This window comes from Macaca nemestrina, chromosome 8 (genome assembly GCF_043159975.1).
Source record: "Macaca nemestrina isolate mMacNem1 chromosome 8, mMacNem.hap1, whole genome shotgun sequence".
Lineage (NCBI taxonomy): Eukaryota > Metazoa > Chordata > Mammalia > Primates > Cercopithecidae > Macaca > Macaca nemestrina.
The window spans coordinates 79,059,444-79,325,411 of NC_092132.1; the positions used below are offsets into that span (position 1 = coordinate 79,059,444).

Sequence of the window (265,968 nt, forward strand, 5' to 3'; positions counted from 1 at the left end):
TCCTTTTCTTATAGGAATAAAAGTAATAGCAAAGACATTAAGGCATAGTTATTAAAGGGCTTTCCTGTATTAACTCACCTATTGGTTACAACTACCCTAAGAAGTGGATGCCATCATTACCCCCACTTTACAGATGAAGAAAAGAGGCTCAGAGAGATTAAGCAGTCACTCAAAATCACAGTAAACTGCAGAGCCTGAATTTCAAACCACAAGATCTGGCCCAGAGTTTGCCCCAATCATGAAGTACGCTGCTTCTGGCACCAAAGGTGATTAGATGAGGGAAATGTCCCTCATCTGCATGTGACAAGAGAGCAATGACAGTCTTCCTGCCAGTGCATCAGCTATTGACTTTCCATCCTTCCATTTTATGTGATTGGCTTTTATGTTGAAAGGGCAAATATCATTAAGAGCTTTAGAGGACATCGCAGTGGGAACTAGGAGAATTTGGAGCTCTTTCCACCTATGCTGTGGTTGTGACCCTATCTCTATGTCCATTGGCTGCAATAAAGATAATGGAGGTTAAAAAAAGATCCTCAAAGGAAGATACTGTATGTTCTACTGGAAATGTTTCCCTTATTCTGAAATCAGTAGGTAATGTATTGCTGCCTGGTAAACAGAAACGAGAATGCTGTTTGACTTTTAGGGGTTCCAGTCTCCTCAGTTCCTACAGATGAGTAGCAGGCAGTGGAGGTGATGGAGGGTGTGAGGAAACCATGGACTGGGGCCGGGTCACTTCTTCCCTAACTGAACGTCCTGAAGTGCTTTTCACTGTCTTTTAAAAACAGTAATAAAATATTTCAGAAATAAAAACCAAAGTCCTTATCTCAGCTCACAAAATGATTTTCTAACAGTGGTCAAAAAGAAAAAAAAAAAGGTGAGCCAGCTCCCTGTAACCTTGACCTTTTCTCTTTTCTGTGAAACATTTTTTGAAACTATTTTAAGTTGTTGAAGAAACATTCCACTTGAAGAAATGGTGAACGCAGTCGTGATGGGCTGGCGGGACAAAAGTCCAGGGGAGCGAGCTAAGGTCAGGGGCTTCATTGACCTTTATCTGCCAATTTTGCAAAAGAGGGCAACACCTTAGAGTGGCTGGATGACAGCCAGGGCCACCATGACAGGCGTGCTCCGAGTCTGGAATGTGTTTTCCCATCAGTGCAGGTAACCATTCTGCGGAATGTGGTGCCCAGGCTGTCCTGAGCAGTGGGAGAACCAGAGAATGCCCTTTCCTACTGGAGGTATTATCTCTGCTGTTTCCTCCTTTTCCTCTCCTTTGAGACTCCAAAAGATATATTTTGATTGAGGGAAAAATGCAGTCCAAAAATGAGCTCATCTAGATGTGGTTGTGAGTGTTTTTGTCCCAGCTGGGCTGGGTCCAATTTAATCGGACACCTTGGGTCCTGAAAGTCTATGGTGCACTGCTGAGACTCACAGAACCGGGCCACTGCTGAATTTCTCATTCCACTCCTTGACTTATCCCAAACTTTCTGTTTATAGTTAAGAACTATAACTATCTTTGATCTCAAGTTTCTCTTTGCTTCTATCAGCTAGGGAACCTCACTGCTCCTTTTCTTGTTTGCATTATTTTCTCTCATTTTCCTAATTACAACAGTTTCTTTTGAAGTAATTTAGCCTTGGCCTGAACTAAAAAGAAAAGATATCTGTGAGTTTACGTGTCTGAATCCCCTATTAGTTTGTGCCTTCCAGAAGAGCACGGTTCAGTGACACAGCAGAGCTCAAGAAATGCCCATTAAGTGGATAAACACTCAGGCCACTGTCCTCTTCTGGAAACTAGCCCCATCACATCCATTCTTTCCAATGAGTGTCGTAAGCTTCTTGATTCTTGGTGCCATCTCCTGACGTGTGAAGCCTATATATTACCATGTACTAACTCTGTGACTCTGGTAGGTTTTTTAGCCTAGAAGAATTGTCTTGAGCCACACATAAAATACACAAACACTAACGATAGCTGATGAGCTACCAAAAAACACAATCTCATAATGTTTTACGAAAGTTTATGAATTTGTGTTGTACCACATGCGAAGCTGTCCTGGGCCACATGTGGCCCATGGGCTGTGGTTTGGACAAGCTTGCCTTAGAGGATTACCTGGCTTTTAGTAAATCCTCAATACACATTGTGTCTTATTCCTGGTTCAATGCTCATGCTTCCTGCGGGATGATCAACTGAGTTACTCTTCTTTGTCAAAGGACACTGGGGCTCAGCACACTTTCAGAGCAGAGATGACCGGTCTGCCCCTTGTGTAGTGTAGACCGAGGCACCTGGGTCTGAAACTGTGATGGTTTTCTTCTCCACTTACTACCAGGGCAGGTCAAACCACCTCAAATTTAGAAGCATAAAATAACCACCACTGTATCATGCTCACTCTTTCTGTGGGGCAGAAATTGAGATAGGGAAAGGTGGGGATGGCTTGTGTGTTCACCAGTGCTGGGTCCTCATCTGGGAAGACTTGGTCAGCTGGGGCTGGCATTACTCTCATATTTGGCATCTGGACTGGGGTATTCATTTTCCAAGGCTGCTATAGCAACATGCTATAAACTGAATGGCTTGGAACAACAGAAATGTGTTCTCTCACAGTCCAAAATCAACACATCAGCAGTTCCATGCCCCTCCAAAGCGTCTATGGGAGGATCCTCCCTTGCCTCTTCCAGCTTCTGGTAACCACAGGTGTCCCTTGGCTTGAGGCAGCATCATTCAGTCCCTGCCGCCATCTTCACATGGCTGTCTTCTCCATGTGTCTGTGTCTTACACTTAATGTGTCTCTTATGTAAGGACATGTTAAGGGCCCACTCTACTGCGATGTGACCTCATCTCAAGTAATTATATCTGCAATGACTTTATTTCCAAATTAGGTGCATTCTGAGGGACTGGAGGTTAGACTTCACCATATCAGCTTTGGGGATGCAATTCAACCCATTATAGCTGGGATGACTCAAAGGCCAGTCTCAGATGGGACTGTTGACCAAAGCCTCCACCTGGCCTCTCCATGTGGCCTCTCCACGTGACTCGGGCATCTCACAACATGGCAGCTGGATTCCAAGAGGGAGCTGCAAGGCCCTCTCAGACCCAGGCTTGAAGCCACACAGTGCCTTGTCTGTGCTTCTCAATCCGTCAAGCTGTCACGCACCACCCAGATTCTACCTCTTGGTGGAAGGAGTGGTAAAGAATTTGGGGGCCATGTTTTACCCCACTCCTCACCTCCAGCTCTTTCCCTCACACAGCCTGGGAACAGCTTTTTCTTTTTTGTTTTTCAATTAGCTCAATTAGCTCCCATAAAACATTTTTCAGTGTCATTTTGAAAACAGGATACTAGGCTGAACTAGTGTGTCTTTAATTTTAATTTTCAAATTCACCAGAGAATTTTTTGGAGGACAAAATTAGACTGGGAAAAAGTATTTTGAAAAAAAGAGAAATAATTTTATATGAGCTGAAAATAGACAACATGACTGAGGTGATTACAAGTTGTTGCTGGGAGGTGGGAAGAGGTTGTCAGGTGAGAATGCGGCAGTCCCACAGCTGCCAAAAGCAGAGCTGCTGTGTAATCTTAGTCATTGCTGCTTGATTTTGGAGAACAAACTGCCAAAATATTGTGGAGAGATGATGTGAGTATCAAATCATCTTATTTTCCTATTTTTTTTTTCTAATAGATTCTGAAATACATTCAACACACACTTTCCTACTGAGATTTCTAAAATGGAACTTGGAAAACAGAAAAATATATAAGCATCCTCTTTCAGGCCAGGTGATATGGTTTGGCTGTGTCCCCACCCAAATCTCATCTTCAATTATAGTCCCCATAATCCCCATGAGTCGTGGGAGGGAGCCGGTGGGAGACAATTTAATCATGGGGGTGGTTACTCTCATGCTGTTCTTGTGATAGTGAGTGAGTTCTCACAAGATCTGATGCTTTTATAAGGGGCTTATCCCCCTTTTGCTTGGCACCTCTCATTGCTGCCACTATGTGAAGAAGAACGTGTTTGCTTACCCTTCTGCCATGAGTAAGTTTCCTGAGGCCTCGCAAGCCATGCTGAACTATGAGTCAATTAAACCTCTTTCCTTTATAAATTACTCAGTCTCAGGTATATCTTTATTAGCAGCATGAGAATGAACTAATACACCAAGCATTACTAAAAATTATGACTTGCTACTTATGTGTACCAAAAACATGTATCAAGACATTCATAGCAGCATTATTTGAAATAGCGCCCAGCTGGAAGCTAACCAGATGCCATTCAGCTGCAGAATGGATACACTGTGGCATATTCACTGTGGTATGTGCAGTGAGGAGACTGGCATAAGCTACACACAACAATATGGATGAATCCCACAAACAATGATGAGGGAAATAATACAGACACAAGAGATTACACTCATCATTTCAGCTGTATCAGGTACAAACACAGCAAAATTAATCTATGCTGTTTTAAGGTGAGATAATAGTTATTCTTCAGGGGCAGAGTGCCTGGAGGAGGTTAGGGGAAGGGGCTTCCTGTGTCTTTCTGTTTCTGGGTGCCAGTTGCCTGAGTGTGCTCATTATGTGAGGCTATACACTTATATGTGCACTTTTCCTTATGCATATCTTCTTCAGTAAAAAACTAAAAATAAAGTATTTGCATTAAGATAACCACCAGGCTGTGACAGAAGACAGTATTCAGGTATTCAGAGGACACACAGTAAGCATTCTTCTTGTTGAGGCTTACAGTGCTCATACCCTCAAATGACCCACTCTCTTGGCCTCCCTGGTTATATGTTTTAATGCAGCAAATTATTTTCTTGCTTTCTTTTTTTTTCTTTTACAGTAAAGTGGGGTACTATCATCTAAATCTCCAAAAAGGTAATTCAACTCTGATCCCTGTTTAAAGAGAGAAAAAAAGAACAAAGGAGCCTTTGAAGGCAGAATCTTGCTCACTCATCTCTTTGAAGGGACCTCAGACTGCAGAGCAGAACCACCACTGGCTACATCAGCTGGGGCAGAGGGGGATGAAGAGAACATTATGATGCCTGCAAAAAAGTGGGCTCTGCAGGATCTCCAGTCACCTCCCTTCCCTTCAGATCCAGAGCTCTCTCTGGCTGGGATCTTCCAGAATTCCAGAATTTTTATTCCACCTTCCATTGCTCACTTCTATTACCATGACTAAGATATTCACATGGAATTCTGTGCAAACCATTTTTTTTTTCTTTTGGTGCCCTCTTTGTTTTACTTCCTCTGTTGGGACTAACGGCCATCTGACTTGGGGGTCCTCTGTCTTTTGTGATAAACCACCCTCAGCAGATTTCCTTGAGGTCCATTTGCTCAAGGGCCTTAAAGTTTTTTGGAGGAATACAGAGTAAGTTTCTAGACAGCCTCTTGTGCCCTGCAATAAGCTAAAGTGGAAGATTAGGATGCCTGATGTATACTGTGTGTTTCCCGTGTAATGGCAGAAAAGGAATGGGGTTCATTAGTTACTTTAAGGTGGCAGCAGCTACCTTGGAGAAGATGACATGGCTTGTTCTGATTCAAAAGAGCACCTAATGCAGGGAAAAAGCAGTCATAAGCCAAGACTTGAGCTGAGTGATTCCTTGAGTCAGCCATAGATAATGTTCTTCAGGCACATATCACTGATCAGGAGCGCTTCTCTTAAGCTTCAACAGCACTCACTTCCCCTGTCTTGATGAGGTGAGCAGCACATTTAATTTCAGCTCCTGGGGCCATCTGCAAACCTCTACTCCATTCCTCAGCTGTGTTTGCTCCTCTGTTCTCAGGGAGCAGCATTTTCACTGGATACAAACTGTGAGGCACTGTCTGGGCAAGCAGATTGGTTACTAATGAGGAAAGTGGCACTGACAGCTTTTTGGGTTCTGATTGAAGAAAAGAGGTGTCTTCGCATCAGAACGGTTTAACTTTCAATGTAGCATATCAACTGGTTGAAATTAGGGAGAGAGAGAAGGAGAAATTTAATTGTCAGGCTGTGGTGTGTAGTGTCAAAGCTACCTAGATTATGAGAAATATGTCTTTTCAACAGCTTAAAGGCCACAGCTCTCAACATTTTTTCTTCATGTACAACACAGACAGGATCCAGAAATCCCAGCCTATAACTCATGGTTCTGTCAAATACTCAGCAGAGAAAACAGAAGTATTTGATTGTAGTATTACAATCAACATTATGAAATGTTCCCTATTAGCCACATGATTCTATTAGCTCAGCTCCTTCCTGTTAGATTTATAGAAACATTAGAGATCATTGGAATTAGAAGGGCCAAGAGAGACGATCCAATCCATATAGAGAAAAGCAAGACCCCTGCTCTCACTGAAGAAGTTTTTTTAAAAAACTTAAACAACAAACAAACAAATTGAGGCCCAGAGAGATGAAGTGATTTGACTGATGTATTCCATCAGTGACAGACGTGTGACTGGAGCTCCATCTCAGCTCTCAGCCCACTAAGAACCCTGTTCATGGTGCCTTACTAGCAACCCACTTCCTGTAGAGTCTTTGAGAGTCAGAATGACTTCTTGACTGAGAGGCACATGTCTCTAGGATAAGGACGATTGAGGGGATAATGAGGAAAGAAATAATATAAGTTAAATATATTTTGCCACATGCCCTCCTCTCTCCATGAATCCAGAATGTTGAACCATATCCAGCATCCACTGTGGGACTAAGACTCAGACACCAAGGACTTCTAAGGAGCCTGCTCCAATCTGAAATGACTGTGGGGGAGCTGGCCATGTCCGGAGCCATTCTTGGAATATTGGGGTGCTAGGGGACACTGGGGGCATGTATAGATAGCGGCTGCTCTGATGTAAGCCTAGATATTCAATTCTTCATGGGATCTCCAATGCTACCCCAAGTCTGCACCTTGATTCCCAAATACCCAAGAGAGACAAAATGTCCTACTTTCTCTCTGAAGTTCTTCTAGTGTTGGAAGACCTAGGGTGGAGGCAAACCTTTCAGAGAATTTCTGCTGGGATTTAAATGTATGTCTGGCTGACTTTAGACGTTATTTACCTTAATAAGTTGCCTTTCCCATGGTATTTGTTATCCACAGAAGACCCCCATAGTGACCCCAGGAGACAATTCTCATATCTTCTGAACTGTGCATGCTCAAAGTTTTGCTGAGCAGGGTTTGCACCTAGCAGCAATGGAGGTGTAGGAGGTCACAGGCAACACTGTGTGCCACACACAACATTGTGGATCAAGGTGCAGTTAAATGGGCTGGCAATTCTGAGTTTCTGAGTCCAGTCCGATGACTACTATAGCTGTCAGAACTAGAGGGGCCAACCCTGGGAGTCTTGGAGATGCTTTATGAATACATGAGATTTCAGGCATCCAAGCTCTTCTCTTTGCTTACATGTATTCTCAATGTCTATCTCCCATTATCGAATCTATTACAAAAGCAGTTCTTCAACACTTGCTGGAGACTCTTGGATAAAGCTGGTAAATGTGCTTTTATTAAGCTCCAACTCTGTGCTGACCACTTATACATGTATTGTCTCAGTTGCACTCAAAATACTATTGCGTGTTAGGGTTCTTTCTTGCAGATTTTGAAATAGTGGCTTGGAGAAGTTAGGTGAATTGCTCAAAAGACACAGCAAGCACAGAGCTGTGACTTGGTCCTGTCTTATCTGCTTTGGGGTTATGGGTACTTTCTCTTTCACTGCTTATTTTAACAGTGGACCCTCAACCACTGAAATTGACAGGAAAAAGTATGTGGTTATTTTACCAAAAAAAAAAAAAAAAAAACCAAACCCACCAAACCTGAAATTTTTGGTTTGGTCAACATTTTAATTCAACTGTACTCAATGTATTAACAATGGTGATTTGATATGATGGATGTAATTGATAATCAATGCAGTGCCATTTATAGACTACCTAAAAGTGCATTGTACATCATTTTGACGACATATTTATCTTCATTGTTTTGTCAAAACGAATTTTAAAATTATTTTTTGTTTCCTAAATTTTTTTTATCAGTTGAAAAAAAAAAGTCATCTGGGTAGCAGACAGAAGTCAGCCAGGGACTACAGTGGGTCAGAACCCTGAGGATTCAAATGTAGGCAATGGCAACAACATCAGCGACTAAAGCTGTCAGTGGAGAAAAGAAGAAAGCACACGCCAGCCACCCTGCAGAACAATGCAGTTCTTTCCGAGTCACATAGTCCTAAATCTGGAAACCATCACAGCTGAGAGGATAAGCTTTGGAACCTGACAGTGGTCTAAAACTAGGCTCTGCCTGCCATGGACAGACTACAAGAGACTGGGAAGTGAGTTAAATCTGAGCTAAATCCCAGTTTCCTTCTCTGCAAAACAGGGAGTGGGGAGAGTGGAATAACACCTCCCTCATAGAATTGTGGGGAGGCATAAACACCCCTCAGCACAGGGTGGTGTGCATGGAATGTGCATCATAAGTGGCAGCTATTTTGATAATTACTAAATATGATGAATGATGATAAGCAAAATGATAACACAGCTTTTCAACATTCTCACTCAATAAGTTAAATTTATAACAGGCAAGTGAAGGAGTTTCCAGAATTAAGCATCTGATAGGAGCTTAGACAGGTTGACTTTTACAGCTCATTCTAACCCTGAGTGAGGGACTGTGATTTTATAAGCCCTTTTAGGGTTTGAGAGCTACTTCTAAGCAAGATCCTGGTGTCATGCTATTCTCCATTAGGTGGAACAATAATGAATAGATAAATAAAATATAACTGGGGAAGGAGACCACAGATTGAACACATGCATTTATCTCCACTCTTGTCCAAAACCTCACAGTAAAATAATTTAAAATAAGTGAACCTCTAAGAACAAGAGGGGAGATATGATGAAAAAGAAAACCAAAATTTTGGAAGTTGGAAAAAAAATGGAAGGCTGGTTAGCCAACTAGGGACAGTAGAAAGCTGCATGTCTGCATAAGGCACATGCTGGCAAGAGAGAAAAGCAAGGCAATTTGGATGTGGAACCTTGGAAAGGCTTAGAACAGATCCATGAGTCATGACAGTGGTTGAGATTTCTGCTTTAGCCATTCCAGCATATGCTTGTTTTTCCGTAAAAGTCTTTACTCGTTTGTTTTCTCTCTGCTGCCCTGTGAACATCTACTCATTCTTCAAAACCCAGAACTGTTGTTCCTTGAAAAATGGAGATTATTCCAAAGTTCTTTTAGCCTTTGCAATGTGAAGGCATGTGTCAGGGTTGGGAGGAGTTGGGGAACAGTGCCTCTTTCTTTTAACGTCCAATGGATTGAGGCCAATGGATCATCCTGCCTCCTTCCCTAAATATTCCTGAGAATGCTCAGAGAAGGCCTACATGTTCCCTAAGTCCATTCTGGTTATCCCATGTGCCTTCCTGCTCCAGTCTGCTGCTCCCAGCTTCTTCATGACCACTCGTGATCATTTGCTAGCCCTTTTTCTGTCCGTTTTACTCCAAAGCACAAATATTGTACTTGCTCTTTACTCTCCAGTGCTTACCAACGCAACAAGAAGAGGTAATAGTATTTAACAAATTTCACTACGGAGGAAAGGAAAACCTAAAACAAGATATCATGTATCACTATTCCTGAATTCCGTCCTCGTTTTCCCTTTAAAGGCAGTGCTCTATGGGTTCCCTCTTTCCTGTGGCCCCAGCCTCCTGCCACTGGAACAAGGGTCCAGGGTTCTTAATGCGTGGAAGTCTTCATCTTATCTCCCCCAAATCTACAGCCAAAAGAAGGAAGCACTCATTGATGACACGATAGACAATATAACAGTTGACAAGATAATTGATACAGCGTGCCCAATGTGAAGAGAGAATTGTCACGGCTAGAGTAGTGAACCTTCTCCAGGTGAAGCATCTGCTGTTGGAAACTTCCTTCTGTCCAGGGCTCCTGCAAAGCCAATGAGTAGGTACTTCTATCTAAACATGACTGAAAAAGACTCACCAAAACCAATATATCCCCAAGGATACATTCTAAATTCTACCCAAGGAGCAGATGCTGCTCACAATTCTCTAAAACAAGGTTTTCTGTTTTTTTTTTCCAACCCCAGATATATCAAGAATGGGACACAATCTCTGAGCAAGAAATTGCCGGGATCTATTTGAAAATACCTTTGGTTTCCCATTACATTTCTGATTTCTCTAGGCAGTATTTGTAGCTCCCTTTTTGGTGCTCCCATTCTTGTAAGTTTATATAAACAGCAATAAGACTATTGCTCTTCTCACAGGATAGCTTGTTACTTCTTAGTGGGACTGTTTATCCTGTAGATTATGAGCTATTTGAGGGCAAAGAATATTCTATTCATCTTTATATTCCTGGCACATGGTAGGCACTCAGTAATGCTGCTGTTGAATTGAATCGGCTATGGGAAAAAAAACCAAAATGCTTCTCCTCAGTCAGCATTTGTTTTCTAGGATCTATTCCAATATACTTCCAACAAAAATATGAGATTTAAAAGATAGGCAGAGAGTGAACTGAACTGAATATTGCACAAAAACACCTTGTCTTTAAAGGTGGAAGCAAAATCCACCACCTTCCCGAGATAGCTGTTCTGTCTCACATCTTCTTGAAGCAATGAAATGATGAGTGCTGTGATCAGAGAGGACCCTCAGAAAATAAATAAAAACCCAGCTCTACAAATGCAGCCGTAAGCCAGGAGGATATGACGAAGGATATCATTATCATCCTGATATTTTTAGAAGTTCTTTGGTGACAGGTCAGATTTTGGAGAATCAGAAAATGATAAAAATAATCTTGTTATTCCACAAAGGAGGCTCTATATATATCAGGCCGATTTTGAACACTGCCTGAGAATGTTGAGAAAATATTTTTAAATGTTAGTGAAATGATAGGCTTTGGGGGCAGACCCAGCCTCGCTTTAGCAAAAACTTTACCTTGGGGGGATTGAGAAATTTCAGTGATGTGAGTGTCATAAAGAATCAGCAGTGAGTGGGTGTAGGTTTTTGTTTTCCAATTTTCCAGAGGAGGGTCCACATGGGAAGAATTTCATGAAATTTACAGAAATCTGAAAGTTGCTTTTGAAGCTATTACAGGTACCTGGGGAGTCCTCCTTGCCCCCACAGGCTGACTACACTATCCAGATCTTAACGGACCCTCATCTTTCCTAACTTCTAGGCTGCAGGATTCTGCAGAATTACTTTTGCAGCTTCCATTTGCAGCTATTGCTAAGTGGACCCACAGCTATATGGGATGTGGGGCTCTGGATTTCAGGTAGATATGACCCTCTGTTTATTTGAGATGTTTGCTTCTTTAAATACTCAACCATCTGACTCTCTAATTGTTTAGGATTAGTCATAAGTTAAGTAGGACAGGGAAGATGTTATAAATAGTTTATTGCATATCCATTCAAGAAATTTAGGCTAAGTTTATATATTTTACCTACTAAAAGGAGAAAACCTATGTGTTTATTTAAAGCATTGTAGTTTTTTCTCATTTAGAATATATGAGTCTAATATAAAAATTGATTCTAGACAATTTATATGTAAGTTGCTCTTCATACTTATTTTGCTACCTTTTTATTTCATGTTTTTCTTAAGTATAACTTTGAGCCTTTAAAAGTATTTCCTTTATGTCTCTTTTGAATATTAAAAACAATATGAATTAAAAATAGAGGTCTACATATCAAGGAAACTTTGTATATATATTTCTTTGGAGTTAGGGGGTGATTTCTTTCATTACTCTGAGTTTATTTTACTGAACAGTATATTTTTGAGAAAGTGGATCATACTATGACCAATAAGACTTGACTATAAAACTAAAATAATACCAAAATATAACATTGAGAAATATATAGGTGCCTAAAGGAAAATGTTCCATGTTTCTACAACAGGGCAATTAACCATAGGACTTCTAAGAGGCCTATGTCACATAGGGCTCACACATTCCTCCATCTGCCAAGCCTTTAAATTTAGTTACTAGAGATCACCTGCAAAATGCAAACATGTTATCGGGAGGGGCAATACAACAATACGTACCATCTGGTGTTGTTAGTTATCAAGTCACTGGCCTATCTCCTAAGCATAGCTCTGAGACAAGGGGAAAGAAGGAAGAGATCTGAGGAGGCAATGTTGTTCTGGCCCACCTGGAGGAGAGCCATGAAGTCCATCTCTGAGCAGCCAGCATCCCAGGAGGGAAAAGGAAGTCAGAGGGACCATGTGGGAGCCAGGGGGACCACACTGAGGGACCACACTGACTTCACAAGATTGCTATGAGGCTGCAATTACCCATGTGGCAGATCCACTTGGAATAAGTAATATTTTCAGTGGAAATTTATGTAAGCTCTCTCCAGTGTTTCATGGAGTTTCTGCAGGTAAAGAACTCTGTGATTTTATTTCCAGTAAACAACTTCTTTAGAAATTCTGCAGCCCAACAGCACCAAGCATGAGTTTGATGCAGGTAACTTGAGTGGACAGCACATCTTGGGAAGACAGGTATTGGGAGTTTTCTTTGGCAGGCGTGAGTGGCATCTCAGAGTGTTCCTGGAGTCCCCACTCTGAATGACTGTCTGTGCTGAGAGCATTCTCACTGCAGCATGAGAGAGAAATGCAGGAGTGTCTCATCATGACTTGGGCCTTGTAAAAGATGTCAAGAATGAGAGTGGGTCAAACGTAAGGAACGGTGCTCAGTTGGGGTCTAAATGGTCTCATCCAGTGCCCTTTGGATGCTGCACACTGTGTTGGTGCCAATCACTTAGGATGAGTCTTTCCAGGTCCTTATGAGCCTCACAGCCTTGGTGAAGTGCGTTGTCAGATGGCTGATGTTCATGACCCCAAGTGGAGAAGAGGCTATAGTTTGTCAGCCTGCTCCATCAGATTCCTAAAGGAGCTACCCTATAACCTCAGGGCAGTGCATTTATATAGACATCTTACTGAAGGATTGGCTCTTGGGCAGATAATTTTTCTTACTTTCTCTTTCTGCTCAACAAAAAGCATAATGTGGTGGGAGAGAAAATGACTTAGCATGGTGAGGCCATGAATCTCGGTCTAACAATTTAAAACTCATATCATTCAGGACAATTAATTTAATCTCATTGAATCTCATCTTTGAAATGCAGATGATCATAATAATTGCTTCAGAGGGCTGTTGAGAAGATAAAATAAGGTCAGGAGTGAAAATTTGACATTTATCAAAATGTTTGTGAGGTTCCTAGGGCATGAACTGGCTCCTGATCAGACAGTCAGCTTGAATATATACCAGACTTTCTGAAGGGAAAAGTTCCAGGGTTCCTCCTGAGTAGACTAAGCTTTGGGAGCACTTTCTATGAATTTTAGATATAAAAGAAACCTTAGAAATAATCTTGTATAGCCACTTTTTAAAAAATTGTATTTAGAATTTAATTTTATGAAAGAGATGTCTGTATATACTTTTAAAATCAAATATTTATAATGAAAAGTAACAATTTCCTACCCCACTGTGTCTCAAATCCCACTCCCTAGCAGGTAATATCCTGATAAATTCAATTAATTCAATGTTATACGTTTTCTAGTATGTACTGCTCTAATATATGGGTATTTAGTTCATTACACCCACCATTTATCTACCCATCCTCCCAATATAGTCTTTTTCATGGGATAACTTTGTAACTTTAAAACATATACAATTTTATTTCCACATTTGTCATTGGACTGTAATCCTTGATTCCACATTTTGATGAATCCTTAATTTTTCACGACTTTGAAAGATGAGGCCATCCAACTTTTCCTTTACTCCTCTGCACTACTTTCACTTCCTAGTCTTTATCTTTTGAATTTTTACCTCTCTGTTGTTAAAAGTTGATGACACTTACATTTTATTTATGAGCACAGTTGTGTCTCATGCCTTGTTTATAGGTTGTATATAAAAGCTTAAAATCAATTAACAGTGTTTAGTTAAGTAAATGTGGTTAACTGTAGAATCAAGTGGAATACATTGATTAGTTTCCTGGTTTGTACAGCATTTTGTTTTTCTGAGAGTTTCTAATTGCCTTTATTTTTCTTCATAGCAATTTTGCTCTTATCATTTACTTATTTCAAAATGTCAAAATTATATTAGCTATTATTTAAGGCCTGAGAGCTTGACCTTGAAACTCCCAAGATCAGGAACTCTCCATTCCCCAGGAACTCTCTGCTCTCCCCTAGAAACTCTGTTCTTCCCATCTGATCAACACTGGTTGACTTCTAGACTGGGGTTTTTTTTTTTTTTTTATCTTGAGATTTCTTTTTTGCTTTTCTGGGTTGAATCTCCTGTTTCCTGGATCCCAAGACTTCTGTTTTCTTGATTTACTTGCTGGGCTGAGGCACACCCTCAAGTTATTCCCTAACAGCAGTGTTGCTCCTAGATGTGTGGGGCCTCCGATAAATATTTTTTTGTGGGACCTTTTTCTAAATAAATAATTTGACTAAGAAAGTATTACCAAATTCATGGGCCCATGTGGGGTGTAGTGTTTTATTGAAAATCATTCAGAATAATGGATACAGATGAGGTACTTACATATTTATTACTTAATCAGTGCGTGTGAAAATTCTTTCTTCATAGTGTCCAGGCACTATCTCTGTGTTCTTGGCTAATTCCATATCTCCAGTCGTGAAGAAAAGTAGCAATACTGTCATTACTCACGATGCCAAGTTCTTGGGAACTTGTTTACAATGAACAATATAGATCTGTACCACTTTTGCAATACAATTTATTGGAGTCTGGTTATATTGTTACAGGTAATACTGCACCATGAATACTGGCTTTCAATGACTTTCTCAAAAGTTGTTGCTGTGCTTCATTGATGATGACCAAATATGCAAGTCTTATCCAGAGTATGCAAGAAAATGTGAAAAATAATTTGCTTTCTGATTATGTTGAATTTACTCTTCAGAATTTTACAATCTAAACATAGAGCATAGCTTCCAACCCTATCTTCTCTTAAACTCTATGCTGTAATTACTACATTCCTAGACAGTGATTCTTTTAATGTTAACTGCACTCCTGCCTTCCACTCACTGCCACCAGTGGAGAGGACAAAATGAATGAGAAGAACAGTGTCATTGGCACAAGAAACGTCTGTCTCTCATCAGGAATGGCTTCAGCTAATCCAGGAGTGCAAGACATCCCCACATCTGTGGAGGCAGGGGAAGACATCAATTGGAAAAGCCCCTTGCTATTGCAGAGCAAAGATCTTGAAAGCACCAGGTAAAGACAGATGTAGCCATTGTCAAAAGACTGCCTATCAGATGAATGGGGCAGTGGGATGACCACCCTAGGTATCAGTGGTAAAGTCAAATGGAGTAAAGGATGCCTGTTGCCACCCCAGCTGCACTTGGGTGCTGAAGATCCGAAGTGAAACTATGGAACAAATCCAGATGAGAGCTGACCTAGGGGTCCACACATACAGTTCAGGCCAAGGTTCAGTGATGGACCATCATCAGTACTCAGAGCACTGAACTTGTCCTGGGTGAGATGTATTTGAGAGTCACTTAAAATCATCATATCGCTGCCATTTTTTGGCAATCTCATAGGATTCTGTGAAATAAATATGGCACTGGGCAGCAGGAGCAATCCACTTGTCAGGAATCCCTCCTGGAATCAGGGCTTGACCAAGGACTTCAAGCCAATCACACATGGCATGAATCCCAGAACTCCTGGGGGCATCTGGCAACCTCATGTGCAGAATAAATCTTCTCTGACCTAGTGTGGCTGATGATGACAGGTCTGATGCTGGTTGAAATTCTTGGTTTTCATAGGTCTCTTTTAAATTTCTATCTTTCCTGATAAACCTTCTCAGTATCTTCTCTCTATTATGGATGTATTGAAGTTTTATAGTGATGGATCCAGATGTGTGTGTGTGTGTCTGCATGTGTATGCACATATGTAAGTTGTCAGTTTGAGCACTTGGGTACTTGATAGGCTTCTTAATTGGATACTCGTGTCCTTTGACTCTGGGACAATCCTTCGTGATAATTCTTTGATTTCTTTCTTTTTGTTTTTCTCTTTTGTCACTCCTGTTGATCAATGTGGGGCCTCTTGGACTGATCCTTGACACATCTTACCTTTCTCATTTTCCTACATCTTGCCTTTGTTCTACAACATTGGTTTTATTATATTTTACTTACTATTCGAATTTCAGGCTCATGTATTTATTTTTCAATAGTTTTTCCTTGTTAGCTAGTTGTACTCTGTTGATGCAATGATTTTTTTTACTACTCTTTTTAAGAATATTTATTAAAGAGTTTTTAAAGATTAAATTGTGTTTCCAAATTATTTCTGTTCTTTCCAGTGTTGCATATGCTGCTTGTTAATCTTGGTTTCTCTCTTTTGTGTTGTAGATGTTCCTCAGAGATCTTTGGCTCTTACGTCATATTTAAGAGCCGGACAATAAGCTGATCTTGAGCTGTGTGTTGTGTGTGTGTGTGAGGCAGGGGTTGGTGGTTGGGGAACAGTGATTGTAGGCTGGCAGTTCCCTTTAATGTGATGTAGGGGAGTGGACAATAATTCTGGGGATCCATAATTACCAGATTTGAGGTCTTTTCTCTGTGTTCATCCCATTTCTTTGGAGAAGAACCCTCTCATTGCTTGCATAGTGGGTATATTAGTTTCTTGGGCTGTTATAATAAAGTATTACAGACTGGATGGCTTAAACAACAGAAATTCATTTTCTCACAGTTCTGCAAGCTGGAAGTCTAAGATCGAGGTGTTGGCAGGGTTGATTTCTTTTGAGACATTCCTCCGTGGTTTGCGGATGGCTGCCTTCTCTCTGTGTCCTTATGCAAACTTTTCTCTGTGCATGTGTATTGCTGGTGTCTCTCTGTGTGTCCTAATCTCCTCTTCTTATAAGTACACGAGTCAGATCAGATAAGGGCTTACTCTAAAAGTCTCATTTTAACTTAGTTACTTCTTTAATGGCCCCATCTCTAAATGCAGTCACATTCTGAGGTACTGGGGGTTTGGTCTTCAACTTACGGATTTTGAGGACAAAAATTCAGCCCATAACAGTGACATAGATGGGTATCTGTTAGTCTTCAAATATGGAGAGGGTTTCAGAGTGGGAGATCAACTCTTGGGTGTAGAGTGGAGTTTCTTAACTTTGGTATTTTTGACATTTTGAGCTGCATAACTCTTTGCCAAGGGAGCTGTCCTGTGCATGGTAGGATGTTTAGCCGCATCTCTGGCTTCTAACTCCCAGGCGTCAGGAGCACCTCCCAGTCATGATACTCAAAGATGTCTCCAAATGTTGACGAATGTCCCCTGAGGATGGGGCAAAATCATGCCAGTCCAGGATCAATCTGTGGCTTGCTCCGATGCTTAATCATAACTGGTGTTGCAGAATCCCAAATCTCTCCAAGGTTCAGTAAGGTGCATGGCTGTATTTCTTTCTTTGTTACTGTCTTCTCCTCTGGCTTCCTCCACCTTGTTTGATCAGTCACCACCTACCCGATGACCCAATGTGTTCCCTCCTGGGAATGTATTGATGTCCTGCACCCACAATGGGTTCTTATGGCTAAAAAGCTTAGCCTTTGTTTATAAAAATATCTTAGAGGGATCTTAAGGGGGCACATAAATAGGGATGTATGGATGTGTAATGCCCTATATTTAAGTAAAGACTCTCTACCCCACTCCCCAAATTATAAATGAGAAAATGGAGACTCAGGGAGAAGAAGCAATTTGCATACAGTTGCATTTAAAAATAGTAAAAAAAAAAAAACAGGATTGAAACCCAGTTCAATTGGCACTCAGTCCAGGGCCATTGCCACTAACTTGACTTTGTGGCTTCAGCGGAACGACATTGGTAACATGGCTATTTTCTTCAGAAGTTTCCACTCTTTAAAGGAAAAACAGTTCCCCAAAAGGTATTGAATTCTGAAAAATAATAAACCCAGGCAACAGTAAAAGTTTTGGGGGAACATTTTACCCTAAGTTTTTGAATTTCTTTTAAAAATAAACTCCAATATTAATAAATGTTTAAAACTGGGATGGTTGAGAGTGGGTAGCTATTATGTTCCATCCTCTGTTAAATGATTACAGATAAAATAGTGATTTCATTCATTCATATATCCACTTTAAAAAAAAAAAAACTATTACCTTAAACTCTTAGGATGAGGACAAGCCTTACAATGGTGTGTGAGTGTGAGTGTGTGTTCATGCATACACTCACATCCCTGTTGTGGGTGTGTGTGATGTCTGTGCATTTCTATGTGGTATGCATTCATACGCATGTGTATTGGGTACACTAAATTTGGGTTTGCACAGAAAAGAATAAACAGAATTGTACTGAAATAGTCTACCTAGTGCTTCCTCTAAAAACAGCACACACCTCATTTGGTTTTGCTGATTTTCATACTCTGCATCCACAGAGCACGCTGAGGTCTTTCCTATCACCTTGACAATTGGAATTTGACCCCAACCACCTTCACTGCAGTTGGACTGACAGGCAGCAGGAGCTGCCCATCAAAGACAGCTCTGAGGAGGCTTTCAGGAGACACCCAGGTGCCAGGCTGGTGTGAGAGAGTGGCATGACTGGGCTGCTAAAGGCACTGAATCCTAGGCTGGGAGGAGAAAGGGTGCTGTGGACTGGAGTTGCCAGGGATCCAGAAGACGGACAGCTGCCTGGAGACGAGGTTACAAGGGAGAAAAAGCATAGCTTTAGAAGGAGAGTGGGGTTCAGTCATCTCTTACCACATGGGCTCATTCGTTTCGTTTCTTCAAATATTAGACATTTGATGATAGAATTTCCATTTTCTTTTTCAGCATTGCCTATAGGGCCCAGCAGATAGTTTCTGAATGCTAGTTGACCAATAGTCGTACCCTATTCTCTGTTCCAATAGTACTTACATGAGGATTTCATTCATCAGGCATTCAACAGATAGTTATCGTGTGTCTACTTTGTGCCAAGCAGCATTTAACTCCGGTTACAACAGTGAACATAACAGACAAAAATTCCTGCCTTTATGGGGCTGACATCCTGGGGTGGAAGATAACAAGAAATGAGATAATTTGGTGAGATAGAATGTGAGTGCCAAAGACAGCAAGCAGAAAGGGAGAGTTCAAGTGTGCAGGAGAAAGCAGGTGAAAATTTTTGAGAGGGTGTTCTGGGAAGGCCTGAGTGAAGATCCGAGTGAAGGCCTAAAGATCTCCTAGGCTGAAGATGAGAGGAACTTTCTGTTGGGATCACTTTGTATCAGACCCAGCACATCAACACATCGCCACCTACAAAGTGGGTCTTTTGTGAAACATCTTTCTTTACTTCTCAGAAGAATCCATGTTCTTGTTTCTGTGTCTGCCAATTCCTTCTTGAAGTTCTGGCTCTGCCTCCAGCCTTTACCTTAGTTCAGATAATGAGAATTGCAGTTATAAAGTGCTTAACTCTTTCAGAAGCACTGGATTCCACCATCCTGTCTCCTTCAGTATAGTCTGTAGTATGTGGTATATCTGTAGTATAGTCTGGAGTATGTCTGTCTTACGTGGTTGAGATAAGGACTGAGATACGCCCTGGTCTCCTGCAGTACTCTCAGGCTTATTAGGGTGGGGAAAAATTCCACCCAGGTAAATTTGTGGTCAGACCAGTTCTCTGCTCTCGAACTCTGTTTTCTGTTGTTTAAGATGTTTATCAAGACAATATGTGCACTGCTGAACATAGACCCTTATCAGTGGTTCTGCTTTTGCTCTTTGCCCTGTGATCTTTGTTAGACCCTTATTAGTAGTTCTGCTTTTTGCCCTTTGAAGCATGTGATCTTTGTACCTACTCCTTGTTCTTACAGACCCTCCCCTTTTGAAACCCTTAATAAAAAACTTGCTGGTCTGAGACTCAGGTGGGCATCACGGTCCTACCGATATGTGATGTCACCCCTGGCAGCCCAGCTGTAGAATTCCTCTTTTTGTACTCTTTCTCTTTATTTCTCAGCTGGCCAACACTTATGGAAAATAGAAAGAACCTATGTTGAAATATTGGGGGCGGGTTCCCCCGATACCTCTTATTCTTAACATGTCTTGAAGTTCCGGCTCTGTCTTCAGTCCTTACCATTGTTCAGATAATGTGAACTACACTTAGAAATCACTTAACTCTTTCAGAAGCCAAAGTAAGGACATCACATACATCTATGCATTTAATCCTCACAGCAATACCTCTATGAGGTAGGTCCTGTTTTCCTCATTTCACCAGTGAAGAAACTGAGACACAGAGAAGTTCCCTGAGCTACGTAGCCACATAACTAATAACCCACAGAGCTGGGATCTGGATCTGGGAAGGCATGGGTATGTTAACCATGCTGTTTGATGGCTTCTTTGGCACCTTGGGCTGCTCCCAGCTGACCCAACTCAGCTGGAAGATTTCTGACTGGTGTCTGTGCCCTTGCCATCCCAGCATTGTGCCTGGCACACAGTAGTCACCCAACATGCTCATTATCATCTTTATTTGACATGTCCATCTAGCCCAACAAGCTTGAGTGTGTTTTCTAAAATATACATCCTTCCATGTATTTTCCCTGTTGAAAGCCCTCGTTGACTCTGTCCACCAAGAACCACATCTCAGGTTCAGGAGCAGGCCTTTTCTAACTTTACCTGTGAGAACTTTCCTGTGTGCACAACTTCATACACTCTAGGAAACCACTTGTAGTTTCTGGAACACTGGGAACTTCCTCACAGCTTGGCCTCTTTGTGTCAGGAGCACCCTGTCTAGAATGAGCCCCCTTCCGCTGCTCATTGGCCAGCTCCTGATCCTCTTTCTAGTCTCACAACAGGCATTGCCTCCTCTGGGAGCTCTTCTTGAACCCTTCCTACTTCCCCCACCAGAGGTAGACTCCCTCCTGTGTACCTGCAGAACACTCACCATAATGGTGTCTTTAATGTGTCTTCTTCCAGTGGACAGAGAATACCTCAAAGGCAGCAGGACATTCACTTGTTCATTTTTATCTTCAACTCTAGCACAGGTTCTAGGGCATAGTAGATACTCAGTAAGTGTTGGGGTTAAGTAATAACGTTTTCAGTACTCTGTGGCTGGTTGGCATTCAGAGGTCAGAACCTAAATTGTGGCCTTTCTCTGGACACAAGTGTATCAGCTGAGGGAAAAGTTACAGAAACAGAAGACACCTATGTCAGGTTGACTTTGGAAGGGTAACCTTTGCTGCCTGGCAGTCCCTTGGATAATATAAGAAAATGTTGGCAAAACAGTGTTGTCTGTGCTTGGCTTTGAGAATCCTCCCAAATGGTGGAGAAATAAGAAGTAAGACTCACAGCAAAGGCAGAATGCTAGTCAGCTCCCTGTGTCTTGTCTTGTGTTGGAAGAAAAAGGAATCATGCAAATGTTGCCCAGTTGTTTACTTCATCATGTGAGCTTGTTCCTCACCTAATTATGCACAGAATTTGCAAGTTGCTTTCTACCTTCTTCCCATTTCAAATAGCTGATCTGAACCTTCAGCAAAGATTCATATTAATTAGCAGGCCTCCATATAGCAAATATTAATTTGGAAACTGATATGAGGCATCAACATCAACTTATAACTTCCATTATAGAATGAGAAACTGCAAATCTTTCCCAGGCCCTAAGATGTGGGGAAGTTTGACTCTATTTTGAGGATCTGCATAAGCGCATTTGTTAGTAGGTTGTAACCATTGCTCCTGGGAATGGCCCCACTAAGCAAGGACAGAATGGATGTTCAGCATGGTTTTTACAGAAGAGGTGTAAGGATTAAAACTGATGAAGGAAACCCAGCAGCAAACAGAAGAATTACTATGGACAGTGCTCAGGTAAGTTTCCGGGGATGCTCTGGCTGAGTCTGCTGATTTAGTCTTCTCTTGAACGACATGAGCATAAACAGAGAGTATTCCTCTTGATCATGCCTTGTAGTTAGTGCTGAGGGAAGAGACAAACTGGGAGCATGGCATACATATGGGGTTCTCCCTTCAAAACCATGTGATGCTGTCCCACCCCTCCCCAGATTGAGAAGGAGAAGAGAAAGGGAAAGGAGGGGCTCTTTGGGAACCCCAACACCCCTCCACATATCAGCTGGGAGACATCAGCCAAGTTACTTACCCATTCTGAGCTCCACTTCTTCCTCTATGGAATGTAGATAATCACTTCTACTTCCTAGCAGAGTTCCAGGAGAGAGGATGAGTGATTAAAAAAAAGAAAGAAAGAAAGAAAACACATAAAGCTTCTGGAAGAATCATAAACAAGAGAAGCCATGATTGCAGTTTTTTTGACCAAAAGAGAAGGAGCTGCAGTACCCCAAAGTTCCTAGAGGAAAAGTCTCAGTGGTTAGTTCTGAGAACTGCTTAGCCTCTTTTAGTTCCTGTATTGGTCAGGGTTCTCCAGAGGCACAGAGCTAATAGGATAGATGTATACGTGAAGGGGAGTATTGACTCACATGATCACAAGGTGAAGTCCCACAATAGGCCATCTGCAAGCTGAGCAGCAAGGAAGCCAGTCTGAGTCCCAAAACCTCAAAAGTAGGGAAGCTGACAGTGCAGCCTTCAGTTTGTGGCCGAAGATCTAAGAGCCCCTGGAAAATCACTGGTGTAAGTCCAAGAGTCCAAAAGCTGAAGAACTTGGAGTCTGATATTCAAGGGCAGAAGACATCCAGCACAGGGGAAACGTGAAGGCCGGCAGACTCAACAAGTGTTCTTATCTTCCAACTTCTGCCTGCTTTATTCTAGCCACACTGGCAGCTGATTGGACGGTGCCCACCCAGATTGAGGGTGGGTCAGCCTCTCCCAGTCCACTGACTCAAATGTTACCTCCTTTGGCCACACCCTCACAAACACACTCAGGAACAATACTTTGCATCCTTCAATCCAATCAAGTTGACACTAAATATTAACCATCACAGTTCCCCTAGAAGATTTCTGATAAAACCCCAACAGATACAAATGTGATTGGTATTTTCGTATTTCATAAAAAACCTAAAACCCCAATTTTCAGCCATTGTTAATGTTTATTCTTCATTGTCTTCTTGGTTCTCAGTCTACTACTTTGCTCAAAGAACCTAGGGGCTTAGTATTGGAGAGTTGATGTGGCTTCAGGAGCTCGACACTGCTTTGGGGATGTGAATGAAACTTGTGTGGACACGAGGGCCCTGCATTGAGCCATCTCTTTCTTGGTGCTCCCAACCCCATCCTGACCAGGCTCACCTCACTCACTCTGCACCAGGGGTCAGCCCGTATGTGGGAGAATGGGTGCCTCACCAGTACAATGCTCTTTGATCAGGAGCTGCCCCCATGATTAGATGCAGAAATGACAGCAGGAAGGAAACAACAGCTGTTTTAAAGAAATCCAAACCACCCAGTCTCAGGCAGTTTGGTGAAGAATCTTCTCTTTCCCCATCTATGAAAAGTTCAAGGGCCCAGGAAGGTGGCTTTTTAAAAAGCACTCCAAAAGCCAAGTAAATATATTTGCGCATTTTCTAAATTAAGACCAGAGGAGTGACATACTGTTTGTAAGCGCTTGAAGGCTGTAAACTTTAAAAAGCTGAGAGGGAAGGCTGAAGGGCTGCAGAAGAAACTGTATCTTAGAGTATCTAGTGGAACAGGATGAACACAAAATTATCAAGGAAATTAAGTCCAGAAGAGGCCTGCTCGTCTGGGGCTGGCACCCTGGGAAGGCATGAAGGCAGCTGTATCTGTGCTGTCCCCATCTCCTTGTTGCATGAAGCCAGGGACCCGAATGGAGGGACCAGCTGGAACTGTGGCAGGGGAACACAAATTGTGAAGATTTCATGGACATTTATCAGTTCCCAAATAATACTTTTATAATTTCTTATGCCTGTCTTTAATCTCTTAATCCTGTTATCTTCATAAGCTGAGGATGTATGTCATGTCAGGACCACCATGATAATTGTGTTAACTGTACAAATTGTTTGTAAAACATGTGTGTTTGAACAATATGAAATCAGTGCACCTTGAAAAAGAATAGAATAACAGTGACTTTTAGGGAACAAGGGAAGACAACCATAAAGTCTGACTGCCTGCGGGGTAGGGCCAAAAGAACGATTTTTTTCTTCTTGCAGAGAGCCTATAAATGGATGTGCAAGTAGGAGAGATATTGCTAAATTCTTTTCCTAGCAAGGAATATTAATATTAATACCCTAGGAAAGGAATGCATTCCTCGGAGGAGGTCTATAAATGGCTGCTTTGGGAGTGTCTGTCTTATCCTGTTGAGATAAGGACTGAGATACGCCCTGGTCTCCTGCAGTACCCTCAGGCTTATTAGGGTGGGAAAAAACTTGCCCTGGTAAATTTGTGGTCAGACCAGTTCTCTGCTCTCAAACCCTGTTTTCTGTTGTTTAAGATGTTTATCAAGACAGTACACACATAGCTGAATATAGACCCTTATCAGTAGTTCTGCTTTGCCTTTGTCCTGTTCCCTCAGAAGCATGTGATCTTTGTTTTGCTTTTTGCCCTTTGAAGCATGTGATCTTTGTAACTACTCCCTGTTTTACATCCCTTCCCCTTTTGAAACCCTTAATAAAAACTTGCTGGTTTGAGCCTCAGGCAGGCATCACAGTCCTACCGATATGTGATGTCACCCCCAGTGGCCCAGCTGTAAAATTCCTCTCTTTGTACTCTTTCTTTATTTCTCAGCTGGCCAACACTTATAGAAAATAGAACTTACATTGAAATACTGGGGGCAGGTTCCCCCAATATCTCAAGCTGGAGAAAGGGAGGATCCTCCAGAGATCCAATCAGGGAGACAGACAAGATGAGTAAAAGGGGAGTTTTAAACTTTATGATGAATGATTCTTTTCTATTACCTTGACCTTAGAAGGATACCAAGAATGGAATGATAGTAAAGTCATACAGAAGCAATTAAGTTATAGATAGTTATAATTTAAAAAAAGAATTTCCAGCCAGTTCGCTATGAGTAATAATTCATGTTACCTTAGGAGAATCTGACAGGTCCCTAACAGCCTGTGGTATAATCGAGGCTCCCACCAGGAAGTGATGGACTTACTAATCACGAAAGGAAAAAGGCATACATATACTCTTGAATTTTGCTTTTAATTAGCAGTTCATTACCAATTAGCACTTAATTACTAATCATTTTTAATTATTGTTTTTAATCTCTCCTTAAGATGCAAATTCCTCTTTGAGTGTGCCTGTTTTCAGTTAAATTAATAAATTAGACTAAGAATAGGAGTTTCAACAGGGAAGCAGTCCTTAAATGAGGATTTATTAAGAAGAGATATGTTAGCCAAATGGATAATTCCCATAAAAATGACTCTATTCCTAAGTAAAAACATAGCTTTGTTTAAATAAACATGGAGGAACTTACACATATAAAATATATATTGTGTAAGTGAAAGAAACCAGTCAGAAAAAGCTCCATACTGTGTGATTCCAACTGCATGTCTTTCTAGGAAAAAAGCAAAATTACAGAAACTAAAAGAATGAATGGTTGCCAGGGGCTGAGGGCAGGAAGGGATGAATAGAGGAAGTTTAGGGGACTGTTAGGGCAGTGAAACTGTTCTGTATGATACTGTAATGGTGGATACATGACACTACGCATTTGTCAAAGCTCATAGAATATAAAATGCCAACAGTGAACCCTAATGGAAACCATGGGCTTTAGTTAATAATAATGCATCAATATTGGCTCATCAACTGAAACAACTGCAAGATGTTAATAATAGGGGGAAGCTAAAGGGAGGGGTGGTGTTGGGGTGGGGAGAAAGAATCTATGAGAACTTTCTACTTTCTCCTCAATTTTTCTCTCAATCTAAAATAAAGTCTATAAATTCAAAAAACATCTTCAATCAACTAGGCGGCTGAAAGCTTCTAATATTAGAAGAAAAACCTAGTGAGTATATTTATCTTATTCTTTTATTTCATTAATAAACACTTATTGTGACTGAGCACAGAATGTAGGCTTGGAGGACCTGAGATTAGACAGAATTGCCACCTTCAACAGTACCAAGCAACACATCATTACCCCAACAACAATGACAAATGTTTATTGAATACTTATAACTAGGCCCTGAGTGCACTATCTCATTTACTCCCACAAGAGAAACAAATAAGGAGACTTACATTTAATATTGGTTTGACAAAAAAAAAAAAAAAAGGGAAATGAGTTAAGAAAATTTAAATAAATTGTCCAAGGTCACGCAGCTAGAAAACAAGAGTCAGACCTGTATTCAAGTAGCTTGACAAATGTCATACTTAGAAGTCTAGTGTGTCCCCTAGTGTGTCCCCACAGAAAAGTGTTGTAAAGCTGCTTTGAAGTGCTTTGTTTGTAGTGAAATATTTAAGTAAAGATATTAGAACGAATTCCATTACAAACAAGAATCAGATATGCTGCTCACCTTAGTCAGTTTGAGCTGCCAAAAAAAAAAAAAAAAAAAAAAAATGCCATAGACTAGTAGATGGCTTCAATAACAAACATTTATTTCCCACAGTTCTGGAGGCTGGGACATCCAAGATCAATGCACCAGTGGATCCAGTGTCTGGCGAGGGCCTTCTTCCTAGTTTGCAGGTGGATGACTTCTCATTGTATCTTCACACTGCAGAGAGGAAGAGAGATCATCTCTTCTGTCTCTTTTTATAAAGGCACTAATCCCACTCATGGGGTTTCCACCCTCATGACCTAATTACCTTCCAAAGGCCCCACCTCCAAATACCATCACATTGGGGATTAGGTGTCAACATACAAATTTTTGGGGTACACAAACATTTAGTCCCCAGCACTGTCCTACTTCAAAAAGCAGAATAGCACTTTTATAGAATAAATCTATCAGGTTATATAATTGTATTTCTCCATTCAAATTAAAAACATCCCTTTATTACAATTATCATTGTTTCTGAAAACATAAAAGCACCTTAGCACAAGGCAGAACTTTATAGCTGTTTGGAATTATAGTACAAAGAAATAAGTTGAAAAATGAGGTAAGGCTCAAATATGTATCTATATTTAACTTCATATAAATAGAAGAATTAAACATCACTGCTGCTTAGGGCTGTTAAGTCTTTTTCTATTATCCTGGCAATGTTGTTGCTCAGAACACTCCTAAAATGTAAAAAGAATAGTGACTGTGGAAAATTAGATCCTTTCTTTTTCCAGCATAGGTTTCCCATAATCACACTTCAAGGACTCATTGGCTTTCACAATTATGAGACCATTTTGAATTGATGTAGCCTTTCTCCTAAATAGGACACACATAGTCAATACCCAACAACAAACATGTACCATGCTTAAGCAGTATATTAGGAGTCATGGACTAAAAGAAGTGGGAAGTAAGTTCATAACTGAACTGGGGGACAGACAGATAAACACACACACATAAACAGAAATAACTAGCTCTCAAAATGAAGAGAACGTTCTACAGGTGGATAACAGAAGCCTTGAAGATGAAAAGATCTTGTTCCAAGGTTTGCGAAAGGTCTGAACCCACAACCTGTAACATCTTTGAAATCCACAGCTCCTGAATGTTGGCCTCCCAAGTTTCTGTCCACCTCTGTAGCCCTCATTGCTTGTTGTTTCTCGAATAACTGACTTTCCCCTATGAAAAGCCCAACTTCATCCACTGCAACCAGTTTCGTCTAGGACACACCTGCCTACTCAAAGAGGTTCTCCTTTGCAAGGTAGGTCCATGGATTTCCACTGGGCTACATTTCTGTAGAGACCAACTCCTTCCTCTGACCAGGAACTTTACAACTATTTGGAATTAAAATACAAAGAAAACAAGTTGGGAAATGAGGTGAGGCTCAACTATGTATCTATACTTTATATGAATAGGTGCATTAAACATCACTGCTGCTTAAGGTCACTAAGTCTTTTTCTGTTATCCTGACCATGTTGTTGCTCAGATTACTCCTAAAATGCAAAAAGAACAGTGAATGTGGAAAATCAGATCCTTTCTTTTTCAGACATAGGTTTCCCATAATCACCCTTTAAGGGTGATTATGCAAACAGAGTTGACCATTTCATGGATGGTGAGTAGAGGTTTGGCAGCTTCTTGTTGGAAGATGACCTTTCCTAGGACAGGTAATCCTCAGAAGGAGTGAAAACAGACAAATTTCCATACCCTGAGACCCTCTCTTCAGGGCAAAAAGTGACATTTTAAATTTTCTCCTTGGAGTGGTAGAAAATTACTAGTAGCTCTAATCATGAACTTAAATGATAAAGAAAAAAAAGTCTAGCTGGACTCCTCATAAAATGCCTTTGGGCTTATGATATTTCCCAGTTTGTCCAATGATAAACATGTTCTGTGGTCAAATAAGTCTGGGAAATGCTAAAGCCTTAGGGATTTACACTGCTGAATAAAAAAACACTAATAAATTCTGCAGTAAAATATGAGTTTAACTTTTCTTTAACTTTTCCCTTCCATTTTTATGACACCAGCAACATTCCTAGGAGGCTTCTTTGGGAACTCTTTCTTCAGAGTCAAGTGATGTTCATGAATATAAATACCTATTCGGGGTGCCTGGTTGATGAATTTCTTTTTTCTGAGCGACCGTTGCAGGATGATTAGTTCCTGTAAATTGTCCTTCATGACAGAAAGTTCACACACATCCTCTCACTGCCCTCCATCCATTACCTGGAGTCTGAAACAGCACAATCGATGTATTATGATGTAAATAGAAAGGGCAATTGTGTCTGTCAAGACCAGGGCTTGTAAGAGAAGCAGAAACGTGCTGGTTTTCTGATGCTCTGAGTCATCTTCCCAGGGTCAGTTACTTCTCAACTTCTGGAAAAATAGATGCACAGGTAACAAAGTCCTTGCCATTTTCTTAGGAAAGGAGGTAAGGTACTCAGTGATGACTCATGGGTGGTGACAGAATTTTTGATTGATGGGGAACTGTTCCCACCAAAACGTGGACAGCGATGTGGCTGCCCACAGGTAGAGAGTCCTGGGCTCCTGGGACGCTGCCCTTGCCTTCCACACTTCCTGTCGTCCCTGGGCCTGTGATGCTCATTCTGTGGAGGCCCAGGGCTAATAACCCAAAAACCACAAGTCTGTTTTCTGCCTTCCTGCCCCACCAATGTACCCTCCATACTGCATTCAGAGGGGTCTTTCCAAAATGCATGTGTGTTTACCTGTCATTTCTTTGAGACTCCATTAAAATGATCGTATAAACCCCAAATGATGAAAAGAACAGGATAAAAAATGTAAGCAGGTGAGAGGGTTTAGCAAACTTCTGAAATAATGAGAGCAGAGATGGTGTTTGGGGAAGCAAGGGAGAGAAAGCAGCTGTAAGGGGTCCACAAAGGCACAGGAAGGTGCAGGACAAAGAAGATGCAGTGTCTCCCAAGGACAATGTGGAGGAAGCGGCTGTAGGAGGCAGGCAGCTGAGGGAGGAGCACAACTGCAGAGCCTAGGAGGGGCTCAAGGCTCAGAATCTCCAAGTCTTGCCAAAGACAGAAATGTGAAAAGGGTCAAAAATACGAGGAATACTTGAAAGTTTATATATGGAAGAGTCAACCTCTCCACCAGTTTTTCTCATCCCATGTGGAGAATGCCAGACATTCAAATGTCTGCCTGTTAGCCAACAAGCAAATAAAGAAATAAACATTGACAAATATATTGTTATTGGCCTAAATGTGTCTCCTCGATGCAGAAAAATTCACATATTGAAGTCCTAACTTTCCATATTTCAGAATATGACTGTTTTTGGAAACAGGGCCTTTAAAGAGGTAATTAAGGTTAAATTAGGTCATATGGGTTGGCCCTAATCCAATATGGCTGGTGTTTTTGTAGGTAGAGGAGATGGAAGCATGGGCATGCACAGAGGAAAGGCCGTGTGAAGGCACAGGGAGAAGATGGCCAACTACAAGCCAAGGAGAGAGGCCTGGGAAGAAAGCAACTCTGTTGACACTTTGATCTTGGACTTCTAGCCTCCAGAATGGAGAAAATATATTTCTGCTGTTTAAGTTATCCAGCCTGGTATTTGCTACGGCATACTCAGAAAACTAATACATACATTTTTCTTAAATAAAATTGACAATATGACATTCATGCATATCCCGAGTAAAGACTAGTTCACTGTGTGATCACCCTGGAAGGAAGACTGCTTGGCGAGAAGCAGGCTCCTTACCCTGCACACAGGGTTCTTCATCAGCTTTGTACTGAATAACTATTAAACATGAGGGTGCTACCAATCATACACAGGGTCACCTTCAGGGATTTCACAAAGATCTCCAGCATAAAATTGAGAATTTAAGATAAATAATGACCACGGATGGAATAGATAATTCAGAGAAAGAAAGAAAACTTAGAAACCTTCTAGTTAACATTCTTAAAGAAATCGGAGAGAACATTCCACTGTAAAGCAAGAACAGGAGTTATGAAAAACATATGGAGAAAGAATAAAAAGTCTGGAGTTTGAATATGCAGTTGTAAAATGAAAGTAACTGAAGAGCTGGAAGATATTGAAGAGTATCTTAGAAAGTAGAACCGCAAACTAAAAGTTCTAACAGGACAGAAAATAGTAAACACAGATGGCCAATAGAGGGGAGAACATCTCATAATAGAAATCTCCAAAAAGAAAGAATAGAGAAAAATGGAAAAAAATTATAACATAAATAATATAGGAGTTTTTTTTTTTCACCCTTGAAGAGTAAGAGCCTCCAAATTAAAATTAGTACATAAAAAAAGACCCAAAGACCATTCTAAAATTTCAGAACATCAACAAAAAAAGAAGAGACTAAAAGCTTCAGGAGATAATAGGAAAAAAGGTCCTGTGAAAAATGAGAATCAGGCTGGGCATGGTGGCTCACTCCTGTAATCCCAGAACTTTGGAAGGCTGAGGCGGGTGGATCATCTGAGGTTGGGAGTTTAAGACCAGTCTGGCCAACATGGTGAAACTCCATCTCTACTAAAAACACAAAAATTAGCCAGGCATGGTGGTGTATGCCTGTAGTCCCAGCTACTTTGGAAGCTGAGGTAGGAGAATCGCTTGAACCCAGGAGGCAGAGGTTGCAGTGATTTGAGATCACACCACTACACTGTCCAGCCTGGGTGACAGAGTGAGACTCTGTGAAAATAAAAAAGAAAGAAAGAAAGAAAAGGAAAATTAGAATGATACTGGATTTCTTATCAGCAGCACTGGATAATACAACACAAGAGAATAATACTTAAAGTTCTAGAAGAGAATTATATTTAACCTGAAATTATATACCTTGGTAAAGCATCACTCAAATATCTGGATAAAATATAACCATTTTCAGGAATGCAAGGAGTCAGAAAATATGTGTCACATACATCCTTTCCTAGAAAGTTACCTGAGGATGTTCTCTAGCAAAATAAAATTCAGAAATCAAGAGGGAAAAAGTCCTGTGATTCTGGACAGAGAATTCAATCCAGGGAAGAAGAAAAGAGAAGTCCCAGGAAGACACCTGTGCGTCAGATTTAGAAAGTAACTAGTTTGAAAGCAGCAGGTTAGCGTGCTCAAGGATTGAGGTCTTAAAAAGAGGGAGGGGGAAGACTTAATAGATTACTTATCATGATTGAAAATTTGAAAAAAAAAAATTAAGACAGTTCGTAATTCTAGGAAAAAACCAAAATGGGAATATAAAAAATATAAAAGTGTCAATAGAAAATTGTAGAAAAAACAAGATAACAAATGTAATCAGAGTCCATGATCTTACTCTTCAGTGAACAATTTACATAGTCAATAGTTAAAAACTATATTGGCTTCCCACTTTTAGAATCTATCTGTCTGTCTATCTGTCTATCTATCTATCTATCTATCTATCTATCTATCTATCTATCTATCTATCTAGAGGTTCTTGGCCCTTTGGCTAAGATCAAGTGTAGAATCAATTATACTAAAAGCACAAAAGCATGAAAGATTTAACTATGATTATAAAAATAATTAACATGGACAATCTAGAAGTAAAAGTATAGACGAAAGAGACTGAGAGATCAAGGTGAAGGAGGGTGTCTGAAAAGTTGAAGGGATAGATAATCTCATCTTACAATCTGGGAGTTAAGAAGTTAATAGATATTGCTTATATCTGAAGAATCAAGAAATAATTCTGTGGGTATGTTACTTAAAAGTGCAAGAGTAAGATGAAAAAGAATAAAAAGCAGGTCATTTGGGCAGTGATCAACAATGAAGAATGAATAGAAAATTTGGCACATCTTGATGCAATACCACGCAATAAAAAAAGGATTTCATTTGGATATAGGAAAATGCTTGAGATATAATTTTAAGTGGAAAAAAGTAGATTATAAAATTTTAACTATAAAATGTTATTTAGTTATGTCTGGATAATATGTACGGTTTATGGGTAATTTTTATGCTTTATTCATTCAACAGATTTTCTGCATTTCATTCATTCAGCAGGCTCACTGGAAATCTACCATGTTTGGGGCAAGATAAATGGATATGGCAACTTACAAAGACAATCAAAGTCCTGCTACACAGTTTACTGTCCAGCAAAGGAGGCACATATTGTACCAGTAACTATAACAAAATGTGAGCTTTACAATGAAGGGCATTCATGCTGTTAGGAAAATATAAGGCACAGGTGCTAAACCTAATATAGGAACCTGGGGAAGATTTCTTCAACAAATTATTTTTCAGTGAATTAATTAATGTAAATTGACAAATAAAAATTGTTTATGGTGTATAACATGTTTTGATATGTGTGTATATTGTGGAATGGCTAAATCAAGCTAATGAACATATCCATTACCTCACTTACCAATTTCTGGTGATGAGAACATTTGAAATTTACTCTCTCAATTATTTTAAGTGTTAAAATGAGAGTTTTTTTTTTAAAGCAGATATTCAGTATTAAGAACATGGTATTATCTAAATTATGATTATGAGCTCAGGAAAAATGCTCAAGGGAAACAACAAAATATTAATTTTCTGTGATCTTTAGATTCTGATATTCTGAGGAATTTTATATTCTTTATGCTTTTCTGATTTTTCTAAGTTTTTGCAAAGAGTCCATATGGCTTTGATAATCAGAAGAGATTAACAAAAGTTATTGTTGCCAGTGAAGCAGTTAGATATTTTGCTGTTTGAGAACCTTTCCTCCTGTGGAAGCAGAAGACAGTTACTTAATCTATGTAAAGAAGAGTTATAAACAATTACCAAACCACCTGTCCACCCTAGGCATTTCTGAAGGCTGTCATTGGAAATGGTAGATTTATTTCAACAAATGTTTCTGTTAGCCAACTTGGAGATGGTGTTTTTTTGCCACGAGCTATGCTAATAGAAGCTTGTGAAGGTATAAGGTGATGCAAGTGACAAAAATATGCCCACCAGTTACCTATTATTTCTGGTATTTCTTTATTAGACTGTTGTGTCGGGTCTGTTTTAATTTACCTATACTGTATATTATGTAACCATTAAAAAAAAGACTTAAAACATAAAGTAATCCCTGTTTTTGTGCCCATGTTTCTTGGATTGTGTTTTTAGGTTCTAAAAGCATTTAAATTGATTCTCCAATGACTCCTTTCCAGAAGTTATTCCTACATGTAAGATCAGATCTGTTAGGGGTGATTTCTATGGATTTGGATATTTAGTTTACTACACATTTAAGTTATCTGCATTATGTTATTTCTCAAATCATAGATCTATATTATAATTTTAAGAATCCCTTTCACCCTCCATACTGTATCCAAAGATCACTTTTTTCAAAGGTCACCTAGGCAGAATAATCAAATTAATGCATTTTAATTTGGTAATACTGGAAAGTAAATTGCAATGTATGCACACACATTGAAAATCAGGTGCCACAGATGTGAGCATGCACAGAGAATTTCTGCATTCTCATGCCTTAGTTTATCAAATAAGGAAAATGTATAAGAAGCTACTCCACAATTGGTCTGTGAATATATTACTTTATTTAAATGCATCTTCTCAGGCCAGGCATGGTGATTGATGCCTATAATTCCAGCTGCTCAGGAGTCTGAGGATCACTTGAGCCCTGGAGTTCTAGGCTGCAGTGAGCTATCATGGTGCCTTCAGCCTGGGCAAGAAAGTGAGATTCTAGCTCTAAAATGTTTTAAAATTCATCTTTTCACCTAAATTTGTGTGCTCTGCTGGAAAAGAAAGTCCAAAGCTTATCATTACATTATGCAAATAATATGGGCTGGTAATCAAAAGAACTGAGTCCTAATTCTCACCTTACCACTAACTAGCTGAGTGACTTCAGGTAAGTCACTTAATTCTCTGGTTCTCATTTAAACCGAGTGATCTCTTTAAGTCATTTCTAATGTGAACACTGGGTGATTTAATGAGATATACATTTTGGATAATGATACGGTTAGGTTGTGTCCCCACCCAAATCTCATCTTGAATTGTAGCCCCCATAATTCCCACGTGTTGTGGGAGGGACCTGGTGGAAGGTAACTGAATCGTAAGGGTGGGTCTTTCCCATGCTGTTCTTGTGATAGTAAATAAGTCTCATCAGATCTGATGGTTTTAGAAAAGGGAGTTCTCTTCCACATGCTCTCTCTTGCCTGCCACCATGTAAGATGTGCCTTTGCTTCTCCATTGCCTTTTGCCATGATTGTGAGGCCTCCCCTACCATGTGATAATGTGAGTCAATTAAACCACTTTCCTTTATAAATTACCCAGTCTCTGGTATGTCTTTATTAGCAGTGTGAGAACAGACAAATACAGATAAATTGTGGCATGTAGAGGCTGCTGTGCATAGCTTCTCCTCCTCTGGGCTTCAGGAACATTTTTTTCCTTACTCCCTAGTTGGAGCCACTTTGGCTCTATTAATGACATACCCCAAGAAAACCTCACAGCAAGGACTCAACAGTGAGGAGGGAGCTATACTAAAACAACATCCCCCAGATAGCCCAATGGGAGAGAGATTGGTATGGGAATGGGGTTAGTCAGAGCCCAAAACTTGTGTCTTCTCTGGAAGAACCTCCCAGACCTCCCCAGCTAAACTCATAACCACATCCCTTTCCTAGTTTCTCTTCTGTATCCATTTACTGCACTGAAACTGCCTATTCCAAGTCAATGTTTCACCTCCAGCTTGACATTCAAGCCGAAATCTGCTAACGGGGTCAGAAAACAGGTCATAAAGGAAAGTAAGCAAAAATGTTGAACCCATTCCAGCTTAACAACAACAACAAAAAAGCCCACAATAACAAAATCTAAGGTTCTGTGTGTTTTCCTACCAATATAAAACACAGCTTTCTCCCAGAAACTCAACCATTTTCCATAATCATGATCTATTAACAACTCACATCTTTCCAAGTAGGCACATTTCTTTCTCTGTTCTCTTGTGTCAAAAGTACATAACATGGTGCAGTGATCCAACTATGGGCTGGCTTCTCTGCAAACTGTCAGCATTTCTCTCCCTGCCTTCCCTTTGTTCCTAAGAGCAGTTGTGGATTGGTATAGACCCAAAGTGGAAGTTGAAACATGCATTGCATCATTTGTCACATTAGCTACAAAGGAAGCAGCAGAAGTAATCAGAAATGAGGAGCAGGAAGTTTCTGATAAACAACTCTGATGGTTATCTGGAAGCTGAATTGAATCACAGGCACAAGAACTTGGAATTGCATTTTGAATTGCAGAATTAGAGGTAACTGCCTCCCACCTATATGATAGTGTCAATTAATTCAAAAATTGAGTATAGTTTTACAGGCTTAGCATTCCATTCCATTCGGCGATACGTCAGAGAGCATTTATTTATTTAACAGGCTCACATGAAGAACATTTGCATTCGGAAAAAGAAATGATTAAAAAGAACCACCCTGGGTGGCCCAGATATGGATACTATTATGGATGTTGATAGTATTTGGAGGCGAAATGAATGAGATTACTTTTTACAGACTCAATATTGATCAATGAAAACATGTAACTGATGAATTTAGCCCTGTGGTCAAGCAGTTTAAGCCTTTTCAACATAGATTAGGACGTTAGAATGGACACCTCTCACTGAGTTTGCATTAAGTAGAATAAGTAAATCTTGTTTAACTCATGCATCTCTCACTGGCCTTCTCTCTCTTTAATTTGGGAATAGAAAAGGGAGTCCACAATTAATTTTAGATTGTGAGAAGAGAGACAAAGGAGGAGCAGAGAGTTTCTGAGAGAACCTAAAATCTTTGTCACACCCCTTACTAACCCTGGTTTGTGCTCCTTCACCATAGGAGTAGCTCTTGTCATCATTTTAAAAACTTCAACTGAATTTTAAGAGACTTATTGGCCTTGCTTCCTCAGGCTCATAACTCCTTTATGTGCTTGCTCTTGGGAGGAAAATGCAGATAGACGTTTAAAAGCTAGATGTTCCTGCACACCCTTCTCCTGATGCTTCATTCTTTTCCAGGCAGAAAGATGGTGGGACTCTGTCCCTAGCAAAGGGATATTTCCAGATACTGAGGTGTTGTCAGAGACACCTGGTCAGGGAGGTTAGGAGAAGGGGCATCCAAATCCACTCCCTCTAACTGGCTGCTGCTTTCCTGGCAGGTCTGCACTGGGACACCTCCCTTCCTTCCCACTTCCCCTTCTTCCTCCTATTCGCTGTCTCTTTGCACACCCCTAATATGGCCTTTCATAGTAAGAGGTCAATATGTTTTCACACTTGGGAAATCTCATTCAAGAATTTTTGTCAATGGACAAGTCATAAGAAGCCCTTCCATTTTAGGGCTAGTTGACGTCACCAAGAGGCGATAAATATCTGTTGATATAATTGGATGTGAGATTCAGTGTTGAGATAGCAAAATTCTGCCCCTCGTTCCTTGGCAGGGCCCTATGATTTATGCAGGAGCAGAGGCAGCACGCAATCGAGCTGTCAAGAGAGCGTCAGCTTATTAGGCAAATGCTGCGTGGTTTTTGAAGAGGGTCGACACTATAAAATCCCACTCCAGGCTCTGGAGTGGAGAAACTCGGAGACCAAGTCCATTGAGAGACTGAGGGGAAAGAGAGGAGAGAAAGAAAAAGAGAGTGGGAACAGAAAAGAGAAAGGAAGACAACCTCCAGAGAAAGCCCCGGAGACGTCCCTCTGCAGAGAGGCGGCAGCACCCGGCTCACCTGCAAAGCGCCTGGGAAGGTAGGGAGCGCCTGGACGGAACACACCACCAACTTTGCGTTGCCTGAGCTGCCGCGATGTGCGCCGCAGAGCCGGCTGCCACTGCCTGTGTACGTGTGTATGCATGTGTGTGTGCGTGTGTGTGTGTGTGTGTGTGTGTATGCGCGCGTGCGTGCGTGTGTGTGTTCGCGGACTGTTCCTTAAGATTACAATAGTAGCTGGGATGTGGCAAAAGCAAACTTAGACGGCTGCTCTTCTTTACCCGTGCTGCCAGTTGCTCCTAGCTGGCTGTGTAAAGGAGCTCCCCCAACCCCTTCTATCCTAATCCCCGAGAGAAAGCAGCAAGGGCAGGGGTGGAGAGGGAGGACCAGGAGGCAGGAGTTAATCAATTTGGAAGAAAATGCTGAAATATCCGAAAGGGAGGTAGTCAGCGCGGGTAGAATCTTAAATCTGTGGCTCTTCCCTAGGCTCGGGAAAATTAGTTTTGAGGATCATTAGAAAGAGGACGCAGGGACCGTCCCTTCAGAGTCTAGAAAGAAGGGTCACTCCTGGCCGGCGAGCGCTTGAGCTTAGGCGCGGAGCCCAGCAGGCACCCCCTTCCCCGCTCCCCAGGTGTTTCAGCACCGCGGACAGCGCCCACCCTAACCACTGAAGCCAGCACGTCTAAGGTAGTCCGGTAGGAGGACCTCGTGTGCACCTCCCAGTTGAGCGAACTCTCACCAACTCTTTCTTTCTCTCTTCCCCTCTCTCATTCCGCCCTCCGCCCACCTCTGTGCCGCAGCGAGTGCCCCTAACATGCGGCTGCCGCTGCTCGTGTCCGCGGGCGTCCTGCTGGTGGCTCTCCTGCCCTGCCCGCCATGCAGGGCGCTCCTGAGCCGCGGGCCGGTCCCGGGAGCCCGGCAGGCGCCGCAGTACCCTCAGCCCTTGGATTTCTTCCAGCCGCCGCCGCAGTCCGAGCAGCCCCAGCAGCCGCAGGCTCGGCCGGTCCTGCTCCGCATGGGAGAGGAGTACTTCCTCCGCTTGGGGAACCTCAACAAGAGCCCTGCCGCTCCCCTTTCGCCCGCCTCCTCGCTCCTCGCCGGCGGCAGCGGCAGCCGCCCTTCGCCGGAGCAGGCGGCCGCCAACTTTTTCCGCGTGTTGCTGCAGCAGCTGCTGCTGCCTCGGCGCTCGCTCGACAGCCCCGCGGCTCTCGCGGAGCGCGGCGCCGAGAACGCCCTCGGCGGCCACCAGGAGGCAACGGAGAGGGAGAGGCGGTCCGAGGAGCCTCCCATCTCCCTGGATCTCACCTTCCACCTCCTCCGGGAAGTCTTGGAAATGGCCAGGGCCGAGCAGTTAGCGCAGCAAGCTCACAGCAACAGGAAACTCATGGAGATTATTGGGAAATGAAACGGTGCGTTTGGCCAAAAAGATTCTGCATTTAGCACAAAAAAAAAAAAAAAAAAAAAAATACAGTATTCTGTACCATAACGCTGCTCTTACGCCATTTGTTTATTTTTATATAGCTTGAAACATAGAGGGAGAAAGGGAGAGAGCCTATACCCCTTACTTAGCATGCACAAAGTGTATTCACGTGCAGTAACAACACAATGTTATTCGTTTTGTCTACGTTTAGTTTCCGTTTCCAGGTGTTTTTAGTGGTGTTTTAAAGAGAATGTAGACCAGTGAGAAAACGTTTTGTTTGAAAAAGCAGACAGAAGTCACCCAATTGTTTTTGTTGTGGTTTGAACCAAAGAGAATGCCATTCTCTTGGGTGGGTAAGACTAAATCTGTAAGCTCTTTGAAACAACTTTTTCTTGTAAACGTTTCAGTAATAAAACATCTTTCCAGTCCTTGGTCAGTTTGGTTGTGTAAGAGAATGTTGAATATTTATATTTTTAATAAAAGCTGCAAAGGTAATCATGACTTTATTTTTTCTCTTCAGTGCTCATACACTGGAAATACTCTCATCTCTTAGCTTCCTCCAAATTGTCTTCAGCACCAGAAAAGAAAAACAAAACTTCCTGCATTGTACTTTTCCACTAAAAATGCAAACATATATCAGTGGCTTACACAGACCCTGCAATCACGTTGGGCTCATCTCTGTGCCATGGACTACTTCTCTGAGGTTGAGTTAATAATTCAGGAAGTTGCTCCCAGCAGCTCTAAATCATGGTAATTCTAAAAGGGAAGATCATTTTATAATGGAAATAACATTTAGCCCTGATCAATTAAAAGATGTGAAATAATTGGAGAGAGTGGGGAAAAGATGAAAGGAAAAGGGAAGTGTCAAGGTAGAAATTCCTCCAAACTATATGACCAAAATGCTGCATTCTTTTTCTATGAGAAAGACTCACTCTGTCAAACTACTACTTTGGTACCATGAAACAGTTTTTTGTAAGCTATTTTCCAATTACTACTTCTAATAAGAGAAACTTAATAGCATCTCCACTTAAGATGACTAAATTTAGTCATTATAAAATGTCACATAGGAAAAATTTTCTTATGAAGAACATTTTGACTTTAATAGTTACACAAATATCCTCCACATTTATGCCTAGGCCAACCCTACCCACTTTTATTCTTAGGAACATGAACTACCTTTATTCATTTCTAAAACTGAACAGCACATTTAATTAGTTTTACAGTGCATTTGCCTTTGGTAGTTTAGTTATAGCTTTAAACAATTCAATCAAATATTTAATACTTCAAAATTAATTTGTATGAAGATGCATCTTATCCTGGGACCTTTGAAATACACTTAACTAATAAATGAATAAGATAATACATAACATTGAATAAATCATTATAAGACAAAGCTTTTAAAAACATCATTTATTTAAGAGTTCATATAGAGTAAAGTTACACTTACGTTCTGAAGGAGGCATTATGGTGGGACAAATATTAACAAAGCATGATTTAAATATATATATATATATGTTTAGTGTGTGATATGTTTGTATATATATTTAAATACATGCAATTGTTCTACAATTTACCAGATTGGTGCCACAGTGAATACAAGAGAAAGTAGACAGCTCTTGCTGGAAGATCTTTTTCAATTAAAGTGCCTAATATATGAAAATCTAAAACTAATATTAGAAAAATGTCATAAGAGATGCCCAGGCCTTCAGCTTTCTGGACCATGAAAGTGTCACCAGATTCAAAGAACATTTCTGAATGTACATCCCGTGATATCTGTTACGCAAAAGAGGAAAACTTTGTGAAACATTTCATAGCTTTGGTCAATGATTTACTTTTTGTCCATGTATTGATAAATCAGTCACTTCTGAGTTGACACTGATTTTCACTGACCACCTGCACTGTTAAAGAGTAAAGGAAATGAGAACTACTATAATATAATAACAAAAAGCCAGCGCCTATGAGAGACAAGAGCATAGTGACCACTTTTTTCACCATTTGCCACTTGTGACTGACATACACATATACCACACTTACACACCCTTCACAATGTTTCCCACACAATAAAAGATTTGCATAAGATCAAGTTTATTATTTCCAGTGCTTTCTGCAACTATTTTCTCAAAATAGTCTCTCCCCCGAATATGTTAGATAAGTCATCTGGAATTACAGTTTTGGGTTATTTTTGCAGAAATCCTGTTCAGAGGTCCCTTTCATCATTTGCATAATATTAATTTCACTTGGGCTTCCTGCTGCCCACATGCATCTCAGCCAGGCAGACAGAGGGGCAGCAGTTGGAATGAATATCATTCATTTAGGGAGTTCAACCAGGAAAAGGAGAAGATATGGCGAGCTGGCTCAGAATCAGCTCCACTGCCACTCGCTGGAGCTGCAGCCTGTCCCTGGAGGGGAGGAGCCTCAAATCCAATCTGCAACGGAAGAAAATGGGAATCAGAGAAAAAAAGAGATTTGTTAATTTTGGATTGGTCCAGTCACTTTTCTACTGAGGAGAAAGTATAATAATAACAATTATTATTATAATAACAATATTATTATATGGGACATAATCATTAGAAATGGAAAGCAAGCTCAGGTTATTTTGGCTACAGCCAAGAGTCATGAAAATAATTCACCCTTATGATACAAAAAGAAGGAACAGTAATGCATGCAGTGAAGAGAAGTTCTTGGGAAAAAGGAGTTCAGACTATACTAGTTTTTTTTTTTTTTTAAAGCCCACTTGTAAATGATTTATTCAGATGAGAGTCTCATTGAAACTGCTAGGAATTGGGTTTAGAAAAGCTTGCAGAATTTTAAAAATATTCTAAATTTAAATGACACTGCTATGCCACATAACATTGTGGGACATAATATAATCCCTCCACTGCTGAAAAAGTTTCTACCATATACATACATATATATTATCTTACTATACGTTTTGCAAAACTACAGGCTTAATTTTGGGTAAATCATGATGGGATTTTTTTCTCTAGGTAATAAATTCTAATAACCATATCCATATTAAATCAAATCCAATATTTGCTGAAATGCAATTTGATTTTATGAGCTCAAACTCTTTACATTTCAAGGTACCATGACAAACGCCATTCTTCTTAGGAGAACTATGGATAAATAAGCAAACATGTTCCGATGACATCACTGGTAAAACTATCCCACCAGATTAGAATGCCACTGATTTCAAAGCAATGAGGTAGCCACATGCATTCAGCTCAGAAGCACTGGATGATTTTATGAAGCTGCGATATGAATGGATAATACCTGGCACAAGCAAAGCAGAACTTCAGTTAAGTACATTGTTTTACTGCCACTCAAAATAGTCTTGAGAGCAAAACAAGTTATTGGTCTGCACTTTACCAGATTTTACCCTAAACATATGTTTGGGGATGATGTTTCAAGAGCAATAAAATTATCCTAAGTCTTTATGGCTTTGGGATAATCCTTTGTGCTGCCACATCATTTCCTGATAGAAAGTTAAAAAGGGTCATGAAATCATATCAGCCACAGTAGAATAAAACTGAAGTATGTAGTTTTCTATGAAGGAATGGTGGAAACATCAAGTGAAATTGGGCTTTTTGAAAAAGAATGTAACTAGATTGTGTCAGTAATGTGTCAGATACCTCAATGTCCTTGAAAGTGAAGTAAAATAAACATTATCCTGACAGAATCCTGCACCTATTTTTACATGTCGAACTCCTCCCTTGCCCACCATAATCTTCTCACCCTGGCTAATAAACAAACGAACAAACAAACAAAAACAAACCCTTAAGTCTCATGTATGGTTTATGCAAAAAACAACAACAACAAAAAAAACCCAAAAGCCCAAATGATGTGGGAATATCCTAAGAAGACTTATTTCTAAACATTCAATTTGAGTGAATAGTGAATTCTGCCTGGATGAACAGACCATCAGAGTCCATTTTGTGGCCTGTTTTTCTTGAAGGTAGTTTCTAAACTAAAGGGAACTTCCATGGCAGCTGTTCTGAAATAGCTGAAGGGTGAAACGAGTGGCATAATGTGTTTTCTGCAAAAGGGACTGCTTTTGGGATGTGTATAAATTTTTGTGCTTTCCTGTACTAGAGATTAATGTCTATCTTCCATTTAAAATGTTTTAGTTGTTAACCCACTATTGCCTTCATATTTGGGATTACATAGTTTGGGTTGGCTTCTCTTACACCTCCATGTTTCTAGGAAATTATTAGGTTTTCCTCCAAACAATATGGACCAATGCTGTCTTTCAGAACAGAAAAGCCAGTACCAGAGTGGGGGGCTATCCAATAGCAGAGGTTATCCTGAGTATCTTTAGATAATTGCACCATCTCCTTGGTCTTGTTTATATCCACTGAGGACCCAACAACCAGCTCAGCAAAGAAAGTTCTGTGCAAAGAGGCTTAGCCTAGTTTTGAATCCCACACCAACTACTTATTAGCTGTATGACTTGGACAAGTTAGTTAACTCTCTGAGCCTTAGTTTTCTCTTCTGTAAAATAGAGATGAGAACCTACCCTACAAGGTTGTTGTAAGCGCTGAATAAATAAAGTAATACACATAAAGCACTTTACACATGACTCACTTACATTAGGTTGGTCCTTCCTTCCTTCCTTCCTTCCTTCCTTCCTTCCTTCCTTCCTTCCTTCCTTCCTTCCTCCCTCCCTCCCTCCCTCACTTCCTTTCTTCCTTCTTTTCTTCATTTCTCCCTTCCTTCCTCCCTTCCTTCCTTCCTTCTTTTCTTCCTTCCTTCCTTCTTTCCTCCCTTCCCCTCTTCCCTCCCTCCTTTCTTTCAACAGTGAAGAGAGTCCTCTGCCATGCAGAATCACCTGGGGACTGTTTATGACAAACCGTATACAAGAGCACCGACCCCCAGGAAGAAAAGACAATAGTATTTGCAATCTCATTTTTCCAGAATTGGGCATCATTTCTATGACTTAATCCCTTCAGTGTGCTGTAATCACAGGCATCAATGACACTGTTCAGTGTATCTCCAAAAGGTCCAACTTCACACATGGCTACCTCATAAAGGAAGAATGAGTTAAAGATCTAAACTCTTTTTTATAAGCACGGCCCATCAAATCAAAAGCTGATCTTTTTCCTATAACCTTCCCCAGATGGAGCTGTATGTATGTGTTCCTTCAAATAGTTTCCTAAATGCTAGCTCTCATTTATCACAGGAAGTGCTATGTCTTGGGAATAGTGATGTTCTATGAAGCAGAACAAGGGACAGAGAATTACAAGCACTGTTCTCCTCTACCTGCTTGGGAGCTTGTCCTGCATTCCAGTTTGGTCTGATATGCACACAAAGGTAAACAACAGATTATTAATTCCATATTACAGTCATGTGTTTTTTAATGACAGGGATACCTTCTAAGAAATGCTTCCTTAGATACTAAGCAGACATTAAAAATAGCAAGATCATGTCTTTTGCAGGGACATGGATGGAGCAGGAGGCCATTATCCTTAGCAAACTAACACAGAAACAGAAAACCAAATACCACATGTTCTCACTTATCAGTGGGAGCTAAATGATGAGAACACACGAACACATAGACAGGAACAACACACACTGGGGCCTTTTGGAGGGTGGAGGGTGGGAGGAGGGAGAGGATCAGGAAAAACAAGTAATGAGTGCTAGGCTTAATACCTTGGTGATGAAATAATCTGTACAACAAACCCCCATGACACAAGTTTACCTACGTAACAAACCTGCACTTGTACCCCTGAACTTAAAAGTTTTTTTTAAAAAGAAAAGCATCCTTAGGTAATTTTGTTGTTATGTGAACATTATAGAACGTACTTACATGAGCCTCAGTGTGGGTTAGGCAAACACTTTCCGTAACGTGGAACTGTCCTGTACACAGAGACAGATGTCCACAAGGCTCTGTCAGAATGCATGCTCATTAACACCCATCAACAAGAAATGATTTTAGATTTAGGTTGCTTCTACCTCTTGGCTATTGAGAATAATGTTGCTTAAACAGGAGTGTGTAAATATCTGTGTGAGGTCTCGCTTTCAATTCCTTTGAGTATATTCTCAGAAGTGGAATTGCAGGATTTTATGGTAACTCTGTTAAATTTTTTGAGGAACCTCTATACAGTTTTCCATAGCAGCTGCTAAGGACCATTTTACATTCTCCCAGCAACGCATGAGTGTTCCAATTTTACCACATCCTCACTCCTAATTGTCTAATATTTGCAGGGTATTTTTTTAAAAATATAAATTCGTGCAAACAAAAAAGCAGGACTTGGCACAGATACTTGCCATGTTCACAGAAACATTAACAATAGCCAAGAGGTAGAAGCAACCCAAGTGTCCATCCATGGAGAAGTGGATAAACAAAATGTCATGCACACATATGTTGTCAAAAATCAATGGAATGCAATGGAACACTGTTCAGCCTTAAAAAGGAGAAAAATTCTGGCACATGCTACAACATGGATGAACCTTAAGGACCTTATGCTAAGTGAAATAAGCCAGATACAAAGGGACAAACATTATATGATTCCACTTATATGACATATCTAGATAGTTAAATTCATAGACAGAAACTAGGATGATGGTTACCAGGGGCCGCGGAAGGGTGAAATGGGGAGTTTTTGTTTAATGTGTATAGTGCTTCTGTTTTGCAAGATGGAAAAGTTCTAGCAATTGGTTGCACAATAATGTGAACATACTTAACACTTCTAAACTGGACACTTAGAATGTGTAATGGGAGTATACACATTATATACTCCCATTTTCTGTTATACTGTTTATACTAACATTTTTTCTGTTACCTGGCCTGCTTTTTCATTCCTGTTACCTTCTTGGCTCCTAAAGGCACACAAGCTTATTGCTCTTAACAGACACTATAGACACTTAGAATGTGTAATGGGAGTAGTTAAGATGGTAAATTTGTGTTCTGCATTCTTTACTAGAATTAAACATTTTTTAAAATTCAGGCAACATCACATTAAAATCTGGATTTGCAGGTTCTTTGGACAAAGCAGAAATGAACAACCCAGAACTTGCATGGAGAGCTAAGCAGTGTTGTGCCTTGGATTGGGAATGCTTCCTCCCTTCTGCCTGTCTTGGTCAGGGTCACAGTGCCCAACACTCCCTTTGCTGCCCCTGCTGCAAGGCTGGTTTCAGTTGCCACTTATCATTGTGCTTACACAGTTGCTATGCTCAGAGTAAAAAGGAAAGCAAGCAATGTCTTGTATTTATGCTTCTATTAACATTGTTCTGTTACCTGGCCTGCTTTTTCATTCATGTTACCTTCTTGGCTCCTAAAGGCACACAAGCTTACTGCTCTTAACAGAAGGTTCATTTTTAGCATGAAGGTGTCAAAGAAAAGAAAGCAAAATGCTCAACAGAGATTTGGCTTGATTTTTATGTTAAATGTGATGAGTGATTTTTTTAAAGCTAAAGTGTGTCTCATGGCAAGATTCTTGACAGTGAAAGCGTGAAACTGCCTTTAAAATTCATTTGAGTACAGATTAGTCCCCAGGATCTTAGCATAGGGGACATAACTGGGTGCAGATTGGTGGATATGTGCTTGTTTGGGTTTGGGGGTCAATGCCAGTAGCCCCCTTTACCTAAATGCATCTCACCCCACCTCTTTTATCTAATGAAACTAAACAAATGCTTTCCTGACATTCACTCTGGCACAAGTTTGGGTAGCCACATTTAGGGGGGATGGGGGCATTATTTTTTTAAGCTGCCCGAAAGTAGAAGAGTGAGCTTATTTTAATCAGTGAGCAGTGCCTTTGAGTCTCTAAGTTTCCCAGGGCCTCCATGGCATACCAGCATCAACCCTTCCCCAAATGATCATTCTCTACATCATCCATGACTCTGATCCACTAATGCTTACCTGTCTTGTGTTCCATTCCTTAAGGCTCAGTCAAGCGATAGCAATCAAGCTGAGAAGATGCATCGCAATGAAGACATTAATGGATAATGACGGCCTCATGTATGCCGCTGCCAGATAATACTTTACCTAGAAATATTCATGCCTTATCCTGAGGGATGACAGATGCCAGGCCATTGAGGAGATGTTGGGGGCCTTAAGGAAATTTATGCCCAGGCCCCCAGAGCTGGGCTGCCATTTCCTCAATCTCTGAGTGCTGCAGGGAGTGCTGCAGGGACTGCCAGTCAGAAATTCAACCTGACACAGGATCTGGTTACCAATGCACGTTAAATGCCTGTCTTTCTGGGTCAATTTAAAGAAACCCTTGCCTATGTATCATGAAATGCCTTTGCCTCAAAGGAATGTGGACAGGAGGGATACAGCTAGACTTAAGGCTGCTGAGTGGGCAACCACCCAGTATCCATCTCGTACCTGCTAGGCTGGGTCAGAGAACCAAAGCCAGATGCTGGAAACAGGTGTAAGTAGGAATGCTGAGACCATGTTTAGAATGTTTATTCAGAAAGACCAAGCCCAAGCATTGGCCTGCTCCCCTACTTAGCATTCCTGAACCTCAGGCTCTTGGATAGTTTAGGTGTTACAGACTCCTAACTGGGAAGGAGAGTACAGCCAAGAACCCAGGCCAGTCACCCATGGTGAGAAGTAACTGAGGCACTATCTCTGACTTACAGCCAAGGGTCAAAGCCTTAGAAACTCTGTTACGCAGCTCTGCCATCATGGGTGTCTCTTTCACAGGAATGCAGACGTTTCTGCTTGGGACAGGGCAATCAAGGTATGTTAAGAATGAAATGTAGAGCTGTGAAAATACAGCACAGCTAGAGGAAGCAGAAAATAGGAACCCCTAAAAAGAGCTCTGGAAGGAAAACACTCGCTAAAATGCATCTTTTGGCCAGGCATGATGGTGCGTGCCTGTAATCCCAGTGCTTTGGCAAGTTGAGGCAGGAGGATTGCTTGAGGTCAGGAGTTTGAGGCCAGCCTGGGCAATATGGCACGACCCTACCCCTACAAAAAACTTTAAAAAAAATTGCTGGGTGTGGTGGCACGTGCCTGTAGTCCTAGCTACTCAGGAGGCTGGGTGGGAGAATCATTTGAACTCAGGAGTTCAAGGTTGCAATGAGCTATGATCACAACACTGCATTCTAGCCTGGATGTCAGAGAGAGATCCTTTTTCTAAAAAAAAAAAAGCATTTTTTCTTGGGGGGATTCACAGCCATACACACTGGGTGATAAAGGGGGTGTGTGGAGTGAACTGACTGGGGGGCTTTGTTGCCATCAGCTGCCTCCTTCTTGCTAAGAGAAAATCGGAAATGAGAATAATTTCCTGAGGCCCATCCAACAAGCAGGAATTAAACTCACTGCTTCCTGACCTGGAGAAGGATGCTGTGGTGTGTACTGTTTGGTTTGTGTCAGGTGTGTTGTCCAGGAATTGATGGGATCAGGGTGGAGAGGACAGGTTATGGAAGTTGATATCACAGCCTGGCAAAACTTGCAGCCAGCATTCTCAGATATGGAGCTGACAGTTGTGTGTCATGTAGAGAGTGTGTATGTATTCTTGTTCTTCCTGAAAAGAGAACTGGATTGCAAAGAATTAGATCATTAATTCTTTACAGACAGGGGTTTCTTACATTTCATTAGGCAAACAGACCCAACAAGTTGCCCTTAAGAATCATAGGAGGTCGACAGTATTATTATCAGTTACAGAAAAGCTCAGACTCAGGAAGTTTGAGGACCTTGCTCAAAGTAACTCTAGGATAAAGTGCCGAGATTTGTTCATAGTGACCAGAAGTCCAAAGGGAAAGAGGGCAGCTGGTGCTGCTGCACACCTAAGACTCGGGACAGGGTCAGCCTCTCCACCGAAGGCAGAGAGAGAGGCAGGTTGGTTGACACCACGGGATGCAACTGAAGGATCGGCTTGCCCTCATTTGCAGTGGACAGCCACATCCCTGCCAGCAGTGGAGGCCTAGAAACGACCCACCTCTGCTTGTGAGGCTGTGCCGATCTAGCCTGAGTGGTGAGTCAAAGCAGAAGAGCCCCTGGTCATGCTGAATTTTGCCTCAGTCCCATTAACCGAAGTGAAGTGGGGATTCATCCACTTTTCTTGAAGATGCTGCCTGGCTTCCATTACACTGCATGCCCCACTTGGTGGAGGATGAGAGATCGAAAGGCAACAAGCTACTCTGTGATCCTAAGCGAGTCACGCCTCCTTTAGAATCCTCATTTTCCTCCACTATAAAATGAGGAAGTTAAACAGTTCCTACTGTAGTGGGCTGTTGTGAGGTTTAAATGAGAGAATCCTTATGAAAGACTTTGTAGATGATAAAGCAATGGACACACATTAGTTACAGTCAATGCCACGTGCCATCGTTTTTTGAGATGCATTAACACCTTGGTGGACTAACTCTTCACTTCGTGGGCTGTAGTGGGAGAAAAAGTGTACCATGGAAATCACTGAGATACACATATAAAGACAGAAAAAAACCCACAGGATGTACAATACTAACAAAGGTCTTAGGTTAAATCAGAATAATAAACAATTTGAAAACACAGGAAGCTTAGCTCAGCTAGCTATGTCATAACAGCTCCCCCAGAGAGTTCTCCCAGAGCTCGTGTTCATGGAATTGTAGAGTTGTAGGCACAGGTTGCCAGGGGAAATGAATGAATTCATTACCCTACTCACACACAATTTACATTGTATTTTCCTCTTTAAAATGGATACATCCATTTTAGCTTCCTATTAAAGTGACATTTACTTAGGATGCCATTTGATCCTGAGAAATGTAGTCTACAATTTTATTATTGACTTTTTTTTTGTCCTTCTGGTAAATCCCCCAAATTGACAGTTAATAAGAGATATAGTGACAGATATTGGGGGCCTTGAGGAGATTGAGGAGATGGCAGCCCAGCTGTAGGGGCCTGGATGTAAATTTCCTCAAAGCCCCCAATATCTGGCACTTTCTCAGCAGGAAAAAAAAAGCCCAGAAAAACAATATTGCAGTTGTAGGGTGCAAATGAAAAAGCATTAATAATGTTAATGTAATGGTCTCATTCAAACTTACTTGTTAAAAAAAACTTACCCTCTCCTACGATTTTTTTTTCTGGGTAAGAATGTCTGCATCTCACTACCATAGCTTCTTATAATTTCCAGGATTATTTGGCTCCAGACAATGTTTTGGAGTAAACATAGGCCCGTCCTGAGGACTGATCAGTTTTTCTCTATTTTTATCAGGTTGAAATTCCAGCACAGTCAGGGCACCTGGCATATCAGCAATTTGTAAGCTTGAATCTCCTAATTTGTAAAACACGTAGCAATTGCTCTCAGTAGGGATCTCTGTTTGAAAATAATTTGACACCCTGAATCCTTCAATTAAATTTAGAGAACAGAGTTAAATTTTCATTCACTTCCGTTTGTTTTGGAAAATTAAATAGATCATTTCAAAGAACCCAAGACCTATAGTCACACTCATGGGAAATCATGTTCTTAGTCTCTAGTTTTTTTTTAATGCTTTGTAATATCTTGTGAAATTAATCTTCCTCAGAAAAGCAGCTTCCTGGCCCTCTAGCCTCCTGCATCTCTCACCTCTCAGTCTCTAGTGGCAGCTGGAGTGGATGTTTGCACTTGAAATCAGAATGCATAGCTTGGTCTCAAAAATCATTTGCATAAAAATGCTTTTATCTTTTTGCAGGTTACACTCAGTAGAGATGCGGGGCTCACAAAGGTTGTTCCTCCTTGGAACTTTGGCCCATTGTCCATCCTGGCTTAGGAAAATATGAATATTTTCAAGGGCACTGAACCTTGAGTGATGAGAAAGCCTCAGGTCTGGGGACACATGTATTGGTTTCTGAGAGCCTGGGGAATAAACCCTGGACTTCAACAGAGAAAACACTTATCTTGGGATCAATTCTTCAAGAAAATAAATAAACAATGCTAAATATGAATGTACCTAAACAGTTTCCAAATACATGAGGCAAAAACTGATACAGTAAAATAGAAAAATTCAAAATTCTAGTCAAAGATCTCAAAATTTCTCTCTCAGAAACTGACAAAACAGGTAAACTGAAAATCAATATGGGTATAGTAGACTTAAACAACACTATCAATCAACTGCCTTAATTGACAAGTACAGAACACCATACCCAACAACAGAAACACTTGTGTTTTCAAATGCATGTGGAATATTCACTAAGGTTGATCACATTCTGAGACATAAAACAAATCTTAATAAACTTAAAAGGATTGGAAACATATAAAGTATATTCTAGTCTCTCTCCATAACAGAATTAAACTGCAAGTCAAAAAGAAAGATATCTGAAAATCTTCAAATATCTGGAAATGAAATGCCACTCATCTAAATAACCCAAGGGTCAAAGAAGAAACTACAAAGTAAACTAGAAAATGTTTCAAATTAAATAAAAATGAAAATACAACATATCAAAATTTGTGGGATGCAGCAAAAGCAGTGATGAGAAGTAACTTTATAGCACTGAAAGCTTATATCAGAAAGCAAGAAAAATCTCATATTAATAATCAGAGCTTTAACCCTAATAAACAGAAAGAGAAGAGAAAAATTAAACCCAAAGCACAAGGAAGAAAATCATTAAGAGCAGAAATGAATAGAATAGAAAAACTGATTAAAAAAAAATGGAGAAAACCAATAAAGCCAAAAGCTGGGTTATTTTCAAAGATAAATAATCAAAGCATTGTGGAAATTATATCGAAGTTGGAGACTACATTGACTTATTTGGAGGCTTCTATTAAAGCTATTATAATCAAGACAGTGTGGTATAGGGGAAGGGACAAACTTACATATCATACATACAAATCAATGGTACAAAATACAAAGTCCAGAAATAGACTCACACATATATGGTCAATTGAATTTCTACAAAAGTATTAAGGTAATTCACTGAGGAAAAGGATAGCCTGTTAACAAATAGTGCTGAAACAAATGAATATCTATATCAAAAAACAAATAACAAACTTTGCTTACCTCATCTACACAAAAATTAACGAAATGATCTTAGACCTGATTTAAGAGCTAAAACTATAAAAATTCTAGAAGAAAACATTGGAGAAAATCTTTGTAATTTTGAGTTAAGGAAAGTTTTCTTAAATGGGACATAAAAAACACAAACCATAAAGAAAAAAATAAGTTGGGTTTCATCAAAACTAAAAATGTTTGCTCCTCAAAATATTCTAAGAAATGAATAACAAGCAGCGTGATTGAAATGGTAATAAAAAAAAATTGCCAAAAAAAAAGAGTCTAGGACCAGATGCATTCACAACTGAATTCTATCAGACATTCAAAGAAGAATTGGTACCAATCCTATTGACACTATTCCAAAGGAGAGAGGAAAAAGGAATCCTCTTTAAATCATTTATGAAGCCAGTATTACCCCAATACCCAAAACAGGGAAGGACATTACAAAAAAAAGAAAACTACAGACCAATATCCCTGATGAACATAGATGCAAAAATCCTCAATGAAATACTAGCAAACCAAATCCAATAGCATTTTAAAAATTCAGTCCACCATGATCAAATGGGTTTCATCCCAGGAAAGCAGGGATGGTTTAATGTACATAAGCCAATAAATGTGATATGCCACATAAACAGAATTAAAAACAAAAATCACATGATCATCTCAATAGATGCAGAAAAAGCATTTGACAAAATCCAGCATCTCTTTATGATTAAAAACCTCAGCAAAATTGGCATAGAAGGGACATACCTTAAGGTAATAAAAAACCATTTACAACAAAGCCATAGCCAACAAAATACTGAACAGGGAGAAGTTGAAAGCATTCCCCCTGAGAACAAGAACAAGACAAGGATGTCCACTTTCACCATTTCTATTCAACATAGTACTGGAAATTCTAGCCAGAGCAATCAGACAAGAGAAGGAATAAAGGCATCCAAATTGGTAAAGACGAAGTCAAACTGTTGCTGTTTGCTGACGACAGGATCGTATACCTACAAAATCCTAATGACTCATCCAAAAAGCTTCTAGAACTGGTAAATGAATTTAGCAAAGTTTCAGGATACAAAATTAACGTACACAAATCAGTAGCTTTGTTATATACCAGCAGCAACCAAGCTGTTCTTGATCAAATTAAGAACTCAACCCCTTTCACAATACTTGAAAACAAACAAACAAACAAACAAAAAAAACCCTTAGGAATATATCTAACCAAGAACCTCTACAAGGAAAACTACAAAACACTGTGGAAAGAAATCATAGACGATACAAACAAATGGAAACACAATCCATGCTCATGGATGGGTAGAATCAGTGATCATACTGCCAAAAAAAATTTAAAAATTCAATGCACTTCCCATCAAAATACCACCATCATTCTTCACAGAACTAGAAAAAAGAGTCCAAAAATTCATATAGAACCAAAAAAGAGCCCTCATAAGCCAAAGAAAGACTAAGCAAAAAGAACAAATCAGTAGGCATCACATTACCCAACTTCAAACTATCCTAGAAGGTCATAATTACCAAAACAGCATGGCACTGGTATAAAAATAGGCACATAGACCAGTGGAACAGAATGGAGAACCCAGAAACAAAGCCAAATACTTACAGCCAACTGATCTTTGACAAAACAAACAAAAACGTAAAGTGGGGAAAGGACACCCTATTCAACAAATGTTGCTGGGATAATTGGCAAGCCACATGTAGTAGAATGAAACTTGATCCTCATATTGCACCTTATACAAAAATCAACTCAAGATGGATCTTAAATCCATCTTAAATCTAAGACCTGAAACCATAAAAATTCTAGATAATAGCATGAGAAAAACCCTTCTAGACGTTGGCTTAGGAAAAGACTTCATGACCAAGAACCCAAAATCAAATATAACAAAAACAAAGACAAATAGATGGGACTTAATTAAACTAAAAAGCTTCTGCACAGCAAAAGAAATATCAGCAGAATTAACAGACAGCCCACAGAGTGGAAGAAAATCTGCACAATCTATACATCCAACAAAGGACTAATATCCAGAATCTACAAGGAACTCAAACAAATCAGCAAGAAAAAAAAAACAAACAGTCCTATCAAAAAGTGGGCAAAGGACATGAACAGACAATTCTGAAAAGAAGATATACAAATGGCCAGCAAGCATATGGAAAAATGCTCAATCTCACTAATTGTCAGGGAAATGCAAATCAAAACCACAATGCGATACCACCTCACTCCTGCAAGAATGGCCATAATCAAAACATTAAAAAAAATAATAATAAATGTTGGTGGGGATGAGGTGAAAAGGGAACAATTTACACTGTTGGTGGGAATGTAAACTAATACAACCACTATGGTAAACAGTTTGGAGATTCCTTAAAGAACTGAAAGTAGATCTACCATTTGATCCAGCAATATCACTACTGGGTATCTACCCAGAGGAAAATAAGTCATTAAACGAAAAAGATACTTGCACATGCATCATATGCATGTTTATAGGAGCACAATTCACAATTGCAAAAATATGAAACCAGCCCCAATGCCCATCAGTCAATGAGTCAATGAGTGGCTAGAGAAAATGTGATACACACACACACACACACACACACACACACACACACACACACATATCATGGAATACTACTCAACCATAAAAAGGAATGAAGTAATGGCATTCGCAGAAACCTGGATGGAATTGGAGACCATTATTCTAAGTGAAGTAACTCAGGAATGGAAAACCAAACATCATATGTTCTCACTTATATGTGGGAGCTAAGCTATAAGGATGCAAATGCATAAGAATAATACATGGGACTTTGGGGACTTGGGAGAAAGAGTAGGGGTTGGGGAGGGATAGAAGACTACACATTGGCTACAGTGTACACTGCTTGGGTGCACCAAAATCTCAGAAATCACCACTAAAAAACTTATTCATGTAATCAAACAACACCTGCTCTCCCAAAACATATTGAAATAAAAAAAACACTAAAAATTAAAAGAAATGAAAGGGAAAGCCACAGACTGGGAGAAATTATTTCCTATTAAAATAAGGAAATTTTATCAAGAACACATAAAGAACTTCTCTCTAAGAAGATAAACAACTGAATAAAAAGTTGGGCAAAAGATATGTACAGTTACTTCACCAAAGAATATATAAAGATGACCAATAAGCACAAGAAAAGGTGCTAACCATTAGTCTTTGTCAAAATGCAAATTAAAACCATAAAGAGATACCATGCATAATCATCCACCCAGAATAGCTGAAATATGAAAGATTGACACAATACCATGCACTGGTAGAACATAGAGTAGGTAGAACTCTCTTACCTTGCTGGTGGAAACAGAAAAAATTGAATAACCACTACGGAAAACTGTTTGACAGTTTCTTATGAAGTTAACCACAAATTTACCATACAATCCAGCAATTCCACTCCTTCATTTACTCAAGAGAAATGAAAACATGTATTCACACAAAGACCTATATGTGAGTGTTCACAGCAGCTTTATTTATTATAGTCAAAGCTGCTAAGAACACAAACATCCATCAAGTGATGTATAGATAAGTAACTAGTGACATACCCACACAATAGAATACCACTTGGGAATAAAAAGAACTGAGATACTATACATGCCACAAAATAAACAAATCTCAGAAGCGTTATGCTAAGTGAAAAAAAAAGCTAGTTATAAAAGCATACAATACTGTATGTTTTCATTCACAGGACCATTTGGAACTGGCAGAACTATAATGACAATTAAACGCATCGGTGGTTGCCAGAGGCAAGGATGCAGGGAAGGGATATAATGGTAAAGACACATGAGGGAACTTTCTGGGGTGATGAAAACATTCTACATCTTAACTGTGGTGGTAGTTATACAATGCTACATATTTGTCCAAACTCACTGAACTGTATACTTAAAAGGTAAATTTTAGTGTATGTATATCTCAATAAAGTTGATTTTAAAAATCACATCTTTCATTTCTTTTTTTTTTTTTTTTACATCTTTCATTTCTTCATCCATTGAATGTTCTGTGTCTGCCTCTGCTGTGTACATCCTGTCTTTGCTATACTGAGCAGTGAGGTCTGTAAGTACCTTTAGGTGACTTCAGAGTGGAGTCATCATGGATGTGGAGTTCATGCAATCTGAAGGAGGTAATAGCAGCTGTGTAAACACTCAGCTAAATGAGTGTCTAGGGAGAAATCTGGAAAATGGTTTGGGAAATTGGGATTTATGTAAGAGCTTCAAGTCAAGAAATGCACTTTGAGAAATGCAATGGACTCTCTATCTCACTGAGAATCTGTTGTAATTATTGTCACTCATAATGACTTGTGTCAGGCCTAAGTCCATAACCCTCCCAATGAAAATACCCGAAACCAATTATAAAATTCCTAGTACTAGATTTTACACTGCCCCATGTGAAAATAAATGAATCTATTCATTGAGTAGTCTCTTTATTTTCCTGATGAGAAAACTGAGGCTCAAAGAACTTAAATGCCCAGAGTCAGACACTGAAGCAGCTCCAGGACCAGATCTGAAGTCCTTTCTTCTAACTTCTGGATCCTTCCACAGTCTTGAGCTTTGGCAAAATTTCTACCCAATTTGTTTGTCTATTTTTCAGGCTTGAAGAATAGAATGTGAAAAGTGGATATTTTTGAAACAACAAATCGCTATGATATAGTAAAGCTTTTAGGGCCTCTTATCACAGCAACTTTGTGTTCTGGTGAAATACTGAGCTGTGGTTCTATATAGAGGCAGAAATTGCAAAGATTTCAATGCCAAAGTCCCCATCTCCAAAGCAATTGGCTCTGGCTGGAGTGTTTGTGTCTGTGTGTGTGTGTGTGTGTGTGTGTGTGTGTGTGTGTGTGTGCGCGCGCGCGCGCTCATGGTGGGGAGATCCTCTTACCTTGAGGCAGCTGCTGTGTCCAGCTCAAGTATCAGCCAGAGCAGCTGCTGAGTTAATCCACCAAATAAAGACACATTTCTCTGGAAATGCCTGTTCCCTGCTTAGCTCCCATTAAATGGTTTGGGCAGATTCTTCCCGGTGAGGCCACTAAGCTGCACTGGAAAGGGAGGAAGGAGAACTGGGAGGGGGCTTTCATTGCTGCTGCTCCCACCTCTATAACAATTTAATTCCCACACATAGCCCCAGTAAAATGCCCAACTGTCCATGGGGAGTGGGTGGGGGGTGGAAGCAGACTGGAAAAGCAATGGCCATAAGAAGGCATGCCCGAGAGAAACGGCCTCACAGAGACTGCTTCCAAGGCAGCCAACCCGTCTCACAGCATCCTTCTCCCACCTTATTCATGCCTTGTTTTCTGAGGTTGACTAGGGCACGGTGTAATTCTTTCAAAATAAATTTTAAAATTAACATATGAAGTAAATCAAAGTTTACTTCTACCAAACTCTCTTTGCATTGACTGAGAATACAGCGGGCCTGGCTGAGAAGGGCAGAAACTGAGAGGATGACTCTGCAGGTAAAGATCAGTTCATGAGTGAGGGCTTTGCACAGTTTTCTGGGAGGACTGGGGTGTGCGGAGGTTCCAAGTGCATCCTGTAGAAGCCCGAGGAAACTGGGGCCTTCGATGAGTTCAAATTCACCACAAGACTGAATCCAAACCTTGCTTTTTCTTAGAGAATGCCCAAGGGGGAGCTACAACACTCTTCTGATCTAACAAGAAGTAGTGGTCCTGTCCATCACTGGTAGAGGAAGTTGATGTTTGTTTTTTGCCATGAAAGGTTTTTTGCCTGTGTACTTGGGTGAAGAGAGAAGGTACATGATAAAGTAGAAATTGTTCAGCACCAGAAACCACAGGCAGTAAAATCAAGGGCATGTTTCACTATGTACATGGATATGAGGAAAGCACCAAGAAAGAGAGCATTTGCTTCTAAAGGGTTTGCAGTTCAGCCGTTGTGGACTGAATATAGTTTACAGGTCAGCAAGTGAGCCTGAGATGCTTCTGAGTTTTAAAGGCAACATTACTCTGACATGGGACCACCTGGTAAAGAGAGATAAGACCACCACTGAATCAAGGAGAACTCTTACCACATCCTAAATGTTCAAGGTAAGCCTAGTGATGAAAAGTGAAATTCCAACACTCTAACCTTGAACTGGACAAATATGAATCAGGTAAACTGGGTTCTGAAGTGGTGAAGCTGAATCAGGCCTGCAAAAATTCTCAGAGGCCGGGAATTTGCTGCTATAGCAAGGTCTCTATCAACCTGCCCATATCCCATTTCTGGGATCAAAGAGTAGTACTCCATCATGAATAGGTGTCCTTCTCTATGTGAAAGGCCCTTCCTCAAACACCAAGAACTATACAGCAAGGTTCTTTGAAATACTGGATGTCAACACCCTCCCCGCACCTGCTCCACCTGACCCACCCTCCTTTCCCCAGGCAGGCATGTGGATGTCAGCATACATGACATGAGCTCAGTGGATGGCAGCCTTGAAGCATGACACTCCCTCTGCAGCCTCAGAGAAGCAATACAAGACATATATGTAGTGACAAAGCCCCAAACCCGAATTCTTGGAATGTAAACAGAACCCTTCAGACAATTATTCAGATCCACAATTAGGTCCTGGTTCCAATAAAGCATGGAGTTTTCTCTCTCACCATATGCCCCCCTGAGTCCATGGCCAATACATCCTCCCACTCCTCTTTACCAAAGATAATGTCTGGAAGAGTTGGGCAGCTGTAAGGACACTCGGGACACTCTAGGGTGCACAGGTTTCCAGCTGACATTGCGGGCAGGTCCTGCTCACACACAGTTGCAGACACGGCAGAGACCAATGGAGACACCACCGCCATTGCTAAGCACATGGCTAATGAGGCAGAAAGTCTATGATGGGAGCTTCCAGAAGAGTCAGCGTCAACCCAGGGAAAAGTCAGTGAGCCAGAAATAGCCGAGGCCTTTGAGCACCACTGACCCTGAACTGCCTGTGAGTTACAGGCACAGGGAGCTGGGTCTCAGGCCTAGCAGGGTCATTTACACAAAAGTACATGGAAGTTGGGCTCTTTAAATATTATTAATTAAGGCCGGGCGCGGTGGCTCAAGCCTGTAATCCCAGCACTTTGGGAGGCCGAGACGGGCGGATCACGAGGTCAGGAGATCGAGACCATCCTGGCTAACACGGTGAAACCCCGTCTCTACTAAAAAATACAAAAAACTAGCCGGGCGAGGTGGCGGACGCCTGTAGTCCCAGCTACTCGGGAGGCTGAGGCAGGAGAATGGCGTAAACCCGGGAGGCGGAGCTTGCAGTGAGCTGAGATCCGGCCACTGCACTCCAGCCTGGGTGACAGAGCGAGACTCCGTCTCAAAAAAAAAAAAGAAAAAAAAAATATTATTAATTAAACTGAGAACTTTCAAAAGGGTATTAAAGGATTAGGATGTCAGTCCTCAAGCAAATCTCATAACAGCAATCAAGCAAAGGCTTGGCTATGAGAAGGGTGACTAGAAAATAATATACACAGACTGCTTGATGACTTTATGGCTTAGTTCTTTGGTTCTAATTCCTGATGGCTGGTAAGTGCACATTGATCCTCTGGCTGTTAATTCATTCAGGTCTCACGTGGTTGCAAGTCCCCAGATACTTCTTCATTCAGGGCATCTTTCTCTCAGGGACCTCCTCTCCCAGGAGAAATTCTGTAGAGTCTGAGGATTCAAAGAGAACCCACCTGCTCACCTGCATAGGAACTGCCTAGAACAGCATCCCACCAGGAGTCACTTGGCCACCTCCTGGGCATCTCTGGTGTAAGCAGATGAAATGCTTCTTCTTAATCTATGGAAACCTGCATTTTCCTGCAGAAGTCCTTTGCCGCTCCTTTCTCTACAAGCAGTAAGTCCTCACGGCATTATGGACATTTGAAACTGGTCTCCCTTAATGACCATTCTGGAGGGTTTGCTCCTCCTGGATTACTGAATAATTGCCCATGGAGTCACTGTTCTCGGTCAAGGTTCCCCTCCATGCAGGAATAGATAATGGAGCAATTCTCCTCAGGAAGAGGTCTTGAGGCAGTTGCATTGTGGGAGCTTGAGACCTCCAGTATAATCTGAGAACAATGTTATTTTGGGAGGACTGAGCCTCAAGATTTGGGGAGAAATTAATCTCTGGGCCTACAGAAGAGGAACATTATGGAAGAAACTATGTGAAATGTTAGTCAAGGGAAAAGAAAATATTTCCTACCCATTAAAGTAAAAATCAAGCACTGAATCTGACTCCAGATGTAGTGAAGTATAAGAAAAGCCAAAAGCGCTAGGCAGATTACTAACTCCTGTGAGAAAACAAGAAGAAAGCTTCACTGATATTATCACAAATAATTATTTTCAACATTATTTCAATGGACTTTTCGTTTTGGTTTGAGCCCTACTGCATGCTCTTCATGGGGTAGTGCACTGCTGTTTTCAGAAAACAGCCCCTCCGCACTCAGCTTCTACCACCATGTATAAGAATTGCCATACATTTTCTAGAAATAATCAGTCTACTGCATCTTTTACCTAAAAACTACCTCAAAAGATTTCTTCACACCAAACATTTATTGTTGTCACTTTTATCTGTGAAAATAAACATCCAACCCCAAACCATGTTACTTTTAATTTTCCAAAATCATTTCCTTTTATTACCTCCTGGAACTGAAGTCTACTTGAGCAGATACAAACAAAATAATAAGTCATTTTCTGATTTGTGAGAACATGTTGTTTGTGGTTCATAATCAATCACCTGATGACCCAGGAGCATGAAACTGGAGAGTGCTTTCAGGCAGCCTCTTGCCTGGGCAACATTCACACCTCACACATCATTTAAGAATGCTCATGAGTATGGAGTCACCATGAACATTCTTCCTTGTGAAGAAATTGTAAAAGAATTCTTCTGTGGACTCTTCGAGACATGCAAACATCTAACCAAGTGTTAGGGGGAAGACATGGACTTCAAACTCATTATATAAAGAAAGAGTCTCTTGAAAAAAATCTCTATGGAGGAGCACCTGTGCTTTTTCCATTTCCAGGAGCACATGCTTACAAAGCACAGGTTTAATCAAGCCAAGACTGTCTCTGTCTAGCTGTAGCAAGCACACTCCAAGAATCCATGAATCAGAGGTTATTCTCCAGAACAGACTTAAAACTCAATTCAAGTGTGCTCCTTGGGGGTTGCTGGGAATGACACAAAAGCAGGGGATTAGTCTTTGGAAGCCCAAGGAGGACACAGGGAAGGCTGAGCAAAGGCAAGTAGCCATTGGTAAGGAGGACTAGGGAGGGACACAGCCAGTCACTGCAGATGAAGCAGCGCTCAGCAGCATGCCTAAGGGCCAGGCTCACTTGCGCCCTTCCCCTGGGAAGCCAGGTGTGAGGTCACCACGCACCAGCAGAGTGAACTCAAATTTGTTTTGTTTTATGTTTTCTTTTATATAGAGCTCAAAACAAGCCAACATTTGGGGGATGAGTCATTTCTGTACTTTTCCCCTGGCTGAGGTTTCTCTCTGCCCCTTTGAAAGCCCTTTTTCTTCTTGCTGTGGCCTGTTCCAGTGGGACCCTAGGGGGCGCGGGAAAACATAGACACAAGTGCATCATCACTAACCTGAGAAGTAGCTGCAGGTGCACTAGTTTCCTTACCACTCACAGCTGCCCTCTCACTCGTTGCGGCTGCTGCCACTTCTGCCTTCTGCACATTCGAATCCTCAGAACCTGGAGGCCCTATTTGCCCCAGACCTTCGCTCCCTGGGGTGCAAGGTGGGTTGGTGGTGGCTTTCCGGGTTTGGCCTTTATACCAACTAGGGTAAAACAAGGGATCCGCAGTTTCCGCTGCTGCAGGGACTGGAGTTTCAGACTCTGTGGTCTGCTCAGAGCCAGTGGGCACAACCTCCCCCTTAATCAGAACAGATAAATTCAAAAGTAAAAAAAAAAAAAAAAAAGAAGAAGAAGAAAAAGCAGTCGATTTTAGTTCCCTTTGGGTTTGAACACTGCGCGCTCCCTGCATGCAGTGCCTTGGTGGCCGTTTTAGTTCATCCCACCCTCCAGAAGCGCTAAGGGCAGAATGGTGCCCACAGTGCCCCTCTGTCCAGCATCTGGATGTCTGCCCTCTTCTTTTCTGAGCTTGGCTTTCACTTGTTGGGAGCCCAGGCAGGCAGAAAGCAGAAACCTCAGTGAATGTTGCTTATAAAATATCAGATATGGGAAAAGGGTCAAACTATTGACTAGAATAATTTGTTGGCATTATATGTGAGTCCCCAAAGCCTCATTATAAAAAAACAAAAATTAATCTTATTGATCAAGTCCAACCCTCACTTAGTTACTACCTTTTTCAATTTTAGTACAACTGGAATGCTCAGAATTGAAAAATTCTAGACTATAAATGTCATTTTAGCCTGGTTTCCTGTGGAGACAGAGCATGGAAATACAATTCCATCTCTGAGATCCCCCTCTGGAGTTTCAATCCACTTCAAAAGCAGTAGTGGAAGCAGGACTCCTCCCTGATGAGTCTGCACTGCCTGCAAACTCAACAGGTTGTGATCCTGTCTGCTGAAGTGTCATTGGAGTCTGCACAAGGGCTTGAAAACTGGACAGTGACATATTAGCAACACGAGGTCAAACAATTAGATGCAGCATCTGGGGTAAGCTTATTTCCTAAGATATGTTTTAAACAATTCTGTCAACACACAATCTCATCAAATGACAAATCCATAGAAAACCAGGCTTCATTGTTTGCTCACTGAAGGAAAAATACATAAATTGTATTTCAGGGTGAGCAACAGGAACATAAATTAGTGTAGTTTCTCTATTTACCCCCTCAATTAGCTACAGAAAATTCAAAGTTCTGAAAGTATAATCACTTTTATTTCTTACCTTATGTGCTATTTATTTCTCATCCTATACCCCACATCTACATTCACTAAGTAGCAAAGAGCAGACCCAGTTCCCATGGTATCAGCTCTCAATGAATTAATACGACACACAGATATGGACACACACACACACACACACACACACACACACACACACACACACATGATTTCCAGACAAAGATTGCCTCAGATCTGAGGGCATTACTGGTGGGAAAGTTGTATTAAATTGAGTTTTGTTAACTAACAATAACAACGAAGAATCTGTTGAATCACCTAGAGGACTTTTCTCCCCGACATGGGGACTGTCCTGAAATCTTTTGTCTACCACATACAAATGTCTGGCATATAGTTATCTTTTTCTTAAGGCAGAATAGGGTAAATTATTTAGGCTATTCAGTAAGGAGACACATCAACGTGCCCTGCAGGAAGAGACTCAGGGGGGATTACCTGTGTCACAGGGGCATCCGCAGCAGGTGGCAGAGCTGGAGGTGGCTCTGGAGAGGAAACTGGAAGTGCCTCAGGGGCAGCCTGCAGCTCCACCTGAGAGAGCTCTGAAGCTTTTTCTGGGCTTTCATCTTCTCCTGGAAACTCTGCTTGAACAATTTCTACCTCTTCCACTTCTACTGCTTCTCCTCCCACTTCTCCTTCTCCTTCTCTTTCTCCTTCTCCGCCTTCTTCTTCTTCTTCATCTTCATCTTCTGGTAAAGTAAGGTATCTTGTAAATTGTTATAACTATCCCTGCAGCCATGGACACAGTTAATGGCCAGTGCTTATAGCCCCCATTACGGTCAAGGCTAGGGAAGTTCTCTCCCACAGACATTTGACAGTGGTCCAAGTATGCCGTGCCAGGACTTTGTGCTTCTAGTGGAATGTGGACTGGACAAATGTGAAGGAACCATCCCCATCCTCCTTGTTCTCCTCCCCAGTACAGAGTCTTCACCTCTGCTGTGCATCATGCCCCTCACCTTCCAGAGCCCGTCCACATTTTTATTACAGTCTGCCACATCTACAAGCTCCCAGAGGCCTGGGATTGCCACTTATTTATCTCTGTCACATTAAATGGAAGTGCAACTCTCTTCCCTATCTTAGAAAACATACAAAACCCTTTTGTCATTTTAGCTTTCTATCTCTGTTGTTCAGTGAATACTGACTTTTGCCATAATTAATGTCATGACTCTTTTATTTATTTATTTATTTATTTATTTATTTATTTATTATTTTTTGAGACAGAGTCTCGCTCTGTCGCCCAGGCTGGAGTGCAGTGGTGCGATCTCGGCTCACTGCAACCTCCACGTTCTGGGTTCAAGTGATTCTCCTGCCTCAGCCTCTGGAGTAGCTGGGATTACAGGCGTACACTACCACACCCGGCTAATTATTTTTGTATTTTTAGTAGAGATGGGGTTTCACCATGTTGGTCAGGCTGGTCTCGAACTCCTGGCCTCAAGTGATCCACGCGCCTTGGCCTCCCAAAGTGCTGGAATGCTGTGACTCTTTTCCTGACCCACTGATCTTAATATTCCCTCAGGCGACATTAAGGACAGACAATGTTAAGCAATTTTTTAAAAAGATATGTCCTGAAGATCTGCCTTTAAAATTTTGTCTGTGGATGTTGGTGCAGCCTCATAGCATTACCAGTGTTCTAGCTGAGGGGTGTGAACATCTAGATGGGCTAGCATGAGTCAAGGTGATCAAAGTTTTGGTCAGCTCCAAGATTATTTTTCACTTTTCAATTATTTAATCAGGATAAAATCTCAGAAATGGGATTTCTGGGCCAAAAGGTAGGAATGTGGTTATAGCTCATGGAGTATAACTGATCACACAGACCCAGGTTTATGTCCAGGTTGTGACTTATTTTATTTATTTGTTTATTAGACTGAGTCTTGCTCTGTCACCCAGTCTGGAGTGCAGTGGCACAATCTCGGCTCTCTGCAACCACTACCTTCCAGGTTCAAGCGATTCTCCCGCCTCAGCCTCCCGAGTAGCTGAGACTACAGGCGTTGGCCGTCACACCCAGCTAATTTTTGTATTTTTAGTAGAGGCGGGGTTTCACCATGTTGGCCAGGCTGTTCTCAAACTTCTGACCTCAGGTGATCCACCCACCTTGGCCTCCCAAAGTGCTGGGATTACAGGCGTGAGCCACTGCGCTCGGCTGTGACTTATTCTATGAGTTGTTACTGTTCTTATCCTCTCAAGTTTGATTAGGTTGATGTGCTGCAATATCTATCCCAGATGCCTCTTATGTATTGGTTTTATCTCATCTTTAACCTTGCTCCTGCCGACACTTAATATCATTTTGGCTAACGCTGTGTATAGCATTGAAGTTGAGATATCATCATTACATCAATTATGAAGCATTTGCTTATCCAGAGTCAAATACTCAACTTGACATTAAAATAGACACCAGGCTGGGCACGGTGGCTCATCCTGTAATCCCAGCACTTTGGGAGGCTGAGGCAGGTGGATCACCTGAGGTCAGAAGTTCAAGACCAGCTTGGCCAACATGGAGAAACCCTATTTATCTAGTAATATAAAAAGTAGCCAGGTGTGGTTGCTGGTGCCTGTAATCCCAACTACTCAGAAGGCTGAGGCAGGAGAATCACTTGAACCGGGGAGGTGGGGGTTGCAAGGAGCTGAGATAGCGCCATTGCACTCCAGCCTGGGCGACACAGTGAAAGTCCATTTAAAAAAAAAAAAAGCCACCATATATGCAAAGCTAAATGAACACCGTCAACAAACGATGTGATCCTGTAATGAAATAGAGCTTCACATTGGATATGATCCTTGTAAAGTTGTCGAGTGATTCTGGAGGTGATTCTGAATCCCCGCTTTCCTCCCACCCGACTCTTTGGCAGCTTTCACACACCTGCAGCTTCGGCCAAATGGTCAAAAGAATAACAAACCTCTGTAAAAGTCAATTTCACGTATTATCTTTTCTTCCCTATTGAGGTTGACTGTGAAGTGGTTCATGTTCTCATAGCCATGTTCTACTTTCTCCATCTGAAATGCCTTTGATGCTTCGGAGATTCTGCAACAAAGACAAGTTGTCACTTTCTGTCACTGTTTAAAATTGGATAGCCTTGGGTAAAGGTGAAAATATGCATTTTTCCATAAAATAAAAAGTTCTTACTTTTGTAGCAGGGTTTTGGCATTCTGTGAAAGCAAACAAAAGATAGTCTTACTTAAATTATTTCCATAAAAGACAGTGGTAAGACAATTATTTCCTTTGTTGACTCTGAGAATCTCATAGCTTAGTTTCTAAATGTCATAAATAACTGCTGTCTTATACCAGAACCCTCTTAGATTTAAGCAGTATCACAGACATGGTTTTTAAGTTGTTAGATAGATGAATATGTAAGTATATGGGGTTTATATTTTAGTTGGTAAAATAAATAAAAACTGAAATGTACATAAAATAATAAAAATGTGATAACTAATTTTCCAGCACCCACCTTTTGGGTTGTTACTTTGGTGCCAAAAAGAGACTTACCTGCAGAAACACTGCCATTTCTGGCTCATCCATGAACTGAATTCCTGACTCAACCAACTTTGAGACGTTCTCCAAATGATCAGAATACTTCTTGATCAGAGCACGGACGTGTTCCAGTTTCTCCCCTTGGGTTCGGGTAATGACTTGGGTCATTTCATTCTTCCTCTCCTCCAAAATGCCGTACAGGTAATCAAATTTCTCACAAAGCTCCTGTTTCTGTTTTCTGCAACATTCCTATTAGTTGGGTTAGCTAGTGTTAGAAACTATTTAAAAGAAAGTCAATTTGGAGAAATCACCTAGTCATCTTGGGAAAGAAAAACATTTACTTATGTAGGATATTTTTTTCTTTTCCCTGAAGTTGTCCATTTAGGTATGGACACCCACTATGTTGGTGCTTTGGAAATTCCATTTTTAACAAATTTGATATTTAGACTATCTAAAAATCAATTAAATTGGCTACATGAATCAATGGTTTTCCAATCTTCTGTTCTTTATAAATGAAGAATTTCATAGAAATAAAGAATGATTTTCTTTTATATTATATTTGGGTTACATAGGTTATAGGTTATATTTTGCTTTGGAGTGTGTGTGCAAGGAAAATGCTATGATACTTCCTGGTTTGTACCTTCAAGTCTCTTTCTGCTCCACCTATACCAATATTGTCCTAGTTTCAGTACTCCTATATAGATTTTGTAGCTTCCCAAGGGCCTCTGCAGCCAGGATTCCCTCCTCCCAGCCAACTCACACGCTGCAACCAAGTTAATTTTCTCAGAGTACAGTTCTAATCATGTTTTTTTTTTTCTTTCCTTTCTTTCTTTTTGATACAGAGTCTAGCTCTGTCGCCCAGGCTGGAGTGCAGTGGTGCGATCTCGACTCATTGTAACCTCCACTTCCCAGGTTCAGGCAATTCTCCTGCCTCAGTCTTCTGAGTAGCTAGGATTACAGGCACCTGCCACCACGCCCAGCTGATATTTGAATTTTTAGTAGAGATGGGGTTTCACCACGTTGGCCAGGCTGGTCTTGAACTCCTGACCAAAAGTGATCTGCCCACCTCAGCCTCCCAAAGTGCTGGGATTACAGGCGTGAGCCACCATGCCCGGCCTTAATCATGCTTTTTGCTATGATGACTCCCCTTTACACAAAGAATAACATTTAAACTTCATAACTAGCTTTCAAGACCCCTCCATGATCTGGTTCCAATTTCTCTCATAACTTTCTACTATCCTCTATTGTATACCCTGAATTCCAGCAAAAATAAACCACTCACTTTCTTTGTTCATGCTTTCCCCTCTGTCTGCAATGTTCTTCCCCAAGTCACCACTGCAAACTCTAAGCAATTCAAAGACATTGTTGGACTACCACTTCTTCCATAAAGTGTCCCTTGATGTTTATGGCTGAATGCAACCTTTTAACTTTCTGAAATCTCATAATAGTTACCATTGATAGCATATATCTATATCTACCAGATCCTTATTTATCCAATACTGTCTAAGAATGGGAAATACTGCATTCGGTCTATGCTCTTGGAGAGAAAGGCTCTGTTGGAAGTCTGGCTTGCACGTTTGTGTTGTGTGACTGAAGTATCTCCAGTACCATCCAGATCCCTTTACTCTGGGCCCATCTTTAAATCATAATTAATTATCCAGTTCACATAGTCATTGGCCTTTTGGTTTTTCAATCCCTGGTAAGCTTGGTGTGCATGTATGCCAGTCTCCTTGGACTTGACTGTCTCTGGGTCCAGGATCTTTCTAGCTGAGAGCAGGTTGTGAGCCATAATGATCTAACCTAGCTCTCCTGCACAGTGAGAGCTTCTTGGGAATCCAGCAAATTTATTTCTGACATCTCTGACCATTCTATAGCCTTTATTACATATTCTTTCATTTTGGTAAACACTGAAGTCTTTTGTGTCATGTATTGCTTTCTTCCTTTACGTGAATTTCTTAAATATCTAAACTATATTTTTCTTGAGGGTAGAATCTGGGTCTGCCTAGGACACACAGCACCTTGGATAGTAACTGTTCAGAAAATATCTGTTGAATAGATTTTGTGGGGTTTTTTTTTTTGTTTTTTTTTTTTTGTTTGTTTGTTTGTTTGAGATGGAGTCACGCTCTGTCACCCAGGCTGGAGTGCAATGGTGGGATCTCGGCTCACCGCAACCTCCGCCTCCCAGGTTCAAGTGATTCTCCTGCCTCAGCCTCCTGAGTAGCTGGGATTACAGGCACATACCATCTTGCCTGGCTAATTTTTGTATTTTTAGTGGAGATGGGGTTTCACCATGTTGGTCAAGCTGGTCTCAAACTCCTGACCTCATGATCCACCAGCCTCAGCCTCCCACAGTGCTGGGATTTCAGGCATGAGCCACCACACCTGGCGGAATAGATTTTGTTTAATGTGTTTCGTTTCCTCTCAATTTCTCTACTATTCTCAGTGTGGAGTTGGGGAGAATGACCTAAACCAAATTGTTGATTATGAAGATACTCTGCAAATGTGCAAGAAATATATCCTTCACTCCATGGCCTTTCTTGGAGCACAGTCAATTCTCATCACAGTTCCTAACCAAATTATAATGCATGGAGATCCAGTGGTGCCAACCATTTTAATAGTAAATGACTTACCACTGGCATCCACCCATGCATTCATGGATTTAACAAACAATGCATGTCATTTGTGTCATGTATCATGCAAGACTCTGGGGATCCAAAAAAGAGTTAAACATCATTCCTATTCTCAAGGAGCTCACAGTTCACTAAGAAAGACTATAGACCAATAATGTAATTTGATATGTTAGGCTGAATAATGTAAATATTTTAGAGATCTATACCAGGTGTTTTAGAAGCATTTATGGAATCTTTGTCCAACCCTTTGTGTAGATGGAAGACCTTTTAGGGGAGCCAGAAATGTTGACTCAGGAGGAGTTTCTCAGAGGAGTTAGTGCTTGAGCTTGACCTTAAGGAGGAGTAGGAGTAAAGGAGGTTCGGGAGGGGACGAAAATGCTTGAAGTCCTGGCAGTTGTCAAAGTAATGGAACAACGGTCCATGCAGCATGTCAAGATGTGGAAATTGCCTGGCTTGACAAATTTCCATCCATTTCCAGCCCTTTAGCTTGACAGTTGGACTGTTCAACCAGGCCTAGAAACTGAAACCTATTAGTAGTTTTCCAATCAAACTCTCTTTCACTGTATTATCTTTTGTCCCAACCTTCAGGCAACCATGTGCCCACTGTATACATGAAATAAGCCTCTCCGATATTTAGAAGTTCTACTGTGAACATATGATGGTTTCCAGCTTGTTTCTCCCAAATGAGTTGTGCACTTGAAATATGTATAACATAATGAATATTATATTAAGATGTAATACAGGCAGAAGGTCTTTGATTCACAAAAGTTTTCTCCTATGTGATTTAATATGTGAGAACATTCAAGTTTATGGCAGCCAAGTCATTTATAATGAGACAGATGTGAAGTCATGTGTAATCTAGTGTACTCTCTCAAGTCAAATAAAAATTAAATCATTTATTTTGATCATATAATTTTTTGCCGGTTTAAAGTTTTTTGCAGGAACATGGATGGAGCTGAAGGTCATTTCCCTATGTGAAATAACTCAGAAACAGAAAATCAAATACTGCATGTTCTCACTTATAAGTGGGGACTAAACAGTGGGTACATATGAATGTATAGAGGGAAATAACAGACACTGGTGACTCCTAAAGCAGGGAGGATGACAGGAGGTAAGGGCTGAAAAATTACCTGTTGAGTACAGTGTTCACTAATTGAGTGATTGGTACAATGGAAGCCTAAACCCCACCACTACGATATATCCATGTAACAAACCTGCACATACCACCTGAATCTATAAAGATTTAAAAAAATTAAAAAATAAGTTATGTTATTAAATGAACTCACATTTAATACTGCTATAGCTTGTTCAGCTGACATTTCTATCATTATGTAATGCCTCTCTTTATTGCTGGTAATTTCTTTGCTCTGATATTATTACTTTATCTGATATTAAATTACTCAGCTATCTTTTGAAAAAAAAAGGAATATCTAATTTCATTCCTATATTTCTTCCAATTCCAAGCATTATTTTATTTCTATTCTGTTTTTAAATAACTTATATTGAATGTTAGTACAATTATTATCATTTGTTTATACTTTATAGTGCAGGAAATACTACCCCATATGCGGTCTATGCTTCAATTAAAATTATTATATCATTAAATACTTTGTAAAGTGCTTATAATATTACCTGGGATATATTGGATCAGTGTCTATCCACTAGACACTGGATCAGTGTCTATTAAATTTAGGTCCAAATTCCTTAATCTGAATTATGCAGTTGTGGAATTTTGAAGCTGCATGGAATATTAGAAGTAACCTGCTCCAAATCAATCATGTCACTCATGTGGAAACTGAAACCTAGCAGAGATGTCACTTTCTCAAGGCCATCCGATTATTTATTATTGGTGCCTGGCCTAGAGTCAAGGTCTTTGAACTCCTGGGTCATTGATCTACTCTTACCACACCCAGCTGGGCCCATATTTTAAGTAACTTAAAAAAATTATATGAAGTGCTTGTAAATGAAATATATGCCTTTTAACAAATTTACTGGCTGGACACAGTGGCTCACACCTGTAATCCTAGCACTTTGGGAGGCCAAGGCAGGCAGATTGCCTGAGCTAGGGAGTTCAAGACCAGCCTGGGCAATACAGTGAAACCCCATCCCTACTAAAATACAAGAAATTAGCTGGGTGTGGTGGTACGTGCCTGTAATTCCAGTTACTTGGGGGGCTGAGGCAGGAGAATCTCTTGAACCTGGGAGGTGGAGGCTGCAGTGAGCTGAGATCGTGCCATTGCGCTCCAGCTTGGGCGACTGAGTGAGACTCCACCTCCAAAAACAAAAAAACAAAAAAACAAAAAAAGCAAATTCACAATGCTTAAGGTAGGTTAAAGGCAAGGCATCTTAAATTGTTTCAGAATTATATTCACTAGTTCTTTCTTTCAACAAAATTCATCAGCTACTCACTTTGTACCTGGTATTGTATGATCTAATAACCTACCATAATTTTTCAATGTTGTGGAGAATAATAAAGAAAACAATGTATCATAAATGATAAATATAAAATTATATTTTCTAATTCCTAATGGAAAAAACATTTTTCTCTTGTTTAATTAGCTTTTAATATAATTCTATGCAAAAAAGGGTAAGAGTTAGATAAATCTGTTTCTGAAACGGCAAAAATACATGCCTCTTCCTTGGAATTATGAAATTGGAACTTACAGACTTTGAGAAATTAACTCAAAATGTTCAGGTTAACCTAACGTCATATTCAAATGTGAAATACTCCATGAAATGAAGTCTTCTATTTTTTCACACTCTTTGAGGTAGAACCCACACACGAGAGACTAACTTAGGTGCCCCCTAACATCAAAGTGCTGTGAAAGTCAGGGAACAATAAACACCTCAGGTTATCAGTTTGCCCTCTAAGCTGATGAGGGAACAGATATGTGCCATGAAAAAAAATGTTCTCAGAGGCCACCTAGCTACTGACAGTAATGACTGTGAATTTCAGTACCTGCTGTGCCTTTGTTAATGTGAATCTGCAACACTTTCAGCAGTAACTTTCTAGCAGCCTGAAAAATGGAATAGGAAAATATGTGGACTTTTGCATTGTGAAAACGTCTGCAGACAGCACACTTTAAAGGATTGCTGTTACCTACAAAAGCATGATAGCAACCATATTTGTCTCTTCTCCACAAACACTTCCTCATTTCCAAGAAGGCTCCTTGCTTTTAGCATGCTTCTTTCATTTACTTGAGTAAAAAGGTATGCATCTTTAAGACCAATTCGGAACCATATACCTCCCCTCTTCTCTGGACAGTAATTCAATCAAAATATATAATTTTTGAGCTTTTGAGTTTGTCTTTTCAAATAGTCTCCATTTTCTCCCTTTTGATGTCTGTGGTTCCTACATCCTCTGTGTGTGTGCACCTGTGTAAGTGTGCTTAGCAAGTGAAGTATAACTCCGCCATAAATGCAGTAGGTATTGGCCTCCAGGCATACTCTGATGCAAAGCCTCTGGCTGCTGCACAGCCTTCCTCCTGGGTCTGCTGGGACAGTTATATTTCTTGGCTTCTTGGGGGAATGAAATTAAAGTTGCCTATAATATTTTAACGAAAATAAAATTCATCCCATTTCTAGGGAGAATGCAGTGTGGATGCAATATACCAAAAGGGGATGATTTTACAAAGTGAAGATTATCTTTCCCATATTGAAATGGTAAGATGATGATGGGTGGGATATTTGTTCCTAACCAATGCCAACATTTCTGGATGTAAAGAAAAAAAATCAAATGGTCATTGGGTTGTTTCCTTAGAAGTGAGTAGGTAACATTTAACATTGATCTAAAGCCATTGTTTAACTGTTGACATCATGGAAATGTTAAAATTGGCAGACTCCAATTTCTAGTCACCTTTATATTTTAGTAGTAATAAGAAAAACAAAACATGCAACTGCAAAGAGAACCTCTCATGGAAAAAAAAATTCAACAATAGATGACCTTACATTAAAAGAGAAGATAGCCTTCCAAGCATAGCACCATCATACCACTGTTTTAAATGGCTAGATTTTTATTGGTTTGCTTTTCTCTCAGGTAATTATCACTCTCTAAAATGATCTTGTTATTCATTTGATTATTGCCTAACTCCTCTGTTAGAATAAAAACTGCCTGTGAACAGGACCTTTTATGTTTAGCTCATCACCAGTTCCCAGCATTATGTGTACAGAAATATGGCACGCATGCACACTTGAGAAATATAGATTGAGAAAAAGAAAGAAAGAAAGAAAGAAAGAAAGAAAGAAAGAAAGAAAGAAAGATAGATGACTTGCATCTAGAAACATTCAGCCCTCATGCAAAAGCTTCAATTTTGTTCTGTTCCAAAGAAATAGGTATTTAAGTGGATATTCCAAGCTTCTGCTTCATTCAATGTTAAAAAAAAAAAAAAAAAAAAGACCAAAAAACAAAAAATCCAGTAAAATATGACTATGCAACCTTTGGGAAACCATTGAACCTCAGGACAGTCATTAGCATGTTTGTATTTCTACAGTGAAAGATTGAATTGTATAATTGCTAAGGTCCCTTCTGACTCTACAGCTCCAAGACTCTCTAATTTCAAGTAAATGTGAAGACATTTCAGACAGTCACTAGGCTATGACGTGCCTCCCTCTGTTCCTGGCAAGTCTTGTGTCATTGACAGCATTAAGACATACATTGCAAGTCCTAGCCCTGAAAGCTCAGCACTAGCTTGTGCATGTGTCATGGCCACAATAGGAAAAATCCTAAGGCAACAACGACCACTGCTCTTACCATGTAAGGAATACAGCTCTGTGACCAAAATAGAGCTGAAGATAAGCTCTTAGCCCCACCACTTGTCACTGAGCAACTGGCTTGATTAGGCCCATTTGTATCTCCACCACATTCCTCCAACATTCATCGAGACATACTTGTTCAGAGCTATACCTTCATTTGAAATAAGGAACTTCAAAATTCCCTTCATTAAGCAAACAGGATTTCCTCCCACTAACCCTCCAAAAAAGAAAAAGAAAAGCAGCCTGTAGATTAATAATACTGAAAAAAGAACTATACTAAAGTAAGAAGTTCCTTTCAAGAAAATCAAATCCAGCCTTTCATTTATAAAGCTCCAGTTACAAGCACTTGGAGAAGTCCCATGAGTACAGACTAGGATGTCCCTAGAAAGAGGACAGATAAACTAGAGAGACACCATCTTCTGGGCACCCAGACTGGGATTCGGCTCTCCATCAGCCGGCCCCTTTTTGTAGTGCTCAGCAAACAACTCCATTCAGTGGCTTGGGTCTCGGGTCTTCCAAACTCAGGCTCTTTTCTACTACTTTATGTTGCCACTCCATGTTCAAAGGATAATTATGCCATAATTTGAGGGATTTCTAACACTTAATCTTGGGGTTCTTGGCATTTGGGTTTTTCTGGGCTAGGCCAGATCATTTAGAATCTTCTTGAGTAGACATTATGAGGGCTGAGGGCCAGGTGGGCCTGTTCTGAGTGGAGCCCCATGGTTCAGCGAAAGCCACTTGTCAGGCTGAGCAGATGTTTATCTCACTCTGGTCTGCTGTGGGTAGTCACTACGTTTCCCAGAAGAGGCTCAGTCTCCCTTGGTTGCCAGTATTTCCTGTTGCCACAAAGCCTCTTCGATAAAGAACGGAAGTCATGCCTAGCTCCATTCATTCTCAACATGTCCCTCTAGAGGAAGTTGCTCAGTCCTGCCATCACAGTCAACTAGGACCTGACCGTCTTCTGACACCATTTAAAACATGCTCCAGAATCGTTAGAGGTTCCAGTTGGGTCACATCATCAGAATAAGTGTATGCTTTCCAAGCTGACTCTGAGGCTGTTAGGTGACATTTACCAAGCCCCTGGCATGTGCCTCTTATTTCAACTTCATCATCATGACAATGCTGTGAAGAAGATATTATCATTCCCACTGTAACGCTGAGGAAACCGAGGGGCAGGAAGCTTAAGTAACGTGCCTAATGTCATGTAATTAAGCAACAGAGCTAAAACTCAAACTCTGAAATCTGTTCTTTTAAACATATGCTATATTGACTTTACAATTCTGGCAAGCTATTTAAACAATTTTAATTACATTCATATTTCATATTTGTAAAGGCATGGACAATGTCTCAGAGATGAGAAAAGGTCATTTGGGGTAAAATCACTGCTTTGGAAACACAATGAATTTGTTCTCACTGCACAATCATTGGAGGGTTTTATTCAAGTTGTCCTTTTTCAGAGATTGAAAATGCTCAATATCAAATATTTATTATTCAACTTGGAACAATTTTCCCTAGACAGGCCATACAAAACAGGGATGTTTCTAGGCCTGCCAGCCTGCCTTTAGGAGGGCTAGTATTAACAGTCTGTGCCCTTAAGCATCCAGTGACATAGGATAAGTGCCACTGGTAAAGTTTACAAGAGGTAGATTATGTTCTCTAGGGATGAGGAGTGAAAGTCAAGCATGTTTTCCTGGAAGCGGAGAGCTCCCCATGGACATTTCCACTGCCTGTAGGCAGCCCCCCATCCAGTTCCTTCCTGTCCAGAACATCTCCAGGCCTAGAAAGGCAAGTGAAACTTCAGATCATGCTGGGCTCATAGAACAGCCCAGAAGCCCTCCAACCTGCAGTCCAGAGTTCAGGGACCGTCTTAGGCCAAGCCTCTCTCAAGAAGCAGAGGTAAAAAGACTCATGGCTCCTTCACTCCCTGTCAGCCCACAGCACGGAAGGAAAATGCCACTCCCCCTTTCAGACCGCCCTTTTGCAACTATAGTCATTCTCAAATCCTTCTTCATTATCACTGTAAATTCATGTTAACTGCAGACATTATTCTTAAATGATAACAAGGAGTCCACAATGTAATTTACTCTAAGCTCAGCATTGCTCCAGGGCGGGTCCTGGGACAGGTGCCTCACCAGGCCAGTCCTATGTGATATTACATGATTAGGACAAAATTAGACATGTGCAAGGAAGGCACTGCCACCAAAGGGCTCTGGGGCAGGTGTCAGGGCCCAGGGCGGGGAGAGGCTGTGTAATTATGGAAGGATAATACCCACCCCAGGGACTACTTCATTTCCATCCCTAAGGAGATCTTCACCAATCAGAAAAGAGAATTCTTTAACAACCCCCCCCCCCCGGCCCCCCGGCCAGGAACTACTCATAGCTTCTCAGAAAATGTTTCTGGGCAGGTGGTGAGCAAAGCCAGAAAGGGAAATGAACTCCGGGCAGAAGAGGAGACACAAGAGCTCTGTGGCCCTGACCCCGGTAGAGAATCCACCGGGCTCTCAAGCTAGGACAATTTCACTGCAAGCCGAGGACCTGGTTTGCTCCATGTTGTCCTGCCTTGCAGGCTGGCAAGAAGCTGAGCCTCTGGGCTTTGCCCACTGATATGGAACCGGCTCTGGGAGATCACCCCAGTGATGACAGATGCACAGGGTGGCCATCTGGAACCGTCCCTGTCCTCAGGGACACTTCAAATGAAGGCTAATGTGTCAAGTGGGAATCATAAAGTAGGAGACCTCCATGGGGCTTTGAGACAATCTCTACATCTCCAGATGAGCCACCTTAACTGATCTGAAAGAACTATGCTCATGTGAGTCATATTCACTCATTCTTTATTTTGCTGATTATTAAAAATGTCAGACTCACTTTATAAAAATGTGAATACAGGAATATAAAAGGGAGGCACTGAAAATCACCTGCAGTCCCACTATTCACAGGCCTTAAGCTTTTGATGTTTTTCATTCCTGATTTCTCCACATGAATGTATAGAAGGTTATATGTAAATATCCACAGTCACGTGTTGCTTAACTATGGGGTATGTTCTGAGAAGTGCATCCTTAGGCAGTTACATTGTGTGAGCATCACAAAAGGTACTTACACAAACCTACATGGCAGAGCCTACTGCCCACTTAGGTTGTATGTCATGATCTATTGCTCCTAGGCCACAAACCTGTACAGCATGTTATAGTACTGAATACCACAGGCAAATGTAATACATGGTATTTGTGCATCTAAGCATATCTAAATATATAAAGGTACAGTAAAAATATGATAAAATATGATATTATAATCTTACGAGACCTCCATCATATATGCAGTTCATCACTGACCAAAATATTACAAGGTGCATGACTGTACTTTCTATACTGTTATATATGAATATACATTCTAAACAACAAATAAGACTGTATACTTGCTATGTTTTTTCATCTTACAAAAACAGGTATGAAATAAATGAAAGAAATGAAATAAACAGATAAAAAGATGGACTTTTAAGACTCCTGACAATTTGCAGCCTCATCGTGAAGTCCTGCAGAGAGTGATTACATACCCTCCCCTAGCCACCTGTGAAAATGCTTATTAGAAAAGTGTGTCATGTTCAATGAATGGTATTGCCAATAAGAATGGGGGTAATGATCCTGCCCTTCCCTGCCAAGCATTCTTCCTGACATCTGCACTAATCCCTATTGCTGATTTAACTTCAAACCTGTTCATTCTAGTCATTTCGGTGAATAAAAACAGCACTTCCTACCGCACCCTTGACTGGCTTCTATGAAGAAAATCGGTTGTCAAAGCTCTACAGCCCACTCGGTGTCCTCTGATGCTGGCTAAATGGAGCCCCAATCATTTGCATTTGCTCAAGAATCAAATTGCTCAAGACCCAGATGGACCCCTCCAGGGCTCTTCTCCTGTGCATTCTCCAGCTTCTCCATCCCAGACACAAAGCCTGTTCCTTCCAACAGACATCTCCAATAAAGCCTTGAGATCACCTTGCTCACCCACAAGCAACATGCCCCTATTTATAAACTCAAGACTCAGGTTGGTACTACCTGGAGTGCTGATTCACGGTGTTACAACTGAATAGTATTTTGCCTTTATTGTAAATAAGTGCAAAGAAAAAAGTTTGTACTGTCTGTTTCCGAATCTCTTTTGGCTCTTCACCAAGAGAAAACTTTCCTCCTATAAATGGATCCCAGACTGATCATGGATCTTTTCAGGAATATGAGTGTGGAGAAGAAACAAAATTGATTTTAATAATGTGCAAATTTAAAATGAGATAAGTATAGCTAATGTTCTAAAGCCCTCATTTAGAAAATGACCTTTAGCTTTCAATAGAATTTGCCTTTCTCATGATAAAATAATAAGAATAGTATTTATTGGACACTCACCACACACCAGGCACTGTGCTAAGCATTTTGCTTCTGCTTATTTAATTATTCATAGTAACTCTATAAGGTAGGTACCATGATTGCCCCATTTTTACAGAGGAGAAAACTGAGGAACTGAATCTCCTTGTAGCAACACAAATGGATCTTAAAAACATAATGCTGGTGGCTCATGCCTGTGATCCCAGCACTTTGGGAGGCCAAGGCGGGCAGATCAGGAGGTCAGGAGTTTGAGACCAGCCTGGCCAACAGAATGAAACCCCGCCTCTACTAAAAATACAAAAAATTAGCTGGGCATGGTGGTGGGAGCCTGTAATCCCAGCTACTCAGGAGGCTGAGGCAGAAAAATCGTTTGAACCTGGGAGGCAGAGGTAGCAGTGAGACGAGATCACGTCATTGCACTCCAGCCTGGGTGACAGTGTGAGACTCCATCCCAAAAAACAAACAAAAACTCCAAAAATGTAAGGCTTGGTTTTTTAAAAAGTAAGAAGCAGAATGAAAAATTCCACACAATACCATTTATAAAATTAAAAGACATGCATATAACACAATACATATTTTATAAGAATACAAACAGAACATCAAACATGTTAGAGTGGTGATCTATGGGGAAGAGAACAAGAGTGGGAAATGAGGATAATGGGGAATAAATAGATAACAAGAGAGGCTTGGCACCCAGCAATGAGAACTATATGCCATGAATTGAACAGCATCATTCCTCCACCCTCTGCACAGAGGTCCAACTACACAAACAATGACCCCAAAGCTTAGAGCAGGGAGATTGTAATGGACTGCTCCGGGTTACAGAGCCAGGGCCTGGACTTGAACCCAGATATCTTGCACCTGTCCCAGAGCAACATGGCTGTAACTAGTCAGTGAATTTTCAATTCCTGAAAAGATATCTGCCACATAGCTAACTCTCTTTAGGCTTCCACACTTTAAAGGCCTCCAGTAATGACATACTTTATATTTGATCTTGAGGGACAAGTCGATTTGCTCTACTTACTATACGGCAAGCACGTATATAAGCTAAACAACCAGCCACTCATCTATTCATTCAGCAAGTTTTTTTTTTTTTTTTTTTTTTTTTGAGTGTTGATTATGTGCCAGGCATTGGGCCAGCCAGAGGGCAAGTGGTGATGAATGAGCCTGAACTCTGGCCTCCATGAGCTCACAGTCCCCGAGCCATTCTCTAACTACAGCTAGGCAGATTTTTCTCCTCCTGACAACCACTTCGCAGTATTGCTGTGAGAGCGGAGAAGTGCAGCTCAGACCTGCCTATGACTGTCTAAAGCACCGACAAGCATTTCCTAAGACAGTTTGGATTTCCACCAAGAAAGTTTGCTCTAATAGCAACAACACTGATTTCCACGATGGGGGATTTATTTTTCTTGTAGCTAATCTTTCAAAAGGAAGAAAGAACAACACATGCAACAATAGCCCTAGTAATTGTGGCAACATCTGCCTCAGTGACTCATGTGGTAATGTCTCTTTTTGTGCAGGAGGTGAATATTTCAGAGACATATCAGGAAGGAGGCCATTCTAGAAGCAAAGGATGAAAGGTCAGAACAGGGATGTCTAGTGTGGCACTGAGGAAGCCACGAACCCCCGGGTATTGCAGGCTTGGTGGAGACCCTGTGAGAGTCACCTGACTCACCTCGATGGTTTTGCAGGTGTCTTCCAGCTGGCTGATCACTCCCTGGACTCGATCGTTGCTGCCCACGAGGATGGCGATGCCATCGCTGAGCTCAGACTAATGAAGAGAAAACATGAACCCCATATCTTAGGGATTTCCTAGTCACCCCAACTGTGAACTGGTCATAATATTGTCTTTACAGGTTCTTAATTTAGGATACATGCAATCCCTAAGGACTAACAGGGAGGCCTGTGGACCTCCTGATTTTGCAAGCAAACTTTTGTGTATGAATACATTTGTGCAGGGAGAGGTTTCACAGTTTTCATCACATTCTTAATATTGAGATCAACATGTTCAAGCTAAAGAATTGTAAGTATTGCTTATAAATGACATGGAGACTAATATGCGACTTCAGGGACCCAAATGGAATTATTTACCTAGTGGAACTAAGGGTCAATTTTACTTGGGAAATGTGTATAGTAAATACTCATTTATTCAACATACACTTATTATGGGCATAAGAATGTAGTGTATACAGACACAAACACACATTAGACTAAGTCATTACAAACTTCACACTGAAACAAAGAACTGGTTCTAGGAGAGAAATGTCAACTTTGAAATTCCTTTGCTCTTTTGACTTAGGAAGAGATTCTACTGTTCCTATTTACCCCCTTCCCAAGGCTGGCTGATGGAGCCACTGGGAACACTGGATGGGCACTTGGGAGACACATGTATTTGGTCCAGCTCTACCCCCAACTTCTCTGTGATGTTGGGCAAAACATATATTCAATTTCTGCCTAATTTTCTCACATTTAGAAGGAGAAGATTGGACCAGAACAGTGATTATAAAATATTTTAAAGTTGCAGAACCTTCTTCAAATGAAAGCTAATATGGAGGTGAAGCTACTTTGGCCAAACAGGAGCAAGGGTGAGGGCCCCACCAGTCTGTCCTTCTGTCCATCTCACATGAGTCTATGGGCTCTGAAGGAAGGACTGTGAAACAGCTACCATCCAGTTCTATCATGCTATGACTTTGGGGGAGGTGGGCAGAACAGAAGGGGGAATAAATTGTAACTGGATTGAAAAATAAATGTTGTGGATAATTTGCAAAATCCAGCTTTAGCACTTAGTGGCCACTAGTTGCAGTTGGAGTTGCCCAAGAGTTTTACTTCCAAATTTGATTCCAGTGCTGATCTTCACAGTAAAACACTGATCAAATGTGGAACTGATGATTCTAAATGAAAGAAACTGAGAGGTGGAACTGCTCAAATTCTCAGTGCCTGGAGTGGCTGCACCTATTGGAGTACCCAACTCCGCTTTTATCTGCACCAGATGGATAAATACTGACCTGCTCGTGCATGAAACCAGGTTGGCAGGTTGGTAAAGTGTAGAGGGGGCTATGGCTGAGGCCCTGGGGTCAAGGGTATGCACCACACTCAGAGGGGTCTTTAGGCAACTGGCCCCCGTGACAGGAGGGCCAGCACAAGTCTGTGTTTTAAAGCTGTTCTGTAACTGTATGTCATTAGTGTAACCCTCCCTCACTAAGAGTGCGAGAGAAAAGGCATTGAGGAGGACCGAAGAAACCTTTCATGGGTGGATGAAGAAAAGTATTCTGTGAGTAGGGTAAAAAGCTGTCCTTTTCTTATCTGTAGTCTAAACTTCACATAATCTTGAGCAGTTTGAGCTTTTGCTGGGTCCCCTAACATTGCTCATCTTTAGCAACCTCCAAAGGGCACAAAAACAGGGATCCTGCCCTTCTGTGCCCCTTCCTGAACCTGGGCACCCCTGCCCTGTCTCGCCTTTCCCCCCACCGTCCAGGGAATTTGGTGTGTGCCTCGTGCACAACTGTGCACACATCTTCCTGCAGACCTTGTGTGCCCCCAGTGTCCCTTGGCCCTGTGTGGCTTGGGTTTCCTCCTCCACCAGAGGAGGCCACTCACACTGGCCCCAGCAAGGCCCTGAGGTGTGAGGATGGGAAGGGGGTGCAGGAGGGAGGGAGCAGCTCTGTTACCTTCTGTCTCTGGAACACATGAGTGAGGGGAGCCACCTGGCAGTCCTTGTGTGCACCAAACACCTTGCACAGAGAGCAGGTGGGCACTTCGCAGTTCAGACAGTAGATGTTGATGCGCTCCTCTTCATGCTCCTCACACATGGGCTGGTCGGACTTCTTTTCTGGCCTGGGAGGAGGTAGGCATATAAATGTCCATCAGCTCTCACTGGGCCAGAGCAGAGACTGTTGCTCTGCCTTGCAAATTCCTTCTCGTCCCTGTATGCCCAGCAACTCTATTCCAGAAGGCCCCCAGGGGCCCTTTTACGTGCTCAGAGTTCACCAAATTCAGCTTCCCTGCAGGTGTAGCAGGGGAGTGCTGGCAAATCTCTAACAACTTGCTTGGGGTAGGGACAGAGACGTGGAGACCCTGATTTGTACCATTTGCCCATTTCCATGGTGTATTTCCACATGGCCAATTTTAAGTTATTTAAGGTTTAAGAATCTGCTAGTGAAATTCCTGAAAGTTCGAACATCGGACCCTGGTGAGCCGTCAGGAATGTGGTCCAGCACTGTGTCCACATGCTCACGAGTTTCTCAAGGGACACTTTCCCATTATGGACCAAGAACAGGAAGTTGTTGATTAACTAAAAGTCAAGTTTGCACAAGTTTTGGGAGGAGCTAGATCACACCCCTCCAGCCTCTGGCCCCAGGAAACACCCTTTTCACTTGAAGGAGTGAGGATAGGCGTGGCTCACATGGAACCGAAATCTTCTGATTATTAATTCAAGTACTGGTTGGATGCAACTGTGTATGAGAGGCAAGTGTGGGTGTACCTCCTTATATAAACCCCAGGAATTCTGATATATCCTATCTAATGACTGAGGCTGCTAATAGTTTTCAGAAGTATTAAAAAAATTCAAATCCAAATCCAGAAGCTTTCTTCAAATTTCCAAACACATAGTCATTTAGCAATATCTTAGATTTGGGACTACATTTTTTTTTGTTGCTATACAGATCCAATTTTTAAAAACTACAGGTTTTTATGAGGCATGAAATCAATTTAGGGAGCTATGATCCGCATTGTTAAAATAAAAATAGAATGGAATAGCAAATACTGTGAATTACATGTAGTAAGAAAAAGTATAGCTATTCGAAACTTTTGTTTCAGGTGTACATGTGTATATATGTGACTGAAACAAAAGTATGTGTGTTCGTGTGTGTGTGTATGTGCGTATATATGTATGTACGTGTGTGTATATATATCCATCCATATATGTAAGTGGTTACAATGTAAAATGCACTTCCTACTGTGAATCATGAATACAGGTGTTGAAACCCATTGTTTCTGATGTGTGGTATCTTGTAGCTGCAACCCCAGAACTCAGAGAAAGGCAGAGAACATACTGATGTACCTCTGTAAGAGACTAATGTTCCTTTATAAGTTGCTAGGTGGATGTCAAGTACTTGAGATTAGGACAAACATTGGGAGAATCCCTGGGTCTCATAAGAAAATTGCATGGACTTCCAGTTTCAAAATATTAGAATCTGATTGTTGCAAAAGGAATTTCTGTCTGGTTTTGCACCAATATGCTTTCCTTGAAGTCTATGACCTTCTGATTTGACCACATATTTGGAACTCAAATAAGGAAAGTCAACTCCACAATTGAGAAAATTGTTCCCCTCTCAGGTCTGTCTGTTTCCTCCACTAGAAAATCAGCTCCATGAAGGCAGGGGCCATGGTGAGTCTTCTTTTTTGCTGCATCTCCAGTACTCGGAACAGTGCCTCGCACAGAGGCAGTGGCTCCGTAAATACTCGTTGCACAAATGAGTGAGACAACGAAAGGGAATTTGACCTATTAATGGACAGTATTCTCTGTGCTCTAGTGTAACACCACCCAGCTGGAGAAGGCATGGCAAATATGGGGAAAGCCTGGGATCACCTGGCACTCCTGAGTGGCAGAGGAAGAGACCAGACAACTTCCTGATTACTCCTTTAATAAATGACAGTGCCCTCTGGGGTTTGGACTGGCAAGTTGGTCTCTGCCTGGTCAAAGGCATCTTCCCCTCTAAATCCTTCCCTCCTAGGTATCTCCACCTTATTATTAACGTGGGTTAAGCAAGAGTGGGCAGCCTGGGTCCCACATGCTGTTCTGATATCAATAACTGTGACCAGAGATAGTGTCACAGAGCACGTGTCTATACAGTATGTGCAAATATTGAAAATGTGAAAACAGCCATAAGGCTCTATATTTAGTTTTGTTTGTGATTCAATTTATTTATTTATTTTTTTCATGGTGCTGTATACACTGATTTCCCGTATTCCTCATTGGGTTTTTCCTATTTAGGTTGTAGCCCAGCCCCAGAGGCACCACCCATTCATAGATGAGCGTATAATGAGACCTCTGTACAACTTAAAACATGTAACAGACTTGGGACAGATTTGGCATGTAAAAAAAAAAAGACATAAATACATTTTTATGAGGTGAGAGCAGCCAAGCTCACAGCTGTGGTAAAGGCCCAATGCTAAATGTTGGCTGTGGCCCCTCGCCATTCAGTGTAGGCTGGACTGAGGAGTCTGTAGCCTGCTGTCTCTGGTCTCTGAGGTTCCTGAGGCCACCCTAGAGTTTCCTGAGGAGTGGGCATCTGGTCTTGGTGAGGCAATTCAAGTAGTAACTTTGTAGTCAAACTGATTTTTTTTTTTGAGATGGAGTTTTGCTCTTGTTGCCCAGGCTGCAGTGCAATGGCTCAATCTCAGCTCACTGCAACCTCCACCTCCCGGGTTCAAGTGATTCTCTTGCCTCAGTCTCCCAAATTGCTGGGATAACACGCATCTGCCACCGCACCCGGCCAATTTTTCTTGTATTTAGTAGAGACGGGGTTTCACCATGTTGGTCAGGCTGGCCTCGAACTCCTGACCTCAGGTGATCTGCCCAACTCAGCCTCCCAAAGTGCTGAGATTACAGGTGTGAGCCACCGTGCCCAGCCAAACTGATCTTAAAGCTTCATTCCAGCTCAGCTTCTCCATGTAGTGGCTATGTGGCCTTAGACAAGTTACTTAACCTCTTTTGGTCTCAGTTTTTACTCGTATCAAAAATCGGATTAAGGGTCTTCTAATTAAATGTGGCAGAATGCACACAAGCACGTATTTATTTATGTATTTATATATGTATGTATGTATTTATTCTGCTGAAATCCCAGTGAAATGAGGATAAGGAAATAAAAGGGCATAAATTAATAAGGACAAAAAGTGAACACGGATGACAGCAAATGAGAGATGTCAACCCAATGTTGGAAATTAGGAACATCTGGATGAAGGGACATGACCTACTTTGAGTTGCATCTTAGTTCTGTTACGTTCCTGCAGTGAGAAGCTTACAATAAGCAAGCTGACTTGAGCTATGGAACCCTGGAAAGGCTCTGGAACTGCAGGAGCCAGGAGTCCTGAAGGCGGAAGTAGGCAGTGACGGAGTGGGAGAGGCTGAAAAGAGGAGGACTTTGTGCACGTTTCAAGAGATTACTTGAGGATGTGCTCCACAGAAACAAGAGAGTAAGCCACCAAACAAGGAGACCTGGAATCCAGGAAGCAAGGGGTTCAACCCAGGGGAGAGTAAAAGAATTCCCAAGTAGAGGGTAAAGTCTAGCCATGTGAGGGCTCAGTCCTAATCGTCTACAGTGGAAAGTCAATAGGAAATGTCTAAAATTGAAAAGTCAAAGAATAGAAGCATACCAGTAGTATGCACATGTCATTGGTGATACATAGCAGAAAAACAGTTAAAAGAATTAAAAGTGGTTGACTCTGGTGAATGAGGCTTGGGGGTAAAGAGAGAATAGGGTGGAGATAGCATTTCTCTTCAGAGGCCTTGTATACTGAATTTTAAAAAGTGTGTATGTTAGTTACTTTAAGACACTAAAAACTTTAATAGAATAGCAGTAATTATAATAATCAACACCTCACAGGATTATTGTAAGAATTAAAGAATTGCATATGGGCCAGGCACGGTGGCTCACGCCTGTAATCCCAACACTTTGGGAGGCCAAGGTGGGCAGATCACGAGGTCAGGAGATAGAGACCATCCTGGCTAACACGGTGAAACCCCGTCTCTACTTAAAAAAAAAAAAAATTAGCCAGGCTTGGTGGTGGGCACCTGGAGTCCCAGCTACTGGGGAGGCTGAGGCAGGAGAATGGCGTGAACCTGGGTGGTGGAGCTTGCAGTTAGTGGAGATCGTGCCACTGCACTCTAGCTTGGGCGACAGAGCAAGACTCCGTCTCAAAAAAAAAAAAAAAAAAAAAGAATTGCACATGATTCATGTATTAGGAACCCTGAAAAGTGTCTGGCACATAGCACATAGCAGTTTTACTTGTTATAGTTTAAAGTTAATTATTATTATATTAATTATTAATATTAGCCAAAATAGTACCTTCTCTTACCGTCTCTCCCTCCTAACTGTGGCTAGTCTGGCACCATGCAGAATTCTGGATAAGAATGCTAGGTTTTGGCTGGGCATGGTGGCTCATGCCTGTAATCCCAGCACTTTGGGAGGCCAAGGCGGGCGGATCCTCCAGGTCAGGAGATCGAGACCATCCTGGCTAACACAGTGAAACCCCATCTCTGCTAAAAATACAAAAAAATTAGCCGGGCGAGGTGGCGGGCGCCTGTAGTCCCAGCTACTCAGGAAGCTGAGGCAGGAGAATGGCGTCAACCCGGGAGGCGGAGCTTGCAGTGAGCCAAGATTGCACCACTGCACTCCTGCCTGGGCGACAGAGCGAGACTCCATCTCAAAAAAAGATAAGTAAAATAAAATAAAAAAAGAATGCTAGGTTTGGTGGAGACTTACAGTCTCCAGCCTTTCTGGAGGAGGTCAGAGTTGACCAATAACATCCCAGTCTGTGACTGGTCACCCCTCCACCCCCTTCCAAAGGCCACAGCTGAACTCTTCTCACTCTATATATCCAAGGTCATTCCAGGGTTACCTAATGTACCCTGAGGCTCAAGGTTCTGGTCTAGTAAGGCTGCCTGCCCCCAGGGGACACCTGCGTTTCTTCCCAGACACGTGGCCAAGTGCTCTGTGCCACTTGTGGTTCTGCTACCAAGTAAAATTGTCCCACAAGCAAGTCTCAAGTTCAAGAAAAAACAGCATAAGAAAATCACAGAAAATTACAAAAGCATCCCTAGTCCACTCAACTATGAGCTTTATTGTTGGAAATTTCGTTCATTTCTTTTGTGCAATTTACTTCCCAGACCTGGGTACTATTTTTGGCAGCTGCACCAAGCCAACTTCATAGTTAAGGTGAAGATGTGTTTTGTAGTTTTACTAATACTGCAAGTTTTAACATCTCTTCTCTGGATTTCATAACAAGTATTGCTATTTTTTCATGTCTCAAATTCCCACTGTGACAAGTAACAAAACATAAATTTATTGCAATAAATAGAACATGTAAGAATATTTGTGGTGTTGCTTAATCAGCTGGGATTTATGGGGCAACTATTCTGTGCAAGGCACTGTACTAGCTCTGAAACTTGTTATGTAAGAATATTTGTGGTATTGCTTAATCAGCTGGGTTTATGGAGCAACTATTTTGTGCAAGGCACTGGACTAGCCCTGAAACTCTTGTTAATATAAACTCTCTTAATATTAGGTTGGTGGAAAAGTAATTGCTGTTTTGGCCATGAAAAGTAATTGCAAAAATCGCAATTTTGCATCAGTCTCATAATTAATTGGTTTTTAATTGGTTGGTTAAGTTTTTAAGAGACAGTGTGTATTTGTATTTTAAAGTAGTGAAATACAATGAGATCAAATCTGTAAAGTAACAGCAACAGCAATAGTACTGTTGTTCTTGTCAAGAGACTTTGGAAGCAAGGGAAACAGCCAGCTGCAATCTCTGCAATATGTCATCAGCAATTCTTCCCCAAACCCATCTAGATCCTGGTACTATCTAATTTAGTTTTGGATCTTTAGCGGAAATTAATAGCTATAATAATTATAATAATTATGTTAGATTTATAGAACAGCTTTCCTTCCAAGAGCACAAGCCTCTTAGAGCTCTGCAGATGTTCCATAAATACATGTCCCCTAATGGAATCACAATGAGGCCACTTCTAGATGGTCTCAATATTGCTATCAAGCTTTGTGGACTGGACTGACCTGTGCACAATTGAAAAGGGGCTCTTCACATCGTTCCTTTCTAGGAATAAGCTTCCCACAGCGTTGTATCTAGGAAAGGAATTCTATAGCCAATGTGGTTTGGTGAATAAGAAGCCTTTTTTGTTATTTTTTTAAATGAATGGATGATATATAATGCTATCACAATGCTATTCGCAATCAACAAGTGAATGCTGACTATGCGGTAAATACAGAATAAGGAATAGGGAAACATAACCTGAATTTCATCTTTTTTTTCCTCATGTCTCTGAACTTTAAGTCCCTAAAGGCCAGGGTTTTGCCTTGCTTTGTGACTTCCCTTAGAGTAAATACAGTGACAACCTATGTTAGAGGATTTTGTTTTTATTATTACCATCCAAACAATTTTAAGGCAAGACTGTCTGAATTAGGAACTGGGCTATTTTGCAAGATGCCATTTCTATTAATTTTCTATTAAGTTTTTACTAGATATTTTTTCTTTACTTTGTAGAGATCTGGAGCTACAAAGGACCTGTGAAGTGCAAAAATGTGTAAAATGGATGTAATACCAGGATTTAAGGTGTAGAGGGACAGCAGTATGTCTCTTTCAACATCACCATCTGGAATGGATTAGTGTTAATGAGTCACTTAATTCTTAAATTGATACAAAAGCATGGGCACCAACTCCCCTCTCTCATGCTGTGAGCAACTCTCAATCTCACTGGGAAGGACTGACTTGGAAAACCATTTTTCCATAAAACAGTCTGTGATTGATAAACAAGCATTCAGTGCAGCAACCCATTAAACCAAACAAACAAAAACAAGTTTCAGATGGCCTTGATACACGGAAGAGTGGAAGAGTGTTACCTGGTGGACTCCTGCTTGTAGATGTCAATGATATTTTCCACCAGCAGGTTCCTCTGAAGTCCGTATACCCCATGTCTATCCAAAACCACTTCATGTCTACAGGATGGGCAGCGGAATCGGCCCCCTGATGCCATGGTGGTGCCTCCTCTTGTGGGCAAATACGGGTTAGAGGCCTGTTCTTGCCAAGTAAGAAAAAAGGAATTGGGTAATGCCACAAGTAGCTTCTCCGAGACTTGTTTTCACTCTCTGCTACTACAAACAACATGAACTTCTACTTTAAGCTTGCCATAAGATCATCCCTCAGGGCTTTCTCAGCAAGTGGTCCTGAAACACAGGGTCAGACCTTATCCACAGTCATATGCGAACATACCACTGTCTACATAAGATATTTTTCCATTCAACATTTTCAGAACCAAAAGTTCCAGCCAGAAACTCCACATTAAAGTCTTCAGCAATTACTTATTTATAGTTTTGAAACACATTAAATGGTTTGATTTTTAAAAATATATGATTCTTAGTATTAAAATAAAACTAGATTTGGGAGTAAAGAGGACACAAACCAAATCGTTAAAAGAAACATGTTTTTCTTGAAAGTAAATGCAACTTTATAAAGTTTTGTTTGTTTGTTTTTCTTTTTTTGAGACAGAGTTTCACTCCGTTGCCCAGGCTGGAGTGCAATGGCACAATCTCAGCTCACTGCAACCTCCACCTCCTGGGTTCAAGCAATTCTCCTGCCTCAGCCTCCCAAGTACCTGAGATTATAGGTGCCCGCCACCATGCCCAGCTAATTTTTTTTTTTTTTTGTATTTTTAGTGGAGATGGGGTTTCGCCATGTTAGCCAGCCTCGTCTCGAGTGCCTGACCTCAGGTGATCCACTGGCCTTGGCCTCCCAAAGTGCTGGGATTACAGGTGTGAGCCACCGCGCCTGGCAACCTTATAAAGTTTTTTAAAGCATTTCACCTCAATGTTAAGCACTTGATTCCAAGAGAAGGGAATCTTTTCCACCCCCTCCCCCCAACCAAATTCCAAACAAACCTACCTGGAAAATATCACTGGCACATTTCCTACACAGGTTGTGCTGACAGGGGAGAATGACCACGGGTTTCGTGAACATCTCTAAGCAGATGGGACAGATGAGTTGCTTCTCTAAGTTATCCATGGTCTGCTGCTCTTTGGAAAAAGACTTGTAATTCAGAGATGCGCTCATCTCCTCGCTGTCCCCAAGTGTGCTGCCAGGGAAGGGTGCTGCAAGTGGCTCCAGCAAGTGTTTCCTGGATATTATTCCAGGGATTGTGTGATCAAGTGTCCTTTACGTTTCCCTCGGTGGAGGACATTGTTTCAGGCCCTGGTTTGGAGTGGGTGCCGGAGCTGTTTTTAGCAACCTGCAGTCACGTGATGTGGGCTGACTTGTCCATATAAGCCAGTGACAGGAGGATGGATCCTGACAGGTGACGAGCAGGAGTCAACATTCTTGCCCCAGGGAGTGAAGAGAGTGGGTGGGAAGGAGGATTACAAACCCCATTTAGACAGGGTTGTGAAGAGAAGGAGGTCAAAGCTGACAGTTGTCAACAACAAATGCAAATGTGCATGCCTAGCCACTGAACCATGCCCTCTGTGAACACTCACTGAGAATTTGGTGACAGTTTCTCCAGGAAGGGGCAGAACGCAGCACAGAGTCTGACTGTGTAACTAATGCCAGCCCTGTCTTGAGAGTGTAGGAACTGAGTCACCAAAAGTAGCCTAATAGAGCCTTCTTAGGTGAAAATGAACAAAACATGTCTTGAAAATTGTTATCCAGGCTTCACAAGGGCAATCATCAAAAAGACTTTCTTAATGTTAAGTATTTCATCTTTGTCAGCTGGGGTTGTGGTCTTTGAAAAATTACAATTTAAAAGCTAAATTCAAATATTCACCACAGAGGTATCCACCTCATAAATAAATAAATACATGCATAAATAAAAATTCAAAACCAGTGGATGATCTAATTATTTGGGAAAAAAGTTATATGATAAAACAACTCTAGTATGCTGTCTGCTCTTCCGCATTGCTTTCCTCTTCCTTGGCCCTCTTTCCTCCTATGCTGCCCCGCCTCCTACACACACCCAAAAACACAAAGCAAATTTGATGGTCTTTTACTGATTATTTAAATTCTTAAATTATATAATAGTTTGCAACAATAATCAGTAATGAGGTAGCAACTGGCAGGGGCCTGGGGGTGGCAAATCTATTATTTCATTTTGTCATCCCTTGGGGCACAGTTACCAGTGCCATTGACAAGTGAAGTATAAATGGAGTCCTTTTTCCATACCTGCATTTCATCTGCCTCCAAAATAACTATACGCCCTTGCATTTCCCCTTCCTCCAAGGTGACTTTTTAAACCATAGTTTCCCTGGTAATTTCTAATATTCTTGGTCTGCTCTTGAGTCAAAAACATTGATTCTGACATTCATCGGGATTTTGTGAAGCGACAATTTAACCAATATATATTGTATTTAAAAAATTTTAAATCAGATCAAAAATGAAAAAGAAATCCATGTCTGTTTATATGTGATAAATTTTGGCTTTCTTTCTCCTTGATTTTAAAAACCTGGGACAATGAACACATTTTGTTAACATATCCCTGGTGTGAATTAGATTACCAGTGAAGTGTAGGTCAGTGTGACTGGTTATGTGTGGTCTTAGTGCTGTGTGCACAGAGAGCTTATTGAGAATCTAACAAGCTCTATTAATTAATAATAAGTTATATGTATTCATAAACATATCGGGGATCTTTAGAGAATTATCTTAGTCCTTTCAATATTTATTTAGCAACTACAGTGAGGACAGGAACTGGTAAAATTTTTTTACTGAATTACTTCGGTTCACCCCGCCTAGACAGTTAATTGTGTTTATCAATTCATGGGCTGTGGAAGGGAGGTCTGAATACAATATGTGAGATATTTTCTAGGAAAGATTAAGTTTCTACTGCCAAAGACCTTGCAATCTAAGTAAAAGCACTTAAACTAATCATGTACATTGCAGCAGAGTCTTTTCTTGTAGAAGGAATTCATTCCTTCAAAATACATTCATTGGATATGTGTAGTGTGTCTCCATTGTGTGAGGCTCTGGGGATTGAAAGATGAAGAAGACGTAGGTCATTGTCCTCAAGGAGCCCAGTCTAAGAGTGGAGATGAGACGTGCACACACACAACATAGTACAAAATAAAATGTGATAAAGAGTCTAAGCCAAAAAGTACCTGAGACAGGTCTCAATCGAGAAAGTTAACGGCGCGTGCCAGGAGGCAGGTCTGTGCCTTTCTCCAGAGAAGATTTCGGAGGCTTTAATATTTAAAGGGAAAAGGATGGATATTGGGGAAAGAGAAAAAAATTTCTCAGTTGTGGGTATAGATAAGAGGCAAACGGTTGCATTCTTTCGAGTCTTTGATCAGTCTTTCACCAAATACATAATTTACATGTTGGCGCTGGGCGGTAGGTAGAGGAATAATAGTCTTTGTCTTCCTCTAGCTCAGTGAGTCTGCATTTTTACATCAGAGGAAGAAAGCAGATATGCATTTGTCTCAGGTAAGCAGAGAGATGACTTAGAGTTCTGTCCTTTGTACCACGCCTGTGAAGATAAGCTGTCAGTTTACACTGTCAGGGTAAAATTCAACAAAACTGTTTTAAGGTAAAGATATTGGGGCCTGTAAGGAATTTCCCAGGGTGCAAATTGTAAGGGAGGTATGTAGCTTTTAAATCTTTGTAGCTATTTTATTTAGGAATAATGTGGGAGGCAGGTTTGCCTGACGCAGTTCCCAGCTTGACTTTTCCCTTTGGCTTATGATTTTGGGGTCCCAAGATTTATTTTCCTTTCACAACAGCTACAGCAATTCAGGGTCGGAGGAATCAGAAGGGCTTCATGGGTGGGGTTAGTGTTTGAACTGCTGCACCGAGGATCTCAGAGGGATGGACGTGTAGTTAGGTGAGGCATGGCTGGGGCTTTCCAAGAGAAGGCACAGAAGCAGCAACATGGGCATGCACAGGCGTGCAGGGGATCTCCGAGCCACAGTGACTTGAGCTGGAGTGCAGGCATGCTGCTAAAGCATTGGCTGGCCATGGATACTGCGTTAAAGAGTTTTTAACACTTAATAAATTAAGCAGCAGGAAGTCGTTAAAAGTTTCTCACTTCCGTGAGGGCAGCGGTTGGTTAGATTGATCTTTCAGTGAGAATTGGGTTAGATTAGCATGAAGGTGACTGGCTAAAGACCAGATCAGAGGCTGTTGCCAATAGTCCAGGTGAGAGGTCGGGAAGCCCTGGCACAGGTCATGGCAGTGGGGAAGGAAAGAAGGAAATGATCCCTGGGGCTGCTATGAAAGTAGAATCCACAGAGATGACTCAGATGCGTGAGCCTGAGTGACCGATGATGTAGTGAGAGGCTGCAGAGTGAGTCAGAGACAGTCAGGCTTTCTCCCAACTTCTGCATCTACCTCGCTTTGTGGTCTTGGAAGGTGACCTCACCTAGGAGGATTTCAGTTCTGCCCTCTATAAGTGAGTGGGGTTCATAACCTAGCTTAGCAGTATTCGTAGAAAAAAACAAAAACCTCTGAAACAGTATTTTCTTTTAAGAGACCGAGAGTCACTCTGTTGCCCAAACTGGAGTGTAGTGGCGCAGTCATAGCTCACTGAAACCTCAAAGTCCTGAGCTCAAGCAATCCCCCCACCTCAGCCCCCTGAGTAGCTGGGACTACAGGTGTGCACCACTAGGCCCAGCTAATTTTTTAATTTTTTTGCAGAGACAAGGGTCTTGCTATGTTGCCCAGGCTTGAACTCCTGGCTTCAAGCCATCCTCCTGCCATGGCCTCCCAAAGCTCTGGGATTACAGAGCTGATCTCTATCTTCCTTTCTCTGTCTTTTTTTTTCTCTCTGTTCTTTCTTGCTCCCTGCCTTTTACTTTTTCTTAGAACTGTCCCTGGAGGCGACACAGGAAACCAGCATGAATCCCACAGGACTAAGAGCTCAGGTGATGAATGTCAATGAAAAAGAGTAAAACTCTGTAAAACATTTGAAAAGATTTACTCTGAGCCAAATATAAGAACCATGACCTGTGACAACCCCAGGAAGTCCTGAGAACAGGTGCCCAAAGTGGTCAGGCTACAGTTTAGTTTTATAAGTTTCAGGGAGACATAAGACATCAATCAATATATGTGGGGGTATACATTCATTTGGTCTGAAATATGGGACAGCTCGAAGTAGGGGCTTCCAGGTCATACATACGTAGATTCGAAGATTTTCTGATTGGCAGTTGGTTAAAAGAGCTAAGATATCACCTAAGGACCTGTAATTTACAGTAAGGTATGTCTGGGTTTAGATAAGGGGTTGTGGACACCAAGGTTCTTGTGCAGAAGATACTTCCAACTAGCAGGCTTCAGAGAGAGTAGAAGTTAAATCAGTTAAATCTCTCCTGGATCAGGGAAAAGACCTGGAAAAGGAAGGGATTCTCTACAGAATATAGATTTTCCTCACAAGAGACAGTGTTGCAGGGCCATTTCAAAATATTTCAAAGAAATGTATTTTGGGGGAAAATACTTTAATTTCTTTCAGGGCCTGCTATCTGTCATATGATGCTATACTAGCGTCAGATTGGAATTTGGTATCTTATTGCTACAAAGAGTCTGTTTTTTCAGTCTTAAGATCTCTGTTTTAGTGTTAATGCTGGACAGCTGAGCCTGAATTCTAAAAGAGGCTAGAAGGAGGCATGTGTGACTCTATCTTCCCATGATGGCCTGAAATCATTTTTTAGGTTTACTTTGGAACGACCTTGGCCGAGAAGGGGCATCCATCAGTGAGTTGGGGGGCTTAGAATTATATTTTTGGTTACCAAAATATACCCTGAAAATCTGAGACAGGTCTCAGTTAATTTAGAAAGTTAATTTTGCCAAGGTTGAGGATGCACGCCTGTGACACAGCCTCAGGAGGTCCTAACAATGTGTGCCCAAGGTGATCAGAGCACAGTTTGTTTTTATACATTCTATGGAGACATGACACATCAATCAACATATGCAAGATGAACATTGGCTTGGTCTGGACAGCTCAAAGCAAAGGTGGAAGATTTGAAGCGGGGAGGAGGATTCCAGGTCATAGGTAGAAAAGAGAAAAATGGTTGCATTCTCTTCAGTTTCTAATTAGCCTCTTCATTTATGCATTTATCTCAGTGAGCAGAGGGGCGACTTTGAATAGAATGAGAGGCAGATTGGCCCTAAACAGTTCCCAGCTTGACTTTTCCCTTTAGCTTAGTGATTTGGGGTCCCCAAGATTTATTTTCCCTTCACAACATGGATAATTACCACCTTCCTCTCTGCGTTCTCTTTTCTTCATTTCTTGCTCCTCCCTGCTCTCAGACACCAGTCCATGGGGTGGGTGTTTGAGCTGGAAGTGGGACACAGGAGGGAGTGCTCTGCTCTAAGGAGAAATCAGAACATTTTGTTTACTCCCAAATCATTCACAGGGTTCAGGAGATAGGGGAAATTCTGGACCTGAATCAGAATTTAAGTCATCTTCAGGCTCCGGGATTTGGAGTGGACCTGAGCCTGTGCTGGACATGAAAACCAGCTGATAAAAGAAAAAATTTAGACAAATTGAAATGAACAAAATTTAATTGAGCAAAGGATGATTCACAAATGAGGCAGCCCTCAGAACCAGAATAGGTTTAGAGATTGAAGGGCTGCCCCATGGTTGGGTAGGATTTATGGACCGAGAAAAGGAAGTGATGTACAGAAAGCAGAAGTGGGGCACAGAGTTAGGTGGACTGGTGACAGCTCAGCGTTTGCCTTACTTGAACCTGGTTTAACAGCTGACCACCTGGGATTGGCTGAGACTCAGCGACCTGTTACATGAGCACGTTACAGTCTGTTTAGACACCCAGCTGGGCGACAGTTCACTATGTACAAGAAACCTTTAGGTGAAACCTAAAATATATATGAAGGTAGCTTTAGGTCAAACTTAATTTAACAAAGCGTAGTCTCCTGAAGGTATTTTGGTTTATATAGAAGGAGTGCACTGCTTCCCCCACGTCCACCCCTACTCTCACCACACATATCAGGACAGAGGCTAGAAACTGATCGGGAGCAATTACACAGGGAGCTGCCATGGTTGGAAGCCCTAGTTGCCCCTCATTTCTGAGTCCCACCAGCCTGGGGCTGGAGTATGTTTAGACACATTGAAAAACTGAAGCAAAGTTACCACCACCCTCCCCTCTTTCAACAGTTTTCTGGTCTCCCAGATACATCTGGGGAAATTAGATGGGTCCCTAGGAACCTGAGTGTGCACCCAACGGTGGATGTGACGCTGAAGAGTAACAACAGAAAAAGAAGGCTTTTGACCTCTTTCAACCTGTAGCTGCCGGGCCAAATGGAACCAGGCATTTTCAGGGGCCAGGGCCCAGGAATGAGATGTAGATCTGCAGTGGAATTCTTACATGACCTAAATGGAGTTAGGCCAAATTTCACAAGTAAAGGGCATGGTCTGTCCTCACTTAAGACACTAGCAGCGAACTCTGGGGTTCCCAGATCCTGTACTTCTGACCAACTGGCTACAAATTTGGGGGTTCCCACTACCTCCTTGGTTTGGTAGAATGACTCACAGAACTCAGGAAAACATATTTATGATTACAGTTTTATTAGAGCCAAAAAGAATACAAATTAAGACTAGCCAAAAGAAGAAATTCATAGGGGCAAGGTTGCAGGGTGTCCCAGATGTGAACTTCCATGTCCTCTCCCAGTGGAGTCAGGATGCATCACCCTCCTGGCACATGAATGTGTAACAATGCACACAGAGTGCTGTTAACCAGGGAAGGTCACCCGAGCTTCTGTGTCCAGAGTTCTTATGGGGGCTTCATTATGGAGGCATGATTGATGGAATCATTAGCTATGTGACTGATCTCAATCTTCAGCTTTCTCCTTGCCTCCCTGGAGGTTGGGCTGACATCATGTGGCTCAAAGCCCCAAGATTCGCATCTCATGGTTGTTCTTTCTGACATGGCCGGCCCCCATCCTCAGTTATCTCATTAGCATAAACTATCAGGGCCCACGATGAATAACAAAGGCATGTCTGTCACTTGAGAAATTCTAAGGATTTAGAGGCTCCCACTCAGGGACTTGGGACAAAGACCAGCTAAGTTCTTTATTATACAGTAAGAGCTCAGTGTGTTTTTCATCTAGGGAAGACAGGAAGGGATGCTAAAATTATTTTTACTACTATACTACTACAACAAATATGATAAATATGTACTGAGTACCCATTACTTCATATCATAGCTCCCTGTCTCTGGTATTATTATCTCCACTGAGTCAACTGTGGCTGAGCAAGTTAAGTAGTTGCCTTGAGTCACATGGCTGCTGAAACTGTGATGCAGACTAAGAGACACATCTTTTGAGTACAGAGCCCATGACCTCACCTACTAAACTGCACCACACCCATGCTTTAGAAGGGCACTGTCCATAACAATTTCCACTAATTATGGAAATGTTCTATATCTGTAGTGTCCAATCTCTAACCACTTGTGGTTCTTGAGTACTTGGAATGTGCACAGTGCAGCTCTGAAACTAAATTTTAAACTGTATTAATGTAAACTTATATTTAAATGTCCACATGTGGATAGTGGTTATTATAGTAGACAACCAGTCCTAGAACACGAGATATAAAAAAATATTGGGGGCAAATTCAAATGCATATGAAGGACTCTCCAACAAGAACTGGGTCACTGTCTTTTGGTGATTTTGTACTCTCTGGCTAGAGTGATGTGAATCTCTACTCGCCCCAGTGTGGTCAGAAGAGCAGCACCGATTCTTCATTGTAACTGTCAAAATAGGTCAGAGCATTCTGTGAACAGGAGACATTAGAAAATCCCAAAGAATCCTGAACATTCCAGAACATCCTCAGCATTTCATTTACCCACGTTCTGTTTTGTGTCTTTGGTGCAGGTAATTGCAATTCCAGGTACTTGAAAATAATCCAGCCTTAGTTTAAGGAGCCATTTGTTCATCAAACAGAACAGAGAATTTATGGTTAGATGGAGGGTACAGCTAAAAGAAAATAAAAAACAGATATGGTTTGAAGCAAAACAGTGAGCAGAGAGAGTGCAGTCCTGATGAAAGAGAAAACAAGAGGAGTTGGAAGACGGATCTCACTCCTGGCTCAGCCTCTAAGGTAGAAAGGAAGTATTCTTGCTTTCTTGTGCCCACTGGAAGTGAGAAAGGGGGTGACTGACTAAAGAATTAAAACAGGGAAAGAACATCAGATGATGTGAATGTGAAGGCAGAGAGTTGGTGATTGCTGAAGAAGGAAGTTTAGTTGGGCTGGAGCACTAGGGCACCAGTGGACCAAGACTTTCAGGTCAACTCCAGCACCAATATAATCTGAGAATTATTTTAATCCCATGCCAAAACAAAGGCCAACACTTAATCTTGTGCAAACCAGGTCCTCTTAAACTAAGCCAGTGAGGCTGTTAATTCTTTCTTGCAATATTCACACATGCATGCCTACATCCGTCCGTCCATCCATCCATCCCTCCATCCATCCATCCATCCCTCCCTCCCTCCCTCCCTCCCTTTTTTAGTGAGAACTCCACTCATGACCAGTGGAGAGAAGGCCACACTTCATTTGGGATTTCAATGAGCTGGTGTTCCAAGCACCAGGCTCAGTTATCAGTCCTGCCAGATATAACCCATCTGACCACAGAAGACATAATGTTATTTCCTTTGGTATCCTAGAGCTCAGGGTGTGGCCCAAATAAAGCACTGTCTAACCATTATTTGGCTTAGAAATTTCCCTCCATGTAACAACTTTAAAAGTTATTCCAAAAAATATAACCCAGAACTCTCTTTCCTTACAAAGATTCTTGCCATCCCTTTGCACTGAGGACTTGACCCATGACATCTACAAAATACTTCATGTTTTCCCTCTGCCTGTGTCATCAGTCTTTTCTATTTAGCTGTCTACCTGGCAATTAGTAGCTTGGATAAGTGATTTAAAAAAAATTTTTTTTTTTTTTGAGACGGAGTCTCGCTTTGTCACCCAGGCTGGAGTGCAGTGGTGCGATCTCGGCTCACTGCAAGCTCCGCCTCCCGGGTTCACGTCATTCTCCTGCCTCAGCCTCCGAGTAGTTGGGACTACAGGCCGCGCACCACCACGCCTGGCTAATTTTTTTGTATTTTTAGTAGAGACGGGGTTTCACAGTGTTAGCCAGGATGGTCTCGACCTCCTGACCTCGTGATCCGCCTGCCTCGGCCTCCCAAAGTGCTGGGATTACAGGCGTGAGCCATCGCGCCCCGCGTGATTTTTAAATTTTTAATGAAAAGAAACATCTTACAAAATCTAAAATCAAAGAGAAATGAACTTGAAAAGCACTTAACAGCAGCTAACACTGTGGCATTTCTTTCATTAGATGGTTTGCCAACTTCTGCTTGAAATCTTTTGTTCATTTGATAATCACTCCTTCTTCAAATCTGTTGTTTATAAATTTTACTTCATCATAAAGATCTCTGAGGAAACGTCAGAAAAATGAACATATTTTACTTTCCCCTGAACACTTCTTGGAAATAAGAAACACTCATTATATATGTGCCAGAAATAAGCAGCGACAGTCCCAACAAGTAGCGAATACTTTAGCCCAAGGTCTTCCCAATGGCCTATGTCTGAACTCCACACGTTTGCTCCACCCTCCCCACCCAGCCCCAGCCCCACTTCTCCTCCACCTCAGCCTCCTAACTGATTTCTCTGAATTCACTCTTGCCTTCTGCAATCCACTTCTCACAAGTCACCCCTTATTTAAATCCTATTAATGGTCACATCACCTCTAGGATAAAGGTATTAATCCTCACTGTGGTCCCAAGACCTGATGTGATCTGGCCCTTGCCTATCTCTCTGACTTGCACTGTCCAAAGACATAAGATGTATGTGACAAATATGTTCCATATACATGATTTTAAATTTTGTAATAGCCACATTTAAAAAATCTAAAAATAAATAAAAATAATATTATTTTACTTAACCCCAGAACATCTAAAATATTATCATTTCAACATGTAACCAATACTGTTTAAAAGTGAGATGTGCACACACAGACAGTTTTCCCTCTTCCTTTCCTATATGGAGATCTTCTACTTCATTTCCTTTGCTTTATTGCCCTGATGAGAGCTGAAAACACCCTTGCCTTGGTCTTGGTCTTAGGAGGAAAGCACTGTTCTTTAATATTAAGCATAACATAAGCTGCATGTGTTTCACTTATGTCCTTTATCAGGTTGAATGAGTTCCCTTCCCCTCTAAATTTGGTGACAGTTTTTAAAAGCAGGAATGGATGTTGAATTTGGTCAAATGATTTTTCTGCATCTGCTCAGATGATCACATGGTTTTTTTTCTTTAATCTGTTTAATGTTATGAATTTGAATGTTGAGCCAGTCTTGTATTCCTGGGATAAATCTCACTTAGTCATAACGTATTTTCCTTTTTATATGTTGTTGGATTTACTTGGCTAAAATTTTGTTGAGAATTTTTGCATCTATATTCATAAGCTATATTGGTCTGTAGTTTTCTTTTTCTGTAATGTCTTTGCCTAATTTTGGTGTCAGAGACTACATAGAATGAGTTGGAAAGTACTCCTTTTTCATCATTTTTTTTGGAAAAATTTGTATATAATTGGTATTTTTTTTCTTCCTTAACTCTTTGGTAGAATTCAGTACTGAAGCCATTTGGGCCTGGTGTTCTCTTTATGAGAGAAATAAGTTACAACATGTAAAGTACCTAGAGCTGTGCTCGGCTTGTAGGAAGTGCTGGGTTGATGTCAGCTGTTAATTTTTTTAAAGTCATCCCTAGTTCCAATTTAAAAATATTGTTTATTTCAGAAAACTTAGAAAATAGTTTAAAATTTTAAGGAAAATATATCACAGTAATCATACTACCAAAGATCATTATTGTTGTTAACATTTTAATGCATGTTTCCAGTCTTTTTTTTTTCTTTTTCTTCTTCTTTTTTTTTTTTGAGACGGGGTCTCCCTCTGTCACCCAAGCTGGAGTGCAGTGGTGCAATCACTGCTCACTGCAGCCTTGACCTCTCAGGTTCAAGAGATCTTCCTACCTTACCCTCCCGAGCAGCTGGGATCACAGGTACATGCCACCGCATACAGCTAATTTTTGTATTTTTTTTAGAGACAGGGTTTCACCATGTTGCCCAGGCTGGTCTCGAACTCCTGACTTCAAGGGATCTGTTTGTCTGGGCCTCTCAAAGTGCTGGGATTATAGGCATGAGCCCCCATGCCAGCCTGTTTCTAGTCTTTTCTATAAATAACTTATGCTTGTTTATATTGCTCTATACCTACTTTATTTCTAAGCATGATTATTAACATTTCCCATGTCAATGTAAGTTCTTAATAAATACAATTCTGAGGGCTATATATATTTCATTACACGGCCACACCATAATATATCTAACCATCATATTGTATTTTTAGCATTGTTCTTCCTACTTTCCCTACACAGTAGATCCAAGCACCTCTTTCCAAGCACTTCCATATATATTTATATAAACACATATACAAACCCTTAGACTAATTCCCCCAGGCCTTCACTGTATGATGCTATGCTTGCCAGGCCTCCAGGTGCTGAAATGTGTCGAATCTCTGCAGTTTGCCAGGGAAATGACACTTTATGTTTCTGTTTCTTCCTTCCTTGCACACTGATAACAGCTAATGTTTATTTTGTGTTTACTATGTGCCAGGCACTGTACTAAGGCTTTTACATGTTATATCTTAATTAAAAGTAGGTATTATTATTATATCCCTATTTGAGAAACAAAGACACTGAAGCACCGAAATGTCAAGCAACCTGCCTGTGGTCATACAGTTAGAAGTAGCAAAGCCAAGAAAGGCCATCAGGTTTCACAGTCTGCCTAACCACTATGCATTACTGCTTCCTGATTGATACCTTTGAGCTTTGTATGTGAATTCCATTCCCAGTTTGGGTTGCTGACTCTGAGATATCCTTTGAGTTCTGGCCCAGGTCACCTCCCGCAAACGTGTGTCCTCCACTGGGTTTTGGGTGCATTACTTGCTATTCCTTTGACTTATTACTTACTTCTTGCTCTTTCGGTCACTTAAAGTTTCACTGCCAGTTCCTCCCCTCAGCCAGCTAGAACGCCCATAATCCCAAACTAGAAACTGGGACATGGCATCTGATAAAAGAATTCTTTTTCTTACTTTGTGAATTTGTTTTTTTGAACATCATGATGTTATATTTCAAGTAATTTACAACACATTCAATTGAAAGACTATTGAAAATAATAAAACGAGGTAAAAATGGAGACCACTCTAGAAAATGAAAGACAGCAATAAACCATAGCATGTTGTATACACTGGTAACAAAAGTATACAGGTTGCCTAGGACCCTGAAGAAATATCATTTATTTGCTGCACTCCTCACAAAGGATAATACTGTATTTCTGCTTTTGTGTGGAAGATTTGTGTTTTGTCTTGTAAGAACTGCGGGGTGGCTTCAACAGCTTTTTTTCTAGAAAATTAGGATAGGGAGATTTTATTACCAGAAAAGTCTTTGTGTTCTGTTTTATCTCTGAATCTTTCAGTGAGTGTGTGGATGTGTGTTTGGGTTTTACTCGTTTTGTTTTTGTCTTGTCTTTGCTTAACAAAATTACGCTCAAGGACTGCCCTAGATAAAATTTTTATCCAATTAATTCTCTCTCATCGCTGGTCTCTAGTCAATTCTGCACAGTTACTTCCACTGGAGGACAATGACATAAGAACCTCCTCCAACGGCAGCCCCTGTGTCCAGGGACTTTATCCACTCACCTCCCCAGGGCTACCTTTTGCCTTATCCATCCCCCTCGGATCTGTCCTCTGTCCGGAGCCAGGCAGCCCGCCCGGGGCCGAACAGTTCCTGCTTCCCCGGCTGAGCAAACGTTCAAAGTAATCAGTGTCCGTTTCCAAGTTCTCTGTTTCTTGTTTTGTTTTCCCTGAGGGTCTCCCCGAACGATGGGCAGCTTAGCCTCAGATGAGTCCCTGGAAATGCAGACATCTTATCACAAATCATAAAGGATTTTGAGGGATAATACATGTGACGGCAATCTGTCTCCATTTTGAAGGAGAAATAATTGTATTTCGTGAATTTCCCCCAACTAAATGGGTCTAGAAATTTAAAGCTAGAAGGATAAACTGCTAGCACCCACCACTCCTTGTCTGGGAAGTTTTAGAGTGGTAACCTGGAGCTCGCCCTACTCTTCAGTTGACTTCGTCTGACTTCGTCTGACTTTTCAGCTCTAGTTTGGGCTGAGAGAATCGAAAGAAAAACCGTACGGGACAGGAAAGAAAACTGGAGGATGCGGGCATCGATCCCGCTACCTCTCGCATGCTAAGCGAGCGCTCTACCATTTGAGCTAATCCCCCACGGCTGGGCACGGCTCGTTATCTGTTCCTCTAGAGAAGGGTCAGAACACTCAGCACTAAAGACAGATTTCTTTGGTTCAAAGCAACAAAACAGATGAGTCTCTCCTTCGAGCCGGAATCGAACCAGCGACCTAAGGATGGCTACGGGCGCGCGCCTACAGTCCTCCGCTCTACCAGCTGAGCTATCGAAGGGAGCGGGCAAAACGGCCTGGGTGCCGCCTTGTCTCTGTAACATTGTGTCATTTTTAGGCTTCCTGTTTTGGGTATTTTGTTCTCTTTCTTTCTGATTCCCAGGTTCCGGGAGCACTAGATCCCTCTTCCCGCGGACCCCCCACCTCCTCAGGGCAGCCGTTGCGAGCCATCGGGTCGCAGAAGCTGCCCGGGGCTCTGAGGAGAGGGCCCCGCCCGGCCCCCTGGAGCCGGCGCTGCCTCCTGTGTGACTCAGGGGCCCGGCAATGCCAAAGACCGGTTAGAAAGATGCAGAAGCCGTGACCCGGCAGTCGCTCGGCCGAGCGGAGACCCACAGCTGCGCTGGGAACCTGCCCGGGCACGTCCCCGCGGGGGGACAGCTAAAAAGAATTACCGCGCAGGCTGGGAGGCCCAAAATGGGGAGAACGCGCTAGAGTTTCCAACTGCTTGTTGGAATGCAATGTGTCATTGAGGGCACCCAAGGAAAGGGACATAAGTCATCGGGAGCTGGAATAAAAACCGCACTCGTCTCCTTCGAGCCGGAATCGAACCAGCGACCTAAGGATGTCTCCTGCCGAGGAAGTAGCTACAGTCCTCCGCTCTACCAGCTGAGCTATCGAAGGGACGTGTATGGATGTTGGCGTCCCCTGAGATTCAGCACAGAAGAATGGAGCGCCAGTCCAGGCAGCCGGAGATTGCACTGAGCGCAGCGCCAGAGAGCCGGCCAGTGTGCTCCACGCGTGCGCAGAAAGACAGCGCGCTCTGGCTCGCTAGCCTGACTGACCCGGTAAAGGCCCTCAACCCAGGTGTCTGGGGCCCGCGGTGCCAAGACCCTGCGACTCTACCGCCCTCGCTTATCGTACTTTTCCTTTACCAGCCTGCGTTGCCCTTTAAAGTGGTTGCCGAGTGTTCTCAACACGCAGTAATTCAACGGCCAGTGGAGGAGTTGCGTGGTAGACCAGTGGCGCAATGGATAACGTGTCTGACCACGCAGCAGAAGATTGTAGGTCCAGCTCCCGCCTGGCTCGGCATTTTTGTCACGTGAGGTTAACAAACCAGAAATCATTACTTCCTCTAGCGTCCCCAAACTGCGAATGCCACCAGTTTGGATTTCTGCAGTGTCCGTTGCACTTTAAGCCCGGGAGGCCTTACCAGCGCCGCCCGTCCAACTTCCGCGGGGTGAAGGGAAGGCCCCGAGGCTCTCGGGACGCCCCCGGCCGGCAAGCCGGGTTAGGAAGACGCCACTGAAGCCCGCGGTTGTGTAGACAGAGCTGGTTCCACCGCATGTACTTTAAGACATCAGAGTCATTAAGTTCCTAGAGAAAGTCCCCTCACCAACCCCCGGCTAAGCGAAGAGAGGGAAGAAGATTAAGATTACATAAAATGTCTTTTTGATCTGGTTCCTATTTTATGTTTAATTTTAACAAAGTTATTCAATCTCAAATAGGCCTATAATCCTGCTTTGTCGGCCTATTTTTGTACGGTCATAGTCAGCGTTTATAAATTGTTAAAGGTTTGCCGCCATATTCCCACTCAGTTTTTAGCATAGCATAAAAACCATCCAACGACCTGGATTTTGCCCTTAGGGGTCTTTTAACCAAGAAGGCATCATGTTGGTTTGGGCAAACTGAGTTTCTGTGTTAATGTTATTATAGTAATATTTGTGGAAGGGAGATTGGAATTGTTTCTTAAATCTCCCCTATAAGATAGTAGTTCCCAAAAGTAAAAGCTTTAATAAAACGTAAAATTAGGAAAGAGAAAATAGGAAGTTAGAGAAAAGGAAAGGGCTGGATTTTTAAGGGGGAAAGCGGCTTCCTTAAGGCTGCACAAACATGAGGAGATTATTTTTGTTTCCTGGTGAACATTTTTCCATTTTTGCATGTAACAAGCTGATGTATCTTTAAAGTTATACAGCGTTTCTGAGAGTTTGAGAAAATGACCTCTGAGAGGTGGAGGAGGTGAGTTGTACCCCTCTGGCTCAAGTTCATGGACAGAACCATGTAAATTAGGCTAAGAGAAAAGAGCCTCCTTTTAGTCCTACTTTCTCCTTATTTTACAAGAGTGGCAAGCAGGGTGTTTATTAAATTATTTTTATCATTTTTTTTAGAAACAGAGTCTTGCTTTGTTACCCAGATTGGGGTGCAGTGATGCAATCATAGCTCACTGCAGCCTCAAACTTCTGAGATCAAGTGATTCTCCTGCCTCAGCCTCATGGGATTACAGGCATGCACCACCTCACCTGGCTCTAGCTTTTTTGCCCAGGCTGGTCTTGAACTCTTGACTTCAAGTGATTTTCCGGCCTCGGCCTCCCAAAGTGCTGGGATTAAGGCGCAAGCTACCATACCTAGCCAAGCCCTTTTCCCCAACGGCCAACCTTACTTGAGTAACAGGTTTCAGGGAGGCCAAACATGCATAATTTTTGGCCTTCTTACTTGTAAGTGACAGAAATTCACAAGAGCTAGTATAAGCAAGACATTTATTATAATGATACAAGGGTGTCCCCAAGAAACCAAGGATGAAATGTCACTAGGCCTCCTTAAAAGTTTCTCTGTCAGTGCTTCTCAGCTCCTCTCTAGCGCACACAGTTGGAAACATGGTGCTGTCCCCCACCCTAAAATTGCTGTCCCCCACCCTAAAAGTTCTGGAGCTTTATTCTTCATGGTCTATCACACAGAGAGTCACTTCTCTTTCTCTGGCCTGACTGCAAAACTCTCCGTTATTCTTGGCCTCACTTAGGTGCTCACCCACTGTGTCCAGGGATCAGGATTACATGTATGAAGGTTGGGCGCATACGACTACACCCTTTCCTCCCCAGGAGTACATTGAAAAGATGATAAAAATACACAAAAGAAAAAAAAAATCTATTGCAACATGGAAAACTACAGTAGGTATAATTAACAAATAGACATTTTAAATAACTTCTGGAAGGTGAAAATCAAATGAGATTATAATGGAGAAAAGCACAGCTTCAAATGCACATTCTGCAAGCTAGCAGAGACAAAACCATTTTCCCCATGGAGCTCATAAGAGACTCCAGGCACAGAGAGAGCAGCACAGAGGTCAGCCGCCCACAACATTGTGCAGCTGCTGCTGAATTTTTTGCCAGGGAGATCCCACTGGAGAATGGCTTAAGCAGAGTAGATTTGCCAGTCTAGAGTCTGTAGAGTGGTATAGGGCTAGGGAGTAGGGCAGAGTAGAGCCTAATAGAGATGGAGGGAACAGGAAGGCCACCCCACCCAACTCTTAGAGCAAGTTCTTCCTTGACTTGTCAGGTTGGGGGATCTTAGGCCAGCATGGCTGTTCCCACCCATGCACCGTAAATGCAAAGCCTGATTGTCCTCAGGACACAGTCATTTTTACAGATATCAATGTATTCTGTCATATTGTGTTTACCAGACATTTGGGAGGAAATAACAACTTAAAAAAGAAAGTCCAAGATGAACAAGTTAAATAAATGACTGAGGAGAAAACAGAGATAATGCAAGGAATAGAACAGAACTATTTAACAAAAAAGTAGTTAGGGATATCCTCAGGGACATCCAAGAGAGTGTTACAGCAATGAAAACCAGAATACAGTGATATTAACAGGAGCAATTAGGGAAGAAGAGAGTTCCTGAATATAAAAGTATGATTGTTAAGGTGAAAAGTAACATATTGGTCATGGCTAAAGATCAACTATGAAGATATAGAAGACAGAATGGAAAATATGTGGAAAGCAAAAAATAAAAACATGACATTGGATACGGTGGCTCACCTCTGTAATTCCAGTATTTTGGGAGCCCGGGGCGGGAGGATTGCTTGAAGCCAAGAGTTTAAGCAAGCCTGGGCAACAACGCAAGACCCTCATCTCTACAAAAGATACGAAAATTAGCTAGACATAGTGGTGTGCACCTGTAGTCCCAGCTACTTGGGAGGCTGAGGCAGGAGGATCTCTTGAGCCCAGGAGTTCAAAGCTGCGGTGAGCTATGATTGATTGCACCATTGCACTCCCGCTCCTGGGACAGCGTGAGATCCGGTTTCACACATACACGCACGCGCGCGCACACACACACACACACCCACCCCCCCCCCAAAAAAAAAGAAAAGATAGATCCTGAAGACATAAAGAGTATCTAATATGAGCTCCAGAAAGAGCAAACAGAGACAATGCAAGGGAAAGAATAAAAGAAAGACATTGGTCCTCAGATGGATGGAAAGGATCATGCAAGTTAGGATGAATGAAAAACAACTATGCCTGGACACAGCCTAGTGACATTCAAAAGCATTGAGGATAAAGATGAAACCCTATAACTTTCAAAGATGGAGAAAAACAAAACAAAACAAAATCTAAACAAGAACTAGGCTAGCTACAAAGGAATAAGAATTGGATTATGATCAGATTTATCATCATCATTACTGGATGTTAGAAGACAGTGAAGCATGGCCTTCAAAGTTCTGCAGAGAAATAATTTTAAGCCTAGAATTGTATACCGATCGAAGTAGTAATCACATATGAGGACAAATAGTTCACACTTGCAAGGTCTCATAAAGTTTAAATCTATGATTCCTTTCTGAAACAAATAAAAAGTAAGTAAACATTATTTCAGGATGTTATACTGGATGGCTTCTCCAGGAAGCTGAAGCTCAAACAGAATTAGAGCACAACATTTTACAGGGGAGTAACTTCTGTGAATGGAAAAGGGGAGGACACAGGATTGGGTAGAGGTAGTCATTAGACAATGATGCAGACCCAACAAAGTTTCTGCCAACCCTCTTGGTGGCTCCAGAGCAAAGATTTCTTTTTAGAGGAGTCTCAAGTTGGGCAGAAATGGTGAGGCCCTAGCATCACCACCTTGCTCAGTCATTGGCCGGACTTAGTATCTCGGCTAGAGGAGTTAACACGTGGTGGCTACTAGTTAACCATCCTCCTTGCAGCTGGGTAGTGAGTTCTTGTTTGAAAGGAAAGAACAGCATGTCTAGCAGCATGTCTCTGTGTATGCCACGGATGTACTTCAGCAAAGCAAAGCAAGAATCCAAGAAGGAGGAGTACACAGGATTTAAGAAAAAGGGAAACCAACCCAGGAACTCAATGAAAATAAAATCTCAGGTTGACAGTGATGCAGCTGGCAAAGAAAGCAATCGGGACAAATTAAGGGGAAGAAAAAAGAGGGCTCTGGGAAGATTATTTTTCAAAAAGAAGCAAGCCGGGCACGGTGGCTCAAGCCTGTAATCCCAGCACTTTGGGAGGCTGAGACGGGCGGATCACAAGGTCAGGAGATCGAGACCATCCTGGCTAACACGGTGAAACCCCGTCTCTACTAAAAAATACAAAAAACTAGCCGGGCGAGGTGGCGGGCGCCTGTGGTCCCAGCTACTCCGGAGGCTGAGGCAGGAGAATGGCGTGAACCCGGGAGGCGGAGCTTGCAGTGAGCTGAGATCCGGCCACTGCACTCCAGCCTGGGCGACAGAGCCAGACTCAGTCTCAAAAAAAAAAAAAAAAAAAAAAAAAACCAAAAAACAAAAAGAAGCAGATTCTTTACAATAGTAGTGTGATTAAGGACCTGGGGGACCTTAGAGATATGATAAAGGCACATGTCACTTTTCTCAAAAAGACAGAACAAAGATACTCAGGGATTTCTAAAAAAAAAAAAAAGTCTTTATAAAACATATGTGGTTCAAATATAAAGCAAACTGAAATATGGCACAATTTTGAGAAATTGATGGCATGGGTGTTGTTGGGCTGACTTCCCTCCCCACCCCAATTTATTTGTTGAAGACCTAACTCCTAGTACTTCAGAGTGTGACTGTATTTGGAGATAAGGCCTTTAAAGAGGTAATTAAGCAAAAACAAGGTCATTAGGATAAGTCCTGATCCAATACAACTGGTGTCCTTACAAGATGAGGAGAACAGAACACAGGGACAGCAGGCACATGCACACACACAGAGAGATGGCCACAAGAAGATGCAGGGAGAAGATGGCCATCTACAAGCCATGGATTCTGAGAAGAAACCAAACCTGCCAATACCTTGGCTTAGACTTCTAGTCTCTAGAACTGTGATAAAATAAATTTTGTTTTTAAAAGCCACCCAGTCTGTGATATTTTGTTATGAGAGCCCTAACAAACTATATGGGGATGGTGAAGAAATTTGCTTTTGTACATTTTTGTTTAACCATATGTAAGTTATTTTTACATAACATGTATGGGTCAGAGTGTCCCATAATTGTCATCTAATTAAAGATATTCTCTAATAAAAATTGCTTAAGAATGAAGAAACTGAGGCCCAAAGATGTGAAATGACTTATCCAAGGTTACAGAGAGGAGAAGTGGCATGTGAGATCTCAGGCCTCCTGAGTCACAGCCAGGGCTCCTTTCTGTGGCACTGCTTGGTCTCTCTGTCCTCAGACGGACACTTGGGTTAGGGAGATTGGGCTGCTGGCTGCTACTCTGGGAGGAAGGAGGTTGAAAGGCAGGTTCTGATGCCAGTACAGTCAGAAAACGGACATTCTGGGAGTAGCAAAGTGTTCCATCTATTAAAGGGTATTCTCTTCTCACCTCTAAATCCAAAGGTCAAATCCCTTAAATTTGTTAACAGCAATGCTCCAAGGAGGTGTGTCAAGACTCCGTGAAATGTGAAAAAAAAAAAAAAGCCATTGTTTACTAGAAAAATTATTCTTAGACATATGTGCACTAAAGAGCTTTCAAGTTTTTCCTTTCAGTCAAGGAAACCATTCTACAGATAAGGAAGCTCTACCCGGAAAGATTAAACAATGTCTTTAGAATGACCATCCAGATTAGGGGTGCAGGGCTAGACTCAGGCTTATTGACTTATCCATGGTTTTCTCTAAATATGCACCATCTCCAAGAAGGATATTTGTGAGAAACCACAGAGATGATGTTTCTAGGTCAGAAAGGGAACTATTCTGGGGAATTCCAGTGAAGATACACTTGATTCTTATTGTTCATGTAATTACATTGTATAAAGTCATTTTGAACCCTGTTAGCCAAGTCACTTATCTTTTCCATGTTCTAGTCACATAGTCTAAAAAACCACAGATGATGATGGTGACAGTACTTCTCTCACAGGTTGTTGTATTAAATGAATCAATATAAAGCTCTTAGGGCAGTGTCAGATACTAAGCACTATGACTCTTGGTTATTATTCTCTTAGAAATTTTATTTCTAATTTATGAAAGAATAAATCAGCTTTCTCAAATACAAGTAAATGCACCTGTGAGACTAAGGCCAACACTTTCAAATCCTCTATTTTGGGGGATGGGATGAGAAAGGAAGAGGTAAAAGAGCTAAGAAATGCAGAATATGAGTAGGAAAGTGACTCATTTTATTTTGTTAAAACTTTACTCTTTGACTCAGAATAACAGGTATCTTTCAAGTTTTGGTAGCTAAATATTTAATTTTCTAGTATGTTACACATTGATTAAAAAAAATAATTTCCATGCTGAATACAATAAAAATGTTTTCGAAATGAAGGCATTTTATATAAAACTATTATGCTAATAAATTAATCAATGTAGCTGGGCGTGGTGGCTCACACCTGTAATCCCAACACTTTGGGAGGCCGAGGCGGGCAGATCATCTGAGGTCAGGAGTTCGAGATCAGCCTGGCCAACATGGTGAAACCCCGTCTCTACTAAAAATACTAAAAATATAATGTAGCCGGGCGTGATGGCACGTGACTATAGTCCCAGCTACTCGGGAGACTGAGGCACAAGAATTACTTGAGCCCAGGAGGCAGAGATTGCAGTGAGACTCTGTCTCAAAAAAAAAAAAAAAAATTCATGTATAGACAGTTTTTTCATTCTAGATATAGAATGTCACTTATTCGAAAAGAACTGATATATGTGTGTGTGTGTGTGTGTGTGTTTGGGTAAAGAAAAATGCACATGTAAGTTTTTTATTATGTTCTAATGTAAGACAGCAAAAAAATAAATGGATGACTCATTGAACTTTTTAAGAAGTCTCCCATTCCAGTAGCCCAGTGCCCAGGATAGGTGGTGAGCTGTTGACACGGACCGTTCAATGAACTCTGTGTGTCCACCGATGAGGCTCACACTCAGCATTTCTCTTCTTGCCTTGAAGCTTCCCTGCTAAGATGCTTGTGAGTTCAGAATGACTGCCAGTGCTTCTGGATAGCCCTTCTGTTGACCCCCACAATATACTTCAGCAGCTCCTCCTCTAATGAAGAGTGGATTCTTGTATCTCTGTAGCTGAAGGAGCATTCTGCAGAATTCATTCCCTCATTCATAGGCATTCAAGTGCTTGCATTTGTCACACATCATTGTAACCAGAAACTAGCCCTTTGTGAGGAACATTGGCCAGAACCCCTCTAGCAATTTGATTCTACCATCTAATTCTGATTCTGATCCATGTCCTGTTCTCATCTTAACCACTCTTGGACCAGCTTCCTGGGGGAACTAGGAGTGGAAGCAAAAAATTCCATGTGAGAAAGGAAAATGAGGTTTGAGCAAGAAAGAGAAGGTGAGCTTTGTAATTTGTAAGTTGCTTTTCAAAATAGACCTGACCATTTTGCTTAAAAAGACCACAGGAAGGAAATGGAATGGCTCAAATTATCTGCAGATTGGGCTATTTATCCTATTGTTTCCTCCAAACAGAAAATAGCATTTGTTTGTTGAGTACAGCTTTCCAAGCACTTGCTGGTTACTGGAGCTGTTAATACTGGGTGTCTCTATGGGTCTTGTTGGGTGAGACAGTTTATATGCAGCGAGTCACAGTACATTTGTCTGTGTGTGTCAACATATACAAATTCATTTAAAACCATCTTACATTTGTTGAACATTTGACTTTTCAGATTTCTTTCACTTTAGCCATTTTATCTGGTCATCCAGCAACTTGGAAGGTGGTCAGGGCAGATATGAAAACAGAGCCATAGAGAGATTAGCCATGTTATTTTCGTCTCACTTGGTCACAAGGCTAGTTAATGAAAGCTTAGATTAGAACCAGGTTTCTTAACTTTCAAACCAAGGCTCTGTCTACTTGATTACATAGAAAAAAAAATTCAGTAACTAAAGAGTTAGAGCAGAATTTTAATGACGTCAGAACTGTCAGAGCTATAACACTAATTCTCACTTACAATATATATTTAGCAGCAATTGACTATAATTTTGTGGGGAGGGGGATAAGAAACAAGAAAAAAGATGAAGGCATTTTATACAATATTATATAAAAACATAACAAGATCTTGAAAATGCAATATTATATAAAGAAGTAAGAAAGACCTAGAAAAACAAACACTTTTTCTGCTGTAGTATTTTAGAAATATCACATGGTTTCTACCACATAATAAATATAAGAATCAAACAAGCAGATGCAGAGATGACCTCTGGGCTTAAATTGTATAACATGTACAGAGCTGAGCAATTTCTGTCAAGGCAAATAATTTTAACAAAAACGAGGTGATATGCGTTTTGGTGTAAATTTAGGCTCTAGAGTTTAGAGTTCTATCCCTTCATGTGTTTTTTGTTTGTTTGTTTGTTTTGTTTTGTTTTGTTTTTCCTTAGTTTGGCTAATCTGAGCCAGTTATACAAAAATTATTTTACTAGAAAATGATCAACATGCTGATGGGGCTGGTTCAGTCTCAGAATGATTTTCTGGTTCACTTACAACATATAACCAGGTTGAAGTTTTGTTTTGCTTTGTTTTTAAGCCGATCTAAAAGTACACACAAAACCTGTTTCTTCCTGGTTTTACTTGCCAGTTTTCAGTAAATGCCAATTTTTAATGTTCCAAAAATATACCTTAAAAATATGATTTTTAAGAAATCTATTCATCCTTTTCTGGCTCTTGAAACATTTCTATAACTTTATTGAATATTGACATGGAAGAGGCTCCACACCCAAAAACTCTTTATAGGTTCTCATATATTTTGATGATGATGTTTGTGGTAGATATGAATATTGTGCTACATGGAAGAAAAGTGGCTTCTGTTCTGGAATATTACTTTGGTCAGTTAGGAATCAGATCTGCCTCACATAAAGGGCAGGTTCATAAAGGCTGTACAATTCCACTGTCCTACATCAGGCAAGGAGCATAAAATAACTCTTCAGGCCTTTATTCACCCAAATTGAATGTGTTTCATAAGAAATTCTACTCAGAGAGAAAGTCTGCAAACTGAGAAAATTATATAGCAATCATGTTTTCCTAACCCAAAAATAAAATACCAAGATGGAAAAGTTCACAGCACTTTATGCCCCACACGCTCCCCTACGACCATCTGGAAATAAGACTGAACTGAGAGGAGGGACTGTGGACTCTCAGAGGGCTCAATATCAAGAGTCTGTGCAATAACTTCGAGATCCTTCTTTGATTAGCTGTGTTTTCTCATTTGCATTTGTAGGCTGGAGAAAAACTGGAAAGTCCACATCTAAAAATAAACAAAGCAAAGCAATAAACACTTTCATCATGTTACAGTTCTTTTAATGAAGCAAGTGATAGGTATTTTTGTTGAAATCATGACTGGCAAATCAACTCAATTCATAAGATATCAATATATCTACCATTTTAAGGACTTCAAAAAGGAGGAGGCACTGTCTTTACTCTTTATTCAAGTTTTGTCAGTTATGGAATTATAAAACCAAAGCACCAAACCCAGCTGTCACTTGCTGAACCTGGTGAACTTGAACTTTAGTTATCACCATCTTGTGGGGATACAGATAGAACCATCACATATAGTGGTGAAGATTGGAAACTGAACATTATCAAAGGGCACCTTTCATATAGACTACAATGTATATCTACAGGGAAGGTATAGTTTATATGAAAGATGCAGCCTGGCATTAAGTAGTGTACAATTGGATGACTGGCCCTTCTTGGGACAGCAGTCAAAACTGGGAGTTTGCTTAGAGGGAGAGTCTAATAGAAATCTCCTCAGATAAAGCTAGTGCCCAAAATGGTTATGCTGTCTCTAAAATCACTAAATCTACTCCTAAATCTACAGAGAGATTTGTTAGCCTTTAATTTGGGTGCTAAGTTGAGAGAGCTGCCCTAAAAATGTTTAATGGCAAGCCAATGAATACACAAGTTGGCTGACCAAGTTTTCAAAACCTCTGTGTTCTAAGAAACCTCAAGATGATAATTTAGTTTAAAGAGGTCCAGTGCAAGATGTGCTCTCAGGCACTTAGCAAAAGTGAATGGCCTCACCTCCAACCTAGGCCTCAAAATATCATCAGAAAATTGCAAGAAACATGAGCTCATAGTAAAAACAATTAGAGGTAGAGATATAGATGTGTGTGTGTGTGAGACAAAGAGGGAGAGAGAAAATGAGAGAGGGAGAGACAGAGAGAGAGAGACAGAGAGAGAGACAGAGAGAGAGTGATTACATATAGAAACAATGCATACTAAGATCCAGTATAAACAGCAGAAGGCCAAATCAGACCCAGAAAGACTTCAAGAACTGCATTTATCAGATACAGAATACAAAATAATTACATTTTAAAAGTAATTAAATTAAATAAAATAATAGATCTTAAAATTTAAAAGAGAATTTCTGGAGATTAAAACATGGAAAAAACCTTCATGAATTGGCTTAACAGCTAAGGAAAGAATTAGTGAAGTAGAAAACAGATTGGAAGAGATTATCTAAAATTTAACAGAGACAAAGAGAAAATATAAAAGAGGTTAAAGGACATGATGGAAAGAATTGTAAGGTCTAACATATCTAACATAACTTTCAGAAAGAAATAAAAAAAAGGAGAAACAATATTTGAAGATTTGATGGCTGAGACTATTCTAGAATTGATGAAATACACCAATCCATAGAACCAGCCAGGATAAATTAAAGAGCACAGTGGTTCACTGTTGTAATCCCAGCACTTTTGGAGGCTGAAGCAGTCAGATCATGAAGTCAGGAGATGACCTTCCTGGCTAACATGGTGAAACTCCGTCTGTACTAAAAATCCAAAAATTAGCTGGGTGTGGTGGCGCACACCTGTAGTCCCAGCTACTCAGGAGGCTGAGGCAAGGAGAATCACTTGAACTTGGGAGGCAGAGGTTGCAGTGAGCTGAGATTGTGCCGCTGCACTCCAGCCTGGTGACAGAGTGATACTCTGTCTAAAAAAAAAAAGAGAGAGAGAGAAACCCATCTTTAAAACATCTTAGTCACATTGAAGAACAAAAGACAAGGATTTTGGGCCGGGTGCGGTGCCTCACGCCTGCATTCCCAGCACTTGGGGAGGCCAACGCAGGCAGATTACCTAAGGTCAGGACTTTGAAACCAGCCTGGCTAATGTAGTGAAACCCTATCTCTACAAAAAATACAAAAAAAAAAAAAATTAGCCAGGCATGACAGCAGGCGCCTGTAATCCCAGCTACTCAGGAGGCTGATGCAGGAGAATCACTTGAACCTGGGAGGCAGTGGTTGCAGTGAGTCAAGATTGTGCCACTGCACTCTAGCCTGGGCAACAAGAGCGAAACTCCGTCTGAAAAAAAAAAGACAAGGATTTTAAAAGCAATCTTACTTGTCAATAGCAAATATGGAAGATAAAACTGTGGAGCTAAAAAAACTATGAAACTATGTCTCCAATATACTGAAAGAAGATATCAATCTATATTTATTGACAAACTCTCTTAATAAGTTACATTTCTTTTTTAAAAGAGCATGATAAAGATATTTTCAGACAGTAAAAAACAAATTTTTCTAACTGCAGACTCAATTTAAAAGATATAATTCAGGCAGAAACAGTTATCAGGTGAAATAATTGAGGTGTAAAAAAAATTTTAAAAAACAGTAAATATGTCAGTAAAACCAAATAATTATTGAATATAAAACAGTAATAAAAATGTATGAGGCTTAAAATTGAGAAAAATCTAAAATATGAAAGTAATGTATAAGTCAGAAAGAAGTTGATCAGGGTTAAAGTGTTACAAAATTCTCGTATTGTTCAAGAGGAGGGTAAAGATAAGAATTGGCTTTAAATTTTGACAAATTAAGTATGTTTGATAAATTTTCAGGGTAATTCCAAAAGAACAGAAAAGAGAATATAATTTCCAAATCAGAGGACAGAAGGAAATTAAATAAGAAAAGACACTCTGACAATTTAAAAGAAAAAAAAAAAAGAAATAGAAAAACATGTCAACTTAAAGTGATAAATAAAATGATAAAAAATTACCAAAAATTAGGTATATGTATATATCTTATTTTGTATCCAGCAGTGTTCTTAGCACTTTATGTATATTAACTCACTCAAAGTTATAATGATGCTATGAGGTAGGGTTGTTATTATAACCATTTTACAAATGAGAAAACGGGGGCACAGACTGTGTAACTAGGCCAACTTTACATGGGTAGGAAGTAATAGAGCTGATATTCAAACCAAGGCAGTGTTTCTCAGAGGTCTGTTCCCTTTAAGACTATTTCTATATTGTCTCTCACAAAAAGTAGGGTAATAGAAAAAGATCAAAGTACATTATATTGATGGTAATAAATACCAATGGATATAATACTCTATTTAAAAGAAAAATAGTGTCAGACCGAATTTTAAAAACCCAAGCTGCATTAAAAAATAAGGATAAAAGTAGAGAGTAAAATGATGAAAGCATATTTACCACACAAACACTGATGGGAAGAAAGCTAATGTAAGTATATTTTAACAGACAAAATAAAATATAAGGCAAAAGCATTTCTGGAGCTAGAAGTAACTCCATAATAATAAAATGTTTAGTTCACCAAGTAGCTGTAAATATTCTAAACTTATATACACTAATAACATAACCTCAAAATCAAAATCATAAATCAAAAATCAAGAGAACTTTATAGAGGAACAGAAGACTTCATCATCACAGTGGAAAATTTGACTGCTTTCCGCACCTAACTCATGAAATCAAGGAAGGAAATCTTACATAGAATTTGAAAAGGACTATGTCGTGGACTGAATTGTGTCTCCCCCAAAATTCGTATGTTGAAGTCCTAATTCCTAGTACCTTACAATGTGATCATATTTGGAGATAGGGTCTTTAAAGAGGTAATTAAATTAGAAGGAGGTCACTAGAGTGGGCCCTAATCCAATAGGACTGGTGTCCTTATAAGAAGAGATTTGGACACTGAGGAAACACCATGTGAAATCACAGGAAGATGAACAGCTACCAAACAAGAAGAGGGGTCTCAGAAGAAACCAACCCTGCTACCTTGATCTCTGACTTCTGACCTCCGGAACTTTGAGAGAATAAATTTCTGTTGTTTAAAGCCCCAGTCTGTAGTAGTTTGTTATGGCTGCCTTAGCAAACTAATATATACAATAAATTAGCTTTATTCAATAGACATATATGGAACAATGAAACTAACAAATGCAGAATGTGTTGTTTTGAAGCAATGTGGAACATTTATAAAAATTGGCTAAGTTCCAGGCTGTACAGCAAATCCTAAGACATTTCAAAGCACTGGTATCATAGTGTTGACATTTTCTGATCACAGAGCAGTCAAGTTAGATACAAACAACAAGTAACCTCGAAATCCCAAGATTGAAAATTAAGATATACATAGGCCTAGCTTACAGATTAAAGAAAAAAAATCATAATAGAAATCAGAAAATATTTAGAACTCAGATGATGAGAACAATATAAGAACGTCTGTGTGTGTGTGTGTATGTGTGTGTGAGTGTGTGTGTGTGTATGTGTGTGTGTGTGAAACTGAAGTATAACTTATAGGAAAATTTAAAATTTATAGTCTTAAATTTTTAATGTAAGAACAGAGGAAGGGCCGAAAATTAAGAAGCATAAAAGGAAGTTAGAAAATGAACAAAATAAACTGAGAAATAAGGAAGAAAGAAATTAAGTAGAACCAATCAACAAAACCAAAAGTTGTTTATTTGAGAAGACTGATAAGATTGTAAGACATCTGGTGAGAATGGTTAAAAAAAAACAGAGAGAAAGCAGAAATGACCAATGTAAAGAATAAAAAATAGAATAATCATGCAGATAACTATAGATGTGTAAAGGATAAGAGGAAATCTTGAAGAAACCATTTTTTTCTTTTTGTAAATAAAAAAGAAGGGAAATCTAACTGGTCTATAAACATTAAATAAATTAAATCAATAGTTTAAAATTTGCACAGTTACACGCTAGCCCAGAAAGGTCTTCAAAATCCTGTAGAAAGAATCCTAGTATTACACAAACTCTCCAAGAGAAGTAAAAAACAAAGGAATACTTTGCAATTTATTTCATGAGGCATAATCTCGATGCAAAATACAGTAGGGAAAGTTTGAGGAAGGGAAATTATAGATCACTCTCACTCATTAACATTGTCACAAACATCTCAAACAAAATATTGACAGCTCATTTCATCAAATAATAAAATAGTTAATACATGAAGACTACACTGAGTTTAATTATCTAAGGAGTAGAAGGTTGCTTTAATATTGGAAAACCAGTTCATATAATTCATCACATTAACAGATCAAAGGAGAAAAATCAGGACCATCTCAGTTGATGAAGAAAAAATATTTGATAAAATTTTAATCCACAATCAAATATGAAGTTCTAACAAAATATGAATAGAAGACAATTTTCTTAACCCGATCAAAAACCTATAGCAAACTTACTAATTATGATGCAACCCTGAAAGTACCTTCTCTTCAACATTTTACTAGTAGTCTTGGCAAACACAGAAAGGCAAGAGAAAAAACTGGGTTCACATACTTGGTATGGTTTAAAAAATAAAGAAAAAATGATAAGAGATGGAAAGGAAGAATCAAAACTGTCAGTACTCACAGATGAGACAAACAGTTATGTAGAAACCCTAAAGAATCTACGGGTAAATAATTAAAATTAGCAAGAGAGTTTAGCTAGTTTCTTGGATTCAAAAATCAATGTTTTTTAAAAGTACATTTCTATATGCCAAAAAGCAAGTAGAAAAATACATATATAATTGATTGATAGTAAGAAAAATGGTAAAGTATTCAAAAATAAATATAACTAAAGATATGGAAAATACATCCTTAGTGAAAGCCAATAAATGGTGAAATATACCATGTCACTTATTAAAAGACTCAAATTCTTAAAGGTGTCAATTGTACCTGTGGATCTGTAGATTCACTGTAATTCTAACCAAGATCCTAAAAAGTTTTGCTTAGGGAATTCTTGTTAAAGAACTTGACAAAAACCTGATTTTGAGATTTATATAAGAAAGCAAAATACTAAGGATATGTGACTCTCCTGAAGTACAAGGGAGAAGGACTTGCTTAAACAGATATTAGGGATTATTATAAGTGGGCTTGGTATTGCATAAAATAAACAAAATCACCAATGGACTAGAACAGAAAGCCCAGAAACTGCTCCATATATCTATTGAAACTTAATGTTTATCAAAACCAAAATTAGAAATCAGTGTGCAGAAACAATTTGTTTTCTATCTGGAAAAAAAATGAAATTGGAGTCCCACATCATACCACATGTAAAAAATCAATTCCAGGTGATTAAACTCGTATATGTGAAAAGGCAAAACTATAAAACTTTGAAAATCTATGTCAGAGAATATCTTTATATGTTTGAGTTAGTACAGGAATTCTTAATCAAAACACAAAAATCACTAAACATAAAGGCAAAGACTTTTCACTTTTCAACATTAAAATCAATAACTTTGATTCATCAAAAGATGCCATAAAGAGTAAAACACCAAGTCACAAACTGGGAGAATATGTTCTAAATAAACATAATCAATGAAGAATCAATATCCAGAATATTTTAAAAATCAGTAAGGAAAAGGCAGATGATACAATCTTAAAACCTGCAAAAGATCTGAATGGGCATTTCATAGAAGGGGAAACCCCAACGAACAATGAACATATGAAAAGATGTCAACTTTAATCAAGGAGATAAAAACTAGAACCACAATGGCACACCGTTTCCCACCTATAAGATTGTCACACATTTACCATCTGGGGATGTCAAATGTAGGCAAGGGTGTGGGGCAACAGGAACTCTCGTTAACTGTTAGTGGGAATGTAAATTAGTGCAATGATTTTGCAGGACTGCTCAGTGTTACCTAATGAGTTATATAAGTGTGTATCCTTTGACTAAAAAATTACATCCTCTGTATACATATACCGAGAAAAACTCTAGCATTCATGCACCAGAAAATACATGCAAGAACATTCATAACAGCACCGTTTGTAATGTCAAAAAGTGGACGGTACTCAAATGTCCATTAGCAGTAGAATGGGTAAGTAAATTATGGGATGGCCACCCAAAATATTATACAACAGTGAAAATACATGAATGACAGCCATAATGTGAATGAACCTCAGAAGGACAACGCTGAATGGAGCATACATAGACATAAAATGGGAATAACAGACACTGTGGGCTGCTAGAGTGGGGAGGGGAGAAGGGGGCATGGGTTAAAAAACTAACTATTGGGTACTATGCTCACTACCTGGGTGACGGGATCTGTACCCCACACTTCAGCGTCACACAATATACCATGTAACAACCCTGCACATGTACCCCCGAATCTAAAATAAAAGTTGAAACTATTTTTTTAAAAAAGAAATATTACACAGTAAAAATAAAGAAAGTTGAAGAAAGATAATTATTGCATGTAAATCTATTCACTTGAAGTTCAAAAATAGGGAAAACCAAGCAGTATGCCATTAGGATTATAAATAAAGTTGTAATACTAAAAAGAATAGTAAGAACTGGTCACACATGATTTAAGATCATTACTTCTGAAGAGCAAACAAGGAGCTCTAAAGGTGATAGTAACATTCTTTTTCTGAGGTAGAAACCCAGGTCATATTTATTTGTATCTATTTAATATTTGAGAAAAACAATAACAGATAAAGGAGTTAGGTAAATTATCCCCAGAACCTCAACCAGTAACTTAGGGAGCTGAGGCCTGAGCCAGGATTGTCTGACTCCACAGCCCTCTGTCTTAGTCCCTGGGGTGGACTGCCCTCAAGTTAGCTGGCGTAAAAGGTTAGCTGGCGTAAAAGGCTGAGTCACCTTTTTGCTGTCCCTTTTCGGGAATTTTAATGCCTTCCTTAGGCCTGTGATATCCTCCACTCGCTGTGCTGCATGAATTTGCAGAGAACAAAGGACTCTCCTTTTCTGAAGGAAGGGTGTTCAGTTTCTTTCTCTAGTCAAATCTTGGTCTACCCTCTCCCCTACTATATATTTTTAAGATTGAAATGAGATTCACATAACTTAAAACCAACCACTTTAAAATGAACACTTCAGTGGCATTGAGTACAAATACAGCTAATGTATGACTCACACTTTGTCTAATTGAAAAACATTTTTATCTCCCCAAAAGGAAACCCAGTCCCCATTAAACAGTTGCTCCCTATTTGTCCCGCGCCACAGGCCCTGGCAACCACCAATCTACTTTCTGCCTCTTTGGATTTACCTATTCTGAATATTTAATATAAATTGAATCGTACAATGTTTGTCCTTTTGTGTTTGACTTCTTCCTTCTAGCATGATCTTCCCAGGTTCACCCACATTGTAGCATCCACATGTATCACTACCTCATTGCTTTTTATGGCGGAATAATATTTCACCTCCCTCTATATTTTTGCATTTTTCTCCATGGAGTCTCTCAAGTCCTTTTCCCCCTTCCCTAGGTAATCCTACCACTCTTGCACTTCTCTAGCAAACTGTTGGGGATTCCAGCTACTTCCACTTATCACGTTTCATTTTGATGGTTTGAACCTTTGTGTAAGCATATCTCAGTTTGGGTTTCTTTGCAAAAATAGTCATTGCACAACTTCTGCTTCATTCGATTACCTGATAAAACTATTCAATAGAACAGCCCAATATGACTCTACCTGCCTTGCCTGGCATGCAAAGCACTATTCACCATCTTATCCCTAAGAATATGGGGAGAGGCTGTGATAGTTCTTTGCTTGTACTAAGATTGGTCCCTTCTACAGTGCACCATCCCCAGAGTCCCCTACCCCTCAACTCCTCCTCCTTCTTAAAGTCTTCTGCTTTAAATGTCACTTCCTGGGAAAGTGTCCTCAACCTGCATGCAGGTGAGGCCCCAAGTGCTCACTTTCACAGCCCCTGTACTTCTTCTTGGCAGGCTTATGTACCTGTAAATTAACTAGTTCTTTGTGTGATTATTTATTTAATATTTGTCTCCCCATCTCCCTTGCTAGTTTGTAAGGTCCAAAGTACCAGGAACTATGTCTTTACTTTCTCTAGCCCCTGGTATAGCATCAGGCAAATACTAAGTGATCAGTAAATGTTTGCTGTCCGAAGACTATCTCAATAAACCTGACCAGTAAGTTTGCTCACTGAACCTTAATGGCCAAAAATCAAAGAAATCTTGGGTTCACTTTGAGCTGCTTTTTCGGGGAGCATTCAGAGCTGACAAACCTGTCCTACTGCTCTGGCCTAAGACCTTGATGGTACTTTCTTGCTGTTTCCGTATAAAGAAGAAGCACAGCACTCTTGACTTGCAAGCATTGTTTTCCATGCATTATTTCTAGAAATTGATTCCTTTTGATTGAGGGAAAGGGGTAGGAAGAAGCATGATATGTGGGGAGTGGCAAAAAGGGGAAGGATGAATTTAATCTCTTCCTTGGTGCCTTTTCCCTGGGCAGTAAGATGTGATGAATACTAAATAGCAAATGTAATAAATGTCTCAATATCTTGGCCAAGAGTGAGAGTCTAATTACAAGCCATATGGCCTCTTCATCTCAGTGGTTTTGTGGTTGTGAATGTATTTGGGTTTTATCCAGGTGAGTGGCAAGAACAGTTAAGCAGTCAACAGATTTTTCTATGAACTGAATCTCACAGTTTTAGATCCAAGGTCAATAGTATAAAACTCTTTTTCTTTTATTCTCCCTCCTTTAAAAAAAATTGGGGCAATCATGACTCCACAGTTTTTTGTTTTGTTTTGTTTAGGGTTTTTGTTTTGTTTTGTTTTTTTAGGGTTTAGCTGGAAATTTTGGTTGGAGGTCATTCTACTGCCTTCAGCTTGGAAAAATCAAACTGAATTTAGCTCTTATATTGTGGGTTTGCTTTGTCAGGGTGTTCAGAGGTAACTGGTTCCAATTTGGGCTCTTGCTCCATACCTTCTCTCTCTCTCTCTCTCTCTGTCACACACACACACACACACACACACACACACACACGCATGCAAGCACATATACTACATACAGATACATTGTCCCACGAAATAAGGCTCTCTCTCAAGATGGTCTGTAAGGCCCTCATAGTGGAATTCTATTTCATTGTGGCTTTCAGCTGCTAAAGGAGTATAGGGTCTAAGTGAGCTTTTTTAAAACATACCACCCAAAATTTCACAAAGTAGAACTCCTAATTTGTGAGCATATGAAAGTAAGGGAAATAAGTTGGTACCTATTACCTTTTACCTTTAAGGTTTCAAATTTTCAAAGACAACAAAACTGGGGAAGGGTTCCCCCAAGACACTATCTATCTTCCATTTGATCTTGGTTGATTCATAAGAACAACAGAATGCCTCTGTGTTCCTGGGGTCCCATTTTGGGACTATATTGGGAGTATATTTCTATTTTAAGAAAGACATAGGAATCCACTTATAAGTTCTGTAGTTGCCAGTGAATACTGAAGATGCCACTGTTTGAACTTTCCCCCATTTATTTCTTAAAGGTAGAAGCTGGATTATACTTTCTGATATAGTTTAAAGGGCCATAAAAACCCAAACAAATCTATCCCCTTTGCTACCAAATCCCACACTGTAACACCACTATTGAACAGAGTTTGGTACAATTTTATATCATCAAAAGGTATCTTAGACTTCAGCTAGAGTCAAGGAGTAGGCATGTTTGAATATGCACACAATAACAAATACACAAGACAAAGTCTTGGATACATAATTAGAATTGTTAAAACTCTCTTAAGGCAGGTGAGAAATATTTCTAATAGTTTTTATAAGTCAACAATTAAGAAAGGAGTTGATATTTCAAATTTGGATTTTCATAAATTAAGAAATAGTTATAATGTCCTATAACATGTACTTAAAAGTGAAATTTGTAGTGTTTGGTCACTGATATGGTTTGGCTCTGTGTTACCACACAAATCTCATTTTGAGTAGGAATCCTTATGTGTCAAGGGAGGTGACTGGATCATGGAGACGGTTTCCCCCAAGCTGTTCTCATGATAGTGAGTTCTCACAAGATCTGATTGGGTTAAAAGTGTGACACTTCCCTTTCACTCACTCCTCTCTCTCCTGTCACCTTGTGAAGAAGGTGTTTGCTTCTCCTTCACCTTCCTCCATGATTGTAAATTTCCTGAGGCCTCCCCAGCCATGCAGAACTGCGAGGTCCATTAAACCTCTTTTGTTTATAAATTACCCGGTCTCAGGTGGTATTTTTATAGCAGAGTGGTATTTTTATAACAGACTAATACAGAAAGTTGGTACAGGCAGAGTGGGGTACTGCTATAAAGACAACCTGAAAATATGGAAGCGACTTTGGGATTGGGTAACAGGCAGAGGTTGGAACAGTTTGGAGGGCTCAGAAGAAGACAGGAAGATGTGGGAAAGTTTGGAACTTTCTAGATACTTGTTGAATGGCTTTGACCAAAATGCTGATAGTGATATGGACAATGAAGTCCAGGCTGAGGTCATCTCAGACAGAGATGAGGAACTTGTTGGGAACTGAAGCAAAGGTCACTCATGCTATGCTTTAGCAAAGAGACTGACAGCATTTTGCCCCTGTCCTAGAGATCTGTGGAACTTTGAACTTGAGAGAGATGATTTAGGGTATCTGGTGGAAGAAATGTCTAAGCAGCAAAGCATTCAAGAGGTGATCTGGCTGATTCTGAAAGCCAGTTATACGTGTTCACAAAGAGATGGTTTGAAATTGGAATTTATGTTTAAAAGGCAAGCAGAGCATAAGGTTTGGAAAATTTGCAGCCTGACTATATGATAGAAAAGAAAAATCCATTTTCTGGGGAGGAATTCAAGCCTGCTGCAGAAATTTACGTAAGTAACGAGAAACTGAATGTTAATAGCCAAGATCATGGGGAAACTGTCTCCAGGGCATGTACAGACCTTCAGAGAAGGCCCTCCAATCACAAGCCTGGAGGCCTAGGAGAAAAAAAAAAATGGCTCCTTGGGCCAGGTCTAGGGCCCCACTGCTCTATGCAGCTTCAAGACTTGGTGCCCTGCATCCCAGCCACTCCAGCTCCAGATGAGGCTGAAAGGGGCCAAGGTACTCTTCAGAGGGTGCCTTAAACCTTGGTGGCTTCTACGTGGTATTGGGCCTGCTGGTGTGCAGAACACAAGAGTTGAACTTTGAGATCCTCTGCCTAGATTTCAGAGGATGTATGGAAATGCCTGGATGTCAAGGCAGAAGTCTGCTGCAGGGGTAAAGCCCTCATGGAGAGCCTCTGCTAGGGCAATGCAGAAGGGAAATATGGGTTTGGAGCCCCCACATACAGTCCCCACTGGGGCACTGCCTAGTGGAGCTGTGAGAAGAAGGCCACCATCCTCCAGACCCCAGAAAGGTAGACCCATCAATAGCTTGCACCAAGAGCCTGGAAAAGCCACAGGTACTCAATGCCAGCTAGGAAAAGCAGCTGCAAGGGCTGTACCCTGCAGAGTCCTGCAAAGCCACAGGGACAGAGCTGCCCAAGGCTGTGGGAGCCCACCTCTTGCATCACCATGTCCTGGATATGAGACATAAAATCAAAGGAGATTTTGGAGCTTTAAGATTTAATGACTGCCCAGCCAGGGTTCAGACTTGTCTGGGGCCTGTGGTCCCTTTGTTTTGACCAGTTTCTCCTATTTGGATTGGGAACATTTACCCAATGCCTGTACCTCCATTGTATCTTGGAAGTAACTAACTTGCTTTTGCTTTTACAGGCTCATAGGTAGAAGGGACTTGCCTTGTCTCAGATGAGACTTTGGACTTGGACTTTTGAGTTAATGCTGGAATGAGTTAAGACTTTGGGGGACTGTTGGGAAAGGATGATTTGTTTTGAAATGTGAAAAGGACATGAGATTTTGGAGGGGGCAGGGGCAGAATGATATGGTTTGGCTCTATGTCCCTATCAAATTTTATCTCAAATTTTAACTTGCATGTGTCAAGGGAGGGACCTGGTGGGAGGTGACTGGATTATGGGGCTGGTGTCCCTCATCCTGTTCTCATGATAGTGAGTGAATTCTCATGAGATCTGAAGGTTTAAAAGTGTGGCACTTACCCTTTGCTCACTCTCTCTCTCTCACCTGCTGCCTTGTGAAGAAGGTGCTTGCTTCTCCTTCACTTTCTGCCATGATGGTAAGTTTCCTAAGGCCTCCTCAGCCATGTAGAACTGTGAGTCAATTAAACCTCTTTTGCTTAAAAATTACCCATTCTCTGGTTGTATCTTTATAATAGTGTGAAAACAGACTGCTACAGTAACTGAATTCAAATCATAAATGTATTTCCCTAGTTAACCCCTGTTCCTTTCTCTTATTTGTTCATACAGTAAGATATAAGAAGACAAAGTGTTAAGTAGCTATTACTTTTATTCCGGAGTAAAGATTGCCCCATAGTAGTTTTACTCTACTTTGCATCTTGACATTTCTGGATAAAAGATGGGGAGAATAATAGAAGAAAGAACTGCTAACCATATTTCCTTAAAATCAGTGCTCATGTATGAAAAATTAATTTCCTGTGGTAATCTTCATATGCTGGTCAAATCTCCAAGTACAGTATAATAATCTGTAACATAGCATTTAGATGAGTAATTAATATAAAGCACTGGCTCCACTTAGTCTTCCCCATCCCACCTTGTCTCATCTTAATTTGTTTTCTTCTTCCCTAAAACCAGAGTATTATGCTCTGGAGGCATTTTGTCTTTTTCCTTGCCAGTGAGGATTGGCTCCTCTGTTCTTTTAAACATCCTTATATAATGTAGATTTTAAAATGTAAATGTAAAGTTAGCTAATAGTTCCTTCGAAGAAAAATTCTGTTGGCAAAAGTCATCAAACTTGAAATCCCGATTTATAGTCCACACGAGGAAATATCCTCAGTAGTGGCTATATAACTTGCCAAACCCAGTTCAAAATGAAAATGTGAAGTACCTTATTCAAAAATTAAGAATTTTAAGACAATAACAGCACAGCAGCAAACAAAGTGGTAGAAATCTTAGTACAACAAGGCAAGAAAAAGAAACAAATGGAATAAGGATGCGAATGGAAGAAATCAAACTGTTTCTATTTGTAGATGATATAATTGTCTGCATAGAAAATCCCAAGGAATTTACACACTCACAAAAATCCAAACTGTTAAATGAGTTTAGCAAAGACATGGGATACAATGGCAACACAGAAAGAAATTGTAAATACTTGCAATGAACAACTGCAAACAAAATTAAAACCAACGCCACTTACAATAGCTCTCTCTAAAATGAAATACTTAGGTACTCATTTAACAAGACATACTAGCTTTGTATGCTGAAAACTACAAAATGTTCATGAAAGAAATCAAATGAGACCTGGGTAAGTAGAGATACATACTGTGTGATAGATTGGAATATTCAACATAGTAAAGATGTCAATTCTTTCCAAGCTGATCTACAAATTTAATGCAATTTCAATAAAAATCCCAGCAGGATTTTTCTGTAGATATAGACAACTTGATTCTAAAATTTATATGCAAAGCAAAGATACTAGAAGAGCCAAAACAATTTTGAAAAAAAAAATAAAGTTGGAAGAATCACACTACCTGATTTTAAGGCTTACTTTAAAGCTGCAAGACAGCAAGACAGTGTGGAATTGATGAGGTCACATTTCTCTGTCTGATGAGTGGCAACAGAAGAACTGTAGACATTTTGGGGATTTGATTAAGGGGATAAAGAGTTAGGGATAGGTTTCAGTTGAATTTAGTGGGATATGTTTTTGTGGTTTGCAGCAACTCTGTGTGTAGTTAATTATTGTTAGCCCTACGAGTGTAGAAATGACTTTCGGTAGATTCCTACACATAGATCAATGGGACGGACTAGAGAATACAGGAATAGGTCCATAGAAATATGACCTTTTTTTTTTTTTTTTTTTTGAGACAGAGTCTTGCTCTGTCACCCAGGCTGGAGTGCAGTGGCTCAATCTCTGCTCACTGAAACCTCTGCCTCCCAGATTCAAGCAATTCTTGTGCCTCAGCCTCCTGATTAGCTGGGATTACAGGCACCTGCCACCATGCTCGGCTAATCATTGTATTTTTAGTAGAGACAGGGTTTCACTGTGTTGGCCAGACTGGTCTTGAACTCCTGGCCTCAAGCGATCCGCCAGCCTCAGCCTCCCAAAGTGCTGGAATTACAGATGTGAGCCACCCTGCCCAACCCTGGCCAACTGACTTTTGGCAAAGAGGGAAAGACAATTCAATGAACAAAGGATACATAGTAGAAGCCATGTAGAGGATACATAGACCATTTTCAGCAAATGGTCTTAGAAAAATTAGCTTCCATATTCAAGAAAAAAAAAAGAGTCTGGACCTAAACCTCACACCTTATATGAAAATTAACTCAAAATGGGTCATAGATCTAAATGTTAAACATAAAACTCAAAAACTTTTAGAAAACATTGGAGAAAGTCTTTATGACATAAAGGTAGTCTGAGTTCTCGACATAACACCAAAATAAAGCACAATCAATTTAAAAAGAACTGATAAATATGATTTCATCAAAATTTTCCTCTGCAAAGAAGCAGGAAAAGGGCGTAATAATATGTGGATACCACACTTTTGTAAAACAAAAAAAATTTACACAAAAATTGTGTAAATGTAATTGTGTTTTGGTACCCTTGAATGGTGCCTGAGGGTGGACTGTAGAGTTAATGTGGACTCGACGCCCTCCTTTGGTGGTTGAATTTTTATGGGCATCTCTTACTTATAAACAAAGTCCTAAACCACAGGCAGCTTTCAAATGAGCAGCTGGCTGGAAAAGCCATGCAGAGGTGAGGGTTGATTCCTCAGATTCCTCCCAAGTCTAAAATCCTAAGATTTTATGATTAAATCCTACCTAAGAATGAAGGATTCCCCAAGTAAGAAAAAGTTTGCCATTTTTTAATTAAGTTTTAGAATCACTAAAATAAGATTCTTAAAGCCCTAATGTCATACCAGTGCCTTCTAATGGATTCAAACCTTGATGAATGCTGTTTATTCTTTATCTTGAGTCACTTGATTTTTAAGTGGCTAGTAGACTCTTTCAAGTGTATTTTCTTAAAGAACCTTAAGTGGGTTCCCTTCTTTTGCAGAGCGGATGCAAGTGCAGTCCATTTAATGGACCACAGTCCAGAAAGCTTAGTCTTCAGATGAAGACTGATTTTCATTCTTAACCAGCCTGAACTCTGGGTTAGTGGAGTACAAACGTGAATCTAGCTAATACAACTAACTGCAAATAAGGCACAGTTCCTTAAAAGGAAAGGGTAGATCCAAGAACAGTGCTGGATTTACTGCACAGTTAATAAAACTTAAGCTCAAGGATCCTCACCTGTGCACAGCCTTCCAAGGGCCTATTGGGGCCCTAACGATGTATTCATGTTTTTTGTAATTTGCAAAAGAAAGATATTTTGGCCACAATCAACAAAAACATCTCTTTCCACTTTGACTTCCCTTCTGTCACATTTCTCTGTCTGATGAATGGCAACAGAGGAACTGTAGACATTTTGGGGATTTGATTAAGGGGATAAAGAGTTAGGGTTAGGTTTCAGTTGAATTTAGTGGGATATGTTTTTGTGGTTTGCAGCAGCTCTGTGTGTAGTTAATTACTGTTAGCCCTACGAGTGCAGAAATGGCTTTAGGTAGACTCCTACAGCTCACTGTGCCAATTCACTTGCTGAGGGGACATGAAAATCTAAACCAGACGTGATGTTACACAATGTGAATGTGTCCATTGGGCTCTGATGCTGGGAGTATTAGATGGAGTAAGGACAACAAGGTTTGAAATGTACAAAATCAAAGGTGTTCTGTGGAAAATTCCTCCAAATCTTATATCTTCTATATGAAATAAATTATATAGGTGTTTTCCTGAATTTGACAACAATCCCTAAAAATGTAGACAACATTATCAATAATGAGTCATAAAGCTGAAATAAACTTTTCTAATTTACCAGTAATAAAACTTTTTGATCAAACATGCTAGAGGAAAGGCAGATTTTTCTATTTTTTTTTCATAGAAAATATTACAAAATGGCCAGGCGTGGTGACTCACGCCTGTAATCCCGACACTTTGGGAGGCCAAGGCAGGAGGATCACGAGGTCAGGAGATCAAGACCATTCTGGCTAACACGGTGAAACCCCATCTCTACCAAAAACACAAAAAATTAGCCAGGTGTGGTGGCGCATGCCTGTAGTCCCATCTACTCAGGAGGCTGAGGCAGGAGAAATGCTTGAACCCGGGAGGCAGAGGTGGCAGTGAGCCGAGATCTTCTACTGCACTCCAGCCTGGGCGACACAGAGACTTCATCTCAAGAAAAAGAAAAGAAAAAGAAAATACTACAAAATTATTGCTCTATTAATATGAAGAAGCAATCAATGGATGTGTAGCTGCAAAACCTCAGGGGAAGCATATTGCAGAGGTGTACCAGAGAGTTAATTAAACAATTGCTATTTTTCTAGATTTTGTGACATTTATGGTATCCTTAAGTATTTAAGCCTTGCAATTTGTTGTGATTTCTTTTTCTCATTCTACATATATATTCACTTTCAGATTTAATTTTGTGTTCTTTTTCTTAAAGAGGTTTGCCCAAATTGTGTAAATTTCAAGTCCCACAAAATCTGGATCCCTGCATATGAGCTGTTAAATATTTAGAAATAAGATAAAGCTTTTCCTTTTCGTTAAGAATTCTTAATAACATAGTCAAACAGAATCATGGTTTACTTTGTCCAAGATCTGACCTCTGTGATGGAATTGGTGGCTCTGGGGTGTCAGAGCTGAGCACAGTGAGAGACATGTAGATTCATCACCAATCACCCAGCAGGGAGGAAATCTGAGTAGAATCTGGCACCTAGTATGGATTTCTGTTCCAAAAAAGAAATCTTCCACAAAGAAGGTCTACTGAAATGACCTGGTGGAGTTTTTATCTAATTTTAAACAGGAAAGACTGAGGTTGTTCAGAGAAGTGTGAAGCACTGGATTGGGGATATCTAAGTTCAATTCACCTAGGTTTGGTTTTCCCACTGTAAAGGAAGAGTTCAGTTAGGTTGACCCAGTGGAGGATGTTGAAGATACTCCCCTATCTTGCTGTCTCTTCTGGTCCTCTGTCAGTGACTGAGTACTGGGCTGGGTTGATGGATGTTATGGGAGATCCTGTGGTCTATGGGGCTAGCAATCCCTGACATAATCTTGTAACAGTTTCTCTCCTTCACGAGAGCAGATGGGATTCAGACCCTAGGATTGTCATTCTTAGGCAAGCTGTGTCAACGTCGTGGACCTTTTCCTGAAGAAACAGATATTCCATGCATACATTACTCCTTAACCCATTTACTTGTAATCCTGCTTGCTTGGTCTTCTTGGTGTATACGCCCGCATTAAAAGATTAATTTGTCCTTTTATATCTCAAATAAAGGAAAGGAGAGTTATAATTCGGCTTCACCATGGGCCCACAATTTGGCGTCAAGGTCAGTAATAAAAAAATGGTCAGAACACCACCTCTGTTTGCTGGACTGGCCACCTATAGGTCCCCACAGCAAGAGGTCCCAGGTTTCAAGAAAGCCCCTTCTGTCCTCTCTGAGCTCCCAATCCTGAAAGACTCTAGGAGTCTGCACAATTCACATGATTGAAGACCCCTTCCTCTGAGCTAGAGTCAGGGTGGTTAATACCTGGATATTACTTAGCACTGCATTTCATAGGGAATAAAACGTGTGTGGAAGCCTTTAACTGGTCTCTGATGCTAGATGACCTGGAATTTCCGTTTCAGTTTGATCAAAAGAGTCAGAGTACAATATAGTCCAGAAAAGTAAACTGTTCCTAATTTTAGCGGTTCTGATAAAAATGGGCCACTGTCTGAATTATCAAGTAATTCTTTTATTTGGCTGTCTAGGTTTTTTTGAGGATTCAGTGATGAAGTCTGTACTCCAGGATAACTATGAGAGAGAACAATGGGAGAGAATGACAGGAGGATCTTGGCTGTAAGGTGGAGCGGGACAATGGCAGGTCTGACCCCAGCTTCTTTAAACAAAGGCATTGCCCAGAGGCCATAAAGTATTCCTGGTGCTGCGAATCCGTGAGCTCTCATCTTTCTTTAAACTTTTAAATTTTTTTCATTTCTGGATAGAATGAACTTGAAGAATCAAGTACTACATCACAGTCATGCATACACATGGACATACGGAGGTGGGTTAGCAAAGCAAATAGTCCCATACTTGATGCTGGTTTGAGGCTACTCCTGAAAGAAGCTACATTTCAGGTAAAGAAGGACTTCTCTCTCCTAGTTCACCCAAATTCATAATCAAGTCATTAAAAAGAAGCAAAGTCAAGGGTTGGTGACTTTTTTTGATGCCCACTTCCTTCTATTCCAAAGAGGATCCTAAAGGAACCGGCTGAAATGCTTTTTCTGCAAAAAATTTCTACCTTGGTTCTCCTGCCCTGAGCATTTTCATCCAATCCTCCCTGAATCCAGTGCTCACCCTCTTGTAATGAGACCTGAATTGTATTTCCTTTGTTTCATCATCAGCATATTTCATGATTTTTCTTTCTAATGGCATCAGGAACTGCTTTTCTCTATGCCTGGTAAAGGTATCGGTCTTTTCATTCTCCTCAGAAGCTATACCAAAGCTGACAGTCTGTGAGGTTCCAACCATTTGGTTGTGGGAGCTCTCCTACTATAGTGATAGCTGTCTCTGTGGGACCTGGTGCTTGCTCAGGCCTATGAATGGACACTCACTACCTCTGCTCTCATTGTACCCCACCTTTTTCCATGTCGGATTTGATCTGTGCCTCCAGATCCTCTGGGGACACGTAGAAGTCCTCTTCTGGCACTGATGACTTGGGCCGGCAATGCCCACAGCAGCAGTTGCAGCAGCAGCACAGGCAGCAGCAAAAATAGCAGCCTGTCAAGAGGCCAACGATGACAAACAGGGCCTAGGGAAACAGAGGCAAAGCAAAATGAGGATGAGGGGTGATGCGGTGAGGGGAGAACCCATGAAATCAAGTCTGCACCCAGTTCCCCCAGAGACCTGAAGACTTCACAGTTCACCCCACAGGCCACATCTTCACCCTCATCCTTACTCCACATAAGAACGATTTCACTTCCTTGGAAATCAATTTCCTGGTAAAGTTTTGCCTAATAAATTAGACCCAGAGGAAATGACTTGTAGCCAAAGTAAGTATGGAGTTTCTTTTTTTATTCTTAAGCTATATGGTGATCATTATTAAGAGCAGAGCAAAGCGAGACAAAAACCAAAAAACCAACCAACAAAACCTCTGCAGGTCAAATGAGTTAGCAAGCCCCCTGCCCAGAGGAACTGAATCATCCTCACCAGAATGATAAAGAATGAACTTTCCGATACCTCCCCCTCCTACACTCACATTCCTACTGGTCACCAAGTCCTGGAGAGCTTCTCTCCTCAAGTCTCTTGTATCCTCCCTCATGCTTTTATCCTGGCCAGCAGGGCTTCAGAACAGACCTTCAGTATGTCTAGTCTGGACACTTCAGCAGCCTCCCAACTGGCCTCCCTGCCTCCCCTCTGGCGTCCCTCAAATCCATGCTGTGCATTGCTGATAGAGTGAACTTTCTGAAATACATGTTCTCTTGAACCCATGCAATGGCGCTCCTGCCTCTGAGATACAGCCAAGTTCCTTATGATGGTGATCTGGCTCTGCCAATGCCTCCCTGCACCAGCACAGCCCCGTTCTTGCCTTTCCTTGCCTTATAGCTCTGCTCTCCCTGTGGATTCATCTGTCTGGACGTCCACCTCCCAGTTCCCCAGTCACCTAACAAAATATCCACCTGGTGTGTAAGACTCATCTTAAAGATCCCTTCTATGACATCTTTCCTGATCCTGCCCCAAACAATGACTCCCTCCTTTGTCCCCAATTGCGTTTCATGCAGACTTCTACTTTGGTGCTTTTTTTAAGTGATATTTTTAGAATATTGATCAGTTTATAGATCTGTCTCATTGGACTAGACCATGAGCTTCCTGCAAGCTGGCACTGTCAGCTAGTCATCTTTCCGTTCCTCCTACTGAAGGACTTAGTGCCTGATATGTGTTAGATGCTTATAAAATACCAGCTGAATTAATGATTGTATCAAGTAATAAACAGACAAATTATTTGCTCTGCCTGGTGAACAGCAGCAGGATTTCCCCCAAAACATAAAAGGTTTGCTCGCTGTTTGTTATAGCTAAAAATTAAAAGAAACTCTCAACTCCTCCAATGTGAAGTTATAAAAAGTCAGTTTTTGTGAATTGAGCAAAATCAATTTATGATTTTTATCAAAAATATGCAATTTGGAGTAGAAAGAAAGGGGTTTATACACCTCTAATTAAAACACAGATTTTGGCCGGGCGCAGTGGCTCAAGCCTGTAATCCCAGCACTTTGGGAGGCCGAGACGGGCGGATCACGAGGTCAGGGGATCAAGACCATCCTGGCTAACCCGGTGAAACCCCGTCTCTACAAAAAAAAAAAAAAAAAAAAACCACTAGCTGGGCGACGTGGCGGGCGCCTGTAGTTCCAGCTACTCAGGAGGCTGAGGCAGGAGAATGGTGTGAACCCAGGAGGCGGAGCTTGCAGTGAGCTGAGAGCCGGCCACTGCACTCCAGCCTGGGCGACAGAGCCAGACTCCGTCTCAAAAAAACAAAAACAAAAACAAAAAAACCCACAGATTTTATCTAATTAAGGGAGCAAGAGGGATAAAGAGGACTTGTATGCCTGAGTACTTCTTCAATAACTTCAGGTAGAAATCTTTAATGCTGACAGCCGTCACCTGCCCCACTCGTGCTTCGTAGCCCTGGACTTCGTCTCTGACTCTGGCCCCAGGTGTGAGGTGGAGACTCTGGTGCCTTGGAGTAGGGGAGCTTCAGTCACATCCTCAAATATATAATCTCTTCGCTATGGAGAATTTACATTTTCGTAGTCTTAGGTAAATCACTCTGAAAACAACTACAACACCCACCACCTCACTGTCTCCACACCCTCCTGTGCAGTGTTCTTGAGCCATTGCCCCACGAAACTCCTCCCTTTTTTTAGTTATTTTTGTCTTTTTTGTTTCTACTATGCAATTCCCATATTGTTCTCTTCTCTGAACTTTTCTTTTCATTCATATACTGTTTTGTTCTTTATTCCAACTGTTTGCCTTCTGTGGAAATAACCTTGCTTTATCCCTTACAGTGCTTAGTACAGAACTAGGCACAAGTAGATGTCTAATATTTTTACAAATAGTAACTTTGTGGTACACTGATTCATTCATGTCATGCATATTTAACACATGATTGCTACATGCAGGGCCACTCTGATGGGCGCTGTGAAACTGGGCTTTGGTACAAGGAGAAGGTAAAGATATGTTTTTTGTGGTCTCATGTTTAAAGAACCACACCAGGAATTATGTTGTGTATCTCTCACACTACTGGGCAGATTCTGCTTGTTCATATTAATTTTGATCAATTTTGTCAGCTTCCAGAGCAAGGAAATTTATTCTCATTTTTATGCAGGCAGGCCCTGATGTGCCATCAGATGGATATGTGTAATTATCTGGACCTGCCTCTGTAGTATCTTCCCATGGAACAATGTCACGCCCAGAGGTTTGGTTCCCAAGCAAACCCACAAAAGCTTGTACGGTCCTATGAACATTCAATCTGTTGTCATAAATGACATTGTCAGTGTGTACACTCTCATTCCAAATTCCAAATCTTCTCAACAGGAACTTGTCTCTCCCCTAAGTCTTCAACAATAGAGAAAGGGGTTTCAAATGGGAATCCCAGGTATCCCCGAGAAACAGAACTCTGAAGACTGTAGTAAGCACATTAGGCTAGGTTGCAAGAATCCTTTTGCATGCTGATGTACAAAAACATATTCTCTCTCTTCCTGCATACATAAAACTCAATTTAGCAAGATTTAGTGGAAGAAAATAGCAATCAGATACTACTATTAAACCTGCCTTTTTAGATATTTAATAATTATTATTATGTATTGGAACTTATATGAATGTGAACTGTCCACAAAATATGTTGATGGACTACATGTATGACCCATGTGTAAATATACTTTTATCAGAAGATAAGGATATTAATATTCACAAACAAGTAAAAACCATCACCAAACATATATATATCAGAGATTCCTAGGAAACCAAACCAAATTTACCACACAAAAGTCAATTCTGATTGCACTAAGCCCTTAAAAATGTCGCCTTTTTCTTGACTAGGTATCCATTTTGCTCTCTGTCCCCCTGTCTCTGCCTTTCCAATTCCCTGTCCTCCACTAGTAAATTCTCACATTTTCCCCCTCATTTCTTTCTCCTCTACCTCACAGCAGGCTCCAAGTGAGTCTCTGACATAATTACCACTCATTCTCCCCAGTATTGTGTTTGCTGATGTAGCCTATGCTATAGATAGTAAAGGACATGGCTAAATTTGCCCTATAATAATTTATTAAGCACTTGTCACACTAATAAATTATTTTTGGTTTTGAGCAATGAGTCAGTCCTTAATTAGTCATTATAAAGAGTTAATCTGAAGCTCCAAATTCAAATATAATTAATGTCTAGAAGTATTTTAAATCATGTTGTATCTTACAATTATTTGTTGAGCTAAACCAGAAATGATCCTAAATAATAGCACTCAGTGGAAGCAGTATCTCCTTTTATTTACCAGAGTTTAATAGCAGGAAGGTTAGACTTCCTTTGAGATGGAATCTAAAAGACTGATTAATATCATGGTGTTACAGGAGATTGTTTGTGAAGAAAGGAAATTCAGATTCACCTTTGCCCACCAGCTCGACAGCATGAAGTAGGTGTTAACATTTTCGTCTCCAAACTGCTCGGCTACGTAGAGTCCCAGCGATCCGTACTTGTCGTATATGCTTCTCTTTGAGATGTCAGTAAGTATTGCGTGGGCGTTGTTGATTTCTTTAAACTTCTCAGTAGCAGCTGGATCATCTGGATTCTTGTCTGGATGGTGTTTCAGGGCCAATTTTCTTTTAAAATAAAAGAAAACAAGGAAAGTGTAATTTGACAAGAATGAACGATGACGGCATTTTAGAAGGGCACAGTTCATTTGTATATTCTTTATTAGTGCAAATACTGTGAAATGGTAAGTTTCAGACTAGCGGTGATTGACAAGTACATTTTCACTAAATGGTGTCCCTTGTTTCGAGTGCACAGGCAAAATAGTACTAATTCTCCCCTCACATTTCCAGAGGAATTCTCAGTATCTGCACGACTGTTGAGCCTGAGAGACATTTGTTGTCGGCAAATACGCAAAGTGTCTTTTCACCACGAAGCTATCAGTAGCCCACCCCTACAGACCTTTAAGAGTTTCAGCAACAGGATCAGTTTACACCAAACTTCCATTTAGAACCAGAAGAATTTTCCACAATTAACAGAACGTCACAACCTATATTCTAAAAGTTCAACTCGGCTATCAAAAAAGTCTCTCTTGAACAAAATTAAGACCGCTTCATCAATCTTCCACAAGCCCTGACTATCCTTGGTTTTCTGAACAAATACTGTGACTTCCTTTGCATTCAAATGCATAGTTGGCCTCTTTCTAAATAGGTCTTTCCACTTAATAATCTATATAAATTTTCTTGTGGGCATAAGGCCTTCTCCCCTGTGGATCAGAAAGCAATTCCTGAGGGACCCTGCTGGAAATTCCACCTGACTCATCTCCCTACTGTGCCTATCATACATCTATGTAGGAACACACCTTAAGCTTTTGTTTATTGTATTAGTTTAGATCAAATTGTTTCATTTTAAACAGTAATGTAAGTCCAGAAGTAAAGCAGAAAAGTAAAGTACACTTTATAAATCAATCTGTATGATAAACAGAACAAATCACATCTATTTTAGGAACTAAAGTATTATTGATTAGGAAGTAGATGAATATTTAAGGAGCTCAGCGTCAGGATGCTTTAAATTACCAAAATATTTAAAAGCATAAATCATGATGGATAATCCATTCTAATCCTAAACTCGGAATAAATTTTTAAAAATCAAACAATGATGGTTCATCTTAAATTTATTGAACCAAAACTTTTTTTAATCCTTTTTGAAAGATATCTGGGGTATTTATAAATTCTTATAGATAGGACCATTGGAGACATGTTTTCTTACATACAGAATTTATAATGAAATATTTGCTAATAGCATAAAATGCCTTTTGTCATTTTTTTACTTTTATGTTTATTTCAGCACTATTGTAAGCATGCTAGAAGTATTAATTTATGAATCCTCACAACAACCCTATGATATGGATATTATAATTATTTTACAGATGAGGAAATGTAGGCACTGAGAGGTTAAGTTAGTTGCCCAATAGCCACACAGCTATTGATGATAATTTATAGAAGGCTTTGAACACAGGCAAGCTGACCTTGACCGCATGCTCTTAACTGCCACTATGCTGCTTCCTATATTTATATTTTTAAATTTAAAAAGCAAGACACATAGAATGTTGAGTAGACCATTGTGAGGATGTTGGCTTTAGTCTGGGTCATGTGGCAAGTCATTGGAGTGTGTTGGGAAGAAGAGTGATATGAACAGACTTTAGCTTCAGAAGGATCACTCAGTCTTGGAGAGGACAAAGGCAAAAGTGGGGAGACTCTTTCAGGAGGTTCTTGTAGTGATCCAGGCAAAAGTTCATGGTGGTGTGGACTAGTGCAGAAGTGAGGATATAGTGAGAAGGGGTTGGATTCTGGAAGTATTTTAAGGGCTAGCTAATGGATTGTATATATGGTGGCAGTGAAGAAGAAGAATCAGAATGGTACCAAAATTTTGACCTGAGCAATTTGAAGTTTGGAGTTACCATTTAATGAGATGCCAAGAGATTTCTTTGTCTCTCTTTCTCTTTCTTTCTTTCTTTCTTTTTCTTTCTCTTTCTTTCTTTCTTTCTTTCTTTCTTTCTTTCTTTCTTTCTTTCTTTCTTTCTTTCTTTCTTTCTTTCTCTTTCTATTTTTCTTCCTTCCTTCTTTCTTTCTTTCTTTCTTTCTTTCTTTCTTTCTTTCTTTCTTTCTTTCTTTCTTTCTTTCTTCTTTCTTTCCTTCTTTTTTTGTAGTTGGGGAGTGGTTTGGAAGTTCTATTCTGGACACCTTTGAGATGCCTATTAGACTTTCAAGTAGAGGTAGAGAGAAATAAGTCTGAAGCTCAGGCAAGATGTACATGTGGGAGTTCTCAGCAGGTAGATGATGATATTTAGAACCAGGGAATAAAAGAGATTCCCAAGACAGTGAGTCCAAGAAGTAGAATAACTGAGCTTTGGGAAAGGAAAATCAGCAAAGGACACTTAAAAACAAAGGTCAATGATACAGAAGGAAAAGCCCAGAGAGTAGGGGTTCTTGGGAACCAAGCGAAGAATATAGTTCAAGGAGGAGGGTGATCATAATGTGTCAAATGCTGCTCACAGGTCATGGCAGATGAAGACTAAGAATTGACCACTGGGCTGGGCATGGTGGCTCACACCTGTAATCCCAACACTTTGGGAGGCTGAGGCGGGTGGAACACCTGACATCAGGGATTGAAGACCAACATGGTGAAACCCCATCTCTACTGAAAATACAAAAATTAGCTGGGCCTGGTGATGGGTTCCTATAATACCAGCTACTTAGGAGGCTGAGGCAGGTGAATCACTTGAACCTGGGACACAGAGGTTGCAGTGGGCCGAGATTGCATCATTGCACTCCAGCCTGGGCAACAAGAGCAAAACTCTGTCTCAAAAAAAAAAAAAAAAAAAAAAAAAAAAAGATTGACCACTGAATTTAGTAATGAAAATTATTTTTGGTGGCCTTCACACACACACACACACGCACCCATGCATGTGCACACACATGCACACAATTACATATATGTCTATATATAGGAAAAAATAAAACAGAAAAGTAAGCAGAAAATGGAAAGTTATAACCAAAATTAGCAATGTATATAGTTGCACATTGGGATTACAGATTCAGTTTTAGTTATTTTTGTTAAACTAAGACTTAGTTTTCGTTAGCTAAGTTTAAACTAAAAACTGAAGCTGGATGTGGTAGTTTACACCTGTAATCCCAACACTTTGGAAGGGCAAGGTGGGAGGATCATTTGAGGCCAGGAGTTCGAGACCAGCCTGGGCAACATAGCGAAATCCTACCTCTACAAAAAAATTTAAAAATTAGCTGGATGTAATGACACATACCTGTAATTTCAGCTACTTGGGAGGCTGAGGTGGGATGATTACTTGAGCACAGGAGTTTAAGGCTGCAGTGAGCTATGACTTGTACCATTACACCCAGCCTGGGCAACAGAGCAAGCCCCATTTGTAAAAATAAATAAACTAAAAACAGGTTTTTGTGAAACTTCTAGTTTTGTTTGTTATAAAAACTCTGCATATTACTTGTGTAACTTTTCCCCTGAACATTTTAAAGCTTTAGTCACAGATTTTGTTCTCTTTGAACAGTTGGAAGTTCAGAATTTGTTTCCTTGAATGACTCGTTACCAAGGAAGGAAAATCTACAAAGCAAGATTTTTTTAAAAAAAGGAAGAAAGGAAGAAAAGTCCTCAAACTGCAACAATACTATGTTGGTCATCAAAAAGCCTTAAGTGGATACCTTAAGCATGTTAATTCTAATGGCTTAATATTCCTGGAATTCTCACTCTGGGCCCTGAAATATGAATTGCAGCATTTCCCCTCCATGGTTCCAAAGATCATGTCTCGGCCAATTAAATGAAAGGGCTGTCACTTCTGCCTTGAAAGAAAGAAATCTCCAGGTGGGCAGATCACTTGAGGTCAGGAATTTGAGATCAGCCTCGTCAACATGCCTGTCTCTACTAATTAGCCAGGAGTGGTGGCACACGCCTGTAATCCCATCTAATTGGGAGGCTGAGGCAGGAAAATTGCTTGAACCCGGGAGGTGGAGGTTGCAGTGAGCCAAGACTGCATCACTGCACTCCAGCCTGGGCGACAGAGTGAGACTCCAAATCAAACAAACAAACAAACAAACAAACAGGAAGGAAGAAATCTCTGGAAAATGCCTCTTTACATACATTTTCTTGTTTCTAGGGCTGCTTCCTGTCATTTTTTAAGCAACTTGGATCTTTGTCAGCTCACAAGGGCAGATGCACCCAATCCATTTATCACACTCCTAACAATGGAGTTGGCAAATTAGGAGAGCTGGAACACCTCCACTTGTAACACATCCAATTCCTGGTCATCAGCAACATTTTGATTCCTCTTGGCAGATACTCTTGGCTCTGAGGAATCCTCGGGAAACATGGTGAGCAGAGACAGCTGCCAAAATTCCACAACCGTCAAGGAGGTGGTCGTACAATGCCTCGCCCTCTTGCGTGTTATCCATAGAGCAAGGAAACAACTATGGAATGTAGGGTTTAAGGAAGTGCTTGGAGTATTTTTAAATAGAATAGGCATCTATCCATTGTTAAGAGTATTTGTTGTCATTTCTACATTGATACTTAAAGTGACATAATATTCAACCAGAATGTGAGCCTTTAATTCTAAATGTCTCTACACTCTTGGTCACCTGTCAATGTGGCATGGCTGTAGCTAATATTAGAAACAGCATTCAATGCCTCTAATTCCTACTTCAGAATCTAATGACAGCTTTCAACTAAAATGCATAGTGAATTTAATTAGTGTCAGATAAGATAAACATGTGGTTTATAGTTGTAATTATCTAAAGCCCTCACGATCTTCCTATTTTGAGGCAGTAGCATAATTCTAAGAGTTACGATGTTTTGCTCCATTATCTTCCTTGCCCCATCTAACACTTAAAGATGCAATCAAATTACTACTACCTACCACTCTCTACCAGTCTCTGAGTCACCTGAGGCCTGATTCTAACCATGATGTCCCAGCTCTTAAAATATTTTAATATTTGTCAATCTCGTGGTTTATATGAGGCTGTTATACATACCATTTGGATATTCTCTAAGTGTATTTTAGTCCTTTACAGATTTTTACTTTGGTTTTTAAAATTAATTTGTGGTATTTTAAAAATGCATATTCTAGATATGAATTCTTTGTCAGTTTTATGTATTGCATATATCTTCTTCCATTCTGGGGCTTTCTTGTTGTTTTACTTTACGGTATCTCTTGGTAATCAGAAATTCTTTATTTTAATTTACTGAATTAACCAATCTGTTCCTCAATTCAGGAAGATATTGTTCTATAAACTCTCTATAACTCCACAATCTTTATAGCTTTTCCTTTCATATGGAAGTCTATGGCCCATTTACACCTGACATTTTAATGTGCTGGAGGGTAGAATTCTAATCTCACTTATTTTATATAGATATTCCACTGTTGCCGCACCATTTATTAGGAAAAGGACATCCTTTCCATGGATTTCTGGGATCTCTATTCTGTTCCATTGGTCAATTTGGTTATTTCTGGGCCAGTAACAGTCTTACATGTGATGCTTTAAAATATGTCTTCGTATCTTAAAGAGCAAATTCTGCCATCCTGTTGTTCTTCAAGAGTTCTGTGGTTATTCTGGGTCCTGTACATTTCCACATGAATTTTAGAATTAGCTTGTCAATTTACACACACACACATACATATATACACACACACGAACACATGTACACACATTCACACAACCGATTGAGATTTTTATTGCAATTGCATTGACTCTATAGATTATTTTGGAGATTGACTTTTGTATTATATGTCCACCTATTTTGATCTTTTTAATGAATTTTAAAGTTTTATCATTTTTACCTTTATGTCCTGTGTATATTTTCTTGAATTTAGTCCTGGGAGCTTAATTTTTTTGTGGTTTTGACATTTAAAAATGTTCGTAATTATTCATTGCGGATAAAAATAATTTTTTTCTATTTTTATGCTTAGGTTTGAAATAATTGTTGTATGTTGATTTTTTATCCTTCTAACTTCCCAAGCTCATGTCCAAATTTTATTAAATTATAAATTCTTTTAAATTTTCTACATAGACAATTATATAAGCTTAAGTGATAATTGGATTTTTTTCCCTTCGAATCCTTATATCATTTACGTTTTTTTCCTTATCGTACTGCCCTGGCTAAGACCCTCCCAGTACGATGTCAAAAGTGGCTGTAACAGGTGTCCTTCTTCTGAATTCACTAAGAATGAATGGATTTTGAATTTTATCAAATGTTATTTCTGCACCTATGTAGAAGATATGTTGTTTCTCTTTTGGTCTGTTAATACGATTGATTGAGTTTTTAAATGTTAGATGAAGCTTATGTTTCTGGGATAAATTCATTTGGTCGTTATGTATTTTTAAAATTTATTGCTGGGCTTGGTTTTCTAATATGTGCATTAAACTCTATAAATTTTCCCGTAAGTGCTATTTTGACTGCATTTCACGTCTTAATATGTAGCATTGAATTATAGATATTTTATAATTTTAATTATGGTTTGTTATTTTTAGCCATGAGTTATTTTAAATTATATCTCCTAATTTTCGAACATACGGAAAATTTCCAGCTATTTAAAAATTTTGCTCTCTACCATAATTGCATTGCTGTCAGAGAACATATTTGATATGATTGAAATGTTTTAAAATTTGAGACTTGCCTTATGTCTTATTGCTTTTATAAATGTTCCATGTGTGTTTGCAAAGGATATATATTCTATTCCTATTGGGTACTTTGTTTTTATAGTTTTTGATTTTGTTTGATAATTGTTTTGCTCAAATCTATATCCTTAGCCATTTTATTGATCAAGCCAGATGTGTTAAAACTTTCCACTATGACTGTAGGTTTGCAGATTTCTCCTTAAAGTTCTGTCAACTCTTTGTTTTGTATATTTTAGGCCATGTGTTTTAGAAGCCCATAAACTTATAACTCTTATATATTCTTGGTGAATCATTTTTTTATTATACTTTAAGTTCTGGGGTACATGTGCAGAACATGCAGTTTTGTTACACAGGTACACACGTGCCATGATGGTTTGCTGCACCCATCAATCCATCACCTACATTAAGTATTTCTCCTAATGTTATCCCTCCCCTAGCCCCTCACTCCCTGACAGGCCCCAGTGTGTGATATTCCCCTCCCTATGTCCATGTGCTCTCAATGTTCAACTCCCACTTATAAGTGAGAACATGTGGTGTTTGGTTTTCTGTTCTTGTGATAGTTTGCTGAGAATGATGGATTCCAGCTTCATCCATGTCCCTGCAAAGGACACAAACTCATTCTTTTTTATGGCTGCATAGTATTCCATGGTGTATATGTGCCACATTTTCTTTATCCAGTCTATCATTGATGGACATTTGGGTTGGTTCCAAGTCTTTTTATTGTGCCTAGTGCTGCAATAAACATATGTGTGCATGTGTCTTTATAATAGAATGATTTATAATCCTTTGGGTATATACTCAGTAATGGGATGGCTGGATCAAATGGTATTTCTAGTTCTAGATCCTTGAGGAATTGCCACACTATCTTTCACAAGATCGAATTAATTTACACTCCCACCAACAGTGTAAAAGCGTCCCTATTTCTCCACATCCTCTCCAGCACCTGTTGTTTCCTGACTTTTTAATGATCACCATTCTAATTGGTGTGAGATGGTATCTCATTGTGGTTTTTATTTGCATTTCTCTAATGACCAGTGATGATGAGCATTTTTTCATGTGTCTGTTAGCTGCATAAATGTCTTCTTTTGAGAAATGTCTGTTCATATCCTTTGCCCACTTTTTGATGGGGTTGTTTGTTTTTTTCTTGTAAATTTGTTCAGTTCTTAGTAGAGTCTGGATATTAGCCCTTTGTCAGATGGATAGATTGCAAAATTTTCTCCCATTCTGTAGGTTGCCTGTTCATTCTGATGGTAGTTTCTTTTGCTGTGCAGAAGCTCTTTATTTAATTAGATCGCATTTGTTAATTTTGGCTTTTGTTTCCACTGCTTTTGGTGTTTTAGACATGAAGTCTTTGCCCATGCTTATGCCCTGAATGGTATTGCCCAGGTTTTCTTCTAGGATTTTTATGGTCCTAGGTCTTACATTTAAGTCTGTGATCCATCTTAAGTTGATTTTTGTATAAGGTCTAAGGAAGGGGTCCAGTTTCAGTTTTCTGCATATGGTTAGTTAGTTTTCCCAACATGATTAATTAAATAGGGAATCTTTTCCCCATTGCTTGTTTGTGTCAGGTTTGTCAAAGATCAGATGATTGTAGGTGTGTGGTGTTATTTGTGAGGCTTCTGTTCTGTTCCATTGGTCTATATATCTGTTTTGGTAACAGTACCATGCTGTTTCGGTTACTGTAGCCTTGTAGTATAGTTTGAAGTCAGGTAGCATGATGCCTCCAGCTTTGTGCCTTTGGCTTAGGATTGTCTTGGCAATGCAGGCTCTTTTTTGGTTCTGTATGAAGTTTAAAGTAATTTTTTCCAATTCTGTGAAGAAAGTCAGTGGTAGCTTGATGGGAACAGCATTGAATCTATAAATTACTTTGGGCAGTATGGCCATTTTCACAATATTGATTCTTCCTATCCATGAGCATGGAATGTTTTCCCATTTGTTTGTGTCCTCTCTTATTTCCTTGAGCAGTGGTTTGTAATTCTCCTTGAAGAAGTCCTTCACATCCCTTGTAAGTTGTATTCCTAGGTATTTTATTCTCTTTTTAGCAATTGTGAATGGGAGTTCACTTATGATTTGGCTCTCTGTCTGTTATTGGTGTATAGGAATGCTTGTGATTTTTGCAGATTAATTTTGTATCCTGAGACTTTGCTGAAGTTGCTTATCAGCTTAAGGAGGTTTTGGGCTGAGGCAATTGGGTTTTCTAAATATACAATCATGTCATCTTCAAACAGGGACAATTTGACTTCCTCTCTTCCTATTTGAATACACTTTATTGCTTTCTCTTGCCTGATTGTCCTGGCCAGAACTTCCAATGCTATGTTGAATAGGAGTGGTGAGAGAGGGCATCCTTGTCTTGTGCTGGTTTTCAAAGGGAATGCTTCCAGTTTTTGCCCATTCAGTATGATATTGGCTGTAGGTCTGTCATAAATAGCTCTTATTATCTTGAGATACATTCCATCAATACCTCATTTATTGAGAGTTTTTAGCATGAAGGGCTGTTGAATTTTTCAAAGACCTTTTCTGCATCTATTGAGATAATCATGTGGTTTCTGTCATTGGTTCGGTTTACATGATGGATTACGTTTATTGATTTGCATATGTTGAACCAGCCTTGTATCCCAGGGATGAAGCTGACTTGATCATGGTGGATAAGCTTTTTGATGTGCTGCTGGATTTGGTTTGCTAGTATTTTACTGAGGATTTTCGCATCCATGTTCATCAGGGATATTGGCCTGAAATTTTCTTTTTTTGTTGTGTCTCTGCCAGGTTTTGGTATCAGGATTATGCTGGTCTCATAAAATGAGTTAGGGATGATTCCCTCTTTTTCTATTGTTTGGAATACTTTCGGAAGGAATGGTACCGGCTCTCTTTGTACCTCTGGTAGAATTTGGCTGTGAATCCATCTGGTCCTGGACTTTCTTTGGTTAGTAGGCTGTTAATTACTGCCTCAATTTCAGAACTTGTTATTTGTTTATTCAGGGATTAGACTTCTTCCTGGTTTAGACTTTGGAGGGTGTCAAATTTTTATCATTACAAAGTATCCCTCTTTATCTGTAGTAATGCTTTCTGTCTTCATTTTAATTTTAATAAAGCTATACAGCTTTCTTTTGCTAAGCATCTGCATGGCATCTTTGCCCCTCCTTTTATTTTCAAATTTTCTGTATTCTTAAATATTAGATGTGTCTTTTGTAAAAACCATATGATGTCGGTTTTTTATTCAGAATGACTTTTTTCTTTTAATTGAAGTATTTGGTCTATATTTATTTTTAACATAATTACTGATATTTTTCAGGTTTAGTCACCATATTCTATTTGTCCCTTCTAAAATATACTCGTATTTCTTTTCCCTTTCCTTTCTTGCCTTCTTGTTGGATTAATTTCTCATTACTCTACTTTTTTTCCCTGTTGGTTTGGAAATTATATATTCTTTTATCATTCTTTTCAGGGTCCTTTGAGATTTCAAAATCCTTGACTAGTGTTAATGTACTTTTGTTTTCCTCCAAAATAATACAAAAATCTTAGAACATGGACACTGTTACTCTCTTCTTAACTTACGTGTTGTTGGTAGCATATACTTTAATTCTCTAAGTCTTTCAAGCTCTGAATAATTATTCTTTCATGAAATTAGCATTTAAGGATATTTTATACAATTAGTATTTGCATGTATTTACTCACATATTTGCCATTGTTATTACTATTAGTTCTTTCCTGCATCTCTGACCGTTGATCTGAAATCATTTTCCTTCTGTCTATGAACATTCTTAGTACCTCCTTTAAGTGAAAAAAATCCACTAGGGATTAATTCACAGCTTTCTTTAAAAAAAACTTAATATGTCTTTATTTCACCTCAATTTTGAAAATTTCCCTGGATGTAGAATTGTAGGTTATGTTATCTTCTTTTATCATATTCAAGACTTTGGTCCACTGTATTCTGGCTTTTGTTATCTTGGCTGAAAAATCAGCTGTAATTCTAATTCTCGTGCTTTAAAAGTAATCTGTATTTTTTCCTCTGGTTGCTATAAAGCCTTTACATCTTTAGATTTTGGAAGTTTTCCTGTGATGTGCCTGGGTATAGGGTTCTTTGAATTTATTTTGCTTGCTTTTATTGAGGATATGTGGTTTAATATCTTTCATGAACCTGGAATATCGACATGTTGTTTTTTCTTTTTTTTTTTTTTTTGAGACAGCGTCTCGCTCTGTCCCCCAGGCTGGAGTGCAGTGGCGCCATCTCGACTCACTGCAATCTCCGCCTCCTGGGTTCACGCCATTCTCCCGCCTCAGCTTCCCGAGTAGCTGGGACTAAAGGCGCCCGCCACCTCGCCCGGCTAGTTTTTTGTATTTTTTTTAGTAGAGACGGGGTTTCACCGTGTTAGCCAGGATGGTCTTGATCTCCTGACCTCGTGATCCGCCCGTCTCGGCCTCCCAAAATGCTGGGATTACAGGCTTGAGCCACCGCGCCCGGCCCATGTTGTTTTTTCAAATGGCTTTTCCCCATTCCCTTTCTACTCTCCTTTTTAGACTCCACTTGCTTATATCTAACTTAATACATCTTCTATGTTTTTTATCTTTTTCCATTTTTCATCCTTTTGTAATTCTTTCTTGTTAATGAAACTTCATTTTTATCTTGTTAATAAATCTTCTATTTTTAAGTCTTTTTTCATTTTCCATCCTTTTGGTATTTTCTTCTGACCTATCTTCCAGTCAACTCTCTAACCCGGTAAAACCTACCTTTGGGTTTTTTACTTTGGTGATTGCATTTTCTGTTGTAGAGTTTCTGTTTCTTTTGCAAATCTGAAATATCCCTTTCCATAATTTTCAGGATTTAAAAAAAAAATCTCAACCTCATGTTTTATCTTCTTGGTCATGGATAATTATTTTAAGATCTGTATCTGATCATTCAAATGTCTAAAATTCTCATGGTTCTGTTTCTATTATTTCTGCCAAATCTTGTTCATATTGTCTTGATTTGTATGCTTATCTCTGTGGCAAACATTGCATTAAAACATATTTAAGAAATAATCTGAGGACTAAGAATATGTTTTCTTAAACCAGAAAGTGTTTTTATTTCCTATTTTCAGATTTCTGTGGCCTTCGCAAAACTAAGATCATCTTAATCCAACATTAAAGATCAAGGTTTCCTCGGCTGCTCAGATGACTCAAAGTTCAGTTGCAGTCCATACAAGACTGGTGTTCTTATTATTTTTTTCTCTGTAACTGACTACAGTCAAGTTTAAAGTTTAGTAACTTAAAACAACAAGCATTTTATTTAATTGCTCAAATGTTGTCATTAGGCAGAACTTGGTGGGTACAATTTTCAGCTCTGCTTGGCATTGGCTGAGGAGTTGGAGCTGATGGATATGCTCCCAAGGTGGCTTCATATATATGCTGATAAGTTGGTGCTGGCTGTGGTTGGGAGCTCAGCTAGGGCTGCTGTCTGGGGGACTCTGTTCTCTTCCATGTGACTTTTCCTCATGGCTACGTGAGGCTTCTCACAACAAGATGGTCTGGGGGTAGTTAAATTTCTTGAACGGTGGCTAGCTTAAAACAAAAGCAGAAACTGGTAGACCTCTTTAATATTTAGGCACAGCATCATTTCTGCCATATTCTATGGGTTAAATTGGGTCAGAGAGCCATCCCAGATTCATGAGTTACAACACAAGGACATGAAAACCAGTGGGCATGGTTGCTGACGACCACCAACGTAATTGTCAACCACAGATGATTTCCTTCTAGTTTACCCTTTCTCCTGGATTACAGCACTTCAGAATCTCAGGAAAATTGCAGGACCTTCAACCTTGCTGGGCTAGTGTCCAAGTTGTCTCCTCTTTTCTCTGTGGGGCTGTTTTTTAAAGTCCTGCTTAGTCTTTCAGCTTCTGTTCTCCAAGATCAGGGCCCAGTTAGCAGTAATTCTTTACTCTCAAAGGCTTTTAAGATATGGGGGGGCGGGGGTGGGGGAGGGGTGTGTTCTTTCAGTTTTTCTAGTTGCTGTCAGCAGGAGGAACAATTGGTACAAATTACGTAGTCAGTGAGAACCAGGAAACTCCTGATGATTACTTATGTCTTTGTTGTCTTCTTTCAACTATGTTAATCCCGCCAAAGGCCTTACATGCTATTACACAAATGAGCCAAAGATAGCCTCTGTGTATTGGCCCCTAGCTTTTTTAAAATTTCTTAACTACAGGCTGAAACCCAGTAGCTTAAAAGCCTGCCAGCATCAAAGTTGGATTTTTATACATCGAATTGTTTATGTATTTATTCTGAAATATTTTTAAAATTTCAATAGCTTTTGGAGTACAGGTGGTTTTTGGTTACATGGATGAATTGTATAGTGGTGAGGTCTGAGATTTTAGTGCATCCAACACCTGAGTAGTACACATTGTACTTTTTTATCCCTCACCCCCTTCCACCCTCCCGCTTCTGAGTCTCCGAAGTCCCTTATATCACCCTGTATGCTTTTGTGTATCCATAGCTTAGCTTATAAGTGACAGCATACGGTGTTTTGCTTTCAATTCCTGAGTTACCTATTTAGAATAATGGCCTGCAGCTCCATCCAAGTTGCTGCAAAAAAACATTATTTTTCTCTTTTCTATGGCTGAGTAGTATTCCATGATGTATATATATCACATTTTCTTTAGCCCATTGGTTGATGGGCACTTAGGTTGGTTCTGTATCTTTGCAATTGTGCTGCAATAAGTACATGCATGCACATGTCTTTTTGATATATTGATACATTGTGTTCAGTAGTGAGACTGCTGGATCAGATGGTAGGTCTATTTTTAGATCTTTAAGAAATCTCAATACTGTCTTCCATAGTGGTTGTACTAATTTACATTCCCACCAGCAATGTATAAGCATTCCTTTTTCACCACACCTGTGCCAACATCTATTGTTTTTTGACTTTTTAATAATGACCATTCTTACAGGAGTAAGGTGGTATCTCATTGTGGTTTTAGTTTGCATTTCCCTTATGATTAGTGATGGTGAGCATTTTTTAATATGTTTGTTGGTCATTTGTATATCTTCTTTTGAGAAATGTCTATTTAACACATCCAGTTATCTAAAAAATAGCCCAACCATCAGATTTCTGGCCATGTAGAGCCAGTCCGCTTTACCTACCCTGCAAAACCTCACTGCTCTTCTGCTGGCTCTTGATAAGACAGAGCTTTGTGGTTATAGGATCTCAAGCTTTTATAGCTCTTTGGAGCTCTCTGACTCAGAGACCTGCCATGCTACTGCATGACATAACTAGTCCCATAAGCCCCCGTTTTGACCCCCTTTTCCTGAGAAGTTCCCTCACCCTCGTCTCCCGGATGGTGGCCCTTCACTGAAAACCCCTGGGCAGTCTTATGCTGTGAGGGCCCTTCTCATGCAGCCATATCCAAGCACCCAAGCACCAACAAAGCTTATTATGCGTTACTGCCTCTTGTGGTCATATCTTTTCCCTTGATCAGCCCCCAAATCCTTCAAACCCCCTACAACCACTTCATGCACTTACACCTAGTACAACTGCCCTCCCACAAGAAGCTTGAGTACAGTATGTGGCTGAGAATGCTAGCGGGGCTTAGGGACTCAGGAGCCATTGGTCCAGGATTAGTTTCTGTCCTTCATAAGGGACAGAATAGAAAGCTCAGGGCACCATTTGGTTTCAAATTGCAGATTGTGATGCCAGTGCTACCCCTGCTGTGTAATTATTTCTGAAACACCTGCTACCATAGTACATGATTCAAGTACTTTGACCAGCAAGGCCCCACTGAGGACACACTGAAGGCCACATTACACAATCCTATGATTTTCTCACATTTGCAGATGGAATATCTGAGCAACTCACCCCAGCCATTGTTTGAGTGTTCTCTCATTTTCTGGGATGCAGTCACCTTTGTGATTCAAGACAGATGGCATGAGATAACAACAGGAACCATAGATGATGATCTATTTCAGAGAATTGGTCTTTTCCCTCATACAGAACCATATGGAGAGTCAAGTGCTGACCTCTAGTGGTAGTGGAGATGGTGAAACCACTGTATCTCAATGATCGCTTGACAAGTATTGTCCCAAATTTTTACTAGAATGTGTATTAACTTGACTTTATGAGGCATTATACTTGATTTTTTAAATGTAAGTGTTAAAAACACAACAATACTTAATCTTTTTTTTAAGGTAGCTTTCTGGTCATTACAATTTTTTCCCATGGCTGATTAAAAGCCAGGTCATTACCCTCCCTAATAAGGTAGAAGGAACTGGAATATTTGTGCAAACACAATAGATAAAATACATGTCCAATGCCAATCATAAAGCACTGCTTTAGGGCATGAGGACCTGAACTGCTGACACCAGTGGGTCACTGACAGCTTTTAGCAAGCCACTAAGATTTCTGTGTACTGTATAATATAATCCTTTTCCCACAACCTACCAGCCCCACAGCTCACTCAGAATCTGTAGGCTGCATACAGTTCAAAACATCTGTATCTGGCTCAAGCTCCCAATAAAAGTTTCTGGGCACCTAACTTTACTATGTTTCCTGGGGGAAAATTTACATTTGTGGTTTTTCTTCAAGCCAGCAATCTCTACTGCTAGAAGGTCAAGGGAGGATAAGACTGGGGTGTAGGAGAAGTGGCTGTATAGACTTCCTCTGTCTGATATCTTGTCGCCTACTTTCAATAACAGCTCACGCCACCGATTCTAGTCAAAGCTCTCAGTAAGCACTTGCTCTCTGTAGGCCTTCCTCCTGCCGGCTCCTGGCTTAAGCTCCAGTGACAAAGCTCCAAGCAGGTCCTGGTAGTTTTCAGAAGCAGTTCCTGCCAATAGCTCTTTGCAGGCTCTCAGTGTCTCCAGTCTTTTAGTTTTCTCAGTGCAAAAACAAACAGCATTATCCTCTGATCTTTATGTCAAGCTCTCACTTTCTTCTTCCTAAACCCATTTTTCCCCAAACTCACTTTTTAAAACTAATAAGACCGATTTTTCTAGACTGGCAGTCTCACTGACAATTTCCTTAACCATACAGGCTGAATCTTGTGTTCATGCAGTTGAATGCTACTCAAACCATCTTACTCAATTCCTTAATCATTCTGATTTCCTGTTTCAGTCCCAAGAAGATGACATTAGCCACCCACTAATTCCACTCCTGTTTCTGTGCTGACCAGCATTGCTGAAGAAGATTGCACAACCATGCAAACTGGAGCCAATAAATTTAAAGAGTTTACTACATAGAGTAAAATTTAATAAGGCTGAAAAGGTATGTCTCAAAGACAAGCAAAACAAGGGAGAGTATAGTGAGTGGGATAGATGAAGTTGAGCATAGGGTTCATATTAATGAATACAATGAATATATATATATAATATGTATATTCATCTGTCATAGTATAATATAAATAATTATCCAACACTAAATAGATATTGAGTGAATGAGTGAGTAAAAAGACGTGCATCGTAATGATTCCGGCACCCAGGAATGACTGAGGTTGGCACTGCTTGAAGAACTAAGAGGCCCGATCAAGTGAAAGACTTGACGAGGGAGAAGGGAGGTTATGCAGCCCACCGGAAGACAACTCTTCCAAGTGGGCTGTGAGTATGGCCTCACATACTCTTCTTTTCAGTGGAAGATTTTAGAACTCAGGAAACAAATTAGTGCTTGATAGAGATTAATGTCAATTAATCTTGTGAGCTTGAATCATCACTCTGCCTTGTAAATATTTACAATTCTTCTATTAACTATGCATTCCCCTGACATTTACACTTTATTCATAAGCAGCCTCTGTTTTCACCTGTAATTGCTAATAAAGATGGGTAAAAGCACCACAGATTGGGGTTGCCACAGATCATTATGGAAATAACACTCTTTTCTGCTTCTTTTGAAAACAGAATTTGCCTCACTTTGGACTACACTGAGGCAACTCATTTCTGCAGAATTGGAAGCTAATTTCTAGAAAGTTCCATGTAAAGTCAAATGAAAAAGAAGAGTCAACCGAGTCTTCTGCTGTCATGTGAATCAGAATACTTGGTACCTTGTCAACAAGGAGAAATTAAGCTTATCTATGAGGCACAGAGACCCAAGTGCTAATGTGCAAAGTAGTTCACTTTGATTTTTTTTTTTTTTAAGAGTCTGGGTCTCACTCTGCCACATAGGCTGGAGCGCAGTGGTGCAATCATGGCTCACTGCAGCCTCAAACTCCTGGGCTCAAGAGATCCTCCCACCTCAGCCTCCCAAATAGCTAGGACCACAGGCACATGCCACCATGCCTGTCTATAAGTTAATCTCTAATTAGGGTTTTGTTTTGTTTAGAGACAGGGTCTTGCTCTGTCACCCAAGCTGGAGTGCAGTGGCATGATCATAGCTCACTACAGCCTCAAATTCCTGGGCTCAATTGATCCTCCCACTTCAGCCTGCTAAATTACTGGGATTACAGGCAAGAGCCACCACACCCAGCCTCACTCCGATTTTGTGGCTCTCTAAAAAGCCAAGGAAGAGCTAGATCTTTGCGTGTTTTCTTACACAGGATTTTGTTAGCTCTTGCACCCAGCATGCCAGAGAAACCAGTCAGCCTCATTTTGGGGCATCATAATCTTGTTTCTAGTCCACTTCAAAAATGTACGTATTGGTGCAAATAAAAACCAATGTTTATGTTACAAATGAGATTTTAAACACTGAAGGGACATTATCTAAATTGCAAACCTGGCTGTTTTTTACAGTTTTCCTTTTCTCATCCCCTAACTACTTTTCACTTGAAGGTCCCAGAATCATATAAAACTTCTCTGGTTTCCAAATGGAAACTAGTATCTTTCCCTGCTGATCCGCCCCTCCTCTGTTTACTGGGTCAGTAAATAACTCCCTGTTCAGCAAAGTGACCAAACTAATTATTTGAGAAATGGTCCTGAAGAAGCTGAGATTACCATCAGGGAGAAAACAGACGTTCTATATTGTCTAATTCCTTTTTGCATTCAGCAAATACTAGCATGGTGCTAGGGCCGGAAGTACAATGAGAGACCAGGCCCAGTGTCTGCCCTCAAGAAACTGATGGAGTGGGAGAGGCAGAAAAGCAGCAAGGGAATTACTGTCTGTGAGGCTGCAGTGCTCTGCTGGGACAGCACAGTGGGCCAGGGAGCAAATGAAAGGCCTCAGGAAGGTGCTTGGCTGTGCCCCCGCAGGCCGCCACTCCCCGAAGCCACCTGAATGCCTCCTTGTCATCACTCTGGGTGGGATGTTTGGGTTTCTTTTGTCCTCCCCACCCACAGTTAAATTCTTTTTGCTTACACACCTCTTAAACTAATAATGAGAAATTGTGTCCCTTCAACATTTTTAACTTGGTATCTAAAATTCTTTATAAGATTAAACAGATGGAAAGAATGTAATTTTCAGCATATTATAAACATCAGCATGTTAAAATAAAACAGTTGTAACATTCTTTTAAATGTATTCAATGGAATCTAAATGTCACATAATCTAAATATCCCCTGCATACACACACACACACACATTCTGTATCCATTCCTCTCATTCACATACTCACACTTCTTGGCACACCACCCTGCACCCATGCCCTAGCTGAGTTTGGAAACTGCCATTCTGTAGGGTTGGTTCTCAGGCTCTTGTGTATCCTTTGTAGCACCCAGTACCCATGTGCCAGACTTTGGCTAAACATTTTGCATGCATCATCTCATGTAATCCTCCACAACCCTCTGAGATCGGATCATTATCTGCACTTTACTTATGAAGAGAATGAGGCTGAGAAAAGTGAGTTGAATTCAGGTCTTTCCGAATATCTTGCACTCTTTTTTAGATATGGGATCTTGTTGTGTTGCCCAGGCTGGAGTGCAGTTGCTATTCACAGGCTCAGTCATAGCATACTACAGCCTCAAACTCCTGGGCTCAAGAGACCCTCCCACCTCAGCCTCCTGAGTAGCTAGGACTATAGGCAAGCACCACCACACTCAGAAATATCTTGTGCTCTTAACTGCTACATTATATTTAGGATACATTTCAATTGAGTGATGTTAGTGTTTATGTGAACATCTCAAAGAGAATGTGGAACTTCCTACACACTCCTAACACTCCCTACCCTCTTCTGCTTTTCTTCACAGCATTTAGCAACATCTGATATGCTGTGTGTCTTACTTATTTGCTCATTATTAAGCCTCCCCCTTTCCCTGGCCCTATTTAGAACAGGTTTAAGGAAGCAGGAATTTGGTCTGTTTTGTTGACTGCTATTTTCTCAGTACCTAGGACAGTGGCCAACACAGAGGCGGTGCTCAACACATATTCGTTGAATAATGAACAAGACTTGCTGGTATAAAGCCATTGATAGTGTCAGAGACTCTAGACATACTGGTGGTTGTTACGTGCTCTGATCAGCCTTCTTGGCTTCTGCTATCATTAGGTAGCAGTATGGATCAACAATCTAATGACTTTGGAGTGAAGGTCCTTTATGTACCAACAAGAAAACAGGAAATCTAATCATACACCCACAGTACTTGCTGAGCAACAAACAGTAAGATGACACATTTTATTTACCTGTTTCAACACAGAATCGGGTGGCCTTGCTGCAGGAATATGGTAGGGCTGCTCTTTGAGTCATTATCGCCCATTGTTCACTGCTCGGGGTTAGGGCACATCAGGATGTGTTTGGAAAACTGGTAGCAATGGCCTCCCAGAAGTTCCACAGAGCTGAAGAGGCTTCCAGAAAGGAATCCAAGCCATGACTGTGGCAGCCCCAGCTGGGTACATCTAAAGAACCAGTGGGACAGACTGACACAAACCTCTCTTAGGCTGGGGAGGGAATTGTAGAATCTTCTGGAAAAGAATGCCTCTTAGGAAAGAAAGAGCCAGGTGTGAAGACCTTGACACAGGAGCAGGGGGGACTGTTGGATAAGATTGAGAGTCTAAGCAGAGCGACACTACTGCTAGTGTCTGGCTCACCCCCTGAGCATGTGTCTGGGTCCTAGAGAAAAAGAGAGCTACATGGAAAACTGGAAGGAGCTTTTCTACCATGCTTTGAACTCACAGGGGGCTCTAACAGAGCATATCACAAAGAGGAGGGAGGGAGCCATCCCCTAAGCCCAGCCTCATCCCTGCCAGAGGTACAGCCCAGCAGGCTTTGGTGCTCCCTCGGCTCTCAAGGTAAACAGCAGAAAAGGCTTCTGGGCCTGAAGGAGCGGTCAGAGGATTTGGGGACTGAGTGGTTGGCAAGGAGCACCAGCTGCGCCTACCATGCCTGGCAGGGAGGTGCAGCTGAGTGGCAGGGGAGCTGTAGCAGCAGAGTCTAGCACCCAGGGCTGTGTCTAGCAGTGACCGTGGACATGCCAACATAGCAAATGGCAAAGCAGCATCAGCTACAGGGTGGCAACATGGCTTGGTGGACAATGCCACTACATGGAGATGAACTGGCTCCCAGGCCCTGGAAGGCTTCCTCAGAGGAGACTTCTAGAAGAAGGATGGCAGAGACTGCAGTGAACCCAAGTTCTCAAGTCACTTGAAAGGGTCTTGAGCCTGAGTATTGAGGTTATATAGAGAGCAGTCTTTGAGTTCCTTATTTCAGCAGTCTCCCATCTCCCCAATTGTTCAATCATCCCACCGTCCACTAGTGACTCTCCCTTCTCCTCACTTCCTTCACTAGCTTTCTAACTCAAAATTCCTGTTGGCTCTTGGAGCAATATCTAAATTAGGTGGAAAGGCAAAACATGTCAGTTTAAAGTTCAGGCAAATGTATGAATGATGGATAACCTCCATCATTTTAGGTCTATCTGAATTTTAAAAGATTAACTCAAATAAGTATCCTTCAGACAGCATGATAAGGGGGAGACTTAAGACTTTTAGGCAGTGGGAGAAGAGGGTAAAATATTTGCTTATCTCAGGCAAATACTGGTCAGATTAAGTGACATGATCTAGCAATGATAAAATCAGATTAAATGAGCCTAAGACTTCAATCCCTTTGGGATGATTATGATCTGCAATACTAAAGGAAGATTTATTCCATAATGAAGGCTCTGGATGACACTATACCATGAGTTTCACCCTGTGATATGCCACTTTTGACTTGGATCACAAATTCATCTTATGTTAGATAAATGGTTTTGGAACAGCAGCACCAAAGGGCAGGATAATTTTAGACTTGGATATTTGTTCATTCACAATAGTACCTGGTATTTTCACTGTGCTTTGCCACAAAGAGCTTGGCGTCCCTTGAAAAAAAAATGATCTCATTTCTCTTCACAAAATGTCAATAAGGCAAGAACTTCAATACCTGATGGATTGGCACAGTAAAAGCCTTCCTCTTGTCACCTTTCCCAGCTGTCCTTTGAGGTAGCTGGGGACTCCATTTTATCAGCTGACTAATGACATAAGGTTGAGTTTCAGATGACATAGGAAAAAGTGCTTTATTCACAGGAAGACTCTATGATAAAGATCTACAAATAGACATGGGAGGGACTGAGATAGGTCTTTGAGGCTGCTGTTTATGGTTAATTCTGTAAAAGAATGAAGAACTGGAGATACTGATAATTTCTTTCCCAACTTTGTCCCCTTTTTTAGAGAACACTGTCCCTTTCCCTTCCGGTAAAAGTTGGATCGCACCTCCTTGCTAAGTGATAGTGGGAAGCTGTGATTCCCTGAATCAGAGCTAGTTAGACGTGAATGGGCATCTGATCTGGCTGGATCCATGAGATTCTTGCTCTAGGAATCTGGGATCAGGACATGCAAATACTGAAAAGGGATCAGGAATCAAGATTGTTTCTTTTTCCCCACCTCTATCTACCTTTCTGGACTATGGGGTTTCCCTCTCCGAGAGGTGAAAAGTTGGTTTTAAAAAGACAGCCTTGATGGGAAACAACCTAAATATCTATCCTTAGGAAACTAATTAAGCCATGGGACATCCATGTCATGGAATTCTACATGGTAATATGAAAAGAATGAGAAATCCTTTCATGAACTGATCATTCCTTAGAATTATCTTTAAGATATGTTGTTAAGAAAATACAAAGTACAGGCTAGGAGGGAGAACACACCACCATGGGTAGAAGAAAGGAAAATATAACATATATGCTTAGGCTGTTTACACAATATAATTATTATGTGAGGGTTTAAGCCTACAAATTTTAGATAATGGGACTTGGACAATTGGGGAGATGGTAGGCTGTTGAAATAGATTTAAAATTTTCTGTTTGTTTCATTTGTTTCTCATTTTTCTTGTTCTTTTTTCTTGTCTTCCTGTGGGTTATTTGAACATTTTTAGGATTCCATGTTGATTTATTTGTGTGTATTGGAACGTGTCATTTTGTGTGGGTTTCCCAGTGACTGGGTATTATATATGTGTATGTGTGTGTGACATCACAATCTATTGATATCAGTTTGAGTGAAGGTGCAAACCTTACTCCCACTTTGGCTGCTTTATCCTCCCGGTTTTAAATATCATTGTTTTGAGTATCACATGGTATTATAAATTTCGTCCCAATCATCATACATGAAAACTCACTAGGAAAAGGACAGTCTCTTGTATTTTCCCATATTTCTGCTTTCTCCCTTGTTCTTTCCTTCTTCCTGATCGCCTAAGATTCCTTCCTTTATCATTTCCTTTCTTTTGAAGAACTTCCTTTAGCCATTCTTTAAGAGGAGATCTGCTAGTGACAAATTCTTTTAGATTTCCTTTATGTGAGAACGTATTTCCCCTTCACTCCTGAAATACAGTTTCACCAGATATAGAATTTTCTGCTGACAGTTCTTCTCTTTCATCACTTGAAAAATGTTTTGTCACTTTCTTCAGGCTTCTGTTGCTTTAGATGAGAAATATGCTGCCATTCAAATGGGTGTTTGGCCATGCATTGTTTCTCCCTGACTGCTTCCACATTTTTTTCTTTGTCTTTAGTTTTCAGAAGTTTAATTATAATGTTCTTGTCATGGATTGCTTTGGGTTTATCCTGTTGGAGTTCTCTCAGCCTCTTAAGTCTGTAGGTTTCTATCTTTTGCCTAATGTGGGCAATTTCCAGCCATTACTTCTCTGAGTACTCTTTTAGTCCCATTGTTTCACTCCTCTCCATCTAGGACGGCAATGCTATAAATGTTGGGTCTTTGTTATTGTCCCACAGGTTTCTGAGGCTCTGTTTTCAGTTTATTGCTTATCGATTATTCAGATCGGGCACATTCTATTGATCTGTCCTCAATTTCTATTCTCTGTCATCTCCACTGTACTATTAATCTTATCCAGTTAGTTTTATTATTTATGGTTTTTTTTTTGTTGTTGTTCTGTAGTTTCCATTTGGTTCTTTTTTGTAACTCCTATTTCTTCACTGGGAATTCCATTTTTTTACTTGCTTCAAGAGAAGCATTACTTGTTGAATTATTTTATAATGTCATTACTTGTCATTACTCATTGAATTATTTTATGATGGTTACTTTAAAATGCTTTTCAGATGGTTCCAACATCTGGTTCATCTCAGCACAGGAGTTAGCTGATTTTCTTTTCTTATTCAAGTTATGATTTTCTCGCTTCTTTGTAGGATGGGTGATTTTGTTTGTATCTGGATATTTTGGCTATCATATTGGGAGATTCTGGTTTCTATTTAAATTGTTTTATTTTAGCAGGCAGTCCCCTTCTTTAGGTTTAGCATGCAGGTTCTAGCCTACTTTTGTGAGTGGTTCCAATAACAATCTGCTTTTCAGAGTCTTTACGGTGCTTCTTCGGTTTGTTTGGTTTGTCTCCTGCTTCTGAGGCTCCCAACACTCCTTGTTGGTAGTAGCTGAGGAACCAGGTGCCTTTAGTTGAAGGAAGGGAGTCTCCAGCCTGTGGGGACAGAAGCATTCCTGGGCTGGGTGCTTGTGGTGGAATCCTCCTTACTAACGTCCTCTGCCAAGTGGGGTCTCTAGGTGAGAAACAGGAGTCCCAGACTGGTGGTGGGAAAAGAGAGCACTTCCCCGGCAAGATGTTGATGGAGGGCTTTCAGTTGATGCCACTTGCTGTTTCTGTGGGACTTGTCTAATGTTGTTGGCAGGACTTCTGTTCAATTTGGAGGAAGAATAAGGTTAACTGGATGCCTTCTCTTGCTAGATTGGGTATTGGGAAAAGCTGGGCCTGGGTTATCTTTTGTTGGGTTGGGATGGAGGGGATTATAAAATGCCCTGCTGCTGTGACCTAGGATTTCTGACCAATTAACCTTCCTCTTTCTACCTTTCAGAGTTCTCTTTTGGTTGTCTCTTGTGTTATATTTCCAAGGTTTTTAGGTGTGCTTAGCAGGGAGAGAAAAATCTACACCATCTTGCTTAGACTGGAAGTTCTGTATATATGCTTATTTATTTATTCCGAGACACAGTCTCACTCTGTCGCCCAGGCTGAAGTACAGCAGCATGATCTCGGTTCTCGGCTCACTGCAACCTCTGCCTCCCAGGTTCAAGCGATTCTCTTGCCTCAGCCTCCAGAGCAGCTGGGATTACAGGCATGCATCACCATGCCCAGCTAATTTTTATATTTTTAGTAGAGATAGGGTTTTGCCATGTTGGCCAGGCTGGTCTCAAACTCCTGACCTCAAGTGATCCACCTGCCTCGGCCTCCCAAAGTTCTGAGATTACAGGTGTGAGCCACCGTGCCTGGCCTATATATGCTTATTTAGACATAAGATCTCTCTAGAAGGGTACACAAAGAATTGATAATATTGCTTCCCCTGGGGAAGTGATTTGGGGGATATGAGGTAAGAGAAAGACTTTTTTATATACCTGTTTTCATTTTAATCAAATGAAAGATTATCTTTTTAAAAATAAAATGCAAAAGAAGAAAGAAGTCTTCTAACTCAGCCTTGTTTTCAAGAGCACAGCCAAATATTATAACAGTGGCCAAGTTGTGTATGGATTCAACAGTTGGTAATTTTATTAAATTTCACTGATTTTTAATTTCACTATATTGTGACTGCTTTGATCCAGATCCCACAATATAAGAATAATAGTCTCAGTGGATTTCCAGCTTGCTCATACATTTTGAATAACTTGCAGAATACAAATATGTAATTTAGGGAGAAGTAGATGCTTTTGGCAGCATACTAGTACCCTAATCACCTGAAAAAATAATATTTGTATCACATTAAAACAAAATTAATAGCAAGACACTAATTACATGAATAGACTTTATGTTGTAATTGTTAAATTTGCAAACAACTCAGCATAATTAATGCCTTAATTAACATATGACCTGAAATTTTAGCTTACAAAATTAATAAAGACAATTAAGAGTCACATTTTTAAAGTAAAGTGGATTTTAAAAATTACAAGGAAGTTGGATGTCACTTTTTTCCCTCCCCGTTTTGGGGAGCAGTTTTGTAGTTATTACAAAAATTAGTTAACTGACAATGCAATTATGGCATTCCCTCCCACCTCCCCTCCCCCAGCATAGTGTCCCAGCCTGAAGCCTTCAGTCAAATTCAGTGATCTTCAGCCAAGGACGTCCACCAACAGGTGTGGGCAGCTCCCAGGCACACTCCTCTGGATAGGTCTAGGGCAAGATGGAAAAGCAAAGACTTTTCTCTCCCTAGCACCTTAAGGGAAATATAAACTAGAAGATTGATATTCACTTTGATCAGACTCTACCATTTTCATGTAACCATTTGGTTCCAAATTGCAGTTCGCACCATTGTCATTTCTTCTTCAAAACATGCTTCTCAAAGGCATTTCAGTCCTACAGTTTGCCAGTGGTGAAGGTTCCAATCCAAACCCAGAGAATTTCCCATTAATAGATAAATATAGAGACTCAATAAGTATTAGTGGGCTAAGGATTTGGAAAAAAATTAGATCTGGAATTTGACCTCATTCCTTTTTCATATTTTGGCATATGAAATATGCCAAAATAAACCTCAATTGGATCAAGATTTAGTGTCAAAGCAAAATCATAAATGTGCCAGAAGAAGATAAGGTGAATATTTTTATAGTGTTGTAATTGCAAGAGGTCTTTTAACCATAATTGGTAAAACAAAAGTCATAAAAGAAATGACTAACAAATTTGCCTAATTTTAAACTTCTGAACAGTAAGAAAAAGCACATAGGTTAAAAAAACCTAATTCAAGACTAAATCAAGAAGTAACTGATTAAAATCTGAAAATTTATTTATACTTTGATTCTTTTTTTCCCATAAAGGCATAGCTTTTTACCTCATAAGAAAATAAGTAATTGAAAATATGCATTGTAATATATATACATTAAGTATAAGGAATAAGTAAAAGAACTTATGTGTTCAATAACAACTTGCAATGTGACTAAACAAATTACAGAATAACCATAGACTAACACCATTAAAAATCAGACTATTTAGTAACATCAAGATATTTTCATGATAAGACCTTGTTAATAAAAAAAAAAAAAAAAAAAAAAAAAAAAAAGCAGTAGTAGTCCAGGCGGAGTGGCTCACGCCTGTAATCCCAGCACTTTAGGAGGCCAAGGTGGGAGGATCACCTGAGGTGGGGAGTTCAAGACCAGCCTGACCAACATGGAGAAAACCCATCTCTACTAAAAATACAAAATCAGCCGGGCATGGTGACAGGCACCTGTAGTCCCAGCTACTCAGGAGGCTGAGGCAGGAGAATCACTTGAACCCGGGAGGTGGACGTTGCGGTGAGTTGAGATCGCGCCATTACACTCCAGCCTGGGCAACAAGAGTGAAACTCCATCTCAGAAATAAATAAATAAATAAATAAATAAATAAATAAATAAATAAATAAAAATAAAATAAAAAAGAGGTAGTTGAAGAATATAGACTAATACAACCTGATTTTTAAATGTCTTTTCTAGATAGAAAAAAAAAAGACTGGAAAGAAACAAAATAATAATGATAATTATTACTAGAGGTAGGATTATGGATAAATGTTATTGCCTTCATTTTTGGTAATTTGCAAATTCTCTACAATAAGCAAATTAGTTTTGTACTCAACATATCTTTTGCAAGTTGGAAAACAGTTTAATCATCAGTCACCAAAACCCACAGGTGTATCTTAAATGCTTACAAGCACAGATTATTCCACTATTTCTGTTATCACCGTGACCTTCATGGTAGAGTATCACAAGTTAAAAGTTTCTGGTTGTTTCATCTACTTAAAACTATATGTAAGAAAGAACCTGAGTCTTAGCAAATTTAGGCTTCAATGTGAAACTGTCAAGGCTCTTCTGGCACTTTGGGAGGCCAAAGTGGGAGGATTACTTGAAGCTGGGGGTTCAAGACCAGCCTGGACAACAAAGCAAGATCCCATCTTTTTAAAAAGGTAATTTCAAAAAATTAGCTAGGCCTGGTGGTCCTGATAGCCTGAGTAGCTAGCCTGAAGTCCTAGCTACTCAGCAGGCTGAGGTGGGAGGATTGCTTGAGCCCAGGGGTTCGAGGCTGCAGTGAGCTGTGATCAGACCACTGCACTTCAGCCTGGGTGACAAAAGTGATGCCCTATCTCTAAACAAACAAGCAAACAAACAAACACTCTCCTGGAAAGATTTTCTCTCTCTGAAAGCAGCTGCCTTGTCCCGAAGGTGGTTAAAGTCCACACATCTTTCTTCCTCCAACTAGCCAAGAGACAGTTAAATACCTCAAAATGCCCTATGAGGTCCCAAAACATTGTCAAGACAAGTATCGGACAGGCTACATGCCTTACAGGTGGGACAAATATCAGAATTTTGAGAAATTCATTAAACTCATCATGGAATTCTTAGAGGACTGACATACTACAGCGCCAGTGCAGAATATCTCCTGGAGTAGGAAGCCCTGAACTAGTGTTTCTTCTGTCACTGATATGCCTTTCTAGACTTCGGTGTAGAAGCAGATGATTTTTTTGTGTGTTTTGAGTTGGGGATTTGTCCCTTCGACTTTAATTTTACAGCTTCCCTCATATGTTTGGGTTGTAGTAGTGGCATTTCTCCCTCAATATTTTTTTATTCCTTGGATACTTAAAATAAAAACTTTGAAATGTCTTTTTCAAAGTTTTCCAGAAATAACTAACTTGGAACTAGACTATAAAAGCTCAAAAGTAAGGGCTTGAGAAATATGGCTTACAAATACAGCATTCCACCCAACTCCTTTTATTAAAAAAGAATTCCTCTACCTGACTCAGTGACGCTATATCAGATGGGTTAAATGACAGTGGTTGGCAGGGTGCAGTGACTCATACCTGTAACCCCAGCACTTTGGGAGGCCAAGGTGGGCAAATCACCTGAGGTCAGGAGTTCAAGACCAGCCTGGCCAACATGGTGAAACCCCGTCTCTACAAAAAAAAAAAAAAAAAAAAAAAATTAGCTGGGTATCGTGGCACGTGTCTGTAATCCCAGCTACTTGGGATGCTGAGGCAGAGAATTGCTTGAACCCGGGAGGCGGAGGTTGGAGTAAGCCAAGATTGAGCCACTGCACTCCAGCCTGGGCGACAGACTGAGACTGTCAAAGAAGGAAAAAAAAAATGACAGCGATTGGTTGTGGTCGGTTCACTCATTTCTCTCTCTGTCTCTCTCTCTCTCTCTCTCTCTCTCTCTCTCTCACTGCAGGTCTAAGACATAGGCTGCCCTTTCCTAAGGCCCAGCATCATCAGTGAGTTCTTCCATAAAATCAGTGCCATGCCTGTCCATTCCTCACTCCTATGTTGTAGAGCAGGGAACATTAGATCTAAAATTTGGATTACCTGGTCTTAGCAAGAAGCTTATGTCTTTAATGGAGGCACCTACCAGTCACAAAATAACTATCACTAGTAGCACAAGAAAAGTCACCATTGAACTCTGTACCTGTAGGTTTTCTTAATTTCTTCATTTGATGCTCCCTTACGCAGACCAAGAATTTCGTATAGAGCTTCTCCTGTTGTTGACAGAGTCCGCTGTCTTTGGTTAGGTACATTACATGCCATTTTCTAAGGCTGCAAAACTAAAAGAGAGAAAATAGCCATGAAGGTTATGCACACTACTTCCCACTCTCTAAAGGGGAAGACAGCTCATTTTTGACCTTTTGGAAAATGACAATCTAAAGAATATTTGTGTACCAACTGCAAAAAGAGGGGAGAAAAGGGTTAGGAGAGCCAAAAGCAGAGCTCTGAATCAGGGTGTTAAAGGGTACAGGCAGCCATGCAAATGGAACAGGGCTTCATCCACACGGTTAAATAGAAGCAAAATGTCATCTAAACACCCAGTGAATTCAGAATTGTTGAGAATCAATCCTCACAGGCCGGGCAAATGTAGAGCTTTTTGGTCTTCTATTTTTTTCTGGAATTTGCTTAACTTCTTTTTCATATATTTTCCAAATTTAGCCAGCAATGGAAGTGGTGGATATGGGGCAAGCAGTGGCTGGGGGATGTTGTCCAAATTAGGCTAAATTTCAGTTAAATAGGAGGAATAAGTTCAAGAAATCTGTTGTACAACTTGGTGACAATAGTCAATAACAGTATATTATATATGTATGTGAAAATAGCTAGGAGAGTAGATTTTAAGTGTTCTTACCACACAACAAAAAGAGAAATGAGCTAATGTGTTTGCTTACCTTAGCAATTAGCTTACCTTAACCATTCCATCATGTATGTACACATAAGGCAAAACATCACACTGTACACCATAAATATACACAATTTTTGTTTGTCAAATAAATAAACAAATCGACATAATAATTCAAATCCTAGGACTACAGAATATAGAGTTAGAGGCCATCTAGGCCATCTTAACAAATGCCTTTTGGGGTGTTCTGGCCAGAGATCATAGTAGTAGATAATTTTCTTATTAGCCATTTAGCTTTTCTTTTTCTGGTGAGTGCATAGGTTCCCCCACTGCAACTTGTGCTTTTCCTGAGACCTACCTCAGTCTTACCCAATCTCCGTTAGTCCACCAGGTGGAAGTACCTGACCCAAGTCAAACCAATTAGAATTCTTCCCTAAGATTTTAAAAACATAGAACAATCTCTCAGATGGTGAAAATTATACAATTGAACATTTGAGTATTGTTGGCTGGCCTGAATTAAGAGACGGTGAAAGAGAGTGAGAGCCTCAGTGGGGTTCAGTTCCTGGCTCCGGTTGTTCTCGGGTCCACCTGCAACTCTTACCCTACAACAGTTTGTCTATCAACCCTTCCTTGGATTGAGCCAATAAAATTCCTCTCCATGTACAAATGTACACGCATAGTTTTTCACCTAGCTTGTGTGTTTCAGCTAGGTTTTGGTCACTGTCAACCAGGACTCCTAAATGCTGTTATACTCTCTCAATTAAACACCAGTGGCAGCTCCCTGAGCATCGCCAATCCAGACAAACTATTGTGGAAGTTTCTTAAATCACTGCACCTACTCTGCCTTTAAGTTGAATGTGGCTTCTGGGTACTTGGGAAAGAATACTTTGGGGAAATAATAGTGATAAACTAAGATATTCAAACCCAACAGATTTCAAATGTGTTGTGTTGACATTTCTAGTACAGGTAAGAAGAGTTATGTCTGCTTTATCGATTTTTCTCTATATGCAACATCCAAAAGAAACCATTTTGATAGTTTCAATTTGAGGGAAAAATGTATTTCCTCTTCATCATCTATGTCATAAAATAAGAGAGATGTCATGACTCCCATAAATCAACAGATAGTTGTAAAATCAATTTTAACAAGGCACAGAGAAGCATAATTTTCATGCTTGTGAGCACCGTGCTCTATGACTCACTCACTTTGATTGCTTCCTACTTGGATCTTGCTGTCACTAATCCAGGAAAGAGATATACAGCTTACTGAAGATAATCTACTACACGGATTATGATAACACCCACAGCCGACAATTTAATTATGGTCATGCACCACTTGACAATGAGGCTATGTTCCGAGAAATGCATCCTTAGGGGATTTTGTCATTGTGTGAACATCACAGAGTGTATTTACACAAACCTAGATGGGAAAGCCTACTACACACCAAGGCTATATGGTATAGCCTATTGCTCCTAGACTACAAACCTGTACAGTGTGTTACTGTACTGAATATTGTAGTCAACTTTTTAACACCTAAACACAGAAAAGGTACAGTAAAAATGTAGTATAAAATATAAAAATTGGTACATCTGTATAGGGCATTTGCCACAAATGGAGCTCAAAGGACTGGAAGTTGTTCTGGATGAGTCAGTGAGTAAGGGATGAGTGAATGTGAAGGTCTACGTCATGATTGTACACTTTTATATAACGGGCAATGCAGTAGGTTTGTTTACACCAGTACTGCCACAGACATGAGTCATGTGTCACACTACATTATGACAGCTACAATGTCACTAGGCAACAGTAATTCTTCAACTCCATTACAATCTTCCGGGACCACCATTGTATATGTAGTCTGACGTTGACCAAAATGTTGCTATTCAGATGACTACATTTATTCAGAAGCCTAAAGTGTGGGTTAGGTCTTCAGAGAGGTTGCAGACTAATATGGGATCCAAATGTATAAGCCAAAAATGAAACTAGTGTTCAGGGTCAGAGAAGTACCAAGTATAGAGATCAAACAGAGGAGCGATCTCCTGGAGGACAGGATTCTGCTTGGGAACCATGCCATTAGAGGCCTCGCTTTGTACTTGGCACGGATTAGGTATCTGGCAAATGTCCGCGGGGTGATTCAAGAGCAAGTGCTTAACTTGAGTGAGAGTGGGAGGGATGGCCTCGCAGAAATGGTGAAGCCTGAACTGAAAGCAATACTACCACTTGCTTCTGTAGAACTTGGTTCACATTTTTCTATTACAGCCCTTCTATCTAAGTCTAACCTCAGATCTGTATGGCCTTGGTGGCCAGTGACTCTCTTGGTCATCTATTTGCATAAATCAACACGAAGTAGGACTTCTGGGTTTGGGGGCTGAAAGAGGAGGGAGGAAATTTTGACTGGGATCTAGCTCAGAGAGAAGATGAGGGGAGTCTAGACTAGATGATGCCCACTGGTCCCCTGCCCTACCCAAGAATGTGTTTTTGAGCTCCTCTGGGGGAGAAATTAGAGACTGAAGAGATGTTTGCATGAGCCCTCTGTAAAGACTAAAGGAAACAACGATCTGCAACTCTGAAACCATTTCATAGGGAGAGGCAGCACCCAGGCCACGCTGGGCCAACATTTTGCTACAAAGAAAGTAGCAACAGAGAACGTGGCAGAAAGTCAGGGGACACTGCTGCCTGCCCCTTCCCCCGCCCCTTCCTTCCTGCCCCTGCCCCTTCCTTCCCTCCTATCAGGCCTGATAGGAGAAGGGCTGGTCACAGAAGGCACAGAGTCATTTCAGAAAACATTTGCAATACCTGCTAGGGATACTCAGAAATATTTGGGGTGTTTGGAAGCTCCAGAATCACAATGTAGGAAAGACTCAGTACCAGCAAGGGGCAGGAAGAGTGAGGGTGGGCAGCTAGGTGGTGGGGTGTCGGGGAACTTCAGGTTGCTTTGTATATACTTTAGCTGGGGTTAAGAAAACATCATTGATTCAAATTTTAAAATGGGCATGGTGTGGACTAATGCTAATGGAGAAAATGGGGATGAAGGGTGGACACTAATCTCCCTGAGCACTGGCACATCTTTGGGAGGATTTTGCAGGAGGTGGGGCCCTGTATTTGTACAGGTGAGGTCTAACAGCACAGCAAAATGAATAAATGAATACCAGGAAGGTCACATTTATTCCCACAGCCAATGGGCCTGGGAACAACAGGGTTTTTACACTCAACAAAACATTATCCACTTAAATATCTCTGCACCACCATACCCTGAGCTCCTCAGGGGCTGGAATCCAATTTTCTATTAATCTTTGAAATACAAGTGACATAGCACAGGGCTATGTTCCATAAAAGTCTTAAGAGCTATCATATTGCATGAAAGGGAAGGAAAACAGAGAATTATTCTTTACTGAGCCCCTCCTATGCACCAGAAAGACAACTTTCATATGTCGTATCATTTAATCCTGTTATCAGTACTTGGGGGCTTCAGAGAGGGACCTCCAAAAGCTTAGGAGTAAGATAAATAAAACTGTTTTCTGAGCGGTAAAATGGGAGATCAGTGCATGCTGGATCAGGAAAAAAGCTATCTTATAAAATCATCTTAAAGAGATAAATGGCTCGTGGGCCTGCAAGACCTGATAGAACCTGATTAACTGCATAATCATAATGACAGTGTCAGGTTCTTCTTGTGTTGGTTATTCAGGAGGATGAGCAGACACAGACAGGCAGAGAAAAACAAACGTGGAGGCCAATCCAAGCGCTATTGCAAGGAAGGCGGGAAGGGACTCAGGCCCCATTGGCCAGGCGGTTGCTCTTGAGAGAAGCCCATCCAGCAATTTCAGCCCTCGTTGTTAAACATTGGACTCATCTAACTCCATGCTGACAAGTCTCCTTCTGGCTACTATCTGGCATCCTACATAAATCTCCCTCAAGGAAGAGAATGCACTGGTCACATGGATTCAGTTCTTTTCACTGGTCTCAGGGACACTTCTATCTCCTGGTAAATGAATAAATTGGCATCTGATGATGATTTGTCTTGCCCTGAGATCCACCCACAAGGAGGACATGAATTGGTCACATTGACACAAGTGATCTTCTTCCAAGGATAACTGTTTCCCTTCATAAAATAATAGACATCCAGAGTTTATGCGCCGTCCGGAGAGCGTGGCTGCAGGGAGTGCGGTCTTCAGCAAGGCCCTGCTCTCTGGCTGCCGCCAACTCAGCTGGTTGAGCTTCAAAGGCTGAGAACCGGACAGCCTTTCACTGTTTTGACCACGGTAAGTTCATGATGTGGTGATGAATGCTGTCATATGAAGTCTCTTAGAAGATAAGCAGCCTGCAGCCCCCTAGGGGCAGCAGGCATATACCTCTCTGCTTTGCAATCTCATTTTATGGATGAGGGAATTGAGTCTCCCAGAAGTAAAGCAACTTGCCCAGGTTCACAGAGGTGAGTTTGGAATTTAGAGCTATCTGGTTCTAAAGCCCATGTTCTTACTAGAGTGTCATATTGAATAACACTTGACATGTCTAAGATGCTTTACAATTTACAATTTCCCTCAACTAGTATCTCATCTAATCCTCACAAGAACTCTGAATAGCAGTGACACTGAACCGAAGCAGCCTTGCACTGTGTCCAGCTACAGGTTGTGAGGGACCCTGCAGCTCTGTCCAGGGTGGGGGGCCACATGGAGGCGCAGTGGGATCTAAGGGCTACTGCAGCAAGTGTTTTCCCTCTGCACAGCCACTGAGCCTGCACGTGGACTAAGAGGGAGTTCCTAACGGAGCTAGTGAGGAAAGTAGAGTTAGCTGGAAGTAGAGGAATGTGTGGGTTATGCAAGAATTTCAGAACTTCTGCAGAGAGCCCAGTTTGTAAGTCACACAGGAAAGAAGATTCCTGGCCTCTGGGTTAAAACCTCCTGAGGATCTCCAGGAAGCCCTGTGGCTCAGGGCTACAGGAAACACATGAGCCACAGCCCTGAGTGTTTCTAGTCTTGTTAAACTTACTCTTACCACCTATGAAAAACCACTCTCTCCTCTCCATTCCCAAACTCCTGGTTCTTATTTTCCCTGCTGACTGGGTGGTGACAGGAGGGGGGCACATTAGGTTTGGCATTGGGCAGCACTTTTATTGGGTACACCAGTGTTTGTGAGCGAAGCAGCCTAACGTTATCATTCATGCTTTTCACAGAGGAAGACTCCGAGGTTTCTGGAGTTGAGGGTGCCTGAATCCTGTCCAGTATCTTTTCCAGTGTAAGGAAAGCAGCCCCGGGGAGCCTGCAAAGCCCTCTGGTGCCCTTTGAGGATGGTTTTCTCCAAGGCTGCCTCCTTCAAAATTATCCCAGGTGTGGAAAAAGAGAGATGGGTTCAAGCGGAGGCTGCTCCCAGCCCCTTCCAGAGAACAGTCCTGGAAACAGCCTGGAGCCTGTCTTTCCCTGCCCCAGGCCTTTGCTTCTCTACCCTCCCTTTTCTAGTAGGGAGAAAAAAAGGGCAGATTCCATTTCTCAAAGAGTGTCATACCTAGAAACTCATACCCGGGAAGACACAGTAGCTAGCTAATTCTTTGGTTTATGATGTTTTTTCCAATCATCACTTCATTTAGAAATTGAATCACATTATAATCTATTCCCACTAAATGAAATGCAGTAGTCAACTTGTTTTACAATATGGATTGATCAATATTCAGAATGGGTAGTATAGAGTGTATATTGTCTGTTTCGTCTTCTTTTGCCCTGATCCCAAAGATTTCCTTTCAGACAGACAACACCTTTTAATGAAGAAACTTTTTTAAAAAGTCCATTTGCATTATGTTAAAATGCAAGCAAAAGATAGTTGTTCAATGTGGGAAGTAGTTGGCTGACTCCACAGACTGAAACATAAAGGAACCAAAAGATCATAAGGCTGCTTTGTGCCTCAAGCAGCAACAACACACTACTTTTTCTGCCTCCTTGTTAAGTTAGAAACCAGATTCTTCATATATTACTGATTTCTATGATATTGAGTTTCAGATTCAATAGAGCAATACATTGAAACCTTTAATGGGTGTAAAGATGTTATCTCCTGAGAACGTAATAACATAAAAACTCTTCCTTAAGTAACCTTAAATAGTGGGCCCAAAACCTTTTTAAATGCCTTATATAAAATACAACTTTTGAAACTCTTTTTTCTGTAACCTTTTGAATTATAATATTCTTATGCAAATTTCAAGTCTTTATTATTTATTCATAGTCCCTCATCTATCAGGCATCCAATGGGGAGAAAAATCTTGTCTAGCAAAGTCATTAAGTGACTTAATTTTGAACATCCAACACATGATACTTAATCTTCTGAACTTAAAATTACTTTCTAACTGCACGACAAAGCCATTAATATTACAAAAAGCATTGACCTCTTTAGAGTGACTACCAAATCAGGTACTGCTCACGTGCCTCTTGATAATGGATGTAATCGAAAGAAGGTACAGCCCCCCAATGAAAATAGGCAATGACTCAAAATGAACAAAAATTTTAAAGATTCTAATTCCAGGGGTCCTAAGAGTGCGGTTCTAAATTTTTCATGTTGAAATGAAATCTTCATTTCGAAGCAAAAGAAGCTTCACCTATATCTATTATGTGAATTTGAAAAAATAGAAAAAGTCAAACTATGCCTTTCTTGGCAGGGTCCCTTCACAACTGAGAAAATGAATGTGGGCAGAGGAGATTAGATCATTAAACACAGCAAACACTCTCTCATGGCATTCCCTGGAGAAATCAACATGCTTTGCCGTTTTGTCATTACTTCTTTGATTCCTTCGTAGAAATTCGTTTAGTGGAGCAAAATTCCCATAAGCCCAAATAATGTATCTTAAAGCTAAATGCACATCCAAAATGCAAATCTTATGTTTAAAAGTAAAAATTCTCCCTAGAATGATTACTTATTTGCTGTTTGAAAACAATGGTCTCAGCCAGGCATGGTGGCACACACCTGTAATCCTACTTCTTTGGGAGGCCAAGGTGGGTGGATCACCTGAGGTCGGGAGTTCCAGACCAGCCTGGCCAACATGGTGAAACCCTGTCTCTACTAAAAATACAAAAATTAGCCGTGGTAGCGGGTGCCTGCAATCCCAGCTACTCAGGGGGCTGAGGCAGGAGAATCACTTGAACCTGGGAGGTGGAGGTTGCAGTGATCCAAGGTGGTGCCACTGTACTCCAGCCTGGATGACAGAGAACCCGTCTCAAAAAAAAAAAAAAAAAAAAAAGGTTTTTTCATTGCCCTAGTCGTTATATAAATGGCAACCTGAAGATGTGGCAAGTCAGAATGTTACTAGTAAACCACAGTACCTGTTCCTGGAACCCGGAACCCCAATTCTGTATCCGCAAACAGGAACAACTTGCTGTTTTCAACTGGTCTGGAAATAATGTGCAAGGAAATAAAAGAAGGCAACAACAAAAGCTGCTGTTCCATACCTGTTCCACTGTTTCAAAGCAAACAGCTGCTCATTTCCATCCTTCCCCCTGTGCAGGGTTAAGCGGGTCAATAGAGTCAGGTTACTTTTCATTTGTTACTTTGCCAGCCAGTTGGTTATCTCTCTGGAAAACACAACAAAGAGAGAATGAAACATGCATGACCGTAAAGCTTGCAATTACAAGGCATCCACTGATACCAAAATATATGCCGCATCCCACTTCTGATCCTTTGTCAACTGGTGCTTGGTTCAACCAAACACCACTGAAGAACTGCCTCCAGTGTCTCCACCAGGACTCTCCATTAAGGAAATAAGCTCATCTCCTGACATGTGAAGTGGGTTCCTTCAAACTTCATTTTCTTTTTGGTCTACGGCTAGTACTGATCAGTTGATTTAAAATTACTGGAAAGACCATGCAATATTAATAAGCGGGAAACTTTAATTGCTCACTATTTATTAACCCAATATTTTCAAATCTGCATATTTAACCCTTGTCTAGTTAACAGGCATTGAGTCACAGTACTGACTGAGGTGGTTCTAAGAGTTAAGGCGTCTCGTGCTAATGCCCATACTCTCACAGACATTAAAAATTCTCGTGAGACAACAACTCTTATGATTTCGAGTAAGATCCCACAGACTAAAAATGTGTTACGTGAGACAGGTTTTATTCCTGAATTTGGCACAGTGGGGTCCTGAAACCTGAAGGAGTAGTTTAAGTGTGCTGCTTACCAAGACAAGTAGCCCAGCTTCAGGCAATTTTGTGTGAATGATTTAGAGCACTCTCGCCTCTAGAGGGCATTGGTATTTTAGATACCTTTGGATTTCCAGCCAGAGTTTATGAAGCTGCCCATCATCACATAAGAAGAAGAAGGAAGAGGAGGAGGAGGAAGGAGGAGGGAGGAGGAGGAGGGAGGAGGGAGGAAGGAGGAAGGAGGAGGGAGGAGAAGAACAAGAAGAAGATAAAGAAGAAGGAAGAAGAAGAAGAAGGAGGAAGAAGAAGAAACACAAACAAATTTAGAACTAAATACCCAAGTTCCAGCATCACCTCAGTTTAAGGACAGTGTCCTTTGATGACATAAAAGTAGTTGCTATATACATATGGTGAGCTTTGTATGTTTATTGCAGCACTATTCACAATAGCAAAGACTTGGAATCAACCCAAATGTCCATCAGTGACAGACTGGATTAAGAAAATGTGGCACATATACACCATGGAATACTATACAGCCATAAAAAAGGATGAGTTCATGTCCTTTGTAGGGACATGGATGCAGCTGGAAACCATCATTCTCAGCAAACTATCGCAAGAACAGAAAACCAAACACCACATGTTCTCACTCATAGGTGGGAATTGAACAATGAGATCACCTGGACACAGGAAGGAGAACATCACACACAAGGGCCTATTGTGGGGAAGGGGGAGGGGGGAGGGATAGCATTAGGAGATATACCTAATGTAAATGATGAGTTAATGGGTGCAGCACACCAACATGGCACATGTATACATATGTAACAAACCTGCATGTTGTGCACATGTACCCTAGAACTTAAAGTATAATAAATAAATAAATAAATAAATAAATAAATAAATAAATAAATATGGTGAGCTTATGGGTAGCTTTTTAAAAATGTATGTTTTAGTTTATGTTTCAGATTTAGTCTAATAAGAAATACTTTTAGTAAGAGTCATTCTTTTTGCACAATTAATCACTCTCCTTAACCATTAATCTTTATTTTAAAGTATTACATAGAACATTAGTTTCAAAAAGTTAAGTAACGCAGAACTCTTCAGCGAAGTGGAACTGTAGCTGAGTTTCAAAGAGAAAGTGCAGTATTCATTCAACAATTAGTCACCTATTGAATTCAAACACTGGACTAACTGCCAGAAATATACTGATAAACAAAAGTCAACACAGACCCTGGGTGTGTGAGTCAAAGAGTTACAGCCTTCCGAGAGAGGCAGCGAGCAATCAAATGGTCACCCAAAAAAGTGGAAAAGTGAGACTTTGGAGAGATACTACAAGAACATAAAATCAGTGAACAGGGGAAGATTAGAGAAAACTTCCCTGAACAAAAACATCTAGGCAGAGATCTGAAAAGAACTAGATAAAGGAGTTGCTGGTAGTAGCAAATATATTCCAAGCAGGTGGAAGAGCATGTTCAAAGGTCCTATGTGCTTAAATCGGAGAAATTAAAAGGACATACTGATGCGTACTGTCATACATAGGACGTCATTACATGCCTGTAAGCATATGGCTTCCGATATCAAAAGATACTTCCAGAGATCAATGGGATCATATTCCACATAACCAGGTGAGGCTTTCTAGAAGTGGTGAGTTTCAAATGATGTTTGCAAAAGGAAATAACTCATGGTTAGCACATTAAACAATTCTTTGATTCAAAATGCACTAATGTATTGTAAAAGCATTGCCAAGTGGATCATTTATATTTTGAAAAAGAGAACTTAGTAGATCTTCCAAGATTGAACCAAAGAGTCCTGTCTGTGAGGTGGGAAACTGAAGATAGAACCACGATGGGGAGGAGGGTTTTACATGCTAATCTTCCTTGTTTTCTCTATTTGTGGGGTCTTCACCATTCCTTTAGGGGCTTCTAGAGAACTTTTATCCACCTCTTTCAATTGCCACATATGGCTAGGGTTATTTTAAGAAATGACTGGTGCACCACCACAGAATCTGCAGCAGGTACCAGCTGAATTATTTGAATATTCCACCCGAACTATCTAACACATAAGCATTAGGGTTACATAGTCTTTCTTTTAAATTTCATATCTCAGCAAGCTCAAACACCACTTGTTTTGAACATGCGATGTGCAAGGACATGATGAACAAACACATTATTATTACTAATATTGTTATTATTTTTACTACCTCTCTACATCATTTGTGTTATTAGTATTACAATATATGAAACTCAAGCCATCACTTTGTAAATTTCAAAGAGATAAATCATCTGGTCAAGATTCATTGCATTAACTTACTTGGGAAAGGGAGAAAAACAGGTGGTTGCTTTGATTGCATAAAATGAAAAAGCTGTCGCTACTACTTCAGTATCTAAGATGTCGCTACTGAACAATTCTGGCAATTCTTCTGTAAAATCAAGTGCCTATATGTTTCTTCAGAAGAACAAACTGGTTAATTCCTATTATGTTTTATCATTTTACAAAGTTAAAAAAAGTCCCTTTTAAAGAGAAGTTACAAAGGGGAGAGAATTTTAATGTGCTGAAATCTATAAACATGTATAAAACATAGAAATACAGAAGGAGAAGCAGAGAGACCTAGATTATAACTCTCTCTAGAAGCACTTGGAAAGATTTTAAGAATTCTGACGCCTGGGGCCCACCCAGACTATCCCAAAGCAAAAATCTGGCTCAGTGGTGCTGGGCTTGTGTACTTTTTAAGGCTCATGGGGTGGTTCTAAAGAGCTGCCTGGATTGAGAGCCCTGTTTACCCCGTGTCAGAGAGATCTGACTGCCGACAGCTCTCCAGTCTAGCAATGTGGAAAACACCTGCTGACCAGCAGCTGTCTGGAGGAATTTCCCACTGCCTGGGTTTCCCAAGAAAACATTTACTGAAGATAATGGCATCCTTGTGAAAAAACACAAAATAAAATTCAGTTTGACTCAAGAAGGAGTATCCAAAAACATTCTTATTTCTTAAACATTGGACAAGTCACTTTTTTTTTTTTCTTTTTTTGAGTCTCACTCTGTTGCCAGGCTGGAGTGCAGTGTAGTGGCATGATCTTGGCTCACTGCAACCTCCGCCTCCCTGGTTCAAGCGATTCTCCTGCCTCAGCCTCCCAAGTAGCTGGGACTATAGGCACGTGCCCCTACTCCCGGCTAATTTTTTGTATTTTAGTAGAGACGGGGTTTCACCATGTTAGCCAGGATGGTCTCGATCTCCTGACCTCATCGAGAGGTCACACCTGCCTGCCTCGGCCCCCCAAACACAGGTGTGAGCCACCGTGTGTGGCCGCAAGTCACTTTCTTGAAGCCTATGTCTCCCCTGAAAATCATCATAAAATATAAACCCATTTTACTTTTTATCTCCTAGAACTTTTATCAAATGTCTATTACGACTTGCTAAGAATTATACTAAGAACTTTTATATACATAGATTATTTTCTAGGGTTGAAGTTTGGGAAAGTTTTAAGAAGGTACTCTCTCCCTGCCTCCCAAAATGGGAACACAGTACATTGGAAGAGCTTTAAGAATCTGAATGTGTAATCCTGATAGATTTCATTCCAAAATTAAAATGCATCAGTGGATGGAATGAGTTATACAACAAATGGAAATTGCTCCCCCGTATCACAGTGCAAGGCACTATACTGGGTATTTTGGGAGACTAAGAGGTGGTGATGATGATGATGATGATGATGATGTTGTTTGTGATAGTAGCTAACACTAACTAGATTATCTCATTGAAGCCCTAAAAAGTATAAAGTGGACTGGGCGCAGTGGGTCACGCCTGTAATCCCAGCACTTTGGGAGGCCAAAGCTGGTGGATCACCTGAGGTCGGGAGTTTGAGACCAGCCTGGCCAACATGATGAAACCGGATCTCTACTAAAAGTACAAAAAATTAGCCAGGCATGGTGGTGGGCACCTATAATCCCACCTACTCAGGAGACTGAGGCAGGAGAATCGCTTGAACCCAGGAGGCAGAGGTTGCAGTGAGCCAAGATCGCACCACTGCACTCCAGCCTGGGCACCAAGAGCGAAATTCCATCTCAAAAAAAAAAAAAAAAAAGTATGAAGTGGGTATTTTTATGCACTCATTTTCTAGAGGAGGAATTTAAGATTGAGGAGGTTGAGTGAATTGCCCAAGGTGACCAGCCAGTAAACAGTGGACTCTGGCTTTGAAATCAGGCTGGTTGATTCCATAGCTTAAGCTGTCACCCATTACAGAGCTTTGCTTCAGGAGCTTGTAATTCCAGGGGACTGCTGCCTACTATATTCCCTTGCTTACCAGTCTATGACTGTGCCAAGTGGTGCATGTTTTAAAGCTCAAGAAAAACATTGGGGTAATGGACTTAAACAAGGAACTACCAAGCGTGTTCACTAATAAAATCCAACTCACAGTTCCAGTGTCAAGGTTAAGAACTTACTTCCTTTGGTTAAGTAAACTTTTGGTTAAGTAAAGCTCAGAACCTGAGAACTGTGCTACAAAAAAATATTGACTGAGTCTTGGTCCCTGCTAGGCAACATAATATGTATTTCACATGTGTGAAATTTAAACACCTTGTTGCTTACTTACAGTAAGCAATTGCTGTAATAAACCAAGGAGGCTTCGAGTCAAACAGATGTATTTGTTTGACAAAACGTAAATAGAACTTTGGTCCCTGATTTTGCCAGTAGTTATTTTCTGTTCCCATTAGCCTAAGATGTCTCTAGTGTTAGCTTTAAAAAGGGTAGAAAACAAAAACAAGGACGGTATTCCCTGCTCAGGACAAAAGTCCTTTCTAGTGGGGTTTCTAATATGGAGGTTGCTCTGCAAATTGTTATCTGAATGTGGCTAAGCAACCACAAAGCCATGAGTACCCAGAACCCAAAATACTTTCCAATTCTATTTGTTTGGTGATGGTAACAGCATGGGCCTGAAGATATATCTTTATCTTAACTCTAAATAAACCTCTTTCACTCAGCCCAAGTAACAGACACATATTTGAAAGAGAAGGAAATGCTAAAGATTCCCTCCTGAGATTAATGACACCACTTACGTCACACTGGATCAATTCCTAAGTGCTTTCACAGGTCATATCGTATCTATTATTTGGTACTATTAACAGGTGCCCATTTTAAGAAAGGTAACCTGTTAGGTGTGATTGTGTGACTTCTGCCAAGCATGAGCATCAGTCATGAGGGTCATAAATCTGGAACTGGAATCCAAGTGGTCTGCTATCAAATTATGTCCTTCTTGATCCCAGTTAAATAAAAATACTGAATGGAGCAAGCAAATTGTAAATGACAAAGGGAACCCCCTCATGGCCAGGTAGTCCCCACAGTGGTCACTGGTCTTGGAAGCAGGGCAGTCCCTCTGCCCGCCTTCTGGGCCCACTGCACCAAGCAGATCATGGCCTTGCATGAGTTCCCATTATCCACAGTGGATCTTCTCAGTGGAATGTTTCAACTTGCTTGTGGAGGTCACAGCCATGCCCTCATATTCTCTTTTATAGATATACATTCTCCCCTCATTTTGCTGAAGTTTTCTCTTTCATACAAAAAGCCAAGGCTCACTAAATTGCCATCAACTCATTAATAGAGCTTCTGGTCTGCAAAGCCATCTGCTTTCCTGCAGAGCGAGTGCTCCTTCGCTATTTACAACATGCTGTTGCTAAGAACAGTCTTGCTCTCTGCTGAGTGTCATCAGAAGGTGCCCATAACCGTATGGCTAACATTGAGTGGCCTGTCCCAGAGGTGAGAATGGAAAAGCCCCTGTCTGAATGAGTTGTGTCATCTGCCACAGATTCTTCCACAAGCACACACACCCCCTTGGGGCCCAGACACTCGTGATTAGACAGGCGATGGTGCTGGTAGCATCTGCCTCTGCTGCCCACCTCTGGCAAGGCACCTCTCCCACGTGGTCTCTCCTCCCAGGCCTCAGGTCACCCTGGAGGTCAGCCCAGCCACCCCTTCACAGGGCCCCCAGTACCCACGAAGCCTCCCATGCCCTCAGTAGCTCTGCTCCTGCTCCTTCCAGAGCCTTTTAGGAGCCTTTAGAAAATGTTCTATATTTCTCCAGAACCATAAATGCTCTGCTGTCAGTGGGAAGCTACCAGAGGGCAGCTGTCAGTGGGAAGCTATCAGCGGGAAACTGTTCAAGACCCCAGACACACACACCGGTGAACTGGTCCCTGTTGCCGAAGCCCAACCGCTGTTGAGGCAACAACAGTGCAACCTCAGCCATCCTTCGACCTTCCCTGGGGAATCCTCCATTCTCCCAGGGTCGGGTCTCACCTCCAGATGCGAAGCGGAACAACTCACAGAACCAGTTTAAAAGGATGAGCCCAGGAAGTAATGAGCTGGGTCCCTGCAAGAGGCAGCTCTGACCTGGGACACAGTCGTAGCCCTGCTGCAGAGCAGACCAGAGCTGGACAATCTCACGACTGGGTGGGAGAGCAGGAAAGGAGTGCTGCCCCACAGGTCCCCCTGCCCCAGGCCCTGGGCGTGAACATCCAGCAAGTGGCCCCAAAAGCCTCCTCTGCAACTTTCTTAGAAGTCCGAGCAAAATATTCAAATGAATCCATGTTCAATTCAGCACTTCTTAGTTCTTAAACTTAAAAAGAAAAAGAAAAGTTGGGTGCCAGGATTGCAGTCCTAAAGCAAGACCGACCCACCATTCAGTATGACTGTGGTGCCCTCTGGTGTTCATAAAGAAAGAAACTGTAAACAGGAGTTACAATTTCAAACTGTTTCTCACTCCAAATCACCCTTGATTTTCCATGTGCCTGATGCCTGTCTCTCAGCCACCTAAGATGACGAGAACTGCCTAGAAAAACACTCCTGGAAACATCCGCGTGGGACAGGTCACGTCTGGAGAGGACGCTGCCCTCTTGGTGCATTCTTCTGAAACTAGAGTTTTGCAATAGCGTCCCACAGTTCGTCTGTTGGGGGATTTATAAGCTACAAAAATCAGAGTTTTTTTTGTAAGGCTTCTGTCTGAAGGGAGAAACATTTGAGCAACTGTGGAAATTCTGAGATCTCCACTCCATCCACTCTTCAGCTATGTCAAGACGAAAGGCCCCTGAGAGATTCAGGTAGCAAATGACAACAAAAACCCAGGAACCAACCAGAGACAATCAGCCAGTTCACCAGCAGTGAATAAGTGCTGCTGGGGGCTGCTGGGGGAATGCCAAGGCTAAGAGATGTCCTTCACCTCTCAGAACAACAATACCTGGCACCTCGTGGGAAGGACCAGATCATGGTAAAGAAAACACGTGCTGGAAGAGGGAAGGTCCCCTAGGAACAGAGACAGGGAAAGGCAAAAGCCGACCTTCCCTTTGCTGTTCATGTGGAAGAACTTCCATGCCCTCCTGCCCAAACGTGAGGCTGTGACAGGGTTGTCAGTTTCCCCGCGCTGCCGTAAATGGCACAAACCGCGTGGCTTAAAACAACAGGAATGTCTTCTCTTACAGGTGTGGAGGCCAGAAGTCTGAAGTCAAGGTGTCTGCGGGGTTGGTTGTTTCTGGAGCTCCGAGGGGAGTCGGTTCCATGTCTTTCTCTTGGCCTCTTGTGCCGCCAGCAATCATTGGTGTGTGTCACCGTGGTGTGCCTCCAATGTCACATGCTGTTCTGCCCTGGGTCTGCGTCTTCACATGGTTTTCCCCACTCTGTTTGTATCTATCTGTATCTCTTCTTGTTTTCTAAGGAGGACTCCAGTCACATCGGATTAAGGGCCCACCCTACTCCAGTAAGGCCTCATCTTAACTTAGATCTTAATTATATCTTCAAAGACCCTGCTTTGAAATAAGACCACATCCACAGGTACCAGAGATTAGGACATGTCTCTTTTAGAGGCACAACACATTCAATCCACAACAGGATTGTAAAATTGCGCAGATTTGGAGATTTATTTAGGCCTAGGCAGTGGTGCTGGGAAATATTTGATAAACTAGATTTCCAGGGATAGGGGGGCATTAGTTGAGGGAAGCCCTGGTTTGTAATGTTTGCTGATTTCGCTTCCAGGCCTATTTCAAGCTATCAACATAACACCTGGCTTGCAAAACTCCTGAAAATTCAGCAATGCGTGGCTCTCTTTCATTAGTACTAACCATGCCCTTGGGCCTATTTTATGAAAAATGTCAATAGCTAAAAGGAGTTATTTATTACAGTTTTTTAATGCATATTTTGTATTATTGAGGATAAGATGTCCCAACAACTTTTGATTATCTACATGTAAAATGACCAATCTGTATGTAATTCATATCCAATTTCAAATCTGAGCATGCATCCAGGTAGATCTGTTTTCTGGGTCTCCATTACCCTAAAACAGCATCAGCCTTCTCCTCCCAGCCCCTCCAGACACCTGCCCCCACCTCTGATGTCCTTACCACTCACAGATTTCCCATCTCCCTAGGTGTGACAACTCCACCATATTCTTTGAGGTGACCCTGGCACTCAGCTTCTACTCTTTCTATGCCAACCTTGTCATTTGGCCTGGGGCCCTTCAGCACCACCGTGGCCCTCCCAGCCAGCAACCCCTCCCTTGTCAGATCTTGGATGCCCTCCACCTCTCAAATCTGAAACTCCAGCCTCGCCTCTCTGCCCACCACTGCCACCTTGCCAACATCTCCCTTATGCACGTGATGCTTACATCTTGCTGATACTTCCGAGCTCCCCAAACCTATCTGCTGGGTCCCTTTCTTCAGCCCCTTTCCTGTTCAGTGAAATCTCTGGGATCACCATTGTAACTGCTGCCTTGTCAATATGCCTAACTCTATCCACCACCCCAGCCAACACTGGACCTCATGTCCATCTGCTGGTGGGGTGAATGCTGGAGCTGCAGATCCAGGGTCTCCAGTGCTAGGGGTCTGCAACCCTACCCAGCACCCTCTGTGTGTCCCAGTAAGACCTTTTACCATTCTCCACCACTCTTCAGCATTTCCATCTCACTTCCAGCAAAAGACATTCCCACCTACATCACACACACACACACACACACACACACACAAATAGAATACTCCCTTGTTAACAAAGTGTGTTCACATAGGGTCATTTGACCCACACACCTGGGACAGGCAGGCACGGCAAGTGTTATTATTCCCACTTTATAAATCAAGAAACTGAGGCTCAGAGGGGTTTCATGTACACATCAGACAGTTATTAACAGAGCGAGGGTAGGAACATGGGTCTCCCAATTCTGAGCATCCCAGGTCAAGCGGTGCGGTGATTTTACCAGTGAGACCTTGGTATCCAGAACGAGCTCCCACATCTCTGGACACCATCCAAATTCTCTATCCACCTCTAGGGTGTGCTGCCTTCTCAACTATGATTCAATTGCTCTCAAGGCACCTAAAGTTTATTTACCCTTCATGCTACCAAAAAAAAAAAAAAAAAAAAAAAAAACTAGAATGATCTTGAAAGCAAGAAGCAGTTTTTTTTTCCTTTCCTCTGAGAGTTGTTACCACTGATTGTGTTTCCTTGTGCAAGTGTTTGGCTGGTAGAGGATTCTCAGAGTCCTCGGCTGAAACAAGACAGTTGACCCTCGGCTCCTGTGGTCTGCTTCAGAGCTCGGGAGCTGACCAAAGGGTCTGATCAGGAAACATCTTCCCATGGAAGCCAAATGCGTGTCTGGAGACCCATCAAGGTATCATAGAGAAGAATCCGCTGGGTGGATCCAATGCTGTGGGCTTACATGGATGAGATGATTTTCTGTAAACACATAATACGAGCCAAAGCCACTTCCTCTGGGAATGGGAGTCCTAAGTGAGTCATATTCTAGTCAATTAGGAATCTCAGCTCTTTCCCGGGCCTTCCAGCAAAGCATGCACACCAGAGGGAATCTGCTTCTGTTAATATAAAAAGTACTTCCCTATCCCAGTTCCTCTTCCAGTACCTTTGTTTGTGTTGCACCCACATGGCTGTACATGGAGGCAAATATGCAAAACAGGTGCCAACCTCCCGTGTGGCCCTGGGCCAGCCTGCGTGCCTTCCCGCAAGGCCACCTCCAGGATGTCTTGTTCTTTGACCTGCCTGCACTGGGTCAGTCCAGGGGGCTGACCCCATCCCATCCCGTAAGAACTGATGTCTGTGGGATACACCAGAAGCACTGGACTGGGACACGGATGGCTTGGCTTCTAACTGTGTGAACTTGGGGAAGGCCCAGGCCCTCCTGAGTCTCTGATTCCTCCTCTGCAAAATGAGAGTTTTGCTATGGGCGAAGCTAACTGGCCAATGCCATGAGGACTGCTTATGTTGTCACGATGAAGGGGACTCCGTAGAGCAGAGAGTGCTGCGGGAAGTTGAGGACAAAGGAGCTCCTTTTATACAATATTTATTTAGGGGCTCATAGTTATGTTTAGAACTGAACAATGTTTTTGCCAAGCTCTAGTGGAAATGGAAAATGAGGAACAGCAATGTATCAGGCGATGAGGAGCAAATAAAAAGAAGGGAAAGCCCAGGCCTGCTCGTGGGTGAATCAGCAGGCAGCACACACCTGCGGAGCCATTGATTCATGCACATTTTAAGCAGTTTTTATGGACAGATTTTGAGGAGCGATGGAACAGGATTGGACTGGTCCATGGGGCCATTTAAGGCAACCTAGGGTACTCTTGGTGGCTCTGAGGACAACAGTTTAAAAGGATGCCTCCTAGTCCTTGCCCATGGCTGCCTCATGGGGAAGCTGTCACTGTCTCCCTCCCAAACAGGGTGGGGTGGTGGGAAGAACACAGAAATGTTGTGAACATTAAATAATAATATCCACACAAAACACGAGCACGTAGCTTTCAACAAATGCTAGATTCGTGCTCTGTGGGTCATCTCAAAGGCCAAGGAAAGGGGAGCCTTCTCCAGGCTCCCAGCTGCACTCAGGTCCCACATGTTCAAGCGTGCCTGCCCCACTGCTGCCCTGAGTTTTGGCCAGTGGCTAATGCCTTCAGCTCTCCTCCATCCTAAGGAGGGAGCCCCAGGGCCTGTGGGGAGCACAGCACCAGTGCTGGGAGGCAGTGGTCATACTGGTTCAGAGTACCCAGCTGAGTCTTAGACTTGTGTTGAAATCTTGGTCCTGCCATTTACTGGCTGTGCTGCCTTAGACAAGTGTTACTTCAATTCTCTGAGGCTCAGTTCTTCATCTCTAAAGTGTGCAAACATTTGTTAAATAAACAGCTGTGGAGTAAATGGGAATAAGGCCACTTTCCACATGGGAGGTCTTTGTGGCAATTAAATGAGGTAATTACTAGGCCAACTGATGACATAGTAGGTACAATGATTAATTTTATGTGTCTACTTGACGAGGCTACAGGGTGCCCAGATATTTGGTCAAACATGATTCTGGGTGTGTCTGCATGCGTGTTTTGGGTGAGACGAACATTTGAATCATTCAATCATTTGAATCAGTTGACTGAGTAAAGCAGGTTGCTGCTGCCCACCCCACCCTCATCCAATCAGTTGAAGGCCTGAATGGAACAAAAAGATTGACCCTCCTGCCTCACCACTTTGAGCTGGGACATTGGTTTTTTTTTCTACCTCCAAACTCAAACTGAAACATTGGCTCTTCCTGGGTCTCAGGCATGCTGAATGCAGATCTGGGACTTGTCAGCCTCCATAACCATATGGGCCAACTCCTTATTTTATATATGTATATATATGAAATACATACATTACACACATATGTCCATCTCTCCTATTGGTGCTGTTTCTCTGAAGAACCATGACTAGTACAATAGGTGCTTAAGAAAAAAAAATAGGTTGCTTTTAATGATTGCTATTTCTCTTATCTCAAAACTAAGCAAGAAATGACGTCTAAATGTAAAGCTGACTGAAATTATGTTAAGGGATAGGAGGAAATGCCAATAATGACCTAAATAGCACTTATTATTTGTATGCTATTCAGATGGTATCTTTCATCTTCTAAAATGAGCATTTATAATAACATATGTGTGTATCAACTGTGGCAATATCATTACCTTAAATTCTGGGAAACACATTTCTATTTTTTATTTTATTTTATTTTATTTTTATTTTTATTTTTTTGAGATGGAGATTCGCTCTGTCACCCGGGTGGGAGTGCAGTAGCCGGATCTCAGCTCACTGCAAGCTCCGCCTCCCGGGTTTACACTGCCTCAGCCTCCGGAGTAGCTGGGACTACAGGCGCCCGCCTAATTTTTTGTATTTTTTTAGTAGACACGGGGTTTCACCGTGTTAGCCAGGATGGTCTCGATCTCCTGACCTTGTGATCCGCCCATCTCGGCCTCCCAAAGTGCTGGGATTACAGGCTTGAGCCACTGCGCCCGGCCACATTTTTAAATATATATTGATAACTACCTCCTTCTAGTTGTATAGTTCTTTAAAATTAAAGAATTATATTAATTGGACTATGATTTTACCATTTCCTAGTTATGATGAAATCGCTGATATGCAAACCTGAAGGTCTGCTAACGAGGGTGAAGAAAGTGTTCACTGATTGCTTCTGCAACTTACAGAGGTAGTGAGGGGCTCTCACGAACATGCGCCCAGGAGAAAGCCATCACTATGAGATTCCAGACACAAGGGAGGACTGTGAGCAGCCTCAAGATGTGAATAAGGAAAGACTCACGCCTGTAATTTCAGCACTTTGGGAGGATGAGGCAGGCAGATCACTTGAGGTTAGGAGTTCAAGACCAGCCTGGCCAAAATGGTGAAACATGTGTCTCTACGAAAAACACAAAAATTAGCAGGGAATGGTGGTGGGCACCTGTAATCCCAGCTACTGGGGAGGCTGAGGCACAAGAAACACTTGAACCTGGGAGGTGGAGGTTGCAGTGAGCTGAGATCGTGCCACTGCAATCCAGCCTGGGTGACAGAACAAGACTCTGTCTCGAAAATAAATAAATAAATAAATAAATAAATAAATAAATAAGAAGAAAAAAAAAAAAGAACATGCCACAACAGCACAGACTACAGGTGGAGGAGGAAAAGAGGGAGACCTCACCGCTCTATCAAGTGGACTTACCAATAGAGGAAGGGAGCAGTGGTGGCAGGGGAGAGACAGAGCAAGTTGATCGTGACCCATGATTCTGGAGATGAACTACTTTCTGACAATATGAGCATGCCTTGAAGTGATTCATAAGAAAAGATGCAGTCAGAAGACATGGTATGTTTAGTTCCTTTAAGGTTCTAGGTAGGAGTAAAGGACATAAGGGGATTTTAATCTTTTGTTGTACAGGCCATGACTTTGAAGAGAAAGGAAGATGTAGGAAGGGGACTGTTGGCCCGGGATGCTGTCAAAAGACACAGTTGATTTTCTGGTGATGACTCTGAGCTACCAGATATTAAATAGCCATCAAGGAGCACCATGAAGACTATGACGGCTATCAAATAACCCAGCTGGCAGAAGACTTGCCTCCTAATGAAGACTTTCAACTGAAATCTGAGTTGGAGAGGAAGACAGGCTCCATTATATTTACACTATGAAGGGCAATAAAAGATAAAATGCCCAATATTTTTTAGAAAACATAGCAGGAAGACTACCAGGAACAGTATTTATAGGCACAGTTGTTTATTCACCAAAGTTTATTGAATAACTAGTTGCCCTGGAGACTGTAACAAATGAATGAGATCCAGGCCCCATATCAACTGGAAGTGTCTTCTCCGAAGCAAATGTCTGAGGAGCTGTCGACTACCCCCACTCTCACTGTCAAAAGTTTCATCTCTGAGAAGGGAGAGAGAGACCCAGTCTCTTTAGAGGGCATCAGCAGGAAGTGATGCTGTGCCGTGGACAGTATCATTTCTAGGCATGCCAGAAACCCAGGTGTCTCCCTTCTCTCACCCTCTCCATTTAAACCATGCCCATCAATTAACCAGGCCTAATCACGCCTCCTTTCTAAAGCTCTCTGAAGTCTACTCTCTTCCTCTGTTTCTTGAATAGAGGTAGTGAACTTGGTCACTACCCTTGACCAAGCTTATTATCTCCTGCCAGCCTTCTCTAACTGACAGTCCTTTCTCCAGTCTTTCTCTGGTCCCCATATACTAATTCCTTTAAAATGCTAATATTATCCCATCACTGCCCTGCTGATAACTCTTCAAACTTCCCCGTTGATCTTTAGCTAAAAGTCCAGCTTCTTAGCAGGGCCAATCCCTAGGACTTGCCCCTGCCTCCAGTGCCATTTCTTCCCAATGCTGTCCTGTCCACTCAAACCCAGTTTCTATTAACTACTATGCACGTTTAGCTCCATGAACACACCATTCTCTCTGTCCTCTGAGTCTTTACACATGCTCTTCCCTGTCTCAAAACATTCTTCTACTCCCTTCACCCTGGTCTCCCAATCTCACCTGGCTCACTTCTTCAGCACAAAGGGTCAAAATTTTTTAAATGTCAGGAGAATGTCATACAAATGATGGAGGTAGGAAGCAGTGGCCCCTGGGAAGCAGGAATCCCACAGGAGGCCGCATTAGGAGTTCAACTATCAGAAAAGCTGTAGAAATTGCATGAGCAAGACCATGGAGGCAAGAAAAGTATTGGGCAAGCTGGAAAATTGAAGGCAGACAGATCCGCCTGGTGCATAAGAGGTGGGGAGGAATGGGTAAATGGGTGGCCAAGGGGAGAGGCTTGGTCCAGTGAAGCTGGAGAAGGTGAGAGGCCTTGAAAACCAAGCAAAGGAGTTTAGTCCTTGTCTTACAAACAATGGGAAAAACTTGAAACTGGGGAGTGCTGGTTGCTATTTTAGAAAGGTGTGGCCAACGAGTGCAGAGGAATGGGGCTGGAGAGATGAGTGACCTTAGAGGAAGATGAGGAGATGAGGGCCCAGACCAGGGTGGCAGCAGGAAGAACTGGCTGAGGCAATGGGTTCGGAAAAGATGTGGAGATCCAACCCCCTAAACTCAATGCTCAGTGACCGAATGCAGCAGTAGAGAGTGACTCAGGAATCAGAGGGCACTTGAGATCCTCGCCAGAGAAACTGGGAATATGGTGAGGCCCATTGGCTGAGGTGGGAATCACAAAGGGGGAGGAGGTTTGGGGAAGATAATGAGTTAGTTTTGGAACATGTTGGCTTCAGGGTGTAGGCTCTAGAAGCCCACGTGCATAATTAAAGTCAGACACAGCCCTGGTTTCAGCATGCAGGGCTGTTCACGGAAACCACCTGTTAGAGTTCATTTTGTCCTTCCTGGTGTCCTTGTGTTTCCATGACTCCTCTTTTTCATATCCCAATGAAGCAATGTGAATTGTTTGCTTTGCACGCCAAGAACGAGTCGTCAAAGCGCAGGGAGAGTGGACATGAGCGCCGGTGAGTGGGAGAAGAGTGGTTGTGCCAGGGCCAAAATTTTCACTAGGAAATTGTTTTTCTCCCTAAGTTTGTGTCAATCAGTCATACTCTGTTTCTCTTCCTTTCAAGATTCTTCCCAAGTGTCAGTGCTGACCTGCCCTCATGAGCAACCTGAACACTCCAGACAACACTGCTTCTTCGCTCTGAGCCCCTGGGGCACTTTGAAGTCCACAGTGCGCACATTTTTCACATAGTTTTGTAGTTTCCTCTTTGCTTTTGAACTCTTTGCAGGTGTACATCTTGTCTCCTTAACTAAATTCTTAACTCTTAAAGAGCCCAACTTATGTCAAACATTTTATTTTACTGTTGTCACAGTGCCTAGTACAGTCCCAGGTGCATATTAAGTTTTTAAAAGTACAAACTGGATTGAAACTGACATTGAATTCATTTGTCATAGAAAGGAGACTGGAAAACAACCTCCTTGAAAGGACATAGTATGAGAGGAAATAAGGTCGATGTGGGGAGGGAGATAGTGCCAGTTCCTACCATGCAGAGGAACATATCCTAACTTAAAAAAAAGCTTTCCCTCTCTTGTAGTAATAATGATTTTGCATTCTAAATATACTTGAAAGGACGAGAATACTGGTCTTCTAGGTGCCAAGTAAGTTGTCATCTCAACTGGCTAAAACGTCCGTTTTCCTGAGACCACTTTTTGTGATCAACAATATTGGTAATATAAAAATGTGGAACTTGTCATTTATAGTGAATTACACGCTGTAGTACTCAGTGCCACTCAAATGGCAAGACTGAGAGTGAATCTTTCACTTCCTATTGGTTAGAGCTCCATTTGTGTGGCCATCATGATGTTTGGGTAACTTAAAAGGAGAATATTCATGACTCAGCTCATGACATTTTCCCCAGGCAGAAGAGACGGAACAACCCCAAGTATTATGGTGGCCAGATTGTGTACTTGTCATATTGGAGGATGATGTCTATGGGAGAGGTGAGGAGAGGAGGCAGGAAGCTGGTTTTGTAAATCGATGAATCCCAAAGATTTCCGGGGCTGTCCTGCTACCAGTGCCTGGCACTCTACCATCCTCATCACATATAATATGGATCCCTGCTCCTTGGACAGCAGGATGCCCTTTACCCTTACAGGACATTGGAATAATGGGACCACAACTTGTAGCTTTCAGTAGGAGACACAATTAAGAGGAGGAGGAGGAGGAGGAGGTGTGGCTTGAAAGGAGGATGGGTAGGTCAGGTGATGGGTATCCTAAAAGCCCAAACTTGACCACCACACAATCTATGCATTTTTAAAAATTGCACTTGTACCCCATATATTTATACAAATACAATAAAAATTAAAGCACATCAGGTTCTACTCTCTGGAGTAGCATGAAGCATGCCTCCGGAGGTCAGCAAAGATGACGGGAAAAGACACTCACTAGAGTGCTTGCTTCACAGCTGTGCCAAGGACTTGACTCCCCATGCATTTCAGAGCATACCTTCCCCCTTCTGAGGTTCCCACAGGATAGCAGGGTAAACAGCAGGAGAGCTCCTTCTCAGCCCTGGTGGCACCAACGCCCCTTGGCTCTGGGTCACATTCCTCCACAGACTTCACGGGCCTCAGGTTACAAAGGCCCTGTTGCACAATTCTTGGGAGAGTGGGCATAGGGGCTGGGCTGGGATGACAGGCAGTGTCCTGCGCGTGTCGGAGATCCAGCATGGCCGCTTGCCAAGGCGCCTCAGGGGATGGCAGCAAAAGGAGACTCTGCTGTCTCAGGATCTTCAGAGAGGTAGCTTCCTTTGCTTTTTTTCCTTCCAAATCTCTTAAATAAAACTTGTCAAGGCTGCATCTTCTCCGGTAATTCAAGAGAAAACATTTCAAAAGTTTACTTGGCATACCTGTGTTTCATTTTACTGGAGAGATTTGAAACTTCAAAACCACAATGAAGAATTCTGAAACTAAAACTTCTTTTATCCCTCTGTTTTTCACAATCAGCTTTCTCCTGTAGTTATATGGCGTGGTGTGTGTAAAATTACTCAATATATTACACAACTTTTAAAATTAATATGGAAGCTGAAAGCTATAACAACAACTGTTTAAAGCCTATGCCATGATGGAATGCTATTTCTTATGCTCCTTCTTGTTGGTAATTGCTTCATAATTATCTTTTATTAAAGGCAATCTGCATATAAAACCAGAAACATATGGATAATCCTTACAGGAAGTTCACATTTTAGTTGGCTAAAAAACAATCTAATGACCTAGAAAATACTTATCAGACTTCTCTAAGGCTAATGATGGCGCTGATGACTATAAAAATTAGGTCTCTATTTTTATTAAAAAATTCTTCATTTCATTTCCTTTTCTTTCAGAATTTGGATCTTTGGACTGATACTATTATATTTGCAATGAATTTAATTGGAAAAACGCTGAGTACCTGCACCCAGGCACTGCCCGGGCTCAAACTTGCAGATTAATTATGGATGCAAGACATATATAGCATCATGTATGCCAAACCCTGGACAAGTCTAAGGAGGCTCCTCCTATACTATCATGTTAATTCCAAATAGAATATTAATTCATTGGATAAGTCAGAGAAGGCTCATATAGAAGATACATGAGGTAAGTAAGGGTAGGTCAGTTACCATGGATGGATGTAATAGCCAGCCTCACACCTGCCAGATAAAGTGTTTACTCATCTGTACATTCAAGGGTGTACACACACATGTTCATAAACAAAGTATTGTCTACCTAAACTGGAAAAGACAAGGCCACAGGAAGACTATATATTTATTATAAAGTAAAAATCTGGTAAATTGTGTAAATTTTTTTTTAAGAAAAAAAAAGATTACTTCTAATCAGCCCTCAATTTACTATAGCTAGTCAGTTTCCCTGGATTTATTTTCACTGTTATCTCAGTCTTTTGAATGGGGTCTTTGGTGCTTTTTCTTGTCATTAACCAAAGCTTATTTTGTATGGCGATGCAGAGGCTAGGAGAATACCTACTTTTACCAATAACCACACCAAAGTGATAAACGAGATTTCCTCTTTTTAGCATATTCTAACTTAGAAAATCAAAGAGTTAGTTCAAATATGAACCAACACATTCATTCATTGTGGGGCGGAGTGTATTGGAGAGGCCACCAGGCTGAGAGTGAGGGGGCTTAAACTTGAGTCCCCAGCACTAACTAGCTTGATCCCCTTAGCCGAGACACTTCTGTGTCTGGTTTCTCCTTCTGGAAACGAAGCTGTGGAATGGATGATCTTCTAGTTTCCCTCCGACTCTAAAATTCTGCAGTATGTGACAGGCTGCAGCAGCATGTGACTAAGACAAGGGTCAGGGAACGTTACAGTCAATAAATGCAAATGGAGATGTTAGGACTTTCTGTGTTTTGTGGGTATTATCTGAGGTTCAGCTTAAACTTAGTTTTCAATGGCTATCAAGGAAGGAAGGCTAAAAACTGGACCAATGAGATTTTAATGTTCAAGGTTTGAGTGGTTATGATTAGATCATAACCGAATTATGAAAATCACAGTGACTTCTGTACAGCAGTTGAATGTGTGCTATAAAGTTAATGTGCAAGTGTATTTTGTTTTTATCTGGATCTCTCAGTTTTACATGCTGTGGGGACGATTACTACTTTCATAGAATGTGAGAGTATTGGCCTTACTGCTATGACATATTTATTCGTGATGTGCTGGAGGTCAAGGATAGTTAGAATTGTGTCCTGTGGATAGAGATTCCATCTCTTCTTCCTCTTGTCAATGGCTGTTTGGGTCCCCTGTGGGTGACTGACCTACCTGTCAGAACAGGGACTCCGGCTCCCACTGAGGGAGCATCGCCATCAACTCTGACCTTGCAGGCAGAGCTCAGTGTGCCTGCTTGAGCTGTCCTGTGCTCCAACTCCGGGGTTGCAGTGTGCTAAGACCCAAGGGAGTCCACATGGGGATGAGTCAGGGCCTGGCGCTGGCCCCGTGCTCCGCCCCACTGGTAAACAGAACAGTTCTTTGCTGTCACTGAGAGCCTCTCGGGGCCCCAAGACTGCAGGAAGAAACAAGTATTGTAGAAGCCAAAACCCCAAGGCAAGGTAAAGAAAACAGAACTGTCCGCATCCCCAGCAATGATTTCACTGGCGGGAGTTGCTGGGAGCTGGGTGGGGGGTCCCGTATATGGTTCCAGCAGAACTGTTTTACTTACTTCTCAGCCAAAAGCCCCTTCTCTTTTACTGTTTATAGGGGTGGCCTTTTGCCTTTCAAGGTTTGAACTTTCAAAACTCGACCTTAGAGTCAGTCTTGCTTGCTAACCCATAATACAACTTTTCACCTTTTATTACTTTTGTTTGTTTTTGTACTGGCTTCTATTAAAATACTTCCTTCAGTGAACTTATTTTTGTTTACTCTTCCCTGTCATTCCAGGGAGAAGCTATTGAAAGACAAAAACCTCTATATAGAAATATATCACCAGCAGCACAAGTGGACTACAGCCTCAGAAATGTCCTCACCGTCCAGCTTCATGACAAGCAGACTGGCTGTTGGCAGAATGCACCCAGCTCTGCTTCTGCTCGTATGGAACCTTACATTACCCTAACACAGCTGGGGCACATGCTATCTGTGCTTATACTGTTCTTCCTAAGCTTGGAGACACACTTGCCTTGAGATCTCTCCTCTTTTTCCTTTAGACATTGGCAAGTCCTGTTCCGAGCTTAGCAATGCCACGTACCTGAACTGGAGGCATGGCTGGCTGATCCCTTCTAGCTCCCTCCAGCAGCGTCCCACCTTGGCTATATCAGTAACTGCACCTCCTGTTATTTCTCCTTCCCGGTTGTCAAGGTCAAACCTGGGCTGGATATTGTGATGTCACAGAGTGGAATCCTCATTCCCCCAGATGGTCCAGCTAAGGCCCTCCTGGACAGCACTTCCTGTCCTGCCCACGGCGGGAGGTTGGGAAGGACATTCCCCCATTTCCACTTGCTCTACCATTCAAAACCTTGTGAGGGCCCTCAGGGAAGAATCCCCTTGCAGGTTATAAACTGACCTGCAGAATTATGGGATTTTAACTGTGGGGAGAGACCTAGAAGATCAGCTCATGACCAGATTCTCATCTAACTCCTTTTTTTTTTTTTTTTTTTTTTTTTTTTTTTTTTTACAGATAAAGAACTGAGGCCCCACGTGGTGAAGTGACAGAGCTGATTCTAGAGCCCAGGTGCTCTCAGTGTCAGCCTCTGCCATTCTGACCACGCTGCACTCAGATCTTGCTCTACTCTCTGGAGTTTGTCCACATCACAGTTTTCTGGTATGCAGCTCATCAGACAATTTTTACCTGAATCCACACATGACAAGAGACCATTTGGGTAATGTACATTATGGGAAGAGAATAGAGTCTCAGTGAAGATCATTAGTTTCCCTAGCAATGTAGATGCCAGGAGTGGCTGGCTCTGGTCCTAGCCTAGACTCAGAAATCCTAAGCCACCAGACCAATTCTAGATTAACAAGTAAGGTGACTTCTGAGTAACTAATATTTTCATTGAGATTTGATGATAAGCAGCAAAGCTCAAACAAAAGTCCAGAGTTAGTGTTGGCAGGGTGAGGTGGCTCATGCCTGTAATCCCAGCACTTTGGGAGGCTGAGGTGGGAGGATCACTTGAGCCCAGGAGTTTGAGACCAGCTGGGCAATATAGTGAGATCCCATCTCTACAAAAAATACAAAAATTAGCCGGGCGTAGTGGTGCATGCCTGTAGTTCTAACTACTCAGGAGGCTGACAGGGGAGGATCGCTTGAGCCCAAGAGGTCTAAGCTGCAATGAGTTGAGATTGCACCACTGCACTCCAGCCTGGACCGCAGAATGAGACCTTGTTTCAAACATACACACACATGCACACACACACACAGTATTGACTACAGCGCTATACCAGGTTCTAGTGTTGTGTAGGGGACAGGGAGGAGCAATCTGTAAAGAAATAGCGTCTCACTGGAACTTCGTTCTTCATTCTTTCATATCCTTCATTTTTTTCTAGACACTAACCCTATATGGTACTAAAAAATTATCTGAATTGCGTGAGACGACGTACCTGTGAAGTCAGAGAATTAGGCTTTAAGAATCTCTCAAGAGGAGAACATATATTGGGCTTTTATAATACTGATAACATTTTACATCATGCTTCATTTACAAGCTATTTTCACATATATCACTCTATTTAATCTTCACAACTTGGTGAGATAACCAGTATTATTTTTAGTATAATTTTATGGATGAGAAAATTACAACTTAGAGAAGTTGTGTCTTGCACGATATCACAAAGCTAATTAAGTGGAAAGGTTACTTAACATTAACTACAAACCAGATCTTCCACCAAGGCTTTTCCCCACCACACGCCTTGGCTGGTTGGGGAGAAATTGCCATTTGGTCCCAGAACACACTTGAAGGCCACTGCCTTAAGCAACGCTTTGAGTAACAAGGAAGAAAGTATTCCCATAGGTCATAAATGCTGCTTTACTGACTTCCTAAATGTCTTCATAAAAACTTAGGGAAATGATTAATGGACACCAATTTTAAACTTTAAAATAATATAATTATTGCCCTTCCATTCAACAATTCCACATCTGTGAATTCTCCTAAGAGAACCATTACAGATATGAAAAATATTTAGCTACAAGAGGTTTTTTTGAAGCACTGTTTATAACAGAAAACAAATATAAAGCTCAACATTGGAAAAGTGTTAAAATGGATTATGCTGAACTCATGAAAATAACGTGCATTTCCCACACTTTGATTATTCATGTGGCATCTTCAGAATATTGCCATCTGCACTAATATTTACTTAACATTTCTCCTTTAATTCACACATTTTACTGGAATAAAATTATTTAAAGGTTTGTTTTATTATTAACGTAAGTAGAAATACAGTATTAATTGCCTTAAATGTCAGATGACAATAAAAACAAATACAATGAAAACAAAGTAATGTTATGAATGCATTAATTTGGTCCCAATACCTTGAAGAAAACACATGACTGATTTAATAAAATCACAATTAATACGCTTTTTTGCCATCACAAACTTCACCTTTCTACATTTAAAAAAATATCTTTTTTCATCTCTGATCTAGAAAAGGTTCAATGGAAAGAAGAAATGCAGTGTGTGTCTGATCCCAAATCACAGTTAGATATATTTATGCATACCTTACATTCTAAATCAGTAATTCTCAAAACTTGCTTGAAAGGTCACCTTGCTTAGAAGAGGGTATTTCCCTGGCAGGATATGCAGGGATCAATGCCTCTTTGCTCAAACAGTCTTCCTCCAACTATCATCTCAGGGCAAATAAAGATGACATCTTTCCTTGTGTTTTGTCTTGGCTGAGCATACTCAATGCTGTACATTCTGTGGAGGTGTGGATTATGCCACATCCCTTGAGCATACATCCCTGTGATGAAACAGGTGCACACCTGTAGCAGAGTCAGGCAAAGCCTTACACCTGGAGCACACAGAGGCTCCAGGTCCCCACGGCAGTGATGAGGGAAGCCTGCACACCTCTTCAGAAGCAGGCATTCTGCAGGCTGAGTGAAAGTTATAGATATTTGTAAGTCAGAGTTCAAAGGTTTTTGCTCAGTTATGGAGAAGGATTTTGTGGGGGGAAATGCTAATTTTGTCAACATTTAAATTCCACTTCAAGGCAGAATTTCTCAAATTGTGTTCTACAGACTATATATATATATATATATAGTCTCAGCCTATATATATAGGCTGAGCAATTCTCTGCCTCAGCCTCCCTAGTAGCTGAGATTACAGGCGCCCACCCCCTCCACCGCCACCATGCCCAGCTAATTTTTTGTAATTTTAGTAGAGACGGAGTTTCACCATTTTGGCCAGGCTGGTCTTGAACTCCTGACCTCGTGATCCACCTGCCTCAGCCTCCCAAAGTGCTGGGATTACAGGAGTGAGCCACCGCACCCAGCTGAGGACTTGTTAAAACACAAATTGCAGGCCCCACCCATCAAGTTTCTGGTTTTGAATATCTAGAGTGAGTCTCAAGACTTGACATTTTTAGCAGGTTCCTAGGCCTGATGGTGGACACCAGACTTTGAGAGCTACTGCACTTGGACAAAGAAATTGAATGTACAGTATAGAGTGCTCTCGATAGTAGTACAGAATGTAAAGTATTGAGTACACTCTAAAGGCATTTCCAAAGGCCTAGGAAATGGAGTTTGGACCTTGGGTCTTTACATATTCAGAAAAGAATTGGTATAGAAAGGAATTTTGTTCTTATTTTGCTTTTGGTTTTTGTTCTTTAGGATTTTTTCTACAAATAATTTTTATTTTTCCACTAAAATGCTTGTAGTCTATGTCCATACATTCAGGATTCTTCAAGGTTAAACAGAATCACTTTTCCTTATTTTGTACCTTTTAAAATAAGGAAAATGAAAATGAACACAATTGATGTCTGACTTTTCAGATGCCTGCATTAATTTGATTTCAGTGACCCACTGGAAACCAGTGTCAGCATAACAACAGTTACCAGAGCTAAATCTACAAAGTAGGTAAGGAATATAAACAAACTAAGCGCTAGAGATTTTAATTAAGCCTAGTGACTCTGAAGTTGGACTCTCTCTTAAAAGATGTTGAGAATTTAATGTAATCCTGAAAAAGTACATCTAAATTCAGGAATTTTTACCAACCAAATACTTAACGCTTAATAGAAATGGAAGTGTGCCTATAGAATCAGAAAGATCTTTCTGTTGAATCAGAAACATATTGCTAATGTTTGTAGCTATGGGACCCACCTCATGTACACACAAAATCATAACATTTTCTTAAAACAAAGGTAGTACTATATACCCCAACAGAATTCATTTTTAAGGAGTGCTCATGACATTATTAAAAGAAAATGTCAGCCAAACTGCAATAAAGCATTTCCAGGCCAATAAAAGTAGTTTGAGTTGAATGCTCTAAAAGTATTGGCTTTGAAAGGTTAAAATAATAAGTGATCATAGATCCAAGAAATACAATGCTCAAGTCATTAGCAGAGGCATTTTATGCTGTATTGTAAGTAAAGTGTAAGGGATGTATTGGTTTAGATCCTATAAGGTGATCCCTTTAAGACCAGTGCCTGCCCTTTCTATGTGGCTCTTCTCTGAAGAACAGAAAGTTATATATAGGACCAAGAACCCACGCATTTTAGAAACTAAAAAAAAAAAAAGTTATATTTGACTTTGTGATACATTTGTGTGATTCCATTCAGACATAACTGTCTGATATTTTGGAAGTGCTTTAAACCAAACATGAGACACACTGTGAAGACCTACATTCCCAAAGATTGCAGCTAATATTGGTCTAGCTTTCCCAGTGAGTCCCTGTCTCAGAAAACTTTTCTACTTTCTCCACCCATGGTAGAAATCTGTCTCTTCTCCTTTTTCTTTACCCCCAAATAGTCACAATTGCAGAAACACATAATGCCATAAAGACCATGCCAAGTACAAGTGGTCTCTGCTGTGGTCTGAAAGTTCTACAAAATTCGTATGTTGAAACTTAATCTTCATTGTGGTGGTATTGAGAGGTGGGGCCTTTTGCAGAGTGACTAAATCACTCATTGTGTTAGTTCGTCCTCATGCTGCTCTGAAGAAATACCCAAGACTGGGTAATTTATAAAGAAAGAGGTTTAATTGATTCACGGTTCCGCATTGCTGGGGAGGCCTCAGGAAACTTACAGTTGTGGCAGAAGGCAAAGGAGAAGCAGGCACCTTCTTCCCAGTGTGGCAGAATGGAGCGAGTGTGAGCAGGGGAAATGCTGGACGCTTATAAAACCATTAGATCTCGTGAGACTCACTCATTATCACAAGAACAGCATGAGGGAAACCACCTCCATAATCCCATCACTTCCCACTGGATCCCTCCCACAACATGTGGGGATTATGAGGATTACAATTCAAGATGAAATTTGAGTGGGGACACAGCCAAACCATATCACTCATGAATGGATTAGTGCCTTATGAAAGGGCTGGAGGAAACTAGCTGAGGCACTGTTACTCTTTTGCTTTTCTGTCATGTGAGGACACAGCATTTGACTCTTCCAGAGGATGTGGCTATAAGGCACTACCTTGGAAGCAGAAAGCAGTCTTCACCAAGGCTGGTGCCTTGGTCTTACACTTCCCAGCCTCCAGCACTGTGAGAAACAAAATCCTGTTATATATAAATGACCCAGCCTATGGTCCTTCTCTATAGTAGCATAAATGAACCAAGACAGTCTCCAACCTCAATTATGCCCTCAGCACAGGGCAGTTCTCTCACTGTCCACTGCACAGTCATTGCAAACTCTCACCAATCTCTGGAAGCCTTTCATTTATGTCCCTCTCATTCTTAGCAGTGAGCCTCATTTCCTCTGCTAAAAACTCAGAAACCATTAACTATTCCCATTTTCAATTCCAAACCTACCCTACTCTAAATACATCCACATCTATGCCCACTCTTAACACCTTCCTGCAGCTCAGTGGAAAGGCATTCTCTTTCAGACCAAGGCTAATACCTCTCTATGTGACCTGAGCCCCCATTTAACACTGCTACTTTTAAGAATTTGCTCCTTCAATTATTCCCTTTAACTAATTTCTACCAGTGTCTCTCTCTCTCTCTCTCTCTCTCTCTCTCTCTCTCTCTCTCTCTCTTTTCTGGCTCTCCCATCTCAGCATAAAAACATTCTCAAGTCTTTTCTATTCATAAAAACACGAAACCTCCCTGAACCCCAAGCCCCTCTCCCCAACACAGCTACTTAAAGTTCTCTCTTTTCTTCCAAGCTAAGCTAATGGAAAAAATAATAATAATCTACTGCATTTCCTCTCAAGCCATAAGGCTGAGGTCTGAAACAAGACAAGGAGAAGATAAAAGAACATAGGCTTGTTAATCATTTTATACTTAATCATTTCCCTTCATGGCGTCACTACCAAATTCTCCCAGGACTTCTTCAAGCTACAGCTAGAAGACAGACTACCCATGTCCTTGCCTCAAAGACTGTTGGCAGCATTTTAATGTGATCTTTCTCACTATAATGCTGTTGCCAGGATATCGGGGAATGTAGTATGTGTAGTTCAGGGTCAGGTGGACTCAGGATCCCTCCAGTTACCCTCCAGCTGTGTTTCTGGCTTACCTTGGTGTTGGAATCACAGGAAAGCAAGTGTTTGGAAGTGTCCTCTCCTCATGAGATCTTGGTGTCATCTGTATGTTCCCTTGAAACCACTGACTTTTCATTTTTACTAAGCCACCTCTGATCACCTTCCCTTTTATTTTCAGATGAATTATCCTCTGAATTCCCCCTGTACTTAATACTCTTATAGCATTAAGAAACCTAAAGAAATCTACCTTGATCTTTTCTCTGAGCAGTTTAGGGTGAGTTCTACCCAGTTTATTTCCATAACTACTCCTTGATTCTAAGATTAAATTGGTTAGGAGATAACTAAGAGCTAATAACAGCTTTTTAGCAAAAGAAAATAAGACTACCATATACATCAAGGCATTAATTGAACACATGTTCCAATTTAAGAGATGCTTAAATGTAGAAAAAGGGACTGCTGTTTGGAAAATATGGAATACAGTATTGGCCAGACACCAGAGCCAGGCCTGTACTCCCAGCGCTGTGGGTGGCCAAGGCCAGGAGTTGGAGATCAGCCCAGACAACAGAGAGAGACTGCATCTTTACAAAAATTTTAAAAAATTATCTGGGCCTGGTGGCATGCACCTGTAGTCCTAGCTAGTCGGGAGACTGAGGTAAGGGGGATCACTTGAGCCCAGGAGTTTGAGGTTACAATGAGCAATGATTGCCCCACTGCACTCCAGCCTGAGCAACAGAGCCAAACACTGCCTCAAAATAAAAAAAAAGAAAAGAAAAGAAAAAAAAAAAAAGAAATACAGTATTTATTTTTGTTGGCTACTTAGTATACAAAACACTCCCATGGGATAGAAAGGGTCACAGTAATACCTGCTGGAAGAACTACCCCACAGAGCAGGGAGACAAAAGTCACACACAACTCAACTGCAAATCAAGTGTGAAAACAGCGTTGTTAGGACTACTATTTTTGCAGTTACAGCCTGAATTCCAATCCTTGCCCAATTTTTTCATCTATAAAGAGGAAAGAATGATACCTTCCTTGCAGGAGTGCTGCAAAGAAGAAAGGAGACACCGACTGTAGACTTTAGCATGGTTGAAGCATAGTGGAAGTTCTCAATGACAAAGCAGTGTGATTTTTTTACTATTATTAGCTTTATTATAGAGAAAAAATAGATGCTCTATGGATTTAAAGAAGGAAGAGATCATCTTTTCTTGGGAAACACAAGAAATACTTCATTTAGCATGTGGTCTTTGAGAAGAGCCTCGAAGGATGAGTGATACTTCTTTAGGGCAAGGTGGAGAACCCCTTCTCCCAGCTCTCTGCAATCCTGACAGGCACCATGAGCCTGCCAGCATGACCACCTTGAGAGTCATGGGCAGAGATGACACTTTGTACATGTTAAAATTTATAATACTTATTTATAATTGTACCTGATGAACTTTTTGATTCAATAAATTCCTATTTATATCATTGCTTTGAAACAGGCAATACTTGTTGAGGGGCTATAATGTTCATAAAATAGTCGGAAAAGCAAATACAGGATATTTTGAATAAGTGTTACTGTGAAATCATTTCAAAAGCATGTACTGGTTATTAATGATAGGCAGTGCGTTATGTGCCTCTGGCTTGGCATCCTGTCTCTGGAGTACATGTTGTAAAGGAAGAAAAGTGGGTAATTATATTTTACATGAACATCAAATTGAGTGTTCCTTCCTTGGAGTTTTGTATAGTAAAATGTGGCAAGATTGTCCCCAGTTAATGCCAGGAAAAAATAAAAAATAAATGTTATTTAAAAGCATGTCTCTTAGAAACACAAGTGAAACTTGCTCACGTGGTTTGCAGTCATTGAACGTAGATCAGCTCCTGTGAAAACAAACTCCATGGGTAAGTCTGAATTATTTTGTTATGTTGGTATTTTGTTGCATCATATGTTGCTTAAAGTGAAATTAAATATATAGTTTGTATCAGAGTGAAATAAATATCAATGTTATTATTGGTTAATCCATTATTGACAGACTCTAATAACTCTGTTATGATAAGGATTTTAATTCTATCTATATTTATCTTAACAGGTGCAAACTTACAGTTCAAAAAATGAACAAGTAACTTTTCAATCTTGTTCTATAAATATAAAAGTTAATTTTTGTCTCAGATGTCTGTTTTAACAATTATCTTCAAGGTATTTATAATAAAAACGCAGTTGAAAATGTGCCCTTAATACTTGTGTATTCTGCATAAAAATGATCTAACATAAGTCGTTCTAGAACATAAGATTCTAACATTTATTAGGATTCTATATCTCTAGCTGATTCCCAAGCTATTTCTTGCTTTTTTTTTTTTTGGTGGTGGTTGTTGTTTTTTGTTTTTGTTTTTGTTTTGTTTTGTTTTGTTTTGAGATGAAGTCTTGCACTGTCCCCCCAGGCTGGAGTGCAATGGTGTAATCTTGGCTCGCTGCAACCTCTGCCTCCCAGGTTCAAGCTATTCTTCTGCCTCAGCCTCCCGAGTAGCTAGGAATACAGGCATGCACCACCACACCTGGCTAATTTTTTGTATTTTTAATAGAGATGGGGTTTCACTATGTTGGCCAGGTTGGTCTTGAACTCCTCAACTTGTGATCCACCCGCCTGGGCTTCCCAAAGTGCTGGGATTACAGACATGAGCCGCCATGACTGGCCCAGTATTTATTTATTATAGAATCTTGTCTGGGACTATATTATTGCCTGGGTTTTTTTCCCTTCAACTTTTAAGTTCAGGGGTACACGTGCAGGATGTGCAGATTTGTTACATAGGTAAACATGTGCCATGGTGGTTTGCTACACAGATCATCCCATCACCCAGGTATTAAGCCCAACATCCATTAGCTATTCTGCCTGATGCTTTCCCTCCCCCTCACCGCCCATCAACAGGCCCCAGTGTGTGGTGTTCGCTGCCGTGTGTCCATGTGTTCTCGTCATTCAGCTCCCACTTATAAATGAGAACGTGCATTGTTCGATTTTCTGTTACTTTGCTGAGGATAATGGCTTCCAACTCCATCCATGTGCCTGCAAAGGACATGATCTTGTTTCTCTTTATGGCTGCATAGTATTCCATGGTATATATGTACCACATTTTCTTTATCCAGAGTATCACTGATGGGCATCTAGGTTGATTCCATGTCTTTGCTATTGTGAATAGTGCCACAATGAACATACGTATGCATGTCTTTATAAAAGAATAACTTATGTTCCTTTGGGTAGATACCCAGTAATGGGATTGCTGGGTCAAATGGTATTTCTGCCTCTAGGTCTCTGAGGAATTGCCACACTGTCATCCACGATGGTTGAACTATAATTTACATCCCCACCAACACTGTAAAAATATTCCTTTTTCTCTGCAACCATGCCAGCATCTATTGTTTCTTGAATTTTTAATAATCTCCATTGTGACTGTCATAAGATGGTATCTCATTGTGGGTTTGATCTGCACTTAATGATCAGAGACGTTGAGCTTTTTTTTCCACATTTTTTTTGGCCACATGTATGTCTTCTTTTGGGAAGTGACTGTTCATGTCCTTTGCCCACTTTTTAATGGGGTTGTTTTTTCTTGTAGATTTGTTTAAGTTTCTTGTAGATCCTGGATATTAGATCTTTGTCAGATGGAAAGATTGCAAAAATTTTCTCCCACTCTGTAGGTTGTCTGTTCACTCTGATAGTTTCTTTTGCTGTGCAGAAGCTCTTTGGTTTAATTAGATCCGATTTGTCCATTTTTTTTGCTTTTGATGTAATTGCTTTTGACATTTTCATCATAAAATCTTTGCCTGTGCCTATGTCCTGAATGGTATTGCCTAGATTTTCTTCTGTGTTTTTTGTTTGTTTTTTGTTTTTTGTTTTTTTTGTAGTTTTTAAGTTTTTAATCCATCTTGAGTTCATTTTTTATATAGTGTAAGGAAGGCGTCCAGATTCCATTTTCTGCATATCATTGCCTGAGTTTTAGTAGTATCACTAGTTATTAAAGTTTTATATAAAACACTGCATAAAGAATACTTTATTGGATTCTAGTCATTTGGAAACATTTCTAGCATCTCTCAGGGGTGTGGTGTTTGGAATACTCTAATCTGATTTTGGATATAGAGTGCCTCCTTATCCAAAAAAGTCCTTCAACTTTCTTTCCTACCTACTTCCTCACTTTTAAATCCCAAATAGAACTATTCCTCCCTTCCTTGGGAAACTTTACCAGCGGAATTAATCAGCTTTGTTATGATAATGTTGTGTAACACAATTTCTGAGTTTAGCTGGGCGTGGTGGCACATGCTTGTAGTCCCAGCTACTTGGAAGACTGAGGTGGGAGGATTATTTGATCCCAGGTGGTCAAGGCTGCAGTGAGCTCTGATAGCACCGCTGCAATATAGCCTAGGCAACAGAGTGAGACCTTGTCTCAAAAAAAAAAAAAAAAAAAGAACTCAGTGGTTTGCAGTACCAAAACATTTACTTCTTGCCCACAGGTTGACTGGTCAGCTACAGCAGCCTTGCTCTGTGGTTTAGGTGAGGCTTAGGTCTGTCCCATGAGTCTCTCATTTTGGGACCTACATTGGAGAAACAGTGGCTACCTGGGGCAAGCTCTTCTTAATGGTAGAGCAGGAAGGAACACAAAAGACTGAGATGTCAAGGCAAAGGGTGCAGACACATTCAAAGCCTCTGCTCACATTCATTGCCCAGAACAACTCCATGATCAGCCCCAGCATCAGTGGAGAGATTATGATACTCCTAATATAGGTGAGGAAAGGAGACAGAGTGAATATTTGCTGAACAGCACCCCCACCAAACATATAAGGGTGGAACAGAGATAGGTTAACAAAAATCAACATCCTGTGCCAAAAGGCGAAGCAGTCACTGTTCTGTGGCACTTGTGAAATCCCACTGGGCAAACATTCTGCTGGATGGGTCACTGGGCAGCAGAGCAGGCCTGAAAGCCTAAATACCCTACAAGCTCATGTTCCAGCCCAGGCCAACACCATGTACTACCCACAGGCTCCCCAAAAAGAGAAATGACCAAACACAGAAATGAATTAAACCGTCGTATCTGGGCCACAGATCATGAATCTGAAATCCTGCACCCACTTAAATCCTGTACCGAGAGACGCCTCTGTCTTCTGAGGTGTCAGGAGGTGAGTAAAGAAAAAAGAAAGCAAAGAAAGCAAAGTCAATGGAGCAGTAAAAAGAATCAATTAATCAATTGATCAATTCAGGAAACTTGAAATAATTTTCCTTTTCGGGATCAAGGAACTAGAAGACAAGAATTCCTGCCTGAGAAAGGAGTGGAAGACCTCATGAGATACCTTCTTCAGACTCGCTGGCAGCCTTCCTGGGATGTGGAAAACACTGTTCATTATTCCTTCCTTTTCATTTAGATGAAGAGTTGACTACTTGCACAGTCATACAGTTGACGGCATTGTCAGGAATAATCTGTAAATAATCTGTAACACTCATGTTTACTCATAAACAGATCCCTCTTTCCTGGACCAAATTGCGGTTTCCTTTGGAAACTATTTTAATCAAGGCTTTTTTGTTTCAAAGTAACATCACCTCACATCAAACTAACTCAAGCCAGTCAAGTGGCTGGGGTAAGGATTCTGGGGAATCTCATAAAACTCGAGGTCAAGAGAGTGGCCTTGTGAGTGACTGGTATGAGCAATTGGCTGCACAGTAAAAACTGAGGCCAAATCTGAGCAGGATGTGTTGGAATTGATGTTTTCATGTAATTAGCAATGCCACTCGCTCAGGGAACCCAATGTTGGACTTGTCAAATGCCAGCTGTGTCTGTCATCCCTTTCACACTGAAGCTGAGCACCCCCACCATGTTCTACACACAGAACCATCATGGAACTGTCCCCAACACATGGCAGCCACTGGTGGAACCAGATGTGGGCATAGTGCCCAAAGGCAGCTTATGCACTGCTGGCCAGAAACCCATGAGGTGGGCCTGTGCAAAGATCTCACCCAATGGTAATCACAGTAGTTAACCAAGTCAATTAGTTTTGGTTACTTTGGACTGGGAAATATGGAAGATGGGCCAGTGAGTAGCCAAGGCAAGTGGACCCAATGTAGAGAGAGACTTATCAGCCACAACTAGGAGGCCATGCTGGCTCAGAGAGCTGGAGGCAGCAGCTGGCCTCTACAAGTGTCTCCCCCAGTTCTAGTCCATAGGTGCCTGGATGAATCTGCCTGGGCTGCGCCCCTCCCTCCAAAAAAAAAGGTACTACAGACCAGGTGGCTTAAACAATAGAAGTTCACTTTTTCACAGTTCTGGAGGCTGGAAGTCTCAGATCAAGGGATCAGCAGGATTGATTTCTTCTAATGTCTCTGTCCCGGCTCACAGACAACCGCCTTCTTCCTGTTTTCACATGGTCTTCCCTCTGAACATGTCTGTGTCCAAATCAACTCTCCTTGTAAGGACACCAGTTATATTGAATTAGGACTCACCATAAGGCCTCATTTTAACTTACCCCTTTAAAGATCCTATCTCCTAACACAGTCATATTCTAGTGTATTTGGGGTTAGGACTTCCACATATGAATTTTGGGGAGTACCCAATTCAGTCCATAACAATGCCCTCTCCCTTTAAAAAAGTGTCTTGTATGAGTCTATGTGATTTCGATAGTCTAGCAGACTCTATTAGGACTCTGTTGTAAGCAACAGAAAAACCAAACAGCTTAAGGAAAAAGGGCATTCACTGACTTGAGTAACTGAAAAGAGTCCAAGAGTGTCACTATCTTTAGGCATGTCTAGATCCAGAACACAAATGCTGGCATTGTATCTGTTGGGGTTCTGGCAGGAAATAGATGGCTCTGTCCAATTGGGTTTTAAAAAGAAGACTGCTTACAAAGATGAGGGCAGGGCTTAGGAAATTTAAGGGATATTGAAGGACCAGATTAAGTAATAGTGGGACACTGTCGTAGCTAACCCTGAAGGAGCAAAGCAAGGGTGGCTGCTGGAACCTGAAGACCAAGAGCTGTGTGGAGACAGTCCCCTGACACAGCTGAAGCCTTCAGTAGTGAGACACAGCCAGCCCCAGGGGACCCCACAGAGAGGGAAATAAATAACCCAATTTTTCTGTCAGCACGCCTATTTGGAAGTCAAAGAAGAAGAGTTTATGTAGTCAGCTGAGAGAGAGGAGGAGAGGGTAGACCTGGGGCAAATGGAAGATATGCAGCACCATCACAAAGTCAGACTTGCTCTCCACCCTCTTCCTAATCAGGGTCTTACTAAACAGCCTCACAGTTTGCAAGATACAGGAGGAGAGCTTCTCTTGTCAAAGGTTTTTGAGCAACATCCCCCGCCATTGAATTTAGTCCTAATGACCTGGCTTATATAACCAAATCCATCTCTATTTCAATCTGTATTTATGCCCATCTCTAAATCAATCACTGAGGCCAAAATAGGACTGAGCAGGTCATGATGACCTGAAGACCCCTGGAGCTCAGAGGGTGAGTTCAGTCGTATTGAGCACAGCGTGTGGAATAGAGTGGCTGCCCAAAGGAAAATTCAGGCATTGTTAACAGAAGAAGGGGGAGTTCATAGAGGCTGATCAGGCAAAAACAGCATGTGTACATTACATTATCCATACTACTCATAGTACAATCCTTGGTAAATAAGTAATGACTGGTTGCATGGATTGGATGCAGTGTTTTGAGAACTATCCATTGCACATAGCTGGTGCTCAATACATGTTTTCAGAAATGTGTTGGAATATAAATGTTAATAATCATCAAATTAGAATTCTACGGACAGAATTATTTTGCAATTGGCTAGGAGACTTCTGAATCCAGAGGATATTTTTTCCACTTCCAGTCTTTAGAGTGATCCTTATGAATGTTGACTTATGATTATTAGCTGCTTGTTTGTAGAAATCTATATTTACATCCCAAACACTGTCTCTTTCAGTGTTCTGAATTATTTTATAAACTCTATTTATTTGCTTTCATGAGACCACAGTCTTGAGAATTTCTGGCTTGTTTACACACATCACCAAGTTTTTTTTTTTAAGACTCATTTAGCAAAATATCATCATGAAAGAGGCAACAAACTGAAGTAAGATTAGTGAACAATTTAAAGTTAATAAGCCTTCTTTGTTTTTGTCCATGAAGGATGACTATCAATGTTGCTAAGAGCTGTTTATTAAACTGATAAAAATAACTATTGTCTTTAAAAAGTCAGGCTGCCTTCATCTGATCACAAAGGTGAGCTTGTAAAATTAATCCTTCTGGTGTTTGCTTGTCATTCAAGCATAACTTTTCTTCTACCTACACCCACTGTTTTTTTTGTTGTTGTTGTTGTTCAGCTCCAGCAAGTTTTTGGCTGTGGTTCTATCAATGGCTCTTTGAATAGGAAGTCCTGATGGTAGGATGTAAGCAATATTTTTTTTAAGTGGGAGGAGAGAGTTAGATTGGGCTGACATTAAAAATCAAAGAATCTTCAAAGTGTAAGACTCACCATTATTAGGGTTTTAATGCCATTGAAAGTTTCAGTTAGGGAAACTTTTCCCTTTGTGTCTCCTGTAGTCTGGAGAGTGATTATACTTTCATTTATTTATTCCTTAAATATTTATTGAAGGCCTGCTTTGTGGAAGGCAAGATATATGCAGTAGACAAGAGAAACGTGGATTAGGACCCACCCACTTTAATGAAACTTATTCTACTACGGGGGTCCCCAAATGCACAAATGATGGGACTGTCAGGGCATCTGTAGATACGTGTGTATAAATGTGTGTGATGTAGTGAAGTTACTGTACATGCTCATCTTTGCACAGAGCAATGGTGGTTAATGAGGATGTCAGGGAGAATAGGAGAGAGAGCCTGAAATCTTGTGGCATTTGCTTCTTGATTCTTTGCCAGCAAAGGCAAGCAGTAATGTAAAGAGCTCCCCAAATCATACCCATTGGATTTTGATATGTGTGATGCACAGGAAAAGTGGAAGATTTAACTTCCTTCTTACCTCTTACATACACATCTCACCTATCTAAATTCCTGTCTCTTCTGCTAAGCTTTTCTGATTATTTCAGCCCAGAATGATCTCACTGCCTCCTTACTCTCAACTCTTATAGTGCTTAGACTTGATTACCTACTCCCTCACAGTAGGATCTGATTTTTGGAGGTCTCCCTGTGCTCCTTAAGGGCAGGGACCAGATTTAATGCTTTTTAAATATATTGTATGGCCCATCATCTGGGGCAGAGTGGGAGCTCTAGAACTACTGACTAAATTGACATGAATGCTTTGCCCAAGTTAATATTAAACTCAGTTTGCATTTTCTTGGGCCATAAACCACCCAGTAATTAGAGGGCCATTTATGAAGGAGGAGCTCTGAATGTACCAGTAACGGAACAAATCTTGTCTGGTGGCTGGAGGAAGTAGACATGGCCTAATAAAAATCTGATCAATTAGGTCAAAACTGACCCAGACAACATCAGAACTGGAAGTTTATACAAAAATCATTTGGTACACAATCCCCTCACTTTACAGGAAGGAAGCCAGGGCCCATCGAGTTTGTAGCCCGCTCAAGGTCACACTGAGTTTGTGGTAGGTCCCATTGAATTGGTGATAGAACTGATAACTATAGCTATTGACCAAGTCTGTGCTGGGTAAAGCATCAGGCTTGAGAACCGACTAGATGTAGGCTTAACCTGGTGTTTGCCAAGTCCTCACAGTAATAACGACCATGTTTCAAACCTGTTTGAATGTTCCTGGCACCATGTCAAATGCTTCCCATCTGGTAATAACATGACTTCCATTAATCTTCACCACACGTGAGGGAGACACTGTATCAGAGTTCCACCTGAGAAACCAAACCAGCAAGGGATATTCAGAATTTTTATGTGTAGGTTTATGTCATTGTGGGGTTGGTTGGGGAAGTCCAAAATCCAGAGGGCAGGCCATTGAGAAAGGCAGGCTGGAATTTGAGGCACTCAGGGAAGCTGGTCCACAGATGGACTTTCTTCTTCAGGGAAGCCTTAACCTGCTTTCAAATCCTTTCAACTGATTGAATCAGGCCCACCCAGATTATCTAGAATAACCTTCCTTACTTAAGGGCAATTGATTATGGACTTTAACGACATCTACAAAACACGTTCTCTGATTGAGGACAGCGATGCCTGGAATAGCATCTGTGATTGAATAAACCGACCATCCTGGATACTACTTTTCACTGGTTTCCCAAGTCACAGGGCTGGTTAGTGGCAGAGCCAGATCCCAGGCCTGCTCTGCCTGTCTCCATGGTCCATGTCTGAGATGCACAAGATGGTCTGTGCATGTAAACTTGGGCAAGTTCTTACACTACTCTGAGCCCCAGATTCTTTCCCCTATGAAATGTAGGAACTCATATTTATGGCACAGTGTTATGTTAATCAAATGGGGAAAAGTGATTTGTTAGCACTTAGTAGGGGCTCAACAAATGTTAGATATTTCCTTCCCCTTTGCACTACATCAATGGCCCCCAACTTTTTGGTATCAGCAGCCAGTTTCGTGGAAGACAATTTTTCCATGGACCAGGAGTGGGGTTGGTTTTGGGATGATTCAAGCACATTGCATTTATTGTGCACTTTATGTCTATTATTATTACATTGTAATATATGATTAGGTAATTATACAACTCCCAATAATGTAGAATCAGTGGGAGCCCTGACTTGTTTTCTTCCAACTAGACGGTTGTGTTTGGGAGTGATGGGAGGCAGTGACACCTGAAGTGTTACTGAAGATTACTTCATAATCTCATTTTGGTTGCTGTCACTGCAGAAAGCCCTGCTTCATAAAGACAGGATGTTGGAAATGGCAGCAAGCTTTTTGATGCACTTGTAGCAATCTCAGGATATTCTGCCTTGACTTTAATCCAAAAGGTATGGTGATTTGAAGTTATCTCAAACATACTTTTAAGGTCACTGTCATTTGTGATCTCAACCACTTGACCCACCTGGCTTATTCAGAAATGGTTCACAGACCCATTCCTTCCCAGTTTGGGGGTCTTTTGTGGTTGGAAGTAATGCTTAAACTCTTTTGAAAGCTAAGATAGGTGATTATGTGCCAGGCCCTGGCTTGGTCTCTTTCAAAATCTTTGCTAATGCTTGAAACATGTCAGAAATTCCAATGTTCACTCGTTACTCACATAATTCCATTTTGGCTTTGAAGGTAGTCACTTTATTTGCCTACTTGAACACAGTTGTCATTCTCCCCTGAAGTGACAGATTGAGTCTGTTGAGCAGGTTGAATATGTTGCACAAGTAAGCAAATTTTGTGACCCATTCTGTGTCGCTGAAATGTGCTGCCAGTGGCGACTGTTTTTCTAAAAGAAATCCCTGGTGCAGCTCTAGTAACTCAAAAACTCTGGCCAGTGATTCACCTTTAGAAAGCTATCTCACTTCTGTGTATAAAGAAGACATGTGTGTTCTGTGTCCATCTCCTCACAGAGCTGAGCAAACAGATGTGAGTTAAGGGCATATACTTTAATGTAGTTGATAATTTTAATCACATTCTGCAAAACGTTGTTAAGTTCAGATGGCATTTTTCAGCTAATCAGCATTTCTCTCTAGATGACACACTCCATAGACTCACATTCAGAAGCTACCTCTTTGATCCAAGCAGTGAAACCCGAAAGCCATCCAGTCATGGTAGCAACTCTGTCCGTGCACATATTGACACAAAATGAACTATTCAGTTTTTCTGATATGTGATCATTCAAAGGCTTGAATAGTTCTGTAGCTGTGGTGTTGGTTGGCAACAAAAGTGCACATAACACGTTCTCATGCCCATCCTCCTGAAAAATATATCGCACAAAACAAGCATTGTTGCCTTATTATCAGCATAGGTAGACTCGTCAACTTGGATTGTGAACCACAGTTACTCATTAATCCTCTCTAACAATTGTGCTTCAATATCCTCTGTTATTTCATCAATTTGCCTAGTTATGGTGCTAGCCAAAAGAGGAATACGTGCCACCTTTTGAACCACAGCCTCTTCTAAAAGTTCACAACAAATGTCCTTAACTCCTTAGCAGCAGGCAGGATCAACTCTTCACCAATAGAAATGGGATTCTTAGGTTTAGAAATGTGGTTAGCCACTAAGAATGATGGTCTCAGTGCAGACACATTTGATGAAGTGTTGGCCTTCAATAATTGCTTCTATTCTTCGTGTTCACATTGTTTTTCTTTTGAAAAACTCCAAAGGCAGGGTGCAGGTCTACACATGGCAAAGCAGTTTTGAAGGCTTCATGGCTTCATTGGATATCTGGTCACCACATACTATATAAGCGGGCTTGGAGAATGTGAATCACCTGTTGCAATGAACTTGTAATTTAAGTAGGACTTAGCATTTTCTTTTAAATTAAGCTTTCTTTTTGTTGCAGTCTTGGAGTCTCCTTCTTTCTCATCATTGGGTCTTTCCCCTTTTCGAAGAGGCTCTCCAGTGGCATTTGTTTTTTTTTCTGATTTTGGCTAGTTTGTGGACTTACCAAAACTGTGACTGAGACAAGTGCTCAGTGCAGGAAAGAGGCACAGATGAAAGTGGCAAATAAAATAATAGACCACATGCAGACTAAAATAAGTGTCAGATTCATACTTAAAGCCTGCCACCAGATGCAGTTTAATTGTCACTTACCACCCACTGATAGGGTTTTGATATGAGTCTGCAAGCAATTGATTTATTATGGTCTCTGTTCAGTCAAACCTCTCTGTTAATGTTAGTCTGAATTAGCAGCCACTCCACAGTGCTAGCATCACTGCTTCAGCTCCACCTCAGATCATCAGGCATTAGCTTCTCATAAGGAGCACCCAACCAAGATCTGATGGCATTGCATGCGCAGTTCACAATAGGGTTTTCGCTCCTGTGAGAATCTAATGCCACTGCTGATCTGACCGGAGGTGGAGCTCAGGTAGTAATGCAAGTGATGGTGAATGGCTGTAAATACAGATGAAGCTTTGCTTGCTCACCTCCTGCTGTGCAGCCCAGTTCCTAACAGGCCTGCACTACATCACCCACTCACACTCACGTGGGAGCTGTGCTACCAGTTCAAATCAAAATCAATTCCACAAGAGAAACTCTTGCTCAGATGTGGGTTTCTTTCTGAAACCTTACACAAACATCAATTTCAAGGAGTAGCATATCCATGACCGTCTCCACATATCCTTGGACATTATTTCCAATATTCTCCATATCCTTTTCCTGCTTTGACACCTACCTGCAAGAGGACTGATTTACTTTCTCTACCAGGCAAAGAGGACAAACTGATTCATTCAGGCTCTTGTTCTCTTACTCTTGCTCTGCCTTATCTGAATTCAGATCTCTTTTCTAAGAAAAAGGTATTTCTGCTTTCATGCAATTGTTGTAATAAATGATCTCATGTGCTAGACACTTCATGAGCATGTTCCCAAAATTTACTGTCCTATTATTTCCTTTGAAGGTTGTCTGCAAAGTCAAGATTGGATATGTTGGAAATTCTTTTGTCTCCCTTGACTTGGGTAGAGCAGGAAGGAAGTTAATTACTTCTGTTGTGTTCTCAAGATAAGGGCAGTCACAATCCCAGGTCCAATAACCAAGTAGCACCACCTGATATTTTGCTGTTTACCTTCCCAAACTTGAAATCAACAATTATATATTTTATTTTTATTTATTTATTTAGAGATGGGGGTCTTACCCTGTCATCCAGATTGGAGTGCAGGGGCACAATCATGGTTCGCTGTAACCACAAACTCCTGGGCTCAAGTTAACCTCCCACCTGAGTAGTTATGACTACAGGCACATGCCATTACACCCAGCTAATTTTTTTATTTTTATTTTTCATAGAGATAGGGTCTCACTGTGTTGCCCAGGTTGGTTTTGAACTCCTGTGCTCAAGCAGTCCTCCTGCCTTGGTCTCCTAAAGTGCTGGGATTATAGGCATGAGTCACTGTACTCAGCTTGAAATCAACAATTTTAGAAGACCTTCATATCCTTGATATTAATTTAATCAAATGGAAATATTTCTTCTCACTGGAAAGTCACAGTTGCATATTTTTGTACCACCAACCTGCACTGCCTAGTGGGGAAGCAGATACTTACTAAACACCTCATCTACCTCCACCTGCCATCCCTGAGCACATCTCACATGAATATCACTGCACCTCATTCAGGTGCAGCAGGGGAAAAACGTATTATGAGTTTCAAACATACCTGGTGTCACAAACATGTGGTCCCACACATGTGAGCCCTCTGTGCCATTTATTTTGTCCCCCTCTCCCACTCTCTACTGTCATTATTCCAAACCTCTATGTTCCCTGAGCCTGTCCTTGCCTCCTAATTTTGCTCTCAGCAGATGATCTTGCTAGCTCCCTTGCAGAGAACTTGGAGGTTGGAGGCTAACAGACAAACTCACTCAACTTGCTGACTGATCACCTCCTGCTTTCTCACAAAACCTTTCTATGTACACCTTTTCCTTAGTCCCTTCCCTCCATCCTCAGAAGAACAGATATTCATTCGTTTCCTCCTTCTCTCATTCAAGGTCAATGCCTCCATCTGTGCCATTTCCATTCTGGACTTTCAGACTCTTCATCACAAGATCCTACTTAACAGTCTTTAAAAAATGTGTACGTTACCGGGCGCAGTGGCTCACGCCTGTAATCCCAACACTTTGGGAAGCCAAGGCAGGTGAATCACCTGAGGTCAGGGGTTTCAGACCAGCCTGGCCAACAGGCAAAACCCCATTTCTACTAAAAATTAGTACATTGCCTGGTCAACATGGCAAAACTCCGTTTCTACAAGAAATTAGCCGGGTGTGGTGGCATGTGCCTGTAATCCCAGCTACTAGGGAGGCTGAGGCAGGAGAATTGCTTGAACCCGGGAGGTGGAGGTTGCAGTGAGTGGAGATCATGCCACTGCACTCCAGGCTGGGCAACAGAGCAAGACTCCATCTCATTAACAAAAAAAAAAAAAAGTGTATGTCTTGCCAATTATGAATGGAGAGAGAAGGAAGAAAGGAAGAGAAAGAAGGAAGGAGACACAGAGAGACGGAGGGAGAGAGGGAAGAAGGGAGGGAGGGGATAAACTCCTCTAGCTATTGTCCTGTGCCACTCCTCAGACAGGCTGCTCAGGAGACTTGTCCTCATGTCTGGAGTTTGTCATCTTTCACTCTCAATGAACAATCTACGTTTTGCTCCCACCATTCCACTAAAGATGCTTTTGTTAAGGTCACCAGTAACTTCTCAATTGCCAAACCCAATGGATACTTTGCATTCCTTATCAAACTTGACCATTATGAAACATTCGATACTGTCTCCTTAAAAAATGCTTCCTAATTTCCAGAACACCACACACTCATGGTTCTCGTCCACATCCCTGACAGTTTCTCTTCAGAATCTTTCATTGACTCTTTTTTTCCACTTGCTCCGTAAGCGTCTGTCCTGACTCTTGTTTTCTTCTCACTCTATACCTTCTTCCAATGATGTCCAGGCCTCATTAGCACTTTAGTCACTCATTTCCTCTGTGCTACAGACCACTAGAACTTGTACAAGCTGCTTCGGCTATTCTCTGCAGCTCAGGGAATGTCTCTGGGCAATACCTTTCACCCACTGATCAGAACCTTCTTTCATTTGGTTGCCATCCACTTCCTGGTACAAGGGTCCTTGCTCTCTGCTAAACCTCTTTGCATGCATGACTTATTTAGAAGATCAGCCTGGTTTTTGAGTCCACTGTGACAGGAACAAAAACATTAATGCGAGAGCCCTTCCAACCTTTCCCCAACTCCTGGCCTCTAGAAGAATCCTGACTTTGCTGGCTTCATTTCTTCTCCTTTCTCACTCTTCAGAAAGCCTCTTCTTACCTCACCAGACTGGAAATCTTCTTTTCAAACATTTCCAAAGATTTCTTCTTTGAAATCTTTGCAGATTGCAAGATATAGAATAAGGAGAAAGTGGGAAGGAGGTAGAGACAGGAGATGTAGGGGCTAGGACTAGAAGAAGGCTTTGCAGAATGTGTAGGAGTGTTGGAGGAGCAGTTTGTGATGAGAGAAAAGTAAACGGGAAAGAGATGGGGTTTTAAGGGTTTCTATGGTCTATGTATTCACTCAAAATGTTAAAGAAACCCAAGCAAATAATAATAATAATAATAACTATTTTAACAGTGCTTACTGGGTTTGGGCAGGTTTTCTTTGATGGCAGTTCTGCTCTAAAAATGGATAAGGAAGGAGGTTCCAAGATGGCCAAATAGGAACACCTCCAGTCTACAGCTCCCAGTGTGAGCGACACAGAAGATGGGAGATTTCTGCATTTCCAACTGAGGTACCAGGTTCATCTCACTGGGGCTTGTCGAACAGTGGGTACAGGACAGTGGGTGCAGCATATGGACCGTGAGCCGAAGCAGGGCAAGATATCAGGTCACCTGGGAAGCACAAGGGGTCAGGGAATTCCTTTTCCTAGCTGTGACAAGGGAAGCCATGACAGATGGCAACCTAGAAAATCGGGTCACTCCCACCCTAATACTGTGCTTTTCCAATGGTCTTAACAAATGGCACACCAGGAGATTATATCCTGTGCCTGGCTCGGAGGGTCCCATGCCCATGGAGCCTTGTTCACTGCTAGCACTGCAGTCTGAGATCGAACTGCAAGGTGGCAGTGAGACTGGGGGAGGGGCATCCGCCATTGCTGAGGCTTGAGTAGGTAAACAAAGTGGCCTGGAAACTCGAACTGGGTGGAGCCCACCGCAGCTCAGGGAGGCTTGCCTGCTTCTGTAGACTCCACCTCTGGGGGCAGGACATAGCTGAACAAAAGGCAGCAGAAATTTCTGTAGACTTAAATGTCCCTGTCTGACAGCTTTGGAGACAGTAGTGGTTCTCCAAGCATGGAGTCTGAAATCTGAGAACGGACAGACTGCCTCCTCAAGTGGATCCCTGACTCCCGAGTAGCCTAACTGGGATGCACTTCCCAGTAGGGGCCAACTGACACCTCATATGGTCGAGTACCCCTCTGAGATGAAGCTTCCAGAGGAATGATCAGGCAGCAACATTTGCCGTTCTGCAATATTTGCGATTCTGCAACCTCCACTGGTGATACCCAGGCAAACAGGGTCTAGAGCGGACCTCCAGCAAACTCCAACAGACCTGCAGCTGAAGGTCCTGACTGTTAGAAGGAAAACTAACAAACAGAAAGACATCCACACCAAAACCCCATCTGTACGCCACCATCATCAAAAACCAAAGGCAGATAAAACCACCAAGATGGGGAGAAACCAGAGCAGAAAAGATGAAAATTCTAAAACTCAGAGCACCTCTTCTCCTCCAAAGGAATGCAGCTCCTCACCAGCAATGGAACAAAGCTGGACAGAGAATGACTTTGACGAGTTGAGAGAAGAAGGCTCCAGGAGATTGGTAATAACAAACTTCTCCGAGCTAAAGGAGGATGTCCAAACCCATTGCAAAGAAGCTAAAACCCTGAAAAAAAAGATTGGATGAATGGCTAACTAGAATAAACAGCACAGAGAAGGCCTTAAATGACCTGATGGAACTGAAAACCATGGCATGAGAACTATGTGGCACGTGCACAAGCTTCAGTAGCCAATTCAATCAACTAGAAGAAAGGGTATCAGTGATTAAAGATCAAATGAATGAAATGAAGTGAGAAGAGACGTTTAGAGAAAAAAGAGTAAAAAGAAATGAACAAAGCCTCCAAGTAATATGGGACTATGTGAAAAGACCAAATCGACGTCTGATTGGTGTACCTGAAAGTGACAGGGATAATGGAACCAAGTTGGAAAACATTCTTCAGAATATTATCCAGGAAAACTTCCCCAATCTAGCAAGGCAGCCCAACATTCAAATTCAGGAAATACAGAGAATGCCACAAAGATACTCCTCGAGAAAAGCAACTCCAAGACACATAATTGTCAGATTCACCGAAGTTGAAATGAGGGAAAAAATGTTAAGGGCAGCCAGAGAGAAAGATCGGGTTACCCACAAAGGGAAGCCCATCAGACTAACAGCAGATCTCTCGGCAGAAATTCTACAAGCCACAAGAGAGTGGGGGCCAATATTCAACATTCTTAAAGAAAAGAATTTTCAACCCAGAATTTCATATCCAGCCAAACTAAGCTTCATAAGTGAAGGAGAAATAAAATCCTTTACAGACAAGCAAATGCTGAGAGATTTTGTCACCACTAGGCCTGCCTTGCAAGAACTCCAGAAGGAAGCACTAAACATGGAAAGGAACAACCGGTACCAGTCACTGCAAAAACATGCCAAATTGTAAAGACCATTGATGCTAGGAAGAAATCGCATCAACGAATGAGCAAAATAACCAGCTAACATCATAATGACAGGATCAAATTCCCACATAACAATATTAACCTTAAATGTAAATGGGCTCAAAGATCCAATTAAAAGACACTGGCAAATTGCATAAAGAGTGAACACCTGTCAGTGTGCTGTATTCAGGAGACCCATCTCACATGCAGAGACACACATAGGCTCAAAATAAAGGGATGGAGGAAGATCTACCAAACAAATGGAAAGCAAAGAAAAGCAGGGGTTGCAATCCTAGTCTCTTTGATAAAACAGATTTTAAACCAACAAAGATCATCAGAAGAGACAAAGAAGGCCATTACATAATGGTAAAGGGATCAATTCAACAAGAAGAGCTAACTATCCTAAATATATATGCACCCAATACAGGAGCATGCAGATTCATAAAGCAAGTCCTTAGAGACCTACAAAGAGACTTAGACTCCCATACAATAATAATGGGAGACTTTGACACCCCACTGTCAACATTAGGCAGATCCATGAGACAGAAAGTTAACAAGGATATCCAGGAATTGAACTCAGCTCTGCACCAAGCAGACCTAATAGACATCTATAGAACTCTTCACCCCAAATCAACAGATTATACATTCTTCTCAGCACTACATCGCACTTATTCCAAAATCGACCACATAGTTGGAAGTAAAGCACTCCTCAGCAAATGTAAAAGAATGGAAATTATAACAAACTGTCTCTCAGACCACAGTGCAATCAAACTAGAACTCAGGATTAAGAAACTCACTAAAAACCGCTCAACTACATGAAAACTGAACAACCTACTCCTGAATGACTACTGGGTACATAACAAAATGAAGGCAGAAATAAAGATGTTCTTTGAAACCAATGAGAACAAAGATACAACATACCAGAATCTCTGGGACACATTTAAAGCAGTGTGTAGAGGGAAATTTATAGCACTAAATGCCCACAAGAGAAAACAGGAACAATCTAAAATTGACACCCAAACATTACAATTAAAAGAACTAGAGAAGCAAGGGCAAACACATTCAAAAGCTAGCAGAAGGCAAGAAATAACTAAGATCAGAGCGGAACTGAAGGAGGTAGAGACACAAAAACCCTCCAAAAAATCAATGAATCCAGGAGCTGGTTTTTGAAAAGCTCAACAAAATTGATAGCAACACTAATAAAGAAGAAAAGAGAGAAGAATCAAATAGATGCAATAAAAAATGATAAAGGGGATATCACCACCAATCCCACAGAAATACAAACTACCATCAGAGAATACTATAAATACCTCTATGCAAATAAACTAGAAAATCTAGAAGAAATGGATAAATTCCTGGACACATACATTCTCCCGAGACTAAACCAGGAAGAAGTCGAATCCCTGAATAGACCAATAACAGGCTTTGAAATTGAGGCAGTAATTAAGAGCCTACCAACGAAAAAAAGTCCAGGACCAGAGAGATTCACAGCCGAATTCCACCAGAGGTACCAAGAGGAGCTGGTACCATTCCTTCTGAAACTATTCCAATCAATAGAAAAAGAGGGAATCCTCCCTAATTCATTTTATGATGCCAGCATCATCTTGATACCAAAGCCTGGCAGAGACACAACAAAAAAAGAATTTTAGACCAATATCCCTGAAGAACATCGATGCAAAAATCCTCGGTTAAATACTGGCAAACCGAATCCAGCAGCACATCAAAAAGCTTATCCACCATAATCAAGTGGGCTTCATCCCTGGGATGCAAGGCTGGTTCAACATATGCAAATCAATAAACATAATCCATCATATAAACAGAATCAAAGACAAAAACCACACGATTATCTTAATAGATGCAGAAAAGGCCTTTGACAAACTTCAACAGCCCTTCATGCTAAAAACTCTCAATGAATTAGGTACTGATGGGACGTATCTCAAAATAATAGGAGTTATTTATGACAAACCCACAGCCAATATCATACTGAATGGTCAAAAACTGGAGGCATTCCCTTTGAAAACTGGCACAAGACAGGGACGCCCTCTCTCACCACTCCTATTCAACATAGTGTTAGAAGTTCTGGCCAGGGCAATCAGTCAGGAGAAAGAAATAAAGGGTATGCAATTAGGAAAACAGGAAGTCAAATTGTCCCTGTTTGCAGATGATATGACTATATATTTAGAAAACCCCATCGTCTCAGCCCAAAACCTCCTTAAGCTGATAAGCAACTTCAGCAAAGTCTCAGGATACAAAATCGGTGTGCAAAAGTCACAAGCATTACTACACACCAGCAACAGACAAACAGAGAGCCAAATCATGAATGAACTCCCATTCACAGTTGCTTCAAAGAGATTAAAATACCTAGGAATCCAACTCACAAGGGATGTGAAGGACCTCTTCAAGGAGAATTATGAACCACTGCTCAACAAAATAAAAGAGGACACAAACAAATGGAAGGATATTCCATGCTCATGGATTGGAAGAATCAATATCGTGAAAATAGCCATACTGCCCAAGGTAGTTTATAGATTCAATGCCATCCCCATCAAGCTACCAATGACTTTCTTCACAGAATTGGAAAAAACTACTTTAAAGTTCATATGGAACCAAAAAAGAGCCTGCATTGCCAAGACAATCCTAAGCCAAAAGAACAAAGCTGGAGGCATCACACTACCTGACTTCAAACTATACTACAAGGCTACAGTAACCAAAACAGTATGGCACTGGTACCAAAACAGAGATATAGACCAATGGAACAGAACAGAACCCTCATAAATAATACCACACAGGCTGGGCGCGGTGACTCAAGCCTGTAATCCCGGCACTTTGGGAGGCTGAGATGGCAAATCACGAGGTCAGGAGATCGAGACCATCCTGGCTAACACAGTGAAACCCCGTCTCCACTAAAAAATACAAAAAACTAGCTGGGTGAGGTGGCGGGCACCTGTAGTCCCAGCTACTCGGGAGGCTGAGGCAGGAGAATGGCGAGAACCTGGGAGGTCGAGCTTGCAGTGAGCTGAGATCTGGCCACCGCACTCCAGCCTGGGTGACAGAGCAAGACTCCGTCTCAAAAAAAATAATAATAATAATGATAATAATAATAAACCATCTGATCTTTGACAAACCTGACAAAAATAAGAAATGGGGAAAGGATTCCCTATTTAATAAATAGTGCTGGGAAAACTGGTTAGCCATATGTAGAAGGCTGAAACTGGATCCCTTCCTTACACCTTACACAAAAATTAATTCAAGATGGATTAAAGACTTAAATGTCAGACCTAAAACCATAAAAACCCTAGAAGAAAACCTAGGCAATACCATTCAGGACATAGACATGGGCAAGTACTTGATGTCTAAAACACCAAAAGCAACAGCAACAAAAGCCAAAATTGAGAAATGGGATCTAATTAAACTAAAGAGCTTCTGCACAGCAAAAGAAACTACCATCAGAGTGAACAGGCAACCTATAGAATGGGAGAAAATTTTTACAATCTACGCATCTGACAAAGGGCTAATATCCAGAATCTACAAAGAACTTAAATTTACAAGAAAAAAACCAAACAACCCCATCAAAAAGTGGGCAAAGATATAAACAGCCACTTCTCAAAAGAAGACATTTATACAGCCAACAGACACATGAAAAACTGCTCATCATCACTGGCCATCAGAGAAATGCAAATCAAAACCATAATGAGATACCATCTTACACCACTTAGAATGGTGATCATTAAAAAGTCAGGAAACAACAGGTGCTGGAGAGGATATGGAGAAATAGGAACACAGGAGTTGGTCCTCCCCTGTTAGAGGACAGAGAGTAAGTGAATCAAATTCATCTTATTTGTTTTGCTTGGTCAGAATAACCTTTAAAAATTATTTCATCTGACAGAATACAAGGTAATATAAGGTTATTTTTAGTCACTTAAAAAAGTTGTACCACTTTCCTAAGTAGTGAAGGATACTTGTATTCTCCACAAGCAGAGTATGAGGACAGATGTGGCAATCACCACAGATCAAAATCATTAATGTCTTTTAAATCATGCATGGCCCCTTTCCTTCAAGGAGCTGAGTCTCTTTACAAAATCTTCATTGCCAAATAGACATGAATCTTTCCAAAACCCAAGGAGAAATGTGAAAGTGTGTGCTTTTTCTTTTTTCTTTTTCTTTCTTTCTTTTTTTTTTTGAGACGGAATCTCATTCTTGTCACCCAGGCTGGAGTGGAATGGTGCAATCTCGGCTCACTGCAACCTCCACCTCCCTGGTTCAAGCTATTCTCATGCCCCAGCCACCTAAGTAGCTGGGATAACAGGTACTCGCCACGATGCCTGGCTAATTTTTTTGTATTTTTAGTAGAGACAGGGTTTCACCATGTTGGTCAAGCTGGTCTCAAACTCTTGATCTCAGGTGATCCACCTGCCTTAGACTCCCAAAGTACTGGGATTACAGGCGTGAGCCACCACACCCAGCCAAGTGTGTGCTTTTTAAACACAACTTAATTATTTGGGGGAAGCCATCACAGCTCACTTTCAGATGGAAGATGTAGAGAAGATGGCGATTCTCACTAATTTGCTCCACCAACACTTACTAAGCACTTTCTATGCATCAGGCACCGTGCTGTGTGTTAGGGACACAGAGATGAGAGAAATGAATACCATCTCTACTCTCAACAGACTTCCAGGAGAGTGAGAGGTCCTAGAATTACACACTGACTGATGAGGGCCACAAGACCACAGTACCAAGACCATGCACACCACAGGGGCACCTTGTGGAATAGATGGGGATGAAGGGAGACTGCACAGAGGTGGGTCTTGAGAACAAATAGAAGATAGGCCAAAAAGAACATTAAAGGCAGAAGCAGCAGCTCTGCCTTCCATAAATAAAGAAGACAGCCAGGCACAGTGGCTCAAGCCTGTAATCCCAGCATTTTGGGAGGCCAAGGAGGGCAGATCGCTTGGGCTCAGGAGTTAGAGACCAGCCTGGGCAACATGGCAAAACCACATCTCTACAAAAAATACAAAAACTTAGCCAGGCATGGAGGTGCGCACCTGTAATTCCAACTACTCAGGAGGCTGAGGTGGGAAGATTGCTTGGGCCCAGGAGGTGGAGGTTGTAGTGAGATCACGCCATGCACTCCAGCCGGGGTGACAGAGCAAGATCTTGTCTCTAAATAAATAAATAAATAAATAAAGCACTTTAGGAAACTGGAAGGATTTCAGCATGATTGAAGTAGAGACACGTGGAGGCAAGAAGTGGTAGTCCTGTGAAGGGTATGGCCAGGGGGAGAGAGCAGGTGAGGTAGGACAAAGGCATGAGCAGGGAAAAGAGCAGAGAAGGGGCTCATGAAGCAGCCTCCCCAGCTCCCTGCCCAGCTATGATGGATCCAAATGCCTCTGGGGGACAGAGCCATTTCCTAGGTATGCCCTCTTCTTAGCAACAGCCCTGAGAGAGTTGCCACTTCGGAGTTCACAAAGCCTGTTCTCCGGTGTCTCAGGGACTCTAAGAAGCAGGAAAACTAGTCTCTTCCCATGTCCCCTCTCTAGAAAAAATTTACCCAGGAACCTGTGGCTTCCAAATGGGAGCAGGCCTTCTGACTACTGTAGGCCTTTACTTTTTATCAAGGCCAGCCACCTTCAGCCACCCAAAAGCGATGTTGCCCCCCACTATGGAATAACACCCTGCATTGCATCACCGTGGGAGCGTGCACCCATCGGGGCGACCAAACACGCAGTCTCTGACCTGTATCTCTTAGCCCATTGCTCCTGAGAGTTGTTTAGTAAATCCTCACATACATATTGACTCTCCTGAATTATTATTTAATGATAATGGATCGATGTTCAATAAATACAAACAATCATGATCATTACAATCGGGCTCTACAGTGAGAGAAAAACAAAGAAAAGAGAAACGAAGCAGAGAGGAGTAAGGGAACAGGAAGAATATGGAAGAAGTAAACATTAATATGAGCTTCTTGAGCGCTTATTAAATCACAGGTCCCAAGCTTATCACTTTATGTACCTTATCTTGTTTAATATTTTTGAGGGCTTCACTTGGTTTTGTTTTTTGGTTTCATTTTGAGACAGAGTGTCACTCTGTCACCCAGGCTGGAGTGCAGTGGCTCACTGCAGCCTTGACCTCCTGGGCTCAAGCTATCCTCCCTGCTTCAGCCTCCTGAATAGCTGGAACCACAGACACACATCACCACGCCTGATTAATTTTTCATTTTTATTAGAGGTGTGATCTCTCTATGTTGCCAGGCTGGTCTTGAACTCCTGAGTTCAAGCAATTCTCCCACCTCAGCCTCTCAAACGTTGGGCTTACAGGCATGAGCCACCGCAGAGGGTTTCATTTAATATTTATGGCAACCTATGATATACATTATTATTCTATTTAGCAAGTAAGGAAACCAAGGCTCAGAGAAGTTGAGTAACTCTCCTCCAGCCAAGGGATTGGTTTTCTGACCAAAGACCAGGGTTCTTATTTGTTACATTTAGCTTCTGGTAAGAGAGGGAGAGGTCTTAGGCTTCTCTGTAGAAGCTTTAGTAACAGTTCTTCCTTGAGAAGAAACAGCAGGAGATTCTGCCTTATGTTTTAATAACTAAAGATAAAAGTTTAAATCTTGCTTGGGACACTAAAAATACTCTGTGGACCCAGCCCCTGTTCAATGATCCACGCCATTTTCCCTGGGCATTCTAGATCATCATCACTTCCCAGACCTGACCCCTCACTACCCTTGCTCTGATTATCCTGATCTTTGTTTATAAACCTTTTATATCCATGTTGAACAGCGACCTCCCAGGAATGACAAGTGTGTTTATACTTTTCAGGGTTCTTTGGCTTAGCAGGGAAGTCAAAGACTAGAATCTGTTGTCTAACATATGATACCACGAGAAATCCCCAAATTCAGTGTATGCTTTCCCATGGTGTAGGCTTTAAACTTCCCATTAGATACGGAAAAAACAAGTTTCAATAGAATTATCCATGAATGAGTAGTGAGTTGCTTTAAAAGCATTAACTCATAAATGCACTTTGGCTATTTGAGTGTCAAAAGCCCCATTAGAATATGCATTTAAGGATTAAGCATGAGTGTGTATGAAGACCCCTGCTTTTGCTGCACATAACCTAAGTATGTAGTTTTATGATTCATTCTCTGTACCTAGGAGGCAGATGTTCTGTCTTATTTAGCCCACAGATAAAATATTGTGGAGTAAGTAAGCAGTAATATATTTTAGAATAGGTTAATGAGGATCAAAAGTGTATATTAAAATGAGGAATATGTACCCCCATGTCACAATGTTTATAAACAGAAGGTCAGTTTGTTTTTAAGTCCAATAAAATTAAATATACCAGGCTATTTTCTTTCATAATTAAAAAAAATTATTTTTAGGAGATCGAGACCATCCTGGCTAACATGGTGAAACCCCGTCTCTACTAAAAAAAAAAATACAAAAAAATTAGCTGGGCGTGGTGGCGGGCGCCTGTAGTCCCAGCTACTCGGGAGACTGAGGCAGGAGAATGTCCTGAAGCTGGGAGGCAGAGATCCCACCACTGCACTCCAGCCTGGGAGACAGAGCAAGACTCTGTCGCAAAAGAAAAAAAAAACGTTATTTTTATAGATTTGGGGGTACAAGTGCAGTTTTGTGACATGGATATGCTGTGGAGTGGTGAAGTCTGGCCTTTTGGTGTAACCGTCACCCAAATAGTGTACCTTGTACCCATTAAGTAATTTCTCATCCATCATCCTGCTCTCACCTTCCCACATTTCTGAGTCTCCAAAGTCTATTATTCCAGTCTCTGGGTCTATGGGTACACATTATTTAGCTCCCACTTATAAGTGAGAACATGCAGTATTTTAACTTTCTGTTTCCGAGTTACTTTACTTAAGATAATGGCCTCGAGTTCCATACATGTTGATGCAAAAGACATTATTTCACTCTTTTTGTGGCCAAATAGTATTCCATGGAATTTGTATGTATACACCACATTTTCTTTATCCAATCATCTATTGATGGACATTTAGGTTAATTTCATACCTTTTGTATGGTGAATAGTGCTGCAATAAACATATGAGTGCGGGTATCTCTTTTATATGCTGATTTCTTTTGAGTAGATACCCAGTAGCGGGATTGCTGGAGAAAATGGTAGTTTTATTTTTAGTTCTTTGAGAAATCTCCACACTATTTTCTTTTCCATAGAGGTGGTATTAATCTACCTTCCCACCAACAGCGTATATGTGTTCCCTTTTCCTCCTTGCAGAATACAGGAGCTATGTGGAGAATTGATGGAAGGACATTCCAGACAGAGAGAACAGCAAACACAAAGGCCTCAAAGTGTGAGCCTGCTTGGCATATTTGAGGGAATTTGAGGATGAAATACTTGGGATTTAAATCTCAATCAGCCATAAATATGGTTTTTCATTCTTTTTATTTTTCATAGTTTTTCATTCTTTTAATTTTCTCATTAAGCAGAAAAATGTTTTTGTTTCAATCCATGTTAAAAACCCAAGTTTCCATCCAGGCACAGTGGCTTACATCTGTAATCCCACCATTTTGGGAGGCTGAGGCAGGTAGATTGCTTGAGCTCAGGAGTTCGAGACCAGTCTGGGCAATGTGGTGAAATCCAGTCTCTACAAAAAAATACAAAAATTAGCCGGGCACGGTGAGCATGCCTCTGGTCCCAGCTACCCAGGAGGCTGAGGTGGGAGAATCACTTGAGCCTAGAAGGTCAAGGCTACAGTGAGCCGTGATTGAGCCACTGCACTCCAGCCTGAGTGATAGGGTGAGACCTAGTCTCAAAAAAAAAAAAAAAAAAAAAAAAATCCAAGTTTCCTACTCTCTATAAATACTACATAACCAACTCACTTTAATTTTTCATTCTTTTGTTAGTGCTTCCTCCATGCTAGGCACATGTAGACGCTGTTAGGGGCTAGGCACATGTGGCGAACATTACAGACAGACACATTCCCACCTCCAAGGAATGTAGTGTTGAAGAATTTGCAATACCTCACAATCTTCATTTTCATAATCTAGCGTGGGTAGCTTTAGGAGCCAGGATTGAGAATTCAGTCGGAAAGAGAGATGGGAGAGCACTAGTGGAGAAGCAGGAGGGCCTCATGGGCAGACGGGCTCCAGCCTCAGAGGAGGGAGACAAGGAGGCAGGGGAGCAGACAAGCAGACCAACGGGTTCACAGACCACCAGGTTTGCGCCCTTGGAGGTAGGAATTCAAGCCAAGTACCTCAGGCAGCTGCAAGGGGCCTATGTGAAAGGCAGCAGACAACCATGGCAAGAAAGGAGCTGAAACAGCCTGTGTCTTGGCCACTGCACTCAAGGTTTGGTGTGGAGAGTTTTCAAGCATTATTGTCAGGGCCAAAGGACAACATCTCCATTTTTCTGTTGTGCTCAGGCCACAAGTTGAAAAGGCAAAGGCAGGATTGAATCACATTGCTCACCACAGAATTCGGGTGATGCCTGCTTGTTGAGTTGGATCGCCTGGTTCCTGACTCATTACCTGAATTGGACCCCATCCGCCTTCCAGCACTGTGCCCTCCTCACCTCCCAGGGGTCTCCTGGCACCGTCGTTCTCGTCTGCACTGCCAGTTGCCGCTTTCATCTGCACCCTCTTTCCTCAGCCTTCTGCTGAGTACTGACAAGTACCCTCATTGTAGAAAGTGCCAGAGCACAAAGCAATGACATTTCCAGTAAATCTCTCAGATAAGGTGGACTTCGAATGTGTTTCTTTCTTGCAGGAGAGTGCCTAGAAAAATCCAAAACATTTGGTCTTCATTTCAATTCAAATGTGAATAATCAAAATTTTTCATGATGGTTGTTTGTGTTGGAGGATCTTTTTCCTTGAGTAGCTCTTTATCTATTTATGTTTTTAAAAGAGGCACACTTATACTTTCTTCCCCGTACATGGATACATAGGTCATACACCTTTTGTATGAGCAGTGAATCGTGTAACTCCATACATGAACATACCTAGTATACATTCATAACCATCCTTATCTGTGAAAGGACAACAGTATTCAAAACGTAAGCCAAAGTAGAATGTGAATGCTGGGCTCAGGACCTTATACATATTTTATAAAAGGTAAAAGAAATCTGGTAGCTGGGCCAGGCACCGTGGCTCACGTCTGTAATCCCAACACTTTGGGAGACTGAGGCGGGTGGATTACCTGAGGTCAGGAGTTTGAGACCAGCCTGGCTAACATGGTGAAACCCCATCTCTACTAAAAATACAAGAAATTGGCCGGGCGTGGTGGCACATGCCTGTAATCCCAGCTACTTGGGAGGCTGAGGCAGGAGAATCTCTTGAACCTGGGAGGTGGAAGTTGCAGTGAACCGGGATCACACCACTGCACTCCGGTTTGGGCGACAGAGCCAGACCCTAAAAAAAAAAAAAAAAAAAAAAAAGGAAAGAAAGAAAGGAAGAAAGAAAGAAGAAAGAAATCTGGTAGCTGGCATTCATATAATTAGTTCCAGTATTTGAAGCCTATTGCTTGTTTCTCAGCTGTCTTGGCAACCTGGTGTACAGATAAACTCTCTCTGAGGAGATGAAACCCTTGGAAAGAAGGCCAGATGCTCACACTGACTTAATAAAACTATACTATTACAAGGAGGATTGCATTCACCTTGTTCTATCCTCCTAACTTTTTTTTTATTTAAGTATATTTTTATTTTGTGGGCTCAGAAAGTTTTTCTTGTTAATAACTTTTTTCAGTAATTATGTGTTTTTAAAAAAACACATTATACTCCATGCAGAAAATGTGAGAAACATAGATATTCCCTTTACTTCTGAAAACCTTACCTTCTCAACCTCCAGCTGAGTGATGACGTGCATGGGATCAACCCTAGTGCAACACAAGCTTCACATAATTTATAGACAGGTTCCTTAACTTAGGGATGTGGCAAAGGATTTCTTGGGAATGACAGCTACATCTAGTTTATTAAACAAGTAACTTGGATGTAAATGTGTAGGTGATTCTGGATATGCTGCTTCTTTCTCATTCAGAAGTTGGTAGCAACACCTGGTCAGATCATGAGGTCAGGAGATCGAGACCATCCTGGCTAACACGGTGAAACCCTGTCTCTACTAAACATACAAAACATTAACCAGGTGTGGTGCTGGGCACCTATAGTCCCAGCTACTTGGGAGGCTGAGGCAGGAGAATGGCGTGAACCCGGGAGGCAGAGCTTGCAGTGAGCCAAGATCACGCCACTGTACTCCAGCCCGGGCGACAGAGCGAGACTCCGTCTCAAAGAAAAAAAAGTCGGTGGCAACACATAGTGTGGTTGTGGGAATTGTATCAGCATTATCCAGCTTAGATTCCCTTCTTCCTGTCTTGGTGTTTTTATCCTTCCTGGCATGGAGTGTTAATTTCTTATTTTGGGGCACTAATATGCTTTGGATGTTTGTTACCTCCAAATCTCATGTCGAAATACAATCCCCAATGATGGAGGTGGGGCCTGGTGTGAGGTGATTGGATCATGGGGGTGGATTCTTCATGAATGACTTAGTGCCATCCCCATGGTGATGAGTGAGTTCTCACTTGGTTAATTCATTCGAGATCTGGTTGTTTAAAAGAGTCTGGGACCTTCCCCTTCTCTCTCTTATTCCCACTCTGACCACATGATACACTTGATACTGCTTCATCTTCTGCCATTATTGGAAGCTTCCTGAGGTCCCAACCAGAAGCAGATGCTGGCACCATGCTTCGTGCACAGCCTGCAGAACCATGAGCCAACTAAAACTCTTTTCTTTATAAATTTCTCAGCCTCAGGTACTTCTTCATAGTGATGCAAAAAATGACTAATACAGGGCCGTTATTACCAATCCCCCAAAATTTTCAGCCCTGACTTTTGACAAGTACAGACCATAAATATGTAATCATTTGCCTCTCTGGATCACTCTATACACCCTATTTTAAGAAAGACCATTGTACTTCCTATGCAAAACATATCTTAGGGAGCAGCACCAGAAGCGGCATTATATTTTATGTCCAATATCTTGTAGGTTCCATTTTATCTGCCCCCGTAGGCCTCCACTGAACATACTGCTGTCTCTACCTCAAACCCAACATCTGAACTTGAACTAAGCAACTGCTTCATAAAACTAGCTCCCCTGTTGATTTCCTACTTCGGTTACACATTTTCCCAGTCATTAGGCTTAAACTTGCAAAACCATCTTCAATGCTCCTTCTTGGTCCTCTGTCAGTCAACACGTCCCAACCACTTTGAATGTCATCACATCCATTGTACTGCTGCTCCATTTTGCTTCTAGAAAAATTATCACAGTTAGTGTCAAAATGTGGATTCAATAATATGTCATTACGGGGGCTGAGTGCTAAAAGAGGAATAGTTTAGAGTTTTTGGTTTACTCAACTATATTAAAGATTCTTGTCTGGGAAACATTACACTTATTGTTGAAAAGTTGTTAAAATTTCCGTTGTTTGATTGTAGAAATATTCAGGTTTTTTCCTTCCTTTTTTTCTTTCTCCTTCTTAGTTTGATGGAGAAAAGAAGAGGGAGGGGGAATTGCTTTTTTGATGTCCTGGAAGTGACAGAAAGGTTAACATTCTCTCTTTTACCTAGTTGGGCAAACGAAGATGGTGGCTTTAATAATTAGAAGCTGCAGTTTGGTTGATTACTAGGGCCTGGAACAGATGTACTATTAACTGGTCATCATAAGACTCAGGGCTTGTTGTTTACCTGAATTTCAGCAGCTCTCTTCACAGAGATGTTATGTCTTTTACTTTGTTCCAGAGTGTGCTTAGGGGGTTACCAAGTCAAATTGGCCAGCCCACAAACTGTTGAACTTTAGTCCACAAAGTAGTAGCTATAGAAACTGAAAGGGTCATTTAGAAAGGCCATGTTCAGTTAAAGACATCTGTGGTTAACACCAAAAAAGAAAGAAGGAAAGCCCGTTGACCCTCAATCCACTCTATGAACAGTTTTACTTCTGTTTCTGAACAGTGAAGTGTAAACCATTTTCAAAGCAAAATGTCTCTGAACAAAAGAAGTTATAATGCAACCACAGCTGCCAAGGTCAGGCTGAGCTCTCCCTTTGGATAGGCAAATGATGTTTGATCCTATATACCTTTGACTAATGTGGCTTAAGTAATCAACACTTTTCTAAAAGTTCTTGTAAAAATATCATTCCCTAAAAGATTTCAGTTCTGACATTTATGAGGAACATCAGTTTCTAAAAGGAAATACAGTCACATTTGCTTTACAACACTTGTCACATGTTTAACCAGGGTAGATTTACAAGCTCAGTGTCTTAGGCACATGCTTTTAAAAGTCAAAGTTCAATCTTAAATCTATCCCAATGTGGATAAGAAAAGTGACCATATTTATAACCAACCACTGAAAAGCCAAGAGCAGACAGGAGACATGGGAAGAAGGAGAAAGTTAGTGAGAGTATGTGAAGTGGGGGGAGGGCACGAAATGAGAGTCAAGTCCTCATTCCTTCCCACAGCTCCCAAGATTCCTTCCATCAAAAACACACAAGCCCAGTGCCAAGCACAAGTGTGGGTGTGGATGTGGGCATGTAGGTTATGGCAGTGTGTCCAGAATATAGGAGGCTTTCCCTTTAGGATCTTGCAGTTTCATGAGGGAGACTGATGTAGATCACTAGTTGTGATGAAAAGCTGGCCTTGACAGATGTGTAAACAGCTTTCTGATACGTAGCAGAAGAGCAGGGGCAGAAAGTTTCCTTTCCCCTGGATGGAGCAGGGATGTTCTCATGGAGATGGTAAGACTTGAGCAGGGTCTCTAGTGATTAGTAGGATCAGGAAAGGTAGGAGATGAAAGAAAAGGAGTCAGCCAGACATGGTGACATAGGCTGTTCCCAGAGAACAGCAAATGAATCGCACTCTTAGGACACAATTTGCATAGGGAATGTATTAGTCCATTTTCACACTGCTGAAAAAGATACCTGAGACTGGGCAATTTACAAAGGAAAGAGGTTTAACTGGACTTACAGTTCCACATGGCTGGAGAAGCCTCACAATCATGATGGAAAGCAAAGAGGAGCAAGTCACATCTTACGTGGATGGCAGCAGGCAAAGAGAGAATGAGGAAGTTGCAAAAGCAGAAACCCCTGATAAAACCATGAGATCTCGTGAGACTTATTCACTACCATGAGAACAGTATGGGGAAAACCGCCTCCATGATTCAATTATCTCCCACCAGGTCCCTCCCACAACACGTGGGAATTATGGGAGTACAATTCAAGATGAGATTTGGGTGGGGACACAGAGCTAAACCATATCATTCCACCCTGGTTCCTGCCAAATCTCATGTCCTCACATTTCAAAATCAATCATGCCTTCCCAACAGTTCCCCAAAGTCTTAACTCATTTCAGCATTAACTCAAAAGTCCACAGTCCAAAGTCTCATCTGAGAAAGGCAAGTCCCTTCCGCCCATGAGCCTGTAAAATCAAAAGGAAGTTAGTTATTTCCTAGATACAAAGGGGATACAGACATTGGGTAAATAGAGCCATTCCAAATGGGAGAAATTGGCCAAAACAAAAGGGCTACAGGCCCCAGGCAAATCTGAAATCCAAAGAGGCAGTCAAATCTTAGAGCTCCAAAGTTAACTCCTTTGATTCCATGTCACACATCCAGGTCACACTGATGAAAAGGTAGGTTCCCATAGTCTTGGGCAACTCTACCCCTGTGGCTTTGCAGGGTGCAGCCTCCCTCCCAGTCACTCTCATGGACTGGTGTTGAGAGTCTGCAGCTTTTCCAAGTGCATGGTGCAAGCTGCCAGTGGATCTACCATTCACAGTCTGGGGGATGGGGACGCTTTTCTCACAGCTCCACTAGGCAGTGCCCCAGTAGGGACTCTGTGTGGGGGCTCTGACCCCACATTTCCCTTCTGCACTGCCCTAGCAGAGGTTCTCCATGAGAGCCCCACCCCTGCAGCAAACTTCTGCCTGGGTATCCAGGCATTTCCATACATCTTCTGAAATCTAGGTAGAGGTTTCAAAACCTCAATTATTGACTTCTGTGCACCCACAGGCTCAACACAACATGAAAGCTGCCAAGGCTTGGGGCTTGCACCATCTGAAGCCATGGCCTAAGCTCTATGTTGGCCCCTTTCAGCCACGGTTGGAGCAGCTCGAACGCAGGGCATCAAGTCCCTTGGCTGCACACAGCTCAGGGATGCTGGACCTCGCCCATGAAACCACTTTTTCTTCCTATGCCTCCAGACCTGTGATGGGAGGAGCTGCCGTGAAGACCTCTGACATGCCCTAGAAATATTTTCCCCATTGCCTTAGGGATTAACATTCTGTGCCTCGTTACTTATGTAAATTTCTGCCTCATTGTCAGGCTGCAAATTTTCTAAACTTTTATGCTCTGTTTCCCTTTTAATACTGAATGTTTTTAACAGCACCCAAGTCACATCTTGAATGCTTTGCTATTTAGAAATTTCTTCGGCCAGATATCCTAAATCATCTCTCTCAAGTTCAAAGTTCTACAAGTCTCTAGGGCAGGGGCAAAATGCCACCAGTCTCTTTGCTAAAACATATCAAGAGTCACATTTGCTCTAGTTCCCAGTAAGTTCCTCGTCTCCATCTGAGACCAACTCAGCCTGGATTTCATTGTCCATATCATTATCAGCATTTTCGTCAAAGCCATTCAACAAGTCTCTAGGGAGTTCCAAACTTTCCCACATTTTCCTGTCTTCTTCTGAGCCCTCCAAACTGTTCCAACCGCTGCCCCTTACCCAGTTCCAAAATTGCCTCCAGATTTTGGGGTATCTCTTCAGCAACAACCCACTTCACTGGTACAACTTTACTATATTAGTCCATTTTTATGCTGCTGATAAAGACATACCTGAGACTGGGCAATTTACAAAGGAAGGGGTTTAACTGGACTTACAGTTCCACGTGGCTTGGGAAGCCTCACAATCATGGCGGAAGGTAAAGAGGAGCAAGTCACATCTTATGTGGATAACAGCAGGCAAAGAGAGAATGAGGAAGATGCAAAAGCAGAAACCCCTGATAAAACCATCAGATCTCATAAGACTTATTCACTATGACGAGAACAGTATGGGGGAAACCATCGCCATGATTTAATTATCTCCCACCAGGTCCCTCCCACAACATGTGGGAATTATGGGAGTATAATTCAAGATAAGATTTGGGTGGGGACACAGCCAAACCATATCAGAGAGTGTTTGTCTCAGCCTGCGATATAATTTGTATATTTGTCCCCACCCAAATCTCATGTTCAATTGTAAACCCTAATGTTGGAGGTGGGTCCTGGCGGGAAGTGATTGAATCACAGGGGTAGATTTCTCATGAATGGATTAGCACCATCCCCTTGGTGCTATTCTTGTGATAGTGAGTGAGTTGTCATGAGATCTTGTCATTTAGAACTGTGTGGGACCTCCCTGCCAACTCTCTCTCTTGTTCCTGCTTTTACCATGTGAAATGCATGCTCCTACTTTACTTACTGCCATGACTGTAAGCTTCCTAAGGCCTCAGCACAAGGTGAGCAGACATCAGCACCATGCTTCTCATGAGGCCTGTAGAACTGTGAGGCAATTAAATCTCTTTTCTTTATAAATTACCCAGTCTCAGGTATTTCTTTATAGCAATGCAAGAATGGCCTAATATAGTATATTTATGCTGCTATAACAAAATGCCCGAGATGCAGTAATTTATAAAGAACATACATTTATTTTCTCACAATTCTGGAGACCAGGAAGTCCAAAATCAAGGTACTGCTGGTTCAGTTGTCTGGTGAAGGCTGCTCTCTGCTTCCAGGATGGTGCACTGTGGTTGCATCCCCAGAAGGGAGAAACACTATGTCCTCACATGGCAGAAGGTGGAAGGGCAAGAGAAGCAAACACTGTGTGAAACCTCTTTTTTAAAATTAATTAATTATTATTATTATTATTATTATTTTTGAGATGGAGTCTCACTCTGTCTCCCAGGCTGGAGTACAGTGGTGCGATCTCAGCTCACTGCAACCTCCACTTCCTGGGTTCAAGTGAGATTCTCTGGCCTTAGCCTCCCGAGTAGCTGGGACAACAGGCATGTGCCACCACACCTGGCTAATTTTTGTATTTTTAGTAGAGACAGAGTTTTGCCATGTTAGCCAGGTGGTCTCAAACTCCTGACCTCAAGTGATCCACCTGCCTCGGCTTCCCAAAGTGCTGGGATTATAGGCGTGAGCCACCATGCCTGGCCTGAAGCCTCTTTCATAAGGGCCTTCATCCCATTCATGAGAGGAAGAGCTCTCATGACCCAATCACCTCTTAAAGGCCCTACCTCTTAACACTATCACATTGTCCTTAAGCTTCAACTCCTGAATTTTGGAAGAGACATACTCAAACCACAGCATTCCACTCTGGCTCCCCTAAATTCATGTCTCTCTCACGTGCAAAATATATTCATTCCATCCCTCAAAGTCTTAACTCATTCCAGCATCAACTCAAAAGTTTAAAGTCTAGAGTCTCATCTAAACCAGATATAGATAATACTCAAGGCACAATTCACCCTGAGACAAAGTTCCTTCCAGCTGTGAGCCTGCAAAACCAAACAGGTTATGTGCTTCCAAAATACAATTTGGACATTTCTATTCCACAAAGGAGAAATTGGGAAGAATAAGGGGTGACAGATTCCAAGTAAGACCAAAACCCAACAAGGCAAACAACATTAAATCTTGAGGCTAGAGAATAATCTTCTTAGACACCATGTTCTGGATTCTGGACACACTGGGACAGGGGTTAAACCTCCAAGTCTCTTGGCAGCCTTGTGTCCATGGCTTTGCTGGACACTACACACACTAAAGTGCTCACAGGTTGGAGTCAGGTGCCTGTGGCTCTCTTAGGTGGGTGTTGCACACTGGTGGCTCCACAGGTCTGGAGTCTTGGGGACAGCCCTGTTCCCATGGCTCCACTGAGCCCTGCCCTAGAGGCAGCTTTCTGCAGTGGCCCTCCCCTCTTAACTCCAATAAGCATCTCTCTAGTGGGGGCTCTCTTTGGCACCCCTGCTCCTGTGACAGTTCTCTGTCTAGGCTCCGCAGGTCTCTAAGGCATCCTTTGAAATCTAACTGGAGGCAGCCATACCTTTACAGCACTTGCATTCTGCTAGCCTGCCGAATTAACACCACATGGATGCCATTAAGGCTTATGACCTGTACCTTACAGAGAGGTATTCCAAGCCACATGTTCCTGGTTAAACCACAACCCGGGCAGGTGAGAAGGACTGCACAAGAATGCTGGGAGCAGAGACTTTTAAGATGGCCTAAGTGAACTCCTATATTCCATGGGAATCCTGGGTTCTTTCCTGGAAACCATTCTGCCCTCAAGGCCCTGTCACTCTGGCTTGTTATGGGCTTGGTAGCCTCAAAGATCTCCAGAATGCCTTCAGGGTCATTCTCCCATTCATATTCTTGATGAATAGCACCTGGCTTCCTCCTGTCTCTACTAATCTCCTCATCAAATGGTTGCTTGGCCACACCCTTGGTGTTCTCTCCTGAACACACTTATTTTCATTCTTTACATGGCAGGCTAAACATTTTTCAAATCTTTAACTTCTACTTCCCTTTTAATGATAAATTCTGTCTTTAAATCATTTCTCTCTTCTCACATTTTCTCATCTTCTCCCATTTTTATAAGCAGTTAAAAGAAGCCATGCACCGCCCTGAATATTTTGCTGCCTAGAAATTTCTTCTGCCACATATCCTAGTTTATCACTCTTAAATTCTGACTTCCACAAAGTGTAGGACTTGGACGTAATTCAGTTCTTGGCCATGTGGTAACAAGGATGGCCATTCCCCCAGTTTCCAATACCTTGTTTTAATTTCTAAGAACTCATCAAAATAGCCTTTTCTGTCCATATTTCCACCAGCATTCTGATCAGAACCACTTAAATAATCACTAAGAAGATCAAGGATCTTTTTTCTTCTGAGTGTTCACCAGAATCACCCTTAGTGCTCTGTTCATGGCAATACAGCCTTTTTTTTTTCAGTATTTACTTTAAGACTGTTCCAGTCTCTACCCATAACCCAGTTTCAAAGCCACTTCCATATTTCCAGGTATTTATTATAGCACTCACCCCACTTCTCACTACCAATGTCTGCCTCAGTCTGTGCTGTAATAGGCAATAACCTAATATCTAAGACTGGACAATTTATAAACAACATAAATTTATTTTTCACAGGTCTGGAAGCTGAAGAGGCCAAGATTGGAGCACCAGAAGATTCATGTCTCGTGAGGCCTTGCTCTCAGCTGCAATGTGATGACTTCTTGCTGCACCCTCACATGGTGGTAGGGCAATGGAGCTCCCTTCAACCTCTTATATAAGGTCACTGATTCCATCCATGAGAGCTCTGCCCTCATGACTGAATCACCTCCTAAAGACCCACTACTTAATGCTGTTGCACTGGAGATTAAGTTTCAACATGAATTTTGGAGGAGGCACAAACATTCAAATCATAGCCTTTCACCCCTTGCTCACTAAAATTCAAGTCCTTCTCCCATACGAAATGCATTCATTCCATCCCAATAGCCCCCAAGTCTTAACTTGTTCCAGTATCAACTTAAAAGTCTAAAGAGTCTCCTCTAAATCAGATATGGGTGACACTCGAGGTATGATTCATCCTGAGTCAAATTCCCCCTCCTGCTGTGAGTCTGTGAAGTCAAAAAAATTTGCTTGCAAAACACAATGCTTAGACAGGCATAGAACAGACATTCCCATTCCAAAGGGAGAAATAGAAAACAAGAAAAAGTAACAGATGCCAACCAAACCCAAAATCCATCAGGACAAACATTAAATCTTAAGTGTCCAGAATAATCTTCTTTAACTACACGCCCCACCTGCTGGACACACTGGGGGTACAGTTGGACCCCCAAAGTTCTGGTAAGCCCTGCCCTTATGGCTTTGTTTGGTGCCACCCATGCGGTAGCTCTCACACACTGGAGTCATGTGCCTGTGGCTTTTCCAGGCTGGCCTGCATGATGGTAACACTAGAGTTCTGGGGTCTCAGGGGTGCCCCACTCCTATGACTCCGCTAGAGATTGCCCTGGTGGGAGCTCTCTGCAGTGGCTCCACACTTGCAGCAATTCTCTGCCTAGGCCCCAAGTATCTCCAGGACATCCTTTGAAATCTAGGTGGACATAGCCATGCCCCCAAGCTCTTGCGGTCTTTGTGCCTGTAAGAGTTAGCACCACGTGGATGCTGCCAGGGTTTACCACTTGTGCCCTCCAGAGGTGTGGCCATAGCTGACCACCCTGCACATGGGCCTACTGGAGCCACATGTGGGGCACCAGAGGAGCTCTACACTGGAACGTGGGTGACAGGAACTTAAGGTGGCCCTAGGCAGGAGTCTCGAGGTCACATGGGCACTTCCATCTGGGCTCTTCCATTGGAACCTGTTCTGCCCTCAAGGCTCTGGCACTCTGGGCCTGTGATGGGCGTGGCAGCCCCAAAGATCTCCAAAATGCCTTCAGCGTCATTCTTCCATTGTCTTGATGAATAGCACATGGCTTCCTTCATTCATGCTAATCTCCTCATCAAATGATCTTTTGGCCACACCCTTGGTTTTCTCTGCCAGGCATACTGTCTTATTCTTTACTACCTGGCCAGGATGAGAGTTTTCCAAATCGTTATGTTCTGCCTTCTTTGTGGTTAAAATTCTGTCTTCAATTTGCTTCTCTCTTCTCACATTTTACTATAAGCAGTTAAGAGAAGTCAAGCTGCATCCTCAACACTTTGCTTAGAGATTTCATCCACCAAATATCCTAATTCATCACTCTTAAGTTTTGTTTTCCACAAAACACTAGGACACAAATACAATTCAGCCAAGTTGTTTTTCGCTTTATAACAAGGATGGCTTTTACTCCATCTCCAGTATCATGTTTCTCATTTCCATCTAAGACTTCATCAGAATGGCCCTTACTGTTCATATTTCTACCAACATTCTGTTAATTATTTCTTAATCACTAAGAAGATTGAAGAATTCTCTACTGCCCACCTCTTCTTCTGAGCCCTCACCAAAATCACCCTTAATGTCCTGTTCATGACAATATAGTTTTTTTTCTAGTGTTCACTTCCAAACATTTCCAGCCTCTACCTGTTACCCAGTTCCAAAGCTACTTCCACATTTTCAGGTATTTATAGCAACATCCCATTTCTTACTACCAAATTCTGTTTTGGCCCTTTTGGGCTGCTATGACAAAATGCCTAAGACTGGGTAACTTATAAAGAACAGAAATTTATTTTTCACAGTTCTGGTGGCTGGGGAAGCCAAGATCAACGTGCCAGCAGATTCAGTGACTGATAAGGGCTAGTACTCTGCTCCATAGATGGTGCCTTGTTGTTGTGTTCTCACATGGTGGATGCGGCAGGGAGCTCCCCTTAACCTCTTCTATAAGGTCACTGAATCCATCCATGAGGACTCTGTCCTCATGACTTGATCACCTCCAAAGGGCCACACTATTTAACACTGCTGTATTGGAGATTAGGCTTCAATGTGAATTTTGGAAGGACACAAACCTTCAAACCATAGCAACTTCCAATCAATTTCCTTTTTTATCTAAGTTAGTTTATGATAGGGTTCTGTCACTTGCAATTGGAAGGATCCTGGTTGCCTGTGCTGGTTATCTTCATTTACTTGGCTATTCCCTCCATCTATAGTCCTCATTTTGTCCTGCATCCCCGAAAGCTAACTGCATGGATCACACCCATGGGTTCCCTTGCCCTCCTACTTCTAGTTGGGGTTCACCAGTGAGAGTCTCTAGCAGGAGATGCAGTAAGGGGAGAGTGAGGCTTAGGATTTATTGCCCTGACACTGCTCCATCCAGGCCCTGTGGATTTTGTGCAGGCCTCTCCTGAATGCACAGCTCCTGGCAGCAGCTTTGGAGACAGCAGCTGTCTCCCAGCCTTGGTAACTTCTCCCTTCCTCTGTCCCTTCCCACCAAGATGTGGAAATGGCTCCCTGCTGTGACTAGCCTAAAGTAGGGTACAGTCTTTTGTTGCTCTTTTTAAATCCTGCCAACACATTTGCAAATAGTACTTTTACTAAAATCACCTTAATTACTCAGTTAGAGAGTGTCACCTCCTTTTTCCCAGGATCCTGACTGCTACAAGCCCTCAGCTGACTGGTAGGTTGGGGGTTGTAGGGATGAATCTTTCCTAGACTAGGACTCTTGGGATCTAAATTATAAACAAACTGCTAAACATTCTGGATTATTCTGTTTTGAAACAATACCATCATCAACTGTTAGCCTACAGGTGACATGTTTAGCCCAGGATCTGCAGATCCATAGCTGAGGTACCAGCATTTCCCATTCCCATGTATTTGTATGAATTCATTAATGAAATTACAAGTCTGTCCACTGGGTCTTCAGCAGTCACCATCAGTCCACTGCTTGCCCTTCAAGTATTAACCCCAAAGTCCTGCACTTTTGTCCTGATATCTACTGTGCCCAAGACATGTCCTTGAAATACGGGGATGGCCAAGAATCCCAATGCTCCACTGGAGCCTCACTTCCAGCTGAGAATTTTAGAGCTAAGTCAGGGATCACTTGCCCTGGAAATGCCCAATCCTAACTTTTCTTGGGGCAATCTTTGGAGGCAGACTCCTTGCTCAGGCCCTTCATCACTGCCTGATTGCCTTGGTCGCTCTGGCAATTTGTGCCATCTTAAACAGCCTTCCCAAGACTCAGATTACATGGGTAAGGCACTAGGACCCTTAATGAACATTGATGATGAACTTTGCAGATGTCTAGCTAGCCACAAAATTTCATAGTCAGCAACCACAGACTTCTGTACAGCTTTGAAGAAATCGTTATTTATTTTATTTTATTTTTGAGATGGAGTCTAGCTCTGTTGCCAAGGCTGGAGTGCAGTGGTGTGATCTCAGCTCACTGCAACCTCTGCCTCCCAGGTTCAAGTGATTCTCCTGCCTCAGCCTCCCGAGTAGCTGGGATTACAGGCATGTGCCACTGCACCCAGCTAATTTTTGTATTTTTTAGTAGAGATGGGGTTTGGCCATGTTGGCCAGGCTGGTCTTGAACTCCTGACCTCAGGTGATCTGCCCAGCTCAGCCTCCCAAAGTGCTGGGATTACAGGCATGAGCCACCGCACCCAGCCATATTCTCTTTAAAACCACACTTACCCAAACACAGTGTACTTCCATAGGTGTATTAGTTTCCTAGGACTGCCATAACCAGGTACCACAGACCGGGTGGCTTAAGAAAATAGAGTTGTATTGTCTCACAGTTCTGCAGGCTACAGGTTGAAATCAAGGCATCAGCAGAGCCATGCTCCCTCTGACACCTCTGAGGAGGATTATTCTTGCCTCTTTTCAGCTTCTGGTGGCCTCAGGCATTTCTTGGCTTGTGACGGTGCAACTCCAACCTCTGCTTCCAGCTTCATATGGCTGTCTTCTTCTGTGCATCTCTGTCTCTTCACATGGCATTCTTTGTTATAATGACAAAAATTATATTGGATTCAGGGCCCACACTACTCCAGCAGGACCTCAGCTTAACTCATCACATCTGCAATTACCCTATTTCCAAATAAGGTCACATTCTGAGGTACCGAGTGTGAGAACGTTGACATATCTTTTTTGAGCTATACGGTTCAACCCACAACGATAGGGGGATGCAAGTTTGGCCACAATTCTGCAAAATATTAACCAAAAGTCCAAAACTTTTTCTCTGATTCAAAAAGGCAACAGTGGCAGGCAAACAAAAGTTATGTTAGTGTAAGGATAATCTTGAATCTGTTCTCATTTATTTCTAAAATATATCCTGGGTTTTACTAACTCGCAACTGACAAACACAATGGTTTGTGATAGAAAAAGGCACTACCCAGAGACTTGTTTTCAAGGCTGACTTTCCCCCTTACCAATAGTTGATATTTGAGGAAGATACTTGGTTCTTCAGTTTCTGTTTTCTCATATTTAAAAAGAAGGATTAGTACCTAGTTCATTTATGTTACAGACCATTTGAGATGATAAATAAGATTAAAAAAATAAAAGCACTAGGTAAGCTGTAGCATAACACAAAGGCAAGTGGTTATCATCATTAACATTAACTGTTCATTGACTATAGTCAATTCATTAAAGATATTACTAAATTAATACACACAAATTCTGATTTATAACTCTGGAAAGTATATGTGACCTAAATGCTATGCTCTAAGTTAGAAAGATAAATAGTATGATACAGATTTTTCTTTTTTATATTAAAAGGCTAGGGTTAATTTATTGTCATCATAGAACAAATGCTTGAATAGTAAAGTAATATATTAAGTTAAAACTATATTAAGTCTTTAACTAACTTTTTTTCTTACCTTTGAGGAATTATTTCTCAGTGTAAACAATAAAGTTAATGAAAGAGACAAAAACCAGTCTCCAGGGGAAAAAAGCAAACAGGATTTTAAAATATATTAATAATCATAAAAATTAAGCAAAGTCAGAATGGGATATTTGTTAATTATGATTTTTATTTTATTTTATTTATTTATTTATTTATTTAATTGATGGAGTCTTGCTGTGTTGCTAGACTGGAGTGCAGTGGCGCAATCTCAGCTCACTGCAGCCTCCGCCTCCCGAGTTCAAGCTATTCCCCTGCCTCAGCCTCCCGAGTAGCTGGGACTATAGGCATGCGCCTTCACACCCAGCTAATTTTTTTGTTTTGTTTTGTATTTTAGTAGAGATGGGGTTTCACCCTGTTGGCTAGGGTGGTCTCAATCTCCTGACCTCGTATTGGCCCACCTCAGCCTCCCCAAGTGCTGGGATTACAGGCGTGAGCCACCACACCTGGGCTGTTAATTCTGATTTTTTAAATACTATCCAATCATGGTATACTTATTTCCATACTTGTATCAAGGCTCTGAATTCAGTAAATACCACTTGAAACATTGGCTTTTTCTTTCAAAATTGATTTATGCTTTAGAAAGAACACACCAAGGGAAAGCTACAAACAGGCCATGCAGCTACTTACAATTTAAGGAACTGGAGATTTGGGTAACTTGCCTAGATATTTAAATTGCTTTTAAATTTTAAAAATACTTTTTATAGGCCAGGCATGGTGGCTCACACCTGTAATCCCAGCACTTTGAAAGGCTGAGGTGGGCGGATCACCTGAGGTCAGGAGTTTGAGACCAGCCTGGCCGACATGGCAAAACCCCATTTCTACTAAAAACACAAAAATTAGCTGGGCGTGGTGGTGATCACCTGTAATCCCAGCTACTCGGGATGCTGAGGCAGGAGAATCGCTTGAACCTGGGAGGCGGAGGTTGCAGTAGCTGAGATCACGCCATTGCACTCCAGTCTTGGCAACAGAGCGAGACTCCATCTGAAAGAAAAAAAAAATTATATATGTGTATATATATATACACACACACACACACATGTATATATATATACACACACACATGTGTATATATACACACACACACATATTGTATAAGGATTTTTAAAGTAAAGATTAATTTTTCTTCTTTTACATAAAGATATAGATTTAGTAAAGAAAATATAATTAACAATCTTTACTAAACAAAAATTAGTATTGTACTTAAAAGACAGCATGAAGGATTTAGATTTTTCAATTACGAATCCAAAGCTTATAAAAAGTATGAGTCGCTTGAATGTATTCTGATGGCCAGTCCTGTGGGTCAATGGGCTGAGCAACTAGTCAGGGCCTGAAAGGGGTCTTGTCCAAAAAGCCTGTACAAAACTACCTAGATTTACTCTTCTTCCGGATTAAGTTACCATGTGTCAGATGGTCCCTGTTAATACACAATAGACACCAAGAGAGTCACACCTTGTCTTTAATTCTGTAAGGTAGTATTCATTCTTGACACTTCTAGCATATCTCCATGTCCTGTGGATTCTAACTTCTAGATAAATTCAGGACATACCAATTTGTTCCCATCTCCACTGTCTCTAACATTGTGGCCTCTCACTGGACCACTGTATTATCCTAGCAGGTCATGTCTCCACTCTTGCCCTAGCCTTGCATTCTGCATCATGAGCCAGAATGTCTAAGGTGTATGTCATTCTCTCTAAGATACATTTTTTCCAGTGAATGTCAAGCTTATAATTCAATCCAAACTCAGAAGCAAGGCCTTTCATAATCTGGTCCTGGCTGCCTCTCCAGCTCTCTCTTGGTATTTGGCCTCCCTCCTCCTCACCTACCTATTACCTTAGCCATACAAGAAATAACAAACCATCACCAATAATAATGGCCTCTAGAGAGGCAGTAAAATCGCTGTCTTGACCATTACTAGCTTGGGATTCTATGCCAGTCTGTCTGACTCTCATCCACTTCTTGACCATGTTACTGTATAGTCTCTCTGCTAGCTTCCATTATTATTCATTGTTATTAATAATAATGTTTATTATTTTTATTTTAAAAATACTCCCTTGTACAGAATTAAACTCATAGGTGATTTATAAAGTCTTTCTCAAGAATTTTGCCCTAAAACTTACATTAAGAGGAAAGAAGTTTTTCACTTACATCTCCAATAAAAAGAATAGGAAAAGCTATTCTATTTTTCTTCCCATAGGACTAGCCTTTTGAGTGCTTCAGTGAGAGATTTTATGCAGAATGGCAGCCAAGACAAAAAGACAATCTGAGAGCAGGCACATACATTTTAGAGGACAAAAGAAGGAAATTTCTTTATTAATCCTATCATTATATTTTTTCACTTTTACTTGATTGTTTTGTTTTGTGGTTTTTTTTTTTTTTTTTTTGAGACAGTGTCTCTCTCTGCCATCCAGGCTAGAGTGTAGTGGCACGATCTCCACTCACTGCAACTTCTGCCTCGTGGGTTCAAGAGATTCTTGTGCCTCAGCCTCTTGAGTAACTGGGGCCACAGGTGCACACCACCATGCCTTGCTAATGTTTGTATTTTTTGTACAGATGGTTTTGTCATGTTGGCCAGGCTGGTCTCGAACTCCTGGCCTCAAGTAATCTGCCCGCCTCAGCCTCCCAAAGTGCTAGGATTACAGGCCCATCATTATTTATTAGGGACTTAAAAAATCATAGGAAATAAAATACTCTGAGGGTTTTAAAAATCTTTTGGAGAAGCAAGAGCTTTAGAAAGACCCATCTGCTTTATTTTGTGAGTCATTCTTTGAGGCCAAAATCTCACACCTTTCATAAAGAACCATTTTCCCGCTAAGAATGGGTGGCAACCCCATTAGCAGCATGCAGCCTGGCATAAGGCCTGCCTTCCCCTTTATAGGCAGGAAAGTGTGAATTAAATTACACCTGGAAAGTGTGAATTAAATTAGAAGATATTAAGTGTATCGAATAGCTTCCAATTTGGGCCAACCTGACTCTCCCTTCAGTCCTTCCCAATGGATAAATTCTTACCACTGGGCCAGGTGAGGTGGCTCATGCTGGTAATCCTAGCACTTTGGGAGGCTGAGGCAGGCGGATCACATGAGGTCAGGAGTTCGAGACAAGCCTAGCCAAAATGGTGAAACCCCAAGTCTACTAAAAATACAAAAATTAGCTGGGTGTGCTTGTGCATACCTATAATCCCAGCTACTCAGGAGCCTGAAGCAGGAGAATCCCTTGAACCCAGGGGGTGGAGATTGCAGTGAACCGAGATTGCGCCACTGCACTCCAGCTTGGGTGACAGAGTGAGACTCCGTCTCAAAAAAAAAAAAAAAAAACAACTTCTTACCAGTGGAACATTGTGCCATTCTGTGCTTTCCTTTGATATGATCTCTAGTGGCCATGGGGGTGATGTTGATGGCTTGTTTGCACTTGCCTTAGGGGCTAGGTGGAGGAAATTGGACACAATAATTAATTCATATTCAATGCCCAAGGGTCCATCAAGAAACCTGAACTTGAATCTCAGGTTGCAAAAATGCAATTCAAAGAGAACATTATATTCCTTCTCCCCTGGCATTTTGCTGATAAAATTATCAAGCTCAATGGAAGATTACCCCCTACTATATTACATTCACTTTAAACATCCTCCGATATAAGGAGCAGCAAAACTACAAGTAAAATGATATTACCAATGTACTTCCTTGATTTAAAATACTACCAGCACAAATGCAACTTGAACATTTAAAATGATATTTGGGGGAAAAAATGGATCCTACGTCTGTTGATGACTCCTATAATAAAAACACTTTCTATGGTGCAACTGTGGGTGTTTTTTTTCTTACGTGAGCAATTTTATAATGGAAAAACACTGTGACCTTAACCTTATGAAAAGTTGAAAAACACAGACACACTTTATGTTGAACATAAACAAAAATATCTAACTACCAGGCTTATTTCCTGGCCAGTAAGCATTTGATGTGTTTATGAAGCCTTGTAAAGTATTAGAGCAGCTGTGACTGCATGGAAAGACTCTTTGGGCAGGTTGGAGCATGACCTCCATCTTAGGCAGTGTTGTCATCAGCTCTCAGAGGGATACTGACTTTTTACAGTGGCCTATAACATCATCCCTCCTCTCTTCTTTCTTTATATATATATTTAAGTTGTAAAGATAATATATGTTCTCTTTTAATTTGGACAAATAGAAACAATATTTTTTAAATAATTTTTTATTGATTCATTACTTCTCACATCCATTGTTAATATCCTGGTGTATAATCTTACTACTTATTCGTATGCATTGATTAAGGTTGTGTAATCAGATGGGGCATACAATTTTGGCTTCTACTTTTTTTTCGACATAGTATCATCACTTCTGTTTCATTTTATTTTTTATGACATTGTCTCACTCTGTTGCCCAGGCTGGAGTGTAGTGGCCCAATCTCAGCGCAGTGCAGCCTCTGCCTCCAGGGTTCAAGTGATTCTCCTGCCTCAGCTTCCTGAGTAGCTGGGACTACAGGCATGCACCACCATGCCTGGGTAATTTTTTGTATTTTTAGTAGAGACAGGGTTTCACCATGTTGGCCAGGCTGGCCTTGAACTCCTGACTTTAGGTGATCCACCCCTAGTGGCCTCCCAAAATTCTGGGATTACAGGCATGAGCCACTGTACCCGTCCAATTTTTATTTTTTCATTTTTTAATTGAGAGAGGATCTTACTCTGTCACTCAGATTGGAGTCTAGTGGTGCAATCATGATTCACTGCAGCCTCGACCTCCTGGACTCAAGCAATCTTCCCATCTCAGGCCCCCAAGTAACTGGGTCTACAGATGCATGCTACCATGTTCAGCTACTTTTTAAATTTTTTGTAGAGATGAGGTCTCACTGTATTGCCCAGGCTAGTCTCGAACTCCTGGGCTCAAATGATCCTATTGCTCCAGCCTTCCAAAATGTTGGGATTACAGGTGTGTAATCCCTGTAATTGTAAGTGTAAGCCACTGTGCCCAGACACTTCTGTTCATTTTTAAGGCTATTTTAATGACTGCATACCATTACATGAAGTGTTGGTAGCATAGCTTGCTTAACTACCAGCTATTTAGTTTCTGCCCCCTCTCTAACACAGACACTTTCTTCTGCCGTTGTAAACAATATTGTAAAGATCACTTTTGTGCAAGAATAAGAGCAACTTCCAAAAGTATAACAGGTCAAAATGTGTTAATATTTATGGTCACCATACCAAATTACTTTCCCAAAGGGCTCTGTTATTTTATTTGTACACTAGTTATGTGCAGAGTACCCAGCTAGTTTGCCACACCCTTCATTGCCACTGTATAGTGTGATATTTTTAATGATGTCTTCAATTTAATAGATTGCTATGGTAGCTCAGGGTTATGATTTCTATCTGACTACAAGCAAAGTCATTTTTCCCATAATTTCATATTTCTTCTCTTATAAATGGTCTTGGTGTGCCCTTTCCTACATTGTCTTAATTTTTTTTAATTGATTTGTGTGACTTTTTTTAAATTTTTTTTGAGACGAAGTCTGGCTCTGTCACCCAAGCTGGAGTACAGTGGCACGATCTTGGCTCACCGCAACCTCACCCTCCTGTGTTCAAGCGATTCTTATGCCTCATCCTCCTGAATAGCTGGGATTACAGGCACACACCACCACACCCAGCTAAAATTTGTATTTTGAGTAGAGATGGGGTTTCACCATGTTGCCCAGGCTGGTCTTGAACTCCTGACCTCAAGTGATCCACCCACCTTGGCCTCCCAAAGTGCTGGGATTATAAGCATGAGTCACTGCGATGGGCTAATTTGTGTGAGTTCTTAATATTTGACGCTTTGGTCTCCTATTTGCTGTAAATGTTTATTTTCCTTTTAAGCTCATACACACAGAATTCTAAAATTTTACTGTAATCAAATCCGTGTGTTTTCTTTTATTGACTTCTGTTGCTTCTATCCTTAAGAAACTCTTCCAATGCATAAAATGAATAAATTCAGTTCCACTTTCTTCTAGATTTTCTGTTTTAAAGTGTTTAACTTTGTAAATTCTCTGAAAATGATTTTCATAATGTTGTGTAGGTCTAAACTGTTTTTCCAATTGCTAGCCAATAATCTCATTCACTTGCCAAATATTTATAGTGTTATATAGTATAGATGTAATTCTTTCATTTGAGGGTAAATCTGTTCTGTTTCATTGAGCTATCTATTTAAGACTTATAGCTGAACTGATTGTGGCTTTTTAATATACAGGCACAGCCCCTATGTCTTTGTAGATAATTTTTTTTTTTTTTACTAGAATACTTCTTGGATTATACTTGCCAACTTCATCAAACATACTTATTCTAGCACACTTTTTAAATCACTGCTTATATAGGAAAATTGTATAATTTTCCCTAAAATTCAATACCTTATTTTAAACAAAACTATGGATGAAATAAATCTTAATAAAGAATAATAAGAATAAAGAATAGTCTTGAGTCAAACAAAATTGGTAGAATATCATACTCATATCATGTCATCATGTGTAGACCATTTTGAAAAGCACATCAAGTGACAGCAAGTGGGATTGTGGCTGAGATATTGCACACAAAGCAATAGTTTGTTAATAACCATATTAAGTATTTGGTGATCAGAGAGTGATGTTTTAAATGTTTTACATACTAGCATGATGTTTTGATATATAGGCATTTGACTGTGTTTTGGTTCCAGGTTATAGAAATTGATTAGGTGCTCTAGTTTGATATGCCAAGCATATACTTTCTTTCATTTAAAATAATGGAGGGAAGCTGGGCATGGTGGCTCACGCCTGTAATCTCAGCACTCTGGGAAGCCAACGCGGGTGGATTACCTGAGGTCAGGAGTTTGAGACCAGCCTGGACAATATGGTGAAATCTCATCTCCACTAAAAATATAAAAATTAGCTGGACCTGGTGGCATGCGCCTGTAATCCTAGCTACTCAGGAGGCTGAGGCAGAAGAATCACTTGAACCTGGGAGGTGGAGGTTGCAGTGAGCCGAGATTGCGCCACTGCACTCCATCCTGGGAGACAGAGTGAGACTCTGTCTCCAGTAAGTAAGTAAGTAAATAAATAAATAAATAAATAGGGAAAAATAATAAGAAATAGGCTCTCAAGGAGTATTTTTGGGGGGGCAGTAAGTCTGATGATCAAACACAAATTATTGACTTAAGTGGGAGAAACCTGTTCTTTATTATCTTGTGGGATTAGAACTGCCATAACATTAATATTCTTTTCTATCACTTGAACCCAGGAGATGGAGGTTGCTGTGAGCCTAGAAAGTGCCACTGCCCTCCAGCCTGGGTGACAGACTGAGACTCTGTCTCAAAACAAAACAAAACAATTCTTTTCTATAATATTCTTTTTCTTTTTAAACTTGTAAACTGAACTATTGAGAATAAGTTACTTACATGAAGCTCCAAAACTTCCGAATACTTTCATGTATCATTTCTATAAACAAAGCCATTTCTATATAACCACAATACAACCACCAAAATAGGCAAGTAATGCTAATGCACTCCTCTAAACAAACCATAAATGCCCACATTTTGCCCAGCGTTCTAATAATGCTCTTTCTAGTCGAAGGATCCAGTCAGAATCACATGTTGAATTTTTGTTGTCACATCTCTTTAGTCTCCTTCAAACTGGAAGAATTTCTTAGTGTGTCCTTGTCCTTTGTGACCTTGACACTTTTGAAGAATGTCCCTCGGTTTGGGTTCATCTGATGTTTTCTTATAATTAGGTTCAGGTTTTCGTTTTTGGCAGAAATGTCACAGAAGTGTTGCTGTGTTCCTCATCATATTCCGTTACACAGAAATCCTAAAAGTTAATTGGTTTCATCCTCCAATGTGTAAAGAAATGAAAGTAAACAAATTCCCTAAAACTGGACAGCACAATCAATATTTCTCCACTTTGTTCTTGGTTGGCAGTAAATCAAATAGAAGGCTGTTGTATCACTATTAAAGTTAGCTCTCACTATTTAAGAAACCGCTTTAAAACTTACAGCTTAACAATAACCATTTTTCAGTTCATGGTTCTGTGGGTTGGCAATTTAGGCTGGGTCCAACGGGGCGGGTTCTTCTAGGCTGCTGGGCTCAGCTGACCTCAGCTTGGCTTGCTCATAAATTTGTGGTCAGCCAGGGAGGCAGCTGGGATAACTCATGTCCTCAGCCTCCAAAGCTTCCAAGAGAAAGAGCAGAAGGACATGAGCCTCCTGAGGCCCAGGCTCAAAATGGAGACATCACTTCTGCTGCATTCTATTGGCCAGAAGTCATGAGGTCAGACAAACTCCAATTTTGTATAACCAACAATTTTCGTGACAGGAAGAGCAAGTGCTTTTGATTAAATAGTGAATTCCAAGAAGTTGTTCTGGTCATCTGTGGCTGTATAATCAGCTACCCTAAATGTACTGGCTCAAAACTGCCTGTTTATTTTGCTCAGGGGTTTTATGCATCATGCATTCTGAGTTTCTTGCTAATCCATGAGGCATCAGCTAGGACTGGAGAATCCACTTCCAAGATGACTCTCGCTCATGCATGATACATGGGTTCTCTATGGTTCTCTCTCTGCACGATGCCTCCTCCTCTGTGTGGCCGGGCATCTCATGGCATGGTAGTGTCAGTACAATCATACTTCTCAAGAGGTAGCTGGATCCCAAAACTGAGAGTTCCAAGGAACAGGAAGTGAAAGTTGCCAACTGCCTAAAACCTGGTTCAAGAAACTGGCACGACTTCACTTTGGCCATATTCAATTGATCAAAACAGCCATAGGATCTAACCAGATTTAAGCAGGGGAACACAAGCTTCCCACTTATCAATGGGAGAAATGTCAAAGAATTTGTGGCCATCTTTGATGTGCCACACTCTGCCCTGTGGTCACAAACAATACTCTCCCCACATGAAAATGTGCTAATCATCTTCTGCAGTCCCCAAAAGTCTCATTCCCTTACATTATTAAGCTTAGGCTCAAGGTTCCAGATCTCAGATCCAGGTACAAATAAATCTTGGGTTTGGTTCCTCAAGTGCATGTCCTCTCAATCTGAAATCCTAGAAATAGAGAAATAAATTATCTTGCCCCAACTCTCTCTCTCTCTCTCTTTCTCTCTCTCTCTCTCTCTCTCTCTCTCTCTCTCACTCACACACACGCACACACACATAGATACACACACACTCCAACATACCATGATGGGTGGAAATGTGTAAACACGCCCTTTCTAAAAGGAGGAAAGCAAGAGGCTCAGGGCCGTTGCTGCTCCAGAACAACACTGACATCCAGACAGTGGATGCTGCCAGCTCCTGGATGCGGCCCCGGTCCTGAACCTTTGGTAGGATTCTCTGCTTCCTTTGGTTCTGACCTTTGGGGTCTTGGTTTGGTCCTATAAGTCAGTCCTCTTTTTCCTTAAGAAATAGCCTTTGTTTTATGTGGAATAAATTTGTCATTCTGAGTCCTGGCTGTACTAGTTTGGTGTGGAGTCCAAGGGCTTTTTTTTTTTTTTATTTGATATTGATTCTGACTTTTTCAAGTCCAAGGTGATATAATTTCTTTTAAAACATCATGGGCTTCTTGTGTATCAAATTATAATCTGTTGTGTTATATAAAAGTCATGGCCGCAAATCTTTTTGAGGTAGATTATTCTCTGCCCTGGGCCCTCTGCAAAGCTGCTTAAAAATGGGACAATATCCTTAAGATTATTAGAATCTTAAGGGGTCCCCAACCCCCAGGTCGCAGACCAGTACCAGTCATGGCCTGTTAGGAACCAGGCCACACAGCAGGAGGTGAGCAGCGAGTGAGCGCGCATTACCACCTGAGCTTCACCTCCTGTCAGATTAGCGGTGGCGTTAGAATCTCATAGAAACACAAACCCTATTGTGAACTGCGCGTGCAAGGGATCTAGGTTATATGCTCCTTATGAGACTCTAACTAATGCTTGATGATCTGAAGTGAAACAGTTTCATCCAGAAAACATCCCCCAACCTCTAACCCCCTCCCGGCCCCAACCTCCTCCTTGAAAATACTGTCTTCCATGAAACTGATCGCTGGTGCCAAAGAGGCTGGGAACTGCTAGTTTAACAGATAGGCCTGTAAGGCACACTCTTAAAATCCTAGAAAATCTTTTGTCCGGCCAGACGCAGTGGCTCACACCTGTAATTCCAGCACTTTGGGAGGCCGAGGCAGGTGGATCACCTGAGTTTAGGAGTTAGAGACCAGCCTGGCCAACGTGGTGAAATCGTCTCTACTAAAAATGCAAAAATTACCTGGCTGTGGTGGTGGGCACCTGTAATCCCAGCTACTCAGGAGGCTGAGGTATGAGAATTGCTTGAACTCAGGAGACGGAGGTTGCAGTGAGCCAAGATCGCACCACTGCACTCCAGTCTGGGTGACAAGAGCGAGACTCCATCTCAAAAACACAAAAAGAAAAAGAAAATATTTTGTCTAGCTGAAAGGGCCAACAAAGCATCAACTTAAATTTTTCGGAAGTCTTATCAAAGGGATTTACAGTTGCAGCTTCGATTTAACTTTTACCCTGAGTCTTTGTCTTATTGCCCTGGTTTTGATCTCTGCCTGGAGGCTATTTCTGGCTTTAAAAATGTTTTCTTAGGCTGGGTGCAGTGGCTCACACCTGTAATCCTATGTAATCCTAGCACTTTGGGATGTCAAGCACTGGGATTGGCCAGGAGTTTGATGCTAGCCTCAGCAACACAGCGAGACACCATCAGGAAAACATGAGAAATAGTCCTATTTGAAGCCAACAAGTCCTGGCTGCTATACATTTTCTCTAAATTCTGCCAAAAAATTTGAATAACTATTTCTTATCTTATTTCCCCCATCCTTACTTTATCATGTACAGATCAAAGAACCAGGTGACACTTTTAACATTCTATGTGGAAATCTACTTAGCAAAACCCATCAGTTTATTAGGCCTATATTTTATTTTCTAGAATCTCTCAGATGACAGTTTTGCTAAACCTGCTGCCACTGTACAATAAGTGTCATGTTCCTGCCGACCCACAATAATGACCTTCTGTCCTCCAGGCTTCATTAACACTTTCCTTGAGGCTTTTTCAGTCTCTGCCCACTGTCCATTCCCAAAACCAATACTATATATTGGCCAGGAGGGGTGGCTCATGCCTGTAATCCCAGCACTTTGGGAGGCCGAGGCAGGTGGATCATCTGAGGTCAGGAATTTGAGACAAGCCTGGCCAACATGGTGAAACCCTGTCTCTACAAAAAAATATGAAAACTAGCCAGGCATGGTGGTGGGTGCCTGTAATCCCACCTACTTGGGAGGCTGAGGCAGGAGAATTGCTTGAACCCAGGAGATGGAGGTTGCAGTGAGCCGACGTGGTGTCACTGCACTCCAGCCTTAGCAACAGAGTGAGACTCCATCTCAAAAAACAAACAAAAGAACAAAAAAACCATACTATATATTTTAGATTTTTGTGATGGCAGCACCCCTTTTCTAGTTGTCTATCTGTTCCTGTTATCTATTGCTGCCTAACACACTATCCATCATTTAGTGTCCCCAAGCAACTATATTATTTACCTAAAATTTTGGATTGGGAATTCATGATGACTGCAGCTGGGCAGCTTGTTTCTGATTCACGTGTTGTCAGCCCGAGTCACTGGGGCTGGGTATGGACTTCCCAGAGGGCTCCTATGTCTCACTCCTCTGTCCAGCATCTCGGTCTTCTTCGGTCTCTCTCTTGCTCCACGTAATGTCTCATCCTCCATGGACTCTTCACATGGCCTTGGCTTCTCACAACATGGTACTCTCAGGGTAGTCATCCTACTCACATAGAAGCTGCCTTTCAATAGTTAGTGTTCCAGGTGATAGGAAGCAGAAGCTGTCAGTTTCTTAAGGCCAGACACCGCCAGTGTCATTTCCACCAGATTCTATCCATCAGAGCAGTCGCAGAGCCCACCCGAGTTCAAGTGGAAGAGACATAGACTCCATCTCACAATGGGAAAAGTGTCAAAGATTTTGTGACCATCTTTACTCCACCATAGAGGTGAATCTATGATTCTGTTCTCTTTAACAGATCAGGAGGTTTGGAATCAGAGCTCTGTCGATATAATTCGAAGCTCAAATCTAGCCTCTTTCACTGAGGTATTTATTATCTTGGTGCCACTTTCCTTCTCTTATTCTGTGTTTCTGTCTGTAAATATAATGGGTCATATTTCATAATCTAAGATTTGTGGCTACATTTATATTGGAATCATCCTGTAGGTCCATGTCATAAAATAAACCTGTCATTTAGCTAAGGTATCCATTTAAATTATGTTTATTGTGAGGCTACTGTGCCTAGTCAACTTACCACCATCTATGTACAATTCATTTCTTTTCTTTTTGCAAGTTGGTTGGATTCTTTCTCACAGCACCTGAATTTTTCAAATAAGTCTCCAAAGTCTCACATCTTATAACTTCCAAACTTTCTTTTACCGAGCACAACAATCCTGGATTTTGTTAGTCAATCTTAGGTCAGATGATAATCTTTGTACCAGTGAGGTATGATTTGGAGCTGTCAAGTTTTATGTTTGGTCCAAGTGGGTCCCTGTTTCCACTCATAAACCAATCCATTATGGCCAAGGTGTCATGTAAAGGAATAATAGGGCCCCAAAGTAGTCATAAGGAAGAGACAATGCAAGTTTCAAGGGGAGAAGAAGGTATGATATGGTTTCATGGGCAGATAGTTTCCCAAATTCCCAATAACCTTGGCATTTGATAAAAACTTCACAAATGTCTGCTTTTCACATCATGGTCCAAAAATACACTCTAAACATTATAGCTATGTCAACGGCTGTTAAGGCCTTGGCCATGGTTGCCCAGTCATATAAGACATTATTGCAATTACTGCATAACTAACTCCCTTCACCACGAAAACTCTTGTGGCTTCTTACCTCTCTGTCTTCAGTCAGGGAATGTCAGCAAGCTATAGTAAAAGATCAGGCATTTGAGATCCTTCTCTGATAAGCTGGCAAGGAAAAGCTGACTAGCTTATACCATAAGAGTTGTGGTGGCCTATCAGGCAAAAAATGAGAGCTTTTAGAAATTATGATCCATTATTGGTACAGAAATACACTCGCCATGCTGGGAAAAACTGTAAATTACAGTCAGATTCTACTATTTCAACAACAAACTTCTCACTTGCCACTTACTCAGGAAACATTTATGAAACCTCTACTAACCTTACTCTCTAGGAAGTTTCCTCATCCATTCTTACCTGTGATCACTGGCTCTGTCTTCCAGAAACATTTCTCCAAGAAATGTTTATATACAAATGTAAATATATATATACACACACACACATACAGATGTAAATATATGTATATACACAAATGTAAATATATATATATATATATATATTTTTTTTTTTTGATACAGGGTGTCTCTCTGTCACCCAAGCTGGAGTGTGGTGGTGCCGTCTTGACTCACTGCAACCTCCGCCTGCTGAGCTCAAGCGATCCTCCCCCCTCAGCCCTCCAAGTAGCTGGGACTACAGGCTCGAGCCACCATCCTCAGCTAACTTTTGTATTTCTTGTAGAGATGGGGTTTCACTATGTTGGCCAGGCTGGTCTCGAACTCCTGAGCTTAAGCGATCCACCTGCCTTGGCCTCCCAAAGTACTAGGATTACAGGCCTAAGCCACTGTCCCTGGCCCGTAAATACATAATTTTAATGCCAAGTGATAACCTTAATGATAGATGTGTGGGTCAAACAAGAACATCTAATAATTCTGACAGCTTGCACAGACTTCTTTGAGATGAGACTTGAATGAAGTTTTTAAACAATTAGTAGGCAAAAAAGAGGAAGAAGGGTATTCCAGGAAAGTTTGACTCAAGAGAAGTATCATGCATTGAGCAAAAAACTTAAAATACTCTGGTGTTCCTGAAGCATAAGACAAAGGACATGAGCAGCAAGAAATGAGGCTGCAGAAGAAAACAGGAGCCACAGCGTGAAGAGCCCTGTCTAGTGGGTTAAAGAGACTTAATTCCTATCATACATAGAATGGGGAGCCCTTGCTGGATTTCAATGGACAGCAGCACAGCCTGATCTACATCTGTGCAGATCAGCCTGGTTGATATACAGAGGAGAGATACGGTAGGTACTAATCATGACCAGTGCCAAGTTTAATGTATTTTACTGTAACTCACATAGTGCTGAGGCCCCACTGAGAGCAGTATCCATAAGAAGTTATGGTCTGAGAAAACGCCCAGGGGCCAGTGTAGCTGAACGTAATTCCAACCTTTATTCTTTAAATAGTTTTAAAGGGAATCTAACTGCCTATCATAACTTCTCATTCCCTTTGTTCTCAGTATCTCTCCCATCCCTCAGTTTCCCCAGTGTTTTCTCCTCATGCCACAATATCATCTCCCGACTAAAAATTGGGAAAGCGTGGTAGACACACAGCAGTCATTTACAATTCTAAAATCCCACTGAGCAAATGTCGTAAGGCCTCCTACTTACGGGTAGACATGTAACTTGATAACCTATTCCATTATCTTCCTTGATCACCTGAAGAGTTGGAGAATATTCCTTGGGGACTAGCTCGTTTCTTGGGAACGAGTCTCCTACTCATCAGAAGTAGGGACCTGTGGTGCTTTTTAAGTATTGAAAGTCATGGATTTTTTTTTCTTTTTTTTTGGTGGTGGGTAGGGGAACTTAAATAACAGAAATTTATTTTCTTGTAGTTCTGGAGGCTGTACATCTAAGGTCAAGGTATTAGCAGGTCTGGTTTCTCCTAAGACCTCTCTCCTTGACTTGTGCATGGCCACCTTCTTGCTGTGTCCTCATATGATCTTTCTCCTGTGTGCACTTTCATGACGTCTAAACTTCCTCTCCTTATAAGGACACAAGTCAGATTGAACTAGGGTTCACCCATAAGACCTCACTTAATATTAATTACCTTTTACATGTTTCTATCTCGAAATGCAGCCACATACTGAGATACGGCAGGTTAGGGCTTTAACATATGAATTTGGCAGGGCATTCAACCCATGATACTCTGCCCTTGGGCCCCCAAAATTCAAGTCTTCCTCACAAGCAAAATGCATTTACCCCCATCCCAGCAGCTCAAAATTCTTAATCCATGCCAGCATAAACTCTAAGTCTCAAATTTCTTATAATTCAGATATGGGCAAGACTGCAGGTATGATTCATCCTAAGGCAAAACTCCGTTCCAGCTGTGAACCTGTGAAACCAGACAAGTTATCTACTTCCAAATTACACTGGTGGGACAGGCAGAGGATAGACAGAGGATAAGGGTAAACTGGAAAGAAGAAAGGGGTCATGGATCCCAAGCAAGTCCAAAACCTAGCAGGAAATCTCATTAAAATTTAAGGCTCAAGAATAATCCTCTTTGGCTGAATGCTCTGTCCTTTGGGCCCACCAGGACACACCCCCATCCTGGCAGCCCTGGGCAATGAGGGCCTGCCCCATGGAAACTGAAGAGGAGATGGTGTCTCCCCTGGATCTATACCCTAGGATCTGGAGTGGGGGTGGCAGTCCTGATGATCTCTGAGTCACCTCAGTGTCACGCTTCCCTTTTCTTTAAGGATAATGGGTAATGCATTTTCCCAGCCAGATAGCTCCATTGTCCAGTCCTGCAGAATCCCAGAAGTACAACAGCCTTCCTTGACTTTGTCCCATTTCTGTCCCATTTAGTCCAAGCTGGCAGTATTTCTGCTGGTGTAACCCCATATCTTTTCCTGGCTTCTGCTAAAATTGCTGATTGGATCCATGAATCATACCCCAAATCTATGGAGCAATTGTCCAGCCACACCGTTAGTGTTCTCTCCAAAATACACTTTTTCAAATCTTCGAGTTCTTCCTTATTACTTAACAACTTTTTCTTCAAATTACTTCTGTCTTTTTGTGTGTTACTGTAAGTTCCAAGGGGAAACAAGACTGCTCTTTCAACATTTTGCTTAGAAATCTTGTCAGCTAAATACTGAAGGTCATCATTTACAATTTCTAGTCTCCACAAAACACTAGAACACAAACCAACATCTTTGCTACTTTATAACAAGGATCACTTTTCCTCCAGTTTCTAATAACATGTCCCTTATTCCCTCTGGTGCCTTATCAGAACCACCTTTAACATCAATATTTGTACCAACAAACTCTTCAAGGCAATCTAGGCTTTTTCTGGCATACACCTCAAAACTCTTCTAGTTTCCGTCCATTATGCAATCCCAAAGCCCCTGCTACACTCTTAGGTATTTGATACAGCAGTACCCAACTTCTCAGTACCAAATCCATATTAGTTTGCTAAGGCTGCCATAATAAAATACTGCAGGCTGGGTGGTTTAAACAGCACAAATTTATTTTCCCATAGTTCTGAAGACTGGAAGTCCAAGATCAACGTGTCAGCAGGTCTGGTTTATTCTGAGGCCTCTGTCCTTGACTTGCAAATGGCTGCCTTCTTGCTGTGTCCTAATGAGACAGAAAGGCTGGGCTCCAGGCCAACCCCCTTAAGCCTGGAACCGCAGCCCTAAGTGAAAACAGCCGACCCCATTTTTCTGCCCAAATGTTGCCTTTTTGGCCTGCCACATCCCTATGCTGTGCCCATAAAAAGACCAGCTGGCAGAACAACACAAGCAGTTGAGCGTTGGGGATACAAGCAGCTGAGTATCAGGGATACAAATGAGTGGCTGAATTTCAGAGACTACAGTTAGATGTGGCTAACTTCCGACAATGTGGTTTCAGAGAAAGAGCACCTTCTTCCCGCACCATCCCCTTTCCAACTCCCCATTCCACTGAGAACCACATCCATCACCCAATACAATCCTCAGCATACACTACTCTTCCATCCATTCATGTGACCTGACTCTTCCTGGACAATGGACAAGAGCCCAGGTGCTGAGAGCGCAGGGGCTTGGACTCTGCTGCGAGGCCCACACAGAGCCTGCTCCTGCCAGAGAGAAGCGACTGGCTGGTTCCAGCGTTCATTCTCTCCAGTTCCCACACTCACTTGCTCACACACTCCTTCTTGTGAGGAGTGGCCAGAGGCAGGCTGAGTGAAACAAGCCACTCCAGTTCCCCTGCACAAAGGGGGTCAAGGTCAAGGGAAAAATCCCTTATTACTCATATGGTCTTTCCTCTGTGCACACACTTCCCTGATATCTTTATGTTGCAAATTTTACTATCCAAAAAATAGTCAAATTTTGGGTAATAAAATTTATGTTCCAAAGTTTTTCTTATAAGGACACTAGTCAGATTATGTTAGGACCCACTCATACGACTTTATTAATCTTAATTACTTCTTTAAAGGCCCTATCTCTGAATACAGTCATATTCTGAGATACTGGGGGTTAGGACATCAACATATGAATTTAGGAAGGATACAATTCAGCCCATAACATCATATAACCTCAGTTTGATAAGAACTGGGAAAAGGCTATAAATGAAGGAGACACTTTAAAAAATGGGATCCATGGGTTGGAGGCCATCTCCTTGTCAAGGAGTGTTTGGGTTCTAGAGGAAGTGTACTATTCCCTGGTGCTCAGAGTTTGAAATACTTGGAAATGAGATTATGGAGTGTTTACAGTTCTTGATAATGACGTAGTCTAAGATATTTCTGGGGAAATGAGACAGAGAGAAAAACCAGAACAGTGGGGAAAAGAGGTCAAAGGGACTGAGTGGCTAGAGTCCCTGGAAAGACCACAGAGGTATATTTAAGAAAGAATCATGTAGAATATGGTGTATGAGCAGTAAATAAAATCATTGAGAAATCAGGACTAATATCTTAGGGATATACATGTGAGAGCAACAATGAAATGTATTCAGTGATCTAATTTGATGACATGAGATTCAAAACTGAGAGATTTTAGGGGTAAAGAAGAAAGAATTGTATGAAAGAAGCAATGAGAATTAAGAAAGATACTTGCATACCTACGGACTTGTGGAGGCCTGAGAGTTGTGAGAGAAATACACAGTTACTTCTGCAGAGAAATCAGTCCTCAGAGAAGAATTAGATTCTGTTTAGAACAAGAAGGTGTAGGGAATACTTGGGGAAGTGTAAAATGATGTGCAACTTTAATACACAGAGTTTAGGAGTTGAGGAGGGGCGAAATGATAAGGCACAGTAGAGTTCTACTTGAAGTGTTTCAGAAACGGAAGAGGAGTTAAAGAGTTTCAGGGGTTGGGGATGGGTGGCTCAATGGGGGTGTAAATGCCATGGACTTCCGTGTGCAAAAGATGAGATTACTTGGTGTCTTAATCCATTCGGGCTGCTATTATAAAATACCATATACTGGGTAGCTTATAAACAACACAAACATATTTTGCACAGTGCTGGATGCTAGGAAGCCCACAATCAAGGTGCCAGCAGATTATGTCTGGTGAGGGCTGCTTCCTCATAGACAGCTGTCTTCTCACTCTAACCTCACAGGAAGAAGAGACAAGGGGTTCTCTCTAGATCTTTTTCAGAAGGGAACTAGTCTCATTCATGAGGGCTCCATTCCTATGATCTAATCACCTCCCAAAGGTCCTACCTCCTAATATCATCATCTTGAGGGTTAGAATTTCAACATATTAATTTCAGGGAAATACGAACAAACCATAGTACTTGAGTTTCTGGACTTTCCTATGATGACCAACACAAGCACATTAAAGGAACCCTTTAAATTAGCCTCAGTAGATTCAAGGCTGATTGTGGTGGCAAGGCTGGTGGTGTAGCAGGTTGAAGGGATGATTTCCATCACCCTTCCTAAACATTTGTTGATAGAGACAGAAATGTCTGGGAGAGGAAAGTCGTAGATTTTTAAAGTCCTGGTTCATGGTTTTTCAGATAGTAAAATTTAAAATTTAGTAGAATGTGTAGGTAAGGATATAATACAAACATAAAATTATGAATTCCTTGGGTCTAAGAACGAGGGTTTTAGTATCTTTTCCTTAAGCTCTTTTATCCAATTTAAAGAGTTATTTAATCCATTCAGAGGTTTCCATGGTCAGGCCTTGATTTGATAATTTGTAGTAAGTAAACACAAATTTGATAATTTGTGTTTGAATCTTCTTTTAACTTTAAGTGAATTTCCTAATTTTATTTTTTGCCATTTGTGGTTAATAATAAGCAATAAGTCTCTTCCACACAAATTGTACAATTTGGGGACAATCTCTATTATTTCCTTTTATTCTTACTTTCAAATCCAACAATTCTCTTTTCAGCTGATTTCTTTTCTTGCAATTCCTCCATAAATGCAGCCAATGGCAACTAACACATGCTACTAAATGTTGTCATCCAACCTCTTTCCCTAAAACTGCAAGTGCATTACATACAACCTTCTAAGTTTTCAAAAGTGATTTACTCAATGTCTTACCACTACTTAAAAGGGAATTGCTATCCTTTTAGTTGATAAGAATTTCCTTGCTACTCATTGCTTGCTCCTGTAGCTAATAGCACCGCATATTTCAGCACATTGTTACATCAGTATCTAATACCCTATATCAGCGTCTCTATTAGTTACCTTATGTTGCAGCAACAGAGAACCCTAAAGTCTGAGTGACTGAAAACAACAGAGGCTTACTTCTCATTCCTGCCTGTGCATCCGCTGAAGATCAGCTGTGCCTATACCACTCTCCTTAGGAAGCCAGGTGAAGAGAAATAAGCTCTATCTGTGCTTCCATGCTGACTGGGGCGTGTGCTGTCCAGCTGTCATTCACTAGGCATCTCTGGCTGTTGGATCCTTGAAAAGTGGCTATTCTGAACTGAGAGGTAATTGTAAAATACACACTAGATTTCAAAGACTTAATATGAATATAAAAGACTGTAAAATGTCTCACAAATAATTTTTAATATCAATTCCCTGTTGAAATGATATTTTGGATATATCGAGTTAAATAAAATATATTAAAATTAATTTTACTTTTTTCTCTTAACCTTTTTAATGAGACTACTAAAACATTTAAGATGACATATTTGCACTGTATTTCTGTCAGAGGATGCTGGCCTTGGCAGAGAAAAGGAAGTATGCCAAAGTCCACAATGGTTCTTAGAGTTTCCATTCCAAGGTAACACATATCACTTCTGCTAAAATTTATTTGTCCCAAACAACTCACACAGCCCTTCCTAACCTCTTCAGAGAGAAGTATAATTGAACCATACGCACTCAGGGGAACCAGAATAATTTCGTTTACAGCACTAGTGACAACCACACGTCCTTTCCTTAAAGAGTTTCACTAATCACACCCATGAAATAGATTTAATATTAAATGTCAGTAAAGACTGGACCACCATCAGTTTATCATTCCCCATCCTTGCCTTATTCTTTGCTGGCTGAACACAGGTCTCCCAAGCAGCTCTGAATGATGAACTAACATGAAGTAGACATTTCTAGGTCAGGAAAAAGAAACACTTTTACTAATCAATAGCAACCATGCGGTTGGGCACGACGGCTCACACCTGTAGTCCCAGTACTTTGGGAGGCCAAGGCGTGAGGATCACCTGAGGTCAGGAGTTCAAGACCAGCTTGGCCAACATGGTGAAACCCTGTCTCCACTAAAAATACAAAAATTAGCTGGGTGTGGTGGCACATGCCTGTAATCCCACCTACTTGGGAGGCTGAGGCAGGAGAATCACTTGAACCCTGGAGGTGGAGATTTCAGTGAGCCAAGATCATGCCATTGCACTCCAGCCTGGGCAACATGACAGTGAAACTCTATCTCAGAAAAAAAAAAAAAAAATAGTTAACCCTGCTTAGGAGCAGTGATACACACAAATGCTGACCCCTAGGAAAAAGCTGCAGAAGGCAGGCCCTCTCAGTGGGGAGCAGAGATGGAGTAGATTTGGGTGAGTCAAAATGTCATGAAATACATAAATAAGGAGGGGACAGAGACGCAACCACAGGATCACAGGATCCAGGTATTTTAAGCAGTCATGAAGCAAAAAGCAGTTTTTGCATGTGCACACTATGTGTCAGCAGAGGAACTGTGGGGGTGGTGGCTTAGTACAAAGATAGGCCACAAGCTGGAGCTAGGGGAACAAAGCACATGCGGAAGTTATGGGTCTGGGTTGCACAGCAGGTTTGCAAACCTGATGAGGAGCCGGGAACCCAGATGCATGAACAAATTGAGCTTCAGGGCAAAGTTGTGAATCACACCACTTGTATGAGCAGCACACACAATGATTGGTCAAGGAAAATAGTGGGAAGATGAGAAACATGTGGCCTTAAGAACTGCAGAGAAAGGCCAGAAAAGTGGCCTGATGCTGCACCGGAAGGAAAGGGGCCGGGCAAAATGAACTGAAGCAGAGGTGCAAAACACCAAAAGGAAACCTCAATGCTGTGGGTTATCTACAGCCTTAAAGAGGGCACTTCCTGTTTGCTTCTTTCTGGTACAGGAATTAGCTCCTGACATAGTCTGGGAGCGGTGGGAGGGAGCAGGTAAGAGGGGGAATCTGCCAGGAATGGGGAATATTCATACAGAGATAAGAGTTAACATAAAAGGAGTGGAGAATTACACAATGGGGTCTTTGAAACTCACACACCACACTGAAAAACATGTGGTGTCATTACAGGTGCATATTGGCTTCGGGACTCATTTTCCCTTTGGGATTCATTGTCAGTGGAGCATATGCTCATCAAAGAGTGATGCTGGTAAAATTCTCTTATTCCAGCCTTCCGTGTGATCCAGGCTATACACTGACAAACTAACTGCTAAGTCAAAAGAGAGCAGTCTGGAAACGTGATTCACCCCAAAGGCAAATCGTAGGACAGCAAATTGTCTTCTAAGACTTGACCAGGAGGGTAATCTCTCTGAAAGCTCATGCTGTAGTTTTGCTTGTTGGTTTAGTTGCTTGGCTGGGTGATGATGGCAGTATTGTTTAGGGTTTCTTCCTTCCTTCCTTTTGCAATGAAGATCATTCGGTGATCTTGAGGGTGGGTGGGAGGGGGGGAAGGAATCTTATCTGAAAGGTGTAGAAGATAAAGGCAGGGGGGCTGGGCTTTCTGAGAGTGTGACCACAGTTGGCCAACTTGCTGAGGGACCATCAGACTCCAAGTGAGAGGGCAGAGGTGAACTGTATCTTCTGCACATGAAGGCTAAAGAAGGAAGGACTAGGACATATGGTAAGACTTGAGGGGAGGAACTGGGGTGTAGGGCCTTCTGCCCTCCTATTTTTTTTTTTTTTTTTAACCACATCCTCCTAGGGACCTTCTCCATGCCTGCAGCTCTAAAGGCCATCTGTATGCTGATGGTTCTCAAATCCCTGCTTCTAGATGAGACCTATCTGCCCAGGTTTCAGGTGCGTATTCCAACTTCCCATTTAGATGGCTCCATTTGGCTGTCTCACAAATATCTAAAACTCAGCTCCAAAATGAAATGGATTCCCACTCACCCCTACAAATATACTCACCTCTCAGATTTTCCCGGATTACTAACTGACGCCACCATGGATCAGTCTCTTAAGCCAGAAACCTAACAGTCATGCTGATTCTTCTTTTTCTTACCCATCTAGTTGAACCCAACAGGAAGTCCTACCGATCACCCTCCAAAAGGGTGGAGAAATCCTTCATTCCTCCCCGCAGCCGCCACACCCAGGGGCAGCCTCCTGACTGGCTCCCCTGCTTCCTCTTCTGCCATCTACAACCCATTCTCCATACATTTTGCAGTAAGGGTGACCTTGGAATTTCAATTATTCCACGTTATTCTCTCACCTCAATGCCTTCATTCCTCACATGGATTTATATATGAGCTCCCTAAGGTCCTACATTCTGCTGCTGATCATGCCTCAATTCTTTTTTTTTTTTTTTAAGATAGGTTTTGTTTTGTTTTGTTTTAACTAATCTTTTGTATTTTGGGTAGAGACAGGGTCTCACCATGTTGCCCAGGGTGATCTCAAACTCCTGAGCTCAAGTGATCTGCCTGCCTCAGCTTCTCAAAGTGCTGGGATTACAGGCATGAGCCACCATGCGTAGCCTATACCTCAATTCTTATCTTGTACCATTTCTCCCCCAGGCTCACTATGCTTCAGCTCCACTGATTTTCTTTCCATTCTTGTAAAATACCTACCTCAGGGAGTTTGTACAGACTATTTTTTCTAGCTGTAACACCCTTCCTTCAACTGTTTGCATTTATCTCATTCTTTTTGTTCTACTTTCTCATTTCTTTTGCTCTTACTTTTTGCTGTACCTCATGTCACCTCTTCAGAAAGGCCTTCCCTAAGTAGACACTTTCCCCAATTATTCTGTCTCTGCCTCTTGCTTATTCAAAGTTCAAATATTCAAAGCATATTTCACAATTTATAATAATGTTTTCATTTAATGTTTTCTTGTTTAAACCACTAGCCCCTAGCCAGAGCATTGCGTATGAAAGATGTTTTACAATTATTGTTTGGTCCATGCATGTTACACCTGAATTCCACCATCAATATTGCCTGAAACCCAACTGGTTGTCCAGAGTATGTCTGTTCAGTAGACTGAGGGTATGGCTGCTGTACAGGTCACCAAGCAAACTCCAGAAATTGTGCTGGACTAAAGGGGCTAAAG

General features: G+C 41.2%; 3 protein-coding genes, 4 long non-coding RNA genes and 3 other non-coding genes across 18 annotated transcripts; 3 read left to right on the forward strand and 7 right to left on the reverse strand.

The window, feature by feature from the left end:
- Positions 1 to 26,152: 26,152 nt before the first annotated feature.
- Positions 26,153 to 28,454, reverse strand: LOC105482190 (uncharacterized). Its single transcript, XR_987429.3, has 3 exons — positions 28,347 to 28,454; positions 27,487 to 27,590; positions 26,153 to 26,439 (listed from the first exon to the last, which is right to left on the reverse strand). It is a non-coding gene; the product is annotated as an uncharacterized lncRNA (long non-coding RNA).
- On the forward strand, positions 26,435 to 38,724 carry LOC105482189 (corticotropin releasing hormone). 3 transcript variants are annotated; one of them, XM_071068160.1, is made up of 4 exons: positions 26,435 to 28,643; positions 29,635 to 32,356; positions 36,605 to 36,908; positions 37,669 to 38,724. In XM_071068160.1, the coding sequence occupies exon 4, from the start codon at positions 37,683 to 37,685 to the stop codon at positions 38,271 to 38,273; it is 591 nt and encodes a 196-aa protein (XP_070924261.1). In that variant the 5' UTR covers positions 26,435 to 28,643; positions 29,635 to 32,356; positions 36,605 to 36,908; positions 37,669 to 37,682; the 3' UTR covers positions 38,274 to 38,724. The 3 variants fall into 3 exon arrangements, with proteins under 3 accessions (XP_070924261.1, XP_011740499.1, XP_070924262.1); XM_011742197.2 differs by having other exon boundaries at positions 32,222 to 32,356; XM_071068161.1 differs by lacking the exons at positions 26,435 to 28,643; positions 29,635 to 32,356 and having other exon boundaries at positions 36,531 to 36,908.
- LOC105482188 (tripartite motif containing 55) lies at positions 38,313 to 89,285 on the reverse strand. 5 transcript variants are annotated; one of them, XM_011742190.2, is made up of 11 exons: positions 88,901 to 89,284; positions 87,862 to 88,034; positions 80,896 to 81,061; positions 78,903 to 78,998; positions 65,494 to 65,727; positions 65,134 to 65,156; positions 64,907 to 65,031; positions 62,454 to 62,704; positions 60,743 to 61,030; positions 59,354 to 59,441; positions 38,313 to 40,714 (listed from the first exon to the last, which is right to left on the reverse strand). In XM_011742190.2, exons 1-11 carry the CDS (start codon positions 89,066 to 89,068, stop codon positions 40,704 to 40,706), a joined length of 1,623 nt encoding a protein of 540 aa, XP_011740492.1. In that variant the 5' UTR covers positions 89,069 to 89,284; the 3' UTR covers positions 38,313 to 40,703. The 5 variants fall into 5 exon arrangements, with proteins under 5 accessions (XP_011740492.1, XP_011740491.1, XP_011740493.1 ...); XM_011742189.2 differs by lacking the exon at positions 59,354 to 59,441 and having other exon boundaries at positions 62,454 to 62,701; positions 88,901 to 89,285; XM_011742191.2 differs by lacking the exon at positions 59,354 to 59,441 and having other exon boundaries at positions 60,778 to 61,030; positions 88,901 to 89,283.
- Positions 89,286 to 102,213: 12,928 nt separating this feature from the next.
- Positions 102,214 to 102,286, reverse strand: TRNAA-AGC (transfer RNA alanine (anticodon AGC)). Its single transcript has one exon. It is a non-coding gene; the product is annotated as a tRNA-Ala (tRNA).
- Positions 102,287 to 102,389: 103 nt separating this feature from the next.
- TRNAY-GUA (transfer RNA tyrosine (anticodon GUA)) lies at positions 102,390 to 102,478 on the reverse strand. Its single transcript is given in 2 exon segments — positions 102,390 to 102,425; positions 102,442 to 102,478. It is a non-coding gene; the product is annotated as a tRNA-Tyr (tRNA).
- Positions 102,479 to 103,005: 527 nt separating this feature from the next.
- TRNAY-GUA (transfer RNA tyrosine (anticodon GUA)) lies at positions 103,006 to 103,098 on the reverse strand. Its single transcript has 2 exons — positions 103,062 to 103,098; positions 103,006 to 103,041 (listed from the first exon to the last, which is right to left on the reverse strand). It is a non-coding gene; the product is annotated as a tRNA-Tyr (tRNA).
- A 9,562-nt stretch (positions 103,099 to 112,660) lies between these two features.
- Positions 112,661 to 193,706, reverse strand: LOC105482194 (DnaJ heat shock protein family (Hsp40) member C5 beta). 3 transcript variants are annotated; one of them, XM_071068162.1, is made up of 7 exons: positions 193,560 to 193,706; positions 172,918 to 173,040; positions 164,803 to 164,938; positions 136,313 to 136,526; positions 132,304 to 132,475; positions 114,835 to 114,909; positions 112,661 to 112,856 (listed from the first exon to the last, which is right to left on the reverse strand). In XM_071068162.1, exons 3-7 carry the CDS (start codon positions 164,919 to 164,921, stop codon positions 112,762 to 112,764), a joined length of 675 nt encoding a protein of 224 aa, XP_070924263.1. In that variant the 5' UTR covers positions 164,922 to 164,938; positions 172,918 to 173,040; positions 193,560 to 193,706; the 3' UTR covers positions 112,661 to 112,761. The 3 variants fall into 3 exon arrangements, with proteins under 3 accessions (XP_070924263.1, XP_011740503.1, XP_011740504.1); XM_011742201.3 differs by lacking the exon at positions 114,835 to 114,909 and having other exon boundaries at positions 193,560 to 193,705; XM_011742202.3 differs by lacking the exons at positions 112,661 to 112,856; positions 114,835 to 114,909 and adding an exon at positions 125,999 to 126,120.
- LOC105482193 (uncharacterized) lies at positions 167,306 to 171,087 on the forward strand. Its single transcript, XR_987433.2, has 3 exons — positions 167,306 to 167,600; positions 169,179 to 169,752; positions 170,664 to 171,087. It is a non-coding gene; the product is annotated as an uncharacterized lncRNA (long non-coding RNA).
- Positions 189,315 to 196,530, forward strand: LOC105482192 (uncharacterized). The gene is made up of 4 exons (XR_987432.2): positions 189,315 to 190,628; positions 191,212 to 191,461; positions 193,256 to 193,403; positions 193,989 to 196,530. It is a non-coding gene; the product is annotated as an uncharacterized lncRNA (long non-coding RNA).
- Positions 196,531 to 226,557: 30,027 nt separating this feature from the next.
- LOC105482195 (uncharacterized) lies at positions 226,558 to 228,302 on the reverse strand. The gene is made up of 2 exons (XR_987435.3): positions 227,705 to 228,302; positions 226,558 to 226,778 (listed from the first exon to the last, which is right to left on the reverse strand). It is a non-coding gene; the product is annotated as an uncharacterized lncRNA (long non-coding RNA).
- Between the last annotated feature and the right edge of the window lie 37,666 nt (positions 228,303 to 265,968).

Excerpts from the sequence above, each read along its gene's own strand:
- LOC105482189 (XM_071068160.1), top strand. The coding sequence starts at position 37,683 with ATGCGGCTGCCGCTGCTCGTGTCCGCGGGCGTCCTGCTGGTGGCTCTC.
- LOC105482188 (XM_011742188.2), bottom strand. The coding sequence starts at position 89,068 with ATGAGCGCATCTCTGAATTACAAGTCTTTTTCCAAAGAGCAGCAGACC. Across the intron at positions 65,032-65,133 it reads GCCAAAACCCTGCTACAAAA|AATCTCCGAAGCATCAAAGG; the intron begins GTAAGAACTTTT and ends TCTTTGTTGCAG. Across the intron at positions 40,715-60,742 it reads CACCTGCAGCTACTTCTCAG|ATTGGATTTGAGGCTCCTCC; the intron begins GTTAGTGATGAT and ends CTTCCGTTGCAG.
- LOC105482194 (XM_071068162.1), bottom strand. The coding sequence starts at position 164,921 with ATGGCATGTAATGTACCTAACCAAAGACAGCGGACTCTGTCAACAACA. Across the intron at positions 132,476-136,312 it reads TGTCGAGCTGGTGGGCAAAG|GCCCTGTTTGTCATCGTTGG; the intron begins GTGAATCTGAAT and ends CTGTTTCCCTAG. Across the intron at positions 114,910-132,303 it reads CAAATCCGACATGGAAAAAG|ACGGAGTTTCGCTCTTGTTG; the intron begins GTGGGGTACAAT and ends TTTTTTTTTCAG.